The sequence below is a fragment of the Dendrobates tinctorius genome, unplaced genomic scaffold (genome assembly GCF_039654945.1).
Source record: "Dendrobates tinctorius isolate UK_male_01 unplaced genomic scaffold, ASM3965494v1 ptg000081l, whole genome shotgun sequence".
Lineage (NCBI taxonomy): Eukaryota > Metazoa > Chordata > Amphibia > Anura > Dendrobatidae > Dendrobates > Dendrobates tinctorius.
In genome coordinates this window covers 10,346,042-10,634,399 of record NW_027361749.1, presented here as the reverse complement: position 1 = coordinate 10,634,399, position 288,358 = coordinate 10,346,042, and the positions used below count along the sequence as shown (strand labels likewise).

The 288,358-nt window shown below is 43.8% G+C and overlaps 1 protein-coding gene across 2 annotated transcripts; it reads right to left on the bottom strand.

The window, feature by feature from the left end:
• Nucleotides 1-66,330: 66,330 nt before the first annotated feature.
• ASXL3 (ASXL transcriptional regulator 3) lies at nucleotides 66,331-213,991 on the bottom strand. 2 transcript variants are annotated; one of them, XM_073583737.1, is made up of 13 exons: nucleotides 213,616-213,991; nucleotides 178,113-178,195; nucleotides 175,912-175,914; nucleotides 154,325-154,433; nucleotides 153,666-153,774; nucleotides 147,533-147,630; nucleotides 123,886-124,003; nucleotides 117,153-117,272; nucleotides 96,094-96,257; nucleotides 90,537-90,633; nucleotides 84,289-84,394; nucleotides 80,479-82,372; nucleotides 66,331-73,585 (listed from the first exon to the last, which is right to left on the bottom strand). In XM_073583737.1, the coding sequence occupies exons 1-13, from the start codon at nucleotides 213,667-213,669 to the stop codon at nucleotides 70,064-70,066; spliced, it is 6,477 nt and encodes a 2,158-aa protein (XP_073439838.1). In that variant the 5' UTR covers nucleotides 213,670-213,991; the 3' UTR covers nucleotides 66,331-70,063. The 2 variants fall into 2 exon arrangements, with proteins under 2 accessions (XP_073439838.1, XP_073439837.1); XM_073583736.1 differs by lacking the exons at nucleotides 175,912-175,914; nucleotides 178,113-178,195; nucleotides 213,616-213,991 and having other exon boundaries at nucleotides 154,325-157,010.
• Nucleotides 213,992-288,358: the final 74,367 nt, after the last annotated feature.

Sequence of the window (288,358 nt, the reverse complement as noted above, 5' to 3'; positions counted from 1 at the left end):
GGACCGTGTACTTTTCTTTGAATGCCTCTTTTTTCTCCTGTAAACTCTATGTTGATGCTTTTGCCCTAAAAGTTCTACTTTTGTCTCATCTGACCAGAGAACATTCTTCCAAAATGTTTTAGGCTTTTTCAGGTAAGTTTTGGCAAACTCCAGCCTGGCTTTTTTATGTCTCGGGGTAAGAAGTGGAGTCTTCCTGGGTCTCCTACCATACAGTCCCTTTTCATTCAGACGCCGACGGATAGTACGGGTTGACACTGTTGTACCCTCGGACTGCAGGGCAGCTTGAACTTGTTTGGATGTTAGTGGAGGTTCTTTATCCAACATCCGCACAATCTTGCGTTGAAATCTCTTGTCAATTTTTCTTTTCCGGCCACATCTAGGGAGGTTAGCCACAGTGCCATGGGCTTTAAACTTCTTGATGACACTGCGCATGGTAGACACAGGAACATTCAGATCTTTGGAGATGGACTTGTAGCCTTGAGATTGCTCATGCTTCCTCACAATTTGGTTTCTCAAGTCCTCAGACAGTTCTTTGGTCTTCTTTCTTTTCTCCATGCTCAATGTGGTACACACAAGGGCACAGGACAGAGGTTGAGTCAACTTTAATCCATGTTAACTGGCTGCAAGTGTGATTTAGTTATTGCCAACACCTGTTAGGTGCCACAGGTAAGTTATAGGTGCTGTTAATTACACAAATTAGAGAAGCATCGCATGATTTTTCAAACAGTGCCAATACTTTTGTCCACCCTCTTTGTTATGTTTGGTGTGGAATTATATCCAATTTGGCTTTAGAACAATTCTTTTTGTGTTTTTTCATTTAAGACAAATTAAATGAAGATAATAATACCAAAGAATTTGTGTTTGCAATCATTTTCAGGAAGAAACTGAGTATTATCTGACAGAATTGCAGGGGTGTCAATACTTTTGGCCATGACTGTATATGTATTATGTATGTAGTATGTAGCATGTATGTAGTATGTAGCATGTAGTATATATGTAGTATGTATGTTACATGTAGTATATATAGTATATATGTAGTATGCATGTTGCATGCATGTAGTATATATGTTGTATGTTGCATGCATGTAGTATATATGTATTATGTATGTAGTATATATGTAGCATGTATGTAGTATGTAGTATGCATGTAGTATATATGTAGTATGTATGTTACATGTAGTATATATGTAGTATGCATGTTGTATGTATGTAGCATGTATGTGGTATATATGTAGTATGCATGTAGTATATATGCAGTATATATGTAGTATGCATGTTGCATGCATGTGGTATATATGTAGTATGTATGTTGCATGCATGTAGTGTATGTATGTAGTATGTATGTAGCATGTAGCATGTATGTAGTATGTATGTTGCATGTATGTAGCATGTAGTATATATGTAGTATGTATGTTACATGTAGTATATATAGTATATATGTAGTATGCATGTTGCATGCATGTAGTATATATGTTGTATGTATGTTGCATGCATGTAGTATATATGTATTATGTATGTAGTATGTAGCATGTATGTAGTATGTTGCATGTATGTAGCATGTAGTATATATGTAGTATGTATGTTACATGTAGTATATATAGTATATATGTAGTATGCATGTTGGTCCAACCCCCTGCTCAAAGCAGGATTCAACCTCTGTTTAAAGACTTCCATGGAAGGAGAACTCACTTCTCGTGGCAGCCTGTTCCACTCATTGATCACCCTGTCAAAAAGTTTTTTCTAATATCTAATCTGTGTCTCCTACCATTCAGTTTCATCCCATTGCTTCTAGTCTTTCCTTGTGCAAATGAGAATAAAGATGATCCTACTACAATGTGAGAGCCCTTGAGATATTTGTAGACAGCTATTAAGTCTCCTCTTAAGGACCCGTTGCACTAAGCGATATCGCTAGCAATATCGCTGTAACGTCACTGGTTTTTGTGACGTAGCAGTGATATTGCTAGCGATATCGCTATGTCTGATACTTACCTCCGACCGGCTCCCCGCTGGTTATCGCTGATCGCGCGAGAAAGTCCTGGGCCGTTTCTCGTCGTTAGCTTCCTGTGGCGCCGACGAGCGACGCGTTGACACGGGCGATAGGACGTCAGGATCGACTCGTCTGACAGGTAAGTAGCGACCTCCGACCCCTGCTATGTCACTGGTGAGATCTGCCTGTGTGGCAGCTCACTAGCGACCACTTAGCAATGCACCAGCGATCTTGACCGTGTCATATCGCTGGTCGGGATCGCTGGTGCATCGCTAAGTGTGACATTACCTTTAGTCTTCTTTTTTGCAAGCTAAACATTCCCAAATCCTGTAACTGTTCCTCATAGGACATGGTTTAAAACACAAAGAAAAAACACAGTATGAGAAACGTGCAAAAATACTATGCTATAAAAAATATAACAGTAGACAGCCAGTGCTAGTAAAAAATGCTAACAAAAACAGTTTAGTTGATACGTTTTTTGCAAAAAATTTATACGAAGCCACTCCACCAACGTCACGGTATACCCATCTCGGAGCAGTCCTATCTACAGTAATGTATTTAAAACCTGATCATGTGAACAATACCTAAATGAGCAGGATTCAGAAAGGCGCTTCCTAATGTAGGCACACTGTGTAAGAGACGGCTCTTTATGTGCATGTTACACAAGAGAGGGGCGGGAATCTCCCAAACCTTGCTGAGCAAGGAACTTGTGTGACATGTGTGACATGCACATAATGTAGTACTTTGCATTTTTACCTGTTAAAAACCATTCTGTTAGTTGCTGCCCACTGCTCCAGTTTATTTATATCTTTTTGAATCCTCTCCCTTCTCTAGCATTAGCTATCCCTCCTAGCTTTGTGTCATCAGCAAATTTAATCAGTGTACCCTCAATTCCTTCATCTAAATCATTGATGAAGATGTAGAACAATACAGGGTTCAGGACAGAACCTTGTGATACCCTACTTAAGACATTCTTCCAACTGGATGTGCAGCCATTTACAACCACTTTTTGGGTTCAATCACTAAGCAAGTTATGAATCCACGTAACAGTTGCCTTGTCCATTCCATACTTAGTAATTTTTTCAATAAGGATTGTGTGAGATACTTTGTCAAATGCTTTGCTGAAGTCAAGATATACATATCTACATATCTACAGCATTTCCCTGATCCACCCAGTAAGTGGTTCTGTCATAGAAGGAAATTAAGTTAGTCTGACATGACTTATTAGTTACAAACCCATGCTGACTCTGGTTAATCACTTCATTCTTATCCAGGTACTTAAATACATGTTGTATATTCATTATTGATTTCACCTGACCCATTTCCTGTGGACTGAGAACAATGAAACTTGGCACAGATGTTGTTCCTTCTCTATATAGGTGCCACATGGGAGAAGTGTATGTGCCTATCTCTTTAAGCAACTGTAAACACCTCGCTTGTAGATGTCGACAGGTTGCTCCAAAAGCCACGTTGGAAAATGCATGCCCTTCAAAAATTAATTGTTGGAAAGAGGTGGAAGTCCGATGGTGCTAGGTCGGGTGAATAAGGGGGACGCAGTAGAATTTCAAAGCGACAGGAGCATGCTTCCATTTGGGCAACATGTGAGTTGTGAACTGGTGAATTGTCTTGCATAAGGCGGACAGTCTGTTGCTTTTGATGGCCTCCTGCAATTTCCGCAGCAGTGAAGCATAGCATTCTGCAGTGATCATGGTACTCTTTGCTAGCAAATCCATCAATACTACTCCGTGCTGGTCCCAAAATACTGTGAGCATGAGATTGCCTGTCAAGGGTTGGGCACGTGCCTTCTTTGGAGGTGGTGAGTCATCATGATATTTCCATTGCATCGACTGGACTTTAGTCTCAGGATCATAGTGATGGACCCAGCTTTCATCCTGTGTGATCAGTGTGTTGAAAAAGTCCTCCTGGTTTCCATGGCATATCGTCAATAGAGCTTGAGAGTATTCATCTCTTTCCTGCTTCTGGAAAGGTGTGAGCAGTCGGGGAACCCAGTGAGCGGATACCTCATGCATGTGAAGATGGTCTTGGATGATTTTTTTCAACAGACCCCACGCTAATCTTGACATTTTGGGCTAGGTGGCGAATAGTTATGAGGCAATATTCCAAAATGGCAACCTCCACTTGCTGGATGGTGTGTTCATCAATAGCAGAGTGGCGTCACCCTGGAATTGGAGGTGTTTGCACCAAAGTCTGACCACATTTGAATAGACGATGCCAGGTCTTAACAATATCATATGATGGGGAATCATCACCATAAACCTATTTCAGCTCATCAAACGTCTCCTTTGGTGTCCGGCCTTTCAAGTAAAGGAACTTGACTGCTCTGTATTCCACTGGGTCCATTACCAAATCTCACAACACTTCAGCACCTGCAAAATCAAAACCATTATCAGTTCTGAGTTGCAAATTGTCACATAACCTATAGAGGCTTATATCACTACACATGTGCAGTTTTAGCATCCCGTGATAAATAAAAGTGGACCAGAGGAAATCTTTAATGAATGTCCCACATAAGTCTCTTAAGAAGATTAGGATGTCATGCAGCTGGACTAAAAGTGCTGATACGTGACATTGCAGAAGATCTCATTCATAATGTGTTGGGACACAGCCTATACGTTACAGAAACTGAAAGACTTAACACCGTATTTTGTGAAGAGCACAGATATTGAATGTTGTCTTCCATTCATCGCTTTTTTAACCTCTTCACCCTGAAGACTGTTTTCAACTTCCTGACCAGGCCAATTTTTACAATTCTGATCACTGTCACTTTATGAGGTAATAACTCTGGAACGTTTCAATGGATCCCACTGATTCTGAGATTGTTATCTTGTGACATATTGTACTTCATGAAAGTGGTAAAATTTCTTTAATATGACTTGCGTTTATTTGTGAAAAAATCTGAAATTTAGCAAAAATTTTGCAATGTCCAAACTTGTAATTTTTATACTCTTAAATCAGAGAATCAAGTCGCACAAAATAGTTAATAAATAAGACTTCCCACATGTCTACTTTACATCAGCACAAATTTTTTTACAACAAAATTTTCAAAGCCATTTTTTTAGGGACCACCTCACATTTGAGGTGACTTTGGGGGGCTTATATGACAGAAAAAAACAAATGCCCCCCTCAAGCTACTCAAAATCACATTAAAGAAGTTTATTAACCCTTCAGGTGCTTCACAAGAATTATGGCGTTCACAATGTATCTATCTTCCTCATTATAAGGAATCTTCCACCGGGGGTTTTGTCTGAATCATATATTTCAGAGATTTTCATGGAAACCCCGGTGTAAGTGCTCAGCATAGAGCGCAGTGTAAATATGCACCGAGCCTTACTGCGATCTTTGGGAGGCAGAATGAAAAAATCAACAGCATGTGAAGAATTGGTTTTATTTATATTTTATGACGTTCTTCGTGCGGTATAAGAGATTAGGCAACTTTATTCTTCTGGTCGGAGTAATTACAACGATACCCGATTTATATTGGGTATTTATGTTTGGCTGCTGTCACACACTAAAAGACACTGTTAAAGGAAAAAACTAGTTTTTGCATCACAATATTTAGATAGCTATTATTTTTTCCATATTTTGGGTGTAGTAAAATTGGTAAGACAGCTTTATTTTTCGGGTCAATACGATTACAGCGATACACAACTTATTTTTTTTAATGTTTTGATACTTTTATACAATAAAAACTATTTTATAGCAAAAATATTTTTGCATTACTTTATTCTGAGGGCTATAACTTTTTTATTTTACTGCTGATGGAGCTGTATGGCAGCTTGTTTTTGAGGGACAAAATGATGTTTTCAGCTGTACTATTTTTATTAATATTCATCTTTTTGATCGTGTTTTATTGCACTTTTTGTTTGGCAGTATGTTGATAAAGCATTGTTTTTTGCCTCGTTTATTATTATTTTTTTACGGTATTCACTGAAGAGGTTAACTAGTGGGACAGTTTTATAAAGAGGGTCGTTATGGGCGCGGTGATACCAAATATGTGCACTATTATTGTTTATTTATTTTACCTAAATAAATGTATTTATTGGAAAAATATTTGTTTCCTTTTTTATTCTTTACAGATTTTAAAAAAATATATTTTTACACTTTTTAATATCTGATGATCTGCAATGCTTCTGCACTGCAGAGCATCGGAGAAGCGTCTGACAGGCAGGGAAGGAGGCATCTCAGGTCCTGCTCTGAGCGGGTGTTAGGGTCGGCCAGGACTATAGTCATGGCCAAAGACACTAAAGCATCAGTGTCCCGGCTTTCCCTCACAGAAAGTTGCAATCCACTGTTTGGTGTACCTGCATCTCCAGGTTCGGGTCCCCCTGGGCACTTCTCCAAGGCGACTCCCAGTAACTGAGACACAGTCTATGGTAACATGAATGGTTTCTTTACTGATAGCTTCACACAATATATCCACAGTTGGCACATCGTTGAATACACATTCATCTTTACTTGCTTCCTCAGTAATCCCTACTGTGAAGATGCTTCTATATGGCATGTGCCCGGACCGGACTGTCAGACTGCTCCCCAGCTTCTTTCTGGCCTAACCTCACCATGATGACAATTCCGTCTGCCTGTTTCGCCCCAGACTTGAAATCATCCGCCACCCGGTTAGGTTGCCTCTGGAAAAGCATCCGACCCGTCTGTACCGCTTCTCACGAAGCTTCAGCATTCTTCTGTTCCTCACTCCATCCAAATTCTGCCCTAAAAGTGTTCGCTCAGTCTGTGAATCACCACATCTTCTCTCTACTGTTCTGGCCCACTGTATTGATGTCCAATGGCCATGGATAACTTGGACTGTTGCTGCTTAATGTTGCGTGGTTGCCAAACCGTCTTGGGCCTATAGCCCATGTGGACACTTTGGGCACCCTGGCCCAGTCTAAACTAACTTCCCTTCTCATCTAACCTTAACTCCCGGCTGCCCCTCCTACACTTAACCCTATATTACTAAGAGTTCTATATACTAGAGTGCCCCCCTCTAGTGTCCAAAGGGAGCACTACTCTTTCCCTATTCTATAAATGGCAAACCTTGAAATGTAGTAACATTATCACACTTATGTGCAGATAAAAGCAACAATAAGACAGAGACAAACAGTGGTACTACCCAAAAAGGAGTAGCAGTACCATTTCATATGTGTGGTAACACATGTAAACATGTAGGAGTACTATTTAGCAAAGAATAATAAATACAACATTGAACATCTTAACCCCTTTACACTGGCACTGACATGCCACCTTCCCTGAAGGACCCCACTGCCATCTTGCGGCAGGGGGTCTCCATGGAAACCATCAGGACAATGCAAACGCATTGCATTGTACTGATGGAAGCATGCAGAGAGCCACCTCCCTGCACAATGCATTTTTTATTTGGTGAAGACGGTAGCATCTGTTTTCCTGTCAAACTTTCCTAACTCAGAGGTGAGGGGAAATGGAAAAGGATCCATCAGCATGATTTTATTCAGTTCCCGATAGTCTATTCACGGTCTCAGAGACCAATCTTTCCTTCTTGCAAAGAAGAAGACTGTATAAGCTGGTGATCAAGATTTTTGGAGGAATCCCCCTTCCAGGTTCTCTTTAATGTAGCTGTACATCACCTCAGTCTCAAGAAACGATCGTGAATAAACTCTCCCTCTGGTGGCTCCATACCAGAAAAAAGGGGAACAGCGCAGTTATATGGCCGATGATGAAGTAGCTTAGAGAAGACATCTGAGAAATTCTGATTAGGGTTTCAGAAAAGTTGGTTAAAATAGAGATTTGAGGCAGTTGCGAAAACAAGATGATCCTCACTGAGCAATCTGAATGACTGAACCATGTAGACATAGGCATGGAAGTCCCAAAGCATTGGTGCATCAGAAAGTCACAAAATTAAATAAATTAAACAAATGTCCTCAATGTGTAGTGCACCAATCTGAAAACTCACCTTTTCTATTCAGAATTAGATATAACCACCAGAAATTGAGAGCAATTCACAGAAATTAGCTTCAAAGGCGTCCACAAATAAACAAAAGTAATTTCCAGGTTTTTGGTCAAAGAGAAGCCAATAAAATTCCGTGCTGCTCTGGAATCAATGAAAGCCAGCCCCGTGGACACAGAGGAACCAAAGGAGACAGACATATGGGAGAGTAGTTTGTTTTTAGAGGAGGATAGAGTTAACCCCAAGATGATTCCTCCTTCTTTTTCCTAGTCTCTGAGGTTTCCCTGTTTGTACTTTTTGGACTTCAGTTTGGAACAATTCATGCAAAATGTATCCCATTCACCACAATATATATATCCCTTTCACAATTTTTCTGTTTTTGTGGTTTCATTTTTGCTCCCCTTCTTCCCAGAGCCATACCTTTTATTCCCCATCAATGTGGCCGTGTGCGGACTTGTTTTTTGCAGAACGAGATGTACTTTTGAACAACACCATGGATTTTACAATATAGTGTACTGAAAAATGGGGAAAAAATTCCAAGTGCCGTGCAATTGCCAAAAAAGTGCAATTCCACAATTTTTTGGGGGGTTGTTGCTTTTTGCCATGTTCACTAAATGCTAAAACTGACCTGCCATTTTGATTCTCCAGACCATTATGAGGGTGCAGATACCAAACATGTATAGGTTCTTTTCTATTTAAGTGGTGAAAAAAAGAGTTTGTAAAAAAAAAAAAAAAAAAGGCAGCATTTTCCAAGAACCATAACATATACATTTTTCAGGTGAGGGAGAATTAGGGGTGAAAGCAAATTTTTTTGTCTGACGAGCTGATGTTCTTATTGATACCATTTTTGAGTAGTTACAATGTTTTGATCACCTGTTATTACATTTTATTGCAATGTTGCTGCAACCAAAAAAATGTAATTATTGGTTTTGATTTTTTTCCTCTTTTCGCTGTTCATTCATCCTATTAATTAAGTTTATATTTTGATAGATCGGGAGTTTAAGAATGCAGCGATAACAAATATGTGTATTTTTTTTCTATTGTTTCATTATGAATGGGGCAAAAGGGAGTGAAATGAACTTTTATATTTAACCCTCCATCAGGAACAATGCCTTCATTAACGAGTTCAGGTACAATGCGCTTGTCAGTACACTCTAAAAGTACATACATTTCACAACTCCCGCCAAATAATCCCGTTTTCAATGCATATCTAAAATGAAAAAGTAAATATAGGAGAAAAGCTTAATTTTAAGGTACCTCAAATGGCACTAGACCGGGATCACACATGTGAGAAACTCGGACGAGTCTTGCATCTTAATACCCGGCACTGCCGCCGGCATTCGGATCGGAGAGTTCAGCTGCATGCATTTCTATGCAGCCACACGCTCTGGTCCAGAGTGTCGGCGGCAGTGCTTGGTATTAAGATGCGAGACTCGTCCGAGTTTCTCGCATGTGTGATCCCAGCCTTAGATACATATTCATTCAGAATTAGGTGTTAAAGGTTCATCAAAGAAAGCACATTTGCAGAGCAAAGAGCAAGAATTGCACATCATTTTTGCATGTGTCAGGCAGATTGCATTAAGACATTTGTGACATTCATAATTAGAAAGCTTTCTGTGTCTGATCTCCATGGTGCAGGTGGTGCATCTCCTTCTTTTGGGAGGTGGCAGAGGTGGTGGATTTTCATTATCATCTTCTGGGTGGAATTTTTTGAGCCGAACTTGAAGCCTAGAGGGGATACCGATAGTTTTCATACGTACCCTGCGTAGCTTTTCAAGCACTAGTTCATGGGCCAATTTTTTCACATAGTCTCTTCTACAGAGTGGTTTAAGCTGGTTTTCAAGGTAAATCACTTGTGAATTTATACCACCCAAATTCAACATAGTGAAAAATATGATCATTGGTCAGCGCCTGGAGTTTCAGCTGACCCTGAAAGTGGAGCACATCTGATCAGCTGTAACAACACCCCGTTTAGTTGCATTATAAAATGTAATTATTTCCATTTTTTTCTTGCTTCAGACCCAGGATCAATGACATCATCATCAAGGCGCATTGAGACAAAAATTACCTTTTTCTTTTTGCACGGTACATAGGAAACCAAAACCTTTCCATTATTGAATGCAAACATACTGCTGTACTGTTTTTTCCCTTTCAAATTTACAAACTGTGGCAGCAATTCTTTTTAATTTTTCTTACAGCTCCTACATATGAAAGATTCTGCATTTTCAGATAATCAATTGGATCACAATTTGATAAACCAATTGTCAGATGTTATATTGCGACCCAATCCAAATAAGGGCTCAGCCATTCTTTTCACAGCATCACTGGGTTTGTTACTGACACGGTATGAACCTTCTGGCTGTTTTCCTGCATAAATTTCAAGGTTTTATGTGTAGGTCTTCCTGGCATCAACAATTCCGTATTTGCTAGGCTTTGATGGAATGTATTAACGAAATGCACATCTACCACGAAAACCAGGCAGAATTTCATCAATAGTGACATTCTCCCCAGGGCAATAGCTTTTCTTACAGTTTTCAACAAATTTTTGGGATACATTGCGAATCGGAGCAAGCCGGTCAAATGTTTTTCGTTGGGTTCAGGTAGTTCTATTGTCAAACCGAAAGCAAATAATCAGAATCTTGAATCTTTTTAAACACATAAGTTGCCAAATAAGAAACTGGACAAATAAGAAACCAACTTCAGCCTCGTTATCACAGAAGAGGTGGAGACGGAGCAGGACTCATTGGTCCTGTTAGGGCCCCGTCACACATAGCGATCTCGCTAGCGAGATCACTGCTGAGTCACAAGTTTTATGACACAACAGCGATCTCACCAGCGAGATCGCTGTGTGTGACAGCGATCAGCAACCGGCCCCCCTGCCGGTATCGCTGATCGTTGTAGGAAAGGCCAGGACTTTTCTTTGGTCGCTGGTCTCCCGCTGGCCAGCACGCATCGCTGCGTGTGACAGGCGGGAGACCTGCGATCTGCTGGTAACTAACGTACACATGGGGTATCTAAGGGACGCACGTTCCTTGGATACCCGATGTGTATATTAGTTACCAGCTCCCTGCATCAGCGCGCTGGTAACTAACGAACACAGCGACACCGCGCACTCGGCGTCGCTGTGCTGATCGCTGGTGAAGCTGTCTGTTTTACAGCTCACCATCGATCACATGGCGACTTACCAGTGATCCTGATACATTGATGTCGTTGTCGGCATCGCAGGTGGGTCGTTATGTGTGACGGGGCCCTTAGTCTTAGCAATGGTAATCACAGGGTGATTAACCCCTTAACAACCCCTGATATGCATTAAAATGGCAGCCGTTAAAGGGTCTTATTCTCTCATTGACATTTTAATTCAGCAATCGTGAATAAGGGTATAGCGCCCCTCCAGTGTCAGAAATTCTAGGCTAGGGTTAGGGTTCTGGTTGCGCCAGGGCTAGGCTAAGGATAAAGTTATCGTTGGGTTAGGGTGTTTTCAAAAGTTAAAAAAAGATGACGATATGATGGCTAGTGTTGAGCGCAAAGGCTCGCTACTCGAGTTTGCATCGGGGTCACTCAAACACCTGCGATACTTGGTGCATACCATGGTACCCCGATGCAAACTCGAGTAGCGAGCCCTTGAGCTCAACACTAATGATGACATATTCAATATAACGACTTAGGCTATGTGCACACACTGCGGATTGGTCTGCGGATTTTTATCTGCAGAACCACAGGTAAAATACCTGCGGTTTTGCCCTGCGGTTTGCCACCTGGACAATGGAATAGGTGGCAAACCGCAGCAGAATCCGCAGACATAATTGACATGTCAATTGTTTCTGCGGATTCAAAACCGCAGCTTTTCCGCAGTTAAAAATCCGCAGCATGTGCACAGCAGAATGTCAAACCCATAGGATAACATGCTACTGTACACTGTCTGCAGAACTGCTGCAGTTCTGCTGCGGTCAAAACCGCAGCGGAACTGCAGCAAAAACCGCAGCGTGTGCACGTAGCCTTAATGTTATCAAATTCTGTGTAGTATCTTTTGGGTTAAAAATCCTCCCTATACCCCTGGATAAATTCCTTGAGGGGTGTTGTTTCCAAAATGGGGTCACTTGTGGGGAATTTCCAGTGTTTAGTCACATCAGATGCTCTCCAAATGCAACATAGCATCAGCTCTTGAATCCAGACATTTTTGCCTTCAAAAACTCAAATGGAGCTTCTTCCCTTCCGAGCCCTGCCATGCACCCAAATAGTATTTTACCCCCAAATACTGGGTATCAGCATACACTCCCGACAATGCATTTCATTGCAAAATGCGCACCGGGTGTCGTGGACGCCTGGACCTCTATCTAATTTATTGGTAATGGATATTTAAAGACATTTTCATTATGCAGGCATGCTTTGATATATTTGCTCTATCTTTTTATTATGCATACCTATTTTTGAATTACATAGCTATTAAACTATAGTGGGGCAGGTCACTGCTGACTCTTACTGTTCATACCTCCACTTACTACATTGTATATATGCTTTGATATGTTGTTTACATAAAATTAATGAAGGCATTGCGTACCATTTACTAGCTATATTTGTGTACCTATACAATTAGACAGTTCACTATTGAACTGTAAAGCCTATCTTCCCATTTATGCCCTGTTTTGGCAAATATACATTACTTTATATAAATAAATGGCTACTACATCACTCCTTTAGCTTTATTTGGGATGCTTCCCAATGATTGATGTGTTATCTGCCTGTTTTTTTTATATGTCATTGCCCATTTGTACATTTATTACTCTATTGTATGTGTCTGGGCTTTGCCACCTACTGTATCAACCTTATCTGTGTTTTCTCACTTTTTTTTCTCCCCTTATTGCCTTTATGGCTTGATTTTTTATATACTTCAATAAGTTTGTTTTTATACTCTCTGTTTGCCTATTTATGAAGTTTTTTCTAGGTGTTTCTCACCTTCAGTAAAAGTAAAAAACAGCACACAGCCAGACTTGTGACACATCATTAAGTTCAGTGTTTTAACCTCTTCCTCATGTTGTCCTCCGTTTGCACAGCAAAAACATGCTGACAGATCCCCTTTAAGCAGAAAATAAGCAGCAAATACTAAACATGTGCACATAGCCTAAGAGAGTGATAAATTGCCTGTCATAACAGGCTGGCTGACTGACAGATTCTCAGTTAACTCAATTTCCACCCAGCAATATACAGTGCAACACAGAAGCTAAAGAAGGCAAACAGTGAAATTAATTTTAATCAAACTGAGTTACAAATATGATTTGATTTTTAGCTCAAAATAAATGGATTTAAGTAAAAAAAAAAAAAAAAATGTCCAGAAGTGGTGACAACCTCTGTAACAAAACCCTCCGCTAAGTATCTTCAAGTTTTTCATTAGGGTTTTATTTGGTATTCTAATCGATGTGCACTCATTACACTATGACTTGTATGTTTTTTTTTTTTTGGAAAGGCGGTCTCTCTTAACCAAAGCTCATGTGTCTGATTTTTCAGAAGATGGCAGCTAGACAGAGAAGCTGCACAGCGTGAAAGGTTCACCATGGACACATCACAGCCTCTGCTGCTGTATCCTTACATTTACAGTATAAAATGTCACAGCATCTCCAGCAGCTGGAAGGGAAAAGTAAGAGGCGCTCACAACAGGCATCGACACTTTCTAATACACTGCCTCACAGCGCCACTCACTGGCAGTGCAAAACAATACAAAGTGTTATAGAAATATATATATGTATATATGTATGTATGATATCAGAAAAATATTAATATATTGTGAGTGAAACCCACAGTTTTGAACAACCAAGTAGGAAAAGTTAGTTTTCTATTCTTAAACTATGATACTGCAATAAATTATTTGTATGCTATCTAATATATATAGCTCAATGTGTATGTGTGTATGTCCGGGATTGGCATCCGCACCGTCGCAGCTACAGCCACAAAATTTGGCACAGTCACACGTCTGGACCCCGAGAGCATCATAGGCTATGTTGTGAGGTGAAATTTTAACCCCGCGCGCTCCAATTCACCAAACAATTTTGCCCCTATCTACATAATGGGGAAAAAGTGAAAGGAAAAGTGTTGGAGGCAAATTGACAGCTGCCAGATGTGAACAAGGGGGACTGAAAGAATGAGAGCGATGGCGCCAAAGAGTATATACCGTACAGCTGCTAAGGTGGGGCCCTGACATGGGATACTCACCACACACGGGGATATGAACACACACACAAAATGTGCCACACACTACCACGTGCTTCAACACATATACCACCCTCAGCACACATTTCACCACACATACACCAACCTCACCACATAAAAGTCGAAACAAAAGTCGCCACTCAAAACTCGCCACGCTGTCCCAGAGCTGTTTAAAAGATGAAAAATGAGCAGTGATTGGTTGCTATCAGCAACAGTTTTCTTTGTAGACAGTTGTGGTAACTGAGGCCTCTTATTCTTATCATTTCTATGGTGTTATCGTCTATTAGATACACGGCTCAGCAGACAGTATCACACAGAATGGTGGGCACTGATCTGATTAAGGAAAGAGCCACTGACTGGATTTGCCTTTCCTACCCTCCCCTTACCCTGTTTTGGTTAGGCAATTTGCTGCCCCACCCACAGGTTAGTGGGGTGGGGTTTATGTTATGGGGGGCCAATGGGATCAGGAAGGGGATAGCACAGCCCCTTCCTCCATATATAAAGTTTCTGGTTTTAGGCAGCCTTTCCTCTTTCCCCGTTTTCCTGCGGTCCTGGAGGTGCTTTTCCCACCCTCCCTCCCTTTTTGTTATAAATTACTGATGTTATGTTGTCTTGTTTTATTGTAGTTATTTCAAGTCACAGCGGTGGAGAAGTAATGGCACAAAGCTACGGCTTGCTGGCTGACTTGCCTGCGAATATGGAGCAGGGCATTTGGCGGCGAGCGCGTGTTTAAGAAAGCTACTGTAAATGCCTTTTTCAAATGGTTAAGAAAAAATTTAATAAAGCTGTGACCGACCTTCACCCATCATTTGGTCTCTGTTTCTGATTTTTAGTGGTTAAGAAGGGCTGAGGAAATGCGCCGAGGGGTTTCCCCCCCTCCCCCTTAGGTCAACACAGTCTAGGAATAGATACACGGCTCAGCAGTCAGTATCACACAGAATAGGATTAGATACACAGCTCAGCAGTCAGTATCACACAGAATAGGGTTAGATACACGGCTCAGCAGTCAGTATCACACAGAATAGGAATACACGGCTCAGCAGTCAGTATCACACAGAATAGGATTAGATACACTACTCAGCAGTCAGTATCACACAGGAGAGGATTAGATACACGGCTCAGCAGTTAGTATCACACAGGAGAGGATTAGATACACGGCTGAGCAGTCAGTATCACACAGGATAGGATTAGATACACAGCTCAGTAGTCAGTATCACACAGGATAGGGTTAGATACACAGCTCAGCAGTCAGGATCACACGATAGGGTTAGATACACAGCTCAGCAGTCAGTATCACACAGGATAGGATTAGATACACGGCTCAGCAGACAGTATCACACAGAATAGGATTAGACACACGGCTCAGCAGACAGTATCACACAGGATAGGGTTAGATACACGGCTCAGCAGTCAGTATCACACAGAATAGGAATACACGGCTCAGCAGTCAGTATCACACAGGATAGGATTAGATACACGGCTCAGCAGTTAGTATCACACAGGAGAGGATTAGATACACGGCTGAGAAGTCAGTATCACACAGGATAGGAGTAGATACACAGCTCAGTAGTCAGTATCACACAGGATAGGGTTAGATACCCTGCTCAGCAGTCAGGATCACACAGGATAGGGTTAGATACACAGCTCAGCAGTCAGTATCACACAGGATAGGATTAGATACACGGCTCAGCAGTCAGTATCACACAGGATAGGATTAGATACACAGCTCAGCAGTCAGTATCACGCAGGATAGGATTAGATACACGGCTGAGCAGTCAGTAACACACGATAGGATTAGATACACAGCTCAGCAGAAAGTATCACACAGGAGAGGATACTTGGGTAATCGTTTAGTTAATTTGTGTTGCAAATCTGTAGTGTTGAATTATGATGAGAAATGGTTTTATGTGCAATATAATCATTATAATTTGTTATAACTAACCACAGTTGGTTACTATTCCCGGGCAACGCCGGGCTCTTCAGATAGTATATTATATTCTTAATGTTGGGCAATAATTAGAGATGAGTGAATATTTCAATGTTTGGTTCAGCTCACGATAGTTGAATTTTCAATATTCATCTAATCATCAATTAAATGACCGAATAAAGCCGAACATACACAGCACAAAAGCAGGTGTTTCCCATGCTGTGTGACAGCATGGGAAACACTGGCGTAGTGCTTCTGATCAGTGGTGAAACCATCCCCGCCGGTCAGAGAGACGCGGTTCTCACGTTTACCTCCGGTCACTAGTGTCAGCTGATGGGACTACAGATCCTATCAGCCGACACCTGCTGACGCTAATAACAGTGAGAGCAGGAGTGGTGTATGGGAGTATTCATCAGCCGCTACTGCGCTGTAAATAAATAATTAAAGAAAAAAAATTATGTGTGGGTTCCCCTATATTTTTGATAACCAGCCAGGCAAAACTCACAGCTGGGGGCTGCAACCCTCATCTGTCAGCTTCAGGTTGGCTGATTAACAAGAATAGAGTGGTCCCCACGCCATATTTTTTTTAATCATTTAAATAAATAATTTTAAAAAATGGCATGAAGTTCCTCCTATTTTTGACAACCAGCCTTACTAAAGCTGAAAGCTGGGGGCTGGTATTCTCAGGCTTGTAAGGGGCCATGGATATTCCCCCCAGCCTAAAAATAGCAGCCCGTAGCCACCCAGAAAAGACGCATCTATTAGATGCGCCAATTCTGCCACTTTGCCTGGCTCTTCCCACAGTTATACTCACCTAACGCCTAATTCCGTCAAAGCTCTCATTCTCCTGTAATAAAACTAAAATGAAAAGACAACAGCAATATACCATACCTGTCTGCGGTTCTGTCCCACGCCGTAATCCATGTCTGGGGGATTAAAAGTTTTCAACCTTGAAGGTGCCAAGATGCGACCATCCAGGCTGAGACCGACTGGTGAATGAGCTGCTGCGAGCGCAGCCTCGGTGACTAGCGGTGACATCATCAAGGTTATATACATAACCTTCATATACATTCATTACCCAATCTGCTATATAGGGTGTTGTTAGCGGTTACCACATGTGAGCCTTGTATGAGCACTTTTGTCATTTGTCTGTATTTTGTACCAGTTTTTATGTATTTGCAACAATAAAACGTACTTTTATTATTTTTTTTGGAATATATCTCCGTGTTTTGTGTAGGATTTATAGTATAGTGGAGTTTCCTGAGTCATTCTAATGTCCAAAATGAAGGTTTGTTACCTATATGAATAATGGATGTGTATCGGTGGTTTATATTATTATCTATGTAATAGAGCACAACCCCCATCTGTGGATGTCAGGCACTCAGACCATTATCATGGAGTCGATTTCTAACTGTTTGTGCAGACACATGCACATTTGTGGCCTGCTGGAGGTAATTTTGCAGGGCTCTGGCAGTGCTCCTCCTGTTCCTCCTTGTACAAAGGCTGAGGTAGCAGTCCTGCTGCTGGGTTGTTGCCCTCCTACGGCCCCCTCCACGTCTCCTGGTAGCGCCTCCAGCCTTTGGACACTATGCTGACAGACACAGCAAACCTTCTTGCCACAGCTCGCATTGATGTGCCATCCTGGATGAGCTGCACTACCTGAGCCACTTGCGTGGGTTGTAGAGTCCGTGTCATGCTACCACGAGTGTGAAAGCAAAACCAACATTCAAAAGTGACCAAAACATCAGCCAGAAAGCATTGGTACTGAGATGTGGTCTGTGGTCCCCACCTGCAGAACCACTCCTTTATTGAGGATGTCTTGATAACATGTGAAATTGATTGTCAGACAGTGTTGCTTCCTAAGTTTGATTTCACAGACGTTTGATTTACTTGGAGTTATATTCTGCTGTTTAAGTGTTTCCTTTAATTTTTTGAGCAGTGTGTATATATATATATATATATATATATATATATATATATATATAAATGTGTATTCTATGTGTATATATCTATTAATTCTATTCTATTCTAACCTGTCACGCTGTGATTTTACTGAATGCAGCACATGAATTGCCGGCTTTTATTCTATCTTTTACCAAATGTTACCGACTTTTTCTGATTTTAAGAAAAATGCTCGTGTTAATGATCATGAATCCGAATGTACCATATTCATGCTGAATTTATGTTTGGTGATCATTTCTGAACATGTTCGCTCATCTCTAGTAATAATACCCAAATGTATAAAAGACATGGTCTTAATGGCTCCTTACCGTGTCTGGGAAGAATTTAAGAAAATACACTTACTGTGATTGATGAGACCAATGAACGTAATTACTTTATATAGAAGTTGTCTGATCACGAAATCCAGATTTTTTTAAGATAATCTATGCTGTATTGTAATATACAATGTGAGGGGAACCAGGGCCATAGTCATGGCTGACATAGATTTCTCAAACATGCCCTGGTCTCCCGCCACATACATACAATGTCCCCTTTGCAGCGTACCTTTTGTAATGCCTTCTGTACCATCAGGATCCCATCTGGTCTGCTGTGGGTTCACTCCTATTGATTTCACAAAAAGATAGAGTCCAGTTTCAACTTGTAACAGACAACTTTACTTGTATTCTTTCGCAGTGCGTCCAGTTCAGTTACAGCAACTTCACAGGGAACATCAAAGTACACATCCTTGTCTATTCCTGTGCTTTTCCCTATTTCTTCTAGAATGCTCCCGGGTTGTATAGTTTCATCCGGTACCACAGCGTTCCTTTGACTATCCATCTTTACTACCTTCAGGAGTTCCCCTGTCTGTTTTGTCCCAGACATAAGGGCATCTGCCAACATAGTAAGCTGCCACATCTTGGTGTTGCCCTTTATTCCACTGTTGCTGAATTCTCCAGTTCCTAAGCGCTGGACGACTGGGCTTCTATCTTGCAAACGTTGCAGGGTCACTGTGTTGTCCCGGGCTTTAAGCCCTACAGGACTGTCTGGGCTCCCTGGCCCTACTAACTACAATCAGGAAATACTCCTGGCTTACCCACAGTAGGCCCCTCCTACGTCATTTATTATACTAGATTTTTATTCCTACTATGCCCCCTCTAGTGGCTAATTCTATAACTACACTGACCCTATCTACACAACACCTATATATATATATATATATATATATATATATATATATATATATAAACACACATAGCAGCATACGGTAATTATATACAATTATATGAATATTCAACATGAGGAAAGGGAGTGGAGCATCACGCAATCCCGGTACACCCCTTACATACAACACTCGTATAAATTTAGTTTCTTGATTCTGCCTTTCGTTCCTCCTGAATTTCAATTCATTCCCTGCACCCACTTTGTTTACTTGTGCCTCTACCAAACTTGACAGCTCCCTGTGCTTTATTATCTAACTTCACAGTTAAAGCTGGTACCACCCAGCCTTAGTGTCCAGCTCCACCCTCTGCCTGCCCACTGCACGCTCATTGGCTGTCAGTATCTGCCCCCAGCCCACAGCAAACTCACTCCAGTATTGGAAATAAGAGTAGTGTGCTCATCTGTGGAGATATCCAAGAAGTATCATTTCTCCTTGCGGAGAATAACATGCTAAGCATGTCGAGGTGAGGAGACTTAAAGCAGCAATGCTCCTCTGGGAAATATGCTAATTATGCAAATTGTCTCTTCAGAGAGGAAGAGGACAAGAACTCTAGTGCCACCTATTGGAGGTAGCAATCCTAAAAGTCAATGTTGACCCTTTAACGAGCCTAGTTACATGACTTAGGATAAAAGTCAAGCCAGAATCTCCATTTGCCTCCAATAGGTGGCACTAGAGTTCTAGTCCTCTTCCTCTCTGAAGAGACAATTTGCATAATTAGCATCTGTGGGGAGCAGCACAATCACTACACTCCACATATATACAGTTGAAACAAGAAGTTTACATACACTATATAAACAGACACATATGCATGTTTTTCTCTATTTCTGACATGAATTGAGATTAAACCTTTCCAGTTTTAGGTCAATTAGGATTACCATAATTATTAATATTTGCCAAATGTCAGAATAGTGTGAGAAAATGTTTTAGGTATTTTTATTAATTACTGCAAATTCAAATGTTTACATGCACTAAGATTACAATGCCTTTAACCCCTTCCTTACATCCGACGTACTATCCCGTCCATGGGACCCGGGCCCCTATGCCCATGGACGGGATAGTACGTCTACCGCGATCAGCGGCACCCACGTGGTGAGCGCCACTGATCACGGCCGGGTGTCAGCTGATTATCACAGCTGACACCCGGCACTGTGTGTCAGGGGTGGTCACGGACCGCCCCCGACACGTTAACCCCTTGCACACCGCGATCAAACATGATCGCGGTGTACCAGGGGTTAAAGGGAAGCATCGGCAGGGAGGGGGCTCCCTCCATGCTTCCCTGAGCCCCCCACGGCAGCGCAATGTGCAGCGCTGCTGCGGGGGGCTCCTTTCCTGCAGGCCCCGAATCCAAGATGGTGACGGGGGCCTTCGGGGGCCTGCAGGAAGCTGGCTTCCTCAGTGCCTGCAAAGCGCAGGCATGAGGAAGCCTTCTGCACTGCCTGTGACAGATCGCTGATCTGTCACAGTGATCTGTGATGTGACAGATCAGCGATCTGTCACAGGACAGTGATGTCCCACCTGGGACTATTTAATAAAGTTAAAAAAAAATAAAAAAAAGTGTTAAAATAATTTTTAAAAAAATCGCCAAATAAATTAGAAAAAAAAAAAATATTCCCCCAAATAAATCCATTTTTTGGAAATAAAAAAAAAAAAAAACCAATAAAAGTACACATATTAGGTATTGCCGCGTCCGTAACGACCCGCCCTATAAAACTGTCCCATTAACCCCTTTAGCAAACCCCTTAAAAAATAAAAATAAAAAACGAAGCAAAAAATAATGATTTATTATCATACCGCCAAACAAAAAGTGTAATAACGCGCAATCAAAAAGACGCATATAAATATCCATGGTACCGCTGAAAACGTCATCTTGTCCCGCAAAAAACGAGCCACCACACAGCATCATTAAAAAAATAAAAAAGTTATAGCTCGCAGAATAAAGCGATGCAAAAATAATTATTTTGTATATAAAATAGTTTTCATTGCATAAAACCGACAAAACATAAAAAAAGACCTAAATGAGGTATCGCTGTAACCGTACTGACCCGAAGAATAAAACCGCTTTATCAATTTTACTGCACACGGAACGGTGTAAACGCACTCCCCCAAAAGAAATTCATGAAACACTGGTTTTTGTTCATTCTGCGTCCCAAAAATCGGAATAAAAAGTGATCAAAAAATGTCACGTGCCCAAAAATGGTACCAATAAAAACGTCAACTCGTCCCGCAAAAAATAAGACCTCACATGACTCGGTGGATCAAAATACGGAAAAATTATAGCTCTCAATATGTGGTGATGCAAAAACTATTTTTACAATAAAAAGCGTCTTTTAGCGTGCGACAGCTGCCAAACATAAAAACCCGCCATAAATAGTAAATCAAACCCCCCCGTTATCACCCCCTTAGTTAGGGAAAAATAATAAAATAAAAAAAATGTATTTATTTCCATTTTTCCATTAGGGTTAGGGCTAGGGTTAAGGTTAGGGCTAGGGGTGTGTTGGGGTTCGGGTTGGAGTTAGAATTGGGGGTTTCCACTGTTTGGGCACATCAGGGGCTCTCCAAATGCAACATGGCGTCTGATCTCAATTCCAGCCAATTCTGAGTTGAAAAAGTCAAATGGTGCTCCTTCCCTTCCAAGCTCTGCCATGCGCCCAAACAGTGTTTTACCCCCACATGTAGGGTATCAGCCTACTCAGGACAAATTGCAAAACAATTTTTGGGGTCCAATTTCTCCTGTTACCCTTAGGAAAATAAAAAATTGGGGGCAAAAATATCATTTTTGTGGAAAAAAATGATTTTTTTTATTTTCACGTCCGAGCGTTATAAACTTCTGTGAAGCACTTGGGGGTTCAAAGTGCTCACCACACATCTAGATAAGTTCCGTGGGGGGTCTAGTGTCCAAAATGGGGTCACTTGTGGGGAGTTTCAATAGTTTAGGTACATCAGGGGCTCTCCAAACGCACATGACACCCGCAGACCATTCCATCAAAGTCTGCATTCCAAAACGTCACTGCTTCCTTTCCGAGCCCCGGCGTGTGTCCATACAGTAGTTTTCTCCCACATATGGGGTGTCAGCGTACTCAGGAAAAATTGGACAACAACTTTTGGGGTCCAATTTCTCCTGTTACCCTTGGGAAAATGAAAAAATTGGGGACTAATTGATCATGTTTGTGGAAAAAATACGATTTTTTTATTTTCATGCCCGGGCATTATAAACTTCTGTGAAGCCCTTGGGGGTTCAAAGTGCTCACCACACATCTAGATAAGTTCCTTAGGGGGTCTAGTTTCCAAAATGTCATTTGTGGGGGGTTTCCACTGTTTTGGTACATCAGGGGTTTTCCAATCGCGACATGATGTCCGATCTCAATTCCAGCCAAAAACGTCAAATGGCGCTGCTTCCCTTCCGAGCTCTGCCATGCGCCCAAATAGTGGTTTACCCCCACATGTGGGGTATCAGCGAACTCAGGACAAATTGCACAATAACTTTTAGGGTCCTGTTACCCTTGGGAAAATAAAAATTGGGGTGAAAAGATCATTTTTGTGGAAAAAAATATGATTCTTTAATTGTACCGCTGTACGTTATAAACTTCTGTAAAGCCCTTGTGGGTTCAAAGTTCTCACCACATATCTAGATAAGTTCCTTGGGGGGTCTAGTTTCCAAAATGGGGTCACTTGTAGGGGGTTTCCACTGTTTACGTACATCAGGGACTATCCAAACGTGACATGGCGACCGATCTGAATTCCAGCCAATTTTGCAATGAAAAAGTCAAACGGCGCTCCTTCCATTCTGAGCTCTGCCATGCACCGAAACAGTCGTAACCCCCCACATATCAGGTATCAGCGTACTCAGGACAAATTGCACAATAACTTTTGCAGTCCAATTTCTCCTGTTACCCTTGGTAAAATAAAAAAAATTGAACCTGAAGTATTTTTTTTGTGAAAAAGTTAGATGTTCATTTTTTTTTTTTAAATATTCAAAAAAATTCCTGTGATGCACCTAAAGGGTTAATAAACTTCTTGAATGTGGTTTTGAGCACCTTAAGGGGTGCAGTTTTTAGAATGGTGTTACTTTTGGGTATTTTCTATCATATACACCCCTCAAAGTGGCTTCAAATGTGATGTGGTCCTAAAAATAAAATGGTGTTGTAAAAATGAGAAATCGCTGGTCAACTTTTAACCCTTATAACTACCTAACAAAAAAAAATTTTGGTTCCAAAATTGTGCTGATGTAAAGTAAACATGTGGGAAATGTTAGTTATCAAGTTTTTTGTGTGCCGTATCTCTGTGATTTAAGGGCATAAAAATTCAAAGTTGGAAAATTGCGAAATTTTCAAAATTTTCGCCAAATTTCCGTTTTTCTCACAAATAAATGCAAGTTATTTGAATGAAATTTTACCACTAACATGAAGTACAATATGCCACGAGAAAACAATGTCAGAATCACCGGGATCCATGGAAGCGTTCCAGAGTTATGACCTCATAAAGGTACAGTGGTCAGAATTGTAAAAATTGGCCCGGTCATGAACGTGCAAACCACCCTTGGGGGTGAAGGGGTTAAACAATTCTGGACTGCCCATATGATGATGTCATGTGTTTGGAAGCTGTTGATATACCGTATATACTCGTGTATAAGGCGAGATTTTCAGCCCATTTTTTGGGGCTGAAAGTCCCCCACTCGTCTTATACAAGACTCATATACCTGGGGGTCGGCGGGGGAGGGGGAGCGGGGGTGTCAGATCATACTGACCCCCCAGCACAGTCTCTGCAGCCCCCCGCGCTTCTATACTGTCTCCCTTCCTGCTTTTAGCGGTCACGTGGTACCGCTCATTAAACTCATGAATATGTGCATATTCATGAGTGTAATGAGTGGTATCACGTGACCGCTGAAGGCAGAAAGGGAGACAGTGGAGAAGCGAGGCTGCAAAGACCGCGTCAGGATGGGTGACTATAGCGATATTCACCTGTCCCCCGGTCCATTGCTGCTCACGCTGTCTGCTGTTTCCTGTGTCTGTGACGTTTAGCCAGCAGGGGGCGCGGTGACGTGGTTAGTGCACGCCGTGCCCTCTGCTGGCTGAACAGTCACTGACAGAGGACGTGCAGACAGTGGTGAGCAGAGATGGACCCCGGATAGGTGAACATCTCAGGTGCCGGGTGCTGAGCAGGAGAGGCGAGTATGGTATTTTTTTTGCAGCAGCAGCATATGGGGGCATATTCTATGGGGCAGCATATGGGGGCATAATCTATGGGTGCATAGTCTATGGAGCAGCATATGGGGGCACATTCTATGGAGCTGCAATATGGGGGCATATTCTATGTGGCAGCATATGGGGCATATTCTATGGTGTAGCACATGGGGGCATATTCTATGGGGCAGCATATGGGGGCATATTGTATGGAGCAGCATATGGGGGCATAGTCTATGGAGCAGCATATGGGGGCATAGTCTATGGAGCAGCATATGGGGGCATATTCGATGGGACAGAATATGGAGGCATATTCTATGGAGCAGCAAATGGGGGCATATTCTATGGAGCAGCATATGGGGGCATATTCTATGGGGCAGCATATGGGGGCATATTTTATGGGGCAACATATGAGGGCATAATCTATGGAGCATCTTATGGGGCAGCATATGGGGGCATAATCTATGGAGCATCTTATGGGGGGAATAATCTATGGAGCATTTTATGAGGCCATAACCTTTATGGAGTATTATATGGGGCATATTATTCTATGGAGCATCTTATGGGGACATTATTAACCTTTGTGCAGCATTATATGGGGTGTATTTTGTATGGAGCATCTTATGGGGCACATCTTGGACTGTATTGAGCATTATATGGGGTTCCGGATTCAATATGGCTATTCAAAAACATTTAACCTACTGATGTCTCAATTAATTTTACTTTCATTGGTATCTTTTTATTTTTGAAATTTACCAGTAGCTGCTGCATTTTTCACCCTAGGCTTATACGCGAGTCAATAAGTTTTCCCAGTTTTTTGTGGCAAAATTAGGGGGGTCAGCTTATATACGGGTCGGCTTATACACGAGTATATACGGTAGTGTTTTGTTTTGTTTTTTTGCAACATCTGAGTTAATTAGAGAAACATCTGTGGATGCATTTTAATGCACACCTGAAACACTGCTTCTTTGTGTAGCATCATGGAAAAGTCTAAAGAAATCAGCCAAGATATCAGGAAATGCATTGTGGACTTGCACAAGTCTGGCTCATCCATGGGTACAATTTCAAGATACCTGAAGGTGCCTTGTTTACCTGTACAAACAATTATACGCAAGTACAAACGAGATGGGAATGTCCAGCCATCATACCGCTCAGGAAGGAGACTGGTTCTGTGTCCCAGTGATGAACATGCTTTGGTCCGACATGTGCATATCAACCAGAGGACAAAAGCAAAAGACCTTGTGAAGATGATGGCGGAAACTGGTAAGATTTTGTCAATATCCACAGTGAAACGAGTACTGTATCAACATGAGCTTAAAGACAACTCTGCCAGGAAGCCATTACCCCAAAAGAAACATAAAAAAAATCCCGATTTTTGGGCTCAATGACCATCGTTACGTTTGAAGGAAAAAGTAGAAGGAGAATCTTGGAAGCCTAAGAACGCCATTCCAACTGTGAAACACAGGGGCAGCTACTTCATGTTCTTGGGTTGTTTGGCAGCAGGAGGGACTGGTTCACTTCACAAAATAGATGGCATCATGAGAAAAGATTATGTGGCAATAGTGAAGCAACATCTCAAGACATCAGCCAGGTAAAGCTTGGGTGGAAATGAGTCTTCCAAATGGACAATGACCCAACTGCCAAAATGGTAAACAAGTGGTTTCAGGATAACAGTCAATGTTTTGGAGTGGCCATCACAAAGCTCTGATCTCAATCCTATTGAAAATTTATGGGCAATGCTGAAAAGGCCGATGCGAGCAAGGCGACCTACAAACCAGGATCAGTTACACCAGCTTTGTCAGGAGGAATGGGCCTAAATTCCAACCAACTATTGTGAGAAGCTTGCGGAAGGATGTCACAAATGTTTCACCCAAGTCATTCAGTTTAAGGGCAATGGTACTAAATACTAATGAAATGTATGTAAACTTTTGACTTTGCAGTAATAAAAATGCCTTAAAACAATCTCTCGCTTATTATTCTGGCATTTGGCAAATAATAATTATGGTAATCCTAATTGACCTAATACGGGAAAGGTTTATTCTGATTTCTTGTCAGATATTGTGAAAAATATGCATGTGTGTCTTTTTATATAGTGTATGTAAACTTCTGGCTTCAACGGTACATATATACCACATAATACATTTCAGCTGCTGCAGAACCTCAGTCTGTGGTTATGTATATACATAAATACCACATATAATACCTATAAATGACAAAACAATATTTATGGTGGGAGCTTCCAAAATTAATAATAACCAAAAAGAAGGAAGAAATGGGAAACCCAAGTAATAAAAATTATAAATTTTCTCAATACTTATTGAGAAAATTCAGTAAACATACTAAAAATTGGTGTACAGAGTGAAATCCAACTGAGACCAAACAACACTAGAAAGTGGACAAATATTAAAATATGGGATGCCACCCAGAACATCCGAGAGGCATCTGATTTTTACGGATACATTACCATTATAATCCTAGAAAACTGTATTTGATCATTTACATTTTTTAGTGTAAATGCATGAAAATGAATTGCACGGATGTACAGAACAGACACCGATGCAAATTTGATAAAAATTAGAAAAAAATCTTTTGAGTTTTCTAGATGAAACGTGTATGATTTCTCATACGCTCGTCGAGGGGCTCTAAAGGTAAATGAACAGCTTTGCTTTAGTAAATACTTGTGACAGGAAAATTTCAGCTTTTTACCAAGGGAAATACGAAGACATCTGAATCTGAAGTATAAGTTTCTTTATTGTTTGCTAGCAAGCAGACAACAGAGTCATTGAAGCTCAGTAATTTGTATGACGCTAATACATTTTGATCAAGCTTATATAGGTAATATATGGTGTGGCTAACATACTTAATATTCATATATCAAAGGCAGTTGAAACCAGTTCTTGCAGTAGGCTATAGATAATTTTCTTAAGAATACTGCGATCCACAGGTGCAGTTTACTGTTTCTGCACACTTCTCGGGAATTCAGTCTTGAGTGTGACCACAGAGATAACATCTGTTATGCTAGTATCTTTCCAGTCATGCTTTATGCTTTTTCTTAAAACTATAGTTCTATAACTAAGGTATACATTTTTCATCTCTACATTGATATAAAGATATACTTATTATAATTTTTTTTTTTATATAACAACTTGTATTCCCAATTATGGAACATCTTTTCTTTGAACAGTTTTCTTTTCCAGCTGTTTTTCTGTTATTTCCCCTGGAAATCTGTGAATAAATTCACAATTTGGCATTAGCATTATTTTTGTGTAGAGTGTGTCCCTACACTACACAGAACTTAAGCACATGCTACAAAGGAAAAAAAAATGTTTATAAAATGGAAAGAGGGAGGCATATCGAAAGAAGAATATAATGCTGTTTGCAGAACCGGCAGGGCACAAATCAGATTAGCTAAAGCTGAAAATGAATTGAGGCTTGCAAGAGATGTCAAAAGCAATAATAAAGGATTTTGGGGATATGTCAAAAGTAAAAGAAAAGTCAAAGATGCTATAGGATTTTTACAGCATGAAAATAATGAAATGGTAAGACAGGATGTTGAGAAGGCCGAACTTTTAAATTCCTATTTTGCATCTGTTTTCTCTCAGAAAGGAAATGTAACATCAACTGTTCTTCACTGTCCTATTAAGGGAATAGAAGAATCCAGGATATCTATAAACAGAAAGATAGTGAGGAAACACTTAGCTAACCTAAATGAATTCAAGTCTCCAGGTCCAGATGAATTACACCCCAGAGTACTGAAGGAGATAGCAGAAGAAATTTTTGAACCCCTCTCCATAATCTTTGAAAATTCTTGGAGAACAGGAGAAGTCCCAGAAGACTGGAGAAGAGCAAATGTTGTTCCTAGAAGAAGAAGGTGGACCCAGGCAACTATAGGCCGGTGAGTCTGACTTCTATACCAGGAAAGATCTTTGAACAAATAATTAAACAACATGTATGTCAGTACCTGGATAAGAATGAAGTGATTAAACAGAGTCAGCATGGGTTTGTAACTAATAAGTCATGTCAGACTAACTTAATTTCCTTCTATGATGGAATCACTGATTGGGTGGATCAAGGAAATGCTGTAGATATCGTATATCTTGACTTCAGCAAAGCATTTGACAAAGTATCTCATACAATCCTTATTGAAAAAATGACTAAGTATGGAATGGACAAGGCAACTGTTAGGTGGATTCATAACTGGCTTAGTGATCAGACCCAAAGAGTGGTCGTAAATGGCTGCACATCCAGTTGGAAGAATGTCTCAAGTGGGGTACCACAGGGCTCTGTCCTGGGCCCTGTATTGTTCAACATCTTTATCAACGATTTAGATGAAGGAATTGAGGGTAAACTGATTAAATTTGCTGATGACACAAAGCTAGGAGGGATAGCTAATACTAGAGAAGAGAGAGGATTCAAAAAGATTTAAATAAACTGGAGAAGTGGGCAGCAACTAACAATGGTTTTTAACAGGGAAAAATGCAAAGTACTACATCTGGGCAATAAAAATGAAAAAAGCATATACAGAATGGGAGGAATAGGGCTAAGCAACAGCACATGTGAAAAAGACTTGGGTATACTAATAGATCACAGACTGAATATGAGTCAACAGTGTGATGCAGCAGCAAAAAAGGCAAATGCAATTCTAGGATGTATTAACAGAAGCATACAGTCTAGATCACGTGAAGTCATTATTTCCCTCTACTCCTCTTTGGTCAGACCTCAACTGGAATATTGTGTCCAGTTTTGGGCACCACATTTTAAAAAAAGACATCAACAAACTGGAGCAAGTTCAGAAAAGAGCGACCAGAATGGTGACCGGTCTGCAAACCATGTCTTATGAGGAAAGGTTGCAGGATTTGGGAATGTTTAATTTGCAAAAGAGAAGACTGAGAGGACAAAGTCCCATCTTGACTACTGCAACACTTTCCTCTGTGGCCTGGCCTCCCTGCTAACTCTCTTGCACCACTCCAGTCTGTCCTCAACTCTGCTGCCTGACTAATCCACCTCTCTCCTCGCTACTCCCCTGTCTCTCCCCTCTGCAAATCCCTCCACTGGCTCCCAATTCACCAACAAATCCAATTCAGACTACTAACACTGACCTACAAACCAATCCACAACCTTTCCCCTCCCTATATCTCTGAACTAATCTCCCAATATCTTCCCTCACGTAATCTTCGATCCTCCCAAGACCTCCTACTCTCCTCCACACTTATTTGTTCCTCACACAACCGCCTCCAAGATTTCTCCCGAATATCCCCTATCCTCTGGAATTCCATGCTTCAACACATCTGATTATCCACCACCCTCGGATCCTTCAAACGGAACCTGAAAACCCATCTTTTCAGGAAAGATTACATCCTGCAATAACCATTCTGACGCCTCACCACCGCCCGAGCTGAGATGCTGCACTACCGACCTTCTGTCTCTTCCCCACTATCCCGTAGAATGTAAGTCCGCAAGGACAGGGTCCTCTCCCCTCTGTACCAGTCTGTCATTGTAAATTTGTTTAGGCTATGTGCCTACGTATGCAGAAAAAAAAACGCACTTCTTCCCAGGAAAAATGTGCAGGTTTTTTTTGGTCTTTTTCCGAGTTTTTGAGCAATTTTTGCACGTTTTCCCCGCGATTTTCGTGTGCGAAATTCAAGCACTTTCCAAGCGATTTGAAGCATTGCTTGGAATGTGATTGACAGGTTGGTCAAACTCGTCAAACATAGTGTTTGACTAGTGTGACCAACTTTTTACTATTGAGGCTGCCTATGCGGCATCAATAGTAAAGGATAGAATGTTAAAAAAAAAATAAAAAAATCGGGTTATATTCACCTTCCGGCATCCCGCACAGCCTTGTCGGGCCTCAGCGATGCTCACGTTCCCAGTAATGCCCTGCGAGACCTTTGATGACGTTGCGATGCTGTAGCGATCTCGCGAGGAATAGGGACTGCTACATTATCGCGAGACCGCGACGTCATCAAAGGTCTCGCAAGGCATTAATGGGAACGGAAGCATCGCTGAGGCCCGGGAAGGCTGTGCGGGACGCAGGAAAGTGAATATAACCCGATTTTTTACAGGGATATGGTACCCAGGGCCTGGAGGACAGTCTCTTCTCCTCCACACTTTCTGCATGGTGGGCATAGCCACATGCGGGAGGTAAGCGAATCTCATGCATTCCTATGGGTGCGGAATCGCAGCAATTCTTTTCGGCGATTCCGCCGCGGAAAAAAATCGCAGCATTAGCACAGCATGTGCAGAATGCCATAGGAATGCATGGAGTGCATTCTGTGTTTTTTAAGCGTGTTTGTTCGCGGCGAAAATTGCTACAAAAACGCTTAAAAATCGCAACGTGTGCACACAGCCTTACTGTTAACGATATTTATAACTTTGCATGTAACCCCCTTCTCATGTACAGCACCATGGAATTAATGGCGCTATATAAATAAATAATAATAATACACTATTGTTAGTGATATACATGATATATGGTTTTGACCAATTTATTATCATCTTCTAAATCATGGATAATCTAACCGCTTTTTAAATTTTTTTGTATATATTATATTGTAATTCTATGAATAAACACGTTTGATCATTTTTAATTTGCAGTCATTATTATAGTTTTATATATGTTCATAAGTAACTTGACCAATGCAGAGCAGATTATGGGCAGCCCCTCCAACACATAACAAATATACTCCTATCAACCGCTGGGAAAAACCCCAGGCGTACTGACCCCAAGTATAAATGCCATCCGTGGTGTGTATTTCATAAGGATGCCAGTAATCTATTGTAATATTAAGATATAATATTCTGAAAAAGGAAATAAGATTTCCACCCCAATGACGTCTCTGGGTTTTTGGGGTTTTTTTTTACTTCTTTGCTCCAAGTAGCCGTTGGCGTCTTTTGTGCACTTTCCTGTAGGTTAAATGGAGGATATCTAATCCTAAAAGCTAAATCAGAGTTTGCTAATACAGACTGCACAGCCGGAACCTCAGTGTACGACATGCAGTAAGTATCAGTAGCACATGAGCTCTCACCTGAAGCAGGGACAACGGCCGTTCTCAGCTTACATTATGGTAAATGACTAGAGATACACCACAGTATAACACAGACAGAACTGCGGGATTAATATGGCCGGGTAGTTTATCTTGTGGTGATCCAAGCGTAAGGAGAATATTCTGGGTAGTATCAGTGGCAGACATTCAGTGTCGACAAATATTGACAAAATGGATTTAAATCTAAATTGACGATGGGATGACCAATGCCACAATGTATATATTTATCTATTTGTCGATTGGATGTTCTTTTTTATTTTTGAAAGTAAGTAGCCCTGAATGGTCTAAAAAAAAAATGAATAATGTATATTTACCTACCTATTCCAAACGCTCCCCCAGTCCCGCACCGGTGTCCTAGATTTCTCTTGTGGCAGAGAGATCATAAATGTGATTGCTACAGCCAATCAATGGCTGCAATAATGGAAGCACGGCACCATTGTGACAAGTTATTGACTCACATATCATCACATCCAGAACAGTATGCACAGAGACTGACACTGTACATCCTATTTCAGGCATTTGTATATATGGCCACTGCAATGATCAAATGCTTGCCCCAGGCGAGAGAAGAGGCTAGGAGTCTGGTGGGGCACCTGGGCACTGCTACAAGAGGGGCAGGGAATTGGTAAGTATACAGTCTTTTCTTCTTTTTTTGTTAGGTTATTTCTTAAAATAATAAAAAAAAAAAAAGGGTTGGGGCGCCACTTTATCACAAAGCCATTCTAACACAAGAGGTATTTGTATGGCTCAATCCAGTCAAGGATGAAAATAAGGCAGTAATGCATTTATGAACAGAAGAAACGTTACTGTGTAAGGAGGTGGTGGGGACCCTTAGTTGCTTCCTCTCTCCTTTATGTCGGATACGTGTCCCCCCATGCAGTGTCCTGATAGCTTGCTATGTGTACTATGTGATGTTTACCCTAGTTCATGTCTTTGTATTATACTGTACTGTACATGATTAGTTCAGGGACAGTAAGGGTTAAACAGGGGGCTTGATTTGAAGGGAGCCACTGATACTGACCGGCCTCAAGTAGCTGCAGGGACAGAGCAGGAAGCATTATTTCAGGTACAGCAATGTTTTCCCTGTTGGATTAGAACTGTGCCTGTGGCATTTTCCTGGATCCTCATCCCCAGTAGCTGCAGTGAGCGTGGAAAGAAGGTAACTGACTGTGCTGTAGGATTGGGACCGTACCTGTCTCTTTCATGTGCAAGGGGCCAGGGTGCTTATGGACTGTTGCTTTAATAGACTCGGTCATGACTACCACCCCGTGCCACCTTGTTACAACTGCATGTATATGACTTTACATAACAGGGCAACCACCTGCTAAGAACACATGGCCCCTCTTGACACGAGATAGTTCTATCTTACAATGTAAAAAAACAAAACTAGTGGTTATTACTTCCTATAAGATCAAATGAATACAGCATACAAATATAAACGCAAACACTTTGCTACAGCGCACTGCAAACATCATGTATAAGAATTACACTATTGCTAAACATATATGAATGTGAATTTCTTGGCAAACATTGTTATCAAAGTGTGTGAGCCCATCTGCCAGTGAGAAGTCGACCTTTATACTAAACTGACTGCGTCTCTGCCACATATGAACGTAGTGGAAATGGAATGGAGAAACTGTTCTAATTAAAACAGCCTTGGAAAGATGGATGGATAGTGTGTACAAGAGCCTGAAGGCAGTCACACCTCAAATACGCAACACAGCAAAACTAGAATGGCCATTGCTACCTATTCAGTACATGAAGGTGCAACATTTTTTATTCTATAATATATGCAAAAACTTTAGGCAAGTGTAGAAGAAAGCGGAAAATGCAAGGATGAAAGAATTAGAAAATAGAAGTGTTAGTGTTTCGCTGATTGATAAAAAAAAGTTAAAAAAATCTAAATCAAACCAATTTCCAGTGTGACCACCCTTTGACCTTAAAACAGCATTGAACCATCCATTTTTGAAGGTACACTTGCACAGTTTTCAAAAGAACTCAGCAATGAGGTTGTTCCAAACATCTTGGAGAACTAACCACAGATTTTCTGTGGATGTAGGTTTGCATAAATTAATTTGTCTCTTCTTTTCATTCCAGACAGATTCGATGGTCTTAAGATCAGGGATCTGTGGGGGCCATATCATCATTTCCAGGACTCCTAGTTCTTTTTTTTCTGCTGAAGGTAGTTCTTATGACTTTGGCTTTGTTTGGGGTTGTTGCCCTGCTGGAGAATAAATTTAGAGCCAGTCGAACGCCTCCCAGACGGTATTGCATGATGGAAAATCATCTGCTTGCAGTAGCGTAGCTACGGGGGGGGGGGGGGGGGGCAGAGGGGGCGGTGGCACCGGGGCTATGCTACTGTAACTGTATCTGGGTGCGCAGAGCATCGATACAGTTACATTCTGTGGCAGAGCAGGGAGAATCAATCTCCTTGCTCTGCCATCTGACCGCTATGGGCCCCTAAGCAGGCGGGGGGGCCCCCCCACCTGTCATCGATCGCAGGTTTAGCTGCCGATACAGCTGACCTTCCATCATCCTCCTCTCGCTGACAGCGTGCGCGATGACATCATTGCCTGGCGCCCGCTGTCAGGAGATGAGCAGGAGAAGAGAGGGGAGTTCGGAATTTATTTTTTTATGGGGGTGCATTATACTACATTCTGCCTATAGGTGGGGGGGCTGTCTTACACTACAGTCTGCCTATAGGGGATGGGGGGTGCTGCCTTATACTACAGTCTTCCTATAGGGGATAGGGATGCTGCCTTACACTACAGTCTGCCTATAGGGGGTGCTAACTTACACTACAGTGTGCCTATAGGGGTCAGAGAGGCTGCCTTATACTAGTCTGCCTATAGGGGATGGGGGGCTGCCTTATACTACAGTCTTCCTATAGGGGATAGGGATGCTGCCTTATACTACAGTCTGCCTATAGGGGGTGCTAACTTACACTAGTGTGCCTATAGGGGAAGGGGGTGCTGCCTTGCACTACAGTCTGCCTAAAGGGGATGGGGGTGCTGCCTTATACTACAGTCTGCCTATAGGGGATGGGTTGGCTGCCTTATGCTAGTCTGCCTATAGGGGATGGGGAGGCTGCCTTATACTACCGTCCGCCTATAGATGATGGGGAGGCTGCGTTATACAAAAGTCTGCCTATAGGGGATGGGGGCTGCCTTATACTACAGTCTGCCTATGGGGGGGGTGCTGCTTTAGATTACAGTCTGCCTATAGGGGGTGCTCCCTTACATTACTCTGCTTATGGGGGGCTGCAATATACTGTAGAGTCTGCCTATGGGGGCTGCATTATACTATATTGAGGACTATCTGTTGTATTATATTATATAGAGGTTATCTAGGGGGCCATCATACAGTGTTGGAGCCATCATTGGGGCATACTAAGGGGTCACTATGTATACAGTGAGGGGACATTATACTGTGTATAGTGGAGCTGTACAGGGGGGGTGACTCAGGACATTATTAAATGAAAAGTGGGCACTTATTGTTACAGGGGATCTCAGGTTACTGTGACTGTCAAACGGGGCACACAGAGGGCAATATTACATTCTAGGGGACAAAATGTGGGCACTGTTTTCTAGATGCTTTAGAATTTAGAGGGCACACAAAACCACACAATACGTGAAGTAATAGTGACACATACAGCAGCAGCGGCTCAGTGTTGGGGAATCAGGTGCAGTAATAGGGACACATACGGCAGCAGCGGCTCAGCATTGGGGTATCAGGTGCAGTGATATGGACACATACGGCAGCAGCGGCTCAGCATTGGGGTATCAGGTGCAGTAATAGGGACACATACGGCAGCAGCGGCTCAGCATTGGGGTATCAGCAGGATGAGGGGTTTGTGCAGGTTGGGGATACATGGTGATGGGGCTGGAATATGAGAAGTGAAACGTGTCTTTGTTGTATTCTCTGTAGCCGAGTCCTGGGTGGAGATGTTGTCATTGTCAGTCTGGGCCAGATGGAAAAGACTTGAAAAGTGAACGATTCCATCAGAAAGAACGTCAACGGTAAGTCACCATCTATAACTGTGCATGAATCACTTATATGTTTTGTAGGACTAGTATTTACCACTGACCATATGGCGGTAATATCCATGTTGGTCTTTATAGAGATTATTTTCAGTAACAGCGCAGTCATCTCCTACATCCACTGTAAGGCTGTGTCCACATGTTGCTTTTTTTCGCGTTTCCGCGGCGGTTTTGCCACGAAAAATAAGTAACCCGTGCATTCCTATGGGATTCCGCAATGCTGTGCTAATGCTGCTTTTTTTTCCGCGGCGGAATCGCTTTGTGGTAAAAAACGCAGCATGCTCATTAATAGAGTTGAGCGAAACGGGTCGAAAAATTTCAAAAGTCACCGACTTTTGGCAAAGTTGGGTTTCATGAAACGAAACCCGACCCTAGGATGAGGTCGGCCACGAGGTCGGCGACTTAGGCGCCAAAGTCGCGTTTCAAAAGTTTGTTTTGCGCTCTTTTTCAGCCAATCAGGATCCACGGACACTGTGGGCAACGTGATGACATAGGCAGGGGTCACCACCATCTTTCAGAAGGGCATGCAAGTGATTGGCTTGCTTTGGTGGGCGTCACAGGGGTTATAAAAGGGCGTGCACGCCGACCGCCATCTTACTTCTGCCGATCTTAGCATAGGGAGAGGTTGCTGATTCTGTAGGGAGAGCGTTAGGCAGGGAAGAAGAAAAAAAAACTGCTTCTGCTGCTAGCGATTTTGCCTGTACAACACACGAGTCACTGTGTGTGCAGTGCAAGGGGAGGCTATATTGTGGATCAGCGGTGTTGGTTGTTAGGCTGCCTCTAAGGCTTCCTAACAGCTGCATTGCTGTTTACCCACTGCTCTGCAAACTGCTTTTTTAAAAGCAATCCCAATTTTTTTTTTGTCCTGCTGAGGTACTGAGCGTGCATTTTTTCACACCATACAGCGGTGTACGCTCCTCACACAGTACCGTGTAACGGCTGTTATCACAGCCACAGTGAAGCTATCTGTGTGTAACTGTGGAAGGATAAGTGGAGGACTTGTTCCATTCTTACAGACCTACACTCTAGGGAGATTCCTATTCTGCCCAATTCTACATACACCTTGTAGTTTGTGATACACTAGCCAATTTCTGCCTGTGACATAGCGCTCTGATATTCAGTGGGCCTCACACAATCCAAAAGTGTCCAGTGTCCACTAGTTTGTGCAGAAATTCAAAATCTCCCTTATCCTGTAGTCACTTTTTTCACACCTGTGCCATCGAGCCTGTGACATAGCGCTCTGATATTCAGTGGGCCTCACACAATCCAAAAGTGTCCAGTGTCCACTAGTGTGTGCAGAAATTCAAAATCTCTGTTATCCTCTAGTGACATTTTTCACACCTGTGCCATCGAGCCTGTGACATAGCGCTCTGATATTCAGTGGGCCTCACACTATCCGAAAGTGTCCAGTGTCCACTAGTGTGTGCAGAAATTCAAAATCTCCCTTATCCTGTAGTCACTTTTTTCACACCTGTGCCATCGAGCCTGTGACATAGCGCTCTGATATTCAGTGGGCCTCACACAATCCAAAAGTGTCCAGTGTCCACTAGTGTGTGCAGAAATTCAAAATCTCCGTTATCCTCTAGTGACATTTTTCACACCTGTGCCATCGAGCCTGTGACATAGCGCTCTGATATTCAGTGGGCCTCACACAATCCAAAAGTGTCCACTAGTGTGCGCAGAAATTCAAAATCTCCCTTATCCTGTAGTCACTTTTTTCACACCTGTGCCATCGAGCCTGTGACATAGCGCTCTGATATTCAGTGGGCCTCACACAATCCAAAAGTGTCCAGTGTCCACAAGTGTCTGCAGAAATTCAAAATCTCCCCTGTCCTATAGACACCTTGTACCTTGTTTTACATTACTATATAGTTTGTTGGATTTTGTCTACATTTCTACCAAAAAAGAGGAAGGCTGGTGGAAGAGGCTGTGGAATTGGGCGGGGGGGTTGGCAGCTGGTAATGATGGTGTTGGTGGTGGATCTGATGGTAGTGGCAAAAGCAAAATAGGACCGAATGCAGGAGGTGTTGAGCCTGCGTCATCGTCTGGCTCCACAAGGCCTCGAAGGCTTAGTTTTCTAGGAGTTGGCAAACCGCTTTTAAAGCCAGAGCTTCAGGAAAAAGTTTTGTCTTACATTGCTGACTCAGCCTCCAGCTCTATCGCCTCCTCTTCTGAAGTTGTAAAAAGTAAAAGCACTGAGTCGTCATTGGAGGCTCATGTTCATGAACCACACCTTTCCTTGTGTCCTTCACCCCAACCAAGATTGAAGGATGACGCAGGCCATACTACTGATTACTCCATGGAGCTGTTTTCACATACCATGCCTGGATTATCAAGTGAAATGGTGAATTACCCAGGCCAAGATGAATCTGACATGGAGTGCACTGATGCACTGCCGCTGATGGATGATTCTGCTGGTACATTCACTCAGAGCACTACATTGTCCTCGCAGTGTACAGAGCCAGATTCTGACCCTGATGAGACTCAGGTGCCCCTTCCCGCACACTATACCACCATACACGGTGACACAGAGGAAGGTGCACATGACATTGAAGAGGAGGTGATGGATGACCCAGTTGTTGACCCAGATTGGCATCCATTGGGGGAAGAGGGTGCTGCTTCCAATAGCTCAGATGAGGAGCATCCACAGCAGACATCGACATCGCAACAGCTGTTATCTGGCAGGCCCGGAGCACTCCAAAGACAGGTTCCAAAAATCAAAAGAGTTGCTGGACAGCTTGTCCAGAGGGTCAAAACATCACAGCGTGCTAGGCCGCAAAATGTCTGCCAAAGTAGGAAGAGTGCAGTGTGGCACTTTTTTGAACAAAATCCTCATGATCAGGCCAAGGTTATCTGTAAGAAGTGCGCGAAGACCTTTAGCCGAGGGAAAAATCTGAAAAATTTGAATACCAGTTGCATGCTTAGACATTTAACCACCATGCACTTGCAAACATGGACACAACACCAAACCTCAAGTGCCACATGTGCAACTGATCACAAAGAAGGTAGTCAGCAACGCTACATTGTTTCCCCCACTGTAAGCCCACCGGTTAGCACAGCAGCAAATGTTGAGGTGTCGTTGCAAGGCCACAGCAGTCAGGGAATCCCACTGTTATATCAACGAAATACTGAATCTAGGCCATCAGAAAGAACACCAACTCCATCACCATCATCAACCCTCTCTCAGTCCGCCCTGTCCACTGCTACTTCCACCATATGCAGCTCTCAAGTCCAGCTCACCCTCCCAGACACTATGAGTAGGTCAAGAAAGTACTCAGTCTCTCATCCGCGTACACTGGGTTTGAACGCCCACATTGCCAAACTAATCTCGTTTGAGATGATGCCCTATCGGTTGGTGGAAAGCGCAGCTTTCCGCAAACTCATGGCCTATGCAGTACCACGCTATGACCTACCCAGTCGCCACTTCTTCTCTCGCAAAGCCATCCCAGCCCTCCACCATCATGTAAAAGACCGCATTGTCCATGCACTCAAGCAGTCAGTGAGTGGAAAGGTGCACCTCACAACTGATGCATGGTCCAGTCGGCATGGCCAGGGCCGTTACGTGTCCATCACTGTGCACTGGGTTAATGTGGTGGATGCAGGGTCCACAGGGGACAGCGGTGGTGGGACAGTGCTGCCTAGCCCACGGTATAGGAAACAGTTGGCTGTAGGCGTTCGACCCTCCTCCTCCTCCTCCAGAAGCGAAAGCTCGTCCACAGAGCGCAGTCGTACGAGCACTCCATCTGCAGCTGCCACTGTTGCACACGAGGTGTCCCCCTATCGAGCAGCTAGTGAAAAGCGTCAGCAGGCTGTGTTGCAGATGATGTGTTTGGGAGACAGACACACCGCCGAGGTGCTGGCCGAGTACTTGAAGCGACAAACTGAGTCATGGCTGGGCAGTGTACATCTTGAGGCAGGCAAGGTAGTTAGTGATAATGGCCGTAATTTTGTGGCAGCCATAGCCCTTTCAAAACTCAGCCACATACCTTGCTTGGCTCACACCTTGAACCTGGTGGTGCAGTGCTTCCTCAAAAATTATCCGGAGTTAACAGCCCTGCTCCAGAAGGTGCAAAGACTGTGCGCGCACATCCGCCGGTCGCCTGTACACTCCGTTTATATGCAGAAGCTGCAGCGATTGCTCCACCTTCCCAACCGCCGCCTCATTATCGACATTGCAACAAGGTGGAACTCCACCCTGCACATGGTGGAGCGGCTGTGCGAGCAGAGGCAGGCCATAATGCATTTGTGGGAGGATACACGGCCAGGCACTTTGAGAGCAGACATGGAGTTGACAGGTGTGCAGTGGTCGAAGCTGAAAGACCTCTGTAAAGTCCTTCAGTGTTTTGAGGAATGCACACGGCTGGTAAGCACAGATGACGCCATCCTAAGCATGAGCATCCCACTTATGCGTCTGCTCATGCAAACTTTGTCGCACCTTAAGGAGCAGGCGTCTGCAGCCAATGTTGATGAGGAGGAGGGAATACTTGATGACATTCAGCCATTGTCTGCTCAGGGACCTCTCCTGGACGAGGAGGAGGAAGAAGAGGAGGAGGATGATGATGGGGAGGAGGATGCATCTCATGGGGCAAGTAAAAATGTTGGCGTGGCAAGGTCTGGTACAGGGTTTGTGCGTGACTGGAGGGATGTGGATTTGCCAGAAAGTGCTCCTCCAACCAGCACTCGCAGTGCATCATTGACACCGGGAACATTGGCCCACATGTCAGATTATGCCTTGCAGATCCTAAAAAGGGACCCCCGCATTGCCAAAATGATGAACGATGATGACTACTGGTTGGCCAGCATCCTGGATCCACGCTATAAAGGCAAATTACAAAACATCATGCCACAGGAGAACCTTGACCTAATATTGGCTAATAAACAAGCAACTCTGGTAAATCGGTTGCTTGAGGCATTCCCAGCACACAGCAGCGGTGATGGTTCTCACACGAGCCGTATGGGCCGGGGGCAGCTTGGCAGAGGTGTTCATGGTGCACACAGCAGAAGTGGCGTTGGAGACAGGGGTTTCATGACAATGTTGTGGACTGATTTTTCAAGTACCGCTCACACAACTGGTAATACTGCATCGATGGAAAGTGACAGGAGACAGCAGTTGTCAACTATGGTTACAAACTACTTTTCCTCCCATATCGATGTTCTCCCACACAGGTCATTCCCCTTTGACTATTGGGCCGCTAAACTGGACACCTGGCCTGAATTGGCACAATATGCCTTACAGGAGCTCTCTTGCCCAGCTGCAAGTGTGATATCGGAAAGAGTCTTCAGTGCAGCTGGATCAATCCTGACAGAAAAAAGGACCCGTCTGTCAACCCAAAATGTGGATGATCTAACCTTCATTAAAATGAACCATGCATGGGTTTCCAAGGATTTTGTCCCACCTTCCCCTGATGACATATAGGGTGACAGAAAAATGGCTTGCTTTGGTCCACCTCTTCCTGGGACTTGACCTATTTCGCCTTTTGCATCAGCTGAATGTCCAACATCAACATATGCCACTTTCTAAAACTCCCTAACTGTGCTGCCTCCCCCCCCATGGCCAGGGTCACCACCTAGCGCACGACACCGTGCGAGTGCCGTTGCCCTGGACAGGTGGGTAGGCCGACTCTTGGGCGCGGGCACTGGCACAGGGTCCCTCATAGTGCAATCAAGTGTCTCTGATGGTGGTGGTGCACACCCGCCGTCAGACACACCGCCGTACTATGAGGGGCCCAGTGCCAGTACCGACGCCCACGAGTGGGCCCCCCTTGCTTGGGCAGGGCCCCAGCATTTGCAATCTTTACCTCTCCCTGCTCCTCTGCTGTGTAGTCTGGGCCGTCAAATCCATACTGTGCCTGACACCGTCTGAGCCTGCCTCCTGATGTATAGACATATATTTTGAATGTGTACGCTATCCATACGTTATCCGGGGATACGGTACCCTTTCTCACCTTTGTGCAATCACGTGCAAGCCATACTGGGCCTAACACCGTCTGAGCCTGCCTCCTGATGTATAGACATATATTTTGAATGTGTACGCTATCCATACATGTTATCCGGGGATACGGTACCCTTTCTCACCTTTGTGCAATCACGTGAAAGCCATACTGGGCCTAACACCGTCTGAGCCTGCCTCCTGATGTATAGACATATATTTTGAATGTGTACGCTATCCATACATGTTATCCGGGGATACGGTACCCTTGCTAACCTTTGTGCAATCACGTGCAAGCCATACTGGGCCTAACACCGACCGAGCCTGCCTCCTGATGTATAGACATATATTTTGAATGTGTACGCTATCCATACATGTTATCCGGGGATACGGTACCCTTTCTCACCTTTGTGCAATCACGTGCAAGCCATACTGGGCCTAACACCATCTGAGCCTGCCTCCTGATGTATAGACATACAGTCATATGTTAAAGTTTGGGCACCCCTATTAATGTTAACCTTTTTTCTTTATACCAATTTTGTTTTTTGCAACAGCTATTTCAGTTTCATATATCTAATAACTGATGGACTCAGTTATATTTCTGGATTCAAATGAGGTTTATTGTACTAACATAAAATGTGCAATCTGCATTTAAACAAAATTTGACCGGTGCAAAAGTATGGGCACCCTTATCATTTTCTTGATTTGAACACTCCTAACTACTTTTTACTGACTTCCTGAAGCACTAAATTGGTTTTGTAACCTCATTGAGCTTTGAACTTCATAGCCAGGTGTATCAAATCATGAGAAAAGGTATTTAAGGTGGCCACTTGCAAGTAGTTCTCCTATTTGATTCTCCTATGAAGAGTGGCATCATGGGCTCCTCAAAACAACTCTCAAATGATCTGAAAACAAAGATTATTCAACATAGCTTTTCAGGGGAAGGATACAAAAAGTTGTCTCAGAGATTTAACCTGTCAGTTTCCACTGTGAGGAACATAGTAAGGAAATGGAAGAACACAGGTACAGTTCTTGTTAAGCCCAGAAGTGGCAGGCCAAGAAAAATATCAGAAAGGCAGAGAAGAAGAATGGTGAGAACAGTCAAGGACAATCCACAGACCGCCTCCAAAGACCTGCAGCATCATCTTGCTGCAGATGGTGTCACTGTGCATCGGTCAACAATACAGTGCACTTTGCACAAGGAGAAGCTGTATGGGAGAGTGATGCGAAAGAAGCCGTTTCTGCAAGCACGCCACAAACAGAGTCACCTGAGGTATGCAAAAGCACATTTGGACAAGCCAGTTACATTTTGGAAGAAGGTCCTGTGGACTGATGAAACAAAGATTGAGTTGTTTGGTCATTCAAAAAGGCGTTATGCATGGAGGCTAAAAAACACAGCATTCCAAGAAAAACACTTGCTACCCACAGTAAAATTTGGTGGAGGTTCCATCATGCTTTGGGGCTGTGTGGCCAATGCCGGCACCGGGAATCTTGTTAAAGTTGAGGGTCGCATGGATTCAACTCAGTATCAGCAGATTCTTGACAATAATGTGCAAGAATCAGTGACGAAGTTGAAGTTACGCAGGGGATGGATATTTCAGCAAGACAATGATCCAAAACACCGCTCCAAATGTACTCAGGCATTCATTCAGAGGAACAATTACAATGTTCTGGAATGGCCATCCCAGTCCCCAGACCGGAATATCATTGAACATCTGTGGGATGATTTGAAGTGGGCTGTCCATGCTCGGCGACCATCAAACTTAACTGAACTGGAATTGTTTTGTAAACAGGAATGGTCACAAATACCTTCATCCAGGATCCAGGAACTCATTAATAGCTACAGGAAGCGACTAGAGGCTGTTATTTTTGCAAAAGGAGGATCTACGAAATATTAAGGTCACTTTCATGTAGAGGTGCCCATACTTTTGCACCGGTCAAATTTTGTTTAAATGCAGATTGCACATTTTCTGTTAGTACAATAAACCTCATTTGAATCCAGAAATATAACTGAGTCCATCAGTTATTAGATATATGAAACTGAAATAGCTGTTGCAAAAACCAAAATTGTTAAAAAGAAAAAAGGTTAACATTAATAGGGGTGCCCAAACTTTAACATATGACTGTATATTTTGAATGTGTACGCTATCCATACATGTTATCCGGGGATACGGTACCCTTTCTCACCTTTGTGCAATCACGCGTAATCCATACTGGGCGTGAGAACGGCTGGCGAGCTGTTAAGCAAGCTACAGCACCTGTGGTTTGCACACGTAAGTTTTTCATTTTTTCAGGAATGACGGTTAGGCCTAATTCCGGAACTGCGGTTGACCTGCACTTACTGGAAAATCGTCGTTCGCGGGTAATAATTGTAATCAGTGATCCCCATCACTAACGTTGTTCAGCGGGTTATCTGCACCTGTAAGCGACAAACGCTGGCCTTTTCAGTGTAGCGCACATGCAGCTACGGACATGTAAGGGCATGACACCAGTTATTGGCCAATCTCATGTGCCAGAGCCTCACGTGTCCCTCTAGTAAGCCGGACTCGGACCGCGGGGCATGACGGAGTCTCGTTCGTTAACGGAATTAAGCTTGCAATGTGTGCATCTGTTCTGTAGCTGGCATGGTTGAGGATTCCCAGGTGGAGTCGAATTTAACTGTAGGCTCCACTCCTGGTGGTGCCCTTCTGGACATTCCTTTAAGGTTCAGCTTTGCAACCATACTGCCCACGTAAAACAAACACTTTGCCTTCATGAACGCTGTTTGGAGGGTCATGACTCGTGGGAATAACACCGCCCAATCAGTTAACCTGCTAGAGTGATCCTTCATTGCTCCCAAGCATGACATCACACTTCCTAGGAGGAAGGTAATGCCACTGTGGCGACCGTACTCCTGGGGGCGACACAAGTGCACTGATGCCCAGCCACTGCTCGATGAATCTGCTGGTACATTGACCCAGACCACTACATTCCCCTCGCATGCTACACGGCCTGAATCTGACCCTGATGAAACTCAGGTTACCCTTCCCATATACAGTTCCATCTTACACGGTGACAAAGAGGAAGCTGCAGATGAAAGTGCAGGTTCGGCCCACCCGCCATCAGACACACCACCGTACTATCAGGGGCCCTGTGCCAGGGCCGTCGCCAACGAGTGGGGCCCCCCCCTGCTTGCTCAGGATCACAGCACTTGCAAGGTTGAAATACTGTGCAGTGAGATGGAAGATGGGGACGACGAGGAGTCCAGACTAGTACAGGGATTCCCTAGCGAGGAGACTTATTTGATTGTTTTCAATGTTGGGACAGCAATTTTTGGGGAGCACTATACTCTGGAGAATGATAGATGGGGCCCACCATACACTGGAACATTCCAAAGGTGGACATCAGACACTGGAGCAGCATTTACAGGGCCCATTATACACTAGAGCATTAGAAATGGGCCCATTATGTTTGGAGCATTATTTGGGCCCATAAGACAGTGGAGCTTCATCCATGGGGACCAACATATACTGTAGCATTATGTGGAGCGCATCATATACTGTTTCAAACATTATATGGGACCAATGATTCTGTATGGAGAAATAGATGGGCCTCGTCATGAGATGTAAAAAGTGAGTTATTTTTCATTGTACTATACCGCTATTTCTCTGCCGTATCGGAGCATGATGAGTTGTGGTATGTGTTAAAGGGGCGCTCTTTCGCCCAGGGCACATGAAAACCTGGAGCCAGCCCTACCCCCCCACAACTTTAGCCAAATAACCCCCATTTTTCAGTGCGTAACTTGTATTATGAAGTTAATTAAGGTTGACAAGCTTAAGTAAGAAGAATTGATGCTTTTGGCATTCAAATGAGCACTGTAGGTGTGTTTCCTGTCCTCCTCTCACTGCCGACTTTTATTCCCCATTGACTTACATTGGTTTTCGTGTTTCGGGACGACCCCGACTTTTCCCTATAATCGGCCGATCTTGCTCGACCCGACTTTTGGAAAAGTCGGGTTTCACGAAACGAAACTCGACCCTAAAAACCAAAAGTCGCTCAACTCTACTCATTAATTTAGCGGACTCGCGGCTATCTGGCACCCATAGGAATGCATTGTTCTGCTTACTTTCCGCATGTGGCTGTGCCCACCATGCGAAAAGTAAGCAGAACATTTGTGGATGGTACCCACGGTCCGAAGGAGAGGAGACTGTCCTCTGGGCTCTGGATACCATATCCCTGTAAAAAATAGAACTTTAGAATAAAAAATATTGTTATTCTTACCTTCCGGCGTCCCGCGCAGCCTTCCCGCCTCTCTCCATGCTCCCGGTCCCAGTAATCCTTTGCGAGAATGACCGCGATGACGTTGCGATCTCGCGGGAACGCGACGTCTCACGGTCATTCACGCAAAGGATTACTGGGAACGGGAGCATGGAGAGAGGCGGGAAGGCTGAGCGGGATGAAGGAAGGTAAGAATAACAATATTTTTAATTTTTTTAATTATTTTTTACATCCTATCTTTTACTCCTGAGGCTGCATAGGCAGCCTCAGTAGTAAAAAGTTGGTCACACTCGTCAAACACTATGCTTGACGAGTGTGACCAACCTGTCAGTCAGTTCTCCAAGCGATGCTGCAGATCGCTTGGAAAACACTAGCATTCTGCAAGCTAATTACGCTTGCAAATCGCGGGAATTTAAATGCGGTTTTCCCGCGAAATGGAATCCGGAATTCTTGCGGTAATTTCCGCAAGAGTTCCGTTACGTGTGCACATAGCCTTAGGGTGCGTCACCGAGTTGTGATGAAAGTTACCTGGTTAGGGGCCCACTCAGAAGTTTTGCCCCCACTGAACCAAAACCCTAGCTACGCCTCTCTGCTTGCATTTCTCAGCATTGAGGGCACCATTAGTTTATGTTGCATTTTAGTTGATAAAAATAAACTATTAAAACGTCTATATTTCAAAGCATTCTTACTTTACAGCCTTATTTACACACCTGCATAAAGTTAGTGCACAGTTCTGTATGTCTTAACATTTAGGGGGCTGAGATCACATTAAAAAATGCCATCTTTGATAGTTAAAAAAAAAATGAAATTCTACATTTCTGTGTATCCGGGGAGACCTGTTCCTTCAACAATTCACTGTCGAATTTGTTACAAACCTGGACAGGTATAGTCCATCTTACTCTGCTCTGTGGGGTATCAATTTTTAGTCACAAAAGTTTTTCTCAATTACGGCATTTTTTTATATGGTATCTTTCAAATGATGGTGTCACACAGTTATTAATTGACACATTAGGTTTTCTACCACTTTTCTCCTTATTCCTAGCGTCAAAGACAGCAGCAGAAAGGAGACAGGGTTGTGCACAAATCTACAGTAAAGAGGGCAGAGTACCTAAAGTTTTATGGAAGGCAGAGTGTACAAACTATAGATAGCAAGGAAAACACATGAGGAAAAAGTGCAGGTTCTGGAGATGTGCTTTTACATGAAAGCAGTGAATACAGCAGCATCCAGTGTGCGCACACAGCTCACTTCCAGCCTACATTACTGGCAGAGACACTCCCACAGGAGAAAAATGGAAAACTTGGATCAGGCTGAAAACTATATATCAGGTGTCTGAAAATGAATGAACGAATGATGATTGCAGATAGAAACTTAGTACAATTGTATTACCGTAACTGAAGATAAATAGAAACAAAAGTTTATTTTGTTTTTGATGGCTAAAAGTGTCTACAGCTATTTAGAATCTCAGCTTTGTACCATTATGCACATTTCAATGGCAGTGAAATGTGGACTACATTAATGTTATAGGACCATAACTTTTGCTTTTTTTGCGGCAACTTTACTAAACTGTGACTTTCAGTTATGAAATTATTTAAATTATGTCCATTCTGACATTAATTTGTATGTATTCTACTGGAAAACATTCTGAAGTTGTGAATTTATTATCTTTTTACTCTCTTGTTATCAGAAACTATGTTCTAAAGAATAATACAATAATTACAATGCCACTCTCGCATCAGCTATTGACACGGTTGCCCCTCTCGTTCATGGCAGAATGCGACGTATCAACAGACAACCCTGGCACAATAACACCAATAAAAAGCTCCGGCAAGTGTCCAGGATGGCAGAGCGGCGCTGGAAGAAAACAAATTCGCAAGGTGACTTCACCACATTCAAACAGGCAACACTCGATTCCAAATCTGCCCTCACCTCTGCTAAACAGGCCTACTTCACAACCCTCTTATCTTCCCTATCTTATAACCCAAAACAGTTATTCAAAACTTTTAACTCCCTCCTCCGCCCACCACTGCCTCCTCCAACCTCCCTCATCTCTGCCGAGGACTTTGCCACACACTTCAAAAACAAGATTGACCAAACAAGGCAAGTCTTCATCACTCAACCACCACAACCACTTTGTATACCAGACCAATGCCCAAACCCCATAACCTCACTCTCCAACATCACTGAAGGAGAGCTTAATTGCCTCTTTCCAAATCGCACCTCACAACCTGTGCACTTGACCCCATCCCACCTCTTCCCCAACCTCACCACCACACTTATCCCATCCCTAACCCACCTCTTCAACTTATCACTAACGTCTGGTACCTTCCCTTCTGCTTTCAAGCATGCCACAATCACGCCTATCCTTAAAAAGCCAACCCTCGACCCAACCGCTATGTCCAGCTATCGCCCAATATCATTGCTTCCATTCGCTTCCAAACTCCTGGAACAGCATGTCCACGCTGAACTTTCCTTCCACCTATCATCTAACTTGTTCTTTGACAATCTACAATCTGGTTTCCGCCCCATCACTCCACTGAGACAGCCCTGACCAAAATTACTAACGACCTGCTTACAGCCAAATCAAATGGACAATACTCTATACTCCTGCTTCTAGACCTGTCCTCTGCATTTGACACAGTTGACCACTGTCTCCTACTACAGATCCTGTCCTCCTTCGGCATCAAAGGCCTTGCCCTATCCTGGATCTCCTCATACCTTTCCAACCGCACATTCAGCGTCTCCCACTCCCACACCACCTCCTCATCCCACCTTCTATCTGTTGGAGTCCCCCAAGGCTCTGTTTTAGGACCCCTACTCTTCTCAATCTATACACTTGGTCTGGGGCAACTCAAAGTCCCACGGATTCCACTACCACCTTTATGCTGATGACACTCAGATCTACCTCTCTGGCCCAGATGTCACCTCTCTGCTGTCCAGAATCCCAGAGTGTCTATCAGCCATATCCTCCTTCTCCTCTCGCTTCCTCAAACTCAATGTAGACAAATCTGAACTCATCATCTTTCCTCCATCTCACACATCTTCTTTACCCGACCTAGCTATAACAATTAATGACATCACACTTTCCCCAGTACCAGAAGTCCACTGCCTCGGAGTAACCTTTGACTCTGCCCTGTCCTTCAAACCGCACATCCAAGCTCTTTCTACCTCCTGTCGCCTCCAGCTCAAAAGTATTTCCAGAATCCGTCCTTTCCTCAACCCTCAATCTACTAAAATGCTTGTGCATGCCCTCATCATCTCCCGCCTCGACTTCTGCAACATCCTTTTCTGTGGTCTCCCTGCTAACACCCTCGCACCTCTCCAGTCCATTCTTAACTCTGCCGCCCGACTAATTCATCTCTCTCCTCACTACTCCTCCGCTTCTCCCCTCTGCAAATCTCTTCACTGGCTCCCATTCCCTCAGCGTATCCAGTTCAAATTACTAATACTGACCTACAAGGCCATCTATAACCTGTCTCCCCCATATTTCTCTGAACTAATCTCCTGATACCTTCCCTCACGTAATCTCCGGTCCTCCTTCTCTCCTCCACACTTATTCGCTCCTCACCCAACCGCCTCCAAGACTTCTCCCGAATAGCCCATATTCTCTGGAATTCTTTGCTCCAATAAGTCCGACTATCAACCACATTTGGATCCTTCAGACGGAACCTGAAAACCCACCTCTTCAAGAAAGCCTACAATGACCCCGCTACCTCCTTCTCTCTCACCACTACCAGTGATATCACCTCAACCAACACCGGAACTGCTGCAACCCACCAACCGTCTCCTTCCCCACCATCCTGTAGCATGTAAGCCCAAAAGGGCAGGGTCCTCTCTCCACTCTGTATCAGTCTGTCATTGTTAGTTTGTTTACGGTAAGTGATATCTGTATTTTGTATGTAACCCCTTCTCATGTACAGCACCATGGAATCAATGGTGCTATATAAATAAATAATACCGTAATTTATTTAAAGCAACATTGGAGGTCATTGCCCTTGAGGAATGGGCTTTACCCAAGATCCCCACCAGGAGTTTCACGTTTAAAGAAGGTCACAACAGCCAAATGTACTGTACTAAGCAGTAAGGAGGCTTGTCATGAAGAGGTTGGATAATTCTTAGACTGCAACATACATGAAAAGGGGTTATTTTGTGTTGATTTTGAAGAAACCACTTATTATATAAGTTAAAATAGGGGGAGAAATGTGGCAAGGAGACCCCACCAATCCAGGGAACAGAGAGATGTAAAAATAGACATGCACATTATTAGTGACATTTGTAGGACTCCAAATACACAAAAATTATCAAGCCATAAGTTAACATATTAATATCAAAGCAATCAGTGCAAAATCCCACAAGGGAAGAGTAATCCGTGCTACTAAGACTATAACAGAGTCCACAAAAATGACTAAATTGGATACTAACTAGTATAAAGTGATAGCTGCAATCATTTGTAAAGTATCAGTCTAGCAGAGCAAGTGCCAATAGACAGCTATAAAAGATAATAGTAAATATCCAAAAATAAACGCAATCCAAATAAAATACAACCATATATGAAAGGGGCTCATCTTAACTAGCAGCTATTGCTCACACTCTAATAGGTAGCCATTGACAAATTATAAATCCCCCGAAGAAGCTGACACGAAACACTTTCCTGTCCTCACCTAACAAAAAGTTATCCAGATAAGTACGCCTCAGATATGCTGACATTTAACACACAATTGCATCTACTTCAATGGACGTTTATCATCTGTCCTTGGCTAAATATTAGCCTGGGAGCAATAGCTGTTAGTTCAGATTAGCCCCTTTCTTATGTGGTTGTATATTATTTTGATTGTTATTTTTGGACATTTACTTTATCTTTTTTAGCTGCCTACTAGCACTTGTTATGCATTATTTTTTAGCTGTAAAAAAACAAAGCTAGAAACATAATGATTAATTACCCTGCAGTAACTAACTAAATAAATAAATAGCATAGTGCATGAAAATAATGTACGGTATTTAGTTAACATGTTATTTGATCAATAAAATTTGAAAGCCATCCCACCACTTCACAGTGACCGTAGTTAGAACAGCACCAACAAATATTAAAAACTTTACCGTTTGTCAAGTGACGTGCATGTAGATAAGGGCTGAGTGGGACTGTGACCAGCTAGTGGATGCACACCCAAGGTAGACCATATAATTACTTCCGCAGAGATACTGCATGCCGTGGGTAAAAGTAGCTGCAGGAGTGAAAGCCGACAACATGGAGGAGTTAATGAAGCAAGTGGTGCAGGCAGAGGCGTAGCTAGGGTTTTGGTTCGGGGGGGGGGGGGCGAAACTTCTGAGTGGGCCCCTAACTAGGTAACTTTCATTACAACTCGGTGACGCCCCCTAATAGTGGATGTAGGAGACGACTTGCGCTGTTACTGAAAATAATCCCTATATAAAGACCAACATGGATATTACCACCATATGGTTAGTGGTAAATACCAGTCCTACCAAACATATACAGTAAGTGATTACTGCACCGTTATAGTTGGTGTCTTACCGCTGACGTTCTTTCTGATGGAATCGTTCATTTTTCCCGTCTTTTCCATCTGGGCCAGACCGACAATGACAATTCTCCAGCCAGGACTCGGCTACAGAGAATACAAGACATGATTCACTTTTCATATTCCAGCCCCATCACCATCGATCCCCAACCTGCACAAACCCCTCATCCTGCTTATACCCCAATACTGAGCCGCTGCTGCCGTATGTGTCCCTATTACTGCACCTGATACCCCAATACTGAGCCGCTGCTGCCGTATGTGTCCCTATTACTGCACCAGATACCGCAATACTGAGCCTCTGCTGCCATGTGTTCCTATTATTGCACCTGATACCCCAATGCTGAGCCGCTGCTGCCGTATGTGTCCCTATTACAGCATCTGATACCCCAATGCTGAGACGCTGCTGCCGCATGTGTCCCTATTACTGCACCTGATACCCCAATGCTGAGACGCTGCCGCATGTGTCCCTATTACTGCACCTGATACCCCTTATACACATGGCTCCGCTCCGCACCCCCTATACACATGCGCCTCCGCTCCGCGCACCTTGTACACACGCGCCTCCGCTCCGCGCACCTTGTACACACGCAGCACCGCTCTACGTAAATTGTACACACCTGGCTCCGCTCCGTACACCTTGTACACACACGGCTCCGCTCCGTACACCTTGCACACACCCGGCTCCGCACACCTCGTCACACCTGGCTACGCTCCTCCGTACACCTCATACATGCATCTCTCTGCTCAGTACACCTTCTACACACAGGGCTCCGCTCTGTACACCTCTCACACACAGCTCTGCTACATCCACCCTGTAAACCCCTCCTGAACCCAAACAGAAACTTCACCTCATGCAGCACCATGACAACCAGCACAGCAGAGTCCTGCAGCCACTGAAGCCCCTGATCATGTGACCCCTGACTCTAGCCCTCCTGTGACCTCATCACAGGTCCTGTGTACAGCGCAGCCTGAGCCCGGCAGTGATGTCATTGCTGGCTGTGAGGTGGGGGGCTCACTGGCATCGGGGCCCCCCTGCCTGCTCAGAGGCCCATAGGTGCTGGGGAGCAGAGTAAGGAGATCGATTCTCCCTGCTCTGCCACAGAATGTAAACTGTATGGGCGCGCTGTGCACGCCGATACAGTTACAGAAGTGTAGCTCCGGTGGGTCCCCTCAGAGCGCGGGGCCCGGGGCCACCGCCCCCTCTGCCCCCCCAGTAGCTACGCTACTGGGTGCAGGGTAATCACCAGCAGCAGCAACAGATGCAGCAGATGGAACTGCTAGCTGAGGCGATCTGTGGCAAGGCAACCGTCCGACCCTAAAGTCAAGGTGATAACTCATAAGTGAAGAAGACGGTAACGAGAGCCTTGCAAAATTTGATCACAGGTGATGAAGTCGAGACATTCCCGACAGTTTTTGAAAGGTAGATGAAAAATGGGGAAAGATTTTGACACAACCACCCAGGGGTAAAATGGATTCTTTGTCAGGAACACTGCACTGTACTTGCTCACTGAGCCAGTGCGCATGTCCTCAGTGTCAGGATCCTGTCAGCGCCGGCATGCAGCCTCCGCTGAGCAGGGACTCACCCACACTGTAGGGGTACCGGGGTCAGGTACAGCCAGAAAGTACCGATGCACAGGACCTGGGGATGCTGAAGTTTAGCAAGCAGACACGGGACCTAGTCATGTGACTGCAAGGGGGTGGGGCTTAGCGTCCTGCTTAGTGAGATGGAAAGACACTATACAGAATTACTCAGAGTCAGGCAAAACGGGGTTCATACACAGAGATAGCCGTAACGTACCAAGGATGAGACAGAGCGAATAGTCAGGGCCAAGCAGCAGTCAAAACCAAACAGACATAGAAGGTACCAAGCAGAATCCAAAGCAATATCCAGAGAACAGACCGAGTCATACACAGATTATCAAGCAACCAGAACACAGCACAAACACACTCAGGGGTCACCACACAATGCCAAGGGCAAGAGTATAACTGACAGGGATTGGAGCGTTCTGAGGCTATAAGAAGCCTCTCCCAGAACCAGGGAGAGGCCACAATCATAGCCCCAGGTGTGCAGGTAAGCCTTCACTGGGATCACAACCTTTAACCCCAGAAATGCCAGTCATCAGCACTGGTTCTAGACATTAACCCCACGTGTGCGAGTCAAACCCGCACCGAGATCATGACATTCTTTATTTAAACGTAGTTAAAACATTAAAAGGCAAAACCTCGTATCTGTTATGTTTCAGATGTATACACACCCTTAGTCATAGGCCCTAAGGGTTTTATGGAGCCATTATGTAATCTGAATCAGACCACTTTGAATGAATTAGAGAGTGAAATAGAAGAATTACAAAATACCCTTAAGAGGGAACTTTCTGTTGATGCGTTGAAGAAATTCAATGATGACATGGAACATGACTTTCAGGTGTGAGAAAAAGAAATACAATCCACTAAATCTAAGAAATTTCTAAGAGACCTTAATGATAAATTGACCAATAGGGTATACAAATGGAGAATGAGGATTGACTATTCACTCTTCTTTTTTCACACTGGTTCAAGATCTTGTTCTTGATCTGGGTCTATGACATCTTATACATCTGGTGATGAAGTTCAAACCAACAAAACTATGGAAAGGATTAAAGATGATATCTTCTCCTTTAGACACTATAAAAGACGGCTGGGCACTAAACGGAATAATATGACTAGTAACCGATTGGATAAAAAGACCAAAAATAATTTACATGTAGCTAACCTGTCATCCTACATCCTGACCCAGGCAGAATGCGAGGTTTTGAGCAAAGGGCTTACGCTTTCAACCACTAACTTTTTTTTTACAGCTATGAAAGATTTATATATTTTTCCAATACACTAATTTTAAGAAAATTACACAGCCGAGACATGCCTTACCTTGGTCTGGAGGGTGCAGCTGAGCAAGAAACTCTTTTGGTATTGGAGGAATTATTGAAAGAGAAGATTGATGAACAGCAAGGTATGTTCCTTAAAGTATTCTACCCAGATTGATGAGGTTTCCCCCCTTGTCCTTATGCCCAACTGGTGAGATCTTTACTAAGTTAGTTCTTGAGTATTTCAAACAAGTCTCTTCACAACAGAAATTTAGTAATCTCAGCTATGAAGAAAGACATGTTTTAAAACAACTACAAACATTTGATGATGTGGCTTATAAGGCAGCGGACAAGGTGGGAAACATCGTGATCTGGCCAGTTGCTAAATATGAGAATGAGGCCTACAGAGAATTGAAGGATAACTGCACATATGAGAAACTACATTTCTCTCCTCACTTCTTTAACATCTTAGCTGCATTCCATACTAGCTGAGACATGTAACATAGTAACATACATAGTAACATAGTAAGGCCGAAAAAAAGACATTAGTCCATCCAGTTCAGCCTATAAAATTCCGTCAGAATAAATCCCCAGATCTACGTCCTTCTAAAGAACCTAACAATAACTGTAAGATACAATATTGTTACGCTCCAGGAAGACATCCAGGCCTCTCTTGAACCCTTCGACTGAGTTTGCCATCACCACCTCCTCTGGCAGGGAATTCCAGATTCTCACTGCCCTAACAATAAAGAATCGTCTCCTCCAGATGCAGAGAATGCCCCCTTGTGACCGTCACCTTCCTTGGTATAAACAGATCCTCTGAGAGATATTTGTATTGTCCCCTTATCTACTTATACATGGTTATTAGATCGCCCCTCAGTTGTCTTTTTTCTAGACTAAATAATCCCAATTTTGCTAATCTCTCTGGGTATTGTAGTTCCCCCATCCCCTTTATTGTGTTGCCCTCCTTTGTACCCGCTCTAGTTCCATTATATCCTTCCTGAGCACCGGTGCCCAAAACTGTGCACAGCACTCCATGTGCGGTCTAACCAGAGATTTGTACAGAGGCAGTATAATGCTCTCATCATGTGTATCCAGACCTCTTAATGCACCCCATGATCCTGTTTGCCTTGGCAGCCGCTGCCTGGCACTGGCTGCTCCAGGTAAGTTTATCATTAACTAGGATCCCCAAGTCCTTCTCCATGTCAGATTTACCCAGTGGTTTCCCGTTCAGTGTGTAATGGTGATATTGATTCCTTCTTCCCATGTGTATAACCTTACATTTATCATTGTTAAACTGCATCTGCCACCTTTCGGCCCAAGTTCCCAACTTATCCAGATCCATCTGTAGCAGAATACTATCTTCTCTTGTATTGACTGCTTTACATAGTTTTGTATCATCTGCAAATATCGATTTTACTGTGCAAACCTTCTACCAGATCGTTAATAAATATGTTGAAGAGAATAGGTCCCAACACCGACCCCTTTGGTACCCCACTGGTCACAGCGACCCAGTTAGAGAATATACCATTTATAACCACCCTCTGCTTTCTATCACTAAGCCAGTTACTTACCCAGTTACACACATTTTCTCCCAGACCCAGCATTCTCATTTTGTGTACCAACCTATTGAAGTGGCACGGTATCAAATGCTTTGGAAAAATCAAGATATACCACATCCTATGACTCACCTTGGTCCAGTCTATAGCTTACCTCTTCATAAAAACTAATTAGATTGGTTTGACATGTGAATCGGGCATAAATAGAAAGCAGTTTTTGAGGGCCTAATGATTAAATACCCTAAGATTTCAACTTTTTACTTTCTCCCCAAGATCCACAACGATCCCGTTGAATCTCCGGGCTGTCCCATTGGGTTGGGCATTGATGGCCTATATGAGCCTATTTGTAAATTCATAGACCATTAATTGAAACCTTTGGTAAAAACATTGTCATCCTTTGTCAAAGACACTACCAACGTACTTAAGATGGTCAACAGGATCTTTGTGGAGTCTGACATATTGTTGGTTACTGCTGACATAGAATCATTGCATACCTGTATAAACCATGAAGATGCACTTAACGCTATCTGCTTCTTCCTGGGGACTTCCAACTGAGAAAGCCTTATAAGTCACTTGGTCCTTGAATTGCTCCGTTTCGTCTTAACACAATTTTTTGTTTTTAAAGATATAAAAAATATCTACAGAAATGCTACCTTGCCATGGGTGCGATCTGTGCTCCCTCAAACGCAAACCTCTCTTGGGGATCTGGGAGCGAGGTTTGTTCAGTGATGCGAGGGTACGAGCTGATGGCCATGTGCAGTGCTGGTTAAGGTATATCGATGACCTCTTGATAATATAGCAGGGTACTGAGACTGAATTGGAGCAATTCATAGGCCGATTCAATGATGACCCTTTCAAAATCAAATTGACATTTCAATACAGTGCTAATAAAATTGATTTCCTTGATATTACTATTGAGGTACATGAACATCGTCATATACAGACATTTATAGGAAATCCACGTCTGTAAATTGATTATTGCATGCTGATTCAGCTCACAATCATTCTACGGTCAGGGCTGTCCCAGTTGGTCAATGCCTCAGGATAAAGCGAATATTCTCATCCGATATTAAATTTGAAAATTAGGCTAAAGATCTTCATGGAGAAGGGGTATAGTAAAAGATGTATAATAAAAGATGTATAAAAACGTGCATATAGGAGAGCAAGGGCCACTCCTTGCAGTAAATTACTGCAGTCAACAACAAAACGGAGAGATGGCCCTTGTAAACATAGATTTATCTCCACTTATAACCAAGATTGGAGAATCATGAGAGCCATTCTTCAGAGTCACTGGTCCGTGCTATTAACCAAACCGTTTCTTACTTCCCATTTACCAATGTCTCCTCATATGACGCCAAAGCGTTGTAAAAGCCTTAAAGATACCTTGGATAACAGTCACTATGTCCCATCAAAATCGAACCCATTTGGATCTCAGGGACCCTATTTAGGAGAGCAGTAAAATTTGATTGAGCCACCATAGGAATGCACTAAAGCGCTAAATATTATGGAGCAGAGTGCAATTTAGGTGTACTCATGGACAAAGTGCAATATATTTCTAGTAAAACTGCAGGCAGGATGACTTTTGTCGAATGAATAAGACAATATGATGCAAGTATAAATTAAGAAGAAACGTGATAGTGTGCACAGTCAATTATTAAGAGGAATATTAGTGCTACATTACCACCCTTGACTTCATGAAAGGGTATTGACAAAGTCCCATGCTAAAAGATGCCAAGGAGAGAACATCCTTCTCAATGTCAGACTGTTGTTTTCAGTACGCAAGGAGCTCTGGCCACCTTCCAGAGAGCCATGGACCGGATCCTAGCTCCCCACAAGAAGTACAAAGTGGCCTATCTGGATGACATCGTGATCATCAGCCAGGCTTGTGGAAGCCATTTGAGCAAAGTCCAGGAGATACTTGATGCTCTACATAAGTTTTCCATGACCCCCAAAGAAATGTGCCATGGGCATAGAGGAAGCTAAATACTTGGGCTCTTTCACAGGCAAGGGCGAAATAAATCCAAATAAAGTTGGTGAGTTCCAGAGTTAGCCACAACCTCTCTAACCTCTCTCAAAGAAGCAGGTCAGGGCGTTCATGAGCATCGGGGACTACAAACGCTGGTTCATCCCTATCTTTGGCATGAAAGCTGCCCCTCTGATAGATCTCCTAAAAAGGGACAGGAGCTAGCTAACAGCCAGTGTTGGTGGAACCAGATTTCTCTAAGGAGTTTGTGGTCCAGATGGATGCATCAGATGTCAGGCTTGATGCAGTCTTATCACAAAAGGTGAATGGAGAAGAGCACCCTTAATGTTAAGTCTGAAGCTGTCACCCTGCTAGAATTACTCAATAGTGGAGAAGGAATGTTTGGCCATCAAGTGGGCGTTGGACACTCTAAGGTACCAACCCTTAGACAGTAAGTTCAGGCTACTATCAGACCATGTCCCGCTGGGGTGGATGAAGGAGAAGGGGAACAATGCCCGAGTGACCAGGAGGTTCCTAGCCCTTCAGAATTTTACCTTACATTTAGAGCAAAGGCCCGGGAAACTGCATGGCAATAATGACGAACTGTTGAGGGTCCACTGTTGATGGCGGAAAGTGCCAAGCTTTGGGCAGAGGGGTGTATGTAAGATGGCTGCCGGACAGGTCATTGAGGGGAGATATGCTTCAGAGGTTGGTATATTTGGTGATGTAAGCCCGGGAAGGCAAGCTCCATCCAATATAGTACTGAGAGAGTTAATAGGGCATATCAGGGTCAGGTTTATGAGCAGTCAAAGAGATGGGTGGGACTCACTGCTCACATATCCCCCCACCCCAGAAACCTTGAAACGGAGATACCACCGATGCAACTGATGGGGGAGAGCAATGATGGGGTGGTGGGGGAGAGCAATGATGGAGGTAGTGGGGGAGAGCAATGATGGGGATGATGGGGAGAGCAATGATGGAGGTGGTCGGAAAGAGCAATGATGGAGGTGGTAGAGAGCAATGATGGAGGTGGTAGAGTAAAGCAATGATGGAGGTGGTAGAGTAAAGCAATGATGGAGGTGGTAGAGTAAAGCAATGATGGAGGTGGTAGAGTAAAGCAATGATGGAGGTGGTAGAGTAAAGCAATGATGGAGGTGGTAGAGTAAAGCAATGATGGAGGTGGTAGAGTAAAGCAATGATGGAGGTGGTAGAGTAAAGCAATGATGGAGGTGGTAGAGTAAAGCAATGATGGATGTGGTGAGGGAGAGCAATGATAGATGTGGTGGGGGAGAGCAATGACGGAGGTGGTGGGGGAGAGCAATGATGGGGATGATGGGGAGAGCAATGATGGTGGTGGTCGGAAAGAGCAATGATGGAGGTGGTCGGAGAGAGCAATGATTGAGGTGGTGGAGAGCACTGATGGAGGTGGTGGGGGAGAGCAATGATGGAGGTGGTAGAGTAGAGCAATGATGGAGGTGATAGAGTAGAGCAATGATGGAGGTGGTAGGGAGAGCAATGATGGAAGTGGTGGAGAGGGCAATGATGAGGGTGATGGGGGAAAGCAATGATGGGGTAGTGGGGGAGTAATGATGGGATGGTGGGGGAGAGCAATGATGGATGTGGTGGGGGAGAAAGCAATGATGGAGGTGGTGAGGAAGAGCAATGATGGAAATGGAGAAGGCAATGATAGTGGTGGTGGTGAGGGAAAACAATGATGGAGGTAGTGGAGAGAGCAATGATGGGGGTGGTGGGGGAGAGCAACGATGGGGATGGCTGGGGAGAGCAACGATGGGGGTGGCGGGGGAGAGCAACAATGGGGGTGGCGGGGGAGAGCAACAATGGGGGTGGAGGGGGAAATGATGGGTGTGGTGGAAAGCAATGATGGATGTAGTGGAGAGGGCAATGATGGGATGTAGGGGGAGGTCAATGAGGCCATGTGGGGGATTGGGATGGGAGTAAGGAAACTTTTAATGGACATATGAATGGGGAAGAGGACATTAGATATGGATGTAAAATGAATTGGGTGGTAGAGGAGGGTGCAAAGCCCCTTATAACATCACAATCAATTGTGAAATGGGGAGGATGCTATCGGGGACTTCAAATTTATTGGGGGAGAGGACAGGGTAAGGTGCATAGGACACTTTATAATGAATTGAAAGGATGGAGAAGACTGTCAGGGCCTTGTAATGAATTGGGAGGTGGTGGAGGATGCTCAGTACCTGATAGCGTCTTCTCCCACCTCCAAATTTATTATGATGCTATCAAGGACTTATAAGGAATGATGGAACACAGGACACGTTCAGGATTTGCAGAAGATTCTGCTGCATATCCTAATGTGTTGTCAGGAAGAAAGCGGAGTAAAATTATTTTTTTCCCACGTTTTTGTTGTGTATGTTCCCTCACTCAGTAGTATGGGTGAACCATGTTTCAAGAATTGACATTATGCAGATTTTAATCTGCTGCTAATCTGCAAGGAACAAATTTGCAACGTGTGCATGAGACTTCAGGGATCTCATTCACTTTGCTTGTACTGTAAAACCTTGCATATTTTCCGTGTGCACATAGCCAGATAATTGTGGAGAGTTAAGGGCCCGTCACACTAGGCGATATCGCTAGCAATATCGCTATAACGTCACTGGTTTTTGTGACGTTATAGCGATATTGCTAGCGATATTGCTATGTCTGATACTTACCTCCGACCGCTCCCCCGCTAGTTATCGCTGATCGCGCTAGAACGGCCTGGGCTGTTTTTCGTCGTCAGCTTCCTGCTGTGGCGACGAGTGGACGCAGGCGGGAGGACGTCATCGCCTCGTCTGACAGGTAACGACCCCCAACCGCTGCTACGTCGCTTGTGAGATCTGCCTGTTTGGCAGCTCACTAGCGACCACTTAGCGATGCACCAGCGATCCTGACCGGGTCATATCGTTGTCGGGATCGCTGGTGCATTGCTAAGTGTGACAGTACCTTTACAAACTGAATAGTTTATATTATTGGGAGTTAGAGATCATAGTTAATGGAGCGAACAGTGCTGCTTATCACTTTATATTTTTAATGGTGGGGTACACATCTGTATTCAGGGGAGACATGTAGAAAACTTCTCTTATTAGATGAGACATCAGCAGTAAGTGCCGGGATGTAAATATTTTTCTGTATCTGTTCTGTGTAATAATGTTATCTGTAAAATCCATTAGGGCACATTCTTGCATTTGTGTGATATGCCTGTGTGCTTTCAGATTTTTTTTTATCAGACGACATACGGACAGTTTTATAGGTCCATTCACATATCTGTGAAAATCACGGATCTGAAAATGAGATCCATGAGGTTCAGAGAATGTCCTGTTTTGATTTTGATCTTGAGGATCAGAATAGGACTTGCTCAATGAGTCTGTAAAGGCGGGCAGTACACAGACACTGCACACGAATACAGGAATGTAGCCTTATCATATATAGCACAGTCCCTTAGTATATAGTGTGCTCATTATGTAATTTGCAAACATTTCTACATTTGGTTTTTTTTTCAGTCAAGATGGGGTGCAGAGTGTACATTAAAGATAAAAAATGCACTTTTTTGAATTTACCAAATGGCTGCAATGAAACAGTGAAAATTTTAAAGGGGTCTGAATACTTTGTGGCTATATTATATATATTAATAGAGAGAGATTTGTAGCCATAAAAGGAGGGGGGCCCCAGGCCAAGTACTGCTCATATAAGAGGGTGGTGGCACACTCCTTCACAGGGATCCACCGGAGGATTCTCCTGTGGGCCAGTCCAAGCCTGCATGTCTATACCCAGATAATGCTTTGTTAGTGACTACTATTGGATATCATTGTGTATCTTTTTTCATTTTTATCCTTTGTGGTACAGCACATCTGTTAGATGCTAGTAATAGATAACATTGGAATCAACATGGGTTGCTAGGACCAGACTATGACGAGTAGCCTATTAGGGTGCACACCTCGGCGGTCCGGTAGGGCCCATCTTATGGCCGCTTATGGATCTTTTAGTGGAGTTATAACTTTTTTCCCTTTGCTTTCCTTGTTTATTTATACAACTTTTCTTGTAGTACCTATTATGTGTTATTTTTTCTGTTTGGTGTTTTTAATGCATACACATTAAGGTATTTAATGATATTATTCTTACAAAGGGGATTTTTTTGTGCATGTTAGCTTGCCCAGCTGCCACGGAGTAAAGTTGTGGCCACTGGACCAGGGTCCTGTGAACTGCTTTGCTCAACTCTACTTACCCATCTATCCCATAAACACCATTACACAAAATGCATGGAAGGGAAAAGCAACAAAGAAAATAATCATATTTTAATTTCTTTTATTTTCGTTTGAATATTTGACGTAGCAGACCTTTCTTTTACCTTGATTAAAGAGTTGGAAACCATTATTGTAATACATAAATTAAAGAAATGTGGGCAGTCATTTCTGTCGGCAACATTTAAAAGACAAAAAGAAAACACAAAAAGCACCTTTCAAAATGCATGATCCCTGAATTCTAAATAAAATACTGTTAAAAGTTTTAATTTTTTTTTCCTTTTTAGAAAAATGGTGTTCCTCTGTCACAGTAGCTGTAAATACCTATGGTCTGTCAACCTCTAATCACACGAGTCTACTAGTGAGTTTGCAGTACATTTTCTTTGGTAAGAAAACAAAGGGGTGCTTCTATGCGACTGACATGTACGTTTTGGATTCTTAACCCTTTCGCCTTTGACTCTTGCTATGGAAATAAGGCTTAACAGGATTTAGGAATCCAGCTGACGATCACATCCTTGTTCTTGTGAAACTTTTCCAAGAATAAATAGGTCATGGTGAAGGGGCTTGCAATGCGTTGCCCAGCAAGGCATTACAGATCGTTCCAGTAAAGGGCTGCAGATCGGAAACTAGCAAGAATTTACTGCATTGATGTACAATAAGTCTTGTAAGGAGGCAACATAAAAAGATGTAAACATTTAGAAATACTGAGAAAAAAAAAAAAACAAAAACGAAAACAACCCTGGGTTGGGAAAAAAAAAGGCGCGTTTTTTCCCCCCATGTTCAGAAACATGTTACATTGGTTAAAAAAAAAAAAAAAAAAAAAAAAAAATTGTGGCAACGGCGTGAAACACTTTTAGAACACGTAACAGTACAATGATACAGTAATCTAAAATAAAAACAAAAAGACATTATTATCGGATATAGGACGCAGCCCAAAGAGGTCGAATTAAGCAGCTTTTTTCTGTATATGAACATGCAAATGTCATGATATGTTCATAAAACATAAAAATGAAAAAAAAAATTGATTGGATTGTTTTAACAAAAACATCACGTGAATGAAAATAACTTAGAATGGCTGTAAACCAATAACAGCGTGCTTCCAAATGACTATATACATGCATGTCGCACTCTTATTTTTCTGAGGTGAGACGTTTTACGTAAATGTAGCCCATTTTAAAGTAATCAATACATTTCGAAAAGCACCACAAAGCGCATCAACAATAAGTTGGACCTCAAGTCCACGACCTGAATAGTTCCCTTTAGTTTTCAATGTTTACCGATAACCGAGTTCCTTACAAGCCATACCATTCCATTGGTCAATAAATATAAAGACAAAGCTCATAGCAAACCAAAATTACTACACACGAACAACATCAGGGTAAAAATGCAGGAAAGAAAGGAAAAAAAAAAAAGAGAAGATCCTCCATGGAAATTAATGTAACACCCATGTACATGAAAAATGAAAAGACAAACCACAGAGGTGAAAGGAACAGTTATTAATATAGTTAATTAAATATAAAATATTATAAAGCAATTGGGAATTTTCTGCCGCCAATATATTTAATTAGGCATAAAATAAATATTTAAAATAAAAAGTTCACGTAGTGTCCAAGTTTCATGTTCAGGAGAATGGTGTTTTTTTAAGCTATGTTTCCGATGCACGCGACACCAGAGAAGCAACAAATACTAACAAGGAATAGAAGAATCAATCGACAAATGTGAGAAATGTTCTGTACTCAATGCAAGAGCTGCGCGAGGGGTAGAGAACTGGTAATGCAAGGCGGGAAAGCCATTCCTTTATGAAAAGTGACATCCATGGGACAGTCAGTACATCAGACATCAACCGGACGGCATGATGTCAGCATTGCAGTATAGTCAATAAAGTACTGGTCACTCTACTGGATTTCTTTTGCAAATAATATGTCTGTTATGACTTCAAAAGAGACAAAAAATAAAATCCACATTGGCTTTTAAAAAAAAAAAAAAAAAAAATATTGTCTGGCAATATATTTTTAGGTTATGCCAAGTGGCCTAAAACAGCAGCAATAAATATATATTGCTATTAAAATGTCAAAATACTTGGAACTTATTAAAAACGTCAGACTTTAATATTCACACTGACCGAAACACTGCAGCTGATACAAAACCAACAAAACTTTTTTTTCTTGGGGGGGGGGGGGAGTAGAGCAATTCCTTAATTATTTGATTTCAAAGTAATGACCCCACTAGTGACAGAAGACAGCTGCTCCCACTCTTAGGCTGGGGTCACACTTGCGCGAAACTCGCACGAGTCTCGCATCTTAATACCTGGCACTGCCGCCAGCACTCGGGAGCGGAGCGTTCAGCTGCATAGAAATACATGCAGCCGCACACTCTGGTCCTGAGTGCCGGCGGCAGTGCCGGGTATTAAGATGCGAGACTCGTGCGAGTTTCGCGCAAGTGTGACCCCGGCCTTAATGAGATAATCCCCTTTGAAGATGGCATGATTTTAATGGCGGTGTATGGAGAAAGTTAGCGTACATGGGAAACCACTTTTTTAACTTTCTGTACCATTCTTTTTTTTTTTTTTTGCTGCATATAGTCAAATAGTGATGAATAATAAAATGCTGTTGAAAAAGTTCTTTATCTATACAAATTATGCCTTAGGTACCCCAGTTGTAAACTAGCAGGGCAAAAAGCTAATTAAGAAGTGATCAGTGCTTGTATGAAAGCAAAAATATACTTAATATTTCTGAGGATTGGAGTCCAGACAACACTTGATCGCTGAGGTTCCGATTTGAGCAGAACGGCTGTAGTGTCTGTGAAGAATCATGTTGGATGATCATTCTCTCTTTTTACGGTTTATTATTGTGGTTTACGTTTTTTCTTTTTTGTGCTGCTGGACAATATAAACGCCCAGTTCTGGTTCAAACACTAAAACTCAATGCACAATACACACAAAGGCCTCATGTGCACAACACGGGCATAACATATCCCTGTGGACTCATAGGCACACTGCGTACCCGAGCATGAAACCAGAGATGTAAGGAGTCACAATATGGCCCCCCAGAGGTCTATGGCAGACGGCGCCATAATCTGTGTACGTGCAGGAGCAGAAATAAGGTAGTTACGGGTTTGAGCAAAGTAGACAAAAAAAGCAATACTGGATTTATAAACAAGTTTTTCCATTACTACACAGAAACATAATATGTATTAAAAGGAATCTGTCAGTCAGTTATTGCTACACAATATGACAGCATGATATAGGGACAGAGACCCTGATTCCAGCGATGTATCACTTAGTACACTGGGTGCAGCAGTAGTGATAAGCAAAGCTTTCTCTGCTGAAATTCTGGCAGAGTTCAGTTGCTGAGCGGTGTATAACCCCGACCACACCACAGCTTTCTGTGTACACTGTACAGTGAGAGAGATGATAATCAGTGCTGGGGTACGGTGGGACTAGGATGCACGAGACAGCTGGTCCTGTACTGACAGCAACACTGATTGTATTGAAACAACAAAACACAGCCTAGTAAATGATACATCGCTGGAATCAGGGTCTCTGCTCCTATATCATGGTGCTCTCAGATTGCATAGCAAAAACCTGCAGATAGATTCCCTTTAACTAAATTCTCAAGGCCTCCTAACGATACTAGTTTCTTAACTAGATGGGAAAGGTACAAAACATTCCCTTGTGTAGGATTTGTGATTCTATTTAGAGCCTTTAGCTGACCCGTTTCTTTTCCATAGTCCAATTTTACTCTAATTTGCTCTCCTTAAAATTGTTTTCCAGTCTTATGTAAATATAGCTTAGGTTTTAGATCTTTAGTTGCAGCCGCATCTGGCAAAAAATGACAAATAGTCTGTAATGGACCTCCGAAACTAAAGCAGGTGGGATTTGGGTCCACTGCTAGCCTGTTTACCAAGCAGCCACGATGTGACGGAAGCAGCAAAAAAATGGTATGAATCTAGTACGTGACAACTTAATGCAAAAAATGAGCATATGGAATTGACTAATTTTGGGGTCTTTTGGGGGTTATTTTTCAAAAGTTGAAAATTCCTTGCAAACTTTATTTACATATAACTGGACAACATCCGACTATAGATGAAATAAAGCGACCCCTCAGCTACAGCTGTCTATAAATTTAATTTTAAATTAATTAGAATCCTGAAAATTTGAATAACTTCTAATTAATATTTGTGCCATCACCTATGAAAAATATTAGGAGACAGCCTTGGTAAAAAAATATCAAGCTCAGATGCAGGTGTAAGTCTCTCCATTGTTAAAGGCCACAAATAAACCAATACCTTCCATGGTTACACCGCGACTTCAGCCTATTTTCTTGCCAATCTACACATAGGGTTTGCTTGTGGTCTGCAGCCATGAACACACACAGGGCTGAATTGTAGATTATTCCCAATCATTTGAGCAACACACACAGTGTAGAAAGGCATAAATACACAGGAATAAGGGCATAGATGGTCATTACAGTGCACACACTAGGACAGGGCCATTTTTGTATTCACGGTTTCATTCTCGGTTTCCATTTTTCTCCATTATCCGGCTTTTAATTAAAACTGACCGTTGGCCATTCATGAGTAATATAATTTGCTACTGCTGCTCATATCCAGAAAAAGCCCTGACGCTTTTGTGTCTTGCACAGTAGACAGAGAAGTGTTGAAGATGCCTGGCTTCTGAAACAATCATGAGTGAAAATGTATCCAGATATCTGATGGGAATTCTGTTGTGTGTAAGTATATGACTGCAAGCTCTTGCGTTTAATGAGATATTGGAGTTTTTTGGAGTGCGACAAAGGGGTTTATTGGAGGTTTTAAGTGGACATAAATATAGTTTACTAATGTACGGTATTTTACTTAGCAAATGTGCACAGCGGTTTAGCTTTTCGGGCTGAAACCATAGCCCTTCAGGATTAGTTCTGACACAGGCAGAGACCCTCTTCCCCGTTTCTCTGTCAGTGATGTTTTCTGGCTTCGTTCAGCCCTTTCCTCTGTCTTTCCTTTAGTTGTAGCAGAAAATGGGGCTGGTTTCGCTAATGAACCGAAGCAGACTGCAATTCCCCTTCAAGCACCGCCAAGTTTCTTGGAACATGTGAAGGACACCGAAATAAGGACATCGGTGCACATTTCATAGTTAAAATAGATTAGAAGTTTCTGTAAAACATACAAACAACTTTTTCTGTTCCTGAACAACCCATTAAATGCTAAAAAATAATGGTGCCTCTGACAAAAAATTATTATTTTACAAAACGCCACAAATTTCCACCATGCAAGGTGGTGCAATCACTTCACTCATATTAACCTTGGTACCATTGCATTGCATGGAAATGTAACCGCTCTCATGGGGTTAAAGGGACTGTCTGAAACGAACATGGATTTAATCCTAAAGCTCCATCTATTTAATGTTATAATCTAATCTCTTTTCGAATATACTTGAATTAGAAACTCCCTTCCGTTTCCTCTCTATTTCAACGTCTTTATTTTTTTTTCACCAACTTCCTGCCACGAGAGGTGGTGAGTTCTCCTTCAATAGTAGTCTTCAAACAGAGGCTGGACAGATGTCTGGGATGATTTAGCAAATCCTGCTTTGAGCAGGGGGTTGGACCAGATGGCCCAGGAGGTCCCTTCCAGCTCTACAATTCTATGATGACACTTCGGTTGAGTATTCCCAGTGCATGCGGGGATACTCAAATGAAGCGTCTAGGTGCAGCATTTGCAATCACTGTCAAAGCCACTGTCCCTACAGTTAAACGATGAAATGAAGTGTCATCAGTGACACCAGATTGAGGGGCAAGGCTAGTCCTTGCTACTGAGCATGAGTCAGCTGTCAATTCTGTCATATGCTCAGTAGGATCATGTTACTGTGCAATAGTCTTTGTAATGCACAGTGGCAGTACGCTTCTCGCCAGCTCTGATAGGAAGTGACAAACTTGTCAATGTGCACAAGAAGATAACCCAACGAACAGTAAATGCGGAGACCAAACCAGCCACCGGAACCAATATTACTTTCGGGCGATGGTTTCAGTTCTACCTGCTCATCAGAAAGTTGGGAAAAAAAATAAAATAAAGCAATGAGGAGAGGGAACTGTGGAGAATATTTAATTAACCCCTTTACGATCTTCACCGTACTAGTACTGCAGAGGTCGCTTCCTTCCCTTTAATGTGGGCTCCGGCACGGTGCCCACATCTTTCTCGGGACATGTCTGCGGTTTTGAACACCTGACATGTGCCCATGATAGCCACGATTGGAATCGCAATCCACCCACAGCTATTAACTAGTTAAATGCCACTGTCAAACTGACAGTGGCATTTAACGTGTGCTTCCGGCCATTGGTCTGGAAATCCTCCCACCGGTGACCCCCGTCACGTGATTGCGGGTCACAGGTTTGTTGGCATGATAACCAGAGGTATCCTCTATGATTGTCAGAGCCGGATTGCAATGAGCGCCGCCCAGTGGTCGGCGTTCATAGCAAGTAATTCTACTACATAGAGGCGATGTGATCATCGCCTGGATGTAGCAGAGCCGTTCGGGTTATGGCAGCTTCTAGTCTACCATGAAAACTATTGAAGCATGCCAAAAGTTAAAATAAAATGTTTTAAAAGTAAAACATAAAATGTTATAAAAGTTTAAATCACGACTAGAGTTGAGCGGATGACATTCATCCACTCAATGCCGACTTTTATTCCCCATTGACTTGCATTGGGGTCAGGTTTCGGACGAAACTCCGACTTTTTTTTGTTTCATGAAATCCGATCCGACCAAAGTCGCTCAACTCTAATCACGACCCTTTTGCCCCATTTAAAATAAAACAAAAATCAAACAAACATATTTGGTATCGCTGCGTTCAGAATTGCCAGATCAATAAAAAAAAGGATTAACCTGATTGCTAAACGGTGTAGCGAGAAAAAACAATCAAAACGCCAGAATTAAGTTTTTTTGGTCGCCGGTAACATTGCATTAAAATGCAGTAACAGTCGATCAAAAGTTCGTATCTGCACCAAAATGGAATCAATAAAATAATCAGCTCAGCACGCAAAAAATAAGCCCTCAACCAACCGAAGATCGCGAAAAATGGAGACGCTACGGGTATCGGAAAACGGCACAATTTTTTTTTTTTAACAAACTTTTTTCCACCACTTAAGTAAAAAAGAACCTAGACATGTTTGGAGTTTATGAACTTGTAATGACCAGAAGAATCATAATGGCAGGTCAGTTTTAGCGTTTGGTAAACAGGGTATAAAAAAAAAAAAAAAAAAAACCGTTGTGGAGCTGCACTTGGAATTTTTTTCCCCGTTTTCTAGTACATGACATGGTAAAACCAATGGTGTCATTCAAAAGTACAACTTGTCCCGCAAAAAACGAGCCCTCACATGGCCATATTGATGGAAAAAAAAAAAAAAAAAAAGTTATGGCTCTGGGAAGAAGGGGGGCAAAAACAAATGCAAAGTTGAAGAAGGACAGGGTCTTAAAGGGGTTTAAAGTGTCTTAGAAAAGAGATTAGATTATTACATTATAGATTTAGGATTAAGTCAGTGTTAGTTTTGGACCACCCCTTTAATTTATAACCAATAACTAATTTGCTGATTTTGTATCTTGCCAGTTCCATAAAAGCTGATACATTATTGTCCTTATTACTTCTAAGGTAGCTCTGCTAAGTGACTGAAATTACATTTGGATTTGAAGCAATTCAGCCAAATATTAGGCAGTGCTTATTTGCTCGACGGCTATCGATAGTGTCAAGATTCGAGCTGCTAATCCTCCATTCGCACTAAATAAAACTCTCCCAGTGAAGTAGACAGGACAGCTGGCTTAATTAAAATCTTAGCCTAAATGTCTTGAGTTGGGTGGGGGTGAGCAACTAGCTTGCTACATAAGTACGACACGGTCCTTTTCCATCAGCTCGATAACTATCATATCATAGAAGATCTACTGCAAACCAGAACGGCCTCCAAATACCAGAAAAGAAAAACTGCAGATGCTTTGTATTGAGAAACAGGACGAAAGCTTCACCTCAGTAAAACAATTCTAAATAAATTAAAAAGGGTGACAAGAAACAGAGATCCATCTCTGGAGCAGAAATAGGTCTCAACAGAGCTCGCAGAACTGAAATGTAACACTGACGTTGTAATGTTTTCAATAAGAAAGAAAAATATAGAAAATGAGAAAAGCACGTGAAATGACAAAATGTTTCTTCTCCTGATGAAGACATGTAGGCAATAAAGGGACACTCCACCTTTGATTAAGTCTCTATCGAACGACTAAACACGCGACACACAATTTTGAAGGACCTATGCAGTCATCGTGACAGAAGGCTCCGCAGCCTTTGCACACAATCATGGCTTTCAGCCGGCAAGAACACTTGAGTTCCAGTTCGTCTGCGCTGCTGCTGTCAGCGTATTTCTGCGCAGGGATCGCCGCGGTCTGACTGCCCAGTCCGGATGCAGGCTTCACATTACTCCCTAAAATCCCAATAGATTTTTCAATAGCAGACGCAGCTCGCTTGAAGCTTGTGCTACCAAAATGAATGGCTGGATAACTCCCACTTTGTGGCTGTTGCGCGGTTTGGGGTTTCTGGGCGGCTAAAGGAGGAAAAGGCTTTTGTGGCTCAGAAAGTAAATAGGAAGAAAAATCTGCATTTTTCAAGGCGAACGCTTTCAACTGTTCTTTGACTTCACTCTGCTCGTAGGAAGATTGTTTCATGGTCAGTTCACAGCTGTTGTTTAAACCGTCCTCAAAAGAGATGGGCTCCGACTTTATATTGCTACAGATGCTCGTAGGCTGAGGCCAACCAAGTCTTTTAGTGGTTTCCATAGTAACTGCTGGCTGCTTTTGATCAGAAGGGACTTCTGAATTAGATAAGGAAGAATGCACTAAAAATTTATGCTGCAGAGTCTGTTGGGCATTGCTTAGGTCATCGCCTTCTTTAATATGAACATTTGGGGAGTAAGCGTTGCCCATTCGATGAGGAAGAGGTGGAACATTTGTCTCGCCCAAAACCTTCTGCTCTGGGTGCCTACTGAAAGCAAAAGCATTGTTAACAGTCTGGGCTTTTGCTGCACCGGGTGGCATGTAGACTGCAGGACCTTGGCCTCTCTGAGCCATGGGCATTTGGTAGTAATGCTGCCTCTGTGAGGTGCTCGCTTCCGGGTGATAGCTGCCATTTTTATCAACAAATACATTTTGTTGGAAGCTACAAGAAGGCAGCGGCCTCTTTTGCTGCTTAATTTCCGGGCTGTGTGCAATCCTGGCTTGAGCGACATGCTTGTTCATCCACTCCTGCTTAAATGTCTGCCCTTGACCCACTGGGTTCATATTAGAACCCATCATGCAAGATGACATTGTATCTGCGTCCATTGAAAGCTTTCCAGACTCGCACTTTATCTGGGCATGTTCACCCACAATCCTAGCCATCCTTTTCTTGGGATGATTTTCCCGCTTTCTTACCTGCAAGGGATTTACAGCTCCCAGTGGATAGACCTTGCCATCAGGGGTGGGGGAACAGGAGGTGTTTTCAGACACCATTCTTTCCGTTACAGTTTTATACACAGAGTTATTCTGCAAAGGGAGTCGACTAATTTCTAACTTTGCACCTAGTCTGGGTTGAGGCAGAACTTTTTCTAAAGGCAAGTTTCCTTGAAGCAGCTGTGTAACTAAGGGGTTGTTTGCTTCGACAGATGAGAGCCGACAGCTTGCATTCCCTACGTTTGATACTCTTTTGAAAGTGTCTGTAGTCAAAGACAAGGGTTCTTCTCTGGCAACACCGTGTGGAATTTTGGATGATGGCAAGCTCATCTCCAAGTCACATTCTTGCTGCATAGCGTTCTGGCTGGTAAAACCTTCGGAATTCATCCCAAAACACTTGCTGGAATCATTCAGCTCTGATTTGATCGGAATGGAGTTTGCCACAGGGCTACGAGCAATCGTTTTTGACACGTGTGGGTAACTCCCAGGTTCACGTTTCATATTATCTACAGTATCTTCATCAGAATATTCCATGTGTTTGGGTACACTCAAATGATTTACAGAGGTTTTGTCAGTGTTCATTTGTTCTTTGTCGCTCCAACATATTCTGTTATTGGAAATATACTCAGAATTGTGAATATTATCCTCTCCACACTTGAATGAAGGTGTGCTATGCACACGCTCATTAAAATTTTGTTGGCAAGAAATGGAGTCGCTTAGTTTTCCTTGCTGCATATAAGTCGCTTCCAAAAGATCAGCGCTAGGAGCACTCATGTTTCGGTCATCCCTGTGCAACCGATTAACAACAATGTTCGAGTTGGAGACATGCTCCGTGCTGTCATTGAAGAGGTTTTCCTGTCTACTAATTACAGATACTTGAGGACATGTTTTACTTTGAATAGCTGCTTCTGATTTTCCAAGCCTAGTTTGAGAATCAGCATTTTCAGTGTTGAAAGGGAAAGTGGAGTTTGGCGTTGTGCAGTGATCAACAATCACTTTACATGGAATAGATCTATTAGTCTGTAAAGCAGTAGGCTGGGTTTTGTTGTGTAGTCCTGTGACATTACTAGTATAGTTTTTATCTACATTATCGTGGTGCATCTTAGCAAGGGAAGGATCAGTGTTCATTGATGGTCTTCTGCTGCTGGAGTACAATGAAACAGAGGGCCGTCCGCGAGAATCTCCGACACTTTCCTCATGGTTTGACATTCTTTGGATAGAAGGACACACATCCGCAGAATTATCTCCATCACATGTAAGGGCAGCCAATTTATCAGGGTTCCTGGTATTTACACTATATGAGGCATTTAGTGAATTAACCAATGAACTAGCAAGATGGGGATTTGGCAGACTACTCCCAATGGATGAAATTGGCACAGTGGTGTAAGAATTTATGGTACTAGTTGTTACTGGCATTCGTTTTTCTTCGAACGTTTCAGATGTAGAGGAGTTTGCAACAGAGGCATGACCGCTAGTGTCATCAGTGCATTTTGGTGAGACAGCTATAAAGGGAATGTCAGACGTCTTATTGGGGTTTAAAATATTATAATGACAGACAGATGATGTAGTGTTTTCACTCTCGACAGACATTAGGACAGAGGATTTTTCAAGTGTATTTCTAAACGTGGTATCAGCAGAGGAGCAGACTGACACTGAACTTATATTTTTGTTATATTGCATTGGCACACTGCAGTCTTCAGCGGAGGTAGATGTAACAGTTTTGTCGCAGGAATGTGGCACGTGAATATTCTCGTTAGAGCTGTGCACTGATGTATCAGAGTCAGTTTCTGATGATGCTGAAGAACTGCGGGATTTTTGTAACGTAGACGTCAAATCCTGATGGAGTGTCGACTTGCTGCTAGGAGATTTGCAGTTTGGATTCATAATAATAACACCAGTCGAGCCTTCCACTTTTGCATCAGAAGCAGCTGGCACTTCAATTTCTGGAAGACCCTCTTTCGTTTTTCCATCTCTACTAATTTGCTGTGTGCTGACTCTCACCTGGTGCTTAGCAAACAACTTTGCTTTTGTCTGCTCCTTGATATGAGACAATGTTTTAGTCTTGCTGCTTTCTGAAGGACTTCCAACACCCCCAGTGACGATGCTTGCTGCCGCTGCCACGGCGGCAGCAGCTGCCGCTTCTCTTTGTGCCCGGGCTTGTTGAGCTCTCGCCTTAATATCCGCAAGAGTTCTAGCTCCAGTGTTCCTTCCCCCACCAACAGATGTACTAGAAGAAATCTTAGATTCAAGCTTGGGCGCAGGTTGACTTTTGATGATAAATGGTGGTCCAATCTTTGATAGTTGGATCTACAATGACACAAAACACAATTACAATGTATTAGTAAAACACGATTAAGCCAATTACTGCACACACATGTAAGGCTCATTATACATCCGAAGGTCCAATTGTAAAAATTTCCCAGCAGAAAATTCCTGCGTACATCACATGATATACAGCCTTTTACTGAACGCACACGAAGGGAATAGAGTATCCAGACGGAACAAATATAATCATATTATACAATAATGCTATGTGCACAAAAACTGGAGACCCAGGTGGAAACCCAAGCAAACACGGGAAGAACATGCAAACTCCTTGCAGATGTTGTCCTTGGTGGGATTTGAACCCCTGCGCTACAATGCAGCAATGCTAACCACTGAGCCATCGTGGCGCCCTATGCTGAAGTGTTATATGTATTTACTTATTTGTTAACCGTACGAACGAAAGCCAAGATGTACGCTTAATTTTTTGCTGCCACAAGATGTCAGTATCGGTGTCATATTATGAAGGACATTTTACTTGTTGCACCAATTTTATAAGCATCTGATTAAAATTAAAACAAGGTACATGCACATAGGACATTTCCGTCGCACACTCTCCGAAGTGAGATCTCAATACAAAAATTGTGTAAATAAAAGGGAATGTCAGAAAATGACCTGCTGTTTTAAATAAATCAGGTTTTCTTGTTGAAGGTATTTATAAACATTTTTTGGCAAGGTTTTTCATATCATAATCTGCAATTTTAACATCAGCCACTGTGGCTATTTTAGACTCATTTTCTTTTCCTTCAGGAAACCCAGGTGTACGTTATCAGAAGTAGAGCGACTAGACCCGATATTTTATAGTGAAGCATCTAATGAGCGTGTGCAAAGGTCATTGTGAACAGAGCAGGGGTCAGCTGTAACATGCTGGATGTTGCGTTTTCAGCTGTGTATAGAGACGTTAGCTGTCATTGTAATCCTGCCCCCAAAAATAACAAAACATTGGAAAACTGTTCCTGAAGGAACAGGACATAAAAGTTTAAAATAGCCTGAGTGGCAAGTGTCGATTTTGTAAGATTTCTAGTTTTGTTAAAACAGATCATGATACGAAAAAAAAAAAACCAAACATTTCCAAACATGGTTAAAAACACATTTAACACACTAATTGAATAATAAAGAGAATCTGTTAGCAGATTTTTGCTTTATAATATGACAACACAAGGTAGGATTTTAAACACGGAATTCAGTGGGGTCACTTGGTTGGCTGTGTGCGGTTGACTTATAATGAAGGTTTTATAGCTAGGACATTACCATTGCTCTGTCTAGTTGCCTCATGCCAAGTCATCCGACCACGCCCCCTTCCGTGATAAGCAGCTCACTGTCTATAGACAATGTACACAGAGAGCTCTGTTGTGTTTAAGGTCAGCTTTCTGACATCTAAAAACTTTGATTGTGCACCCAATAAAATAAGTGATACCTTGTTGGAATCTGGGTCTCTTTTCCTAAGTCTTGCAGCTCTCAAATGAGGTAGCAAAAACCTGGTAAGATTCCCTTTAAACCACACATTTGTATTTTGTTCAATTTATATTTCAGATATCCTCAGCAGTGAGTGCAAAAGGTTTAACGACACCAATGAAAATTTCTTTTAAAGGGGTCTTCTCACTGTCAATCTTCAGAAGCCCAGCATGCTTGCTGGCAAAAACTTTGCTATTTGCAATCCAGCCAACAGAGGCAACCTATCCTCCGCTGCATCGGAGAAGGATAGTGGCACTGAAGATGGCTGGATTGCTGGAGCAGTGCTTGTAAGCTCTATAGCAAAGAATATAGGAGACTGGCCGCTGCTGATATACTGAAGTAGAGGCTGGTAACCTTGGTAATGGAAAGGACATGATTAAAATAGAAGGGATTTTTAATTTTACGAGAATCTGTCAGTAGGATCAATTCTCCTAGGTGTCTAAATGGACATGTAGGTCATAAAAAGTTGAACAAAAGGATACTTCAATATCAGAGTTGCAATATCTTATTCCAGAGTAATCCACATTGTAAATAAGCTGTTAAGATCTATGGGTCTGCATCTGCATGATCAGCAAGAGAATCTGCCGCCATAGTTTATTGTAAATGAAAGGGGGAGTTACCAGTGTGAGACATGTAATGACTGACAGTCTACTCTCCTGATCTACAGGTCTCACACTGGTAACTCCCCTTTCATTTAAAATAAGTTCTGAAGACAGATTCTTATGCAGATCAGTGTCTGGCCTATAGATCTTAACAGCTCATTTACATATGAAGAAAAGCATGGACTTCTCTGTAATAAGACATTGGATCGCAAATATCAAGGTATCACTTTATTCTCTTTTCTATAACCTAAATGCTCATATAAAGGGTTGATCCGTCTGACGAATTCCTTTTAACAATGGACAGATTTTTAGTAATAGGCAAATTGCCAAGTTGCTTGTTTTTACAAGCACGCTACAATTTTATGCATGTAAAGCTATATTCACACAGCATTTTTTATGCAAATTTAAGCTGTGTTTTACAGCACCAGCAAAGTCTACGAAACTTCAGAAATCTCATGCACACACATTGTTTTTTTTCCCCTGACTGATCTGGAAAAACGCAGCATATTACTTCTTTCAGCAATAAAAACGAAGCAAAAAAATGTTTTTTTTTGCAAGCAACTTCTTTACTGTCAAGAGAGCAGGTTTTGCCTGTGGGAAAAAAAGCAGCAAAAATGAACATGTGAACATAGCCTAAGAAGGCAAAAAAGCCCAAACTTCTAAGTATCCAACTTCACAAGCTGTTCAAAAATACATTCAAGGGCAATATATGTGTACTTATGTCAGTGTATTTACTATTACTGAACTTCTTTTCCGTTCTCTCTGATCTCAGAAGCTTTGTTTGACCTTGTAATTTCTATGTAATACACAATAAAAACATTCAGAAATGTTGAGAGAAATTGTGAGAAACAAATGGCTCTCTTCATAATGCTCTGCACAATAAGCCAGAGCGATTCAGTTAATTGCTATTCAACAATTAAAGGACAGATGCCATTCAGAGCTGGAATCATTTATACATGCGCTATGATGGGGAGCCTTTCAGAAGAATCACGTAAATGGAAGTATTCAAGCTTTTAACGTTAACAAATGATGACTTGATAAAAGATAATTCAGCTGAAAAGGAAAACTACTGATCTTATTTAACCAGTTCATGACTGGGCCATTTCCCCACTTCCTGATCAGGGACATCTTAAGGTTTTTAGCATACACATGCTTTCAATGGCTCTATAGTTTTGTCTTGTTCAAATATTCAAATAATTTTTTCCTCTTTTTTCATGACACATGGGGCTTAATTTTATGTCATTTTGTATATATTTCTGGACATATCTTTTCCATAGGGATGGGGGTAGAAACAGACTGGCAGTGTCTTTTTTTTTTTTTTATGCCCCTCCAGAAGGCCTGCAAAGACTTTGAGAAGGTAGGTGGGGTGGGAAGGCAATTTAACATATCCATGCATTCTTGTTTTTGTTGATTTTCCCCTGCGACTGGGGTTGGTATATTAGCCCCAACTTCGGGCAGCATGGTGGCTCAACAGTTAGCAGCGCTGGGGTCCTGGGTTCAAATGAGACATCTGCAAAGATTTTGAATGTTCTCCTCGTATTTGTGGGGTTTCTCTGATTTCCTCCCATACAACAAAGACATACAGATTGGGACTCACAATCTAAATTCCCTATGTGGACAGAGATGAGGATGTCTGTAAAGTGCTGTGGAATATGATGGTGCTATATAAGCAATGCAAAACAAATACAGTGCCTTGCGAAAGTATTCAGCCCCCTGGAACTTTTCAACCTTTTCCCACATATCATGCTTCAAACAAAGATACCAAACGTAAATTTTTGGTGAAGATTCAACAACAAGTGGGACACAATTGTGAAGTTGAATGAAATTTATTGGTTATTTTAAATTTTTGTGGAAATTCAAAAACTGAGAAGTGGGGCGTGCAATATTATTCGGCCCCTTTAACTTAATACTTTGTTGTGCCACCTTGTGTTGTGATTACAGCAGCAAGTCGCCTGGGGTTTGTCTCTATCAGTTTTGTACATCGAGAGACTGAAATTTTTGGCCATTCTTCCTTGGCAAACAGCTTGAGCTCAGTGAGGTTGGATGGAGATCGTTTGTGAACAGCAGTTTTCAGCTTTTTCCAAAGATTCTCGATTGGATTCAGGTCTGGACTTTGACTTGGCCATTCTAACACCTGGATACGCTTATTTGTGAATCATTCCATTATAGATTTTGCTTTATGTTTGGGATCATTGTCTTGTTGGAAGACAAATCTCCGTCCCAGTCTCAGGTCTATTGCAGACGCCAACAGGTTTTCTTAAAGAATGGTCCAGTATTTGGCTCCATCCATCTTCCCATCAATTTTAACCATCTTCCCTGTCCCTGCTGAAGAAAAGCAGGCCCAAACCATGATGCTGCCACCACCATGTTTGACAGTGGGGATGGTATGTTCAGGGTGATGAGCTGTGTTGCCTTTACGCCAAACATATAGTTTGTCATTGTTGCCAAAACGTTCGATTTTGGTTTCATCTGACCAGAGCACCTTATTCCACATGTTTGGTATGTCTCTCAGGTGGCTTGTTGCAAACTTTAAACAACACTTTTTACGGATATCTTGGAGAAATGGCTTTCTTCTTTCCACTCTTCCATAAAGGCCAGATTTGTGCAGTGTATGACTGATTGTTGTCCTATGGACAGACTGTCCCACCTCAGCTGTAGATCTCTGCAGTTCATCCAGAGTGATCATGGGCCTCTTGGCTGCATCTCTCATCAGTCTTCACCTTGTTTGAGATGAAAGTTTAGAGGGACGGCCGGGTCTTGGTAGATTTGCTGTGGTATGATACGCCTTCCATTTCAATATGATCGCTTGCACAGTGCTCCTTGGGATGTTTAAAGTTTTAAAAATCATTTTGTATCCAAATCCGGCTTTAAATTTCTCCATAACAGTATCACGGACCTGCCTGTTGTGTTCCTTGGTCTTCATGATGCTCTCTGTGCATCAAACAGAACCCTGAAACTATCACAGAGCAGGTGCATTTATACGGAGACTTGATTGCACACAGGTGGATTATATTTATCATCACTAGTCATTTAGGACAACATTGGATCATTCAGAGATCCACAACGAACTTCTGGAGTGAGTTTGCTGCACTGAAAGTAAAGGGGCCGAATAATATTGCACGTCCCACTTTTCAGTTTTTGAATTTCCACAAAAATTTAAAATTACCAATAAATTTCGTTCAACTTCACAATTGTGTTCCACTTGTTGTTGATTCTTCACCAAAAATTTACATTTGGTGTCTTTATGTTTGAAGCATGATATGTGGGAAAAGGTTGAAAAGTTCCAGGGGCCGAATACTTTCACAAGGCACTGTAAGCTACTAGGGAATTTCTGCCTCCTGGCTGAATAGTAGAGCTGCCTAAATCCAGCAGTTCCTGTTCCCCCCCTACACCCAACCAGGTGTTCACTGAGTCCTGAGGAGGAAGCACGGACATGCCTCCTAATCTGTATATACAGCGCTGGGTCATCACTGTGAACAGTTATTGAGAAGGTAGACATGGTAAGAAGTCTAGCTGAGTGTGCCAGCAGCTTCCTTCCTTCATAGTTTCACAGTCTTGTGAAAGCAGATTAGACTGCATTGATAATTTTAGAACGTCAGTGCAAGGATAAGAGTGGACCTTCTTGGATGTTTAAAGTCTACCGGCAGTTCAGAAGGAGTTAAGTTTCATATAGAATGCAGCTATATAAATACATGTATATAAACCTTTAAAAAGTTTCCTAAGTTTACTATATTGATCACCTGTCCTAAGAGTAAGTCACCTCATCAGATGTCGGGCCCCTCCCTAGCATTCCCACTGATCAGCTGATTTCAGTGGCCAGATGTAAACAGTAAATGGCGCTGAAAAGCAAAAGCTCCATTCACTGTATTGGCTACTACTCAGCTCTTATTGAAGTAAATAGAATCTAAGATGATGTACATTCGGTTTCTCCATTTCATTTGTTAGTCCCAGCATGTAATGCTCCTTTTGACAAAAGAGGAGAGCAAGAGAAAATAGACTGTTGAGAAAAAGACCTGCTCCCAACGTTATGTAATCTGGCCTCAGTGTTTCCACTGCTAGAGACAGATTACACTTGTCGGGTAGCAATGGACAAAAAAAGCACCTGGTGGCCGGAATACTGGAGTGTTTTCCGAACTGAAAACGGCATTTTTGGCAAACTACCGTAAGTAGTTTTAATTTTTTTTGTATTTTTTTTTTTTTACATACGAGCATAAAGCATAGTAGCAATAACATTAATTATTAGAACATTTTTATGTGAAATAAAATGCACAAACCTCTTAAGACATAACTATGGTATGCCCCCAACAATCACAAATACTGGACAGTCCTTGGCGGCCTTACAGACCACAGACTGCCATGTTAAAAAAAGGTGATAGTAATGCAGGGACTGAATCAGAGTGAGTGCCCTTAATTTGGTTATTTGACTCAGATGCCAACATCACTATCGATTGCAGCAAGTAAGATGTTAACCGGCCAGACCAGGTGGTTCCTGAGACCCTGGCGGTTACAGTGGGAGTCCAGTTGTCAATCACAGCTGTGGTGCAGCTTCTGTTCTCACATTATTATTAGGACACACACATCCCACTACGGCCAGAAGTGTATTAGGATGCAGGGATAAAACCATTTACATAAAGGGTGAACTATGAACATTTGGAGTAAAACCCAAGAGTAGAACTAGATTGTATTTATAAAAACAGAAGAATTTTATATTTTGCCATCAACGTATTATTCAAGACCAATAAAGACTATGTAAAAAGAATTCTGTTTAGTCAGTTATAGGGCTGACTGACAGATACAAAAAAAATATGATCACCATATTACCTTGAGAGGAGGAACGCGGGGCTCTTCCCTAGGTGGATGTTCTCTTTCAGACTGACTTGATATTGAAGATGTTTTACTATGGTGATCATCATCTATTCTTGGTCTTTTTTCCTTATAGTTACCAAAACTGTGTTGCTCTGCAGTTTTTCGCTTAGAAATCTCAGGTTCTCGACAAACTGCCTCAGATTGTTTATTATGGTCATATGACTTAAAATGGGAACTTTCAGGCCGACTTTGAGAACTTCCTTGCTGCTTGTGAGATTTACTTCTTGTAGATTCATAATATCCAGACACTTCTAATGAGGCGGAATATAGTTTCTCGTGACACTTTGAGTGAACAGACTCATTGTTCCTACAGTACGTTCCCTCAAATCCTTCTCTTGAAGGAGATAAATACTTTTTCTCAACAATACGATAATGGCTCGAATGGTTTTTAATAGTTATGGTGTCTGGAGGTGATAAGCGGGGTGGTGATGCTACATTTGGTTTCTCATGGTCTCTTTCTGAATTACAGTGCTTCTGGTTGTCTTCAGACAGTGAAATATCAGAGTTTGGGGTTGCTGAATTATACTTAATAGTTTCTGAGCTTTCATGTTCAGTGCCAACAGTGTCTGCTTGGGATGCCTCTGAATAACCATCAGTCTCATCCTTTGAAGGAGACTGTGATTCTTCAGAAGTGGTGGGGGAGCTTTCTTGTTTGAGCAGATGATGATCATTAGGTGCAGGACTATACCCAGATGATGAGTCAGAAATTGCGGGTGCATTTGGTGCATGTCCGGTTTCAGAGGTCAGTGCTAAGGAAGACACTGAAGAGGTTTCTGATATTAAAGGTACATCTGACATTGGAGATGCTTCTGAAGTTAATGGCAAATTTGATGCTGGCGAAGCTTCAGGTGTCAGTGGATGGTTAGAACAAGGAGATGGTTCTGATAAGACTGGGGAATTGGAGAGAGGTGAAGCATCTGAAGCAACAGAGGTTGGTGGGCTTTCAGTTAAAGGTTTTGGTTGACTTTCTGCTTCAGCATTATCAAAGCTTGAAACTTCAGACAGAAAAGAAGCTTCTACAGATGCAGGTGTATAAGGTTCCTCTGACGCAGACTGCATGTCGCCTCCTGGTGAAGTCAGACTAGCACATGCTTCTTCTGGACTTTGAGAAGAAGATGAAGTCTCAGAAATACATGCAGATTCAGAGAACTGTCCATCTGGTTCACTGATTAGTTCCATTTCAACAGGAGCGACCTCTTCTGCACCTAATGAATCAGGGGTAGCTTTGGGAGCTTCACTCTCTGATTCAATTGGATCTTCAAATGGTGTCGTCTCCTGTCCAGATTCCTCAATGGGTGAATTCTGAGCTGCCACAGGAGATGGAGACCTGCATTCATGTAAATCATTTGCAACCTCCAACACTATATCTTGATGGCCTTCACATTTTACTTCTTCAGTTTTTTCATCCACAACAGGTAACATCTCATCTTCCATGACAACACAAGACTCCAAATTTTCTGAAGGCAACTCTTTTTCCTCTACCTCTGGATCTGTTACTTCTTCACATATTTCAATCTCAGATTTTTCATCTTCTTGGCAATCACAAATGGTTGTTTCGACTTCTTCAGCAACTTCCTCATGTATGACTGATTCTTCGGATATCAATATCTCTTCCAGTGCAGTTTCTCCAGTGATGTCTTTGGATGGAATTTGCTCCATGCTACACACAGTTTCTTCGATAACTTCAGTTTCTAACATCACTGGTGTTTCATTACTAGCTGGTGCACTGTTCTCGAATTGGGTAGATGGCCCTGGCAAGTTGAGAGAGGTTTCTAGAGAGCTGCTTTCGTCTTCACTGCTGTTTTGCCCAGAAGTCAGTTGTAAAGATTCTTCTTTTGACATTCCAGACCTGAGAAAGAAAAAAACATCTGACATCTAATACAGACTGCCTTAACAAATCTGTTGATTAAAAAAGTACAGAAGAATTCCGCTAAAAACGAAACGTAGCCTTTTCTAGAAAGGAACTGGCCGATACCAGAGATAATTTTGTTTTTATGTAATGACAGTCTGTTGTCCTCACTGATCTCACTGCAGGACTGTGTGTGATTGCAAAATGCTGGGATCAGAAAATTGATTACAAATGCAGCTGCAGCTCTACTCTCACAGCACTTTTGTCAACCCTGCTGTATCCCTGACTGCTGTGAGATGAAATCTGAAGAAATATTCGTAATCACACTCATCTCTGATTGCAAATAGAGGTAGTAGAGCAATCTGCAGTGAGATAAGTGAGGAGAGAGGACTATCTGTCAATACATGTCTCACACAGGGAAAAAAATTTTTTTAAGCGATTATAGGGGAGTGTTTTTTTTTTACCCCTTGTATATTGTCTGCTTATGGTTGTCAACACCATACAGAGGAAGAATAGAAAAAAAACTAGCAACGCCCAGGCGGAGTCATCATAAATTATAACAAACTTTAGAAGCTGATATGTTCGCAATGGAAAGGATAAATTAAAGACTAAAACTCATGCTTTATTCAGCTCTGTAACCACTAGTCCACAAAGTGGCCTTTCTAATATGCTCAAACTCTTGGAAGATTTTGTAATATAGAATAAAGACATTACTGTAATGGTGCTGTAATGCAGATTAAATTAAATACCTTTGGTTTAGAAGTCTGTTTTGTTAATTTTTAGTCACCATTTGAAGTTTTCTACTACTTAGATTTTGGTGCACAGGGGCCGGACTGCACACTGAGTCTTTGCCTCCCCGTCTGTGATTCCTCAGCCTCTACGCCTGCCTTCAATCTTTGACTGACTGGCCTTCTCTGATTGAAATCTCACCAGTGCAGTGACCTAGCATTCACAGACCAGAGACAGCAGAGGGGCTGGGGAATAACAGACAGGGAGGCCAAGGCCCAGTGTACAGTCCGGCCCATGTGTAACAAAAAACAATTTGAAAATCTCAAAATGGTGATTAACCTCTTCACAACATGCACCGTATATACAAGGCGCAATTTGGAAGTGGATGTATTGAGTGGTCTCCAGCAGTGGGCCCACCCCTTACCCGGCAGGAGATGGCTGTGTATTTCCACAAAAACGCTGTAACAAGCGATCAAAAAGTCAAATGTGTCCCAAACGGTACTAATAAAAGCACCGACTCGCAGTGCATAAAATAAGCTATCATATAGCTCCATCGGTTGAAAAATAAAAATGTTGTTGGTCTCGGAAAAAGTTGACACATCTCCAAAAATTGTTTTTGCAAACTTCAGATTTTTTTTCACTGCTATAATAAAAAAAAGGACTTGTTTGGTATTGCCGTAATTGTATTGATGAGGAGAATTATATTGAATGGTCATTTTTACCACAAAATATACACCGTAAGACGTTTCCCCCAAAAATGTCAGAATTGTGTATTTTTTCACAATTTCACCTCACTTGGAATTTTTTTATTTTCCGTTTTCGAGTACACCATATGGTAAAATGAATGGCGTCATTCAAAAGTACAACTCGTCCTGCAAAAAACAAGCCCTCACATGTCTGTGGACAGAAGAATGAAAGCGTTATGGCTCTGGGAAGAAGGGGAGGAAAAACAAAAATGGGCCCCGTCGTAAAGGGGTTAAAGAACAACAAAGCGGATTTCGTCACTAAATGTATCAATGTAATCAGTATTACAGCCACGTCTTTACATTACAAAATCATGGTGACAGGTTCTCTAAATGAGTCTAACTATATTCAGCCTTATAAACGGATTCTATCGACTAAGAAACAAAGTTACTAGGCACAAACTTAGGCTACTAGAATCATTTTTTTTTTACATTAATTCTTACTTTTCTCCATAAAACCTTTCAAAGAATCGTTCTTTCCAAACTTCTGTTTTCTTCTCTTTTTCAATTTCTTGTCTAATGCGCATCTGCATTTCTGGAGTGAACTCTCCTACAAGAAAAACATGGAAAGAAATAAAAGTTACAGCTCAACAATTTCTAGATTTAAAAGCCAATGGTTGTTTTCTTCTTTATTCTTGATGCACGAAAACAAAACCAGTTTCAGTAAGGCTTTCTTGGGCAGTTCACGTTTATTTTCACCTTTGATAAAATATTAAAGAATATTGAAAAAAATCATTCTCTTCCTCTTTTCATCTTTGCAAAATATGTTTATTAACTGATGACACCACCTTAGGGCCACTTGAAAAGTCAAACCTGGCTCCCTTAAATGGGCTACTAGATTGCACAATACAAAATGAAAACATTATCAAATAGATCTCTAAAGCCTGATGAGGCTGGTGTTCTTACTATAAAAAAAAAAAAATCTATGTCGAAATGGCTGTATAATCCTTTTTTAAAATGTAAATTCAATCTACCCCCACTTCCTCCAACCTAAAGCCTAACAGGACACTTACAATTGACCATTCTCCTTCCTGCAGCGGAGATCTCACTCCAAGTACAAGCTGTCAATCAGGCTGGGTGGCCAGAAACTGAATACACTTGGACTTATGAGCTATCTCACTCTATAGCTGGACATAAAAATGCTCATTTCAATATCAAAAGCATGCAGCCATTCTAACATGTATTTTTTTCCAAGTTAAATACATCTATGTCTTACTAGGTCTGATAGGTTTATGTAATAACGTACGCAGATTGTACTGTTAAATCTGGTGACAGACTGACGACAGATTTGCTTTAAAAATACTCTTACATGAAGAGATCTGCCATAACAAAGAACTGGGGCTAAAGAAAGCTAAATAGAAGACTAAGATAATGACATTGCATTTTACACTGGTATGACACAAGACTCAAACTACAGCGTTACATCACAAGTTAGATTTAAAGTTCTGAAAAATTACGCATACCTATTGCATAAATCATCTTGACCTACTGTTTTAAATGATCAGAATTATTCCCGGCTTATATGAATAAGTAATCTTTGCACATATCTAGTCTAGCACAAAAAAGTACTATGTATGGGCTGGGCAGCAAAGTAGAAGATGTCTACTAAATGAAGATTTTTGGTACTCACCATAAAATCACTCTCTCATAGCCTTCATTGGGGACACAGGAACCATAGGGTTATACAGTGCCACCTGGAGAGCAAATGCAGTAAGAAGAGCAGAACCAAGAACCCCCTCACCAAACAAGGGTGCTGTGACCCCAAATAAAGGATACGAGAGAGAAACTTTACAGTAAGAACTAAAAGACTTGATTTCTTGGATGTTTCATTGGAGGACACAGGAACCATGGAAGGCCCAAAAGCAGCCCCTGGGGTGGGAACAGTAACAGGAGTGATGCAGAAGGAAGAATTGCAACCTTTCAGGTTACTACTCGAGCAAGTGCCGCTTGTAATACTATTCTGCTAAGGGCACAGTCAAAGAAAAATATATCAGAACTATTACACGTTGTCGGTTATAATAAGCAATCCACATGTTAGAGGTGGTGCTCTGTGTAGATAAGATACAGCAAAGTCCTTCATAGAAACAAATCGCCCTAAAGACGCGAACCGATTGTTACTGATGCTGTTGCACGTTTTGTCTCCTGATATTTATATCCTATATTCACTTTAAGTAAATAAAGAAGATTTTGAACGGCACTTAAACATTGCGAGTGCTGTGAATACCTCTTTATATGAAAGACCCTTCTGCTAAGACTTGCATCTATAGACGCAAAAGGTAGAAGCACTGCAAAGATGTGGACTAAAGACAAAGTAGCAGCCCTATGGAATAGAAGGCCAAACGCCTGGAAGCATATGACCAAGGAGGCTCCTACCACATGAGGGAGAGTGCCATGCCCTGGCAAGGGCGTTTTAGCTTAGCCCAATCTTGCACATTGGCAGATCGAAACCAATGAACGATGGTAGCCCTAAAAGTGGTCAAACCTCTGCAAGAGCATACTGTGATGCCCAACAAGACATCCCAATGGAGATGCGAGAGACAGGCAGAGCTGCACAGTTCTGAGTGCACCTGACTGAGTATGAAATTCTCAGGAAGATCAGAGGTGAAGTGTCTAAAGGATGGAGAACATTCTCATTAAGGTGGACACAAGTGAGAGCTTCCACTCGGCGCCTCGTTTGATAGGAGAGATCGTCAAGAGGAAAAATCTCCCCCCCTCCAGAAAGTCAAAACGGACAGATATCTTTGTTTGGCACGAAAGGAGAGGATTGAATGGCATCCAAGACCAGATTGAGGTACCCCAAATCAAGGGGTGCTAATACTGGGGCCCTGAGTTTCACTGGAAAAGGATAGCCAAAGCAGGAACCTGGCCCATTGGATTCAATCCTAGCTCAAGACAGGCATGAAATAATTAAAAACAAGGATCTTTCCACAGGAGCACTGTCGAAAGATTTTCACTTATGAAAATGAGGTGTTCTAAAGGAGATGGTAGAAACATGACATCTAAGGACATTGTTCCCGAAACCTAGCCAGACCAACTTAATCAGAAGGGTCTGAAGCCTTCCGAACAGGGTACTCAGTGCTCTTGATACCTTAAATTACCAAAAAATAAATGTTAGTTCCTAATTTAACATGGCAAAAAGACAGGTCTGAAACTAAGGCCTCTTTCACACTTCAGTTTTTTGCATCAGTTCAAATCCGCCAAAAAGTCAGACAAGCGGATCCGTTCTCAACTGATGTGAACGGATGGATCCTGAAAATGAGGAAATTTAAAGAGAGAAAAAGAGAGAGAAAAAGAGAGAGAAAAAGAGAGAGAAAAAGAGAGAGAAAAAGAGAGAGAAAAAGAGAGAGAAAGAGAGAAAAAGAGAGAGAGAAAAAGAGAGAGAGAAAAAGAGAGAGAGAAAAAGAGAGAGAGAAAAAGAGAGAGAAAAAAAGAGAGAGAAAAAAAGAGAGAGAAAAAGAGAGAGAGAAAAAGAGAGAGAGAAAAAGAGAGAGAGAAAAAGAGAGAGAGAAAAAGAGAGAGAGAAAAAGAGAGAGAGAAAAAGAGAGAGAGAAAAAGAGAGAGAGAGAAAGAGAAATTGATTTTTTTTTTTGTCCGGCACCCAGAAAGAATTTCGGGTTAAATCAGTGTCTGGAGGATCCGCCAGAGAAAAAACCCTTGCAAGCTCCGTTTTGAAATCTTTGAGGATGGTGACGGACAGCAACTTTTGGCGGATCCTCAAAAAAAACGGATGCAACGGACAGCAACCCGTCACAATCCGCCATTAATGGAAGTCAATGGGGAAAAAAAAACGGATCCTCACTATAAAATTGAGGATCCGTTTTTTTCAAAACCTGGCGGATTGTGACCGATTGTAAAAAACTGAAGTGTGAAAGAGGCCTAAGACACAAGTCCATCTCCAACATGACACCAAGTTAAACGGAATAGCTACGTGTCAGCTAGCCAGGTGTAGGCTGCTTGGGAGGAGATGGCTTTTATTTCCAAGATGTAATCTTAATGTCAGCCAACAAGTGGAAGCATATAACCCCATGGTTCCTGTGTCCTCCAACGAGGCATCCATGAAATAATTATAACCTCTTCCTGACATCTTCCATACAGTCCCATGCAACAAGAAGTGAGGTGCTAATAGGTTACTATGGAATCTGAGGGTCTACTGAAAGCACTGCCGTCACTGCCCTCTTGGTACTCCTTTGAAGCCCAGCCAATGACTGGGCTTCATAGGAGAATATATGGTAATTTTCACTACTTACTACAATTCTGTAGAATTGCAAAATACAGAACAAGTGATTAAAACACATGTTAAAGTCTCCTATAGGGACAAAAGTAAAAAAAAAAATAAAATCTGAAAAAAAAAAAGCAAAAAACAAAAATTGCATTCCTTTTCTCCAGATAAAATATAGAAAAATATAACTAACAAAACGTATTTGGTATTGCCATGTCCACAAAAGTCAAATCTATCAAAGTATAACATTATTATAGGGGTGGTCCACTATTAGGACAACCTTTTCTCAGTCTGAAAACACACTAACCTCCAGTGCAGGAGGAACTTGCGTGCCTGGGCTCACGTGAGGTTATAAGTAATCAAGAAGAAGTGAGCAGTCAGGCACAGCCTTCACCCCCTGTTGATTACTAATACGTCTGAAGGCGGACACAGAGACTCCAGCGTTGATTGAGTGCAGGGTTCGTTTGACTTAATCTCACATGCACCCTGGAAATGCAGGTGCCGACACCACAGGTACGGTGCCGACACAGGAGGTGAGCATTAGGCCGGAGTCACACTGGCGAGGAATACGGGTGCGTGAGAGGCGCAAAAAGCACGCATTAGACACGGACCAATGATTCTCTATGGGGTCACTCGCACCAGGCGTATATTTCTCCTCAGTATCCTACGCTCCGTGCCACTCGCAGCATGCTGCGATTGTCAGCGTACTACGCCCGTAATACGCCAATGCAAGTCTATGGGTGCGCAAAAAATACGGATTACACACGGAGCACACATGTGACCTGCGAGAAATACGCACCAGGTGTCTTTTAGCAAAGCCGACAATTCAGTGCACGATACAGTAAACTCACACTGACTGTTTTAATAAAGAAATGAAAGAATAGATATAGACACATAGAATACATATATATATGCATTCTATGTGTCTATATCTATTCTTTCATTTCTTTATTAAAACTGTCATAGGGCTCCATTATATGTCCATTTTGCAAGCCTGCGAGAAAATCTCACCATACGGATGCCATACGGATTACATACGGATGCTGACATGCGCAAAATACGCGACCACACCTTGATTACGGATGACATACGGAGCACTGTTTAGGGGTCTGTCATCCGTATTACGCATGTAAAATACTGACCGTATTTTACGCAGGTTAGTGTGACTCCAGCCTAAGTGTTTTTATTTTAACAGGGGCAAACATTCAGATTGAAAAGGGGGTTGATCTAGTAGTTAAACTCATATGTAAAAAGCTGTAAAGAAAAATTAAACATACGGTAAATGCCAGATTTGCAGTTTTACAGTCACCTCCTCTTAAAAATACAATAAAAAAACGATCAAAACATTGTATGTCCTTCAAAATGGTATCAATAAAAACTGCTCCAGCAAGGAAAATTGGTCCAGCGATGAAACAAAAAATAAAAATAAAAGATAGAGATGTAAAAAATGTTGACAGGAACCCAAATCTATGTTACCCCCCAATTTTGTTTTCCACCACTTCAATTAATAAGCCAAAAAATATTAAGTTGGGTATTACAGTAATTGTACTAACGTGGATAATCAGGTTATTTTTAATGTACAATGAACACCACATAAAAAAGAAAACCCCCCAAAAAACTATGGAACTGTGGGGTGCTTTTTATTTTCATCCGTTCATTATACTTGGATTTTTTTTAATCCTGTTTCCAATAGATTGTATGGAAAAATGTTTGGTATAATTAAAAACTACAACTTGCACCACAAAAAACAAGCTGGTATTTGACAGAAAAATCAAAAAGCTACGGCTCTTGGAAGAATGTGATGAAAAAAAGCGCAACAGCAAGAACGAAAACTGGCTGGGGTGTGAAGGGTTAATACTTTTAATAAAGGGATTTTCTTAAGAAATCTTGGTTGGCCAGATCAGAGAACAACTGCAATATCTCTTGTTCTTTATGGTCCTACCTGTTGGTGCCGGTGACAGATGGGCAGCCCACTAATGGCATCATTACTAGAACACCCTGCGGATTACTACTGATGACTGGTACAAGAGCCACACCTCGTCATCAGCTCATTTCTAAAAGACTCTTCGAAAAGAAATACATTGTCCAAGGGGACAACCCCTTTACCATTACCTAATAACACATCCATAAAACAGAAGCATGGTTTTAACAGATTTGGTTTCTCAACTAGGACAAAAAGGAAACGATTGCTGGGTTCATTTTACCTACAGTACCTTTGGATCAACATCAGAAGAAGTAAACCTTGTTTTGTCAGTATTTCATATAGTTTATACAGTCATTACTACAGATCAAGTCTTCCAGGCTTCATAAGCACAAGTAAACCACACTAGTGCTTGCAAGACGGTGGTAAACCTGGCGCCGGTGCTAGTAGCTGAAGCCCCTTCTAGACATCAAGTACATTAATAATGGCCATAATTTGCTAATGTATGCATATAATAGATAAATAATAAATAGAATAAAACAATATCTTTACCTTCTGACAATCGCTGCTTCCAGCCTTGAGCTGCATACGCAAAGAACTCATTATTCAGAGCGGAGTTACTAAGGCGTAAAGCCCCATCACTTCCCATCTGGAAGGAGAATAGGAGAGGACGTAAACGTTACAAGTCATTTTTCTCTATATTCTAAGGCTCCGTTCAGACAGTCAGTTTGTCTGTTTTAGGGAGAGACAAATGGAATAAATGTTGCAATGGTTATGCAAACAGAAACACAGGAACCTCCCCATGGATTATGGGGTCCATTTTTTTTGGAATGGAAGACAGACATTCACACAGGAGCTAATTTTATATTCTAAAAACGGACACCAAACGGACATGTGCCCTCTGCTTCCATTTGAATAATTTGATCCAGCAGATCACCGGACACATTAAATGCCCCAATGGAGACGAGGACAGAGCCTGATCTAGTGACTGTTGTCTTAACTGTATTAAAAGGTTAAAACACTTCACATATACGGAGCCTACAGACAAAAAACTACAACAGTACACAGTGTCAAATATGATTAGTCAGAGGAAGATTTTCACTAGATCATAACTTTTTTTTTATCAGCGTTGAATTTGCTTAAAAAGATTAGACCGGATTCAGATTTTTCAATTTGGTATTGAAAAACGGTGGAGTATGCTCATCATCTTTGCGGTCTACTGTCGAACCTGCCTTTCCGGCAGCGCTCACACTAGCGCAAAATAGGTCTGTGTATGTGACGGCCCCATTATAGCCACTGTTCACAGCTGTTTATCCACAAGGACCAATGCTCTGCCTAGGAAAAAAAATTAAATAAAAATACAGCAGGCACTATTTAGGTCCATTTACAAAGTGGAAAAAAAGCAACATAAAGGCAGCTCCTGCACTCATCCACAATGCGGACAAACACACTATTTGCAGATGCGACTGGCCCCGTTCTCAATACTGCCGGCTGAATCTGGCCTACATTGCACTCATTGTTCTTGTGTGTTAAACAGACCAGAACAGTGCATGCAGGGATTTTTTTTCCCTGCCAACCATTTGTTTGGGTGGAAAATCCGTCATGAATAATGGTACACTGGCTATAATGAGTCTGTGTGTTCTCCTTGTGTGGTCCGTGGCACAGAACTAGAGGCTTGCGCGGTCCGTGGCACAGGACTAGAGGCTTGCGCGGTCCGTGGCACAGGACTAGAGGCTTGCGCGGTCCGTGGCACAGGACTAGAGGCTAGCGCGGTCCGTGGCACAGGACTAGAGGCTAGCGCGGTCCGTGGCACAGGACTAGAGGCTAGCGCGGTCCGTGGAAAAGGACTAGAGGCTAGCGTGGTCCGTGGCACAGGACTAGAGGCTAACGCGGTCCGTGGCACAGGACTACAGGCTAACGCGGTCCGTGGCACAGGACTACAGGCTAACGCGGTCCGTGGCACAGGACTACAGGCTAACGCGGTCCGTGGCACAGGACTAGAGGCTAGCGCGGTCCGTGGCACAGGACTAGAGGCTAGCGCGGTCCGTGGCACAGGACTAGAGGCTAGCGCGGTCCGTGGCACAGGACTAGAGGCTAGCGCGGTCCGTGGAAAAGGACTAGAGGCTAGCGTGGTCCGTGGCACAGGACTAGAGGCTAACGCGGTCCGTGGCACAGGACTACAGGCTAACGCGGTCCGTGGCACAGGACTACAGGCTAACGCGGTCCGTGGCACAGGACTACAGGCTAACGCGGTCCGTGGCACAGGACTAGAGGCTAGCGCGGTCCGTGGCACAGGACTAGAGGCTAGCGCGGTCCGTGGCACAGGACTAGAGGCTAGCGCGGTCCGTGGCACAGGACTAGAGGCTAGCGCGGTCCGTGGCACAGGACTAGAGGCTAGCGCGGTCCGTGGCACAGGACTAGAGGCTAGCGCGGTCTGTGACACAGGACTAGAGGCTAGCACGGTCCGTGACACAGGACTAGAGGCTAGCGCGGTCCGTGACACAGGACTAGAGGCTTGTGCGGTCCATGACACAGGACTAGAGGCTTGTGCGGACAAGTCCTTATGCTCCATCGGCACGAGTGAGGTTGGTTCCTCGGATAAGTACAGATCTAAGTAACAAGCTGCATTAAAGGTATACAGGCGGGATTCAGAGTGATCGCATGACACCTTGTGGTCACACTGTTGTGGTGCTTTGTCTGTTCTTTAGCAGGTGACAATGCCTGTAACTTGGCAACAAATTTACTTCACACAAGTATAAGGTAAATGTAAAGCAATAATGATAAAGAAAATACGAATAGGAGACCTGTAATGTTGACTTTTAACCATGGAAACAGGTTATTCAATCACTTGTTCCTCCAAGACAAAAGCAGAGGTTTACTGTGGAGTGAAAAGGGCCCAAAACCCAACCGAGCCATTAGATGGCCTGCAGACGCAATACACTAATGGTTAATTGGAAACACGTTCCCTTTTTTACATTGCTGTCTTACCGGTGTATTGCACACTGCAATAAAGGATTGGAGTCAGGATTTAGACTTTTACATAGAAAGAAACAATTATTAAGGAAAAACGATCAAACTCCCTCAAAAATGATAGGACAATAGAACATTATAGGGAGTTTATCACCCAGAATAGGAGGCTGTGCTATTTGCTCACTAGCAATGACAAATTCAGCTACAAAACCTAATGAGATTAGGGTAAATAGAAACATTCAGTGAATGTGATGGAAAGGTTTGCCTTCTAGTAATTTTTGCTTATAATGTTACAAAATTTGCACTATAAATAATCATAAATATTGCTGATTGTAACTAAAAGAGAATCTGTCACCAGGGTTTTCATATGTAATCTGAGAGCAGCATGATGTAGGGACAGAGTCCCTGATTCCAGTGATGTGCCACTTACTGAGCTGTTTGCTGTCATTTTGCTAAAATAATTGTTTTCGCTCTGTAGATCTACCAGTTCTATGAAGGTTGAGCTCTGTATAGCCCCATCCACATCACGGACTGGCAGCTTTCTATGTACACAGGCAGAAAACTACTAATCAATCTCTAGTGATAGAAAGCTGTAAAGATATTCTCCTACTAATAGTAAATGTATTGCAACTGCAATAAGCAGCACAGTAAGCTACACATCGCTGGAATCAAGTTATCTTCCCCTACCTCATGCTGCTCTCAGATTACATAACAAAACCTGCTGACATATTCCCTTTGAAGGAGTCGGCTCATGAACATTCTACAGGAATGAACTGATAACGATTGACAGTTCAGGCAGGAACATAGCTGCGCTGCTGGCCCATACTCTGCGCTCTTCTAATACTGCAAGCAGTGGCACCTTTGCCTCTGCAGCATTGGAGTGCCCCGGGGCCGGAGCTGGCAGGCGCTAAAACACAGACCTTGCAACTGTGCAAAATTTGCTTAGGAAACCGCCCTCCGTTTCACAAGAACTTTGCCATTTTACCCATGGTATAAGATGAGAATAATCCTTGATTCCCAAGTATGCCTCTGTATAAAATCCGAGGTGTAAAAGTCCCATATACTCGAATGTGAATCCTATCATTGACTCTAAATCAAACAAAGCACTATGACCACGTGCATGAGGCCTAAAAAAACTATGCTTTATTGTTGTGTCAGTCTGAAACACAGAGAAACACAGTACAGCAACTGTGAAAAAATACTCTGCTGTAAAAAATATCCAACAATAAACAGCAAGTGCTACTAACAAGATGATAACAAAACAGGGTATTTAGTTGATACGTTTTTTGCAAAAAATGTATGCTACACTGTGTGTGCATGGCCCATGCGTTTGTATTCTACTGGTTTCTTGCTTTTGCAAGTTTTTGGGAGGTCTCCACCCCTCCCTTGTGGGCCATGCACATGTAAAGCCGTCTTACACAGCGTGTCCACATCAGACATTACCTCTCTGAATCCTGCTCATATAGGTTCTGTTCACATGGTCAGGTTTTAAATACATTGATTAGGACTGCTCTGATGGGTATACCTTGGCGTTTGGCAGAGCGGCTTAGAATACATTTTTTGCAAAAAACGTATCAACTAAATACCCTGTTTTGTGATCATCTTTTTACTAAGCACTTGCTGTTTATTGTTAGTTATTTTTTTTACAGCAGAGTATTTTTTCACGTTTGTGTACCGTGTTTCTCTGTGTTTCAGTCTCTTGGTGGTGTGAATACTGTCTTACTGACCTGTTCACTGTGTATGCATGGCCCATGCGTTTGTATTCTATTGTTGTATCAGTGTCTGTTAACTCAGAAGATGAACAGGAAGAAATGGAGGAAGGAAAAAGGATTTGATTTGCAGGACAATTTGTAAAATTACTGGGCTCAATGCATAGTTCCGGTTATTGGCTTTGGGTTAAACGCGACATAAACAGGCAGGACATCCACTTTGATAATCATTAGGTATAGTAAGATCTAGCAGAGTACGTAAAGGGATCCTTTGTTTTTGTAAATACATTTTAAATCCACAATACACATTAGGTTGGGGTCACAATGCGTTATGGCAGTCTGTTAGACGGACTGCGTTACACCGCGGCATAACGCGGTGTAACTCTGTCCGTTAATGCTGCCATTAACCCCCATTAGTGGGCGCATCGCCAACGCATGCCATAATCAGCATGTGCTAGCGATGTGCCGTCATTCTGTGACGGAGCCTCGGACATGGGCTGCAGCGTCTGAAGTGCCGCCACCGCTAGCGCAGATGAAGCATCTGCGCTAGTGGCATAGCGTAACGCGATCGCGTTAATGCTATAGCGTTAACGCAGCCCGTCAACACTATGCATTGAACGGGCTGCCTTAACGCAGTATGAACTTGGCCTTAGACTAAAGTTGGCCAAATTCGCTGATATCGGTGGATTTGGTCAACAGTCTAACTTGTATGGAGGCCTCCCGACTCTCCACGGCAGAGGATGTCAGGGAAGATAAGAATCTGTCATGTCTCATTTTGGACTAAGGAATCCTTTATTCTCAGCAGGATCAGCCACCATCAGAGAAGTCTGGCAGTAGCTCTCTCATAGAGAGCACAGAGAATGAGCGATCCTGGGATGAAGGATTCAGGAGAGATACCAGCCATTCAGACAATCAGATGTCGGATGTTCAGCAGACAGCCATCTACTGTGTATGGGGCTCATTAGAACGCAGTGACACATAAAAAGAAACTTATTTCAATAAGAAGCAGTAGAATAGGTACCATGCTAGGCAGCTGGGCAGAGAGGAAGGAGTGTCATCTACGCAGCCACCTTTGGTATAATAAAGTACCGGTTAATAAGCACACAACACAGCTCCTGCTCAGCAATATTTGTAGTGTTATTTTATATTGTCACTAAAGATGTACCGAGATGAGGTTCACTTCTTTAATTGATCTTGGGTCAAGTTAACACTCAATATACATTTTTTTTTAAACCCTTTTGGAGCCAATGGGGTATGCCTTTGTGTGACGGAGACTTGTGTCGGAGGTATACTTTGGGAATAATTCTGACAGAAGGCTCAGTCAGAATGTGAATTGAGTCTAATAGCATAGAAAAAATATGTAATCAGCACAAGCACAACGTATCTGAAATGTACAGAGCGACCCTCCCCAGCGGGCTGCGAGCCCTCACCTGTCTGTCTACTTCTGGGAGTAAGAGCAGCAGGTACTGCTGAAAGTGCTGAGGCAAAGAAGCAAACGTGTGCTTGTTTATTAGAGCCCTCAGGTTAGTGTTCACCAAGATCGATCCTGGAGTTTCTATGTCAATATCTTCTGCTTTGGTCCATTTCAAATGCCCTGAAAAAGAAGAGGAAAAAAAAAAGTTGAAAGGAATCAATACAAAGAATTACTTACACTTTATATTTACAGTCCATATGCACCTTAAATAAACTGTGCAAGGGTAAAGTGAGAATTAAGGCCCCGTCACACATAGCAATTTTTGTGACACAACAGCGATCTCACCAGCGAAATCGCTGTGTGTGACAGCGATCAGCGACCGGCCCCCCCTGCCGGTATCACTGATCGCTGCAGGAAAGACCAGGACTTTTTTTTGGTCGCTGGTCTCCCGCTGGCCACCACGCATTGCTGCGTGACAGGCGGGAGACCAGCAATCTGCTGGTAACTAATGTACACATCGGGTATCCAAGGGACGTGCATCTCTTGGATACCCGATGTGTACATTAGTTACCAGCTTCCTGCATCAGCGCGCTAGTTACTAACGTGCACAGCGACGCCAGGCGATCTGCGTCGCTGTGCTGATCGCTGGTGAAGCTGAATGTGTGACAGCTCACCAGCGATCACATAGCGATTCACCAGCGATCCTGACACATTGATATTGATGTCAGGATCGCTGGTGAGTCGCTATGTGTGACTCCAGCCTTAAGGGCCCGTTACACATAGCGATATCGCTAGCAATATCGCCGTAACGTCACTGGTTTTGTGACGCAGCAGCGATATTGCTAGCGATATCGCTACATGTGATACTTACCTCCGACCGTCTCCCCCCGCTGGCTATCGCTGATCACGCGAGAACGTCCTGGACCTTTTCTCGTCGGGCGCTTCCTGTGGCGCCGACGAGCGATGTGTGGATGCGGGCGGGAGGACATCAGGATCACCGCGTCTGACAGGTAAGTAGCAACCCCCGACCCCTGCTATGTCGCTGGTGAGATCTGCCTGTGTGGCAGCGCACTAGCGACCACTTAGTGATGCACCAGCGATCCATATCATTGTCGGGATCGCTGGTACAACACTAAGTGTAACAGTATCCTTAGGCTACTCATCAATTCTCTGAAACAAGATAATATCGGATAAGGACATTACAAAGAGTTTAGCTCAGGTCCTTCTCTGACTGAGAGGACCAGACCAAAGTCAATAGTTCTTAAGCCTCCATACACAAAAGATCCCATCCACAGAGTCCTCTGTACAGAAGAATGCCTTCCATGTTCTTTATGAGCGACTACTTTAGGACCGGCTTATCTGTCAATGAACAAAAGGATGGTCTGCCAGAAATCAGACATGTCGGGTCCTTCTCTCTCCAGCAGCATCTGTCAAAGGAGAGGCAGGAGGTGCCAGTGCACATTAGACTGTGGGCTAAGTCCGGTGATATCCGCGGGGTCAGCCGATGATAGTCTGATAAGCACGAGTACCATTACACTATATCGACAAAAGTATTGGGACACCTACACATTACACAGACAGAATTTCTTTCGTCGTTCCATTCTAAATCTATGGAAAACAAAACGGGGGGTGATTTATCTTCTTTGCGCATTTTTTCCTAACCTTCTTCTAATAGCCATAACTTTATTTTTCTGCCGAAATAGCCGTGAGGGTTTTTTTGAAGGCCGGATTGAACTTTGAAAGACAGCATTTACTTTATCACGCAATGTACTGAAAATAAAAAAATTTAAAAAGCGGCAAAAATTTGCGATTTTTTTTTTTTTTTTTTTTTTTTTTTTTACATTCAGTGTGCAGTCAAAGTGAGCAGGCAACATGATTCTTCAAGTCAGTATGATACCAAACTTGAAAGTTTTCTTTTTTTTTTTTTAAAGAACTAAAATTAAAAAGAACTTTGTAATAAAAACTAATTTGATTAAAATTAAATTTGATTTTGGTCGTCATATTCTGAGGCTCGCAACCAGGGCTGTGGAGTCGGAGTCGTGGAGTCGGAGTTAGTTTTGGTTGGAGTCGGAGTCGGTAGAAATGTACCGACTCCAGCTTTAAAAAAAATGTATTAATATTTCATAATTGAACTTTCATATGAATTTTATAAATGTTACTCAAATATATATGTTCTATCAAACTATGAACAACAGTGATAAGCAGTTCTGCTGGAGATAGAGACATTTCTTACTTCTTGTGTGTCAGTGTTCTCCACTGCCCTTATCTAATCTTATACTTGGTTAACCTCATGCTGCCCCAACCCCCCTACTTACAATGTATGAAACTGAAAGTGAAAATGTGTTGCAAATTCTTAGTAGTAAAGCTCCTCCTCTAGACTAGATCATACTAGGTGTGCGTCTTCCAAGCATCTCACAGCTGCCTGCTACTCAGAAGAGGAAGACTGTAAGAAGTATTATCCTTTCAACAAACTTTGCATCAGTTAACTGTGAATACATGAGGAATAATAACAGTATTACTGACCACTATATCAGTTGTACGACCTGGCAATAATTTTGTACAATTGTTTTTAGGAAAAACAATTGTCATTTGGATTGTGAATGCAGAATTAAAAACCTGAGAATGTCAAAGAAGCATCACATTAAATCAGCTGTATTTGAACATTTCACCATCACTCAAGATAGAAAACATTATGTCTGTCAGTGTATGACAAATGATCCAGACAAAAACAAATGCTGTGAAGCCAAGATGAGTGCATATTCAGACAAAGATAAAAATGCTCCTACCAGAGCTTCTAATCTAAAGAGACATTTACAGCGCTTTCATCCAGAAGTACTAAAAGCAGTGGATGAGAAAGACTGCATCCAAACCAATGAACCAGTGCCCAGCTCTTCCAGCCAAACAAAGGAGCAGTGAACTTTGCAGCCATCAGTTGCAAGATATTTTGTCAGTGACAAAGTTACTGTGACAATGACAGTAGATACATTTAAAAAACAGATCATAGAGCTTGTTGTAAAGGATAGTGTGCCTATTTCATTATTTTCACGACCAGCTTTTGTGTGTCTGAATGGGGAAATGGCCCGCAAGCTTGGTGTTTCTCTGGAAAGAGAGAGTATTAGAAAATTAGTAATCGAAGAAGCTTTTAAACAAAAGGAAGAACTTAAAAAAACTCTCAAGGGACGCTTTCTGTTTCTTAAAATGGATGCCCGCACACGTCACAGAGTGAACTATTTTGCCATCAATGTCCGATTTGTTTGTGACAAAAATGAAATAGTTACCAAGACACTGGCAGTAAAAGACACCAAAGCTCATCACACCAGTGAGTTTCTCCAGGTCTTGGTGGAACAGGTTCTGCAAGACTATGAACTTAAAAAAGAGCAAGTTCTTTCTGTCGTAACTGACAATGCTTCAAATATGATAAGTGCTATTAAGCTAATGAATGAGAGTAATGATGGTGACCAGCAGCTAGAAGAACATTCTGGGTCCACAGACACAGAAATGTTTGAAATAGAGGAACACAGTATTGTAACTGAGGAGCAAACTGAAGTTGCTTCAGATGAACAGCAACATGATAGTTTAGATGATCTTGTTGAAACTGTGTCAATATGTTCTTTCATTCATCACATGCGCTGTGTTGTGCATACGCTACAGCTGGCTATAAGAGACAGTCTGCAAGAAGGACATGCTGCTGCACTGATTGGCAAGGTGAGAAAATTGGCTACTGTTGCCAGAACCCCTAAAGTTGACTCAATTTTGAAGAGACGTGCTGGAAAAGGGGCAATTATTGATCAAGCCACACGATGGGGCAGAACTTACTTAATGATTCAGCGCTTGGTTGAACTGAAAACCTTTCTTGTAGACATGGCTAACCCTCAACTGACGCTAAATGAAAGTCAGTGGAATCAGGTGACTGAGCTGGAAAAATTGCTAGAGCACCCATTTACAGTGACTAAAAAATTACAAGCAGAGGACTTAACTCCAGGTATTTTCATAAAGGAGTGGAAGAACCTGATGTTTCGCCTGTCCCAAAGAGGAGGGTTAATTGCAAGTGGCATTGCTACATCAATGAAATGGAGAGAGGAGCTACTATTACAAAATAACATTCTTTTGGCAGCTGTTTATGTAGACCCAATGCATCGGATTCTTCTAGATGATCAACAGCTAAGTAAAGGAAAAGAAGCTCTGTTTGAAATAGCAGTAAGGATGAAAGGGTTGCAGAACAGTCAGGAGGAACAAGAAGAATTTGGTTGTCCTGCCACATCTTCACCCTCATCATCAACTGATGAAGAATTTAATTTAGAAAAATATTTGGATCACAAGGACCATGCAAAGCGTTCCCGCATAGAAGAGTCATCCCCATCAAGGAACACAGCCAGTACATTTCAGCAGAATTTTTCATGTGCACTAAAAGAAATTGAGAAATTTGACCGTTCATCAAAAATAACAGTGCAACAAGCGATTCCTCTGTATCCTGACATTGTCAGAGATGTTGCCCGAGTGGTAACTGCTTTGCCACCAACACAAGTTAGTGTAGAGAGGTTGTTCTCTGCTCTCAAAATAATTAGATCAGATTTGAGGGCATCCATGAAGGAGGATCTGACAGAGGCAATACTTTTTCTGAGGACAAATTTATAGATTTCTTCTTATTAACTGCATAAAAGTGTTTATTGCATATTTACTTACAGTTTAGAAAAGTTTATAAAAGTTATTTGCTATATTCTAATTGTATTCTAATAAATGTAGTTTTTGCTCTAAGTGGTCTGATTACTTATATGATGGTGAGAAACTGAATAAGCACGATGTTTAATATTTTACAACAGTAAATTTGTTGTTATGAATTGGCCATTTATGAAGGAGAAGGAGTCGGAGTCGGAGCCTGATAAAATCCAGGAGTCGGAGTCGCAACTGTGGCTTACCGACTCCACAGCCCTGCTCGCAACGTTTAAATTTTTCCACCGATGGCTTTTTTTTTTTTTTGTGCGTGTCCTGATTTAACTTTCATTCATACCAATTTGGGGATACATGCTACATTTTTAACCACCTTTTATGCATTTTTTAGGGGTGAGTGCGGCAAAAAATACCAATTCTGGTGTTTTGATTTTTGTGCAAACAAACAAACAAAAAAAAAAAATCATCAACATAATTGGTATTGCCATCTCTAAATTAAAAAAATTAGATATAATTTTTTTTTCTTCCATTTTGCCACTTACATTTGGGGAAAAAGAGGTGGTTTAGACACATGTACATATAAATAAATGTATTTTTAAAGCGAGTGAGGTTTTAAACACGTCATCAATTTTCAAAGTACTGTAATGTATTTCTAAGGCTGAGTTCACACGTGGCGTTTTTTTCGCGTTTCCGCGGCGGTTTTAACCGCGCGATTTTGCCGCGAAAAATAAGCATCTCATGCATTCTTATGGGATTCCGCAATGCTGTGCTAATGCTGCGGTTTTTACCGCGGCGGAATCGCTTCGCGGTAAAAACCGCAGCATGCTCATTAATTTGCGGAATCGTGGCGATCCCGCACCCATAGGAATGCATTGTTCCACTTACTTCCCGCATGTGGCTGTGCACACCATGCGGAAAGTAAGCAGAACATTTGCAGATGGTACCCACGGTCCGGAGGAGAGGAGATTGTCCTCCGGGCTCTGGGTACCATATCCCTGTGAAAAATAGAATTTAAAATAAAAAATATTGTTATTCTCACCTTCCGACGTCCCGCGCAGCCTTCCCGCCTCTCTCCACGCTCCCGGTAATCCTTTGCGAAAGTGCCCGCGATGGCGTCCGTTCTCGCTGGATCGCGAAGTCTCGCGGTCATTCGCGCGACGTCATCGGGTATTTTCGCAAAGGATTACTGGGAACGCCTGCGCGGGACGCCGGAAGGCAAGAATAACACTTTATTTTTTTTTTACATTTTATCTTTTACTACTGATGCTGCATAGGCGGCCTCAGAAGTAAAAAGTTGGTCACACTCGTCAAACACTATGTTTGACGAGTGTGACCAACCTGTCAATCAGTTCTCCAAGCGATGCTACAGATCGCTTGGAGAACGCTAGCATTTTGCAAGCTAATTACGCTTGCAAAATGCTAGTTTTTCCGCGGGAAAATCGCGGGAATTTAAAATGCGATTTTCCCGCGGAATGGAATTCCAGAATTCTCGCGGTAATTTCCGCGAGAGTTCCGGTACGTGTTCACTTAGCCTAAAGGTGCTATTGAGGGCATGGCTGAGCGGTATAAGCGGTCAGACATGCCTTCCCTGAGCTCCTGAGCGGTATAAGCGGCGAGACATGCCTTCCCTGAACTCCCAAGCGGTATAAGTGGTGAGACATGCCTTCTCTGAGCTCCTGAGCGGTATAAGCGGTGAAACATGCCTTACCTGAGCTCCTGAGCAGTGTAAGCGGTGAGACATGCCTTCCCTGAGCTCCGGAGCGGTATAAGCGGTGAAACATGCCTTACCTGAGCTCCTGAGCAGTATAAGCGGTGAGACATGCCTTCCCTGAGCTCCGGAGCGGTATAAGCGGCGAGACATGCCTTCCCTGAGCTCCCGAGCGGTATAAGCGGTGAAACATGCCTTCCCTGAGCGGTATAAGCGGTCAGACATTCCTTCCCTGAGCGGTATAAGTGGTGAGACATGCCTTCTCTGAGCTGCTGAGCGGTATAAGCGGCGAGACATGCCTTCCCTGAGTTCCCAAGCGGTATAAGCGGTGAAACATGCCTTCCCTGAGCTCCAGAGCAGTATAAGCGGTAAGACAAGCCTTCCCTGAGCTCCGGAGCGGTATAAGCGGCGAGACATGCCTTCCCTGAGCTCCCGAGCGGTATAAGCAGTGAGACATGCCTTCCTGAGCTCCCGAGTGACATAAGCGGTGAGACATGCCTACATGCCTTCCTTGAGCTCCGGAGCGGTATAAACGGTGACATGCCTTCCCTGAGCTCCCTCAGCACGCATCCTCATTATAGTTTTAATACCAATTTGTTTTAGTGTGGCGCAAAGTACTCGGGAGAAGAACAAGCAGATTACCTAACTAGGATTAAACTTCTAACTTTGGGAGAAGGTCACAGATCTTTTAGAATGGTCGATTTCCCTGCAGGAGATTAAACGTGCAGTAAGGAAAATGCCCAATGCCAAAGCCCCTGGGTCTGATGGCCTCCGAGTAGATATTTTTAATATATTTGAGGAAGAGCCTTTACCCCACTAATGGTTAATGATGGATTTGCTGAGGGGACATGGCCAAGATCATTATATGAGGCTATAATAGCTGTCTTACCCAAGGAAGGGAAAGATAAGGAATTACCAGAATCATACAGACCCATTTCTTGTAAATAGGTTGAGTTCTGAGAACGTTGGTAATACATCTGGATCAAGCGGACTATGCCATCTAAGTCGACTGCCATCAACCTACAAAAGTCATTTTTTGAATTTGCAAGCGGTACAGCCTGATCTAAAGAATAAAGCTGCTCTCTCCTTATATGCCACAAAGGTGTTTGATAGAGTGGAGTGGAGATATATGTGGGCAGTGCTAAGGAGAATGGGATTTAGCCCTAATTTTATCAAATGGGTAATGCTACTGTATAAGACCATACCAGCTAGAATTAGAGCTAACAGGGATTTGTAGGAGAGTTTTAATCTTTTTTATAAGAGCAATTCAAGGCTGTCCTCCATCGCTTCTGCAATAGAACCTTTAGACAACACCCGAGTATTCGGGGCTTTAAATTTCATTTTTTCTCCCCTTCTTCCAAAAGCCATAAACTTTTTATTTTTTTCCAGCTATATAGCCGTATGGCTTGTTTTTTGTGGGATGAGTTGTGCTTTTGTACTGGAAAATGGGAAAAAAAAGTGCACTTTCACAATGATTTTTTGTTTTATTTAAATGAGTCAAGAGCGAGGAAAGATGCGGGCTCAGCATGTGAGCCTGCATCAAAGGCAGTGACACAGCCAGCGACACAAATATAGGTCACTGGTCATGAAGGGGTTCAATATGATGGCAAGAGGAACAGTATGCGGATGATTTGATGATAACTTGAATCTCTCTCTCCCAGTAAGAATGGATAACATTTCTAAATGTGGGGCATTTCTGGCCTAAATATTAATTGGTCGAAGTCGGCTTTGCTCCACCTGGTTAATAATGTATATCTTCAACCCAATGAATCTTTAGCAATCCTTGTGGTGCAAGATTTCAAATACCTAGGCATTTATGTGATCCCAGCAAAGAGCAAACAGATGAACGGCATACTAGGGCACACAAATCACCACATTACCAGACGGAGCTCTTTATCTGAAGTATTGCGGCATATGATTCAGTCAAAAAATGGAGATACTTGCATGAAAAAACATGAATATTTCAATGTGAAGCAAAAAAAGAAAAAATATGCAGCACTCACCAATGTAGCTGAAAAACTGTGAGTCTTTATTTCACATAATTTCCATCAAATGTGTGGACATGCAGGACATTGAGGAATGCTAGGGGAGGAAGGCGCCGGACAACGGCCGTTTCGCGATTACTCGCTTCTACGGGTCCAGGTGGACGTCCTGCATGTCTAGGCATTTATGTCACCAGCGAGGTTAATAACTATATACCTTCAAACCTGAACCCTCTGCTAGTTAAGTCAATAAATAAAGTCGGAGCATAGGGGAAACTACCCCTCTCTGCCCTTGGCAAAACAAACCTCATTAAAATGTTCCTCATGCCCTCTGTACTCTATGTCCTACATAATTCTCCCATTTGCATGCCAAAGCACTGGTTTAAAAAAAATAATATCTTCCAGGACCCGGTATGGAAAAAGAACATCCCAAAAATAAAGCTGGGAAAATTAGAGTTACCTAAGGATCTGGGTGGTTTACTGCTTCCCTAATATATGGGGGTATTTTCTGGCATCTCAGCTCCAACATTTCAGGGCATGGGCATTAGAGTAGACTGCAGATGCGGGGGCTGAGGTACTTATATAACTGGGGGATAATATTTTGGAACTCCTAGAGTCAAATATACTTAAAGACAAATCCAGTTATGCCCCGATCCTTGCTCTGATACATAAAGTGTGGTAGATTTGTAAAAAGTTATGGGCATGGGAGCCTCTTTGGAATAAAACAGGTCAGGTAATACAAGGAAAAAGAAAAAGGGTCCAGCTTTGCAAATTCAAGTCCAATTTATTGTTAAAAACAAGTCCAAGACAGAGCAAACAATGGTGTGTTCACATGAGTAACAAGTAGTAGATTACGCGTTTCGAACAATAGCTTGTTCTTTCTCAAAAAAAAAAAACTAATCATGCTATTGTTTGAAACGCGTAATCTAATACTTGTTACTCATGTGAACACACTATTTTTTGCTCTGTTTTGGACTTGTTTTTAACAATAAATTGGACTTGAATTTGCAAAGCTGGACCCTTTTTCTTTTTCCTTGGTTACTGCGTGAAGACTGCACGTGGTCCGGGCTATCCACTACACATGCCTTCAGGTGAGCTGGCTTCTTTTTCTCTTTTTGAAGGTTTACAGGTAATACAAGCTTGAGGGAGCTATGTCATCTGGAAGTGTTTGGAGAATGGAAAAAACAAGGGCTGACATATTTATATCAGTTCTATTTGGATGGATACTTCCCTTTTAGATGATCAAACATACAGAGGTTCCAGTTCCGAAACTCTGACTTCTTCAAATATTTACAGTAAAGGAATGCTATAAAAGGGTCCAGGAAAGTGTATTTAATGTCAGTATTTCCTCCAATGGGCTTCTGGACTATGCTGTACAATTATAGTAAACTTTTATTAGAAATATAAAACCTGCAAAATACAAAATAAGCTAAAACCCTGCTGTAACTAAATAAGTAAAAGCAAAAGTGCATCTAAATAATACAGTTTTTAGTAATACTGTTTTTGATCAAAAGTAGCATGAAAGCTATCCCACCACGACACAGCAACTCTGTTCGGGATTTTTTGCTTATTTTGTATTTTGCAGGTTTTATGGCCAATGTCAACATGCATTTATATGCTGCATGTGTATCAACTCAAACCAAGCTCAATTATTGTGTTTTTTTTATTAGAAATACCAGGACAATTTTTACATTTGTGACCACTGTCACTTTATGTGGTTATAACTCTGGAACGCTCCAAAGTGTCCCGCTGATTCTGAGATTTTTTTTTTTTGTTACCTATTGTACTTCATGAGATAGTAGTAACAATTCTTCTATATGGCTTGCAATTATTTGTGAAAAAAAAAATGGAAATTCAAGGAAAATGTTAAACATTTCGCAACTTTGAATTTTCATGCCCTTAAATCATAGAGATAGGTCACAAAAAATTGTTAAATAAATAACATTTCTCACATGTCTACTTCACATCAGAACAATTTTGGAACAAATTTTTTTTAGTTAGGAAGTTATTAGGGTTAAAAGTTGATAAGCGATTTTTCCGACAAAATTTACCAAAAAAAAATTTATTTTTTTTTTTTAGGGACCACAACACATTTGAAGACACTTTGATGTGACAACATTCTAAAAACTGCACCCCTCAAGGTGCTCAAAACCACATTCAAGAAGTTTATTAACCCTTCAGGTGCTTCACAGGAATTTTTAGAATGTGGGGAAAAAAATTTAACTTTTACCTTTTTTTTTTTTTCCACAAAAATTGTACTTCAGATACAATTTTTTTATTTTATTTTGAGAAGGGTAACAGGAAAAAATGTACCCCGAAATTTGTTATGTAATTTCTCCAGGGCCTGCCGATACCCCATATGAGGGAGAAAACTACTGATTGGGCGCACAGCAGGGCTCGGAAGGGAAAGAGCGCCATTTGACTTTTTGAATGTAAAAATTACTGAAATCATTAGCGAAGTCATGTTCTGTTTGGAGAGCCTCTGATGTGCCTAAACAGTGAAAAAAAAACAAAAACACAGAAGTGACACCATTTTGGAAGCTAGACCCCTCAAGGAATGTATGCAAATATGTGCTGAACACCTTGAACCCCCCCAGGTGAAAATAATAAAATCACATTTTCCCCACAAAAATGTTATTTTAGCGGCAAATTTTGCATTTTCATAAGGGTAACAGAAGAAACTGCAGCATACTAATTGTTGTGCAATTTCTCTTGAGTATGCAGATACCCCATATGTGGAGGAATACTCCTTTTAAGGCACAGTGCAAAGCTCAGAAGGGAAGAGGCGCCACATTGGAGTTCAGCTTTTGCTGGAATGGTTTGAGGGTGCTATGTCACATTGCAGAGCCCCTGAGGTGCCAGAAGAACAGAAACCCCCTATATGTGAACTCAATTTACAAACTACACTCCCAAATGAACTCATCTAGGGGTTCAGTGATCATATTGACAACACATGCGCCTCACAGAATTTTATACCACTGTGAAACATAATATATTACATTTTTACCACTAAAATGTTGTTTTAGCCCCAAGTTTTTAATTTTTCTAAGGGCTATTGGGAATTGTTTTTTTACAACAAGCTGAGGTCCATTTTTTCCTGAGTGTGCCAATACCCTACATGTAAATCGGGAAATATTTTTCAGGCACAGTGCAAAGCTCAGAAGACAAGGAGTGCTAGATTTTACTGTTATGGTTTGCAGATGCCATGACCCACTGGGAGAGCCCATGAGGTGCCAGAACAGCAGAACCCCTCATAAGTGACCCCATTTTACAAACTACACCTCTCAATGAATTCATCTAAGGGTGCAGTGATCATATTGATACCACAGGTGTGTCACAGAATTTTAAACCATTGTGCAGTGAAGAAAAACAAAATTTAGTTTTAGCCCCAGATTTTACATTTTCACACAAGAAGTGGGTAAAAATGGCACCATAATTTGTCCCACAATTTCTACTGAACGTGGCACTACACCATATGTGGCTGTACAGTACAAATTTGTCATACGGAGAGACTCAGGCGGAACGGAGAGTTATTTGCCTCCAGGAGCGAAGATTTTCCTTGAACAGTTTGCAGACTCCATATACAGAGGACTCCGTAATGCACTCAAATTACACGGCCTGTAGGCACATTCCCCAAGCAAGACTCCACTGCTGAATAAAAAGCGTGATTAAGTGCATTTTACGTTTGCTCAAGAGCATGTACACAAGGCTGTGAAATTCTGGGAATAGTCTGGTCAGATGAGACCAAAATTGAACTCTTTGGATGCCATAATACGCACCATGTTTGGAGGTCAAAAGGCACTGCATATCACCCCAAAAACACCACACCAACAGTAAAGTTTGGAGGGGGGGCATCACGGTGTGTGGTTGTTTTTTTTATCATACGAGACTGGCCATCTTCATATAATTGAAAGAATGATGACTGGACAAATGTACTGAGGTATCTGCCAGGCTGATGAAGATGAAATAAGGGTGGACATTTCAGCAAGACAATGATCCCAAACACACAGTCAAGGAAACTCTATTGGCTTCAGAGCAGAATGAGCAGCTTTTTATGGGCAATGGAAACTCTTCCGTCAGACTACGTTTAGGTAGATATTCCCCATTGTGTGCACAGACTATATTCTGAAAACTCCATTTTATCACATCAGGCCATGAGGGTTAATGACTCCATTGGTCAAAACACAACAAAACAAAAACTAATGTCTACGACTGATTATTGTCCGAAATCCTCCACCATAATAATGAAAGAGCCCCCAACAGTGGCTACACGAAGCAGTGCCCAAACCAGGGGAAATGTTTCAGCAGCCGCACACCAGACATCTGGCAGAAATGGTTGCAAATCTTGGTGCATTCCCCATTTATGCAAAAACGTGCACGTTTATTCGGAATACGTTGCTCTCCCCAGATTTCTAAAAAGTTGGAGGGGTTCAGGAGGACCAGCTCAACTATAGGAAATTCACTAAAGTATCTATCAGAAATTGCCATAAATTATAATGAAAATGTATGCAAAATGTGTGAACATCCCCAGATACACCAAATTAATAAAGGGCTTCTAAGTCCAATCTTTTCTGTCAAGTGAAAGTAGTCTAAGCAACCACAAACAGTAATTCTACAGAAGAAACACTGATTGTAGCTCCAGAACACATCATCAAGGGATCACCGTTTATTATCCAAAAATGTCAGCCTGTGGGTAAGAAAGATCAGCGTTCCAGGCTGGGAATTACAATGTCTTTTCATGATAAATTCCTTCACACACAAATTAAACGCCAAGATTCATTTACACTTCAGCCCACAGATCTCACCACATAATAACAGCAGGAGAAACATCCGCTCTTTGTTCACATACAAGAGGCTGTACCGCTAAACAAACTGTAAAATGGTGTTTGTATGTATAGACAGAATCTAAGCGTCTGAGTAACTACATCACAACGCACCACTTTGTATGGATCAGCCTATACTGTATTATTGCCTTAAAGCGACTGTCAGCACAGGATGACTGTTCAAACCAAGTACAGGCGCTCGGTGCGTCATGCCGGGGCCAATCACTTATATACACCCCCCCTGCTTGTTTCCCCTCTTTCTCCGTCCACTGGCTCTATGAAGCCAGAGCTGTCAATAAATCAAATAAAAGAGGGTGGAGATAGAGGGACAACAAGAAGGTGGGAAGGCGGATGTAAATGTTTGGCCCCGCCATGGCACACTGAGCGGCGGGACTTAGTTTGAATAGTCATTCTTTGCTGACAAAAGTCCCTTTAAACTGCTGGTTGTTAACAGAAACAAGCACAAGCTTATCAGAAAACTCACCCCTAACAGAAACATATTTCTTTACGGAGTAGTGATTGGTGAACATACTGAACTTCGCGGAATGCAAATCGTCATAGAAAGCATGGAGATCTGGGAGATTTCAGCTCTGAAGCCTGCAGAATTGTTGTAAGTGAGCTCTGCTTATACACTAAAACAGACTGAAAGAATGCATATAAAAAAAAAAAAAACCTCTTCTAGGGTGCCAGTTATTATTCAACGACACTTGGCAAACGATGCACAATGTTTCTGGGAACTTTCAATCCTAAAGAACATTTATGGACTGGTAGCCAAAAATTTTCACTGCTGTTTATTTCCCAGATGATGACCAACGATAATTTAAATTGAAATGATCCATTCTGATCAAACTTTAGACTAATATGTATAGCCACATAAACTGACGTGTAGATCTGGACGACATATACAGAGCTGTGGGAAATTTTGGTGTCTGACCCAATGTGCCAAATGCTCCTCACTCTTCCTCTCCCTATACCTTAATAGGCTCTGAGTGGATGAACCGTTTAGGAGGCAGGTGGGAGAAGAAAAAGGGATTCATAAAAGGAGAAAGAAGAATAAACCTGTATCATGAAAAGACCATGACCAGTGAAAAATGGGTGTACTAAATCTGAACGCCCTTTTAGGCTTTAAAGGCTGAAAAAGGTGACAAAGAACTAGAAGAAAAGTCCATTATTTCTACTTTATTTGTCAAGGGTTCAAAATAGTTTCAGCAAATGACAGTAGGAAATACTGAACGGTGGTATCCCGTGAATAATTCGGGTATGCACAAACAAATTTGGATCAAAGAATTCACATTAGATAGTGGAGTACCAAAGTATTCTATAGCCCCATAACATTCATTTAAAAATAGATAATTTTCATACATTCTCTGCTAACTGTAACCATCAAAAGCAAATCCTTTTTAGTATAGCAAGCAAACAACATTAGATGACATTTTACAGTCTGATTTATTATGTTTCTTTGAAGTACAGATATTTTAGATGTTCATTAAACTTCCAGTAAAGCGTGTGCATTTTTTGGTCTTTTGTTTCTATGCCAAGGTACATAAAAGTGTAGTTTATCATTTTCTAAAATTGGCACTAAAATATCATTACATGAAAAGAACATAGATCTGCCTCTAAGAATAACCGGTTCTTAAGCATTTTACTTTTTATAGTTATATACTAATTGATTTATTTTATATGTAACCATTTTAGGTCTATTTAGAAAATCTGACTTTTTGATCACAGGATGTTTTTAAAGGGGTTGGCAAACTGAAAAGGGTTGGATAACATCTAAAAAAACGAACAAACAAAAAAATGATTCCATGGAGTTCTGGATTTGGAATGATACGCAAAATCAAAGTGGAAAATCAAAATGCAGGCTGAGCCAACTTCCGTGGAAAAGCCTCAAGACAAGAGAAATGCTCATACAGGCCTCCACGTGCCTGTGTGACCTCTCTACAACGCGTGGGCATGCTCCTGATGAGGCGATGGATTTTATCCTGAGTGATCTACTCCGGCACCTGGATTAAAGCATTAGTCAACTCCTGGACAGTCTGTGGTGCAATGTGGGGTTGGTGGATAGAATGAGACATGATTTCCAAGATGTGCTTGATTGGATTCAGGTCTGGGAAACGGGCCGGCCAGTCCATAGCTTCAATGCCTTCATCATGCAGGAATTCCTAGCATTGTCATACATCAGAAGGAATCTAGGGCCCAGTGCTCACAATGGGTCTGAGGATCTCATCCCGGTACCCAACAGCAGTCACGCTACCTCTGGCTAGCTGTGTAGCCCTCCAAATAAATGCCTCCACACACCATTACTGACCCACTCCCAAACTGGTCATGCTGGAGAATGTTGCAGGCAGCAGAACGTTCTCCACAACATCTCCAGTCTTGTTTGTCACATGTGCTCAGGTTGAACCTGTTCTTATCTGGGGAGAGCAAAGGGCACCAAAGTCAAATCTGCCAATCTTGGTGTTCTCTGGCAAATGCCAATCGCCCTGCACGGTGTTAGGCTGTAAGCGCAACAAACCCTTATGGACATCGAGCCCTCATACCACTCTCATGCAGTCAGTTTCACAGTTTGAGCAGACACATGGATATTAGTGGCCTGCTGGAGGTAATTTTGAAGAGCTTCGGAACTGCTCCTGCTTGCACAAAGGAGGAGATAGCGGTCCTGCTGCTGGGTTGTTGCCCTCCCATGGTCCTCTCCACATCTCCCGGTGTACTGGCCTGTCTCCTGGTATCTGCTCCATGTTCTGGACACTGTGGTGACAGACACTACAGAGCATCATTTCCTTGTCTTGAGGCATTTCCACTCAAGTTGGATCAGCCTGCAATTTGATTTTCCACTTTGATTTTGAGTATCAGTCCAAACCCAGACATCCATGTAATATTAATTTTGATTTACGGGGGAAAATTAAGGTACCAAGTTGGAATGTTAGGGGTTTATCTGACAAAGCAAAGAGGGCAGCTATATTCAAATGTATACAAGAACAGGGCCCATCGGTGATATGCCTCCTGGAGACTCATCTTTTACCGGACACAACGAGACTCTTGAATAGGCGATGGATACAGAGGGCCTATCACTCTACTTTTTCTAGCTACGCAAGGGGGGTATCTGTGCTAATTCATACTTCAATACAATATGAGGAAATAGAGGTGCATATGGACCCGGATGGGCAGTGTGTAGTCATCAAATGTAAATTATTTGGCCACCTTATGTGCATTGCCGCTATTTATATTCCATCCCCCTACTCGAGTACTAAGCTGAGGGAGACTTGGGAATTCTCAGGAAGAGGGGGAGTATTGCCTCTTTTGATAGTGGGTGACTATAAAAATGTAATAGACTCTTATTGGGACAGGAATAGGAGGCCGTTGGGAGTATTGAGTGACACTATAACCCCATTTGGCAATTTAGTTCGGGAAATGGGTTTGATGGACATTTGGAAGGTAAGCAATGACGGGAAACAGTGCTTCTCCTGCTATTCAGCTTCTTATAACACCCTATCTCGCATCGACATGGCATTAGCTAATGAGATGATGAATGCAGTGGTGGGGGATGTGCAATACTTACCGAGAGTGATCTCGGACCACAGTCCCATCCTTGTGTCCATTAAACGGGAGCGTTTGAGAGGGGGGATAAGGGGAGAGTGGAAGTTACATCCGGCCTGGATTCAACATATAAATATGCAGGGCATCATGCGGGAGATTGGGGAATTCTTTGTCCATAATGATGATAGTGCTCACCCTCTGGTGGTATGGGACGCCATGAAGGCATATCTCCGGGGAATTCTATACAGGGATATATGTAGGAGAAAGACACAAACAAAGCGAGATGAGGTGGATAGTCTGGAAGCCCTAACTAGGGCGGAAATAGAAATGGCACAGCACGCTACACCCGACACTCAACTGACACTTAGGCAGGCATATGAAAGGGTCAACAGGTTACTACTAGATAAAGCAACTAAGAAGCAGGCTTTTCAGAAGATTAGATTCTATGAAGAAGGGGAAAAAGTTGGTCATCTATTGTCGATTATAGCTGCAGCCCAGAGAGGCAGCTCATTTATACATAGTATGGATACTGCAAAGGGGACAAGGGTTACTGAGACGCCCAAAATTCTGGAGGTCTTCGCAGGTTTTTACCAGAACCTCTATTCATCGAGTAGAATGGGAGGGGAAGGGGGGGGGGCGGAGGTATTTCTAGGAGCGGGACTGCTTCCGACACTATCTATGGAAGATAGGGATAAGTTGGAGTCTCCTATCACAGTAGAGGAGTTGGAGATGGCTCTTCATGGCATGACTAATGAGAGGGCCCCGGGAGCAGACGGTCTTCCTGCGGAAATATAGAAACACCTAGAAGAAATTCTGCTACCCATGCTATTAATAGTGTTTGAGGAGGCTATGAAAGAAGGGATTTTGCATGCGTCTATGCGGGAGGCGTTGAGGGGTTCGGTGAGATCTCAGGACTGACCATAAATTGGTCTAAATCAAGCCTATTTAAAGTGGACAAGGAGGTGGTATGGACTCAGGAAGACATAGGGGCCAATAAACTACAATGTGTGGAAATGTTTAAATATTTGGGGATACAGGTTTCCCTACCGGTGACTGAGTACCTTAATCGTAATCTAGTACCCCTAATGGCAATTTTAAGAACTAAGGTGGATACTTGGAACAAATTACACTTGTCGGTGGTGGGCAGGATTAATCTACTTAAAATGGTTTTAATGCCCAAGCTTTCATATATATTACACAACTCCCCAATCTGTATACCGCAGAAAAGGCTCGAAGTGGTGAATTCACTGATTAGGGCCTTGGTATGGGGTAAGAAACAACCTAGAATAAGGCTTGAAACCTTGCAAAGACCAAAGGATGAGGGGGGACTGGCACTACCAAATCCGGAACTGTATTTTTAAGCTGCCCAAAGTCAACATCTCAGAGGGTGGTCTAATCAAGAGAAGGCAGGCGTCAGAGGAGTGCTGGAATATGTCCTAAATAGAAACCCGTTGATACTTGGCCTAGAGGATGGGAAGATGGGTGTAATGGGAGATGGGTGTCCCACTCTGCGACTCTTACAAGACCTGTGGAACAGACTAAAGAGGGTGAGAGGGGTGACCGGGTTGACTAGATTCACAGTTATATGGGATAATAGTAACCTCCCAGAGATTCGGAAACTTGGGAGACTGGAAGGCTGGAAACGTAGGGGGCTGACATTAATGTCTCAAATTATGGATAAAGGGGAGCTGAGACCGTTTGTGCAATTACAGAGTGAGTTTCAGTTGCCGGATTCTGAATGGTACCACTACTGTCAGGTACGGCATGCAATTACGGCTCAAAAACTTTCCAGAAACCTGCAGATACAATCTGACATAGTGTTGGACTATATATGTGGTGGTGATGGACTTACAAAAGGGGTAATTTCTAACACCTACAAAGATATATTGCATACACATTTAATGGGGTTCCCACTTAATGCAAGATCCAAATGGGAGGGAGAGATTGGGGTGATGACTGACGAGGTACGGGACAGCGTCCTAGAATATGTCCCCAAACTCACTATGAGTGAACCAGCTAGGTTGTCCCATCTTTATGTGATCCATCGTGTGTACCGTACCCCCCTTCAGATGTTTAAAATGGGGCTGAGGGACAACTCTGACTGTCCAAGATGTGGGGGTCTGATGCCGGAATCCTTCATATGATGTGGACTTGTCCCAGGCTATCTGCGTTCTGGTTTAATGTCATTAACAGAATAGAAGGGGCTTATGGAAGTGTTATACCCAAAAACCCACTGGTCTGCATACTGGGATATGTGGAGGAAAATGAAATAGTTAATAGTGCAAAGCTTGCTATAGCCAGACTACTATATGTAGCAAGGAAGCTGATTGTGAGGAACAGGATCAGGAAAGAACCACCTTCTGGGAGAGAGTTTGTGAAACAGGTGTCTTGTATCATCCAGCTGGAGGAAAGGATATATGCTAAAAGAGGCAATTCTAAAACCTATGAGAGGTTGTGGAATCCCTGGTTACAATACGGTACAGTCAACTGATGGGAATGTGCTATATTTTACAATGCTGGTGTTGTGGATAGACCATTAATACCCGGACATAGGAACATTTCTGTTTTGTATGGTTTGATTGACAATATGGGTAAAAAGGATGACTAATGGTAAATTACGGTGTAAGAGAAATCTTATGGAGAAGAGAGTTATATATGCTGTCTACGTGGGGGGTGGGAGGGGGGGAACAGAGATGTTCAAATTGTAAATCTATTGTTTGTGGAAGATTTACTGTATATTCTGTATTTTGAATTCTGATTAATAAAAATCTATTTAATAAAAAAAAAAGAAAAAAAAAAAAGATTTTGCTTTACATTGATCACTTTTAGGTCTTATTGTTCTCAACACATTCCACTATGTAATGAATAAGATTTGCAACTGGAATATTTCAAGGACATCTGTGGTATTTTGGTGTTCCCTTTATTTTTCTGAAATTGGACATAGCTATTTAAAGCTCCCCATACACAATAGAATGTCATCTCAACCTATCTATATTAATATTGGCCACACCATTCAATATCAAGTGTAAGGAGCTTTAGATTTGAACATATTTTATGGCTCCATTTCATAATTTCTGTTTTTTTTTTTTAAAGTGGGCTCTTCTACTATGACTGTTAATAATAACTCATGGATTTGAACACCACTTTTACTTTGATGGCCCTCAATCGCTACACTTCTCATATTATATACCTCTTTTCAGTTGTTAACACCTACTTCTCTTTCTACTCCTATTTAATAATACAAAATTTTGACAAAATCAAATAAATCATCTTTCCAACAATTGATCAATATTCCACCATTCAACATCACTGGCATTTTCTCAAATTTTTACAACCGCCCTCCACTAAACAGCTTCTTTTCCTTGCCTTATGTTGCATCCTGAGATTGTAGGCCCTCATGGGCAGGGCTTCACCCCTTGTGCAACAATCCTTAACTGTGCAATCTTAATGCCTTTTATTGAATGCAATGGTGAAAACCAGCAAAAAATAGCTAAAGTAATATAAACTAATAATAAACTTTGCAAAGAAAAGTCAAAGCACAAGCAAAAATCAGTACAAACAAAACGAGAATGAATAATTAGCAGATAAACGATAACCGCCAAGCATAAAAAAAGTGCACAATTTAAGAAAACTAACATTGCCTCGCTTTCACCTTTCAAGCCCAAAATTGAAACTGAAATATAACCAATAGTGATGAACTTTCAAGGGATGTCGCTGTATAGGTGACGTGTATTATTATTCATTTTTATAGCGCCATTTATTCCATGGCGCTTTACATGTGAAAAAGGGGCATACATAGACAAGTTTAATAAACATGAGCAATACAAGGCACACACAAGTACAGTGGGAAAGACGACCCTGCCCACAGGATAGGTATACAGTGCCAACTGTGGCCCATAGACGGACGTGTAAAAAAATAAAAATAAAAGTAGTATAAGATTTTACACTTCATGCCTCTGTATGTAATAATTGTGTAGTGGACTATGCTATTCTATACAGCTGAAAAGAACTATACCTATGTAGTCAAACCGAAAAACGCTAAAAGGACAAATCTTTTTGAATCCACTAAATCGATAGGACCCTGGATACATTAGGTGTAGCCTATGGAAGCTTACCCAAAACGGGCACTGCAAATACAATGCAAAGCTGTTTTTTGCTGCTTATATATACACAGACATACATTGTATACACACACTCAATACGGTTTCCCATTTTGATTGTAAAAAACAGACACCACAGCTTCTACATAACTCTCAAAAACACAAATATAAAAATGCATAAATATCTATTACTTACCTAAACCTGACATAAGTCTCAAAAACATAAATATAAAAATGCATAAATATCTCTTACTTACCTAAACCTGACTTTTTAAGCCTCTTTAAGTGCTGGCTTATTTGTTTGCCAGGGGGTGATTTTTGCCCTTGCTTGGTTTCCTTATCAGAACTGTCTGCTTCACCGTTTTTTGACTCAGACCCTGAAAACAGAAGAGAAACAAAAATAAAGGGGCATATTTTACTATTTTACAGCTTTCTCCTTTCACCACACAAAGCATCATCCTGGTCTGCTTTAATGTGGTCAGGAACATCCTTATTTAGCTGAAATCCTTTTACTTTCAGCACACTAGAGACGAGAGAAACAAAAGGATGCAGAATGAGATGGGAACGCAATCAATAACCTGCTGAGCGCTTCAACAGATAAGAGAAATACCATCCCGCTAATGCGGAGCTCTGAAGAGTAGCCCACGAGACGTGGCACTGGCTTCCAGAATGGTTACTAAGTAGTGACAAGGTCTCTACTAGCTCAGTCACGGGGTCTCCAAGTATCACTTCTGGTTTTCTGCTTTATTACTTATTGACCAAAGCTTGTTGTAGAGAACGCGTCAGTTGCGCCATACATCGACAGCTCAAGTATGTTGGCGTAGGACCCAATCTTACCGAGAAGCTCTGTGTTCTGGCTCAAGGAAGGATGCAAAGCAGAGGACCTCCATCCACGACATCCAAAAAACCCCATAGGTCACAGCTCGTCATCAGACAACTCCTACCGATAGCTATCTGATCTCTCTCCAGGTAGACGTAATACATAGAAGCCACCTATCTTCTGATGCAACAAAGCATTCGTCACATTAAAATTCAATACGCTGATGGCACATTCTGCCACGATCTTCTGTTGGGAAGCCCTCATATGCATGAACCCTGCTCAATCAGGGAGTTTTGTCATTAAGTAGATCTAGACCTGATGAGCCTGATGTACTTATTTAAAAAAAAAAAAAAATCCATTTAAAAATTCAGCCAAAAAAAAAAAACTTGCTAAAAGTTTTCAGATTTCACATCAAAATAAGTATTTTATTTATTACACCAGATTCTCCAGAAATATTAAAATGCTCATTTTATTATCAGGCAAAGAAAGTTTATATAACATTTCTTACATTACCTTTCATCGTAAGTACATCAGCCTCATCCGCTCAGAGAAATCCATTTATTAAAGAGAACCTGTCACCGAATTCATGCTGCCCAAACAAAATCAGGGCCTGGTTGCACAAATGCAGTCAGGTATATACTTTTTCTAACAAGCCAGAGCGTTTCAGAGAAGGCATACTTTAAAGATCCGGCTGGGCACAATAGCTGGAGACAATACTATTCCAGTTTATTAACAGCGCCACTTTAGGGGACTGGCAGATTTCTCGCTATGGGAAAGACTTGCCAAGCACTACAGCCGCAATGGGAGGAGCTGGCTGGAGGAGATGCAGGACTAGTCTCATCTATGGCTATGGACCCGGGATAGATCTTTAAGGTATATTTTGTCAGAAACACCTGAGCATTTTGTAGTAAAATAAACATGGTTGCAATCGAACAGCCTGACTCAGATTCATGCTTCTGTGGTTTGGGCAGCATGAATGGGCGACAGGATACCTTTATGGTATACAGTTTGTATTGTGGAATCAGCTCTCGGAGCCTTTTTATCCCTTTCAAGCTTTATGATGTATACATCTGTCATAGAGTGGGTTGTGGTGTGTGCAGCAGGTTCAAGAGCTGAGCTGACTCCATAGAGGAGTTACACAGCCAGCAACTGCCCCCAACAGCAGTGACCAGAGCTAGCTCCGATTGCCAGGGTTTATCCATTTAAATACCGCTGTCAATCTCTGATGACAGGCACTAACGCCTGAAGCACAAGTGGGACAAAATACATTGTGAAGTTAGATACAATGGAGTTATACAATAATAAAAACAAGATTAAAGTGAAGATTTTCAAAAGATTAAATATAAAAGAAATAAGAAAATAAGCAATCAATACCGCTGTGTCCATAAAATTTCGATCTATGAAAATATACAAGTATTCAACCCTTACTGGAGCACTTAATGTGCCATTTACTGGCATGCAGCTGTAGAAAAAAAACTAGAGTTTAAACCTACAAAAAGCTATGGGTCTCGGAAAATGATCCAGAATTTTTTAGGCCACAAAAGAAAATAAAATAAAAACCCCAAAACTATAAATTCCTTTAACGCAAACCTGTCAGCAGTTTTGGTCGCTATAAGATGCGACCACTGCCTTTCAGGGCTTATGTACAGTATTCTACAATGCTGTAGATAAGCCCCCGGTCCAACCTGAAAGATAAGACAAATAAGTTTTATTATACTCACCCGAGGGGGCGGTCCGATGGGTGTCGCAGGTCCGGGGCCTCCCATCTTCCTGCGATGCCGCCCTCCTGCTTGCTGCGTCTCTCTCCGGTATCGCGCTTCTGCAGGCGAACTTCTCTGCCCTGTTGAGGACAGAGTAAAGTACTGCAGTGCGCAGGCGCTGGTCCTCTCTGACCTTTCCCGATGCCTGCACAGAAGCACGATGCCAGAGAGCAAGGAAGCAAGCAGGAGGGCGGCATCGCAAGAAGATGGGAGGCACCGGACCCGGACTCGCAACACTCATCGGACCGGACCAGAATGCCCGCCCGGGTAAGTATAATAAAATTTATTTTTCTTCTCTTACAGGTCGGTCCGGGGGCTTATCTATAACATTATAGAATGCTGTAGATAAGCCCTGAAAGGCAGTGGCGGCATCTTATATCGGCCAAAACTGCTGACAGGTGCACTTTAAATGTGATATATAAATCATCATCAACGACAACGACGATGTGGTGAATCCTGTTACTAGGTCATTTTTTCCATACAATTATCACTAAAAATTAAACCCCAGAAAATAATGGCAGAACACTTTCTTTTCAGTACATTATATGGTGAAGTGAAACTTGACCCTCAAAACACCAGTCCTGGTCTGACTATGTCACTGGAAAAAAAAAAAAAAAAAAAAAAAAAAAAAAAAAGGTTAAGACTTCAAGATAAGGAGGAAAAAAAAATTAACTCACAAAAATAATAATTGGTTATGTCCTTAAAAATTTACCATGGCTTTAAGTTTTATTTTAATATATCAATAGTCCACATGAAAACAAGCAACTTTGTAAAATATCTTATCTGAGAGATCTGCTTCTTTCTCCCCCTGGATTGATCTTTCAATCTCAATTGAGAAGTAAAAATCTGTATTTAGTGCAAGCAGAGTTTCCCATTACGGAGATGGGAGATGGCAGCTGCTCCTCAAAGTTCTATGGAGATAACGGAAGACTGGGAGGCAGAAAGACATTCTGCTACAATTTTTCCCGAAATGACAGTCACGCTTTACATCTATGGTAAAAAAAAAAAAAGTGAAGATGTAACTGTGGTTTCAGGAGAACTTGCAGCAGAATGTCTGTGTCCACCTCTGGCTGCTCTCTCCTCCCCTCTCATAGCACTTTATGAGGAGCAACAGTCATCTCCAGTCACAGTAATCAGATGGAGCTGTCTGATGAATAACCCCCCTACCCTTATCAGCTACTTTGAGGGACAGTAAGCAGCGTGTCAGATCTCTGATGCATTGTAATTTACTTCTAGCTCTGGTCACTTCATTAGCTGGCATCTTGTCTGCATTGTCTGTAATGTGTGACATCGTTTGTGTACTCTGGTAATGTACCTGCTAAAGTGTAAAGCGCTGCGGAATATGACAAGATTTTTACTATATAACGAAAATTACAAGTACAGCAGCATACCATCTAAGGCTCTGTTCACACCACCTATGTGCAGATTCCATTACATATACTCCCTCTTTTCATGTAAAATGATAGCTACCGTAACAAAAACTTTACAGACCCTTTATAATTTAAAGAGGTCTGTGGGGGCCCAGCACCTTTTTGCCGTGACACATAGGTCTCTGGATTGAACCCCCACCATCCCCCCAAAAATACACCCAAAAACAAGAAACACGCAGTCATGCTCAGGGCAGGAGAGCAGACAGCTAGCAGGAAGATTGCGATGCGATCCTCGGGATAGTAACACGACAGTTTGACTGCACCCAATCAGTGATGCTGCTGCAGAGGAGTGGGTGGGATTATGGACAGTCAAAGGGGTGAATATTCATTTGGAATTAACATACGCTTGACTTGCTAGCACATGACTATACATTTTCCGGGGCTTACAGCAGCACAACAGGGTAACGTACAGCAATAAAAGTTACGTGCCCTAAAAGGGTACCCCAAGCCCTATATCAAGCTGCTATTACTAGGGTGGGCAAAAGTGACCTGACAGATTCCCTATAAGGCCTCTTTCACACTTCAGTTTTTTGCATCAGTTATAATCCGCCAAAAAGGCGGACAAGCGGATCCGTTCTCAACTGATGTGAACGGATGGCACAGGGTCCCTTTTTAGACGGATCCTGAAAATGAGGAAATGTAAAGGAGAGAGAGAGAGAGAGAGAGAGAGAGAGAGAGAGAGAGAGAGAGAGAGAGAGAGAGAGAGAGAGAGAGAGAGAGAGAGAGAAAGAAAGAGAGAGAATTTTTTTTGTGTCCGGCACCCAGACAGATTTTGGGGTTAATTCAGTGTCTGGAGGATACGCCCGGAGAAAAAAACGTTACAAGCTCCGTTTGTAACTTTGTGGCGGATCCACAAAAAAACCGGATGCAACGGACGGCAATCAGTCAGGGTCCGTCAATAATGAAAGTCAATGGGGAAAAAAACGGATCCGCAAAGAAAAATGGCGGATCCGTTTTTTTTCAAAATTGCCGGATCTTGACTGATTGTCAAAAACGGAAGTGTGAAAGAGGCCTAAAGGAGTTATCCCACCAACAGGTGATATGCAGTCATGAGGAAAAAAAAAAAAACAAAAGTACAGCATCTTTGAATTCTATGAACTTGTGGATTAGGACATATAAAAAAGGCTCTTTCCTTAGAAGGTCTTAAAATTAGTTAAATACAACACCATATGAACAATCCAGGACATTATTTAACAAAGACTAAATGAAAATGCAGGAGCAGCGAGTGAAAAAACTTAGTACACCCGTACTGCTTTCATAGGAATTAGGAGGATAAGTAGCGGCCAGGTGCTGATAATGAAATGTCCTTGATTATATGTTCACCCACAATGGAGACTACCTCTATAAGGCAGCTTGCTGGTTGGGAATATTCAGGCATGTGTTAACACAATGCAAAGGAGGAAAAACATCAGCAACGATCTCAGAGAAGCAATTGTCACTGCCCAGCAATATGGGACAGGCTACAGGGTTCATTTACAAACAATTTGGAGTCCATCATTTTACAAAAGAGTTATTACTCACAAGTGGAAAACATTCAAGACAGGTGACACTCATCCCAGGAGTGGACGTCTCGGAAGCACTCTATAAAGTCAGACCATGCAATGCTCACAGAACCTGCAAAAACCCCACAAAATCGTATCACTTGACATGCAAAAAGCATAAATGTACGATTGGTGGGAGGCCCCCCACCATGGGACACCTGTTTATCATGTGAACAGGGAATTGTGCCCCCCCATGAGGATTGAGCATTAGTGCTCCACCTATGGCAGAGGCGGTCACACACGTGCAATACCGCATTCCGGTGGGAGTGAATGGAGATGTGGTCACACACACTTACCACTCTATTCGCATGGGGACCCCTGCTCCCTGTATAAATGGGATTCCCAGCTGATGAATCCCCACCGACCACACTTTGATTACGTATTTTGTGGACAGGCGATAAATGTTGGTTGTTGGATAACACCTTTAAAAGGATCTTATACCAGATTTCCGATATGTAGAGAGTGTAAAGGTTCTGGAACATCAAGTTTGTGATACACATACACCCATGGATATATAGCAGATAAATACACAATTTTCTTATTTCCTTTGAATCTCTTCTTAGATATAAAAAAAAATAATATTTTTTACTCCTAAAACATATTTATCCAAAAATATTAGAAGGGGTAATAATAAGGATAAAACTGTAATGCAAGAGAACTATCCACAGTAAACAGTCACTAAATTAAAACAATAACAACCGGACACAGGGAAATCTCCAATTATCCGCTCTCCACAATATGGCACTTCACTTTACTTACTAGGATATCAGTAATCTAAAACACCATCTAATACTCAAGGGAAACAGAGGTAAAATGACGTAGAAAACAAACATGTAAACAGCAAAATGAAACACAAGTAGGAAACATAATAAAAGCGAAAAAAAAATAAAATACATACATTTAAAAATGCTGAAGCTTCACACTGAAATATTAAAGATATACACATGGAGATACCGGACAGGCATGTTTTGATTTCTATCCGTCCGTCTTTACACAATTGTCAGTGATCGAAAACAAGCAATGTTAGTAATCCACAGATAATGAATCTACAGTGATACTTTTTATGATTGTTCTAAAAGGCAAAAACCACAAGATAACAGAGTGTGACGGCGCTCCATTTGCAGGCATTTGGCGCCAGCATGTGGTCCCGTCCATAATTTCTTTAACCAGGCTGCAATGATCGCTTTCCCATATCTTCCTTGCAGCAGGCAGACTGTTTTGCTATGCGTTGTGAATCCTAACACCCGCTTCTGTATATAAAGGGGTGTGCATGCATCGGTACAAATATCTGTCTCCAAACACACGGCATACCGGCAAACTGGAGCGAGAGCAAAGAAGCCTTCTTCATGCAGCTCTGCTGTCATCGCACACTGCCCTCCTCACACAAAGGCTTAGCGAGTGGATTTTCTCATAAAACGTGCAGCTGGCTTCATCTTTACCTGAAGGTGAATCCGACTGCTCATCAGACACCTTAAGAGGCGTCAGGACGACACGAGGGACGGTCTTGTTTACCATCATAGAGACCCCATTTCTCCTCTTCTGCTGCTGCCTCAAAGCCTAAACAAAGGAAAAAGAACAGAGTGTCAGGTTTACCGGGAACATCAGCCGGCTCAACACTGGAGCGAGCATGGAGAAGATGTAGTCACAGCCTGTCTGCCTTCCAGGTGCCAACCCTTAGAAACGATGAGACCCCCGATCATACGGAATTAAAACTTGGGAGTTCAAAGACAAATACCCTGCACCGAACTGCATTTATGTCACCGCTCGTAACAACAAAGACATCTGGAGCCGATTGTACTACCTCCAATTCACCACTTCAGGCACCGTCATCTTCAAGTCAAAGGAAAACAGCGTTAAGTGTTTAGCAGGCTGAAAATGTCTGTACATCTCTCGCAGGTGCATCGGCTTCCCTATCCGGCTCAGTCAATCAAGTTAAACAGAGTGTCATCAGTATGTGCGGCATGCAAGGACTACAGTATTGATGCCCTCGCTCAGCCGTGTGGAGTGCTGCACAGAAATCACTGAACACGGCAGGAATCGTTTATTTCTGAGAAGAGAAGGAATCGCTCCGAGCCCAGGAACACGCGCCGCGCTCCTGTCTGCCTGACTTTGGGGATTAACCTTCAAGCTGCCAACAGGAGGTGGTTGAAAAATGTAGTATAAAGCAAAAAAAAATAATGACAGATGAAGGAGCACAAAAGTGCTACGGGTGAGCTAATGTTTAGCCGAGATCTTGTCATTATCCCAAACTGTCAGCCTTCCAAAGCTTTCCTCTGTGTGTTTCCACATTCACTGGAGTTATTTATAAAAAAAAAAAAAAAATATAAGATAGAAATGTATATATTGTTTTGAAACCATAAGAATTATATATATATATATATATATATATATATATATATATATATATATATATATATATATATATATATCAGAATAACAAACACTCACAGGACATGACAGGACAATCCCAGATTTATAAGAAGTGTTTGAATTGCACGAGAGTCCACTCAAGTGGATAATGTCAGAAAACTGTCTGCAGATAACGGCAGATTTTCCGCATAGTTACGCACATTAACTCCGCTACTCATGGTTTTCAGAACAAACCAACTGTTGCCAATATTATCCATGGTCAAAAGCCAAATTATTCACGCACTACAATGGCAGCATTTTGGGAAATGCACATTGACTGTGCAGTCCTCCCTAATTCAATTTGGGCAAGGTGTATGGGCCAATAACGGAGCCCTGGGGGATTCGCTGAGAAAACAAAAAATCAGCTCAATGAAAGCAAAAGAATGAAAGGAAGACACAAACAAATGTGAAGCATGATGGCAGAACATCTCTGATCTATTTATACCCCTCGCCATACGTCACGCAGCTCATCCATTGTGTTCCATGGCTACAGAGGACGTGAAAGCCTGAGGCGGTGTTTTATCACACTCGTACGTATAGATAATGGAAGACAAGATTCATCGGCGACTTATTCCATGATAATTATAGGGGAAGTACTTCTATATAATGCTACTGCTGCTCTTCATTTCGTGTCCAACCATCGCACGGCTGGGTAAGAAATATTCCAGTATGAACAGGATGAGATGCTAATCCATTCATCATGGGATTTAGTATGGGATTCTTCAGCCTGTTCACACTTGACCAATGACATAGCAATAGGTAGATGACAGCAAAACAGAAGCCAGAGATGATATTTGATGGGAAGCTGTTAAAGAAAAAAATAAAATCACACAAACTTGCAAAAGTATTCATCCCCTTGTCACAACCTGGAATTTCACTGTGAGTCAGCAGTGTTCAAACTGTGATTAGCAAATAGAAAATCAGGGGCTCTGTAAAAACAAAACCACGGTCAGGTAGACTAACAAAAATTTTGTTCACAACCGCCAGGAAAATTGGGATGTAAAGAAAACCCCACAAACATCAGCTGAAATCCTGGACTCTCTGATAACTAGCGGTGTGGCTGTATCAAGATGCACAATAAGGGGGCACTTGAAAAAAAAATGGGCTGCATGGTCGAGTCGCCAGAAGAAAGCCATTACTGTGCAAATGCCACAAAGTGCCCACGGAGTGGGCAGCTTTACCATCTGACAAAAAAAAAAAAAAAAAAAAGAACTTCATCCACAACTACCACAAAAGACTTCAAGCTGTCATTAATGTTAGAGGGGGCAATACACGGAATTATGAAATGGGGTATGTGAATGTCTGATCAGGGTCATTTGGATGTTTTGGCTGTCTTTATGATTTAAAAAGAGAAAACACAATAGTTTGACAATAAATGGTTTCACCCAACCACTAACCATGAGTGGAGTAAAAGTTTTGGTGTTATCATTCATATTCCCAGAAAAAAGAATAAGAAAGCATAAATTCTGCCAGGGTATGTAAACTTTTGAGCATAACGGTGCACATTGTGCAGCCAGGGTCTGATTCATGCTGCCTGCAGTTTGGGCAGCATGAATCAAGTGACAAGGCTCTTCGTTACAAGTTCATCCGGCATCATTTTACAGGTTCCCTGCAGCAACAGTATTTTAGAGTAATTTTTAAAATTTTATTTCACAGTATGTAATCACAGCAATTTCTAAAAGAATACCAGGCTAAGTGAATTATAATGACTTCACGGCAGACATAGAATCATAGAATCATAGAATCGTAGAGTTGGAAGGGACCTCCTGGGCCATCTGGTCCAACCCCCTGCTCAAAGCAGGATTCGCTAAATCATCCCAGTCAGATGTCTGTCCAGCCTCTGTTTGAAGACTTCCATTGAAGGAGAACTCACCACTTCTCGTGGCAGCCTGTTCCACTCATTGATCACTCTAACTGTCAAAAAGTTTTTTCTAATATCTAATCTGTGTCTCCTCCCATTCAGTTTCATCCCATTGCTTCTAGTCTTTCCTTGTGCAAATGAGAATAAAGTTGATCCTTCTACAATGTGACAGCCCTTTAGATATTTGTAGACAGCTATTAAGTCTCCTCTCAGTCTTCTCTTTTGCAAACTAAACATTCCCAAATCCTGCAACCTTTCCTCATAAGACAGGGTTTGCAGACCGGTCACCATTCTGGTCGCTCTTTTCTGAACTTGCTCCAGTTTGTTGATGTCTTTTTTAAAATGTGGTGCCCAAAACTGGACACAATATTCCAGATGAGGTCTGACCAAAGAGGAGTAGAGGGAAATAATGACTTCACGTGATCTAGAATGTATGCTTCTGTTAATACATCCTAGAATTGCATTTGCCTTTTTTGCTGCTGCATCACACTGTTGACTCATATTCAGTCTGTGATCTATTAGTATACCCAAGTCTTTTTCACATGTGCTGTCACTTAGCCCTATTCCTCCCATTCTATATATGCTTTTTCCATTTTTATTGCCCAGATGTAGTACTTTGCATTTCTCCCTGTTAAAAACCATTCTGTTAGTTGCTGCCCACTTCTCCAGTTTATTTAAATCTTTTTGAATCCTCTCTCTCTCTTCTCTAGTATTAGCTATCCCTCCTAGCTTTGTGTCATTAGCAAATTTAATCAGTTTACCCTCAATTCCTTCATCTAAATCGTTGATAAAGATGTTGAACAATACAGGGCCCAGGACAGAGCCCTGTGGTACCCCACTTGAGACATTCTTCCAACTGGATGTGCAGCCATTTACGACCACTCTTTGGGTCCGATCACTAAGCCAGTTATGAATCCACCTAACAGTTGCCTTGTCCATTCCATACTTAATCATTTTTTCAATAAGGATTGTATGAGAGACTTTGTCAAATGCTTTGCTGAAGTCAAGATATACTATATCTACAGCATTTCCTTGATCCACCCAATCAGTGATACCGTCATAGAAGGAAATTAAGTTAGTCTGACATGACTTATTAGTTACAAACCCATGCTGACTCTGTTTAATCACTTAATTCTTATCCAGGTATTGACATACATGTTGTTTAATAATTTGTTCAAAGATCTTTCCTGGTATAGAAGTCAGACTCACCGGCCTATAGTTGCCTGGGTCCACCTTCTTCCCCTTTTTGAAGATAGGAACAACATTTGCTCTTCTCCAGTCTTCTGGCACTTCTCCTGTTCTCCAAGAATTTTCAAAATTCATTATACATCAGTTGTACTTTTGTATAATGAATACTGTATATTCCTAACAGCTTGTATTCTAAAGGTACTGTCACACTTAGCGATGTACCAGCGATATGACGCGGTCAGGATCGCTGGTGCATCGCTATGTGGTCACTAGTGAGCTGCCACACAGGCAGATCTCACTAGCGACATCGCTGGGGACGGGGGTCGCTACTTAGCTGTCAGACGAGGCGATCCTGCGTCCTCCCGCCCGGCTCCACGCTCGTCTCTCCACAGGAAGAGCCGCAGTAAGCTCACGACGAGAAACAGTACTGGACGTTCTCGCGCGATCAGCGATAACCAGCGGGGGAGCCGGTCGTAGGTAAGTATCAGACATAGCGATATCGCTAGCAATATCGCTATAACGTCACTAGTTATAGCGATATTGCTAGCGATATCTCTTAGTGTGACAGGCCCTTTAGTAGAGAAATATCTTGGAGTCATACAGAGCAAGGCATGCAAATATAGTCAGTGGAGATAAAGGGGTGACTGGCTATGATAAGATTCACATTCCGGATGGCAAAAAAAAAAAAAAATATAGAAAAACCTATCACATGTGTAGACAACACAGATCAAATATCTCAATTTTAGTTCAATTAAACATAATACACCTTCTGAACCAGTAACAGTACAGCCAGGATAGACAAAACATTGGTTTAAATGGGTCTCCATATAAAATAATGTACCACAATACAGTCACCAATCTATAAGCAGTATAACTAGAATAAGGTATCAAAAGTACATAGCTGAACAAGAGCAGGTACAGAGAAGAGCGACCAAGGTTATTAACCCCTTAGTGACACAGCCAATTTGGTACTTCATGACCAAGCCAATTTTTACAATTCTGACCAGTATCACTATATGAAGTTATAGCTCTGGAACGCTTCAACATATCCCACTAATTCTGAGAGACTGCTTTTTTGTGTCATATTGTACTTCATGTTAGTGGTAAAATTTCTTCGATATAATTTGTGTTTATTTAAAAAAACGGAAATTTGGCAAAAATGTTGCAATTTTCAAACTTTTAATTTTTGTACCCTTAAATCAGACAGTGGTGTCACACAAAATACTTAACAACATTTCCCACATGTCAACTTTACATCAACACAATTTTAGAAACATAATTTTTTTTTGTTAGGACGTTATAAGGGTTAAAAGTTGACCAGCGATTTCTCATTTTTCCAACAAAATTTACAAAACCATTTTTTTTTTAGGGACCACCTCACATTTGTTGTGAGTTTGGGGGTCAATATAACAGAAAATACCCAAAAGTGACACCATTCTAAAAACTGCACAAAACCACATTCAAGAAGTTTATTAACCCTTCAGGTGCTTTACAAGAACTAAAGCAATGTGGAAGGAAAAAAATGAACATTTTACTTTTTTCACATAAAATTTACTTTGGAACCAATTTTTTTTTTATTTTCACAAGGGTATCAGGAGAAAATGAACTACAAAATTTGTTGTGCAATTTCTCCTGAGCACGTCAATACCCCATATGTGGGGGAAAGTCACTGTTTGGGTGCATGGCAGGGCTCAGAAAGGAGGGAGCACAGTTAGACTTTTTGAACGCAAAATTGTCTGGAATCAATGGTGGCGCCATGTCTCGTTTGAAGACCTCTTGATGTACCTAAGAAGTGGAGCCCCCCGCCCCCAATCCTAGCTCCAACCGTAACCCCAACACACCCCTAACCATAACCCTAACCCCAACACACCCCTAACCCTAATTTCAACCCTTACCATAACCCTAACCCCAACACACCCTTAACCCTAATCCCAATCATAACCACAACCCTAACTTTAGTCCAAGCCTAAATTTTAGCCCAAGCCTAACCCTAGCCCCAACCCTAACCGGAAAAATGGAAATACATTTTTTCAATTTTACTATTTTTATCTAACTAAGGGGGTGATAAAGGGGATTTGATTTACTATCACAGTGTTCAAAATTAACAAATATGAAAAATTTCCTATTGTTGCCAGCTGGAAGATCTCAGCGGGCGGACTGCGCATGTGCTGCCATTTTCTTCCCGGAAGAAACTGCTGGCTGGAGGACATCATAGGAGAATGCAGGAGGGTCCAAGGACGCCAGAGAGAGAAATTAAATGGAAAATCTGACTTTTTTTTTCACCATTATTCCATTAATAACGGTGATCTCAACACTGGGGTCGTTAAAAACTGGCCTGAATCGTGTTCTCCCAGAGATTTTCCGACGTTGAAGGGCGATATACCCTTATTTCTCAGTGCCGTTAAAAAGTGGCGCTGAGGAATAAGTACCCTTAACTGCCGTTAAAAGGCATATAGGCGGTCGTTAAGGGTTTAAGGGAAAGAATGGACTGCAACACCAAGTTGGAAAAACAAAGGCAGAATAGAGTTCTTCCTCTTGATCCTTTTACACCAAGGCCAGCGTCAGGACCAAGGGGGCATCCTCTACGTTTAGAGGAAAGAAGGCTTAATCATTATTACAATGGAGATTCTTTACTCTAATAACAATGAGATTACACTGATGGGCAAAAGGGTAACATTAATTTTTTTTCTCAAGAAAGGCATCCAAGCCCTCCTTGAATATTTTTAATGAATCAACCATTACAACATAATGTGATACAGCATTACATACACTGAAAAACATGCAAAAGGGTAACAATGTTTTGAACTTTTGACTTTCAGTCTCCATCCACTACCATAATTTTATAGCCAAGATCATGGTCTATCTCATACATACATTTGACTTGCAACTATTTTGCATATGATTAGTTATGCAAATTCTGGTCATTTCACTGCATTGTTACGGTTTTGCTTCTGGTGGTGGAAAAATCTTTTTCTTCCTGAATACTACAAATGACAACCTGTTTTCATATTCCCTGATAGTTCAGTGTGTTATTAGGTTGATTTCCAAGTGAAAAGGCATTAGTTCGAATCGAGAAGCAGCCATGAGATTTCTCAAGAAAAGAGAAACAGCATCACCCAGCTCATCGAATGCAGTCTCTCGGCCAAGAAAATTGCCAAACTGCATCATGTAAATGATATAACAGCTGGAAGAAAATGAAATGAAGTCCAACCATCCATTCAAAAGCCAAGAAGTGGACGTCCAGGCAAAATATCAGAGTCAACAAGCAGGGCTGTGGAGTCGGAGTCGGAGTCGGTGCTCATTTTGGTGGAGTCGGAGTCGGAGTCGGTATAAAATGGACCAACTCCGACTCCTAAAATATATAATAAATTGGGTACAGTAATTCAATGCAGGATGTGCTGAATATTTTTTTTATAGGAGTTTGAGAAAGTTATGAAATGTCCTATAAATGACTGTTCTATTCCTGATCTAAGGCTACATTCACGCACAGCGTTTTTCCTGTGTTTTTTGAGGATACGTTTTTCAGCTGCAAAAGCTGATCATCTTTTTAAAAAACTGCATCACCTGAAAGGTTTTTGAGCTCATAGATGTTTTCAATAGCAAAAGCAGATTAGAAATCTGCTCTATCTATATATCCATTTATCCATATCTGTCTATCCATATCGTATCTGTACCAAAAAGAATGAAAACTGGGTAGTACACCAATATATATTCAGTTCTATCTAAATATCTTGATTATTGGATCATAAAAATGATTAAATGTCTGAGGTTCACATTGTACTACAATAAATTTTTCACTTAAATATAAGCAAAATGTGTGGGAGTCGGAGTCGGAGTCGTGGAGTCGGAGTTGGAGTCGGTGTAAGGGAAATTGAGGAGTCGGAGTCGCAGGTTTGGCTTACCGACTCCACAGCCCTGTCAACAAGTCAGCTCATCCGAAAGTCTATCAGCTCTGGCACAACAAACATGGCAGTGGAGGTGGCTCACATGCTTCGTAATAGTGAGATCACATCACAGACAAACATGCAAGCACTGTGCCATCACAGAACTCTGGAATGATGGCCAGAAAATAAGGTGAAGCCTCATCTTCAATATCGTAATAAGAAGCGTCAGCTTGAATTTGCAAACAAAGTATGAAAAGTAGAAAGTAGAAGATTGGAAACGGGTGATTTGGAGCAGTGAGACAAAAGAAAAGTCAATAGACTAGGCTCTGATGGGTGCAAATGGGTCTAGAACTTCTTATGTACTTGTGTGTCCCTTGTCTTACACATGTTTATTGTACTTGTCTATATTTCCCCTTTTCATATGTAAAGCGCCATGGAATAAATGGCGCTATATAAATGTATAATAATAATAATAATAACAGAAGAAAAAGGGGCTAACTGATCGAGAAATCAAAGTAACTGTCAAGCTTTTGATGATATGGGGTTGTTTCACAGCCTAAGATGTTGGATACTTGACCAAAATCAATGGTGAGTATCCTACAAGACGAGTTACTTTTTACAATCGAGTACTATGGGTATGAAAAGGATGATATACACGTAGTGTTCCAGCAGGACAGCAACCCAAAGCATATGTCAATACTAGCAAAGAAATGGTTCAATGACAATGATGTACAGGTGGTGGATTGGCCCTCATAGTCCCCAAACCACAACCCAGTTGAATACTTGTGGGTAGAGTTGAAAAAAAAGCTGGATACATACCAAAGTGAATCGACCATTATGCACCAACTTTGGGAGCATGCACAAGAGGTCTGGGATAAAATTTCAGTTGAGACATGCTTGAGTCTGATAGAGACCATGCCCAGAAAGACCTGGGCATTGTTGAACGTCAAGGGTGGATTTACAAAATACTAACAAAATAATAAATAAAATTCAGCATTTTGGATCAAAACAGTAACAATGCAGTGACATGACAAGAATCTGCATACCTAATTGTATGCAAAATAGTTGCAAGTCAAATCTATTTATGAGATAGCCAAGATGATTGTCTATAAATTGATGGTAGTCTCACGTTCTAAGCAGTAGTGGATGGTGAGAAATGGAGCCTGAAAGTCAAAAGTTCAAAACACTGTTACCCTTTTGCTCATCAGGATATATAATGTAGTAATTACAGAAAGAAGAAACTGTGAAATAAAAAGTGCAATAGGGTCTTATCCGATGAGAAAGGGTTGTCAGGTAAAGGAGAGAATACACTCACCTTGCTAGGTTGCTGAATGGCAACATATAAAGGGCATCTAACAGCTGCTACACAGATACCGGTCAAGGAAATGACCATGGATATAGAGAGAAGACGGAGGTATTAGTCATGTGCTGCCGATATCAAAATATCGGTGAAGTAAAAAAATTTATTTAAATCAGGATTACCGTAATTGTCAATGCGCTTCAGGGTCACGCAGGACCTCTTCATCAGGACAAACCTGGTGAGACTGTATGATTTAGCTGTCTTTGAAGTTGTGTCTCTTGAAAAAAAATCCCAAACCGGGCACTTGGTGCATCAAAGTTCAAATATGTCACAAGGATGAGCACGGATACCAGTCCATTTTAAAATCTCAATAACAACAATGTATTAACACCAGAATATTCATATCCATTACAAGTATAGTTGCAGAATCCAAAGACAGAATAATGAAAAAGGTATGAATTATAAATAAATAAAAAACATAAAAAAAAAGTGTAAAAAAAAAATAAAATTATACAGTATATAAGATTCGAACTTGGTGAATTAGCCATGCTTGCAGTCACTGACACAAAGAAACAATGCTGTGTGCGAGTGCAGCATATCCAAACAAAATAAGTGAACGGAGGATTTGTGAATCCAGTTTAGCTTCTCTGAATCAACACGTTGAGTTATTTTCTGAAACCGATGGACATAAGTCCACTTTCTTGGGAATGTTACAAGTGATAAAAACGGTTTCATTTACCCCGAGACTACATAAAAGAGGAGCTAGGCTGCACACTTATAAATATAAAATAGATGGAAAAGAAATAATGGAAAACGCACACTATAATGATAACTGTTTCCCCGGCATACGTCACATTCATCAGGTGCAGGATGCGAATTGATTTAATAGGAATCAGAAAGGGGAAAAAATTGACTAGATTCATAGCAAGTGTAAACATTGAATAATTCACTGGTACGACGTGTACTGTACTCATTAGTGTAAGATAGACAGGGTTAATGAGGCAGAAGAAAAAAAGCTTTTTGAGCCAAGTGCCATCCATGCACGGTGGGGCAGCCATTTATGAAATAAGATTTTATTTCCTAGATGTATGAATTGCTGCAATGCTCAAAAACATAATTTCACTTTTTTTTTGCAGTGTTAACCTCTCATTTTGTTACTACATTTTCCGAAATGTCAATTTAATGTCCTAAAAAAAAAAAAAAAACCAGCATGTAAGATAACCTTTGAAATTTCACACAATACTGATCAAAGTCAAAAAAGCCACAGCAAAGCAACAGGAACTCAATCACTCTGCTACACGAATAAAGGCTCGAACTAGCTTGGGAAATTCGTCTATGCTAAATAAATAATAGTTACACAGTGCTACATCCTTTGATATTAAATCAATGCAAGAAAAAAAAAAAAAAATGTACCACTGATAGTTTGCATTCATTTCATAGCTTCATGTAATAAAGCTACTGATTCAATCATAATTCAGTTATTATTTAGATCACCACAGCTTTTTTATTGCACATTTATATAAACCAATTATACTCGGAGCCGCGTGGAAAAGTACAGTGGAGCCTTTATGAGGGAATTTATCACTTGCCATCAAAGCAAGAGTCTGTTAGAGGCAAAAGTCCATTTGGAAGCCAAATTATTAAATGTTATTCTAAAGAGCAAAAACATAGCACAGAACGATACAACTTAGGTAAGTCTACATAATGACTAGTGATCAATGACTGACAGCTCGTAGCAGATGCATGGAAAGAAGCAAACAGGACTAAAAAATATCTATTTACCAAGAGCCACATGAAATGAAAGGAGATTTGCTATAAATATTCCTTGAACCCTCTTTACAAACTTAAAGATGAACCATAATTTTATTTTATAAGTCCTTAGTACACATGAAAATAGGCAACTTTATAATAAATCTCAGAGATATCTGTTTACATCTCCTCCTGGACTGATCTTTCATTCTTAATTCCCAGGTAAAATCTGCCTTCAGTCAACAGATTTGTACAGTACTGACATAAGAGGAAAGTTGTTGCTCATAAAGTTCAATGGAGGTGAGCTGAGGGAGAGGAGGAGGTGTTAGCGGAAGAGGAGGAGGAGCTAGCAGGAGAGGAGGAGGAGGAGCTAGCAGGAGAGGAGGAAGAGCTAACAGGAGAGGAGAAAGAGCTAACAGGAGAGGAGAAAGAGCTAACAGGAGAGGAGGAGCTGCTAGCAGGAGAGGAGGAGCTGCTAACAGGAGAGGAGGAGCTAACAGGAGAGGAGGAGCTAACAGGAGAGGAGGAGCTAACAGGAGAGGAGGAGCTAACAGGAGAGGAGGAGCTAACAGGAGAGGAGGAGCTAACAGGAGAGGAGGAGCTAACAGGAGAGGAGGAGCTAACAGGAGAGGAGGAGGCATTAGTGGGTGAGGAGAAGCAGTCAGAGGTAGAGACAGACCTACTGTTGCAAGTTCTCCTAAGGCCATGTTCACATGTTGAGTATTTGGTCAGCATTTTACCTCAGTATCTGTAAGCCAAAACCAGGAGTGGGTGATAAATACTAAAGTGGTGACGTGTTTCTATTAGACTTTTCCTCTGATTGTTCCACTCTTAGCTTTGACTTAAACATATTAATGTAACATACTGACCAAATACTGAATGTGTGAGCGTGGCCTAAAAGACAGTTCCACTTTAATCTGATTACATAGTCAAAAGATATTGGGAAGCATAGATGAAGAGAAAAACAAACAAAAAAAACCATGAAACTCGTGATCACTAAATGTGACCCAGGATGTAAAGATCCTGGAAATTTGGGTTGTCCTGTATCACATGCGCAGCCCTTCAGTAGAAAGCTCCCCTGAAATATTGCAGTACCCCTGTAGTGCTCACTGCAAGGAAAATAAGCAGTTGACACCAACCTACCCTAGTAAACCAAGTTCTTTGTTGGTGGATTTTTTACTAAATGACAAAGAGAAAGACTGAAAAAAATAGGGAAAAAAAGGCTGTGGTTATGTATTCATAAAAGAGAAATTTACAAGAACAGGCAAAAAAAACAACAACATATGGCTGGATGGGGGAGGGGAGGGAGAGTGCCAAAAAGGGCTTGTCTGGGTTAAAAAAAAAAAAAAAAAAAAAAAAAAAAAGGCAAACTTCTCCCTGGATGGAGGTCATTGTTGATAGAGAAAAAAAATAAACTGTCAACAAGCAGGTCACATACCCTGTTCTATTTTGTTTTTTTTTTTATTAATAAATGAATGAATACCTGATGTATCATATTTGCATAGAGACATGGTATATGAATGTTTATTGCCTTATATGACCAGTGCATTCAGAGAAATAGTAAGGCAAAAGGTAGCAGAGTTCTTATTTACAACAAACGTTCGATGTAGTATACAGCGCACAGGTGAAATTAGGCAGGTGTCACACGGCGAGCGTGTTATACAATGGGTAGAACTGCTGCGGTACAGAAATATGATGTCTGCCTGAAGAGCTGGATGGAAGCCAGCGCCACTACAGATGAACTTTACAGAAACATCTAACAAGTGCAGCACTTTACAGCTCCTTAGATATACTTGATCAACTCCAGGATCTCGATTCTAATGTGTTTTTCTGACCCATCAGGTTGGTTACCTGGATTGTTACGGGATTTAATATTACTGAGTGGACATGAGGGGAAGGTAACACACTGGGGAGGTATATGAAAGGAATTACTGAGTCTAAGGCCATGTTCACACGATCAGTATTTGGCCTCAGTATTTGTAAGCCAAAACCAGGAGTGGAACAATCAGAGGAAAAGTCTAATAGAAACACGTCACCACTTCTGGATTTATCACTCTCGCCTGGTTTTAGCTTACAGATACTGAGGTAAAATACTGACCAAATACTGAACGTGTGAACGTGGCCTGATGGTGGCACACACATATAAAGATAATTTTTTAAAGACAATGCGTCACCACCATCTTGATCTATTACTATGGGTATACAGGTAATAGAATGGTTAAACCAGTCTTACCTGTATGCCTCATAGCTGCGGTGTAGATCTTGAGAAATTCATTTATAATGTTTTAGGTTAATGATTTCTTCCAGGTGGCTCTGGGGTGTGAGGTGCCTGGAAGAAATCCCTGCCTCCTGACTTCATTATAAAATGGTACCCCTCTCCCATCAGTGTCACACTGACCTGTAATCCCATGCATGCACTATTACACAAACCCTATCCGCCCTCCTATGTGCAGTGTCTGCATTGACCTCTTGCGCAGTAGCCCCTTCTGTGCAGTGACTCATCACGCCTGCGCAGAAGATCAATCTCTGACAGTGGCATTTAACATGCAGCAACATGGAGGCGAGTCTTTCCATGCGCCAATCGGAGCGCCGTGATGTGATTGTGGGCTGCCGATGGGTTGCTATGACCTCCATGTTTGTCAATACGGAGCTTCCTTGAAATCCAGCCTGTGGCCAGGCTTCAAAGGAGACCATGATTTCTGCTATATACAGCAATGCCTATCAAAATCATAAAAGTAAAATTGAAAGGGTAAGTCCTCTACTTTGATACCAATGACCCTATTCTGAGGATATTTAGGGTATGTGCACATGGGGTCTTTTAGACGCAGACATACCCAATTAAGTCACTTCAGAAGAGCACTGGTGGTGGTTTTCATCACTTTTGCAGCGCCTCCACAGCCAGCGTAATTTTTTTTTTGGACTTTACTTTGACTAGTAATTAGCTTCTGAGCCGCTCAAGGAAGGAGCAGACCACTTCTTTATACAGCTTCCTGACATTCCAAGCCTGGAAGCAGTCAAAAGAAAAACAGAAGCCAGAATGTTGGCACAGCAATGTTGTTTTATACATTGCTGTGCATTATGTTTTTTTTTAGTGGGTTTTTAGAGCTTTCACAGTGGGTTTCCTGGCGGAATATCTATAAAAAAAAAAAAAAAAAGACACCAGATACACATACCCTTAGTGTCAAATAAGATAGAGAGGGTACCTGTATAGACTCTGTTGTTCAAAGATATATCCAAAAGATTGCTTTTATAATGATGTCTGTCTACACTCATATGATACATCTTCACCATAGCGATTATCATAAATTAAAAAATTATATAATTTAATTAGGTACTTAATAGCAATATACTCATTTTCGTTGCTTTCTTCAATGGTTAGTATGAATGCCTCCATAATAGATATGGTGTGTAAGCTAGAATCATAGAAGCCTTGTACATGCTGTACAGGTGGTGCAGTAACATTATTTAGCGCATGACTTATTAGATGTGTGATTGCTGCTGCGGCATCGGCTTATTCATTAAACACTTCAGCGTAGGAATAGTAGGTGAATTAGATATGGGAACAGAATATCAAATCCAGCAGCGGACATTCATAAGTGGGTTGGATATGAATAGGGGGGTATTCACATTAGAATTATTCTGATCCATTCTAATTTTAAGGTGTAGAACAGCGTTAATGTATAACATTTTCAGTCATTTAAAGGGGTTGTCCAGCAATAGGCTACAAGTCTGCAGCCACTTTATGTGACAGCAGACATGTGAATCCTCACATCGCGCGCACTTTGAGGATTATCCTGGGTCAGTGCGGGAAGCAGAGGGCGTGTGGCCACTAGTAAGTGATTTGCATACGTGCCGACTAGATGGGCACAGCCCCTTTCAATACAAGTGTTTTGAGCGAAGCCGGTCGGTCAAGTTGGAAATTAGCCGGAAGCATGAAAATTGAATAATTGCGATCCTACGCCTGCCGCTCCCAGCGCTGGAGAATCCTTACAGCCGGCGAGAGGAGGATTGGATTCACAAGTCTGAAGTTACATAGAGTGACCTAAGGCCGGACAATCCCTTTAACTATTTGTATTAAACAAAATATGTAGACATGGTGGTGTTAAAGAACAAATGGAAATTTATTTTTAGGCTTTACTGTATTTAGAGCATTTATATTTATTTTTAGAGTAACAGTTGCTGTTATAAATAATTATCCAATAGTCCAGGTCATGTTTAATGCGGACGTGAGCAAAGCGAGAAGATCATTTTAGGGTATGCGCCCACGATCAGTCCAACCAGCAAAGTCCAGATGTTACAGCATAGTGGATGGGATTTCAAGAAATCCCATGCCCACTATGTGTGAACGGACACCTGCGGATCACCCACAGAGGCTGACATGGGGCATGACTTTCCAGATCGCAGCATGTCAATTTCTCTTGTGGAGATGCTAGCCTTCGCAATATGTCACCCGCACAATGTATAGGACGCGGTGAATCCGCATAGTTTAGTGATCACATGCGGATTCAGCTGCACTCAATAGACGGCAGTGCGTTGGATATAGCGAACAATTGGCTGCGTCCAAGCGCTGCCAATTCCGGATCGTCTGCACATACCCTTATTGATTATTCACATTAATGCAGTTTATCATCAAACCATGGTGGATCTTCAGATTGGACACCACCACCAATACCTACGGCTCCTTTTCTGTGGAGGTTCCTAACAAGGCTATCAGGTATTTCTTACATTTGTTATGGGACTATTGGACTGAATTACAGATTTGGTGCTATTCTCTTTCAACCGGACAGGTTTATTGTATTTCATTGTGGCTTCAATTTCATTCTGAGAAAATCTGACGTATTATCGTTCAGATGTGATCAGCGAGGGATCTCATTTACTTGTCCCAGATTGGTTTTATATAGGTGGTTTTCCACTTTGTCTATATGTGACTAAATGTCACAAACTCGAAGTGTGAGGAAGTGATTATTGGATGCCTATGCAACATACTTTAATAAAACAATATAGATTATTTCTATTTTCAATTCCAGTGCTGAATTGGAAACCTATTGTTACCCTCGATGAAAACAAGCACTCTCTTTAAAAGGTTACATTTACGAGGGCACCATTTATCAAAATATTACAAGGGGCCAAAGTCACAAACGGCTTTATACAACCAAATGAACGGCCAGGAGTTTAATACACATAAAGACGGACCTGTCATATTGTGGGGACTCCACTACATGTCCGCACTGTTTTGCACAGAATCCATTTTTAAAGTGATAAATGGGGGTCCTAGCAGTCAGCATCAGACATGTATCAACTATTCACAAGATAGCTAAAAAAAGCCAATATCAACCCCTTCACCTTCTTGACACACCATGACTTGTATAAAATGGAACTGCACGTTAAGGCTACGTTCCCACAGTGAGTATTTGTTGAGGTTTTGATTTTGCAGATTTTCGGCACTTATTCGGCTTTTTTTTTACATTTCATTTTTGAGTGTGTATTTAACAAGCATCTTTTGTCTCTTGTTGGTGTGTCAAGTTTTAAATAAAGTTGCTTTGGGGTTGACACTTCCTGGTATTTGACTTTGACAAAACTTTATTGACACAGTCATGTGCGGATTGCATGCATTGTTAGCGTGTTTCCGCTGTGGAAATGCACTACACACACACACATGCGGTTTTTACCTGCAGATTTTCCAAATCTGATGCAATTCTTTGGGGAAACTTTGCACATAAAACTCATTGTACCCACAAGACACATGCTGCAGATTTAAAAGAGGCACCGCAAGTCAGTTTACGCACAGAGGGCAGGAGATTGTTATTAATCCCAGCCACTCTGAAGAACCTGTAAGACACTGCATTTCAGCCTTACATACAGTGCCTACAAGTAGTATTCAACCCCCTGCAGATTTAGCAGGTTTGATAAGATGCAAATAAGTTAGAGCCTTCAAACTTCACACAAGAGCAGGATTTATTAACAGATGCATAAATCTTACAAACCAAAAAGTTATGTTGCTCAGTTAAATTTTAATAAATTTTAAACATACAAGTGTGGGTCAATTATTATTCAACCCCTAGGTTTAATATTTTGTGGAATAACCCTTGTTTGCAATTACAGCTAATAATCGTCTTTTATAAGACCTGATCAGGCCGGCACAGGTCTCTGGAGTTATCTTGGCCCACTCCTCCTTGCAGATCTTCTCCAAGTTATCTAGGTTCTTTGGGTGTCTCATGTGGGCTTTAATCTTGAGCTCCTTCCACAAGTTTTCAATTGGGTTAAGGTCAGGAGACTGACTAGGCCACTCCAACACCTTGATTTTTTGCCTCTTGAACCAGGCCTTGGTTTCCTTGGCTGTGTGCTTTGGGTCGTTGTCTTGTTGGAAGATGAAATGACGACCCATCTTAAGATCCTTGATGGAGGAGCGGAGGTTCTTGGCCAAAATCTCCAGGTAGGCCGTGCTATCCATCTTCCCATGGATGCGGACCAGATGGCCAGGCCCCTTGGCTGAGAAACAGCCCCACAGCATGATGCTGCCACCACCATGCTTGACTGTAGGGATGGTATTCTTGGGGTCGTATGCAGTGCCATCCAGTCTCCAAACGTCACGTGTGTGGTTGGCACCAAAGATCTCGATCTTGGTCTCATCAGACCAGAGAACCTTGAACCAGTCTGTCTCAGAGTCCTCCAAGTGATCATGAGCAAACTGTAGACAAGCCTTGACATGACGCTTTGAAAGTAAAGGTACCTTACGGGCTCGTCTGGAACAGAGACCATTGCGGTGGAGTACGTTACTTATGGTATTGACTGAAACCAATGTCCCCGCTGCCATGAGATCTTCCCGGAGCTCCTTCCTTGTTGTCCTTGGGTTAGCCTTGACTCTTCGGACAAGCCTGGCCTCGGCTCGGGAGGAAACTTTCAAAGGCTGTCCAGGCCGTGGAAGGCTAACAGTAGTTCCATAAGCCTTCCACTTCCGGATGATGCTCCCAACAGTGGAGACAGGTAGGCCCAACTCCTTGGAAAGGGTTTTGTACCCCTTGCCAGCCTTGTGACCCTCCACGATCTTGTCTCTGATGGCCTTGGAATGCTCCTTTTCTTTCCCATGTTGACCATGTATGAGTGCTGTTCACAAGTTTGGGGAGGGTCTTAAATAGTCAGAAAAGGCATGAAAAAGATAATTAATCCAAACATGTGAAGCTCATTGTTCTTTGTGCCTGAAATACTTCTTAATTCTTTAGGGGAACCAAACAGAATTCTGGTGGTTTGAGGGGTTGAATAATAAATGACCCTCTGAATAACCTTTTCACAATTTAAAAAAAAATTAAACAAAGAAATAACATTCTTTTTTGCTGCAGTGCATTTCACACTTCCAGGCTGATCTACAGTCCAAATGTCACAATGCCAAGTTAATTCCGAATGTGTAAACCTGCTAAATCTACAGGGGGTTGAATACTACTTGTAGGCACTGTATTTACCGCGCTCCTCTTTTACATGACAATTATTCACTTTTCTTCAATTTCACTCAACCTATCTCTGTCCGCAGTGGTGACCCACCTTAGCCATTTGCTTGGTCAAGCAGCACTTCTTGTGTGCCCAGAGGGTCCAGAAACAGAGACCAGAGGTGGACCCAGGGAGCAATGGAATAGAAGCAGAAGGGGAACACTGGAAATATTGCTTTTTTGAGAGTGGTGATGGGAGAGGGCGGGTATAGCTACACAAAGCCTTTTAAAAGCCAGACAGCCCCTTAAAGGCACATGATAGCTCGATTCTTGAGGGGTTCCTTCACACACATACAATATATTAACGTTTTAGATGCTAAGGTACATTTTCTCTTGTTTTTCTGAAGGCCCTGATACGTAAACAGAAAATATATTTTCAATAAATTGATGCTATGATTAATAAACACATTTTGTCTATTTTGCAATCCTTTATTGGCTAAAGCCAAATTAGTAATTTCCTTTAAAACAAAAAAAAGTGTAAGGCTGTGTGCCCACGTAGAGATTTTTAAGCGTTTTTGCCGTGATTTTCGGTGCGAAAACGTTTAAAAATCGTGTACAGAACACCCCCCATGCATTCCTATGGCATTCCGCACATGCTGTGCTAATGCTGCGCTTTTTTCGGCGGCGGAATCGCATTGCGGAAAAAAATCGCAGCATGATCATTCTTTTGTGCGGAATCGCAAAGACTTGCAGCGATTCCGCACCCATAGGAATGCATGAGAACCGCTTACTTCCCGCATGTGGCTATGCCCACCATGCGGGAAGTTAAGAGTCTCATGTGCGGTTGGTACCCACGGTGTGGAGGAGAGGAGACTGTCCTCCAGGCCCTGGGTACCATACCCCTGTAAAAAAAAGAATAAAAAATAAAAAAATCGGGGTATATTTACCTTACGGCGTCCCGCGCTGCATTCCCGGCCTAAGCGTTCCCAGTAATACCTGGCGGCACGGTCCAGTGATGATGTGGTCTCGCGAGATCGCTATAGCAACGCGAGACTACGTCATCACAGGTCTCGCAAGACATTACTGGGAACGCTGTGGCAGACATTTTTAATTATACCATTTTGGTGCAGATATGATCTTTTGATCGCCCGTTATTGAATTTTAATGCAATGTCGTGGCGACAAAAAAAAACAAAACAAAAAACATAATTCTGTAGTTTTTACTTTTTTTTCTTGCTACGCTATTTAGCGATCAGGTTAATCCTTTTTTTATTGATAGATTGGGCGATTCTGAACACAGCGATACCAAATATGTGTGTGATTTTTTTTTTTTTTTTTTTAATTGTTTTATTTTGAATGGGGCAAAAGGGGGGTGATTTAAACTTATATTTTTTTATTTTTATATTTAAAAAACATTTTTTTTTTTTTTTTTTAACTTTTGAAATGCTTTAATAGTATCCATGAGAGACTAGAAGCTGCCATAACCTGATCGGCTCTGCTACACACAAGCGATTATCAGATCACCTGTATGTGGTAGAATTGCTGACTTGCTGTGAGTGTCGACCACTTGGTGGCTCGCATTGTAATATGGCAATGACAACCATAGAGGTCTCCAGGAAACCTCTGGTTGTCATGCCAACCTACCGGTGACCCGCCATCACGTGACGGGGGTCACCGGTGGGAGGATTTCCGGCCCAATGGCTGGAAGCGCACATTAAATGCTGCTGTCAGAGTTTGACGGCAGCGTTTAATGAGTTAATAGCTACGGGTGGATCGTGATTCCACCCACCGCTATTCCGGGCACATGTCAGCTGTTCAAAACAGGAGGGAAGGGACCTCCGCCGTAGTAATACGGCGGAGGTCGTAAAATGGTTAAAACACAGATTTCAGCAATGCCTCTTTCATCAAGGTCTGTGGTTTTGTTTGCTTGAAAGGATTGTTTTAGCACCTGGAGTTTAGCATTGCTGGGTCACAGAAGTGCATGACTGGTAGTCTGACTCCGCCTTTTCTGTGATAAGCAGCTCACTGTGTACACAGAGAGCTGGTATGAACAGGGACAGGTTTCTTAGCTCTGCTTCATGTTAAATCTAAAAACTGAGTCAGTGCCCAAATAACCTTGTGATACATCATTGGATTCAAGATCTTTGTCTACATCAGGCTTCTCTCAGATGAGATAGTAAAAACCTGCTGACAGATTCCCTTTAAGGAGAACCTGTCATGTCCTTTTTAGCACTTAAACTGACCCCAGTGCGTTGTTAATGATGCAGTGTGCATCACTAACATGATTTTTTCATTAAAAACTGTTGTCTAATCATGTGCAAAAAGCACTTTATATAGTGTGAGGCACTGGCCAGTGTCATATGCGAGGGCCCCTATGTGTGTCCCCCCCCCCCCAGGATGTGCACAGAAGCGTATTCAGGCAACTGGAGTGCATTGCAGTCACAGGCATAGCTGTGATTGCAATGCAAAATAAAGGTAAGTGGTCCCAGGCAAGCCATCTCTCCAAGGCAGATTTAAGAAAACCTGCTCTGGGCTTGTATTTTTGAAACGGACTACAGGATGGTAGTGGGGTGGTGTTTCCTTCCCGACTGGGTTTTCAATGAGGCCTACGGCCATAGGCTCCTTGTAAAAACCCCTGAAGCAGAGGGTTGGGTGTGTCAGTTTGGCTTTGCAAGGGTTCAGAGCAGGAGGCTCTGCAGAGAGGTCCACCTGTGTAAGGCAACACAGGCAAGTGGAGCCAAAAGGCCTGGCACCACTCAGCGTGCACGGCGATGCAGTCTCCCACGGCAATAGGTCTCAGATGTGGACTGTTTTGCTTCCCAACTGTGATCCGGAGGATATCCTGTGATATTGAGCTGCTCATTACGAAGCAAGCTCGGCTCCTTGATCGACACTGCACAAGCATGGCTACACAATGCACTGTGCAAGCGCTGGATTTTTCAAAGCGGATTTGAGTGACATCGGTGCAACCCTGGGAACATCATTCAAACTGTGTGGGCAGCAACACAGTGCGTCACTAACACACTGTGGACATTCTACATGCTAAAAAGGACATGACGGGTTCCTTTTAAGAATTCACCATACATAAAAGTGAATTGCCGCGCAACATCATTACTGACGGCAGAACATGAAGGAAGAATCACTGCTAAACTTACAAAATAATGGCGAACCAAGTAATATATATTACATACAGTGAACAGATCACATTGAGATATTAGTTCCACTAACCCATCACTGCTGTATTTGCATCTTAAATACAAATATGTAGCAAACAGGTTAAAATAAAAATAAAAATGAATAAATAATGCATTTTATTGCCAGAGTCAAAAAAAGGCCTCAATGACCCATAAATAAAAGACACCTATAAAACATAACACATTCCTGAAAGGGAGAATGAAACTTCCATCCGAGAAGACAGCCATATAATGCTGTCACACTACATAACGCTAGGACTTCGTCTCTGAAAATATGGTCTAATATTTCAAGACTTGAAAGCGGCTTTGGCTTGTCATGTTTTGTGCAGTTCAGTATTACAGATGACATATTAAGTCAAAGAACCAGGAACTTGCTCCCAGTCAGTATTTCTGAGCACTTACATTAAAGGTGCTGGATGGCTAAATAAAACACACAGTGCTCGGAGGATTGTGCCGCGTCTGAGCAGTCGCACGGTAGGGGCACCTATATCTACACTTCAATTACAATGTAAGGCACACCAGAAGAAAAATAGGTCAAGCGAATAAACAAAACAACGATAGAAAAGAAATCCAGAAAGCCGCTCTTTTTTCATGCACATAGAGAAAATCACAGAACAAACTTAAAGAAAACGCTTATGTTCCAAGTACAAAAAAAACACAAACAAAAGCCATAAATTTGATGTAAAACAAATGGTTATTCTTCTAACTGCAGAGTGGTAACAAAACAAGAAAATGGGATAAATGTACTAATGTGGCAAAATCTGGAGCATAATACCACATTGAGTTTTAGGCCTTTTTGTATTGTGGACACTTTTAAGCCTCATTCAATAAGGGCTTTACAAAGGCAGTTTTTGCTCTATGTTCCCACAAATATTTACTTTTATAAAGTCTCCGATGTCAAACTCAGGATGCCATTTAAAACATCATTGAGACACAGAGGTCCTCCTGTATTTGAAGAGTGAAGATGTAAATAGAGAGTTGTGAAGAACCAACAAACCAATGACTATATACTATTGTGTCCTCGGGTTTCACCAGAGTTCTCGCTTCATCAGGGACTAGGAGTCACAGCCCTATAGCCCATGATGATTTTATTTTTTTTTACCCATTCCCAAAGCTCTGTGTAAAAATATCAACATCGTTACTTACCCCTGCAGCGTTGACTCTCCATCACTGCCCCCCCCCAAAGTTATTGCTGTGATGATTTAAATACTGCAGCCATACCGACTACAACAAGTGACCACTACACCCAATCACTGGGCTCACTGGTTTGTGCCTTCTAAAATCAGCATGACAAAAAAAAGGTTGGTTTTTCCATTTTCACACAGACAAAGCTTGTGGAATAAGTAAAAAAAACAATGAATGCTGGAAAACCCCTTTAACTACATAGACAAAGGCCTATATGGGGTTTTAATGGACACGAAAAAATTCAATTATATATGATCATTTGTGCATTGAGGGAGAAACCCTTTAAGTGCCCTTTTATGGTCTGGGGGATTTGATAGTGTGCCTAAATCTCTTCACATACCCAAATATCTAGTCTAAAGCAGTAAACACTACACATGGTGGAGGGGGCGCAGCAGTAGAACCTCTCTGTCAGTGTGCACGGGGGACATATATCATGAGTGTGGACTAAGGGGAACCAAGCTGGAGCCCTGCCATCTCACCAGAGAAAGAGACTAATCCAAACGTGGGAGAAAATGAGGATCGAACAGAAAAGGAAAATATCTAATTATTCAGGTTATGATAAATATTACTGATTACACAACATTTATTATATACATCTGCACAAAGAAGAACGACCATTATGGTAGATATCATCAGGTGCGCTTGAAGCATTTTTCTAACATCTAGCTCACAAAAAGTTGGTGATGTCCAATACAACTTAACCTTTAATGTGCATTTCAGAGACAAGATCACCAAGCTTGGTAAAGAAATTAAGACATATGGACGGTGAGAGCTCGTCCACCTACTTACTCTCAGGAGGTCATGGATTTAGACTGAAATTAAAAAACAAAAAACAAACCAACAAGACACCTTTTGACACTGTGTGAGCAAAATGTAAGAAATGAAACCAATCGCACCTGCTTTAGTGCCTTTTTGGTGTGCTGCTGGAAGGAAGACACAAGCTTGCTCTGCACTCGGTTGGAAGACGCTTCCTCGGTAACTTGCTTCGGGCACACTGTGCAAAAAGAGATCAAAGCTAAGGGTCACTTTTAACTAGAATCTAACACAAAAACAAAGGTAATAAAAGACAAAGAATTGTATAGAAGCTTAATAAAAATGATCAGAAAGAGAATAAAAATATTCAACTCTTTATGTCATTACCATTAACCTCCTAAGGCACTAAGCCCAATTTGGCCTTAACCCCTTCCCGACAGGGCCAATTTCTATTTTTGAGTTCAAATTTTTTCTTCCCCTCTTTTGGCTTCCAAAATATGATTTTTTTTTTCTGCCCACCGACATTGGAAAGCTTATTTTTTTGTGAGAGGTGTTGTACTTTTGAATGACACCATTCTTTTTTCCACATAGTGTAATGGAAAACAGGAAAAACATTCCAAGTGTGGTGAAATTGTGAAAAAACATTGTGTTTTGAGAATTGTTTTTTTCACACCGTATGGTAAAAATTACCTGGTAACAGAATTCTCCTTGCCCAGTTTCTTTTTTTCCATTATTTTAGTGGTGGGGGAAAAAACATGAAATGTGCAAAATATTTTTTTTTTATTATTGTGTGGCCATTTTTTGAGACCCGCAATGGTTTTATTTTTATGTCGGTGGAGCTGTGACGGCTTATTTTTTGTTGGGTGAGACAGTTTTTATTGATTCCATTTTGGGATCGATATGACAATTTGATAACTTCTTAAAGTTTTTTTTTTGCGGTGTTGTGGAAAAAAGAAAGACAATTTTTGGAGTTTTTATTTTTTTCCTGCACCCAGTGTTTACAATTCGGGTTAATTCTTTTTATATTTTGATAGATCGGAGTTTTGTGGACGCATTGATACCACATGTGCATTTATAAAAAAAAAAAAATTGTCTAGTTTTATTGGGGTGAAAGGTAGATAATCTGAACTTATGATTCCTTTTTTCATATTATTATTTTTTTTTTTCGTTAGTCTTAAACCTGTGATCATCTGTTCACTTGTACTATACATGGTGAGCTCCGTACACCAACTACAGACTTGCACCATACATATATGGTGGATGTCAGTAAGGTGGTTAATGTCCAAACATCTTTTTGCTTACTTTTATACTCAATGTTCCAAATGTTCTCTTTTTTAGGTCTTGTTTGTTTGCAGGATGAATTGTATTTTGCAGTACCATCATTTTTGGGGACATATAGCTTGAAAGGGTCACAATGTGAGTGGAGACTTCTGAACCCTCACATCGTGCACTGTCAGGATTCTCCGGTGCCAGGCGGTCATATGACCGCAAGTATGCAATCTGAGTACTTCCAGCTACATTCTGATTAGACGTGTATAATCTGTAGTGCATGTTCCGTAAATAGCCAAGTTGTTCCCTGGCAGACCCCGGTTCTCTCTGAAACATGGCAGCTCCTCAATGGCTCTACAGCAGCTACCGAATTGTCAACGCTCACAACAGTAATGCTACAAGCTGCACCGACTGAACAAGCAGCGCTAGGAGCCGGAAGGAATAGCAATCATTGGCTGCTAACATACATAGCCTTTTGACAGAGGAGGACAGTAAGAGGGGAGTTAGAAGTAACGGAGACCACTCTGCACTGCCGATTTGCTAAGGGTCCTCTTTGCAATGTCTCTTATTGAGGCACCATAACGTGAAGCTCCCTTTCCCAAACTTAGTCAATACTAAATTAGCGCGATGGAAAAGATTAAATCTAAGTTGCCACAAAATGTGTATTTAAACAAGAATTTGGGGCAAAAACACGCTACTAGCTTTTTCAACCTTTGCAAAATGATCAGTTATGAGGATGACACTGCGGCTAGAGAACTTGTCCATACACAATGCTATCCATTCATCCCTTACTACTTACCAGGTGAAAATAACATAACTAGTGATACTGTCATATCATTTCTTTCTAAATTAACAGTACGTGTGAAGGTAACAAGCATCTTATTACAAAAAAATGCCTCTTTTTCAACTTCTCAGACTTCTCTAAATTCACTGCTCAAGTCTGTCTTTAATAAAGACAGGCTTTGTACGCCCTGAGGGATCAGATTGCAGTTGCTGCTTATACAAGTCTATGGAGAGGGAAGGCAGAGGAGCAAAAAGACACAGAGAAAACTGCTCACAAATGCAGATACAAATCACATAAAGTAGGCCGACATTATTCCTCATGTACATGTAAGGAGGTGGCAGAGAACCCCGTTGCTCCTCGCCTGTCTCCTATGTGCACTTGGTGCGGTACCAGGATGGTGTACCAGTTTAGTAGTAAAGTCTGCATTCCTATTGCCTTGTGTATCTGTGTTAACTTGTAATGCATTGTAATGGATAATGTCTACTGCTGTTGATGTGCCTATATGTTAATATGATGTCTGTATTAGAGTGCAATGTTTTATTGTGTAAGTGCCCTTTAAGTTGTCTGGGTTCCAAATGTACATGCAATGCTAGAGTTAGGAAAAGCAGAGAGTTAATAGTTAAAAAGTGGGATGGGCCAGCAGCTGCTGTTTCTAACCCGGGCACGTTGACCATAGGCAGGTGTATAGGAACAGTCAGGGCATTGCCAGATCCCAGGAGGGAACAGAATCTGCTGCTCTGGACTAAGGACCGCACATGGCCCCAGGATTTCGGAAGGGCCCCCCGCTGAAGAGACTAAAGCGTCCAGATCCCAACGAGTGGACTGCTGCTTGATTTCGGCTACCGTGGCTGTAGTGGGTGCGACCGTGGAAAGTATCAGGGAGAGAGCAGGAAGCCAGTGTGGTACCCCTTGTGCTCATTACTGTTTTATTAAAGTTCATTTCCTGTTGGACCACAGCTGAATCCTGGACTTTAATTGCGTGGACTACCGTGGCTAAGGGAAGAAAAGGTAATTCGTGTGGGGAGCTTTGTCCGTCCGGTGATATATGTACAAGGGGCCGGAGTGTCTGTGGACTGTGATTTGTGGGTGAACTCGGTCAGGACTACCATCCCGGTTGCCCTTGTTACAAACACACAACAGCTAATCAGAACCTAAAATCACAGGTATACCTTAACATTTTATTATGTATACTATAAAGTGCAATGGTCATTGTCACAACCCTTAAAGGGACAGACTTTACTCAAAAAAATCTTGGAATACTAAATTCCACAATTGGATGAATTAAAAAATGTTTCTGCGCTGAGATAATCTTATAAATGTGCCCCTACGGTGTCTGACTGTACAGAGCCGCGCCACTTCATGGATGGCACATACCATAGCTCCTGATCAGGGGAGGAAGCATAAGTCACTTATAATAACCGAATATACGGACACAACAGCAGGGGCTCAAAGCTGCCACATTCTGATGTATTAACACAGGAGCGAGTGTTTCTGTCATGTCGCCAGCCCTCTGACATCATCATAAATTAAGTCAGTGAGGTAGGAGCTCTGGCCGCCAATGAACTTCTATGTCACCGACTTGATTTATGTTGAGTTCACTGGACTAGTAACACAGTAGAAATGCTCACTATTGTGATGAAATAGACAGGGAAATGTATCACCTCAAAAAGTTGCGGTTCTGAGCTCCTGCTGTTTCTTAACTGTATACTCACTTATCATAAGTGACTTATGCTCACCCCTCCCAGACCAGAAGCTGTGGTATGTGCCGACCATGAACTGGAGCAGCTCTGCATGGTTGTACACAGCCATTACACAGTAGGGACATATTTATAACATTATCTCAGCACAGAAACATTTTAATTTTAACACATCAAAATTATGGAAGTTATTATTATTATTCCAAGACTGATGGATTAAAATGTTTTTTTTTTTTGTTAGTGGAAAAAAAACAAACTGTAAATGGATGTACACAAATTGTCATAATTCACCAGTTGGGTACGCAGGTCTTAAGGTGAGTGCACACGGTGCGGATTGTGCTGCGGATTTTTCAGCGCAGATAAATCCGCAGGTAAAATGGCCTGCGATTTTCCCCTGCGTTTCGACACCTGTACAATGGAATAGGGGTCAAACCGCTGCGGAATCCGCAGAAAGAATTGACATGCTGCGGATTTAAAACCGTGGAAAAATCCACAGCATGTGTACTGCGGTTTTTAAAATCTATTGATTATTATTGTACTGTACATTGCTTGCGGATCTGCAGCAGATTCGCAGAGGCAGATCTGCAGCAGAATCTGCACTGTGTGCACATACCCTTACTCTATTTATAGGGTGCGTACCGAGTACTATAGTCATGAAAATGAAAAACTGTATACATCTGAATGTTAGTCAAACTAATTTGGGTCAATGTACAGTGGGGAAAAAAAAGTATTTAGTCAGTCAGCAATAGTGCAAGTTCCACCACTTAAAAAGATGAGAGGCGTCTGTAATTTACATCATAGGTACACCTCAACTATGGGAGACAAACTGAGAAAAAAAAAAATCCAGAAAATCACATTGTCTGTTTTTTTTTTCATTTTATTTGCATATTATGGTGGAAAATAAGTATTTGGTCAGAAACAAAATTTCATCTCAATACTTTGTGATATATCCTTTGTTGGCAATGACAGAGGTCAAATGTTTTCTGTAAGTCTTCACAAGGTTGCCACACACTGTTGTTGGTATGTTGGCCCTTTCCTCCATGCAGATCTCCTCTAGAGCAGTGATGTTTTTGGCTTTTCGCTTGGCAACACGGACTTTCAACTCCCTCCAAAGGTTTTCTATAGGGTTGAGATCTGGAGACTGGCTAGGCCACTCCAGGACCTTGAAATGCTTCTTACGAAGCCACTCCTTCGTTGCCCTGGCGATGTGCTTTGGATCATTGTCATGTTGAAAGACCCAGCCACGTTTCATCTTCAATGCCCTTGCTGATGGAAGGAGGTTTGCACTCAAAATCTCACGATACATGACCCCATTCATTCTTTCATGTACCCGGATCAGTCGTCCTGGCCCCTTTGCAGAGAAACAGCCCCAAAGCATGATGTTTCCACCACCATGCTTTACAGTAGGTATGGTGTTTGATGGATGCAACTCAGTATTCTTTTTCCTCCAAACACGACAAGTTGTGTTTCTACCAAACAGTTCCAGTATGGTTTCATCAGACCATAGGACATTCTCCCAAAACTCCTCTGGATCATCCAAATGCTCTCTATCAAACTTCAGACGGGCCCGGACATGTACAGGCTTAAGCAGTGGGACACGTCTGGCACTGCAGGATCTGAGTCCATGGTGGCGTAGTGTGTTACTTATGGTAGGCCTTGTTACATTGGTCCCAGCTCTCTGCAGTTCATTCACTAGGTCCCCCCGCGTGGTTCTGGGATTTTTGCTCACCGTTCTTGTGATCATTCTGACCCCACGGGGTGGGATTTTGCGTGGAGCACCAGATCGAGGGAGATTATCAGTGGTCTTGTATGTCTTCCATTTTCTAATTATTGCTCCCACAGTTGATTTCTTCACTCCAAGCTGGTTGGCTATTGCAGATTCAGTCTTCCCAGGCTGGTGCAGGGCTACAATTTTGTTTCTGGTGTCCTTTGACAGCTCTTTGGTCTTCACCATAGTGGAGTTTGGAGTCAGACTGTTTGAGGGTGTGCACAGGTGTCTTTTTATACTGATAACAAGTTTAAACAGGTGCCATTACTACAGGTAATGAGTGGAGGAAAGAGGAGACTCTTAAAGAAGAAGTTACAGGTCTGTGAGAGCCAGAAATCTTGATTGCTTGTTTCTGACCAAATACTTATTTTCCACCATAATATGCAAATAAAATGAAAAAAAAAACAGACAATGTGATTTTCTGGATTTTTTTTTCTCAGTTTGTCTCCCATAGTTGAGGTCTACCTATGATGTAAATTACAGACGCCTCTCTTCTTTTTATGTGGTGGAACTTGCACTATTGCTGACTGACTAAATACTTTTTTTCCCCACTGTAGGTTGCAATTCAAAGGAAGAAGTCCAGTAAACACTGGTTGAGGTGAAGAGCGTAATTTGTAAAGAACAAACTTTTACATAGAAACAAACTAAAAAAATAAATAAATGTGAATTGAACGGATAGCAAGCCAAACCTGCAAAAGAACATGAAACAGGAGGCAAGAGACAAAAACGGGAAGGTCAATAACTCGTTTAGGCCTTACCTTCATTTTCTTCTCCATTGCTGCTTGCCTCTGCCATTTCAGTCCCGTCCAACTCCGACTCACAACCTATTTCCAGTGTTTCATCAACCGGGCAAGTAGACTCTTCTTTCTGATGGGACAAAGCAATGGCAGAAATGTACATTTTATTTTTAGCATCAGCTTCTGATTCACCAGGTTGTACTGACCTGGTCGTACAAATTGCAAGTTATTTTTGCTTTATGTTGCAAATTAAAATTATGGTTATATTATGAGTGTATGTTTTTATAAAAGCGGCTATCTCAGCTCTAAATTTGGAAATAATCCATGTGAAACCATGACATTTGCACTTTCAAGTAGTAATACATTGGACATTACAAAAGACACTGAGAAGAAGGACTAAGAGCAGGATAATGCTGCATTGTAAAGTGAATAATGCAGTGATACATAAGCAGCACTGACATTTTTCATTCACTTAATCCACCCTGGCAGTAAAATATCGCTCACTGTGGACGGCCTTTAGTAAAAAGCCTAGCGGAACGTATGAAGACTGGCAATGGATTGCATGTTAACAAGGAGAGTCTTTCATGCTCTGAAGCTTCACGTACAGTCACTATACATATCAGGCACAATTTGATTGAATGTAAGAAAAAAAAAAAAATATATAATAAAACACTACTTACTTTAAGAGCATAAAGTCCTGATTTCCCTGGGATTTTGAAGAAGGTCCCATCGCCCACACGGGTGTTAGTATGAAGCATGGCATTTAGACAAGCCAATGGAGAAGTACCGCTACAATGTGAGATAACAATAAGACACGCATGAAAATGAGTGTAAAAACCACGTGAGCCTGACTACATCTAACAATGCCTCCTCTCCCTTTGGCTTTTTTCTCTTCCTTTTTCTGTTCATGCTTCCCTTTAGAGAAATTCTTCAGAGCCTGAGAGCATCTACATTACAATAAAGGGTCCAGCAATCTTAATCAAATGCATCTGCTCCATTAGCTTCGGGGGAAATCTGTGCAAAGTAATTATGTTTTTTCCATAGAAAAAAAAAAGGGAAAAGGGGAAAAAAAAACAAAACAAAAAAAAAAACAGCAAAACTGAATGGGTAACGAAAAAAAAAAAAAATCCAAAAATGTCACTAAAATCGTTTGCTAAGTAACAGAGGAGAGGCGTAGTTTTGTAAATGTTGCAGAGAATGTTTCCGATGCACATGAATGATCAGATGGAAGAGAAAAAAAAGAAACTGCAAGTTCAATAGCAGCTGTGACCCGTAGGATGAAAGACAACAAAGGCATAGTCAGAAAAGGCCCCGCAAGGATCAAGTGGGTCGGTTTCTGGACTCTGGATGGAGGTGGGAGTCAAAATTAAGTTGCTGTCTAGATTTTGCAAGCTCAAGACGCTCTCTCGTGTGATGGATGTGCAGGAATGTCAATTACGGTATATCAAGTGGAAGGACTTAGGAGAGATAATAAACCACTTTATATGTGAGTGGGAGCTGCAAAGCCCAATAATGGAAACACGGACAAATAAGGGTGCAATCACGATAAATCAAATACCTGGGAAGTGAAAAAGAAAACCCCTGGAGCATAATATTCCAGCAGGTAGCATGGATTACAGCGTGGTACATAACCAGGTCATCAGTTTAATTATACATACAATTTACATCCCATTAATACATATAAATATAAAAAGGTGAAAAATTGAAATAATCCAAGATTAAAATTACAAAAACGACAATTTAGAACTACAACAAACATGACCTTCATATGTCCTTGACATAAAACTTGGTAAAAAGGGATTGAACATTACTTAGACAACCCTTTCTTAAATACTATATAATCCCTTGTAAAATAAAACACCTTATACTCACCTGCTGTACGGGGTATCCTGAAGGCAGCATGACCGTTTTTGCCACGGGAACCCTGCAGACAATCAGCAGTCGCTAATGCATTGCAGTGCTCACCTCTTCTCTGGACGTCAGAAGTGTGTGCAGATGGAGAGCGCAGCAGTTTAGTAGCAGCCGCTGCTTGGTTGCAACGCTCACATGCACAATAATGTCACCAAAATAAGAAATCGTGTCATCAGCTCACCACTTGTGTACTAGAGAGAAGTATCCCAGGAGACTTCCAGGGTGGGCTGGGTGTGGTGCAGAGGAAGCACTGGTCACAAAGCTCTCAATGGGCCAAAAGAGGATGTTCTCCAGCCCCAAAGGAAAGTGTTTAAAAGTTAGCCATAAATCATATGGGATAAAAAAACAACATTTTCACTACTCCCCTTAGGTGCTGAAGAACATCCCCTTTTGGACCACGGAGTACAATAATACGACACAAATCTCGGGACGCCCTGTGCCGACATCGGTGAGATGGCAGCACCATGGGAGAGGAGTATAGGATACTTTTATTTTATTAGTGGCTATATAGAGTGGGGCTTTAAACAATGGTTGCTCAAGCAGTGTACAACCCCTTTAACAATGAGCTGGAGACCACGGTAAACTGAGAAATCACAGCTGTTTGGGTTGTGATGATTGTCAAAAAAATAAGAAAAAGTCTGAATATCCCTAGCAATCACACTGATGAACAGATCCAAACAGATCGGCAGTGTGCAGAGAAGGGGAATAGCAGCTGGGCACCTTTCCTGCCAGGTTATTCCTTAGGCCTCTTTCACACATCAGGTTTTCGCCGTCAGGCGCGATCCGGCGCTTTTGACAGAAACCGGATCCGGCGAAATGCAATGCCGGATCCGGTTTCCCCCCCATTGACTTGCATTTGCGCCGGATCGTGCCGGATGGCCATGCGTTTCATCCGGTTTTCGCCGGATCCGGCGTCTGGAAAAAACGTCTACTGTAACGTTTTTTGTCTCCGGCGAAAAAGCCGGACACGCCGGATCCGGCGCGTCCGGCTTTTTCACACAATGAAAGCCTATGAGCGCCGCAATGCGCCGGATCCGGTTTTTTGGTCTGAGCATGCTCAGTAGCTCTGCCCACAGGAGATATATAAAAGCAAGACAATGGGACCCTCAGCCACACCCAACATGCCACCCAAGAAAGCAACCAAGCGCAGCAGGAGAAGGCAGGAGACCACTGCAGCACCATTAGCACCACCACCACCCCAAATGGAGCAGCAAATGGAACATGCTGAGGAGGGGAGTCCAGCAGCAGATGAGAGACGGTAATTATCAAATCCCCCATTCCTCCAAACTAGGGCCATGGAATATCAAGATATTCATTGGCCCTTTGTTTCTCTTTATTCAACAGCCGCCCAAGAGATGCAGCAGCAGCAGCAGCAGCAGAAATGGCATCACTGGCAGCAGCAACAGCAGCAATACCCACAGCCATGGAGTCTGGCCATCAACAGGACAGCACATCTTCTTCTGGGAGCCCTCCCTCGCATCGTCAGCGTTTGACGGTAAGTTTTTATTTCCAAAATCCATCATCTCTGTAATATATGTCTATTCATTGACTTTTATTTCAAAACAGGAATCACAAGATGAAGAGGAGCTCCCAGAAGAAGAAGGAAGGGGTGGACAGACACCTGGAGTGGGCTCACAATTGGTAAGTTTTTTGCATCAAACGCAGAAACACAACATCACACTACACACAACACATAGAAAACAATGTTCTGCAGACCACACACAGCAAACAAATGCCTACAACCAAAGACATAACATTTTTTGTTTTCTTCTCTAGTCTTCCCAATCTGGTGCTCGGCCAAGAGGTCCTCGCAGTGCCTCCCAGGGTCGTCGGCGACAGCAACGCGGCGGTCACCAGCGTGTAAGTATAAATATTTTTGCTTTGTTTTTTTGCACTTTTTATTTCATTTCTTTTGTGGAGGCTAATTATGTTATTTTTGTCTTTTTCTTTAACAGCCTTCACAGCGTGCTCCCGACTCTGACGGTGAGGATGGAGGGATTGATGTGGACCGCCTCATCGATCTCGTCAGAGAAAGGGAGCCGCTCTGGAATATGGCTGACCGCCGCCACGCTGACCTGATCGTTACCCGACGACTCTGGGAGGAAATCTGTTCTCTCCTTGTGGGCCGCTGGGAGTACCTCGAAGCTCGGGCCCAGATTAAAGAGCGTAAGTATATACAGTACCGGTTGCTTGATGTAAACCAGTGTTTCCCGAACTCCAGTCCTCGTGGTCCCCACGGATCATGTGTTCAGGATTTCTATTTACTATGGAAATCCTGAAAACATGACCCCTGGGGACCATGAGGACTGGAGTTTGTGAAACACTGATGTTGTATACTAACCACTCCTTTCTCGTTTCAGGGAACAGAATTGTGAATCGGTGGCGGTCTGTGAGGGATCGTTTCAAGAAGGAGTTCAATAAAGAGATGCGGGCCCCGAGTGGATCTGGAGGACGCAGGAGCAAGTACAAGTACGCACAAGCCCTGTCGTTCCTCCGGGAAACAATGCTCACCAGAAGGTAAATATTACACACCACATGTGAAAAAAATGTTAGATGTAACTTTTTTTTTTCAGCCAGGGCCATACCATGTCAGTATTTTAATTGTTTTTTTTTCTCTTTATTACACAGCACGGTGAGCAGCACTCGGGAGCCTGCACGATTGGACCCTTCTGAGGCGATCCCTGAGGAGACCGGCACCGAGGGACACTTCGACCGCCCCGGTACATCTGCACCTTCCCAGCCTTCCCACACATTCGACCCATCTGTCCCATCCACCAGCACAGGAGCATCGTGGCCGCCTACATTACATGAAGCTGCTGGTGAGGAGATCGCTTTCCCTTTACCCCACCCTTCTGCCCCTGCCACCTCTAGTACACCTGCGGGTACTGGGCGGCAGCGGCAGAGGGGTCAGGAAAAGAGTTATGCGCAAGAGTTCTTGCATCTGAATGCATCTTTCCAGAACTGTCTAAAAGTCTTGTCAGAGCAAATCTCCGCAGGCTTTCAGCAGATCAACGCCAGCATTCTGGAGGTGAAGACACTTCTGCAAACCATGCATTCAGAAGCAAGATCTTCGCCAAACCACACCTTTTTCAGGTCTGTTGTGGAGCGCATGGCAACACTATCTCCTACCCAGCAGATGCATGTAATGCATTCGTGCCACGGTGCTCTACAGCAGGTTACCTCCCAACCTCCACCTCCCACCACTGTAGTTCCTCCACCTGCACCCCCTCCAGCCACTTTCCATCCTCCCCCTCCTATTACATCTGCACCCCCTCCAGCCACTTTCCATCCTCCCCCTCCTATTAGATCTGCACCCCCTCCAGCCACTTTCCATCTTCCCCCTCCTATTACATACCAGCAACCTCACCAGTACCAGCAACCTCCCCAGTACCAGACATCTCCCCACTTCCAGCAACCTGCCCCGTACCAAACTCCTTCCCCGTACCAAACTCCTTCCCCATACAACTTTCCATCATCATCTGCTCCTACAGTCCCTGCCCAACCCTCCACTCCACCGCCCACCACCTCTTCTGCCTCCCACATGTCCACCCATTCTGTAGCTTTTTCCACACCTTCACCTCTAACTGTTCCTTCCCCACCACGATCCCAGTCCTCTCTCCACACACCCAGTGTCGAAGTGTCCCGCAGCCCCTCCAGCAGTATTTCCACCCCACAGTACACAGATTTGTAATGTGTGTTTTTTGTAATAAAAAATGCCCATTGGGTTTAAAACCTTTATTAAAAAAGTTTTTTGCACTTTAAAAACATTTTACAAAAAAAAAAAAAATTTAAATAAAAGTTAAATTATCGTTTCACAATGGTTGTCTGTCATTTCTTTCTGCGGCGAACTATGTTTTAAAAAAAGGTTAAATACAGGGTATTTCAAAGGTAAAAAGGTATTCAAAACCAGGTATATAACTGTGGGTAAATTTTAGCTTTTTGCCACAGTTGTGTTCCTGGTTGTGTTTGAAGCAAAGTATTTCACCTAAAAAGTTGTGTTTATTGTTGGTGATTTCCTACCAATGTACACAACTTTTGTTAAAAGGTGAAATACTTTGCATAAAACACAACCAGGTACACACCTGTGGCCTAAAGCTAAAAATAGTAAGACCATGACAAGATAGCCAACTTTGGTTGGCAAAGGTATATACTGTTGGTCCAGAAGGTACACAAGTTTAGGGCACAAATCTTTCACACTCTGTCATCCCAGTGTACTCTGCCTTGAGGTGACATAAAGTATAGTGGAAAATTGTCCCTGAAACCGTCACAGAACTTCTAGTGGTAATATTTCCAATGACAACATCCATCTTCGCCAGTAACTTGCTCTTCTCTCCAACCTGCACTTTCTTCTCTACAACCTGTCAAAGAAGGGCTGTAGGAACATGCTATATCTAGTTTTCCAGTAGCCAATCCCGTTCGGAAGGCCACAAGGGTCAATTTTAAAAACCGGATCCGGCGTAATCCGTCGAAAAACGGATAGAAAAACGGATGAACCGGATGAGACGGATCCGGTTTTGTCTGTCAAGAACAAGACGGATCCGGCAGAAAACCGGATCCGGCACATCAGGTTTTACAAAACATTTGCCGGATCCGGCATTCCGGCACGACGCCGGATCGCGCCTGACGCCGAAAACCTGATGTGTGAAAGTAGCCTTATTCTGAAAAAACTGGCAAAAATCTCTGTACATGTATCGTAACAAATTGAATATACTGTAGAAAGAAGCTGTGAGGAAAAACCCAATAGTGTGACTCTAATTAAGGAGGAGAGAAGAAAAGTAAAAAGGTTTTGCTCATCTGGGGGAGTGCACGGTGGTCCTGCTTGAAGTTTCACCTGCTGCGTGTTATGGCTGGGGGATAAAATTCTCTATACAGGAAATAAAAGCACTTTGAACACAAGCCACGAGGATGGAAAGAGAGTCTCTTGCTGCAAGGTAGTTCAATGAGGGCTCTTTTAAGACTAAGCGTTTCATCGTCGTACCGGCGTCTCTTTCATGTCATAGAAAAAAAATCATAGTATTTCATGATTCGAATAATGATGAAACGCATAGTCTGAATAGGAGAGCCCTCATTGACCTGCCTTGCAGCTTTTATTCCCTATATGGAGAAATTAAATATGATTGTTGTCCTTTCTACCAACTAGAGGCCACACAGTGTGAAACTTTAAGTGTACATTTTTAGATGAGGTGGGAAAAAAATATTTCGATACAGGTCTCATTAGAGCAATCCTGTTACAGCCATGATAAGGGGAAGTAAGAAAACAAGAATAAAAATATATATAGTAAATAACATACCCTGAGTAAGCGACATTAACGCGAAACGCGCGTTGGGGAACACGGCCGAGGTACAGGCAGGAATAATACAATGGGTAAATACCTTATATGAATTTACTTTTATCAAATATACTATGTCTGAGTATAGGCCTTCTAAAGCAATGACTATCGACAATATTCATTCTAAAAAACTTATTACGCTAGTGCTATTTATATGTTGTCCAATCGGGCAGCATTGTGCATAGATAATGGACTACTATACATAGTAAAGAACAATGAAAGTACAAACCACAAAACATGACATCTTAAAGCAGTCAATGCAGATTACACGCACTTCCACTAAGCAGAGGTGGATCTTTAATGAATATTCACAATGAGTTATTAGACGGAAATATCCATCACATAGGGCAGCGTATATTCATTATAGCATTCTGAAAAGATTTGTGTAAAAACACGTAACAGCAGCATTTGTCCGAATGGAAGTACAATTTTTTTATGTCTGCCACGCTTACAGGTGTATGTCGTACTGTAGGGTTTATTACAGGCAAGGCATGCTCTGATGTTGAGCAGAAAGACACGGTCACTGGACAACTAGAGATTTTATACATAATAGGATCAAACAAAGCATTAAAGGGAATCTGTCACCAAGTTTTTTGCTACACCCCATCTGAAAGCAGTAGGGGCAGACACTCAGATTCAAGCAATGTATCACTTACTGGGCTGCTTGCTGAAGTTTTGATTAAAAACGGTTTTATCTGTTGCAGATCTAGCAGTTCTCTTGAATGCTGAGTTGTATAACCCTGTCCACATCACCAATTGGTAGCCTTCTGTGTACTCTTTGCATAGGCAGAAAGCTGCCAGTCAGTGGTGGGTGTGGGTTATACTCATAGATATGGAGAACATAGCAGCAGTGTCATGCATCTGGGTTCGAGCCCTTGAGCCTATGCTTTGCGGTTGGCTTCTCTGTCTGCCGAGCCACAGCAGGTATATCTTTTACTCGGGTGTTTAGTTTCTGTTAGGCTAGTTTCACACATGCGTCCTTTTGACGGTGTGGCGATCACACCAATATGCAACACGTTGCGTTTGGCGCAGGTCGCCGCACCGTCAAAAGGACACATGCGGGGCAAAAGCATATCTGCTCACGGCCTGCGTACCCAATGCTAAAGATAGGGTACGCAGGTCGCATGCAGCAGCATGCGCCCATAGGTGGAGCTGACCGGAGGATGCATGGCAGTGGGCGGAGCTTCACAGCGAGCGTCTGCTGTGCCACCAAATGCAAGTGTGAAACTAGCCTTACCCTTGCTTCAATCTTTTCAGGGTAACAGGTGTTTTCATTTACTCATTTGACTGCCCTATCACTTTTCAGGTGCGGCTTTATATACTTTCCCCCTGCTGGTATTTCCTGCTGATGATAGTCTCATTTGGATGAGTCCAGCCATACTGCTGTTTAAGCCAGTCAGTGATAGACCAGCTAGGTAGGGTTTATCGCTCTGCTGTTTTAGGTTCTTTTCCTGCACCTATCTTAAGCATAGGTATATGTCTGCGCTGAGATATACTTAATATATCACACTAAATGAACACTGGATTAAAATATATGAACTGAATGGGGGGACTGTAAGGTTCTATAGTGGTAAATGAATTTAGCATATGTGCTGCCGAAGCAATATAAAAATATAAATATATAAAAATATATGCAGAAGCGTTTATATAAATTAAGATAAAGGTAGAATTTAGAAGCACTAAAATACACAAAAGAGCCTGATGAAGATTAACCTCAGATATGTCCAGCACAATATGAAGGTTTGCATTGAAGAAAGAGGATGATACCTCTGATGTAGTATGTTGCGCTTGCTTGAGGACAAAACAGGGTTAAAACTCCAACACACAGGTGGTTGCTGGAGCACTGCCCCTCTTATGTGATGTACTGCGCTTGCTTGAGGACAAAGCAGGGTTAAATCTCCAACACAGTTAGTTTATAGAGCACTGCCCCAGCCGGTAACAGGCTCTCATATTACTCACAGATCCTTCTATGCGCTAGCGTGGTTCACAGAGTCGAGCTGCTGGCTGCAGAGTGTCTGCAGGACCTTTGTGACGTCAGTAATCACGTGGTGGGATACGAAGAGCAATGTGGACCAATTCCTTTGCTTCCTACCGGTTTCGTAAATGCTTGGTTTCCTTCCTCAGGGAAGGTTTATCGCTCTGCTGTTTTATTTTATTTTCCTGCACCTATCTTGTTTCTTTTTAGGAATTAGGCGGCATATTCTCTTACAGTATGTACTTAAGCCCTTATTTTGTATTTCCTAGTTTGTTTTACACATTCTGGGATCTCTTTCTATTTCAGCACACTTTCCCTTCTGTAGGTAATTTGCACTCTGCTCTTCCCTTTGGTTCTTTAGGACAGGGTTCCCCAACTCCAGTCCTCAAGGCCCACCAACAGGTCATGTTTTCAGGATTTCCCTTGTGTTGTACAGGTGATGCAATTATCACCTGGGAAATACTAATGAAATCCTGAAAACATGACCTGTTGGTGGACCTTGAGGACTGGAGTTGGGGAACCCTGCTTTAGGAGGTACGTGAAGTGCTTATTAGCCTTTCAGGTAACAAAGGTCCGAGTAGGGCTCACGCAGGAATCACTAGGGACTGCAGGGTCAGCATCCCTAGTGTATGCAGGAACTGGTAGGGTCAGTTGCAGCCAGGGCTGTGGAGTCGGAGTCGTGAAGTCGGTGTAAGGGAAATTGAGGAGCTTTTAGTGTGTTACCTATTGTCCCGAGTGAGTTGCTACACTATCATAACAAGCAGGAGTTCTAATCCTCTAGTGATAAAATTACTATTTTATCAGCATGAAAATATCCAGACTACAGCAAGCAGCCCAGAAAGAAAAACAAAGCTGGATCTCTTTTTCTATATTATGCTGGTCTCAGATTAGGTTTCAAACACTTTAAAAGAATTATCCTTTACTAAATTCTGACGACCTATCCTCACATCCAGCTGTGCCAAAATCTACAGGTGGGGTTGTCTAATACAACTGAAGAAAGCTGTATACTCACCTTAAATATATTGTGTAGTTCCTGTGTGCACATTTAAATGGCCTCAGCTATGACGTGTTCTGTAGATACATGATATATGTATGACCAATCACATGTTGCAGTTACTTGTTAGTGATGGAGCCAGCAAAGAGAAACTGGTCAGGCGATTGTGGGACTGCCCAAATCCACACAAATTATCCGCTCTACATTTGCTGTGTATTATTTCTTGCATTTACTGAAACTCTAAACTATGAACTTATGCCAATTGTATCTGAAACATAGCACAACTGATGCCTTTGTATTGTTTTTCTTTCTTTGAAGTCTGCTGTCTGTCCATGTTTAATTCCGGATGCCAGTGAACACAAGAAGGTAATCTGCACAGATGGTTTCCATCTTGGTCTTGATTTTCCCAGTCTTCTAGTGTGATGGACTAGCATTGGTTTTGTCACAGCTTGACCGTACCACGTGGCTCTACCTCTCTGTTTAAGGGCTGCACCAGAGTCACAATAGAGTGCAACGGGGTCACCCTCACGTCTTGACCCAAAATTAGATTCACCGAATAATAGTCGACCACAGAAAAATGCTATTTGTAATAAAGACCACATGTAGGATTAAAAGGGGTATTCCCAGGTCCAAAATCCTGTCCCGACATGTAATAGGTGCAATAAGTTATTAAGCAATATCTCCAATTAGAAATGTAGTATAGTCCTTCTGATATGCTATGTCGCTTACCCCATGTGCAGGGCATTGCAGGAGCTTAGGTATCCATGGTTACGGCCACCAACAACTATCACTTTAGCAGTAGATGTAACCACGGATTCCTAAGTTGCTGTAATGCCCTGCACATGAGGTAAGCAGCACTGAATCAGAAGAACTATACTACGTTTCCAATTTGAGGTATTTGCCAACATGTTTGTTAGAACTACTACATATTGTGATATGATCTTGGAGAGGAGAATACATCCTTAACCTAACAGGGCAGGGGCTTGCCAGAAAACCTTTGGATCTCATGTGGCCTTACTGATTATATATATATAAATATATATATATATATATATACACACACACACACACACACACACACACACACATACATACATACACACAGTACAGACCAAAAGTTTGGACACACCTCATTCAAGGAGTTTTCTTTATTTTCGTGACTATGAAAATTGTAGATTCACTCTGAAGGCATCAAAACTATGAATTAACACATGTGGAATTATATAATTAACAAAAAAGTGTGAAACAACTGAAAATATGTCATATTCTAGGTTCTAGTAGCCACCTTTTGCTTTGATTACTGCTTTGCACACTCTTGGCATTCTCTTGATGAGCTTCAAGAGGTAGTCACCGGAAATGGTCTTCCAACAGTCTTGAAGGAGTTCCCAGAGATGCTTAGCACTTGCTGGCCCTTTTGCCTTATCTCTGCGGTCCAGCTGACCCCAAACCATCTCAATTGGGTTCAGGTCTGGTGACTGTGGATGCCAGGTCATCTGGCGTAGCACCCCATCACTCTCCTTCTTGGTCAAATAGCCCTTTCACAGCCTGGAGGTGCGTTTGAAGTCATTGTCCTGTTGAAAAATAAGTGATGGTCCAACTAAACACAAACCGGATGGAATAGCATGCCACTGCAAGATGCTGTGGTAGCCATGCTGGTTCAGTATGCCTGCAATTTTGAATAAATCCCCAACAGTGTCACCAGCAAACACCCCCACACCATCACACCTCCTCCTCCATGCTTCACGATGGGAACCAGGCATGTAGAGTCCATCCGTTCACCTTTTCTGTGTATATATATGTATATATATATATATATATATATATATATATATATATATATATATAACTAAATAACATTTGTGCAGTCTATGAATTTGTCCTAAGAAATAGAATTGCCTCCATCAGATCCTCCTTCATAGACGACCTCAAATCTGACCTAATAATTTTAAGGCCAGAGAACAACCTCTCTATACTAACTTGGGTTGGAGGCAAAGCCGTAACCACATGGGCAGCATCTCTAACAATTTCCGGGTATAAAGGAATTGCTTCATGCACAGTCAGTTTTGATGAACGGTTGAATTTTTCTATTTCTTTGAAAGCAAGCGAAACATTTTGCTGAAATATCGTTAATCTGCTTGCTATAGGAGACGGAGTGAAGTCTTTTTCCTTGCGGCAACGCTTTGCCTGCTCCATGTCATCCAAATACTTGTCAAAGTCAAACTCCTCATCTGATGAGGATGAAGATATGGCAGCAGTAGCACTGTCAGGACCCAAGTCCTCTTGCGCCTGGCAGTCCTCCTGTAGGCCACTCATCCTAACTGCTACCTCAGTCAGAGCTTCTTTTCCTTTAGTAAGCTGTTGATCATCAAGCAGTATACGATAACTTGGGTCCACATAAACAGCTGCCAGAAAATTTTTATTTTCCAATAGCTGTGTCTCTCTCCGTTTCATTGAAGCAGAAACGCCATCTGCGATTAAACCACATCTTTGGGACAGGCAAAATAGCAAGTTCTTCCACTCCCTTATGAAAATGCCAGGAGCTAAATCCTCAGCTTGCAATTTTTTAGTCACGGTAAATGGGTGGTTAAGCAATTCCTTCAATTCAGCCACCTGTGTCCATTGACCTTCATTTAGGGTTACTTGAGGGTTCGCCATATCTGTAAGAAACGGTTTTAGTTCAAGCAATCGCTCAATCATTAAATAAGTGCTGCCCCACCGAGTGGCTTGATCAACAATAGCCCCTTTCACAGCACGTCTCTTCAAGATGGAATCAATTTTAGGGGTTCTGGCGACAATAGCCAATTTCCTCACTTTTCCAATCAAATTTCCAGCGTCCCTCTTGCAGACTATCTCTTATTGCCAGCTGCAGCGTGTGCACAACACAACGCATGTGACGAATAGGAAAGTGTTTTGAAGCAGCTTCAACAAGATCATCTATTTCTAAAGTATAATTTTGCTGTTCTTCTGTTGCAATATCTGTTTGTTCCTCAGTTACATGAACAGCACTGTGGCCTTCCATCTCAAACATACTGAATCCTAAATTTTCTTCTAGCTGTTGTTCATTACTCTCATTCATCAGTTTAATTGTACTTATCATGTTTGAAGCATTGTCTGTTACAATAGCAAGAACCTGTTCTTTTTTGAGTTCGTAATCTTGCAGGACTTTTTCCACTAAGGCCTGGAGAAACTAGCTGCTGTGATGAGCTTTAGTATCTTTTACTGCCAATGTCTTAGTAACAATTTCTTTGTTGCCACAATCATATTGAACATTGATGGAAAAATAGTTCCCTCTGTGACGTGTGCAGGCATCCATTTTAAGAAACATGAAGCGTCTTTTGAGAGTCTTTTTAAGATCTTCCTTTTGTTTAAGGGCTTCTTCAAATCACTAATTTTCTAATACTTCCTCTTTCCAGAGAAACACCAAGTTTGCAGGCCATTTCTCCATTAAGAGCTGTAAAAGCTGGTCGTGCAAATAATGATAATGGTACACCGCCCTTCACAACAATCTGTATGAGCAGTCTTTTAAACATATCTGCTGTCATTGTTACAGTAACTTTGTCACTTACAAAATATCTTGTTAATGAGGTTTGAGATGCTCTTTCCTCCTCATTTGCCTGGCAGGAAGTGCTGGGCGCAGGTTTCTTGGTGCTGCTGTTATCTTTCTAAGTCACAGCTTTGAAAACTTCTGGATGGAAGCGTTGTGAATGTCTTTTTAGATTGGAAGCTCTTGTAGGAGCATTTTTATCACTGCCTGAGTATGCGCTGATTTTGGCATCACAGCATTTGTTTTCCTCTGGGCCACTTGTCATACATTGACACACAAAATATTTTTCATCTTGAGTCACTGTGAAATGCTCAAACACAGCTGACTTCATGGGGAGCTTCTTAGACATTTTGTAATCATATAAATTCACTCAAAATAATTTAGTCCTATAAAATAAAATAATGTATATTATAATTCCAGCAAGAACAGGGAACCATGTACAGTGGGGAAAATAAGAATTTGATACACTGACAATTTTGCATGTTTTCCCACCTACAAAGAATGGAGCGGTCTACAATTGTACTCTTCACCTGTGAGAGACAGACTAAAAAAAATCCAGAAAATCACATTGTAGGATTTAAATAATATGCATTTTATTGCATGAAATACGTATTTGATACAATAGAAAAACAGAACTTAATATTTGGTACAGAAACCTTTGTTTGCAATTACAGAGGTCAGACATTTCCTGTAGATTCTGTTTCTCTCAGTTGAAGTGTACCTATGATTAAAAATGTCAGACCTCTCCATTCTTTGTAGGTGGGAATCGACAGTGTATCAAATACATACTTTCCCCACTGTATAATTTTAGATAGAAATAAAACAAACTTTGCATAAATCAATAGTACAGATGACAAATATAAAGTTTGTAAAATATGTTATTAGATAGCTTTACTTTGAATTTCCAAGGCTTTTCTTATTGGGGTACAGCTCACTAAATGCTTCACAATCTATGAAGAGGGGAGGAGGGAGGGAGCAAGTTTGTGGTGTATCATACTTCAGGAACAAAGAAACTGATAACAGAGCTAATAACTTGATGTTTTGGCTTCTATACCTATACAAGTCCTCAAATAAGTCCTCATCAATCGTGTTGCTGTATTTTCCCTGTATATTGTATAAAAGCTAGCTTCCCAAAAGCATATGAGCTCAAAGAAAAAAACAAACAAGCATCAAACATAAAGAGAGAACATACAGTATACTGGACTATTGATTTATGCATAGTTTATTGAAAGTTTAAATATGCTTTAAGAAGTAATTACCTTTATCTTGTTATCCTGTTCACTCTAACAATTCTTCTGAGATAAGTGCCTTTCTTCTTTCTGAATGTTTACTTGTCTGTGTTGCACCCTTGTCTGTAGAGGAGGAGCTTCACTGGTGCTAGAGTTCACCACTGACACCTCAGCTGCTGCGAACCTCATACTGCACACCCCTACACTTGAAAATAAAGCCTGCACCTTAAGAAGATGTGGTGAATGCAGTCTATTTATTCCAACTATCAATTGATGTTGATGTGTTACTGAAGGCGAGCAATGCCTGTCCTGGGCGTCCTTTTGGGCAGCTATGAGGTGTACCTGACTGGTGCTAAAAATTAAAAAAAAAAAAAAAAAAATAAGTGTTAGGGTTACGTTACAAATAGCGATGCACCAGCGATCCCGACAACGATATGGATCGCTGGTGCATCGCTAAGTTGTCGCTAGTGAGCTGCCACACAAGCAGATCTCACCAGCGACATCGCAGGGGTCGGGGGTCGCTACTTACCTGTCAGACGCGGCGATCCTGACGTCCTCCCGCCCGGCTCCACTCGTCGCTCGTCGTCACAGCAGGAAGCGCCGCAGGAAGCTGACGACGAGAAATGCTCCAGGACCTTATCGCGCGACCAGCGATAACCAGCGGGGGAGCCGGTTGGAGGTAAGTATCACATATAGCGATATCGCTAGCAATATCGCTGCTACGTCACAAAACCAGTGACTTTAACAGCGACATTGCTAGCGATATCGCAGTGTGTAACGGTGGCTTTAGTCTCTGTGCTATCCGGCTTTCATTGTTTTTGGTACAGATAAGATATGGACAGACAGATATGGATAAATGGATGGAGCAGATTTCTAATCTGCTTTTGCTATTGAAAATATTATCTATGAGCTCAAAAACCTTTCAGGTGATACGGTTTTTTAAAAAATCTGATCTGCTTTTGCAGCTGAAAAACGTATCCTCAAAAAACGCAGCAAAAACGCTGTGTGTGAATGTAGCCTTAGATCAGGAATATAACAGCCATTTATAGGACATTTCATAACTTTCCCAAATTCCTATGAAAAAATATTCAGCACATTCTGCATTGAACTACTGTACCCAATTTATTATATATTTTAGGAGTCGGAGTCGGTCCATTTTATACCGACTCAGACTTCACAGCCCTGCTTGCAGTGATATGCTATTCCATCCGGTTTGCGTTTAGTTGGACCATCATTTATTTTTCAACAGGACAATGACCCTAAACACACCTCCAGGTTGTGTAAGGGCTATTTGACCAAGAAGGAGAGTAATGGGGTGCTACACCAGATGACCTGGCATCCACAGTCACCAGACCTGAACCCAATCGAGATGGTTTGGGGTGAGCTGGACCGCAGAGTGAAGGCAAAAGGGCCAACAAATGCTAAGCATCTCTGGGAACTCCTTCAAGACTGTTGGAAGACCATTTTCAGTGACTACCTCTTGAAGCTCATCAAGAGAATGTCAAGAGTGTGCAAAGCAGTAATCAAAGCAAAAGGTGGCTACTTTGATGAACCTAGAATATAAGACATATTTTCAGCTGTTTCACTCTTTTTTGCTAATTATATAATTCCACATGTGTTAATTCATAGTTTTGATGCCTTCAGAGTAGATCTACAATTTTCATAGTCATATAAATAAAATAAACTCTTTGAATGAGAAGGTGTGTCCAAAATTTTGGTCTGTACTGTATATAGATATATTTATTGGTTTCAAATATTAAACGATACCTGCCATTTTGCACAAAACCTATTGAAAAGCTTGGCCTTACTACCAGCATCCCCCAGAACAAATTACTACACTGTTATGTGCAGCAAACGCAGTTATACAGTATGTCCAGGAACTGTCCAAATTCTCATACTCTGTAACTCAGTATTCACTTCTTTTAAGTATGCTGTTCCACTTCATCAGTATTCTACCTGCACTGTAGGACCTGGAACGTCCCTTCCTTCAAATCCCAGCATGCACTGTACTTGACATTTTCCAAAAGTTTTTTTCCTCCCCTCTAAACTAAAAGTTTGTATTGCTGCTGTTTGTATGCTTTTCAACAAACGGATGAGAAGTAGAGGAAAAAGGGCTATGTGATAAATCTTTTCTCGCTTCCCAGCATGCACTGCAGCTGCCATTTTCAAATGGCTTCCTTTCCCTATATGGAAATTCTGCCTATCTTTTAAGCCAGTATCCATTTTAACAGTACTGTATATAGTCTTTACTATGCGAGGCCTATATCCAGGTTAATCATTAACATAACGTTACCCTCCTTCCAATGTTCCCCATTAGTATGATTTTTGGCCTTACAGAATGGTTAATATTTACATATAATGTCACAGTAGACTGAAAGGTGAACATATGACACGGTTTGTGATATTGCTGCATGTATGCAAGATGAACCCCTTGTCCCCAAACTTCCAAGAATTCTGATCTCTTCCAACGTCAAGCAGCGTCTCATGATGGCATCAACTTAACACACACGAGTCTCTTGTACTACTTGTGTTAGGTGCAGGCTTGTCCTATAGTGACATTTCAGCTTTTTCAAGCTCCCTGCACATAGTGCAGAAGAGGATGGGAAACAGTCATCCTGATTTGGGCATCAGGGCACGTAATGCCATTATCGGGACACAGGACATCACTATGTTATTGGCCATGTTACATGGGACTGCAGAGCCCACTGCACCATCAACTGTGCTCAGTTATTACTATGTGCTATTGTTTTGGTGTCTCGTGATTGCAAGTGACAAACATCAAACTTGGAGCGGAATCTACATGCAATACATAAGAAAAAACATTCCCCCTGCTCAATGTCGTATTCTTTTCTCGATGAAGGTAGAGGCAATATGTCAGATCTTTGAAGATTACATACTTGATCATTTCTCTTATTGATGCAGATAGTGTTTTAACTGATCATGACTTTCCCCAAGTTGCAAAAACTACGAACAGCAATTGTAATAAACTCACTTTTCAAATTAAGCAGACTTCAGAAAATTAAGAAAAAAAAATTAAGTGATTATCTCAGTACATATAGTAACTTTCAGAACTCCAACAATGACCAGATTTCACCTCTTGAGCTCCTGGATGTATCGTTTCAGCCGATATTACTCCCGGACTGGAAACCACATGGTATGCAACATATCAGCGAGTTACGCGCCTTCATCAATTTTGATGTGGCGTCCCCGAGCTAATTGATGAGGACTACAAGAAGCATCATGTCAGGCTGAAGGGTACAAGTGAAGTCTGCGGGCCCCATTCATTGCTGAATTTGCAAATGTGCCTGCTGAGCACACATACGCTCAGTCTGTGTGCTATAGACCAGGGTTCCCCAACTCCAGTCCTCAAGGCCCACCAACAGGTCACGTTTTCAGGATTTCCTTAGTATTGCACAGATGAAGCAATCACCTGAGCAATACTAAGGAAATCCTGAAAACACGATCTGCTGGTGGGCCTTGAGGACTGGAGTTGGGGAACCCTGTGCTAGACAATGGTATCGCTCACCCGACGGTCTACATTATAAAAAACACGCTGCGTGCACGAGTCGTATCCACTGCTCGCATCAGACTCATCCGTTTAGCTTAATAGGTGCAATAAAGAAAAATGTCAGCCATATAGACACCAACTGCATGCCATCTGTTTTTTATTACCAATCAATTGCAATTGATATGAATATCATATTGTAAACTGTTGATGAATAAAACCGATTCCAGATGGATGTAAAAAACTGACATATAGAGGATATACAGATTGCCAAATTGTTGTTCTTTCTGGATGAAAAACAAATCATTTTTCATATACTTTCCAAAACAGGCCGTTAATGTGCGAGACTTGAATGCCACTTTACAGTATGTGCACACGTTGAGGATTCCATTGCGGATTTTTCAGCTCAGATTTTGCTAAATCCGCAGGTAAAATGACCTGCGTTTTACCTGCGGATTTAGTGCAGATTTCCTGCAGTTTTTGTGTGGATTTCACCCACATTTTCACACCTGCGGATTCTTATAATGGAAGAGGTGTAAAAACGCTGCGGATTCCGCACAAAGAATTGACAAACTGCATCAAATCTGCACGGAAGAATCTGCAGCATGTGCACAGCGTTTTTTATTTTACATTGAATATAATGGTACTGTACACCGCAGCAGAATCCGCAATGTGTGCATATACCCTTAGGCTATGTGCCCACGCTAGCGTTTTTTTAACGCTCAGGAAAAGGATCCCCTTTCCCAGAAAACGTGCGTCTTTTTCCGCGCGTTTCATGCGCGGTTTTTGACGCGTTTTTTGACACGCGATTTCTGGGAACATTGGGGATGGCTAAGAACGCTGAGCAATGCGGGAATTCATGAGCATGCTGCGCTTTTAGCCGCTAAGCGATTCCTGAGCGGTTAAAGACGCATGCATTGGCACAAAAAGCCAAAAACAAATGCTAATTAATTTGATGCATCTTTTAAGCATTTCTGCAGCGTCTGATCTGGCACAAACACTGCGGAAACGCTTAACAAAACGCATCATGGGCAAACAGCCTTAAGGCTATGTGTACACGTCGTGAAAGGTGTTGCGGATTTTTCTGCGCGGATTTGGAAAAATCCGCAGGTAAATTCACAGGTCAAAATACCTGCGGTCTACCTGCGGATTAGCCTGCGGTTTCACACCTCTACAATGGAGGAGGTCTGAAACCGCTGCGGATTCCGCACAAAGAATGGACATGCTGCGGATTAGAACCCGTGGAAAAATCCGCAGCATGTGCACAGCGCTTTTTCATTTTACCACTGAAAACAATCGTACTGTACAACGCAGCTAAATCTGCTGCGGTTCCGCAGAGCCAAAAACGCTGCAGATCTGCAGCAGAATCCGCAACGTGTGCACATAGCCTAAAGCTAATAGTTGTGTAAAACAAGCTGCCAGCTCAGTCACCAAGTCACGTTACCTGCTGTTAGGGCAGCGTGATCTTACTGACAATATCCTTTAAAATAAACAGCACACTTGTAAAAGCAATAATACCATAAAAAAGGATAAAATGGAGTATTAAAAAAACAAAAATATGCATTATTAATAATAAAGTACATACGAACCATAAAGCTTTCTTAAAAATTGCAAGCACAGTCAGTCAGCAAATTAACATACTAGAAAAGACAGATTACAACTCGCACTCATTGATGCCTGAGCCCAAATGACAGCGTAGAAGTATATTTACAAAGTAGTAAATTCTGTCAGAATATAACAACTGTAAATGAATAACAGCATTGAGTAACGATACCGTAAAAGATGAAGGTTATCAAAACGAATGCCATAATTAACAAATACGACGACGCAAACGTGAGGTGCAACACGTTCCACCGGCCAAGACGGGCTTCCTCAGGGGAATTCAGGGTTTACTGCCGAAACGCATGTCGTTAAAGTCTGGAGTAATATTTAACCTCTGAAGCGAATGGTTATTAAAATGAAATAAGTAAATTGTTTTGTTTTTTTTTTGTTACTAGCTAGTAATGCCAACAGTCCTATAGCAAGTTCTTCACACTGTAGCAAGAACCATATCTCCACAATGAGAAGTGCAGCAGAAAACAATGTAACATGCCACATATGGCTAAAACACTCTACCTTACTACAAAGGAATGAAATCTAATAAAAAGACACAGCAAACACTACGAGTAATGATAACCAATATTGTTTTATTAGCAAGATATATTCAAGGCTGGACACAGAATGGCCGGAAGCCACAGTCACTGCCTAACACCCCGCTTCCCCCTAAACATCAGGGTCCTTCCACTTTTTTTCTGTGTGTCTGTATTATAGCATGCCTATACTTATCTGGATTAAAGATGAAAAAGTATATAACACTTACTTTCTGGAAAGGCCCAATGTATATGATGCCACAGGGGAAATAAAAAAAAAAAAAGAAGAGAGAAAAAGAAGTTAGTTTCAATTTTTTATTAACTCAATTCGATATTTACTAGTTCTGAACAATTTCAGCAGTCAATGAGTGTAGACACGTGTCACAATTTGTACACATCATACATGTAATAAGACTATTGTTAATTGATGATCTTCAAAGACCAATCTTATCTTATTCTCATATTTGCCATATCTTACAGTATACATGCCCGGCGTACAACTTATGCGACAGGTACTGCTAGGCAATGGTGGATCTCCTCGATCAATGCTCAGATGGTAATGTCCGAGATATTTGGAATAATTCGTCAAACCATGTGAATGGCTTTTACACTGACTGATAACTGATTATCACAGAGATAACATTGGCAATTACTTCTACCATGCTAAAGAAAATATGTCATCATGTATTTGCTATGTAATCTGACAGCAGCATGATGTAGGAGCAGAGACACCGATTACAGCCATGTGTCACTTACTGGGCCATGTTATGCTGTTTCAATACAAGCATTGTTTTATCAGCAGGAGATTATCACTAGAGAACAATAGCCCTCATGCCTGCTGGTCCAACCACTATCCTAGAACTTATTAGCAGCTCTGTCACTATACAGTGTACACAGAAAGCTGTGGTGTGGACGAGGTTATACACAGCTCAACAACTGAGCTCTGCTAGGTCTGCAGCAGAGAAAACCGTGACTATTGTAACTGCTGCCCCTAGTAAATTGTGGATAGGGCACCAAATTTAAATGTAGTTTCACCAACAAAACAACGTATACCACACAATATATGGTTTTCTAACAGAACAGCTCAGTAAGTTACATTTTGGATATATTCACACGTCGCAGTTTTGCCTAAAAAACAAAACAAACAGCGTTTTATTCTAACAGCAAAGTGAATGAGATTTCTGAAATCTCATGTGGTTTATTTTTTGCTTTGTCGATTTGAATCCGTTTCAAATAAGCAGAATGTCAATTCTTTCAGTATTTGTGCAGAACTTTTCACCCATTTAAATGAATGTGGGTTGAAAAAAAAAAAAGTATAAAAAAAAAAAAATCCATAAAAATTTCACAAAAAAATGCATGCGCTTTATTTTTGTGCCAATACGCCAGTTTGTTTTATTGGAAATACTGAACATATACACATACCTGTAAAACGGTGTAAAATAAAAAAAAAAAAAATAGTGACAAGTACGTGCCAACAGACTTTTTTATTTTTTATTTTTTTTTTTTTTAAGCATTGCAGACCCGTAGAGTTCTGCAAATGTACAAGGTGCGAACATAGGTTTTGATGGCCGGCCGATAGCAGCGCGGCGGAGCATCGTTCGCTGTTTCAGACGAGATGTGCTTGTTACCCCTAGGCCATTACTAACAGACTTTCTGACTATTCTCATTCATGCAGATTTAACAACTAGAAAGATTTCTAAGATTGTGAATAAACTACACAAGTGGCTAAAGTCACGCAACGCCTACTGATCGGCGGCCGTATAAAGGACAGCGCACGTGGCCCGACCAGAATTCTACGCGGACAGAACCATCTGTTCTACGCACTCAGAATATCACCAATATCGGTAGCACGTCTCCTATTTACATAGATCGGTGTGCTGCCGAGAACGATGACAAAGGATCCAATCACCTGGTGAACAAGTGCGTTTACACAAGGCGATAATCACTGAATGAGCGTTCTAACAAATCTCGTTAACGATTATTGTCCCGTGTAAACGAGCCTTTACCTGCAGATTTCATTGCTCAGCATTACGAACAATGGGATGTGGAATATTGCATGTCATGGCTAGCTTTAGCTATGCTGCCGTTCCGGGCACAGTCTCCCATCCGCGGCTGACACCAGATGAGGAGGAGTTGTGTTCAATACTAAAGATACACAAGACAAATCGCTGCACAGCCGGAGCTTCCAGCACATTAGCCGTCATTACCAGTATGCTACTAATTTTACGTTATCCCCCCAGGGACCTCCACTGCGGATCCTAGCGCTTGTAAACGCTCTAAAACACGTCTTTGGAGAATTGTGGGGGCAGGACTGTGGGAAGAACGAACATTATTTCATTCCTAGAAGACAAAGCGGAAGATTTTGTAGATGATTAAAACTTATTAACCAGCATTTAAGCTGTACCCCATTTAACCCCTTCCTGCCGTGTTGCAAGTTATTAAACAGGAGTAAATTACATCATGGTGACCTGTGCGGGCAAAGCAGAGGAAGAAACCGCACTTCTGGCATCTGCATGGGCTAAATAATGTGTATTGTGAAAGATCAGGCTTCTGCGGCTGCAGTGATAAATACAGCACTATTTATTTCATTTTTGAAATAGGAAAATGACGGCAATTTCAACATTTAGATTTTTTTTTTTTAAATAAACAATTTTTAGCATTGCAGAAGATTGTTAATTAAAACGGTGCAGAAATGCTGTTCGGCCAGATGTCATGTCAGCAGTGCAATCTAGTGGTTATCTGCCCATGAGCCACAAAAGGACCACTATCACCAGCACTCACTTAACCAGCTAAGTGCCGATGTCAGTGATTGACAACAGCACTGAAGATGTTAAGTAGCAAGGCTGGACTAGGCGCACCATGCTTAGGTCCCTTCCCACTGCTGTTGGCTTGTCGATACAAGGGAGGACCATCTCAGACTTCTAAGGCACATTGTACATACAAGTCGTCTGAGAAGCTGGAAAGAATGGTGACTTGGAATTGGAGGAATCAGGCTGAAATGGTTTTAAAAAAAATAAAAAAGCGCACCAGGTATTTTATCTACATAGTGACATTTTTTATTTTGAGCTATAGGATTGGTTTAGAAAGATAGAGAGCACCAATGAATCAGATTTGGGGTATACTACATGTATTCTCTTTCACAAGCACACCCAAAGGAGCTGTCAATGGGCACAACAGTGAATCAATTTATTTTTTTACATTTTTCAGTCCTTTTTCCAACCTAAGGTGAGATTTTTTGAGGTTGCAGAATTTCTACAAAATTTATTTAAATTAGGTTACTTGTGTTTTTTTTTAGCATGTGTTTTTCTCTCTTTTTGGCATGTCATGCTTTAAATTAAAGCGGCTTTGAAATTGATACTTTTCTGGTAATTGGATTCCACAAAACTTTATGGATATACTTGGATAAACAAAATAAAAACAAGTACAGAGGGCATGAGATTTCTATAAATCCCATCAACTTTGCTAGAACTGTAAATCCTGCGTTTTTGGCGCAGCTAAAAAAAGATTCTTACAAGTGTATCCGGTAAGTTTAAGCGTCCCGATTTCTCTTCTCCCACACAGGCGCAGTTGCTTTCCATGTGTTATATTTTAGTCCTGCTCGCTGTCCAGCTACCATTAATAACACAATATGCTAATTTCCTGCGAGCGTGTAACATGAGCCGGCAAGAACAAGCAACATGTGCGGTTGTACAGAGTCTCCTGAGGAGCTGCACATCGCCCAGATCGGCGTGGCGTCCTGACATCCATGGCAGACGCCCACATTTTCGGTTCTGACAATATTCTGCTCGCTACGTCGCACAAGATTCCCTTAACTCACCTAATTGGAAACACAATAAAGATGGGGTACGCACCTGGTTTCTTTTAACCCTTCTTTCTGGATGACTTCCAAGATTTGTTTTGCAGTCATCGGAGAATTTGGATGCTTTTCTAAAGCCTGAAAAGATATAAAAACAATTTATTTTGTTATACAAGCTATAACGTGCCATCGCATAACAAGAAGCTTTTAAACCGCTAAGAGAACAGACAAAAAAATAAAAAAATTCTGCAAACACTTAGATTTAAGCTATTTAGTATCTTGTTTTAAAATCCCCATGAGGTTCATGGCTAACCGATATGTCCAGTACTTGGGCCATCCCACCTTAACTGCTTGAGTCCGAGTAAAATAACAGAAGACGTTCTAGCGATTTCGGCGCTCACGTTACATTTTAGGTCACATGATTGCTGCGGGAATCAGCAAGCTCCACTATTTACTGTTTTCTTGGAGGAGACATTCGCGCTGACAGGTCATTGATATGTACAGCCAGCGGAATATTGAGGTGGGGCAAAGCCGGTCACAGACCACACCAGATTATTGCCAACATCGCTGAAACAGCGCCGATGTCCAGGGTGAGTATTAGATTTTCTTACTTTACTTGGACTTGGGTATTTAATATGGGGCTGACCAAGCGGTGGACAACTTCCTTAAAGTGACACTATCTGTTGTGACATGAATTACAAAGAATTACAATTGTCAAATGTTCTTGTCATAACTGGCAGGCTTCAACCAATATGCAGCACAGTGCAAAAGATTTAGGCAGGTGTGGAAAAAAAAATGCTACAAAGTAAGAATGCTTTTTAAAAAAAAAAAAAAAAAAAAAAAAAAAAAAAGCAGTATAATAGTTTAATTTTTATATCGAAACTCCTGAAGGGTTGTTCATTTAGCAGCTGCTAATCAGTCCTGGTTGGGAACATTCTCTACAGAATCAGTGTCCTTCCCCTTCTGGCAGCTTATAGTACAGCAATTTATTATTTTTCCAGCATATTATTTTCCAGTGGCGCCACACTGTGTAACTAAATATAAATCATCACTGAATCATTTTTACCATATAAATGTCAAATATTGTTGATATCTATACTTTGAACATAAGATTTAAAGGGAACCAGTCATTAGATTCACGTTAACGGGCAGCATGAGTCTGAATGTGTGATTGCAGAAAGGTGTATTATACTCTGAAACTCAGCAGCATTTCAGGGTAAACAGAGTTTGAAAAACCATATGGGAACATAATGAGAGACTTGACTAATGTGGTGTGGTCTGTGACCGGCTTCGCCCCACCCCATTTCAGTTGATTGACAGGTGTTTTTGTCCCATGCTGAGTAATCCCACAACCAGTTCTCTGCATATTGATCCTCTGTTCACTGATGGCCTTCAGTAGTGTGGTACATAAGATGTAACTTAGTTTGCTAAAATAATAAAAGATGACTGTTATTATCAGCCAGAAAGGGAAGGAGGCAAATTCTGTAGAGAATGCCCCATTATCCAGCATCAGAGATTAGCAGCAGCATCAATGGTACAGACAGACCTGTCAATCAACTGGGGAGACGACTATACTTCTCAACTGACCAGTCTTGTGCAACCGTAACCCGACTGGTCAAACTAGGTTTACTCTGAAAAGCTGCAGACTATAAATCAGCCAGGGAATGTAGGTCTTGGCTGACTAGTCCGGTTTGGTCCCCGGCTGGCTTCACCCTTCAATATTCCAGTAGATTGACAACTTTCTCCCTATGCTGACATCAACTGGAGTGAGGGGGGAGAAACTGGTCAGAGACCACACTGGACTAGTCAGCCACCACTTATGGTCCCTGGCAGGTTTTTCAAACTAGGTCTTCTCTGAAACACTGCAGCGTTTTGGAGTAATACATACCGAATTTCCATCCCTTTAACCCCTTGCTGTCATTGGATGTACTGGTATGTCCAATGTCAGGTCCCCCACCTTTGATGCAGGCTCAAGAGCTCAGTCTGCATCATTCCCAGATAATGGCTGCATTACACAGCCACTGTGTGCCTCAACGCAGAAAGCAGAGCTGAGAGCTGTCTGCCATGGTCAATTTCTAACTGTGGCATTTAATGCATGCAACCCAGGGGCGTGCACCGTGCTACAGGCACATTCCTGCCCAATCACCCTTGACTCCATCGCTTGGAGCCAAAGGCATGCCATGGCAGCCAGGGGCCTTCTGAAGGGTCCTGAACCCTCATGACAGTAGGCCAATTAATATCAGCCTGTGGCCGGCGTTCATAGGAGGCCGAAATTTTTACTATACCATTATATATTCTGTGATATCGCAGTATATAGTATAAGAGAACAGTCAATCGTAGATTAATGTCCTCTAAGGGGAATAAAAAAAAAAGTAAAGATCTGGTGGTTAATTCTCAAAGAGGTTTGGAAAACCTCCTTGCGTTTTTTGTTAAAAACGGTGTCTAAGTATAACCAAGAAGAAGTGATGTTGGTTTGAAGGCAAAAGGTGGTAAATTAGCGATGAGCGAGCGTGCTATCCGAGCATGCTCGTGTGCTGGAATACTATGGTCGAGTCTCCGTGGTTGCATGTCTCGTGGCTCTTCGACAAGTAAGGATTGCCCGTTCGTTAGGCTCTCCCTGCATGTGTTGCGGCTGTTGAACAGCTGTAAGTCATGCAGCGACTCAAACATAGAATATCTTCGGCATGCTCAAATACCGTACTATTGGCACGCTCGCTCATCACTAGTGGTAATACCAAACATTGATCTGATTTAGATTCCTCTTATATTTCCACAGTATTTAGTTAATTGATACAAATAATGTCCAATGACACAAATTTGCTGTACAACTGTGGAGCAGATGTATCCCAGTCACACCAGCCACAGGGCCGGCGGCTGGTCAACCACCAGTTCAGCCGACAGCTATATGCTCTGACTCCACCAGAAACATAGAGCATGCACGGCTACACAGGGAAGAGCCGCAGCCAGACACTTTACCTCTCTCCAATGGGAACCAATAAAAATGGATTTCAACACACCAAATACTTATTCCCCCAACTGATATTAGACTGTTCCATGCACAAGAGATGGCAGCAGAAGCCCCCAACTGCAAGATTTAGGGTTACCGTATTTATATTAGTCCTCAAGATGAAAGCAGCACACCAAAAGACATCCAGTCAAAGTGCTATTTATTAGCACTTTCTCAAGGCTTGAGAAAGGTCCACAACTCCCAGGACCAAAACGTCGCTGTATGGGCAACTAGCCAGATGGGCTAATAGAACTTTGACTGGACTTCTTTTGGTGTGCTGCTTTCATCTTGAGGACTATTTTTGAGGTTTGGTATATGCCTGGAAGGCTTGCACCCGCATTGTCTGTTCATTTTTTGTGCTGCTTTTTCCCTTTTTTCACGTATTTATATTAGCTACAGAGAAGACATTTAAGGCATTTTCTCCAATTGAACAAAAAAATGGCCTGTTTTACCCCATAGACAGAACTACACCTGTCTAAGGGCTATGTTCGGTATTACAGCTCATATTATGATGCTAGGTTTATATAGCACCATCATATTCTACAGCACTTTCCAGATATCATCACTGTCACCATTGGAGAGAATTCAAAATGCTGAAAGCACGTCCACCTGCCAAAACACCCAAGTATCAGAGGAGCTCCCGTCATTTCTGTGTGACACTGCGTCCTGAGATATTGTTGCATCTCTTGGCAGGAAAGATGCCACGGTATAAACGCAAGTTTTTGCAATGTTTTTTACTTGCATTTTTGGTGCAGATTTTCCGACTCATTACTATGGATAAAATCTATCAAAATGGCTGAAAGAATTGACAGGACGCAGATTAAAGCAGCACCAAATCTGTAAAGCACAAATAAGCAATGTATGCATGAAACTTCAGGGTTCTCATTTGCTGGCATCAGGAAACCTTCCAGGTTTTGTGACAAGTCTACACTTAAAAAACGCAGCAAAGATGCAACGTGTGCACACAGCCTTACTGCTGCTCTTAATACCAGTTTATACACAGATAAAACATGATAAGTTACCGATACTTGTCAATAAAGTCAGCTCTACGCTCCAGCACATAAGATTTGGTATTAATTGCCTATTTTATAAGAACGCAACTAAACATCGATTACATGGGCTTAAAGAGTTTGTTTCTTTATTGCACAACTGGAGTGGTGCTTTAAATGCAATTCCCCTGCCCCCTGATACTCAGCTGCCGCCACCTTTATCCTCTTCTGCCTTCTTCTCCTGTTAAAGGTGGTCTCTGGCGAAACATGTCCCGTCAGCAGTTCCAGTGTTTCATGGAGCGGCGCAGAGGTCACTTCTCAATACATCTCTATGAGAGCCGCGTTCTGGCCTCATTCTGGCTCTCATAGACTTGCATTGAGCTCTTGTGACATAACTGACTTCCAACCAGTCAGACGTTACGGGCACAAGATTGCACGGTGGGACAGGACCGACGACGGTAAAAGCTGAATAAGAACAGGAGCAGGGAGCTTACATTTAAAGCTCCACTCCATCGCTGGAAAAAAACCCGAAGACACTGGAGTGGCGCTTTAAATAACAAGAAAAATTAAGTTCATAAAAAAGGCCTCTGACCTAAAGAACCCAAACAAACCATGGCTCTTTAAAGGGAATCTGTCACCTCATTTTTGCCCTATGAGATGCGGCCACTGCCATCAGGGGCTTATCTACAACATTCTGTAATACTGTAGATAAGCCTCCGATGTAACCTGAAAGATAAGAAAAACGAGTTATATTATTCTCACCAGGGGGTCCGGTCCGATGGGTGTCGCAGTCCGGCGCCTCCCATCTTCTAGCGATGATGTCCTCCTCCTTACTTCTGCCGCAGCTCCTGTGCAGGCGTACTATATCTGCCCTATTGAGGACAAAGCAGAGTACTGCAGAGCGCAGGCCCCGAGAAAGGTCAGAGAGGTCTGGCGCCTGCGCACTGCAGTACTTTACTGTGCCCTCAACAGGACAGATGAAGTACGCCTGCGCAGGAGCAGCGGCAGAAGTAAGAAAGAGGACGTCATCGCTAGAAGTTGGGAGGCGCCGGACCGGACGGCGACACCCACTGCACCGGACCACGCCCCCCGGTGAGTATAATCTAACTCGTTTTTCTTATCTTTCAGGTTACATCGGGGGCTTATCTACAGCATTACAGAATGCTGTAGATAAGCCCCTGATGGCAGAGGCCGCAGCTCATAGCCCAAAAACGAGGTGACAGATTCCCTATAAATGCACTTGTATGTCTGAAAATGAGATGTTCACAAAGATTCTGCTCCAAAATCTATGACTAAACAGCTTTAAATTGTCCTTCAGTATTTCTATTAGAAACGCTCCTAGTGGTCTTCCGGTGTGGATACCATTGACGTCAATAGTATAACAGCATGCTCTCAGTGGGGGAAACAAGATGATCGTGTAGTTATGATATCATTTCAATGGCTAACAAAAATAAAATAAAATGATGTTACAAGGCACACACAGTGTATATACACACACACACACACACACACACACACATATATACATACACACACCTGAGGAAGCCATTGAAAAGGTATCAGATCTTGTTTTTCTCAGAGCATTCTTTTTTCCGCTGGCTAACACGGTACCAAGCCGCCTTTTTTTTCTTTTTACTAGACTAGCAATATATCAGTTCTTGATCTTGTCTCTGTCTGAAACAAAAGCTCCAAATTTGGACATGAATCAGCAGGCGTTAAAAAATAAAAAATACCACAGCACTCAAACATTCTGTGACTAAATCCTAACATATGCTTCATCTATAGCTGCAAAAATTACCTTAATGGTGCAGTAAATGGAACACACCCTGAAAAGGAGCTTCTCCTCACTTCACTGATCCTCTAAAGCCGGGTGTACATGTCCCGGTCTCAGAGAGGCGCACCGCACATGATCGGAAGTGCAGAAGAGGAGGTTTGTATAGTGCTGGCGGTGGCGGAAGCAAGTCAAGTTACTAAGCCCATAGAGGTGTGAAAACATGCTATGCTGGCCGATTAGATTGGGGACACTGACGCCCCCTTGACTATTCAAAGCCCTCATTTCCATATAAATGGACTTCAGAAATAACTTTTTCTAAACATCTGTTTATGTGTGTAATGTAATTCAGGGTATGATTAGGCAGGGGATTTATATATGCAGACACAACTGATGGTTGTTCTGGGGGCCACGGGGGACATGAGAAGTCTACTTTAAACTGGAGTGATGATGCCATCATTGGGACAGGTCTCAATTCTGCATGTTTGACAGGTCTTTACATATTTGTTTGCAGGAAGAGTAGTTTTTATTGGTTCCATTTTTGGGTACAAGTAATTATTTTTTTTTATTACGCAAATAGAGAAAATAACCAGGTCACCCATCCACTGAGTGCACAGATCCAGGCTCCACAACAGTGGCGATCCAAAGATGGCAGGCAATCCAGCACTTCAGTAAAAACAGGCTTTTATTTACAGTCTTTTATGGGATGCAGTGATAAGCGAACATAGCATGTCAGAGGTTAAAATGCTGGGACGTGATACTATGGCCGAATTCTGCAATTGCCAACATAAACCAGACCGTGTACCGTATTTTAGCCGAAGTCCTGCTGCTGATTGGCGACAGGTAATGGAGGACTCCTGCACAGTGGAGTAGGAAAGAACTTACAGTTAGAGAACAACAGATGTACAGTCACAAGTCATCAAATTGTCGCAAGCTATTGTTGTAAACGCTGTACTGATAATCTTTGATCATCTATCATAGAATACATAAGGACAGGGTTTTGAAAGAGTGGGATTTAAAAAAAAAAAAAAAAAAAAGTCCCATCAGCCGACACCAGTGACTGGAGGTAAACTCTATACCTCCGATCACAGCTGAGCGCTCACGCCGTCTTATGACAGCGTGGGAACCGTGGCTGTCTGACCGGCGGGGATGATTTCACCGCCGATCAGAAGTGGTCTTTGCTGAGCTGTCATGAACATGACAGCGCGACAAACACCCGGTGGTTGGGGGGCCGAACCCGAACAGTAACACAGATTTCCTGGTGAAGTCCATGTTCGGTGTCCGTGCCTGAACAGTAGGTGCTCGGTACAGACGCCAAACTTTACTGTTTGGGTTCATCCATCTCTAGTACTGAAGATTTTAAACCATAGTGTAGACACTGTACCTTTCCATAAGCCCAGGCATAAATAATTCCTACAACCAACAAAAAACGAGCATGTAGGTAAAAATATGAATATTAGAGAAACAATAAATAAAATCCTACCCTGATCTAGAAATCTGCAATATAGAAGCTAGCAAAGATACTGCAGAACCAGGATGGCAACTGCTGCGTGTTTTATGCAAAATTCTTATTTATTTTAACCCAGGTCTTTATTTTTCTGTAATTTAGACAAGTCTACAAAAAGGCCATACCCACAGTCTAAAAGTCCTTTTAATACCTCTACACATGTCCGTATACCGGTCATAAGTCCCTTTTGATCGGTGTGCCATCCGTTTTTTTTCTGGTACGGCTTAAGAAAAATCAATTCCAAAGCTTCTCCTATATTTTGCAATCTTAAATACGTACATCAGAGAGACGGCGCATGGACAGCACACAGATTGCACACCGTGTCATCCCGCGTGCTGCATGTTTTACACGGACCCATAGACTTGTGTTGGCCCTGGTTATCCATGCTGCTGATAAAAAAAGGACACATCTCCATGCGGCTGGCACAGACACACACGTGTGCAGCACCATAGATTATAATAGCTACATTTGGTAACCAAGAAAAAAAATATGATGCCACGCGGACCGGTGAAGAGGGTCTGACATGGGCCGATACTCGGCCACTAACGAGTGTGAATGGATTCCGCATGACGCTCTGCGCTTGTTACACTTCCATTTATCTACAACAGTCATCTGTGGGTACAAACAATCATAGTAACAATCGAACGATCTGCATACAGTCTGCATGTCCTCAGCAATACATCCCCCAAGGGTGGACTGACAACTAGCAATCATCTGTGGACCCACGTAAATACCGCTGAAGACCATAATGTAACAAGCAGCTGTCATACAGTATACATTTTCTAATTCTTAAAAACAGCATTTTTTGTTCTCATGCTCCATACTGAAGGCAATAACCGGGCGCTTTAATGATATTCATAGAATCCATTCCTGGATGATTATAAATCATTGATGCGGATTCCTCCTAAGGATCTGTATATGCATTTAAAGCTCAGAATTCATGTATTCTTCTATAGGGCAGATGTTGGCAGTAGGTACGCAGAAGCGGGGAAGGATTGCCAACATTATACTGTGGAATTAACAATCTGAGACATACATGCCTATACGGCTGCGATCGCTTCACTGGAAATATTTATCCCCAGTGACAGTGTCCTAAAGACATACAACTGAGCCTTCCAAACAAATACCCTAAACGCACAGCTCCAGCCATGTCTCAGTAACGTCGTCAATGGCAGATCCAGGTCACATTCATCACTGCTCTGCGAAAAGCTCCCATTATCTTCCAGTATAACGGGCATCATCCCGGAGTCTACTGCTTGCAATCTGTTATTACTGTATCTTTGTAATACATGCTGGAGCATCCGTAACCCTCACCAAAACTTGGGTCGAGATACACAATGAGGATCTGGGTCCAGCCCTGTTTCTAGTAACCAGAAGTCTCTCGCATGGAGCCCTACCTGGCAAATAAAGGAAGTATGGCGTCATCGGATTCTACTGAAGATCACATATCAGAGAGACTGGAAAAGGGAACACAAAACTGCTACAACCTCAGGACTTGTTCACATGTTGCATATTTGCTAACATTTTTTATATCAGTTTTTTTCCCAATGAGGGGGAAAAACAAACAAAAAAAAAACAAACAAAACAACATTATATGGTAGCAGTCAAATGAATGAGATCTAAATCTATGGAAAAAATGTGGACATTATGAATATCAGAACACTAGAATATGGGGACAAAAAAGATTTTTTTAAAGCAGCAAATTATAAAAAAATAACCTATATAAATTTGGTAAGGTCCACAGAATCTAAGATATCATGACAACCATACTTAATGGTGAACAGGGTATAAAACAGAATATGGAATTACTGTTTTTTTTGGATTATTTCGATTCCAAGTGTAATAAAAAGTACTGAAAACGTTGTGCCTACCATAAAATGGTACCTATGAAAATTACAGCAAAATATTAAAAAAAAAAAAAAAAAAAGTGCACATATAGCTCAGCTCACAGGAAATTGGGAATCTTTTTTTGCTTTCAGAATAGGTAGAACTGAAAATAAAATGGGATTTATTTCCCCTAGAGTGTGTAATAATCGTGCCAAAACAAAGAAAACCACAGAAATGTTGGTACTGCCATAATTGTGGTGAACCACAGAATAAAGCTAGCACTATTTCTGCATTATGGTAAAACACACAAAAAGTGGCAGACCTGCTGTTTCTACTGCTCCCCATAAAGAGTTAATACATTTATTGATGGAGTTGTCCACGGCAGAGAATCCTTACAGTGAGCAGTGTGCGCCATATGAGGATTAACATAGAGTGACAACCTCTTTATGTGACATGTACCCCAAAAATGAGGCCACTGACATATCTCACCTCCTGCAACGCCACAAAGTGAAAAGCTGACTGTCCTAAAGGGTGATACCGGCTGTAACGTCAATGTAATGACTGCAATGTTAGCTCAGGTTGGGAGACAAGGTGGTCAGCCCAGGTCTTCCAAATGAGGAACTGTATGTATTTCATGGATGTGTGAAAACTTACCCCGTTGGGGGAAAAAAAAAAAAAAAAAACTTTTACGTGAACAAACAAACTTAAAAAGGAACCTGTGACTAGTTATTTCCAATGTGAGGTGAGGTCAGCACCTTTCAGCCCTTGTATACGGGAGTATAACATGCGGCATATCTGCCCCCAATGCAAGACAAGAAAAAGACCTGCAATAATACTCAGTTACCAGGCAGTCTGGCACGATGGGCGCCATTGGTCCTGGTCCAGCGCCTCCTCTCTTCTTGCGATGCCGTCCTTCAGTGCTTCGTGTGGATGAAGCATCCTACGTCACCCAGTGTCCCTGGCATTGCGCTCCTGTGCAGGCGTACTGCTCTCTGTCCTGTAGAGGGTAGAGAAAAGTACTGCAGTGCGCATGTGGCGGGAAAGGTCAGAAGGTACGTCTGTGCAGGAGAGCAACGCTAGTCACTGAGTGGATGATGTAGGACGCGTCATCCACACAAAGCAAGAAGGAGGACAGCATCGCAAGAAAAAGGGAGGTGCCGGAATCAAGACCAGTGACGACCATCAGCTCGGATCGCCCCATAGAGGAGTATTATGAAAGGTGTTTTTCTTGTCCGGATTGGGGGTATATATTATGTTAGAATTCTGCATATGAGGACTTACACTTACTGGCCTTACCGCATATGGGAAATACCTGGTGAGAGGTAACCCGTTAAGGCCATGTTTGCACATAGCGTAAAGTTATAGGCCCGATTCATCAATACCGGCATTGTTCACGCCGATCTTGCCGAGGGGACATGCAGGAGTAAGACGCTCCTGCTTCATGAAGAGCCTCCACGTGCCAGCCAAGAAATCTTACTCCAGTCACGAACTGGGAGTGAGATCTCTGGTGTAGGGAAGGCCACAGCTCTTCATGACCTAGAAAGGCTGTGGCGTTACGTCAATTCTTTCAAGCATTTTTGCACTCTAAGAAAGCAACGAGAAAGTGAAAAACGCAACAGCATTTATCATGGAATTTTGAAGTGCTGTTAACTTTATTAAACATGTACGGTACTGTAGACAAAGCACACAGAATTCGAACACAAACGCTGCAAAAAAAAAGTGTGAAAAATGTTTTGGCTGCAGAAAAAAAAACAAAAAAAAAAAAAAAAACAGAAGCTAAGCCTTTTTTACATGGATTTGGTAGCAGATTCTACACAACAAAAATGCTTAAAATACTCGGAATAATCTCCCTACTGGCTAGGAGGACGCTACATCTTTCAAACTCAGGAAACCAATGAGCTTTTCAAGCAGAAGATGCTAAATCAAACTTGGAGTTTTTTTCTCCTGAAATGCCTTTGTTTTTGTTTTTCCTGTCATTTTTTTTTTTTCCCAAGAGGGTTTTCCCCATGATTTTAGTGAAGTCTTCTTTACTCTGGTTTCCTGGTCATATTTTTCTTTTTAAATGCTATTGGGAAAATGCCTCTAAAACAAATATGTGCACATAACCAAACCGTCCCCCCCCCCCCAAAAAAAAAAAAACAACAAAAAAAAAAAAACCACACGCATGGATTTCTCTAACAAAAAAAAAAAAACACCATTTTCATCGTAATAATCAATGGTTTCTAGAAGTATATTAGGATTTCTCATGAATTTACAAGAGGACATGCAGCAGAAACCAGAACTTGAAATGCCACAACGGATATGCGGGCAGATCCCCAAGAGGAGCACACCCAAACTGTGGTACTAGACTATGGCTTTGGGGTAAATTTAAACGGAGCCAATTTGGTACTTAATGACCAGGCCAATCTTTACAACGCTGACCACTGTCACTTTATGAGGATACAGCTCTGGAACGGTTCAGCGGATCCCACCGATTCTGAGGCTGTTTTTTCGTGACATATTGTACTTCACGTTAATGGTAAAATTTCTTCGATATGACTTATGTTTATTTATGAATAAAACGGAAATTTAGCAAAAGTTTGGAAAATTTTGCAATTTTCAAACCTTTAATTTTTGTACCCTGAAATCAGAGTGGTGCCACACATTTCCCACATGTCAATTTTACATCAGCATAATGCTGGAAACATTTTTTTTTGTTAGGACATTATAAAGGGTTAAACGTTGACCAGTGATTTCTCATTTTTCCAACAAAATTTACAAAAAAAAAAAAAAAATGGTTAAGGGACCACCTCAAATTTGGAGTTGGGGGGGGGGTCAATAGAACAGAGAATACCCAAAAGTGACACCATTCTAAAAACTGCACACCTTAAGGTGCTCAAAACCACATTCAAGATGTTCATTAACCCTTAAGGTACTTAACGAGAACTAAAGCAATGGGGAAGGATGAAATGAACTTTTTTTCACCAAAAATGTACTTTGTAACCAAACTTTTTTACATTTTCACAAAGGTATCATTAGGCTATGTGCACACGGTGCGGATTCTGCTGCGGTTGCGCAGCGTTTCTGCACCTGCGGGTCCGCAGCAGATTCTGCTGCGTTGTACAGTACCTTTATTTCCTATGGAAATAAAAAAAAGCAGTGCACATGCTGCGTTGTTTTCCGCGCGGTTTACAAACCGCAGCATGTCAATTGTTTGGTGCAGAAACACTGCAGTTTTACACCTCATCCATTAGGAGGTGGAAAACCGCAGGAATTTACCTGCAGTTTTCTCTACAAAATCCGCACACCAAGAAAACTACGTGTGCACATAGCCTTAGAAAATGGACCATGAAACTTATTGTGCAATTTCTCCTGAGTACGCCAATGCCCCGTATGTGGGGGAAAGCCACTGTCTGGGTGCATGGCAGGGCTCAGAAGGGAGGGAACACCGTTTGACTTTTTGAACGTAAAATTGTCTGGAATCAATGGTGGCACCATGTCGTATTTGGAGACCCCCTGATTTACCTAAATAGTGGACTACCCAATTCTAACCCTAGCCAAACCCTAACGGAAAAATGGAAATAAATACATTTTCTTATTTTTACCTACCTAAAAGGGTGATAAAGGGGGGTTTGATTTACTATTTTGATCACTGTGATACGGTCTATCACAGTGATCAAAATGAACCAATAGGAAAAATTTCCTATTGTTGCCAGGTGCTGGCTGTTTATCCCCAGACAAGGATTATGGCGTGGAACACAATGACGGACAGGTGAGGGATATGGCTGTTTTTATTTTTGTTTTATTACAGGAAAGGAGGGATTCAATGGAATGGGCGTTAGGCGAGTATAACTTGTTATTTCTAAATAAAGTAAAAGTGTGTTTTGTTTTTAGTTCAAATATAGGACTTTATTCTGGCTGTGTTTATTTACCATACAACTATAGGATTATCGGTCAGACGCCTCTCTCACAGCCAAACCAGATCTCTCACTTTGCACTGACGAGGGGCAGTACCCCGAAACACAGTGTCTGCAAATTGAGATTCTGGCTTGGCTTTTATCCTAAGTCATGTAACAAGGTTCGTTAAAGGGTCGACATTGACTTTTAGGATTGCTACTTCCAATAGGTGGCACTAGAGTTCTAGTCCTCTTCCTCTCTGAAGAGACAATTTGCATAATTACTATAGGATTAGGAAAGGAGAGACGTCTTACAAAGTCATAGGCTTGATGTCACCAGACAATACAAAGGCGACATCAACCCTATAAATATGAACCCCACTGGCCCCGTAAAGAGCCGAGAGGGAAACACGTTGAGGCTGCTTATGCACACTAGGAGACTACAGATAAGTAATTGTTTACTGCTGACGCCACTTTATATGTAATGGGTTTTTCCTTATGAGGAGTTTGCAACGTGCATATATCGTTAGACTGTGTAGTATTGTCTGTTACATCCAATAAAGCCAGGATTATTTATGTTTGAGCCAGTCACTTTTCAGACATTGTGAAGTCTTACCTGCTGATAAGTGTGTTGTTAACGGCTTGCTACTGGGTTGACTCTCACAAACAATAAGGGGGGGGGGGATTTATATCCTATTGCATCAGATAGTCTCCATAACCAGAAAAGGCAGTCAAATGAATGTTTAACATCCATAGCTGCCTGAAATTTGTTTAGTATGATTCTATTTTTGATGGACCTTTTAGAAATCCGGTTACGACATTTGTTTTTGCTATGGGTGTCCCTTTGTAATATCATTACCCTGATACTGCATCTCCTATAGTTGTCCTATGTTATTAGGGTCAGCCTGCGGTCGGGGAGCTGGGGCGCCACTTTGCCTTCAAATTAGGATGCCAACCTCCGCAGCAAGGTAGGGTCACCCATTAAGGATTTTTTGAGTGAGCAGTTCAATAAAGCCCACTTTTACCACTCTCCTTACTTAAGAAGGTTACTCGTTAATTTTTGTCTTTATTTTTCTGGCCAATTTGGTTTAGCATTAAGGATCTGTGTTTAGGCCTTATTTTGAAATATGGTCACATTCGCTTTATGGATTGATGAGAATTAATCACTGGGTGATATACTTGAGGTTCTCACTCTAAATCCTGCCTCCAAAATTTTCCCCTAGAGACTACTTCTTTACATTAGCCTACACTATTGGCAAATAGTCTTATTTAATCTGGTCACCCGGATTGTAAATGATACCCCACTGGTAATCTGATATCAATGGATATTAGGGATTTCCAGGTGACACACAGGGTGAGCTGCCGCTGAGCGGGGGGGCACAATTTTGCATTGAAGCCAGTTGCCATCTTCTGCAGCTATGCAGGTTGAATGAGTTGTTGTATATGGTTATATTGTGTCATCACTTTTTATAATTATTTGGTCATTATATCTTATCAATTTTCGGTCAGATTTGATCTATGCCTGGTTGAGCATTGTAATTAGTTTTAAATTTATTCGGTTTTAAATTGTGTATTCAAAGTAAGGTAAATTTTATGGTATTCATGTATTCTGATGAGCCTAATAACTGGAATTCTTCAACAATCCACTGATTTTGAAATTTTGTGACATTGTACTTCATGATCATGGCAAAGTTTCTTCGATATAACTTGAGTTTATTTGTGAAAAAAAAAACGGAAGTTTGGTGAAAATTTTGAACATTTTGCAATTTTCAAAGCAGCGATTTCTAAATTTTAACAACAAAATTCACTTTTTATTTTTTTTACATTTTAAGTGACTGAGGGGTCTAAATTACAGAAAATACCCAAAAGTAACACCATTATAAAAACTGCACCATTCAAGGTGTTCAATCAACACCACATCCAAGAACTATATTAACCCTTCAGGGGTGCTTCACAGGAATTAATGAAATGTGGAAGGAAGAAGTGAACATCTAACTTTTTTCACAAAAATTTTACTTGACTTTTCTCATTTTCACAAGGGTAACAGGAGAAAATGGACCCCAAAATTTAAGAAGGAAAATTACTGTTTGAGTGCATGGTAGGGCTCGGAAGGGAAAGAGCGCCATTTGACTTTTGGAGGTCAAACTTGGCTCTGGAATCATTAGCAGACGCCATGCTGCATTTGGAGAGACCCTGATGAGCCTAAACAGTGCCATGTTTCAAGGAGAGCCTGCAGGGCGGTTGTACGGCAGTTGACGACATCATGATCTAAGGAGAGACGAGGGAAGCGAGACCAGGTGCTACACCAGGGCTGACATTGGGTGGATGGCAGTTGACCCCCAAGGGACAGGAGACAGGAATGGCCAAGAATGGTACATTTGGCAAGTACTGGCTGGCATGGCTGGTGTACAGGTAGGCAAGCACAGCTGATAGGAAGGCAGATGCTGGTGGGCACAGCTGGTATACAGGCAAGCAGGTGCTGGTGGGAATGGCTAGTATACAGGCAGGTGCTCTGGAAGAAATGACTGTTACACTGGTAGACACGATAGATATGATATACAGAATTGGTATACTGGGATACGAGCACTGGGAACTCGAGTACTAGAAAGCATTTAAGACAAAACCAACACATTTCTCAGGCAACTCCCATAAGGTGGAAGTGCCTTATATAATAAGTGTCTTCCAGCTATTGGATGGGGACACTTTAGGACAGTGCACGCTGGGTCTATAAGAGGGTGGGAGTTCGTATGCGCCCTAAGCACCGTGCACGGGGATCTGAGAGTAGTGCACAAACCCCAGGCAGTAGCAGCAGGAGATGGAGCAGGGAGTCCAGCGGTGATTGAGTCGATGTCTCTGCCATGAGATGGAAGAAGAGTGAAGGATCCCGGCGTTACAAAGGAGAAGTCAAACAATATATGAAATGCATGAGGTCCAATAAAAGTATAAAACAATTTATTATATAATACACAGGCGATACTACAGAAAAACGTCAACATGGAAGAAGAAAGGTGATCTGGCCCAACAATATGGCAACCAAGCTGTGGAGTCGGTAAGCCAAACCTCCGTCATTTTCCCAACATCCCAACCAGTAAGTATGTACATAAAATGGAGCACAGAATCATCTCAACTAAAAGCCGAGATTCTTAGATCAGTAACAGAACAGACATTTATAGGACATTTCAAAACTTTCCCAAATTCTTAGTAAAACATTGACAGCTTATCTTGCACCGATCCAAATTTATTTTATATTTTAAGAGTTGGAGTCGGTCCATTTTATACTGACTCCAACTCCACCAAAATGGACACTGACTGAGGACAATACATATTAAGAGGGTGACTGAATGCACTGGCATACATACACGTAATGTAATTTGTGCCACAAGGTTGAACCTGCGCAGAAAAACTGCAATTGTTCTGACCACCACTTACCATCATTTTATGATTTTGTTTTTTGGCCACATGGGTTATATAACAGAAAACCTCAGTAATTTGTTACCATCACTATGGCGGTTACTAGGAAAATTTCATAACACGGAAAATTACTTTAATTCCTATTGCAGGACAACATCTACGGCATTTGTTAGATGGGCTCAAAACTTTTGGAACATTGCAATGAGGAGGACAGAATAACAGTGTCACGTCTGCAAAGCAAATAGCATCCCAGAAATTATATCACTGTTATTTTTTTGCTTTAGCCACAGGGTAGCAGATGCTACCTCCTGAATTATGTATGCAAGTAAAAAAGTGAGAAGACAAAATATTAAATTAACATTTACAGGCAGGGAGCAAATTAAGGCCTCTTTCACACATCAGGTTTTCGCCGTCAGGCGTGATCCGGCGCTTTTAACAGAAACCGGATCCGGCGAAATGCAATGCCGGATCCGGTTTCCCCCCCATTGACTTGCATTTGCGCCGGATCGCGCCGGATGGCCATGCGTTTCATCCGGTTTTCGCCGGATCCGGCAATGTGTCGCGATCCGGCGTCTGGAAAAAACGGCTACTGTAACGTTTTTTGTCTCCGGCGAAAAAGCCGGACCCGCCGGATCCGGCGCGTCCGGCTTTTTCACACAAAGTAAGCCTATGAGCGCCGCAATGCGCCTGATCCGGCGAAAGCCGGATCCGGTGGCCGGATCCGTTTTTTTTGGTCTGAGCATGCTCAGTAGCTCTGCCCACAAGACATATATAAAAGCAAGACAGTGGGACCCACAGCCACACCCAACATGCCACCCAAGAAAGCAACCAAGCGCAGCAGGAGAAGGCAGGAGACCACTGCAGCACCATCAGCACCACCACCACCCCAAATGGAGCAGCAAATGGAACATGCTGAGGAGGGGAGTCCAGCAGCAGATGAGAGACGGTAATTATCAAATCCCCCATTCCTCCAAACTAGGGCCATGGAATATCAAGATATTCATTGGCCCTTTGTTTCTCTTTATTCAACAGCCGCCCAAGAGATGCAGCAGCAGCAGAAATGGCATCACTGGCAGCAGCAACAGCAGCAGCAATACCCACAGCCATGGAGTCTGGCCATCAACAGGACAGCACATCTTCTTCTGGGAGCCCTCCCTCGCATCGTCAGCGTTTGACGGTAAGTTTTTATTTCCAAAATCCATCATCTCTGTAATATATGTCTATTCATTGCCTTTTATTTCAAAACAGGAATCACAAGATGAAGAGGAGCTCCCAGAAGAAGAAGGAAGGGGTGGACACCTGGAGTGGGCTCACAATTGGTAAGTTTTTTGCATCAAACGCAGAAACACAACATCACACTACACACAACACATACAAAACAATGTTCTGCAGACCACACACAGCAAACAAATGCCTACATCCAAAGACATAACATTTTTTGTTTTCTTCTCTAGTCTTCCCAATCTGGTGCTCGGCCAAGAGGTCCTCGCAGTGCCTCCCAGGGTCGTCGGCGACAGCAACGCGGCGTCACCAGCGTGTAAGTATAAATATTTTTGCTTTGTTTTTTTGCACTTTTTATTTCATTTCTTTTGTGGAGGCTAATTATGTTATTTTTGTCTTTTTCTTTAACAGCCTTCACAGCGTGCTCCCGACTCTGACGGTGAGGATGGAGGACTCGATGTGGACCACATCATCGATCTCGTCAGAGAAAGGGAGCCGCTCTGGAATATGGCTGACCGCCGCCACGCTGACCTTATCGTTACCCGACGACTCTGGGAGGAAATCTGTTCGCTCCTTGTGGGCCGCTGGGAGGACCTCGATGTTCGGGCCCAGATTAAAGAGCGTAAGTATATACAGTACCGGTTGCTTGATGTAAACCAGTGTTTCCCGAACTCCAGTCCTCGTGGTCCCCACGGATCATGTGTTCAGGATTTCTATTTACTATGGAAATCCTGAAAACATGACCCCTGGGGACCATGAGGACTGGAATTTGTGAAACACTGATGTTGTATACTAACCACTCCTTTCTCGTTTCAGGGAACAGAATTGTGAATCGGTGGCGGTCTGTGAGGGATCGTTTCAAGAAGGAGTTCAATAAAGAGATGCGGGCCCCGAGTGGATCTGGAGTACGCAGGAGCAAGTACAAGTACGCACAAGCCCTGTCGTTCCTCCGGGAAACAATGGTCACTAGAAGGTAAATATTACACACCACATGTGAAAAAAAATGTTAGATGTAACTTTTTTTTTTCAGCCAGGGCCATACCATGTCAGTATTTTAATTGTTTTTTTTTCCCTCTTTATTCCACAGCACGGTGAGCAGCACTCGGGAGCCTGCACGATTGGACCCTTCTGAGGCGATCCCTGAGGAGACCGGCACCGAGGGACACTTCGACCGCCCCGGTACATCTGCACCTTCCCAGCCTTCCCACACATTCGACCCATCTGTCCCATCCACCAGCACAGGAGCATCGTGGCCGCCTACATTACATGAAGCTGCTGGTGAGGAGATCGCTTTCCCTTTACCCCACCCTTCTGCCCCTGCCACCTCTAGTACACCTGCGGGTACTGGGCGACAGTGGCAGAGGGGTCAGGAAAAGAGTTATGCGCAAGAGTTCTTGCATCTGAATGCATCTTTCCAGAACTGTCTAAAAGTCTTGTCAGAGCAAATCTCTGCAGGCTTTCAGCAGATCAACTCCAGCATTCTGGAGGTGAAGACACTTCTGCAAACCATGCATTCAGAAGCAAGATCTTCGCCAAACCACACCTTTTTCAGGTCTGTTGTGGAGCGCATGGCAACACTATCTCCTACCCAGCAGATGCATGTAATGCATTCGTGCCACGGTGCTCTACAGCAGGTTACCTCCCAACCTCCACCTCCCACCACTGTAGTTCCTCCACCTGCACCCCCTCCAGCCACTTTCCATCCTCCCCCTCCTATTACATCTGCACCCCCTCCAGCCACTTTCCATCCTCCCCCTCCTATTACATACCAGCAACCTCACCAGTACCAGCAACCTCCCCAGTACCAGACATCTCCCCACTTCCAGCAACCTGCCCCGTACCAAACTCCTTCCCCGTACCAAACTCCTTCCCCATACAACTTTCCATCAACATCATCTGCTCCTACAGTCCCTGCCAACCCTCCACTCCACCGCCCACCACCTCTTCTGCCTCCCACATGTCCACCCATTCTGTAGCTTTTTCCACACCTTCACCTCTAACTGTTCCTTCCCCACCACGATCCCAGTCCTCTCTCCACACACCCAGTGTCGAAGTGTCCCGCAGCCCCTCCAGCAGTATTTCCACCCCACACTACACAGATTTGTAATGTGTGTTTTTTAATAAAAATGCCCATTGGGTTTAAAACCTTTATTAAAAAAGTTTTTTGCACTTTAAAAACATTTTACAAAAAAAAAAAAAATTTTAAATAAAAGTTAAATTATCGTTTCACAATGGTTGTCTGTCATTTCTTTCTGCGGCGAACTATGTTTAAAAAAAAGGTTAAATACAGGGTATTTCAAAGGTAAAAAGGTATTCAAAACCAAGTATATAACTGTGGGTAAATTTTAGCTTTTTGCCACAGTTGTGTTCCTGGTTGTGTTTGAAGCAAAGTATTTCACCTAAAAAGTTGTGTTTATTGTTGGTGATTTCCTAACAATGTGCACAACTTTTGTTAAAAGGTGAAATACTTTGCATAAAACACAACCAGGTACACACCTGTGGCCTAAAGCTAAAAATAGTAAGACCATGACAAGATAGCCAACTTTGGTTGGCAAAGGTATATACTGTTGGTCCAGAAGGTACACAAGTTTGGTTAGGGCACAAATCTTTCACACTCTGTCATCCTGCCAGTGTACTCTGCCTTGAGGTGACAAAGTATAGTGCAAAATTGTCCCTCATTACTGAAACCGTCACAGAACTTCTAGTGGTAATATTTCCAATGACAACATCCATCTTCGCCAGTAACTTGCTCTTCTCTCCAACCTGCACTTTCTTCTCTACAACCTGTCAAAGAAGGGCTGTAGGAACATGCTATATATAGTTTTCCAGTAGCCAATCCCGTTCGGAAGGCCACAAGGGTCAATTTTAAAAACCGTATCCGGCGTAATCCGTCGAAAAACGGATAGAAAAACGGATGAACCGGATGAGACGGATCCGGTTTTGTCTGTCAAGAACAAGACGGATCCGGCAGATCAGGTTTTACAAAACATTTGCCGGATCCGGCATTCCGGCACGACGCCGGATCGCGCCTGACGCCGAAAACCTGATGTGTGAAAGTAGCCTAACTCAACATTTATGCAGCTCTTGGAGAAATGGAGGCTCCAGGCAAAGCCATAAGCTCAGGAAGCTACAATGGATTAATAAAGAGATACAGACCAGGTAAAGAGTCTATTGTGTAGCAGACTCACGTTAACTCCTTACCGACTACACTACTGGATTTTCTAAATAAAGTCGTGAGGGGCAATTCTTCTCAAGGGATGATTGGACCCCGACTGAAAAAGTGCTAAAAGAAAAAAAGTACCAAAAAGAATGGGCATATGCAGTGCAATGTCAATGTTTGCTTAGCTAATATCCAAACCATGTGGTCTAACTGCTTTGTTCAGACAGGTAGAATTTCATAAGGACAACATGGACTTATATCGTACATCCCAGCCACACATCGGCTAAATTTTTGAGATCTCTGGAACTGGCCGAACGCCTTCCAGGGTCTCGATACGTTCTGGCATCCCAGGGTAGGGAGATACAGAGAATGGCTAGTAAGAGCCAGGTAGCAAAGCTGTGTTTAGTCTCAACACGTAGCAGGAGCCCGGCCAGATCAGATGGCATCAAAATTGCCTCCCAAGAACCATCCCATTAAGGAGTTATGACTAGAGTTGAGAGAATTTGTTAAGGTCCCCACTTATTCGGCAAGCTATAGCGCTTACTGAATAGGCTACAGCGGGAATCCTGATACATGGAGCGTGCCGGCTGTTCAGTGCCGCAGCTGCATGTGTGACGGATGTGTCACAGTGCATACATGGAGAGCCTGAGTGTTGGGCTCTCCATGCATGTGCTGTGACACAGCCACGACACATGCAGCTATGGCGCCGATCAGCCAGCATGCTCCATGTATCCAGGTTCCCGCTGTAGCTTATTCGGTAAGCGCTATAGCTTGCCGAATAAGCGAGGACCCGAACAAATTCGCTCAACTCTAGTTATGACCCATCTTAGGTTTAGGAGTTTTTAGCTGCCAGATACAAGATTTAGGATCAACCCAGGGGGCAGGAGGGGAGTGACCAAAACAAGTTAAATGCTTATGTAAAGCATGGCCTAGTGATTTTTTACAGGGAGGTCAGGAAGACAGATTGTGTGGAGAGAAGCCACAGAACGGAGGGGACCACAAGCCTCTCATGTCGCTACCCCTCCCCCACAAGCTAGGCATTTCATCTGACTGGTAACTGGCTCTTATATTCTGCATACTTTGTCCTACCACTCTTGTATTTGCATATCTGATCATTGCATATGTATAACCATTGTGTTTATAGTGTTTTGGTCTAGCGTGCCCTTAAAGTGATTAAATATATAACAACCTTGGGCTGCTCTTTTATCTCAATCCACCAAAGTTCATGTTCTCAACTTAACTTTCCATGCTACTTTCGAGGCTGGTTTCTGGCCCAAAATAATCTATTTAACAGACCGTGCCTATATCTAACGAGGAACCGGTGGCAGTACTACCGGGCCGACCAGGCGCTGTTTCACTGATGCTAACCAAAGGGGCCTGTCGGGGTTGTGAGCGAGCATCAGTGACTGCGTGTCCCACATCCTCTCACTCCACGTGCCTCCCTGGGCTCGTGTGGACAGGAGGTGTGTGTAAAACTGAGCAAAGCTAACCTTATGTGTACCCAGGGGGTGCAGAATGCTACATTGGTGTGAGGAGAATGTACCCTCGGACGGAATAGTGAAGTCAGGTGGGGTGTGGGTTCCTAACGTGGTGGCATTCTGCGTGATCTCTCGGGTGCCATCCTTCACATTTGATGGCAATGGGGGGATTCTGCATGATCTCCCTGGTGCCATTCTTCACACTGGGCATCAGGCAATGATCAGAATGCAGTCAAATTGGTCTCCAATTGTTTAAATTATTTAGATGTCAACGTCCATAGAGAAAGCATTACAGAAAATACATATTGCATAACGAGTAGCTGAATAAAGTCTGCTGAGGCTTTCCAAACTACAGGCTAGATGGAAGCCAAAAATACATTATTTTGGCTTCTGTCTTGTGAACTGGTGCCTATAACAAGGTTAAAGGGGATGTCCGAAGCTTTATATTGTGTATAGACAAACTCTTAAAGGGGTTGTCCAGGCTTTTCACATAATCTCAGTACACATCTGGGCTGCAGAATGGTGACAATAAGTAATTTACCTTCTGTCACCAGTTTGCAGTGTTTTCTAGATATCACTCTCTTGCTTCTGAGCAGAACGTCCAAGGGGGGGGGGGGGGGGGGTGTTCTGGCATTGAAATGAGAACTGGTCGTTTCCTCCTACTCTACTAAAAACCTGCCCTCTATAGCAACAACCCCACCCTCCATAGCAATAAGCCCTCCTCACACAGTAACAAATCCTCCCCCTCTAGCAGCTTCAGTGCAGAACCACCCAGCTGCTCCTCCCCCAGACACACACTGAACAGTTTTCTATGGAAAGTGAAACTCTAGTGAGGAGGGAAAATAGTCCTGTATTCTGGGCCACTCCATGTTTACAATACATAACTCACTCATTGTCAGTGATTCCTTCCCTCAGTGTCCCTGGCTGCTGACAGTGATGTGGCTTGGGCTGACAATGATGGGGCTTGGCTGCTGGCAGCAGTGAGAACAGACTGTGTGATGGCCAGTGATGGGGGTCTGCAGCTTCTAATCTGCACAGGGGATGGCAGTCACTGATGTAATCTGTTCTGTGACAATGCCTCTGCTGTGTGAATGAAACAACTCTGTCACTGATGTCTTCACATACTGAGTGACGGCGGCAGTGCTGGGTATTAACATGCGAGACGCGACTGTATTCCTCACATTTGTGATCCTGGCCTTAGACAGAGGCTTTTCAGTCAGTGTCAGAGGGCAGGGAACAGCTGCCTGGGACCCGCCTGTACAACTAGTCAATAGTGCGACTCGGTTCCCCGGTGGTTATTAAAAGCACGTTTTTCTCTGAAACGCAGGAGTGTTTCAGAGACAAACATATATTGATGTGATCACACAGTCGGTGATGGAGATATGCTGCCACAGTTTAAGCAGCATGTATCACCTAACAAGTTCCCTTTTAAAAGGTGTTTTCTGAGACAATAAAAAAATTGTACAAAGGCAGAGATATGTAATAATGGTAGCTGTATCTGTTGCTGCTCCTTGCCGGACACTTTTCTTAGCTGCAGAAATGACGCTCTGTCTACGCCTCTGTAACTAATCATTTGCTTCCGCCAGTGGGGAGCACTAGAGTATCAGGGAATAAGACTGTCAAGTATGTGCGCGATTATTATTTTATACATTTGCCCACTATGCAATGGATTTCCTTGTTCTTATTGGAGTGTGTTCATAGTAGGTTCAGACTGAAGGCAGCAAAACTGAAAAAGAACACACATGGAAACAAGGAGCCATCAAACACATGAAAAACAAACCACAATGTGTGTTAAACCTTGGATTTCTCAACGGCCACCCTACCCCCCATTATTCTCATTGCAGCTTTACAAATCCTTGGCATTCTCTCAAGAACTACTTTCAGTCTTGATGGAGCTCCAAGAGGTTCTGAGCACTTATTAGCCCTTTTGCCTTTGCTTTGCAGTCCAACTCATCTCAATTGGGTTGAGGTATTGTGGAGGGTATGTCATCTGATGCCGAACTCCATACTTTTTCTTGGTCACATAGCCCTTACCTAGCCAGTAGGGGAGTTTTGAGTCATTGTCTTGTTGCAACACAGATGGTGATCCTACTAAGTGCAAACCAGATGTGTGAGATGGTATGTGGTAGCCAAGATGGGCACTGGTTTCTTGAATTTGGAATAAATCACCAACTGTTTCACCAACAAAGCACCCCTACACATTCACACAATCTCCTCCAAACTTCACAGTGGACACCACACAAACAGAAATCATCCGCTCACCTCACCTTTTCTGCTTCTCAAAACATGGAAGTTAATACCAGAAATCTCAAGTTTTGACTCATCAGACCAAAGTACATATTTATAAAATCCAGTCCTCGTCTTGCTTGGCTCAAACAAGTCTCCTCTTCTTGTTTGCGGTTCTTTGTAGTGGCTTTTTTTTTTTTTTACAGCAATTCAAACAAAGTCTCGCTTCTAGTAGTCGTTCTCTAATTGATGTCTTTACATCATTTATGAGAGCTGTTATCTGAGGTTGTTAAATTTTTTTTTTTTTTTAAGGCTGGTAATCACGGAACTTATCCTCTGCAGCAGAGGCAATGCTTAGCCTTCCTTTCTTGTGGCAGTCCTCATGAGAGCTAGTTTCATCATATCGCCTGATGGTTTTCATGACCGCTTGAGGATACCTTTATGGTTATAGAAGTTTTTCGGATTGACTTACCTTCATGTTTAAAAGTAACGATGGATGGTCGTTTCTCTACTTAGTTGAGTGACTCTTGCCATATTTTGCTAGAATACTTGTGGAATAAAGCTCAGCACTACATGGAACCATTTAGAAACACTGCCTATGCAAAACAAATCCGATGGTCGTAAATCATACCTGGTCAATGGAAACTGCTAGACTAAATGTCAAAGATGTATAAAGCTGTCAGAGTAAAAAGGGGGTACGATAATTGAAGAATTTAAAGTTTGCCACATACTCTGGTTTGTTTTTCAAGTGTATATTATTATTGTTATTATTCCTTATTCCTTGTTTTTATAAGTGTTCCTTTGTAGTTCTAAGGTCTTTTATCTGACTCTGTAATGTGTACATTCCAAAAAGAACAAGGAAAACCATTGCATGAACAGGTGTGCTCACACTGTTGACTGCTACTTTATATATCTAGGAAAAACTTTAAAACCAAGTAAAACAAACCTAACTAATAAAGGGTCAATGGACAAGAAGATTATCTGGAAAAGCTTTTCACTCTGACATTTATATTCCGCCATGACCCTCGGTACCCACACAGTGAGCCTGCACATTTCTAAGGCGTTCACAAGTGCCTCGAGTGAAGACATTCCATATTCAATGTCTTGCAATGTCAGTCTTACATCAGGCTTGGACTAAGCTCTCCCAGTTGTTGGAGCCAGCAGTGACATGGGCTAAGGGCAACATAGTGGGAGATTTTCCAGTGTAATCCACTCAGTGGACAAAAGGTAGGAGTAGCCCCTCATGGGTATATAAAAGCGTGCTTGGTAGCTTCCACAATTCCCATACAAGTGAATGGATCTGGAAAAAAAGGTCTGCTTTTTTCCAGAAATAGTGCCACTCTTTAGATCATGCTTTATCTGGCATTAAAGCCCAACCACAGTCACACGAATTTAGAGGATCTGTAATACCAGACAAAGCCACAGACAAAAGAGGGGTGATTTTTTAACCCCTTAATGACCAATACGTCTTTTAACTGACCTGAGATATAAAAGAATAGCATCCCCATACAGGTGACAATCAAGCAGCTGTTGACTGTACACTATAGCTGACAACTTGCTGTATCAGCCACGGTCATTGTTGGCATCGTCCATATCTATTTAACCCCTTAGATGCTGCTGTCAATAATGACTATATAATATAAATAGTTAAAAGAGTGTGGCTTCTCCCTCTTTATTCCCATCGACACCCTGAGATCATGATTGTGTAGTTCTGATGTTTGCCATGGCAATTCATGACCAAATAACGACCTTAGAGTCTCACGGCTCTAGTGGCCTGTTCAGAAGTTACTAACATTTAGGTGGTAAAAATACACTTTTTCATTTCTATCATGCCACTTTGTATTAATTCCTGAAAAGCACCTGAAGGGTTAATAAACTACCTGACAGCAGTTTTCAGAATGTCAGGTGGTGGTTTTTTTTTTTTTTAAATGGTATCACTTTTGGGGGTTTTCCAATATGTAGGACCCTCAGTCACTGCAAACCTGGATAGGTCCGTAAAAAAAAATAATTTTGTAAATTTCCATGCAAAAATAAAAAATTACTGCTACAATTTTAAACCTCCTAAAATGCTAACAAAATAAAATAACACTTTACAAATGGCGCTGATGTAAAGCAGACATGTGATAAATGTTATTTATTAATGTTTTGCTATGGTATGACTATCTGAAATAAAGGGATAATCATTTAAAGTTTGAAAATTGCTAATTTTTTTACATTTTTGTCAAGTTTCTGATATTTTTTTATAAACAAACAAAAAACATATCAATCTAAATTTACTATTATCATAAAGTATAATGTGTCACAAAAGACAATATCAAAATCACTGGAATTTGTTGAAGCGTTCCAGAGTTATTACCACATAAAGTGACACTGGTCAGATTTTTAAAATTTGGCTCTGTCACTAAGGGGTTAAAAGGGGGAAAAAAAAAAAAAGCAGACTTCTATTCTGATCCTGGACATGACCTGTAATATTTGCCATGTTAAAGGGAATCTGTCACCCCTTTTTTTTGAGTATGAGCTGCCGGCACCACCAGCAGGGGCTTATCTACAGCATTCTGTAATGCTGTACATAAGCCCCCGATGTAACCTGAAAGATAAGAAGAAAAAAAAAAAAAAAAAAAAGAGAATTAGATTATACTCATCCCAGGGTCCGGTCCGGGTCCGATGGGTGTCGCGGTCCGGTGCCTCCCATCTTCATACGATTCAGTCCTCTTCTTTCCTTCCGGTCGTGGCTCCTGCACAGGCGCACTGCTCTGCCCTGTTGAGAGCAGAGCATAGTCCTGCAGTGCCAGGAGAGGTCCGGCACCTGCGCACTGCAGTATTCTGCTCTGCCCTCAACAGGGCAGAGCAGTGCGCCTGCGCCGGAGCCACAACAGGAAGGAAAGAAGAGGACGGCATCGTATGAAGATGGGAGGCGCCGGACAGCAACACCCATTGGACCAAGACTGGACCCAGACCGCCCCCCGATGAGTATAATCAAACTTGTTTTCTTCTCTTTCAGGTTACATCGAGGGCTTATCTACAGCATTACAGAATGATGTAGATAAGCCCCTGATGTCAATGCCGGCAGCTCATATTCAAAAAAGGGGTGACAGATTCCCTTTAATACCTGCTGCCATAACATTGTGCACATTAATTGTATATCTGCCCCCTGCCTTGTTGGTATATTCCATACCACTACATCTATACTGTGCTGGTGCCAATTTCATAACTCTAACCACACATTAGCTTCGTCGATGCTCATGTTGTAGATTACCAACCCCCCAGAGTTCGGAAACTTGTGTTTGAGATTTCAGCTCTACATGCATCATTGCTAACAGTAGCGGAGGAGCGCAGCCGAGGAGGAAGGAAGGCTGCCGTAGTCATTTCATAGCGGGATTTGGCCCTTCTATAAGGATATGGGTAAGGACCAAGTCATGAGTTCTTCACTCGTGTGTCACTAAACATTTTGTGCAGCGTTTCTTGCTTTTAATACTGGATTACACTAAAATAATGTAGGGTATTAGTCAGGATGGTGCTGGTCATCATTTACATAAGAGAGATGATCTCACATTTACTGATAATGGAGAGGATGGAGTTGTTACCGTATAGGTGATCATTGACAGCCAGGATCCATGCACACAGAAATGAGTGTAATCACAGGGATGGGGGATGGATAGTGTCACCAAGACAGATTTTATTTTTTAAACCTCCACAGCGATCAGATTTTGTCTGACCCTATTGAAATCACTATACAAGAAAGGATTTGTAATAATATGGATAGGACGGGGAGCCATGCATACAGGGACAGGGGAGCCATGCATACAGGGACAGGGACAGGGGAGCCATGCATACAGGGACAGGGACGCCATGCATACAGTGACAGGGGAGCCATGCATACAGTGACAGGGGAGCCATGCATACAGTGACAGGGGAGCCATGCATACAGTGACAGGGGAGCCATGCATACAGTGACAGGGGAGCCATGCATACAGTGACAGGGGAGCCATGCATACAGTGACAGGGGAGCCATGCATACAGTGACAGGGGAGCCATGCATACAGTGACAGGGGAGCCATGCATACAGTGACAGGGGAGCCATGCATACAGTGACAGGGATGAGGGGACAATGCATACCCAGCTTATACTCGAGTCAGTAAGCTTACCCAGTTTTCTGTGACAAAAGTAGGTGCCTCGGCTTATACTCGAGTATATACGGCAATAGTCCCCAAACTCCTCTTTTTTCCTGTCCTGATCTGGCTGTACACCACTACGATGACACTCTCAGAAGCACCCTTGACCAAGTAGCGCCCTTCACCCTCAGAACCTCCAAACATAGAGTAAAACAGCCGGGTTCACATCGCAAACTAGATTTCTCCAGCAATGCTCTAGGAGTGCCGAACCCCTATGGAGGAAAACCCGCACACCAGAAAACTTCATCCACTACAAATTTATGTTGAGGACCTACAACTCGGCCCTTCACCTCACCAAACAGACCTACTTCACCACCCTGATCTCCTCACTATCTAACAACCCAAAAATTTTTGACACCTTTCACTCCCTTTTCAGTCCGAAAACAAAGGCCCCTATTACAGACATCTGTGCTGATGACCTGTAATTCTCCTCAGATGGCCGTCACACGAGCTTTTTGGTCAGAATTTTCATCCACTTTTATAAACCAAAACCAAGAATTGAATCTGGACAACAAAAAAGTATAATGGAAGAATTATCACCTCTGGTTGTGACTACAAATCCTGACTTGTGAAAGCGGCCTTAAAGGGGAGTACATCACTTATTCACTATACCGGTGAGAAGTGTAGAATCACTTGGAGTCGTATCCGTGACTCCCCAGCAACCTGGAGTATAATGGTCCCAACGTCCCCCATGTGAACAGAGAGGTAATATGCTCAACCATAGCTCCATTCCCTTTCCCACAGATGTGATCGGAGCAGGGGGGGGTCACACAGGCTCACTCTCGTTTCATTCCTACCTGATCATGTGATGGACGCCGGTCCTGGTGATCTTACATTTACCATCTATCCTATGGACCAGTAGCATTACTCATTGGGAGACCACTTTACCATGTATTGAATGTTGTGACACTGCGGTCAGGAGGAAGGGGGACACAGTCGTATATAATGGTGACACTGCGGTCAGAAGGAGAGGGGGACACGGTCATATATAATGGTGACACTGCGCTCAGGAGGAGGGGGGACACGGCACGGTCATATATAATGGTGACACTGCGGTCAGAAGGAGAGGGGGACACGGTCGTATATAATGGTGACACTGCGGTCAGAAGGAGAGGGGGACACGGTCGTATATAATGGTGACACTGCGGTCAGAAGGAGAGGGGGACACGGTCGTATATAATGGTGACACTGCGGTCAGAAGGAGAGGGGGACACGGTCGTATATAATGGTGACACTGCGGTCAGAAGGAGAGGGGGACACGGTCGTATATAATGGTGACACTGCAGGTCAGAAGGAGAGGGGGACACGGTCGTATATAATGGTGACACTGCAGGTCAGAAGGAGAGGGGGACACTATCGTATATAATGGTGACACTCCGCTCTGGATGAGGGGGGACATGGTCATATATAATGGTGACACTGCGGTCAGGAGGAGGGGGGGGGGGCACAGTCACATATAATGGTGACACTGCGGTCAGGAGGAGGGGGGACACTGTCACATAATGGTGACACTGCGCTCAGGAGGAGGGGGGAACACGGTTGTATATAATGGTGACACTGCGCTCAGGAGGAGGGGGGAACACTGTCACATATAATGGTGACACTGCGCTCAGGAGGAGGGGTGGAGATGGTTGTATATAATGGTGACACTGCACTCAGGAGGAGGGGGGACGCTGTCATATATAATTGTGACACTGCACTCAGGAGGAGGGGGGACACGGTCGTATATAATGGTGCCCCTGCTCTCAGGAGGAGGGGCGACACGGTCATATATAATAGTGACACAGCGCTCAGGAGGAGGGGTGGAGATGGTTGTATATAATGGTGACACTGCGGTCAGAAGGAGGGGGGGGGGGGACACGTTCACATATAATGGTGACACTGCGCTCAGGAGGAGGGGAGACACGGTCACATATAATGGTGACACTGCGCTCAGGAGGAGGGGAGACACGGTCACATATAATGGTGACACTGCGCTCAGGAGGAGGGGAGACACGGTCACATATAATGGTGACACTGCGCTCAGGAGGAGGGGAGACACGGTCACTTATAGTGGCGACACTGCGCTCAGGAGGGGTGGAAACAGTCGTATATAATGGTGACACTGCGCTCAGGAGGAGGGAGGACACGGTCATATATAATGGTGACACTGCGCTCAGGAGGAGGGAGGACACGGTCATATATAATGGTAGCACTGCGCTCAGGAGGAGGGGGAAACGGTTGTATATAATGGTAGCACTGCGCTCAGGAGGGAGGACTCGGTCGTATATATTGCTGACACTGCGCTCAGGAGGAGGGACACGGTCGTATATAATGGTAGCACTGTGCTCAGGAGGAGGGAGGACATGGTCGTATATAATTGACACTGCGCTCAGGAGGGGTGGAAAGGAAACAGTCATATATAATGGTGACACTGCGCTCAGGAGGAGGGGGGACACGGTCACATAATGGTGACACTGCGGTCAGCAGGAGCGGGGACATGGTCGTATATAACGGTGACACTGCGCTCAGGAAGAGGGGAGACACGGTCACATAATGGTGACACTGCACTCAGGAGGAGGGGAGACACGGTCACATATAGTGGTGACACTGCCCTCAGGAGGGGTGGAAACAGTCGCATATAATGGTGACACTGCGCTCAGGAGAAGGGGGGACACGGTCATATATAATGGTGACACTGCGCTCAGGAGGAGGGAGGACACGGTCATATATAATGGTAGCACTGCGCTCAGGAGGAGGGGGAAACGGTTGTATATAATGGTAGCACTGCGCTCGGGAGGGAGGACACGGTCGTATATATTGGTGACACTGCGCTCAGGAGGAGGGACACGGTCGTATATAATGGTAGCACTGTGCTCAGGAGGAGGGAGGACATGGTCGTATATAATTGTGACACTGCGCTCAGGAGGGGTGGAAAGGAAACAGTCATATATAATGGTGACACTGCGCTCAGGAGGAGGGGGGACACGGTCACATAATGGTGACACTGCGGTCAGCAGGAGCGGGGACATGGTCGTATATAACGGTGACACTGCGCTCAGGAGGAGGGGAGACACGGTCACATAATGGTGACACTGCGCTCAGGAGGAGGGGAGACACGGTCACATATAGTGGTGACACTGCGCTCAGGAGGGGTGGAAACAGTCGCATATAATGGTGACACTGCGCTCAGGAGGAGGGGGACACGGTCATATATAATGGTGACACTGCGCTCAGGAGGAGGGAGGACACGGTCATATATAATGGTAGCACTGCGCTCAGGAGGGAGGACACGGTCGTATATATTGGTGACACTGCGCTCAGGAGGAGGGACACGGTCGTATATAATGGTAGCACTGCGCTCAGGAGGGAGGACACGGTCGTATATATTGGTGACACTGCGCTCAGGAGGAGGGACACGGTCATATATAATGGTAGCACTGCGCTCAGGAGGGAGGACACGGTCGTATATATTGGTGACACTGCGCTCAGGAGGAGGGACACGGTCGTATATAATGGTAGCACTGTGCTCAGGAGGAGGGAGGACATGGTCGTATATAATTGTGACACTGCGCTCAGGAGGGGTGGAAAGGAAACAGTCATATATAATGGTGACACTGCGCTCAGGAGGAGGGGGGACACGGTCACATAATGGTGACACTACGGTCAGCAGGAGCGGGGACATGGTCATATACAACGGTGACACTGCGCTCAGGAGGAGGGGGAAACGGTTGTATATAATGGTGGCACTGCGCTCAGGAGGGAGGACACGGTTGTATATAATGGTAGCACTGCGCTCAGGAGGGAGGACACGGTTGTATATAATGGTAGCACTGCGCTCAGGAGGAAGGACACGGTCGTATATAATGGTGACACTGCGCTCAGGAGGAGGGACACGGTCACATATAATGGTAACACTGCGGTCAGCAGGAGCGGGGACATGGTCGTATATAACGGTGACACTGCGCTCAGGAGGAGGGGGAAACGTTTGTATATAATGGTAGCACTGCGCTCAGGAGGGAGGACACGGTTGTACAGTATATAATGGTGACACTGCGCTCAGGAGGAGGGAGGACACGGTCGTATATAATGGTGACACTGCGCTCAGGAGGAGGGAGGACACGGTCGTATATAATGGTGACACTGTGCTCAGGAGGAGGGAGGACACAGTCGTATATAATGGTGACACTGTGCTCAGGAGGAGGGAGGACACGGTCGTATATAATGGTGACACTGCGCTCAGGAGGAGGGAGGACACGGTCGTATATAATGGTGACACTGTGCTCAGGAGGAGGGGGGACACGGTCGTATATAATGATTTCATACAATGGCAGCCAGAAATTGATCGACATAAACCCAGTGTTATGTGATCACCTTTATAAACCACTTACAAATAGTCAGGGTATGACCCATGTATTACCTACCGTGTGCTCGCCGGCAATGTACATACACCAGCACATATCTATCTATAAATCATATTACTCATATTTGCAGGGAACTTTATGCACAAACCGCACAGATTTCCAGTAAAAAGCCCCATACTATGAAGCATGACATATACAAGCTCCCCCTAACATCTGACGGATCATGACAATATTCACTTCCTGACGTGAGCGCTACATACAGAAGGCAATGGGTATGGGGCAATCACACCTATATTCCCAGTGTGGCACCATATTGGGTTTAGGTGACATGAGAACCAGGTGTAGTTTTATTGACCAGATCAATATTGCAAACATGCACAGTACGACAGAGATGACACATATGCCCAATAGAGCAGTGACACGCATGTACGATAGCGGTGACAGGTAGGCACTATATAGCTGTGACAGGCATGTATGATAGCGGCGACACGTATGCACCATATAGCAGTGACAGGCATGTATGATAGCGGTGACAGGTAGGCACCATATAGCAGTGACAGGCATGTATGATAGCGGCGACACGTATGCACCATATAGCTGTGACAGGCATGTATGATAGCGGCGACACGTATGCACCATATAGCAGTGACAGGCATGTATGATAGCGGCGACACGTATGCACCATATAGCAGTGACAGGCATGTATGATAGCGGCGACACGTATGCACCATATAGCAGTGACAGGCATGTATGATAGCGGTGACAGGTAGGCACCATATAGCAGTGACAGGCATGTATGATAGCGGCGACACGTATGCACCATATAGCAGTGACAGGCATGCGCCGTATAGCGGCAACACACATGTACGATTGAGGTGACAGGTGTGCACCACATAGCAGAAATAGGCAAGCACTTGGTAGCGGTAACAGGTATGCGCCATATAACGGTGACAGGCATGAATGATAGCGGAGACACATATGTACAATAGTGGTGATAGGTATGCGTCATATAGCGGTGACACACACATAAGATAGCGATGACAGGTATGCACCATAATGTGGTAACACGCATGTACGAAAGTGATGACAGATATGTGCCCTATAGCAGCGACAGGTATGTATGACGGCTATTGTACCGGTCACTGCTATATGGTGCATACAATAGCAGTCACAGCTATGCGCCATATAGCAGTGACATGCAAGTATGATAGTGGTGACAGGTATGTGACATGCACTATAGCGATGACAGGCATGCACAATATAGCAGTGACATGCATGTACGATAGCGGTGACAGGTATGTGTCATACAGCGGTGAAATGCATGCACCAAATAGCAATAACACATATGTACGATAGCGGTGACATGTTTCGTATAGCGGTGACATGTATGTACCATATAGCGGTGACATGTGGAATAGCGGTGACAGGTGTACGCCATATAGCGGTGACATGCTTGTACGATAGTGGTGACAGGTATGCAACATATAGCAGTAACATGTACAATAGCAGTGACAGGTATGGGCCATATAGCAGTGACAGGTATGGGCCATATAGCGGTGACAGGTATGGGCCATATAGCGGTGACAGGTATGGGCCATATAGCGGTGACAGGTATGGGCCATATAGCGGTGACAGGTATGGGCCATATAGCGGTGACAGGTATGGGCCATATAGCGGTGACAGGTATGGGCCATATAGCGGTGACAGGTATGGGCCATATAGCGGTGACAGGTATGGGCCATATAGCGGTGACAGGTATGGGCCATATAGCAGTGACAGGTATGGGCCATATAGCAGTGACAGGTATGGGCCATATAGCAGTGACAGGTATGGGCCATATAGCAGTGACAGGTATGGGCCATATAGCAGTGACAGGTATGGGCCATATAGCAGTGACAGGTATGGGCCATATAGCAGTGACAGGTATGGGCCATATAGCAGTGACAGGTATGGGCCATATAGCAGTGACAGGTATGGGCCATATAGCAGTGACAGGTATGGGCCATATAGCGGTGACAGGTATGGGCCATATAGCAGTGACAGGTATGGGCCATATAGCAGTGACAGGTATGGGCCATATAGCGGTGACAGGTATGGGCCATATAGCAGTGACATGAACAATAGTGGTGACAAGTATACACCATATAGCAGTGAAAGGTATGTACAATAGCAGTAACATGTATGCACCATATAGGGGTGACAGGTATGCACCATTCAGCAATGACATGTAAGCGCCATAGCAGTGACACCACTTGCCCCTGCACAGACAGTATAGTGCGGCACAGTCAAGGTCGGTTACTTTGTGACGTGGCCCCGGTATACTACGCTGACATACGACCATGCAGCGCACAGACGCTGGACACAATGTCATGTGACTGGCGGCGGCGCCTCCTCAGTGCGCGGTACCGAATATGGCCCAATCACATGGCTCGATCTTCGGCCACACTGGAGCCTCAGAGGCGGTGTCACCGGGGGCCATGCTGGGGCAGCAGTATGAATGGGGCCAGGGCATGTGCCGCACACTAACAGCACAAAGCCCGCACCCCGCGGGGCAGCCGGCACGGGACCTACCAGGCGGGCAGCCTCGGCCCAGGTGCGGTCCTTCTTCTTCCTCTTGTCTTTCATGTTGGCATCTCATTGATGGTTCTTATGACGTGGGGGATCCACGGGCACTGAGCGGAGGAGACAATGGCGTGGCGGCGTCGCGGCTCAGCTGACAGCTCTGGGACGCTCCCGTTCCCCCTCACAACAATACACAGTGACGTCACGACGAATGGCGACCCGGTGCTCTCGCGAGGGAAGCAGCTGCGGCGGCGGCGGCGGCCAAAGCTCGCGAGTTCTCCGTCCGCAGCGCTGCCTGGAATTCCAGAGAGCGGGGCCGGGGTTTCCCTGTGCAGGTCTCCTCCCCATCCTCCTGCGTGCAGCCGGCCGGGACTCTGACGAGCGCCCCCTCCTGGCCACACACGCAGGTGCCGCAAGTCGCATCTCGCTAAATAAAGGGAGTGTCCTGGCATCATTATAGTGTCACCAGCCTTAAAGGGAGTGTCCTGGCATCATTATAGTGTCACCAGCCTTAAAGGGAGTGTCCTGGCATCATTATAGTGTCACCAGCCTTTAAGGGAGTGTCCTGGCATCATTATAGTGTCACCAGCCTTTAAGGGAGTGTCCTGGCATCATTATAGTGTCACCAGCCTTAAAGGGAGGGTCCTAGCATCATTATAGCGTCACCAGCCTTAAAGGGAGTGTCCTGGCATCATTATAGTGTCACCAGCCTTTAAGGGAGTGTCCTAGCATCATTATAGCGTCACCAGCCTTAAAGGGTGTGTCCTGGCATCATTATAGCGTCACCAGCCTTAAAGGGAGTGTCCTGGCATCATTATAGCGTCACCAGCCTTAAAGGGAGTGTCCTGGCATCATTATAGTGTCACCAGCCTTAAAGGGAGTGTCCTGGCATCATTATAGCGTCACCAGCCTTAAAGGGTGTGTCCTGGCATCATTATAGCGTCACCAGCCTTAAAGGGAGTGTCCTGGCATCATTATAGCGTCACCAGCCTTAAAGGGAGTGTCCTGGCATCATTATAGTGTCACCAGCCTTAAAGGGAGTGTCCTGGCATCATTATAGTGTCACCAGCCTTAAAGGGAGGGTCCTGGCATCATTATAGTGTCACCAGCCTTAAAGGGAGGGTCCTGGCATTATTATAGTGTCACCAGCCTTAAAGGGAGTGTCCTGGCATCATTATAGTGTCACCAGCCTTAAAGGGTGTGTCCTGGCATCATTATAGTGTCACCAGCCTTAAAGGGTGTGTCCTGGCATCATTATAGCGTCACCAGCCTTAAAGGGAGGGTCCTGGCATCATTATAGTGTCACCAGCCTTAAAGGGTGTGTCCTGGCATCATTATAGTGTCACCAGCCTTAAAGGGTGTGTCCTGGCATCATTATAGTGTCACCAGCCTTAAAGGGAGTGTCCTGGCATCATTATAGTGTCACCAGCCTTAAAGGGAGTGTCCTGGCATCATTATAGTGTCACCAGCCTTAAAGGGAGTGTCCTGGCATTATTATAGTGTCACCTGCCTTAAAGGGAGGGTCCTGGCATCATTATAGTGTCACCAGCCTTAAAGGGAGTGTCCTGGCATTATTATAGTGTCACCAGCCTTAAAGGGAGTGTCCTAGCATCATTATAGTGTCACCAGCCTTAAAGGGAGTGTCCTGGCATCATTATAGTGTCACCAGCCTTAAAGGGTGTGTCCTGGCATCATTATAGCGTCACCAGCCTTAAAGGGAGGGTCCTGGCATCTTTATAGTGTCACCAGCCTTAAAGGGTGTGTCCTGGCATCATTATAGTGTCACCAGCCTTAAAGGGAGTGTCCTGGCATCATTATAGTGTCACCAGCCTTAAAGGGAGTGTCCTAGCATCATTATAGTGTCACCAGCCTTAAAGGGAGGGTCCTGGCATCATTATATTGTCACCAGCCTTAAAGGGAGTGTCCTGGCATTATTATAGTGTCACCAGCCTTAAAGGGAGTGTCCTAGCATCATTATAGTGTCACCAGCCTTAAAGGGAGTGTCCTGGCATCATTATAGTGTCACCAGCCTTAAAGGGAGTGTCCTGGCATCATTATAGCGTCACCAGCCTTAAAGGGAGGGTCCTGGCATCATTATAGTGTCACCAGCCTTAAAGGGAGTGTCCTGGCATCATTATATTGTCACCAGCCTTAAAGGGAGGGTCCTGGCATTATTATAGTGTCACCAGCCTTAAAGGGAGGGTCCTGGCATTATTATAGTGTCACCCGCCTTAAAGGGAGGGTCCTGGCATCATTATAGTGTCACCAGCCTTAAAGGGAGTGTCCTGGCATCATTATATTGTCACCAGCCTTAAAGGGAGGGTCCTGGCATTATTATAGTGTCACCAGCCTTAAAGGGAGTGTCCTGGCATCATTATAGCGTCACCAGCCTTAAAGGGAGTGTCCTGGCATCATTATAGTGTCACCAGCCTTAAAGGGAGGGTCCTGGCATCATTATAGTGTCACCCGCCTTAAAGGGAGTGTCCTGGCATCATTATAGTGTCACCAGCCTTAAAGGGAGTGTCCTGGCATTATTATAGTGTCACCCGCCTTAAAGGGAGTGTCCTGGCATCATTATAGTGTCACCAGCCTTAAAGGGAGTGTCCTGGCATCATTATAGCGTCACCAGCCTTAAAGGGAGTGTCCTAGCATCATTATAGCGTCACCAGCCTTAAAGGGAGGGTCCTGGCATCATTATAGTGTCACCAGCCTTAAAGGGTGTGTCCTGGCATCATTATAGTGTCACCAGCCTTAAAGGGAGTGTCCTGGCATCATTATAGTGTCACCAGCCTTAAAGGGAGTGTCCTGGCATCATTATAGTGTCACCAGCCTTAAAGGGTGTGTCCTGGCATCATTATAGTGTCACCAGCCTTAAAGGGTGTGTCCTGGCATCATTATAGTGTCACCAGCCTTAAAGGGTGTGTCCTGGCATCATTATAGTGTCACCAGCCTTAAAGGGAGTGTCCTGGCATCATTATAGTGTCACCAGCCTTAAAGGGAGTGTCCTGGCATCATTATAGCGTCACCAGCCTTAAAGGGTGTGTCCTGGCATCATTATAGTGTCACCAGCCTTAAAGGGTGTGTCCTGGCATCATTATAGTGTCACCAGCCTTAAAGGGAGTGTCCTGGCATCATTATAGTGTCACCAGCCTTAAAGGGAGTGTCCTGGCATCATTATAGTGTCACCAGCCTTAAAGGGTGTGTCCTGGCATCATTATAGTGTCACCAGCCTTAAAGGGAGTGTCCTGGCATCATTATAGCGTCACCAGCCTTAAAGGGAGGGTCCTAGCATCATTATAGCGTCACCAGCCTTAAAGGGAGGGTCCTGGCATCATTATAGTGTCACCAGCCTTAAAGGGAGTGTCCTGGCATCATTATAGTGTCACCAGCCTTAAAGGGAGTGTCCTGGCATCATTATAGTGTCACCAGCCTTAAAGGGAGTGTCCTGGCATCATTATAGCGTCACCAGCCTTAAAGGGAGGGTCCTGGCATCATTATAGTGTCACCAGCCTTAAAGGGAGTGTCCTGGCATCATTATATTGTCACCAGCCTTAAAGGGAGTGTCCTGGCATCATTATAGTGTCACCAGCCTTAAAGGGAGGGTCCTGGCATCATTATAGTGTCACCAGCCTTAAAGGGAGGGTCCTGGCATTATTATAGTGTCACCAGCCTTAAAGGGAGTGTCCTGGCATCATTATAGTGTCACCAGCCTTAAAGGGAGTGTCCTGGCATTATTATAGTGTCACCCGCCTTAAAGGGAGTGTCCTGGCATCATTATAGTGTCACCAGCCTTAAAGGGAGTGTCCTGGCATCATTATAGTGTCACCAGCCTTAAAGGGAGTGTCCTGGCATTATTATAGTGTCACCCGCCTTAAAGGGAGTGTCCTGGCATCATTATAGTGTCACCAGCCTTAAAGGGAGGGTCCTGGCATCATTATAGTGTCACCAGCCTTAAAGGGAGTGTCCTGGCATCATTATAGTGTCACCAGCCTTAAAGGGAGTGTCCTGGCATTATTATAGTGTCACCCGCCTTAAAGGGAGTGTCCTGGCATCATTATAGTGTCACCAGCCTAAAAGGGAGGGTCCTGGCATTATTATAGTGTCACCCGCCTTAAAGGGAGTGTCCTGGCATCATTATAGTGTCACCAGCCTTAAAGGGAGTGTCCTGGCATCATTATATTGTCACCAGCCTTAAAGGGAGTGTCCTGGCATCATTATAGTGTCACCAGCCTTAAAGGGAGTGTCCTGGCATCATTATATTGTCACCAGCCTTAAAGGGAGGGTCCTGGCATCATTATAGTGTCACCAGCCTTAAAGGGAGTGTCCTGGCATCATTATAGTGTCACCAGCCTTAAAGGGAGTGTCCTGGCATCATTATAGTGTCACCAGCCTTAAAGGGAGGGTCCTGGCATCATTATAGTGTCACCAGCCTTAAAGGGAGGGTCCTGGCATCATTATATTGTCACCAGCCTTAAAGGGTGTGTCCTGGCATCATTATAGTGTCACCAGCCTTAAAGGGAGGGTCCTGGCATCATTATAGTGTCACCAGCCTTAAAGGGAGTGTCCTGGCATCATTATATTGTCACCAGCCTTAAAGGGAGTGTCCTGGCATCATTATAGTGTCACCAGCCTTAAAGGGAGTGTCCTGGCATCATTATATTGTCACCAGCCTTAAAGGGAGGGTCCTGGCATCATTATAGTGTCACCAGCCTTAAAGGGAGTGTCCTGGCATCATTATAGTGTCACCAGCCTTAAAGGGAGTGTCCTGGCATCATTATAGTGTCACCAGCCTTAAAGGGAGGGTCCTGGCATCATTATAGTGTCACCAGCCTTAAAGGGAGGGTCCTGGCATCATTATATTGTCACCAGCCTTAAAGGGAGTGTCCTGGCATCATTATAGTGTCACCAGCCTTAAAGGGAGTGTCCTGGCATCATTATACTGTCACCAGCCTTAAAGGGAGTGTCCTGGCATCATTATAGTGTCACCCGCCTTAAAGGGAGTGTCCTGGCATTATTATATTGTCACCAGCCTTAAAGGGAGTGTCCTGGCATCATTATAGTGTCACCAGCCTTAAAGGGAGTGTCCTGGCATCAGTGTCACCAGACTTAAAGGGAGTGTCCTGGCATTATTATAGTGTCACCTGCCTTAAAGGGAGTGTCCTGGCATCAGTGTCACCAGTCTTAAAGTGAGTGTCCTGACATTATTATATTGTCACCAGCCTTAAAGGGAGTGGCCTGGCATTATTATATTGTCACCAGCCATAAAGGGAGTGTCCTGGTATCATTATAGTGTCACCCGCCTTAAAGGGAGTGTCCTGGCATCATTATAGTGTCACCAGCCTTAAAGGGAGTGTCCTGGCATTATTATAGTGTCACCAGCCTTAAAGGGAGTGTCCTGGCATTATTATAGTGTCACCCGCCTTAAAGGGAGTGTCCTGGCATCAGTGTCACCAGACTTAAAGGGAGTGTCCTGGCATTATTATAGTGTCACCTGCCTTAAAGGGAGTGTCCTGACATTATTATAGTGTCACCAGCCTTAAAGGGAGTGGCCTGGCATTATTATATTGTCACCAGCCATAAAGGGAGTGTCCTGGCATCATTATAGTGTCACCCGCCTTAAAGGGAGTGTCCAGGCATCATTATAGTGTCACCAGCCTTAAAGGGAGTGTCCTGGCATTATTATAGTGTCACCAGCCTTAAAGGGAGTGTCCTGGCATTATTATAGTGTCACCCGCCATAAAGGGAGTGTCCTGGCATCAGCGTCACCAGCCTTAAAGGGAGTGTCCTGACATTATTATAGTGTCACCAGCCTTAAAGGGAGTGTCCTGGCATTATTATAGTGTCACCCGCCTTAAAGGGAGTGTCCTGGCATCAGTGTCACCAGTCTTAAAGGGAGTGTCCTGGCATTATTATAGTGTCACCCGCCTTAAAGGGAGTGTCCTGGCATCAGTGTCACCAGCCTTAAAGGGAGAGTCCTGGCATTATTATAGTGTCACCCGCCTTAAAGGGAGTGTCCTGGCATCAGTGTCACCAGCCTTAAAGGGAGAGTCCTGGCATTATTATAGTGTCACCCGCCTTAAAGGGAGTGTCCTGGCATCAGTGTCACCGGCCTTAAAGGGAGTGTCCTGGCATCATTATAGTGTCACCAGCCTTAAAGGGAGTGTCCTGGCATTAATATAGTGTCACCAGCCTTAAATGGAGGGTCCTGGCATCATTATAGTGTCACCAGCCTTAAAGGGAGTGTCCTAGCATCATTATAGTGTCACCAGCCTTAAAGGGAGGGTCCCGGCATTATTATAGTGTCACCCGCCTTAAAGGGAGTGTCCAGGCATCATTACAGTGTCACCAGCCTTAAAGGGAGGGTCCTGGCATTATTATAGTGTCACCAGCCTTAAAGGGAGGGTCCTGGCATCATTACAGTGTCACCAGCCTTAAAGGGAGTGTCCTGGCATCATTATAGTGTCACCAGCCTTAAAGGGAGTGTCCTGGCATTATTATAGTGTCACCAGCCTTAAAGGGAGTGTCCTGGCATCATTATAGTGTCACCAGCCTTAAAGGGAGTGTCCTGGCATCATTATAGTGTCACCAGCCTTAAAGGGAGTGTCCTGGCATCATTATAGTGTCACCAGCCTTAAAGGGAGTGTCCTAGCATCATTATAGCGTCACCAGCCTTAAAGGGAGGGTCCTGGCATCATTATAGTGTCACCAGCCTTAAAGGGAGTGTCCTGGCATCATTATAGTGTCACCAGCCTTAAAGGGAGTGTCCTGGCATCATTATAGTGTCACCAGCCTTAAAGGGAGTGTCCTGGCATCATTATAGCGTCACCAGCCTTAAAGGGAGGGTCCTGGCATCATTATAGTGTCACCAGCCTTAAAGGGAGTGTCCTGGCATCATTATAGTGTCACCAGCCTTAAAGGGAGTGTCCTGGCATCATTATATTGTCACCAGCCTTAAAGGGAGTGTCCTGGCATCATTATAGTGTCACCAGCCTTAAAGGGAGGGTCCTGGCATCATTATAGTGTCACCAGCCTTAAAGGGAGGGTCCTGGCATTATTATAGTGTCACCAGCCTTAAAGGGAGTGTCCTGGCATCATTATAGTGTCACCAGCCTTAAAGGGAGTGTCCTGGCATTATTATAGTGTCACCCGCCTTAAAGGGAGGGTCCTGGCATCATTATAGTGTCACCAGCCTTAAAGGGAGTGTCCTGGCATCGTTATAGTGTCACCAGCCTTAAAGGGAGTGTCCTGGCATTATTATAGTGTCACCCGCCTTAAAGGGAGTGTCCTGGCATCATTATAGTGTCACCAGCCTTAAAGGGAGTGTCCTGGCATTATTATAGTGTCACCCGCCTTAAAGGGAGTGTCCTGGCATCATTATTGTGTCACCAGCCTTAAAGGGAGGGTCCTGGCATCATTATAGTGTCACCAGCCTTAAAGGGAGTGTCCTGGCATCATTATAGTGTCACCAGCCTTAAAGGGAGTGTCCTGGCATTATTATAGTGTCACCCGCCTTAAAGGGAGTGTCCTGGCATCATTATAGTGTCACCAGCCTAAAAGGGAGGGTCCTGGCATTATTATAGTGTCACCAGCCTTAAAGGGAGGGTCCTGGCATCATTATATTGTCACCAGCCTTAAAGGGAGTGTCCTGGCATCATTATAGTGTCACCAGCCTTAAAGGGAGTGTCCTGGCAACATTATATTGTCACCAGCCTTAAAGGGAGGGTCCTGGCATCATTATAGTGTCACCAGCCTTAAAGGGAGTGTCCTGGCATCATTATAGTGTCACCAGCCTTAAAGGGAGTGTCCTGGCATCATTATAGTGTCACCAGCCTTAAAGGGAGGGTCCTGGCATCATTATAGTGTCACCAGCCTTAAAGGGAGTGTCCTGGCATCATTATAGTGTCACCAGCCTTAAAGGGAGTGTCCTGGCATCATTATAGCGTCACCAGCCTTAAAGGGAGTGTCCTGGCATCATTATAGTGTCACCAGCCTTAAAGGGAGTGTCCTGGCATCATTATAGCGTCACCAGCCTTAAAGGGAGTGTCCTGGCATCATTATAGTGTCACCAGCCTTAAAGGGAGGGTCCTGGCATCATTATAGCGTCACCAGCCTTAAAGGGAGTGTCCTGGCATCATTATAGTGTCACCAGCCTTAAAGGGAGGGTCCTAGCATCATTATAGCGTCACCAGCCTTAAAGGGAGTGTCCTGGCATCATTATAGTGTCACCAGCCTTAAAGGGAGTGTCCTGGCATCATTATAGCGTCACCAGCCTTAAAGGGAGGGTCCTGGCATCATTATAGTGTCACCAGCCTTAAAGGGAGTGTCCTGGCATCATTATAGTGTCACCAGCCTTAAAGGGAGGGTCCTGGCATCATTATAGCGTCACCAGCCTTAAAGGGAGTGTCCTGGCATCATTATAGTGTCACCAGCCTTAAAGGGAGGGTCCAGGCATCATTATAGTGTCACCAGCCTTAAAGGGAGTGTCCTGGCATCATTATAGTGTCACCAGCCTTAAAGGGAGGGTCCTGGCATCATTATAGCGTCACCAGCCTTAAAGGGAGTGTCCTGGCATCATTATAGTGTCACCAGCCTTAAAGGGTGTGTCCTGGCATCATTATAGTGTCACCAGCCTTAAAGGGAGTGTCCTGGCATCATTATAGTGTCACCAGCCTTAAAGCGAGTGTCCTGGCATCATTATAGTGTCACCAGCCTTAAAGGGTGTGTCCTGGCATCATTATAGTGTCACCAGCCTTAAAGGGAGTGTCCTGGCATCATTATAGTGTCACCAGCCTTAAAGGGAGTGTCCTGGCATTATTATAGTGTCACCCGCCTTAAAGGGAGTGTCCTGGCATCATTATAGTGTCACCAGCCTTAAAGGGAGTGTCCTGGCATCATTATAGTGTCACCAGCCTTAAAGGGAGTGTCCTGGCATTATTATAGTGTCACCCGCCTTAAACGGAGTGTCCTGGCATCATTATAGTGTCACCAGCCTTAAAGGGAGGGTCCTGGCATCATTATAGTGTCACCAGCCTTAAAGGGAGTGTCCTGGCATCATTATAGTGTCACCAGCCTTAAAGGGAGTGTCCTGGCATTATTATAGTGTCACCCGCCTTAAAGGGAGTGTCCTGGCATCATTATAGTGTCACCAGCCTAAAAGGGAGGGTCCTGGCATTATTATAGTGTCACCCGCCTTAAAGGGAGTGTCCTGGCATCATTATAGTGTCACCAGCCTTAAAGGGAGTGTCCTGGCATCATTATATTGTCACCAGTCTTAAAGGGAGTGTCCTGGCATCATTATAGTGTCACCAGCCTTAAAGGGAGTGTCCTGGCATCAATATATTGTCACCAGCCTTAAAGGGAGGGTCCTGGCATCATTATAGTGTCACCAGCCTTAAAGGGAGTGTCCTGGCATCATTATAGTGTCACCAGCCTTAAAGGGAGTGTCCTGGCATCATTATAGTGTCACCAGCCTTAAAGGGAGGGTCCTGGCATCATTATAGTGTCACCAGCCTTAAAGGGAGGGTCCTGGCATCATTATATTGTCACCAGCCTTAAAGGGTGTGTCCTGGCATCATTATAGTGTCACCAGCCTTAAAGGGAGGGTCCTGGCATCATTATAGTGTCACCAGCCTTAAAGGGAGTGTCCTGGCATCATTATATTGTCACCAGCCTTAAAGGGAGTGTCCTGGCATCATTATAGTGTCACCAGCCTTAAAGGGAGTGTCCTGGCATCATTATATTGTCACCAGCCTTAAAGGGAGGGTCCTGGCATCATTATAGTGTCACCAGCCTTAAAGGGAGTGTCCTGGCATCATTATAGTGTCACCAGCCTTAAAGGGAGTGTCCTGGCATCATTATAGTGTCACCAGCCTTAAAGGGAGGGTCCTGGCATCATTATAGTGTCACCAGCCTTAAAGGGAGGGTCCTGGCATCATTATATTGTCACCAGCCTTAAAGGGAGTGTCCTGGCATCATTATAGTGTCACCAGCCTTAAAGGGAGTGTCCTGGCATCATTATACTGTCACCAGCCTTAAAGGGAGTGTCCTGGCATCATTATAGTGTCACCCGCCTTAAAGGGAGTGTCCTGGCATTATTATATTGTCACCAGCCTTAAAGGGAGTGTCCTGGCATCATTATAGTGTCACCAGCCTTAAAGGGAGTGTCCTGGCATCAGTGTCACCAGACTTAAAGGGAGTGTCCTGGCATTATTATAGTGTCACCTGCCTTAAAGGGAGTGTCCTGGCATCAGTGTCACCAGTCTTAAAGGGAGTGTCCTGACATTATTATATTGTCACCAGCCTTAAAGGGAGTGGCCTGGCATTATTATATTGTCACCAGCCATAAAGGGAGTGTCCTGGTATCATTATAGTGTCACCCGCCTTAAAGGGAGTGTCCTGGCATCATTATAGTGTCACCAGCCTTAAAGGGAGTGTCCTGGCATTATTATAGTGTCACCAGCCTTAAAGGGAGTGTCCTGGCATTATTATAGTGTCACCCGCCTTAAAGGGAGTGTCCTGGCATCAGTGTCACCAGACTTAAAGGGAGTGTCCTGGCATTATTATAGTGTCACCTGCCTTAAAGGGAGTGTCCTGACATTATTATAGTGTCACCAGCCTTAAAGGGAGTGGCCTGGCATTATTATATTGTCACCAGCCATAAAGGGAGTGTCCTGGCATCATTATAGTGTCACCCGCCTTAAAGGGAGTGTCCTGGCATCATTATAGTGTCACCAGCCTTAAAGGGAGTGTCCTGGCATTATTATAGTGTCACCAGCCTTAAAGGGAGTGTCCTGGCATTATTATAGTGTCACCCGCCATAAAGGGAGTGTCCTGGCATCAGCGTCACCAGCCTTAAAGGGAGTGTCCTGACATTATTATAGTGTCACCAGCCTTAAAGGGAGTGTCCTGGCATTATTATAGTGTCACCCGCCTTAAAGGGAGTGTCCTGGCATCAGTGTCACCAGTCTTAAAGGGAGTGTCCTGGCATTATTATAGTGTCACCCGCCTTAAAGGGAGTGTCCTGGCATCAGTGTCACCAGCCTTAAAGGGAGAGTCCTGGCATTATTATAGTGTCACCCGCCTTAAAGGGAGTGTCCTGGCATCAGTGTCACCAGCCTTAAAGGGAGAGTCCTGGCATTATTATAGTGTCACCCGCCTTAAAGGGAGTGTCCTGGCATCAGTGTCACCGGCCTTAAAGGGAGTGTCCTGGCATCATTATAGTGTCACCAGCCTTAAAGGGAGTGTCCTGGCATTAATATAGTGTCACCAGCCTTAAATGGAGGGTCCTGGCATCATTATAGTGTCACCAGCCTTAAAGGGAGTGTCCTAGCATCATTATAGTGTCACCAGCCTTAAAGGGAGGGTCCCGGCATTATTATAGTGTCACCCGCCTTAAAAGGAGTGTCCAGGCATCATTACAGTGTCACCAGCCTTAAAGGGAGGGTCCTGGCATTATTATAGTGTCACCAGCCTTAAAGGGAGGGTCCTGGCATCATTACAGTGTCACCAGCCTTAATGGGAGTGTCCTGGCATCATTATAGTGTCACCAGCCTTAAAGGGAGTGTCCTGGCATTATTATAGTGTCACCAGCCTTAAAGGGAGTGTCCTGGCATCATTATAGTGTCACCAGCCTTAAAGGGAGTGTCCTGGCATCATTATAGTGTCACCAGCCTTAAAGGGAGTGTCCTGGCATCATTATAGTGTCACCAGCCTTAAAGGGAGTGTCCTAGCATCATTATAGCGTCACCAGCCTTAAAGGGAGGGTCCTGGCATCATTATAGTGTCACCAGCCTTAAAGGGAGTGTCCTGGCATCATTATAGTGTCACCAGCCTTAAAGGGAGTGTCCTGGCATCATTATAGTGTCACCAGCCTTAAAGGGAGTGTCCTGGCATCATTATAGCGTCACCAGCCTTAAAGGGAGGGTCCTGGCATCATTATAGTGTCACCAGCCTTAAAGGGAGTGTCCTGGCATCATTATAGTGTCACCAGCCTTAAAGGGAGTGTCCTGGCATCATTATATTGTCACCAGCCTTAAAGGGAGTGTCCTGGCATCATTATAGTGTCACCAGCCTTAAAGGGAGGGTCCTGGCATCATTATAGTGTCACCAGCCTTAAAGGGAGGGTCCTGGCATTATTATAGTGTCACCAGCCTTAAAGGGAGTGTCCTGGCATCATTATAGTGTCACCAGCCTTAAAGGGAGTGTCCTGGCATTATTATAGTGTCACCCGCCTTAAAGGGAGGGTCCTGGCATCATTATAGTGTCACCAGCCTTAAAGGGAGTGTCCTGGCATCGTTATAGTGTCACCAGCCTTAAAGGGAGTGTCCTGGCATTATTATAGTGTCACCCGCCTTAAAGGGAGTGTCCTGGCATCATTATAGTGTCACCAGCCTTAAAGGGAGTGTCCTGGCATTATTATAGTGTCACCCGCCTTAAAGGGAGTGTCCTGGCATCATTATTGTGTCACCAGCCTTAAAGGGAGGGTCCTGGCATCATTATAGTGTCACCAGCCTTAAAGGGAGTGTCCTGGCATCATTATAGTGTCACCAGCCTTAAAGGGAGTGTCCTGGCATTATTATAGTGTCACCCGCCTTAAAGGGAGTGTCCTGGCATCATTATAGTGTCACCAGCCTAAAAGGGAGGGTCCTGGCATTATTATAGTGTCACCAGCCTTAAAGGGAGGGTCCTGGCATCATTATATTGTCACCAGCCTTAAAGGGAGTGTCCTGGCATCATTATAGTGTCACCAGCCTTAAAGGGAGTGTCCTGGCAACATTATATTGTCACCAGCCTTAAAGGGAGGGTCCTGGCATCATTATAGTGTCACCAGCCTTAAAGGGAGTGTCCTGGCATCATTATAGTGTCACCAGCCTTAAAGGGAGTGTCCTGGCATCATTATAGTGTCACCAGCCTTAAAGGGAGGGTCCTGGCATCATTATAGTGTCACCAGCCTTAAAGGGAGGGTCCTGGCATCATTATATTGTCACCAGCCTTAAAGGGAGTGTCCTGGCATCATTATAGTGTCACCAGCCTTAAAGGGAGTGTCCTGGCATCATTATACTGTCACCAGCCTTAAAGGGAGTGTCCTGGCATCATTATAGTGTCACCCGCCTTAAAGGGAGTGTCCTGACATTATTATATTGTCACCAGCCTTAAAGGGAGTGTCCTGGCATCATTATAGTATCACCAGCCTTAAAGGGAGTGTCCTGGCATCAGTGTCACCAGACTTAAAGGGAGTGTCCTGGCATTATTATAGTGTCACCTGCCTTAAAGGGAGTGTCCTGGCATCAGTGTCACCAGCCTTAAAGGGAGTGTCCTGACATTATTATATTGTCACCAGCCTTAAAGGGAGTGACCTGGCATTATTATATTGTCACCAGCCATAAAGGGAGTGTCCTGGTATCATTATAGTGTCACCCGCCTTAAAGGGAGTGTCCTGGCATCATTATAGTGTCACCAGCCTTAAAGGGAGGGTCCTGGCATCATTATAGTGTCACCAGCCTTAAAGGGAGTGTCCTGGCATTATTATAGTGTCACCAGCCTTAAAGGGAGTGTCCTGGCATTATTATAGTGTCACTAGCCTTATAAGGGAGTGTCCTGGAATCATTATAGTGTCACCAGCCTTAAAGGGAGGGTCGTTGCATTATTATAGTGTCACCAGCCTTAAAGGGAGTGTCCTGACATTATTATAGTGTCACCCGCCTTAAAGGGAGGGTCGTTGCATTATTATAGTGTCACCAACCTTAAAGGGAGTGTCCTGGCATTATTATAGTGTCTCCCGCCTTAAAGGGAGTGTCCTGGCATTATTATAGTGTCTCCCGCCTTAAAGGGAGTGTCCTGACATTATTATCGTGTCACCAACCTTAAAGGAAGAGTCCTGGCGTTATTATAGTGTCACCCGCCTTAAAGGGAGTTTCCTGGCATCAATGTCACCAGCCTTAAAGGGAGTTTCCTGGCATCAATGTCACCAGCCTTAAAGGGAGTTTCCTGGCATTATTATAGTGTCACCAGCCTTAAAGGGAGTTTCCTGGCATCAATGTCACCAGCCTTAAAGGGAGTGTCCTGGCATCATTATAGTGTCACCAGCCTTAAAGGGAGGGTCCTGGCTTCATTATAGTGTCGCCAGCCTTAAAGGGAGTGTCCTGGCATTATTATAGTGTCACCAGCCTGAAAGGGTGTGTCCTGACATCATTATAGTGTCACCAGCCTTAAAGGGAGGGTCCTGGCATCATTACAGTGTCACCAGCCTTAAAGGGAGTGTCCTGGCATCATTATAGTGTCACCCGCCTTAAAGGGAGGGTCCTGGCATTATTATAGTGTCACCAGCCTTAAAGGGAGTGTCCTGGCATTATTATAGTGTCACCCGCCTTAAAGGGAGAGTCCTGGCAACATTATAGTGTCACCAGCCTTAAAGGGAGTGTCCTGGCTTTATTATAGTGTCTGCCGCCTTAAAGGGAGTGTCCTGGCATCATTATAGTGTCACCCGCCTTAAAGGGAGGGTCCTGGCATTATTATAGTGTCACCAGCCTTAAAGGGAGTGTCCTGGCATTATTATAGTGTCACCCGCCTTAAAGGGAGTGTCCTGGCATTATTATAGTGTCACCCGCCTTAAAGGGAGGGTCCTGGCATTATTGTAGTGTCACCAGCCTTAAAGGGAGGGTCCTGGCATCAGTGTCACCAGCCTTAAAGGGAGTGTCCTGGCAACATTATAGTGTCACCAGCCTTAAAGGGAGGGTCCTGGCATTATTGTAGTGTCACCAGCCTTAAAGGGAGGGTCCTGGCATCGGTGTCACCAGCCTTAAAGGGAGTGTCCTGGCAACATTATAGTGTCACCAGCCTTAAAGGGAGTGTCCTGGCATTATTATAGTGTCTGCCGCCTTAAAGGGTGTGTCCTGGCATTATTATAGTGTCACCCACCTTAAAGGGAGTGTCCTGGCATTATTATAGTGTCACCAGCCTTAAAGGGAGTGTCCTGTCATAATTATAGTGTCACCAGCCTTAAAGGGAGGGTCCTGGCATCAGTGTCACCAGCCTTAAAGGGAGTGTCCTGGCAACATTATAGTGTCACCCGCCTTAAAGGGAGGGTCCTGGCATTATTGTAGTGTCACCAGCCTTAAAGGGAGGGTCCTGGCATCGGTGTCACCAGCCTTAAAGGGAGTGTCCTGGCAACATTATAGTGTCACCAGCCTTAAAGGGAGTGTCCTGGCATTATTATAGTGTCTGCCGCCTTAAAGGGTGTGTCCTGGCATTATTATAGTGTCACCCACCTTAAAGGGAGTGTCCTGGCATTATTATAGTGTCACCAGCCTTAAAGGGAGTGTCCTGTCATAATTATAGTGTCACCAGCCTTAAAGGGAGGGTCCTGGCATTATTATAGTGTCACCAGCCTTAAAGGGAGTGTCCTGTCATAATTATAGTGTCACCAGCCTTAAAGGGAGGGTCCTGGCATTATTATAGTGTCACCAGACTTAAAGGGAGTGTCCTGGCAACATTATAGTGTCACCAGCCTTAAAGGGAGTGTCCTGGCAATATAGTGTCACCCGCCTTAAAGGGAGGGTCCTGGCATTATAATAGTTTCACCAGCCTTAAAGGGAGTGTCCTGGCATTATTATAGCGTCACCCGCCTTAAAGGGTGTGTCCTGGCATTATTATAGTGTCAACCGCCCTAAAGGGAGTGTCCTGGCATTATTATAGTGTCATCCGTCTTAAAGGGAGTGTCCTGGCATTATTATTGTGTCACCCGCCTTAAAGGGAGTGTCCTGGCATTATTATAGTGTCACCCACCTTAAAATGAGTGTCCTGGCATCATTATAGTGTCACAGCCTTAAAGGGTGTGTCCTGGCATTATTATAGTGTCACCCACCTTAAAGGGAGGGTCCTGGCAATATTATAATGTCACCCACCTCAAAGGGAGTGACCTGGTATTATTATAGTGTCACCCACCTTAAAATGAGTGTCCTGGCATCATTATAGTGTCACAACCTTAAAGGGTGTGTCCTGGCTTTATTATAGTGTCACCCACCTTAAAGGGAGGGTCCTGGCAATATTATAGTGTCACCAGCCTTAAAGGGAGTGTCCTGGCATTATTATAGTGTCACCAGCCTTAAAGGATGTGTCCTGGTATCAATATAGTGTCACCAGCCTTAAAGGGAGGGTCCTGGCAGTATTATAGTGTCACCAGCTTTAAAGGGAGTGTCCTGGCATTATTATAGTCTCACCAGCCTTAAAGGGTGTGTCCTGGCATTATTATAGTGTGGCGCCCCCAGCAGTATGGTCGCCACACTGGCTTTGCGTTCCTCCAGGGAAGGGTAATGCCAGGCTTGGAAGCAGTGATGGGTCTCTCCAGCAGTTAACCTAATGCATGCAACACAGTTCCACTCCGGGCCAGCAGGGGGAGCTCTGAACCAGGATTGAGGAGCAGAGTGCCTCTGAGGGTCAGGAGGAAGGAGTAGTCAGATAGTGTGAGGAGGTCCACGTGTGCAGACGTGTGGAGTGGGGTGGAGGTTGAGCTCCGGGAGGAGAGCTCCCTCACCGCTAGAGCGCAAAGACTGGTGCCTGGTCTCCATGGTGGTACGGATACTAACGGTCCTGCCACAGATACCAGGGGAGTAGGAGGCTGTAGATGCCCTGCTCTCACCAAAGACTTGGGACACAACAGCAATTGAATAGAGAGCCAGGACTCAGGAGAGGAGTCCCCAAGAGAGGCTACAACTGTCTGTCATACAAGTAAAGTTCTAGGAACATCTGAAGAGAGGCATTTCAGAGTAACTAAGTACTGGGGTGCTTCACACTACAAAGCGCTAGGAAGGAGACTGCACAGCCCTTCTACTGAGAGAATCCTGATCTGCTTCCAGGCTAACCTGCTTCAATACCATCTGTAATCAGGACTCTGGACTGCATATAGTCAGTAAAGGTACAGAAACTACAACCGCTGTGTCTTGTCTGTTCCCTACGCTTTCGGCACTACTACATCCCCGTGCCAGCTACATCTACACTGCCCTGGGACTACAGCTCCGCCTGTGGGGAGCTTTACCATCTAAGCTGCACATACCATCAGTCCCAGCGGATCTGTATGCACCTTTGGCCTAACACCATATTTGCCAAACATCACGGGTGGCGTCACAAACTATTCTACCATTAACTACATCTCCCCATTGCTTGGGCGCCCAGGGCCACGGACCGGGTCACCGCTGCTGTGACACATCCCCTGACACTGGCCCGGTACCGAGTACCCCACAGCCCTGGGAGGGCGACCCAATTTGGCGTCACGAACAGGATTACGGAGCCCGGTATCCCCGGGTCCTGTGTGCCATAGACTGTGATTGTGAACTGTGTGAATTTGGCTCCAGAAACCGCCATTGCCGCGCTGCTTGGCACGCGCGAGAAGAAAGAGGGGCGGCCTTCCTGGGCGGAGCCTGCCGCAGAGTGCGAAGAAGAGAAGTGCCGCGCGGGAAGAGAGGACAGCGCGCGAGAGGAGGAGGAGCTGAGGCCTACAGCCCGGAGCGTCGGGCCTGCGAAGCGACCGCCGGTGAGCTCCCGCAACCCCCGGCCCTGGCTAACGTTAACTAGGGGGGAGAGAATGTCTGTGCCACAAGCCAATGCAGCGGCGGACGCCGCTGCCAACCCCGCGGTATCGCCAGGAGGAGAACCCGCCGCAGCGGTCCCCATAATGCCGCTATCCATGCCCTACATACTGGGAGCGGCCTGGCTACCGCAGTACTCGGGTGAGTCCCACACCCTGAGTGAATTTAAAGAAAGACTGTGCAGCTTGTTTAAAGTTTACCCTCTGAAGACCAGAAAGTGAATATCCTGATTGGACAGCTAACGGGTGCAGCACAGAGAGAAGTGAAAGCCTGGCAGGACACTGATAAGGACACTGTTGCAAAGATCCTGGCCAAGCGGAGAAGCACTTTTGACACCCGCACTGCAGCTGAAATTAAGATGCGGTTCTTCGGCTGTAAACAGAGGGCGCAGTGTTATGAATGAGTCACCGAAGGAGGAAAAAAAATACAAGCTAAGTCCAGAAAACCGTAGAGGTTGGTATCTATCGGATTGCAGACCCCTGATCCTATCCACAACAACTAACAGTAGCCGTGGGGGTTCCTACGATGCCCTAGACCCCTCGATCACAGCCGGAGAACTAAATAGGCCTAAAGAAAGAAAGGGGAAATCTAAACTGCCCCAGAGCAGACCCCAAAGCAATAGGCAGCCCCCAACATATAATGACGGTGAAGCAAGATGAAAACACTAACACAGATAGAAAGATAGGTTGAGCAAACGATGGGGCCCAAGCTAACTAAAAAGGACAGGATAGAAAAGCTGCTGTCTGCAATCCGCAAAAAACCCTACCAAAAAATGTCCCAACCGTCTGATAGGAAAAACAGGCCCTGAAGTCGCTAGGACTTCAAAATGACTATATCAGCACTCAGGTAAATTCTGAAGACAGAGCAAAGAGACAAACTGATCAGAGACAAAAAATGGAACTCAGCACACCCTCGACCGGGGATGGCTGAACTCCAAAAAACAAGGTAAACAAAACAAAACTAATAAGTTCAATAGCAGAGCAAAAACTTATATTTGGGAAGCAGGAATCAGACTGGTCTCCAAGAATCCAGCAGAGAAATCACCAGCGACTCAGAAGGGCGTCGGCTGCCTTATATCCAGTCAGCAGTTCCTGTTACCCAGTCATCATCTACCAGATCATCTGTTTGGTAATCAGCCTCACTACCTTCCTTCACCAGAAGAGGGAGTTCATCAGACATCGACGGTGAAGGGGAAAATGAACTCACAACAGCGCAGGACAGTATCAGGGACTATGCCCTCAACCTGCAGGAGGTGCTGCGAGCAGTTAAGCAAGTTGACTTTGATAGTGTGAAAGAAGAAGACAAATTGTTAAAGGAGCAGTTCATCGAAGGACTCCTGTCCAGTACCCACAGAGGACAGTTACGCATCATTACTCTGCAAAACCCTGATTTGAACTTTGCTGAGTTTAAGGACAGGGCTATCCGGGTACTGCAGGAATCCTCTGACAGCCGTCCAGCGCCCCCTAGGCGCCCAGCGATCACCTACCATCAGGAAGCTACATCCTTTCCTTCCATCCCTGTGGAGGCTGATGCCCAGACCCTGGATAAAGATCCAACAGAGGAGCTGCGTCTTCAGGTCCAGGAGCTGACCAAAGGAATGGCTGCACTCACCAGAACCGTGCAGTCCCTGCAGGATTCCTCCAAAGAAAAGGTCCAGCTTGCTTCCAGTCCAGAGGATGTCCCGTGGCTCCGGAGGGGGAGAACCCTGCCACTTCGAGGAAGGAACAACGACCGCTACAACCAGGACGGATGTCCCATCTGTCGCCGCTGTTACAAGGCAGGTCATCTTGCAAGGTACTGTCCTTTAAACGAGCAACCCCTGGTACAGAGGGCCAACCACCAGGAGTAGGATCACCAAGCCCAAGGAACTGGAGAGCCAAGTATGTGGGAGGGAGACCGATCCTTCCTGTGGTGATTGACGGCATCCCCATGAACGCTTTGCTGGACACTGGCTCCCAGGTGACCACTATGCCGTACATTTTGTACAAGAGGTACTGGGCTGATTCTAAACTCACCCGTGGCCCCACTGATGAACTAACTGTAGTTGCTAGTATTGGTCATACCTTGCCGCAGATTGGATGCAAGGAAATTTCTGTTAAAGTGGGGCGGGTGGAGCTAAAATCACCAGGTCTGATAGTTGTTGATATTGACCGACGTGAATGTAATCCCATGATGACTCTTGGTACAAATGTAATTGAAAACTGTGTGTCCGAGGTTATTGTCTTGTTACAACAGGTGGCTGAGACTGCTGGTTCCGGTGAACAACGAGTCCTGCAGAAGGAGATCCGAGCCCTGATGCAAAGGCCACAGGTAGAACTCTCTGGCAGAGAGATTGGCAGCGTCAGAGTGAGTGATGCTTTTCCCATTGTAATACCCCCCAGATGTGAAATGTTGGTTTGGTGTCGGGCAGCCATAGGGCTCAGAGGGCAGGATTGCCAGGCATTGATAGAGCCAGTATATTCAGATAGCAAGCCCACTGTCCTGACAGCCAGAGGGGTGGTTGATGTACGGAAGGGGAGAGTACCTGTACGCCTTCTGAATTGTGGGGAGGAGGAAGCCACAATACCTCGGTACGCCACAGTTGCTAAACTGCTCACTGTTAGTAACAACTCATTGCAGGCAGCAGAGCCTTTGATCTCATCTGATCCGGTGGAGGACAATGGCCCTGTGAAGCAGCTAGAAGAATCGTGCCAGCAACTGCAGGTGGGAACTGACTCTACACCTTCATACCAGAGAAATGGGGTTTACAGAGTGACACAAGAGTATGAGCGGGTATTCAGCAAACACCCACTAGATTTTGGGCAGGCAAAAGGGGTGCAACATCATATCCCCACTGGAGACCATCCACCCATAAAGGAGAGGTACACACCTATACCCCCAACACAGTATCAATGTGCTAAGAGTATGTTGAAAGAGATGAAGGAAGCTGGGGTCATTAGGGACAGTTGTAGCCCATGGGCAGCTCCAATAGTGTTTGTAAAGAAAAAGGATGGTACTGTGAGAGTGTGTGTTGATTACAGGAAAATTAACAGTATCACACATAAAGATGCCTACCCATTGCCTAGAATTGAAGAGTCATTAGCTGCACTTAAAACTGCTAACTACTTTTCCACCTTGGATCTCACCAGTGGGTATTGGCAGGTTCCCGTGGCAGAGGCAGACAAGGAGAAAACCGCATTTACCACTCCAATGGGTCTCTGTGAGTTCAATTATATGCCATTTGGACTCTGCACTGCTCCAGGAACATTTCAGCAGCTGATGGAGTGTTGCCTGGGACACATGAACTTTGAAACAGTCCTGTTGTACTTGGATGATGTCATCGTTTTCTCCAAGACCTATGAAGAGCATCTGGAACACCTGGCCGAAGTGTTTGAAGCTTTGTCCAATTTTGGCCTGAAAGTGAAGCCTTCAAAATGCCACCTCCTGAAGCCTAAGGTACAGTACCTCGGTCATGTGGTCAGTGCAGAAGATGTGGCACCAGATCCTGACAAGGTCATGGTCATCCGGGACTGGACGAAGCCCAGCAACCTCCATGAGGTACGCCAATACCTTGGACTGGTAGGCTACTACCGGAGATTCATCAAAGGCTTTACTGAAATAGCCACCTCGATGCAAAACCTTCTGGTGGGGCAGTCCAAGAAAGGCAAGCCGAAGAATTCCACATTTGAATGGACTGAAGAGTTGGAGAGGTCTTTCACCAGATTATGACAGACCCTTTGTGCTGTACACAGATGCCAGCAACGTGGGATTGGGAGCAGTACTGTCGCAGGTACAGAATGGAAAAGAGAGAGTGATCTCCTACGCCAGCAGGAAGCTGCGTCCCACTGAGAGGAACCCTAATAATTACAGTTCTTTCAAGCTGGAGTTCCTTGCCATAGTCTGGGCTGTCACCGAAAGGTTCAAGCATTACCTAGCTTCGGCCAAATTTACAATCTTTACGGACAACAATCCGTTGACCCACTTGGACACTGCCAAGCTAGGAGCACTGGAGCAGCAATGGATGGCTCAGTTATCCAATTATGATTTTACCATCAAGTACCGGGCAGGGCACAAGAATGCCAATGCTGATGCGCTGTCCCGAATGCCTAATCTGCCAGATGCAGGAGAAGACCCTGAGGCTCTCGAAGAAATAGAGTTGCCTCCCTTTCACCGGCCACTGGCGGCCCAACGTGCTCAAGGAGTGAGAAACAGGCGGCATGGCTTGAAGGAAGTCACTCTGAATCCGTTGCCCCATCATGATTGGGCAGAAGCGCAAGATAAAGACCCTGCAGTTCGCCTGGTGAAAGAGCTGCTGACACAAGGTGACTCACGCCCAGAGTTGAATGCTCCTGAAGAAACTCATCAGTTGTGGAAGGAAAGAGGTCGGCTGTTCATTTATGAAGGGAAGCTGTGTCGGAGGAGTATCAATGCCCGCACACATGAGCTGGTCTGGCAGGTGGTGGTCCCAAAGAGAGATGCATCAATGGTCCTAGGAGCATACCACAATGGAGCTGGACACTTTGGATGGAAGAAGTTGGAAACATTGCTCCAAGAGAGGTTCTACTGGACTGGCATGTGGAAGGCCATTGAGAGGTGGTGCTGGGAGTGTGAACAGTGTAACCTGCGCAGAACGGATCGAGGCAGCCAGAGAGCTCCCTTACAGCCAATCATCACCAAACAGCCCCTGGAGTTGGTAGCCCTGGACCATGTGAAGCTGGTTCCAAGCCAGTCAGGTTACCTCTATGCCCTTACCATTGTGGACCACTATTCAAGATTCCTGATGGTTGTGCACGTCAAAGATCTAACGGCCAGGACAGAGGCCAGAGCATTCCAACAGCACTTCTGTAGACCACATGGTTATCCTGAGAGGGTGCTGACAGACCAAGGTCCAGCTTTCGAGGCAGAAGTGTTCCATGAATTTTGCAACTTATATGGGTGTAAGAAGATCCGGACAACACCTTATCACCCACAGACCAACGGCATGTGCGAGAAGATGAACCAGGTAGTGATTGATTTACTGAAGACATTGCCCTTGGAGGAGAGAAATCTGTGGCCAGAAAAGTTGCCCGATCTGGTGGACCTCTACAACCATATTCCAGTGAATTCTACCAACTGTACTCCAGCGTACCTGATGAGAGCAAGGCCTGGTAAGCTGCCTATTGACTTGGACATGGGAGTCCTGACGCCTGAAGTGACGTCACCAGATGCTGACTGGGACAAGGAGAGGCAGCAGCAGTACAGAAGGGTACAGGAGTGTGTGGAGAAGAGTCTGTCTCAGGCAAGGCAGAAGCAGGAGAGACTTTATAACCAAAATGCACCTGCTGTTCCTTTTTTGCCGGGAGAACAAGTTCTCAAGAGAAAAAGAAGACTGCATAAGATGGATGATCAATGGGAAGAGGAACCTTACACCATTCTGCCCTCCAACTTCGATAATACCAAAGTATGCCTTGTTAGCAAAGATGGAGGAGAGACCTCAGCAGCGGTATCCAGGGATCACTTGAAGTTATGCCCTGACCAGTTGATAGAAAAAGCAGGAGAATCAGATAACATCCCACCTACAGAGGAAGAAAAGACAGTCAGTACCATGCTGGGAGAGTTCCCTGCGAATTGGACTAGAGTTAATGATGCAATCGTGGTGCCGGTGTTGTTATTTCCCCAAGTAGAAGCACAGGAGGATAGGACTCAAGAAAACCCTGAAGATCGAGAAAATCAGGCAACAGAGGCCAAACCAGCAGTGGAGTCAGAGAACCCTCGCACTGCAAGTCGTGAACCTGTCGTGCCCGTGGTGAGTCCAAGAGTTCACAGACCAGTTAGTGTCCCTGTGCTATGTAGAACTAGAGCATTACACACTACACCGGTAGTTAGGACCAGACGGTTGGTAGGGACCACTACAATACCAGTGTTACGCAGATCCACTCGTACCACACAGGGTGTACTACCAGTTAGGTTCCGTATCTAAAGTAAATGTGAATATTGAAATTTTGTAAATATGTAACTGTTTTCTAAGTTTTGTACCTACAGGTAACCTGTAAGAGTTTCCTTGGAAATTGCTAAGTTTTGTTCATGGACACTGAACCACAGGACTTGTGTGTGGTCAAAAACTTTCTTTATAAATACTTCACCATTTGCCAGGAATGGACCATAGACATTGATGTTGGACTTGTCATCATAGGATCATTTTTGAGGACTTGGTTTTTTGTACATTTTTCTCTTTTTCAAATCTTGTACAATTATTACTGTTAAAATATTTATATGTTGTTTTTCATGTTTTTGTTCAGCCCAGAAGTGCTGACTTGCTCTAGGGGGGAATGTGGCGCCCTCAGGGGTATGGTCGCCACACTGGCTTTGCCTTCCTCCAGGGGAGGGTAATGCCAGGCTTGGAAGCAGTGATGGGTGTCTCCAGCAGTTAACCTAATGCATGCAACACAGTTCCACTCCGGGCCAGCAGGGGGAGCTCTGAACCAGGATTGAGGAGCAGAGTGCTCTCTGAGGGTCAGGAGGAAGGAGTAGTCAGATAGTGTGAGGAGGTCCACGTGTGCAGACATGTGGAGCGGGGTGGAGGTTGAGCTCCGGGAGGAGAGCTCCCTCACCGCTAGAGCGCAAAGACTGGAGCCTGGTCTCCACGGTGGTACGGATACTAACGGTCCTGCCACAGATACCAGAGGAGTAGGAGGCTGTAAATGCCCTGCTCTCACCAAAGACTTATATTGTGAAGAAAGAGGGAGACACAAGCGCAATATAGGGTCTTATCCCACAAATAAAGTAAGCGGTTTGACAAAAAACTGCTCACCTGGTAGTAGGTATTCAAAGCATGTATAGATAAGGGCTGCAGCAGATCCACAAGTCGGTCACCAACTATCTGAAACAGAGCTCTGTAAAGGAATACGTGGATTTCGTCCACGCTGCCCAAATGACGAAATTCCAGAAGGTTAATAAGGTTTGACAGTGGTTTATTCTACGCGTTTCAAGGTTTTTTGCAACCTCTTCTTCAGGAAATACCACCTGAATTTCATCATTTGGGCAGCGCGGACGAAATCCACGTATTCCTTTGCAGAGCTCACCAAAGACTTTGGACACAACAGCAATTGAATAGAGAGCCAGGACTCCGGAGAGGAGTCCCCGAGAGAGGCTACAGCTGTCTGTCATACAAGTAAAGGGAGTGTCCTGGCATTATTATAGTGTCACCCGTCTTAAAGGGAGTGTCCTGGCATTATTGTAGTGTCACCAGCCTTAAAGGGAGTGTCCTGGCATCAGTGTCACCAGACTTAAAGGGAGTGTCCTGGCATTATTATAGTGTCACCCACTTTTAAAGGAGTGTCTTGGCATTATTATAGTGTCACCCGCCTTAAAGGGTGTATCCTGGCATTATTATAGTGTCAACCGCCTTAAAGGGTGTGTCCTGGCATTATTATAGTGTCATCCGCCTTAAAGGGAGTGTCCTGGCACTATAGTGTCACATCGCCTTAAAGAGTGTGTCCCGGCATTATTATAGTGTCATCCACCTTAAAGGGAGTGTCCTGGCATTATTATTGTGTCACCCGCCTTAAAGGGAGTGTCCTGGCATTATTATAGTGTCACCAGCCTTAAAGGGAGTGTCCTGGCTAGAGCGCAAAGACTGGAGCCTGGTCTCCACGGTGGTACGGATACTAACGGTCCTGCCACAGATACCAGAGGAGTAGGAGGCTGTAAATGCCCTGCTCTCACCAAAGACTTGGGACACAACAGCAATTGAATAGAGAGCCAGGACTCAGGATAGGAGTCCCCGAGAGAGGCTACAGCTGTCTGTCATACAAGTAAAGGGAGTGTCCTGGCATTATTATAGTGTCACCCGCCTTAAAGGGAGTGTCCTGGCATTATTGTAGTGTCACCAGCCTTAAAGGGAGTGTCCTGGCATCAGTGTCACCAGCCTTAAAGGGAGTGTCCTGGCATTATTATAGTGTCACCCACCTTTAAAGGAGTGTCCTGGCATTATTATAGTGTCACCCGCCTTAAAGGGTGTGTCCTGGCATTATTATAGTGTCAACCGCCTTAAAGGGTGTTTCCTGGCATTATTATAGTGTCATCCGCCTTAAAGGGAGTGTCCTGGCATTATTATAGAGTCACATCGCCTTAAAGAGTGTGTCCTGGCATTATTATAGTGTCATCCACCTTAAAGGGAGTGTCCTGGCATTATTATTGTGTCACCCGCCTTAAAGGGAGTGTCCTGGCTAGAGCGCAAAGACTGGAGCCTGGTCTAACGGTCCTGCCACAGATACCAGAGGAGTAGGAGGCTGTAAATGCCCTGCTCTCACCAAAGACTTGGGACACAACAGCAATTGAATAGAGAGCCAGGACTCAGGAGAGGAGTCCCCGAGAGAGGCTACAGCTGTCTGTCATACAAGTAAAGTTCTAGGAACATCTGAAGAGAGGCATTTCAGAGTAACTAAGTACTGGGGTGCTTCACACTACAAAGCGCTAGGAAGGAGACTGCACAGCCCTTCTGCTGAGAGAGAATCCTGATCTGCTTCCAGGCTATCCTGCTCCAATACCATCTGTAATCAGGACCCTGGACTGCATATACTCAGTAAAGGTACAGAAACTACAACCGCTGTGTCTTGTCTGTTCCCTACGCTTTCGGCACTACTACATCCTCGTGCCAGCTACATCTACACTGCCCTGGGACTACAGCTCCGCCTGTGGGGAGCTTTACCATCTAAGCTGCACATACCATCAGTCCCAGCAGATCTGTATGCAGCGTTGGCCTAACACCATATTTGCCAAACACCACGGGTGGCGTCACGAACTATTCTACCATTAAATACATCACCCCATTGCTTGGGCGCCCAGGGCCACGGACCGGGTCACCGCTGCTGTGACACATCCCCCTTACACCGGCCCGGTACCGAGTACCCCACAGCCCTGGGAGGGTGACCCAGTAGTGTCACCTGCCTTAAAGGGAGGGTCCTGGCATAATTATAGTGTCACCAGCCTTAAAGGGTGTGTCCTGGCATCATTATAGTGTCACCAGCCTTAAAGGGAGGGTCCTGGCATTATTATAGTGTCACCAGCCTTAAAGGGTGTGTCCTGGCATTATTATAGTGTCACCCGCCTTAAAGGGAGGGTCCTGGCATTATTATAGTGTCACCAGCCTTAAAGGGTGTGTCCTGGCATTATTATAGTGTCACCAGCCTTAAAGGGAGTGTCCTGGCATTATTATAGTGTCACCCGCCTTAAAGGGCGGGTCCTGGCATTATTATAGTGTCACCAGCCTTAAAGGGAGTGTCCTGGCATCATTATAGTGTCACCAGCCTTAAAGGGAGTGTCCTGGCATTATTATAGTGTCACCCGCCTTAAAGGTTGTGTCCTGTCATTATTATAGTGTCACCAGCCTTAAAGGGTGTGTCCTGGCATTATTATAGTGTCACCAGCCTTAAAGGGAGTGTCCTGGCATTATTATAATGTCACCCGCCTTAAAGGGAGGGTCCTGGCATTATTATAGTGTCACCAGCCTTAAAAGGGAGTGTCCTGGCATCATTATAGTGTCACCAGCCTTAAAGGGAGGGTCCTGGCATTATTATAGTGTCACCAACCTTAAAAGGGAGTGTCCTGGCAATATTATAGTGTCACCCGCCTTAAAGGGAGGGTCCTGGCATTATAATAGTTTCACCAGCCTTAAATGGAGTGTCCTGGCATTATTATAGTGTCACCCGCCTTAAAGGGAGTGTCCTGGCATTATTATAGTGTCACCAGCCTTAAAGGGAGTGTCCTGGCATCATTATAGTGTCACCCGCCTTAAAGGGAGTGTCCTGGCATTATTATAGTGTCACCAGCCTTAAAGGGAGGGTCCTGACATTATTATAGTGTCACCAGCCTTAAAGGGAGTGTCCTGACATTATTATAGTGTCACCCGCCTTAAAGGGAGTGTCCTTACATTATTATAGTGTCACACGCCTTAAAGGGAGTGTCCTAACATTATTATAGTGTCACCAGCCTTAAAGGGAGTGTCCTGGCATTATTATAGTGTCACCCGCCTTAAAGGGAGTGTCCTGGTATTATTGTAGGGTCACCAGCCTTAAAGGGAGTGTCCTGGAGTTATTAGGGTAGGGTCACAGGAGTATATAAGAAATCGTTTGGCGTTTCGGTGATTGTTGTCTCCCTTGTCCCCGTGTGCTGTCTGTGGCTCTATACGGCATCCAATCTTTCTCTGCATCCATAGACTGGAATGGCCGAGCCTCAGCAGGTTTCCAGAAGTATCCAGCGCACGCTGCCATATGTTTCATGCACAGATTCAGTGAGTGAAATCCCTGCACTGCCCTATTGAATAACATTGGTCCGAGTGCCGTCCCTGACAATAATGTTGTATGAACAAGCCCATATACTGTATCACCACCTTAAAGGGGAATCCTGTCATTGTTACAGTGCAATGGTGGCGAACTATGGCATATATGCCAGAGGGGGTACTTGGAGCCCTCTCTGTGGGCACATGCACTGTTGCCCCAGCACTATACACTTTTCTCCAGCATAGCAAAAATTAAGCATTCACTGCTGAGCACTGCAACACGTGTAATGAAGGATTACAGCCTAACGATGGCCAGTGCCTGTGTCTGGACATACTATGTGGGCAGAGTTATGATGCACTCCTGTCCCACACATGAAGACAGCCTCGGAAGCCCCTATGTCTTCTGTGATGTATCAGCTCTTGCCCTTAAGTGCTTCTTGTGATGTATATGCTTCAGTTCTTCCTATGTGATATATATGCTCCAACTCCAGTACGTCCTGTGTGATGTATATGTTTCAGCTCCAGTGCCTCCTATGATGTATATGTTCCAGCTCCAGTGCCTCCTATCTAATGTATATGCTCCAGCTCCAATGCCTCCTGTATGATGTATATGTTCCCGCTCCTGTTCCTCCTATGTGATGTATATGCTCCAGCTCCAGTGCCTCCTATGTAATGTATTTGCTCCAGCTCCAATGCCTCCTGTATGATGTATATGTTCCAGTTCCTCCTATGTGATGTATATGCTCCAGCTCCAATGGCTCCTGTATGATGTATATGTTCCACCTCCAGTTCCTCCTATGTGATGTATAGGCTCCAGTGCCTCCTATGTAATGTATATGCTCCAGCTCCAGTTCCTCCTATGTGATGCATATGCTCCAGCTCCAGTTCCTCCTATGTGATGTATATGCTCCAGCTCCAATTGCTCCTGTATGATGTATATGTTCCAGCTCCAGTTCCTCCTATGTGATGTACAGTATATGCTCCAGCTCCAGTGCCTCCTATGCAATGTATATGCTAAAGCTCCAGTTGCTCCTATGTGAGGTATATACTTCAGTGTCTTCTGTGTGATGTATATATTTCAGCTCCAGTGCCTTCTATGTAATGTATATGCTCCAGCTTCAGGGACTCCTATGTGATGTATATGCTCGAGCCCCAATGTATCCTGTGATGTATATGGGTCGCCCTCTCAGGGCTGTGGGGTACTCAGTACTGGGCCGGTCTCTCAGATGGGATTGTCACAGCAGCAGTGACCCGGTCCGTGGCTCTGGGCGCCCATGTAAAAGGGGTTGAGTTGGGAATAAAGTTTATAAGTGATTTGTGACGCCACCTGTGGTGTTCGGCAAGGGAGGTGTTAAACCGATGCTGCAAACAGATCTTCCGGGACAGATGGTGTAGTGCAGCAATGATGTTGTAGCCCTCCACAGGCAGGGCTGTAGTCCCAGGGCAGTGTAGATAAAGGGTTAGGAGGAAGGTGCAGTGTTTGGCACAGAGATGTAGCAGTGCGGAGGATGTTGCAGGAAGGAGGCAAGGACACAACAGGGTGCAGTTTCTTTACCTTTACTTGGCAAACGCAGTCCAGGGTCCAGATTACAGATGGCACAGGAGCAGGCTAGCCTGGAAGCAACTCAGGTATCTCTCTATCAGATGAGTTGTGTAGTCTCCTTCCTAGCGCTGGCTTGAGGTACATCCAGTACTATGTAACACTGAAGTTCCTCCTTATCTTCTGTAAGAACTACCTCGTATGGCAGACAGCTGTAGCCCTCTATCTCTCTTGGCTCACCAGTCGCTGTTGTGCCTCCGAGTCTTAGGTGGGAATAGAGCATTTACAGCTTCCTATTCCTCTGGTTTCTGTTGCAGGACCTTCAAGTATCCATACAACCGTGGAGACCAGGCTCCAGATCATGCGCTATCTCAAGGAGGGAGCTCTCCGTCCTCAGCTCAACCTCCAGCTTCTCTCCACATATCTACACACGTTGCCCTCCTCACACTAACTAACTGTTCCCTTCCTGGCCCTCAGAGAGCACTCCTCCCCCAATCCTGGTTCAGAGCTCCCTCTGTTGGCCTGGAGTGGGAACTGTGTTGCATGTATAGATAAACTGCTGGAGAGACCCTTCCTTGCTTCCAAGCCTGACATCACCCTCCCAGGAGGAAGGTAATGCCATTGTGGCGACCATACCCCTGGGAGCGCCACATATACACCAGTCCAAGTGTCTCCTATGCTATATATATACAGCCCCAGTGCCTCCTATGTAATGTATATGCTCCAGGTCCAGTGACTCCTATGTGATGTATGTAACGAATGGAAGCGGAGGCACAGATGGTGAAGTGCACATCTTTTATTGCTATTTTTGTGGAACCACGATCCGGGGGGGCTCCGAAGGGGGCGTGACTATGCGAGCCCCAGACACCCGTAGTAAGACCCCTCAAACAGGATCAGAATGGAATGACCGAGGGACACAGGTGCTACGTCCAGCTACACCCCAGCTGGGCTGCCACTAGGAATTTCGGGGCCTCATACTGGCAAAATTTTCGGGGCCCCCTTGAGACTGACTCCGCCCAGGCTCCACCCAGCCCCGTCTCTACCCCTCGAACTGTCCACAGTCCCACTGCTTTCTCTTGGAAAAACTCCACTTCTCACCTATTACACATTAACAGTAACCATCACCAGATCACACATATAGCCGACAGCTTTTGCTTTGGCCAAGCGATTTTTTTAAGCCACCACCATAACCCTGTAGACACTTTTGGCTGGGCCCTACTCTACTGTAACCTATTAAATATTTGTTAAAATATGCAATACAATTTAGGTATATTTTTATTTATTTTTCAATTTTTAAAATGACCAATAATATCACATACAAGGAACAAATGCCACTGCACGATGTCCAGATCACATATTACCACCACATAGTGACCTATAATATCACATACAAGGAACAAACACCGCCACACCATGACCAGACCACATATTACTACCATAGTGACCGAATAATATCACATACAAGGAACAAATACCACCGCACCATGACCAGACCACATATTACCACCACAAAGTGACCAAGTAATAGCACATACAAGGGACAAATACCACCGCACCATGCCTAGACTGTTGTGAGCTCATTTTCGGGTTTGCCTCTGGCTTCTCCTGAGGGTTATGGAGCTGGCTGTGCTGACAGAGGAGTAGTGAGTAGAGTTGAGCGAAACTGGTCGAAAAAATTCAAAAGTCGCCGACTTTTGGCAAAGTCGGGTTTCATGAAACGAAACCCGACCCTAGGATGAGGTCGGCCACGAGGTCGGCGACTTACGCGCCAAAGTCGCGTTTCAAAAGTTTGTTTTGCGCTCTTTTTCAGCCAATCAGGATCCACGGACACTGTGGGCAACGTGATGACATAGGCAGGGGTCACCACCATCTTTCAGAAGGGCATGCAAGTGATTGGCTTGCTTTGGTGGGCGTCACAGGGGGTATAAAAGGGCGTGCACGCCGACCGCCATCTTCTGCCGATCTCAGTATAGGGAGAGGTTGCTGATTCTGTAGGGAGAGCGTTAGGCAGGGAAGAAGACAAAAAAACTGCTTCTGCTGCTAGCGATTTGGCCTGCACAACACACCAGTCACTGTGTGTGCAGTGCATGGGGAGGCTATATAGTGGTGTATCAGTGGTGTTGGTTGTTTGGCTGCCTTCTAAGGCTTCCTGACATTCCTGCATTGCTGTTTACCCACTGCTCCGCAAACTGCTTTTTTAAAAGCAATCCAATCTCCCTTATCCTCTAGTCACTTTTGTCACAGCTGTGCCATCGAGCCTGTGACATAGCGCTCAGATATCAGTGGGCCTCACACAATCCAAAAGTGTCCAGTGTCCAAAAGTGTGTGCAGAGATTCAAAATCTCCCTTATCCTCTAGTCACTTTGGTCACAGCTGTGCCATCGAGCCTGTCACATAGCGCTCAGCTATTCATTGGGCCTCACACAATCCAAAAGTGTCCAGTGTCCAAAAGTGTGTGCAGAGATTCAAAATCTCCCTTATCTTCTAGTCACTTTGGTCACAGCTGTGCCATCGAGCCTGTCACATAGCGCTCAGATATTCATTGGGCCTCACACAATCCAAAAGTGTCCAGTGTCTAAAAGTGTGTGCAGAGATTCAAAACCTCCCTTATCCTCTAGTCACTTTGGTCACAGCTGTGCCATCGAGCCTGTGACATAGCGCTCAGATATCAGTGGGCCTCACACAATCCAAAAGTGTCCAGTGTCCAAAATTGTATGCAGAGATTCAAAATCTCCCTTATCCTCTAGTCACTTTGGTCACAGCTGTGCCATCGAGCCTGTCACATAGCGCTCAGATATCAGTGGGCCTCACACAATCCAAAAGTGTCCAGTGTCCAAAAGTGTGTGCAAAGATTCAAAATCTCCCTTATCCTCTAGTCACTTTGGTCACAGCTGTGCCATCGAGCCTGTGACATAGCGCTCAGATATCAGTGGGCCTCACACAATCCAAAAGTGTCCAGTGTCCAAAAGTGTGTGCAGAGATTCAAAATCTCCCTTATCCTCTAGTCACTTTGGTCACAGCTGTGCCATCGAGCCTGTCACATAGCGCTCAGATATTCATTGGGCCTCACACAATCCAAAAGTGTCCAGTGTCCAAAAGTGTGTGCAGAGATTCAAAATCTCCCTTATCCTCTAGTCACTTTGGTCACAGCTGTGCCATCGAGCCTGTGACATAGCGCTCAGATATCAGTGGGCCTCACACAATCCAAAAGTGTCCAGTGTCCAAAAGTGTGTGCAGAGATTCAAAATCTCCCTTATCCTCTAGTCACTTTGGTCACAGCTGTGCCATTGAGCCTGTCACATAGCGCTCAGATATCAGTGGGTCTCACACAATCCAAAAGTGTCCAGTGTCCACAAGTGTCTGCAGAAATTCAAAATCTCCCTTATCCTCTAGTCACTTTGGTCACAGCTGTGCCATCGAGCCTGTGACATAGCGCTCAGATATTCATTGGGCCTCACACAATCCAAAAGTGTCCAGTGTCCAAAAGTGTGTGCAGAGATTCAAAATCTCCCTTATCCTCTAGTCACTTTGGTCACAGCTGTGCCATCGAGCCTGTCACATAGCGCTCAGATATTCATTGGGCCTCACACAATCCAAAAGTGTCCAGTGTCCAAAAGTGTGTGCAGAGATTCAAAATCTCCCTTATCCTCTAGTCACTTTGGTCACAGCTGTGCCATCGAGCCTGTCACATAGCGCTCAGATATTCATTGGGCCTCACACAATCCAAAAGTGTCCAGTGTCCAAAAGTGTGTGCAGAGATTCAAAATCTCCCTTATCCTCTAGTCACTTTGGTCACAGCTGTGCCATCGAGCCTGTGACATAGCGCTCAGATATTCATTGGGCCTCACACAATCCAAAATTGTCTAGTGTCCAAAAGTGTGTGCAGAGATTCAAAATCTCCCATATCCTCTAGTCACTTTGGTCACAGCTGTGCCATCGAGCCTGTGACATAGCGCTCAGATATTCATTGGGCCTCACACAATCCAAAAGTGTCCAGTGTCCAAAAGTGTGTGCAGAGATTCAAAATCTCCCTTATCCTCTAGTCACTTTGGTAACAGCTGTGCCATCGAGCCTGTCACATAGCGCTCAGATATTCATTGGGCCTCACACAATCCAAAAGTGTCCAGTGTCTAAAAGTGTGTGCAGAGATTCAAAATCTCCCTTATCCTCTAGTCACTTTGGTCACAGCTGTGCCATCGAGCCTGTGACATAGCGCTCAGATATCAGTGGGCCTCAAACAATCCAAAAGTGTCCAGTGTCCAAAAGTGTGTGTAGAGATTCAAAATCTCCCTTATCCTCTAGTCACTTTGGTCACAGCTGTGCCATCGAGCCTGTCAAATAGCGCTCAGATATCAGTGGGCCTCACACAATCCAAAAGTGTCCAGTGTCCACAAGTGTCTGCAGAAATTCAAAATCTCCCTTATCCTCTAGTCACTTTGGTCACAGCTGTGCTATCGAGCCTGTCACATAGCGCTCAGATATTCATTGGGCCTCACACAATCCAAAAGTGTCCAGTGTCCAAAAGTGTGTGCAGAGATTCAAAATCTCCCTTATCCTCTAGACACTTTGGTCACAGCTGTGCCATCGAGCCTGTCACATAGCGCTCAGATATTCATTGGGCCTCACACAATCCAAAAGTGTCCAGTGTCTAAAAGTGTGTGCAGAGATTCAAAATCTCCCTTATCCTCTAGTCACTTTGGTCACAGCTGTGCCATCGAGCCTGTGACATAGCGCTCAGATATCAGTGGGCCTCACACAATCCAAAAGTGTCCAGTGTCCAAAAGTGTGTGTAGAGATTCAAAATCTCCCTTATCCTCTAGTCACTTTGGTCACAGCTGTGCCATCGAGCCTGTCACATAGCGCTCAGATATCAGTGGGCCTCACACAATCCAAAAGTGTCCAGTGTCCACAAGTGTCTGCAGAAATTCAAAATCTCCCTTATCCTCTAGTCACTTTGGTCACAGCTGTGCTATCGAGCCTGTCACATAGCGCTCAGATATTCATTGGGCCTCACACAATCCAAAAGTGTCCAGTGTCCAAAAGTGTGTGCAGAGATTCAAAATCTCCCTTATCCTCTAGACACTTTGGTCACAGCTGTGCCATCGAGCCTGTCACATAGCACTCAGATATTCATCGGGCCTCACACAATCCAAAAGTGTCCAGTGTCCAAAAGTGTGTGCAGAGATTCAAAATCTCCCTTATCCTCTAGTCACTTTGGTCACAGCTGTGTCATCGAGCCTGTCACATAGCGCTCAGATATTCATTGGGCCTCACACAATCCAAAAGTGTCCAGTGTCCAAAAGTGTGTGCAGAGATTCAAAATCTCCCTTATCCTCTAGTCACTTTGGTCACAGCTGTGCCATCGAGCCTGTGACATAGCGCTCAGATATTCATTGGGCCTCACACAATCCAAAAGTGTCCAGTGTCCAAAAGTGTGTGCAGAGATTCAAAATCTCCCTTATCCTCTAGTCACTTTGGTCACAGCTGTGCCATCGAGCCTGTGACATAGCGCTCAGATATCAGTGGGCCTCACACAATCCAAAAGTGTCCAGTGTCCAAAAGTGTATGCAGAGATTCAAAATCTCCCTTATCCTCTAGTCACTTTGGTCACAGCTGTGCCATCGAGCCTGTGACATAGCGCTCAGATATTCATTGGGCCTCACACAATCCAAAAGTGTCCAGTGTCCAAAAGTGTGTGCAGAGATTCAAAATCTCCCTTATCCTCTAGTCACTTTGGTCACAGCTGTGCCATCGAGCCTGTGACATAGCGCTCAGATATCAGTGGGCCTCACACAATCCAAAAGTGTCCAGTGTCCAAAAGTGTGTGCAGAGATTCAAAATCTCCCTTATCCTCTAGTCACTTTGGTCACAGCTGTGCCATCGAGCCTGTGACATAGCGCTCAGATATCAGTGGGCCTCACACAATCCAAAAGTGTCCAGTGTCCAAAAGTGTGTGCAGAGATTCAAAATCTCCCTTATCCTCTTGTCACTTTGGTCACAGCTGTGCCATTGAGCCTGTCACATAGCGCTCAGATATCAGTGGGCCTCACACAATCCAAAAGTGTCCAGTGTCCACAAGTGTCTGCAGAAATTCAAAATCTCCCTTATCCTCTAGTCACTTTGGTCACAGCTGTGCCATCGAGCCTGTGACATAGCGCTCAGATATTCATTGGGCCTCACACAATCCAAAAGTGTCCAGTGTCCAAAAGTGTGTGCAGAGATTCAAAATCTCCCTTATCCTCTAGTCATTTTGGTCACAGCTGTGCCATCGAGCCTGTCACATAGCGCTCAGATATTCATTGGGCCTCACACAATCCAAAAGTGTCCAGTGTCCAAAAGTGTGTGCAGAGATTCAAAATCTCCCTTATCCTCTAGTCACTTTGGTCACAGCTGTGCCATCGAGCCTGTCACATAGCGCTCAGATATTCATTGGGCCTCACACAATCCAAAAGTGTCCAGTGTCCAAAAGTGTGTGCAGAGATTCAAAATCTCCCTTATCCTCTAGTCACTTTGGTCACAGCTGTGCCATCGAGCCTGTGACATAGCGCTCAGATATTCATTGGGCCTCACACAATCCAAAATTGTCCAGTGTCCAAAAGTGTGTGCAGAGATTCAAAATCTCCCATATCCTCTAGTCACTTTGGTCACAGCTGTGCCATCGAGCCTGTGACATAGCGCTCAGATATTCATTGGGCCTCACACAATCCAAAAGTGTCCAGTGTCCAAAAGTGTGTGCAGAGATTCAAAATCTCCCTTATCCTCTAGTCACTTTGGTCACAGCTGTGCCATCGAGCCTGTCACATAGCGCTCAGCTATTCATTGGGCCTCACACAATCCAAAAGTGTCCAGTGTCCAAAAGTGTGTGCAGAGATTCAAAATCTCCCTTATTCTCTAGTCACTTTGGTAACAGCTGTGCCATCGAGCCTGTCACATAGCGCTCAGATATTCATTGGGCCTCACACAATCCAGAAGTGTCCAGTGTCTAAAAGTGTGTGCAGAGATTCAAAATCTCCCTTATCCTCTAGTCACTTTGGTCACAGCTGTGCCATCGAGCCTGTGACATAGCGCTCAGATATCAGTGGGCCTCACACAATCCAAAAGTGTCCAGTGTCCAAAAGTGTGTGTAGAGATTCAAAATCTCCCTTATCCTCTAGTCACTTTGGTCACAGCTGTGCCATCGAGCCTGTCACATAGCGCTCAGATATTCATTGGGCCTCACACAATCCAAAAGTGTCCAGTGTCCACAAGTGTCTGCAGAAATTCAAAATCTCCCTTATCCTCTAGTCACTTTGGTCACAGCTGTGCTATCGAGCCTGTCACATAGCGCTCAGATATTCATTGGGCATCACACAATCCAAAAGTGTCCAGTGTCCAAAAGTGTGTGCAGAGATTCAAAATCTCCCTTATCCTCTAGACACTTTGGTCACAGCTGTGCCATCAAGCCTGTCACATAGCGCTCAGATATTCATTGGGCCTCACACAATCCAAAAGTGTCCAATGTCTAAAAGTGTGTGCAGAGATTCAAAATCTCCCTTATCCTCTAGTCACTTTGGTCACAGCTGTGCCATCGAGCCTGTGACATAGCGCTCAGATATCAGTGGGCCTCACACAATCCAAAAGTGTCCAGTGTCCAAAAGTGTGTGTAGAGATTCAAAATCTCCCTTATCCTCTAGTCACTTTGGTCACAGCTGTGCCATCGAGCCTGTCACATAGCGCTCAGATATCAGTGGGCCTCACACAATCCAAAAGTGTCCAGTGTCCACAAGTGTCTGCAGAAATTCAAAATCTCCCTTATCCTCTAGTCACTTTGGTCACAGCTGTGCTATCGAGCCTGTCACATAGCGCTCAGATATTCATTGGGCCTCACACAATCCAAAAGTGTCCAGTGTCCAAAAGTGTGTGCAGAGATTCAAAATCTCACTTATCCTCTAGACACTTTGGTCACAGCTGTGGTATCGAGCCTGTCACATAGCGCTCAGATATTCATCGGGCCTCACACAATCCAAAAGTGTCCAGTGTCCAAAAGTGTGTGCAGAGATTCAAAATCTCCCTTATCCTCTAGTCACTTTGGTCACAGCTGTGTCATCGAGCCTGTCACATAGCGCTCAGATATTCATTGGGCCTCACACAATCCAAAAGTGTCCAGTGTCCAAAAGTGTGTGCAGAGATTCAAAATCTCCCTTATCCTCTAGTCACTTTGGTCACAGCTGTGCCATCGAGCCTGTCACATAGCGCTCAGATATTCATTGGGCCTCACACAATCCAAAAGTGTCCAGTGTCTAAAATGTGTGCAGAGATTCAAAATCTCCCTTATCCTCTAGTCACTTTGGTCACAGCTGTGCCATCGAGCCTGTGGCATAGCGCTCAGATATCAGTGGGCCTCACACAATCCAAAAGTGTCCAGTGTCCAAAAGTGTGTGCAGAGATTCAAAATCTCCCTTATCCTCTAGTCACTTTGGTCACAGCTGTGCCATCGAGCCTGTGACATAGCGCTCAGATATCAGTGGGCCTCACACAATCCAAAAGTGTCCAGTATCCAAAAGTGTGTGCAGATTCAAAATCTCCCTTATCCTCTAGTCACTTTGGTCACAGCTGTGCCATCGAGCCTGTCACATAGCGCTCAGATATCAGTGGGCCTCACACAATCCAAAAGTGTCCAGTGTCCACAAGTGTCTGCAGAAATTCAAAATCTCCCTTATCCTCTAGTCACTTTGGTCACAGCTGTGCCATCGAGCCTGTCACATAGCGCTCAGATATTCATTGGGCCTCACACAATCCAAAAGTGTCCAGTGTCCAAAAGTGTGTGCAGAGATTCAAAATCTCCCTTATCCTCTAGTCACTTTGGTCACAGCTGTGCCATTGAGCCTGTCACATAGCGCTCAGATATTCATTGGGCCTCACACAATCCAAAAGTGTCCAGTGTCCAAAAGTGTGTGCAGAGATTCAAAATCTCCCTTATCCTCTAGTCACTTTGGTCACAGCTGTGCCATCGAGCCTGTCACATAGCGCTCAAATATTCATTGGGCCTCACACAATCCAAAAGTGTCCAGTGTCCAAAAGTGTGTGCAGAGATTCAAAATGTCCCTTATCCTCTAGTCACTTTGGTCACAGCTGTGCCATCGAGCCTGTCACATAGCGCTCAGATATTCATTGGGCCTCACATAATCCAAAAGTGTCCAGTGTCTAAAAGTGTGTGCAGAGATTCAAAATCTCTCTTATCCTCTAGTCACTTTGGTCACAGCTGTGCCATCGAGCCTGTGACATAGCGCTCAGATATCAGTGGGCCTCACACAATCCAAAAGTGTCCAGTGTCCAAAAGTGTGTGCAGAGATTCAAAATCTCCCTTATCCTCTAGTCACTTTGGTCACAGCTGTGCCATCGAGCCTGTGACATAGCGCTCAGATATTCATTGGGCCTCACACAATCCAAAAGTGTCCAGTGTCCAAAAGTGTGTGCAGAGATTCAAAATCTCCCTTATCCTCTAGTCACTTTGGTCACAGCTGTGCCATCGAGCCTGTCACATAGCGCTCAGATATTCATTGGGCCTCACACAATCCAAAAGTGTCCAGTGTCCAAAAGTGTGTGCAGAGATTCAAAATCTCCCTTATCCTATAGTCACTTTGGTCACAGCTGTGTCATCGAGCCTGTGACATAGCGCTCAGATATTCATTGGGCCTCACACAATCCAAAAGTGTCCAGTGTCCAAAAGTGTGTGCAGAGATTCAAAATCTCCCTTATCCTCTAGTCACTTTGGTCACAGCTGTGCCATCGAGCCTGTCACATAGCGCTCAGCTATTCATTGGGCCTCACACAATCCAAAAGTGTCCAGTGTCCAAAAGTGTGTGCAGAGATTCAAAATCTCCCTTATTCTCTAGTCACTTTGGTAACAGCTGTGCCATCGAGCCTGTCACATAGCGCTCAGATATTCATTGGGCCTCACACAATCCAGAAGTGTCCAGTGTCTAAAAGTGTGTGCAGAGATTCAAAATCTCCCTTATCCTCTAGTCACTTTGGTCACAGCTGTGCCATCGAGCCTGTGACATAGCGCTCAGATATCAGTGGGCCTCACACAATCCAAAAGTGTCCAGTGTCCAAAAGTGTGTGTAGAGATTCAAAATCTCCCTTATCCTCTAGTAACTTTGGTCACAGCTGTGCCATCGAGTCTGTGACATAGCGCTCAGATATCAGTGGGCCTCACACAATCCAAAAGTGTCCAGTGTCCAAAAGTGTGTGCAGAGATTCAAAATCTCCCTTATCCTCTAGTCACTTTGGTCACAGCTGTGCCATCGAGCCTGTGACATAGCGCTCAGATATTCATTGGGCCTCACACAATCCAAAAGTGTCCAGTGTCCAAAAGTGTGTGCAGAGATTCAAAATCTCCCTTATCCTCTAGTCACTTTGGTCACAGCTGTGCCATCGAGCCTGTCACATAGCGCTCAGATATTCATTGGGCCTCACACAATCCAAAAGTGTCCAGTGTCCAAAAGTGTGTGCAGAGATTCAAAATCTCCCTTATCCTATAGTCACTTTGGTCACAGCTGTGCCATCGAGCCTGTGACATAGCGCTCAGATATTCATTGGGCCTCACACAATCCAAAAGTGTCCAGTGTCCAAAAGTGTGTGCAGAGATTCAAAATCTCCCTTATCCTCTAGTCACTTTGGTCACAGCTGTGCCATCGAGCCTGTCACATAGCGCTCAGCTATTCATTGGGCCTCACACAATCCAAAAGTGTCCAGTGTCCAAAAGTGTGTGCAGAGATTCAAAATCTCCCTTATTCTCTAGTCACTTTGGTAACAGCTGTGCCATCGAGCCTGTCACATAGCGCTCAGATATTCATTGGGCCTCACACAATCCAGAAGTGTCCAGTGTCTAAAAGTGTGTGCAGAGATTCAAAATCTCCCTTATCCTCTAGTCACTTTGGTCACAGCTGTGCCATCGAGCCTGTGACATAGCGCTCAGATATCAGTGGGCCTCACACAATCCAAAAGTGTCCAGTGTGTAAAAGTGTGTGCAGAGATTCAAAATCTCCCTTATCCTCTAGTCACTTTGGTCACAGCTGTGCCATCGAGCCTGTGACATAGCGCTCAGATATCAGTGGGCCTCACAAAATCCAAAAGTGTCCAGTGTCCAAAAGTGTGTGTAGAGATTCAAAATCTCCCTTATCCTCTAGTCACTTTGGTCACAGCTGTGCCATCGAGCCTGTCACATAGCGCTCAGATATCAGTGGGCCTCACACAATCCAAAAGTGTCCAGTGTCCACAAGTGTCTGCAGAAATTCAAAATCTCCCTTATCCTCTAGTCACTTTGGTCACAGCTGTGCTATCGAGCCTGTCACATAGCGCTCAGATATTCATTGGGCCTCACACAATCCAAAAGTGTCCAGTGTCCAAAAGTGCGTGCAGAGATTCAAAATCTCACTTATCCTCTAGACACTTTGGTCACAGCTGTGCCATCGAGCCTGTCACATAGCGCTCAGATATTCATCGGGCCTCACACAATCCAAAAGTGTCCAGTGTCCAAAAGTGTGTGCAGAGATTCAAAATCTCCCTTATCCTCTAGTCACTTTGGTCACAGCTGTGTCATCGAGCCTGTCACATAGCGCTCAGATATTCATTGGGCCTCACACAATCCAAAAGTGTCCAGTGTCCAAAAGTGTGTGCAGAGATTCAAAATCTCCCTTATCCTCTAGTCACTTTGGTCACAGCTGTGCCATCGAGCCAGTCACATAGCGCTCAGATATTCATTGGGCCTCACACAATCCAAAAGTGTCCAGTGTCTAAAATGTGTGCAGAGATTCAAAATCTCCCTTATCCTCTAGTCACTTTGGTCACAGCTGTGCCATCGAGCCTGTGACATAGCGCTCAGATATCAGTGGGCCTCACACAATCCAAAAGTGTCCAGTGTCCAAAAGTGTGTGCAGAGATTCAAAATCTCCCTTATCCTCTAGTCACTTTGGTCACAGCTGTGCCATCGAGCCTGTGACATAGCGCTCAGATATCAGTGGGCCTCACACAATCCAAAAGTGTCCAGTATCCAAAAGTGTGTGCAGAGATTCAAAATCTCCCTTATCCTCTAGTCACTTTGGTCACAGCTGTGCCATCGAGCCTGTCACATAGCGCTCAGATATCAGTGGGCCTCACACAATCCAAAAGTGTCCAGTGTCCACAAGTGTCTGCAGAAATTCAAAATCTCCCTTATCCTCTAGTCACTTTGGTCACAGCTGTGCCATCGAGCCTGTCACATAGCGCTCAGATATTCATTGGGCCTCACACAATCCAAAAGTGTCCAGTGTCCAAAAGTGTGTGCAGAGATTCAAAATCTCCCTTATCCTCTAGTCACTTTGGTCACAGCTGTGCCATTGAGCCTGTCACATAGCGCTCAGATATTCATTGGGCCTCACACAATCCAAAAGTGTCCAGTGTCCAAAAGTGTGTGCAGAGATTCAAAATCTCCCTTATCCTCTAGTCACTTTGGTCACAGCTGTGCCATCGAGCCTGTCACATAGCGCTCAAATATTCATTGGGCCTCACACAATCCAAAAGTGTCCAGTGTCCAAAAGTGTGTGCAGAGATTCAAAATGTCCCTTATCCTCTAGTCACTTTGGTCACAGCTGTGCCATCGAGCCTGTCACATAGCGCTCACATATTCATTGGGCCTCACATAATCCAAAAGTGTCCAGTGTCTAAAAGTGTGTGCAGAGATTCAAAATCTCCCTTATCCTCTAGTCACTTTGGTCACAGCTGTGCCATCGAGCCTGTGACATAGCGCTCAGATATCAGTGGGCCTCACACAATCCAAAAGTGTCCAGTGTCCAAAAGTGTGTGCAGAGATTCAAAATCTCCCTTATCCTCTAGTCACTTTGGTCACAGCTGTGCCATCGAGCCTGTGACATAGCGCTCAGATATTCATTGGGCCTCACACAATCCAAAAGTGTCCAGTGTCCAAAAGTGTGTGCAGAGATTCAAAATCTCCCTTATCCTCTAGTCACTTTGGTCACAGCTGTGCCATCGAGCCTGTCACATAGCGCTCAGATATTCATTGGGCCTCACACAATCCAAAAGTGTCCAGTGTCCAAAAGTGTGTGCAGAGATTCAAAATCTCCCTTATCCTATAGTCACTTTGGTCACAGCTGTGTCATCGAGCCTGTGACATAGCGCTCAGATATTCATTGGGCCTCACACAATCCAAAAGTGTCCAGTGTCCAAAAGTGTGTGCAGAGATTCAAAATCTCCCTTATCCTCTAGTCACTTTGATCACAGCTGTGCCATCGAGCCTGTGACATAGCGCTCAGATATTCATTGGGGCTCACACAATCCAAAAGTGTCCAGTGTCCAAAAGTGTGTGCAGAGATTCAAAATCTCCCTTATCCTCTAGTCACTTTGGTCACAGCTGTGCTATCGAGCCTGTGACATAGCGCTCAGATATTCATTGGGCCTCACACAATCCAAAAGTGTCCAGTGTCCAAAAGTGTGTGCAGAGATTCAAAATCTATCCTCTAGTCACTTTGGTCACAGCTGTGCCATCGAGTCTGTGACATAGCGCTCAGATATTCATTGGGCCTCACACAATCCAAAAGTGTCCAGTGTCCAAAAGTGTGTGCAGAGATTCAAAATCTCCCTTATCCTCTAGTCACTTTGGTCACAGCTGTGCCATCGAGCCTGTGACATAGCGCTCAGATATTCATTGGGCCTCACACAATCCAAAAGTGTCCAGTGTCCAAAAGTGTGTGCAGAGATTCAAAATCTCCCTTATCCTCTAGTCACTTTGGTCACAGCTGTGCCATCGAGCCTGTGACATAGCGCTCAGATATTCATTGGGCCTCACACAATCCAAAAGTGTCCAGTGTCCAAAAGTGTGTGCAGAGATTCAAAATCTCCCTTATCCTCTAGTCACTTTGGTCACAGCTGTGCCATCGAGCCTGTCACATAGCGCTCAGATATTCATTGGGCCTCACACAATCCAAAAGTGTCCAGTGTCCAAAAGTGTGTGCAGAGATTCAAAATCTCCCTTATCCTCTAGTCACTTTGGTCACAGCTGTGCCATCGAGCCTGTCACATAGCGCTCAGATATTCATTGGGCCTCACACAATCCAAAAGTGTCCAGTGTCCAAAAGTGTGTGCAGAGATTCAAAATCTCCCTTATCCTATAGTCACTTTGGTCACAGCTGTGCCATCGAGCCTGTGACATAGCGCTCAGATATTCATTGGGCCTCACACAATCCAAAAGTGTCCAGTGTCCAAAAGTGTGTGCAGAGATTCAAAATCTCCCTTATCCTCTAGTCACTTTGGTCACAGCTGTGCCATCGAGCCTGTGACATAGCGCTCAGATATTCATTGGGCCTCACACAATCCAAAAGTGTCCAGTGTCCAAAAGTGTGTGCAGAGATTCAAAATCTCCCTTATCCTATAGTCACTTTGGTCACAGCTGTGTCATCAAGCCTGTGACATAGCGCTCAGATATTCATTGGGCCTCACACAATCCAAAAGTGTCCAGTGTCCAAAAGTGTGTGCAGAGATTCAAAATCTCCCTTATCCTCTAGTCACTTTGGTCACAGCTGTGCCATCGAGCCTGTCACATAGCGCTCAGCTATTCATTGGGCCTCACACAATCCAAAAGTGTCCAGTGTCCAAAAGTGTGTGCAGAGATTCAAAATCTCCCTTATTCTCTAGTCACTTTGGTAACAGCTGTGCCATCGAGCCTGTCACATAGCGCTCAGATATTCATTGGGCCTCACACAATCCAGTAGTGTCCAGTGTCTAAAAGTGTGTGCAGAGATTCAAAATCTCCCTTATCCTCTAGTCACTTTGGTCACAGCTGTGCCATCGAGCCTGTGACATAGCGCTCAGATATCAGTGGGCCTCACACAATCCAAAAGTGTCCAGTGTCCAAAAGTGTGTGTAGAGATTCAAAATCTCCCTTATCCTCTAGTCACTTTGGTCACAGCTGTGCCATCGAGCCTGTGACATAGCGCTCAGATATCAGTGGGCCTCACACAATCCAAAAGTGTCCAGTGTCCAAAAGTGTGTGCAGAGATTCAAAATCTCCCTTATCCTCTAGTCACTTTGGTCACAGCTGTGCCATCGAGCCTGTGACATAGCGCTCAGATATTCATTGGGCCTCACACAATCCAAAAGTGTCCAGTGTCCAAAAGTGTGTGCAGAGATTCAAAATCTCCCTTATCCTCTAGTCACTTTGGTCACAGCTGTGCCATCGAGCCTGTCACATAGCGCTCAGATATTCATTGGGCCTCACACAATCCAAAAGTGTCCAGTGTCCAAAAGTGTGTGCAGAGATTCAAAATCTCCCTTATCCTATAGTCACTTTGGTCACAGCTGTGCCATCGAGCCTGTGACATAGCGCTCAGATATTCATTGGGCCTCACACAATCCAAAAGTGTCCAGTGTCCAAAAGTGTGTGCAGAGATTCAAAATCTCCCTTATCCTCTAGTCACTTTGGTCACAGCTGTGCCATCGAGCCTGTCACATAGCGCTCAGCTATTCATTGGGCCTCACACAATCCAAAAGTGTCCAGTGTCCAAAAGTGTGTGCAGAGATTCAAAATCTCCCTTATTCTCTAGTCACTTTGGTAACAGCTGTGCCATCGAGCCTGTCACATAGCGCTCAGATATTCATTGGGCCTCACACAATCCAGAAGTGTCCAGTGTCTAAAAGTGTGTGCAGAGATTCAAAATCTCCCTTATCCTCTAGTCACTTTGGTCACAGCTGTGCCATCGAGCCTGTGACATAGCGCTCAGATATCAGTGGGCCTCACACAATCCAAAAGTGTCCAGTGTCCAAAAGTGTGTGTAGAGATTCAAAATCTCCCTTATCCTCTAGTCACTTTGGTCACAGCTGTGCCATCGAGCCTGTCACATAGCGCTCAGATATTCATTGGGCCTCACACAATCCAAAAGTGTCCAGTGTCCACAAGTGTCTGCAGAAATTCAAAATCTCCCTTATCCTCTAGTCACTTTGGTCACAGCTGTGCTATCGAGCCTGTCACATAGCGCTCAGATATTCATTGGGCCTCACACAATCCAAAAGTGTCCAGTGTCCAAAAGTGTGTGCAGAGATTCAAAATCTCCCTTATCCTCTAGACACTTTGGTCACAGCTGTGCCATCAAGCCTGTCACATAGCGCTCAGATATTCATTGGGCCTCACACAATCCAAAAGTGTCCAGTGTCTAAAAGTGTGTGCAGAGATTCAAAATCTCCCTTATCCTCTAGTCACTTTGGTCACAGCTGTGCCATCGAGCCTGTGACATAGCGCTCAGATATCAGTGGGCCTCACACAATCCAAAAGTGTCCAGTGTCCAAAAGTGTGTGTAGAGATTCAAAATCTCCCTTATCCTCTAGTCACTTTGGTCACAGCTGTGCCATCGAGCCTGTCACATAGCGCTCAGATATCAGTGGGCCTCACACAATCCAAAAGTGTCCAGTGTCCACAAGTGTCTGCAGAAATTCAAAATCTCCCTTATCCTCTAGTCACTTTGGTCACAGCTGTGCTATCGAGCCTGTCACATAGCGCTCAGATATTCATTGGGCCTCACACAATCCAAAAGTGTCCAGTGTCCAAAAGTGTGTGCAGAGATTCAAAATCTCACTTATCCTCTAGACACTTTGGTCACAGCTGTGCCATCGAGCCTGTCACATAGCGCTCAGATATTCATCAGGCCTCACACAATCCAAAAGTGTCCAGTGTCCAAAAGTGTGTGCAGAGATTCAAAATCTCCCTTATCCTCTAGTCACTTTGGTCACAGCTGTGTCATCGAGCCTGTCACATAGCGCTCAGATATTCATTGGGCCTCACACAATCCAAAAGTGTCCAGTGTCCAAAAGTGTGTGCAGAGATTCAAAATCTCCCTTATCCTCTAGTCACTTTGGTCACAGCTGTGCCATCGAGCCTGTCACATAGCGCTCAGATATTCATTGGGCCTCACACAATCCAAAAGTGTCCAGTGTCCAAAAGTGTGTGCAGAGATTCAAAATCTCCCTTATCCTCTAGACACTTTGGTCACAGCTGTGCCATCAAGCCTGTCACATAGCGCTCAGATATTCATTGGGCCTCACACAATCCAAAAGTGTCCAGTGTCTAAAAGTGTGTGCAGAGATTCAAAATCTCCCTTATCCTCTAATCACTTTGGTCACAGCTGTGCCATCGAGCCTGTGACATAGCGCTCAGATATCAGTGGGCCTCACACAATCCAAAAGTGTCCAGTGTCCAAAAGTGTGTGCAGAGATTCAAAATCTCCCTTATCCTCTAGTCACTTTGGTCACAGCTGTGCCATCGAGCCTGTGACATAGCGCTCAGATATCAGTGGGCCTCACACAATCCAAAAGTGTCCAGTATCCAAAAGTGTGTGCAGAGATTCAAAATCTCCCTTATCCTCTAGTCACTTTGGTCACAGCTGTGCCATCGAGCCTGTCACATAGCGCTCAGATATCAGTGGGCCTCACACAATCCAAAAGTGTCCAGTGTCCACAAGTGTCTGCAGAAATTCAAAATCTCCCTTATCCTCTAGTCACTTTGGTCACAGCTGTGCCATCGAGCCTGTCACATAGCGCTCAGATATTCATTGGGCCTCACACAATCCAAAAGTGTCCAGTGTCCAAAAGTGTGTGCAGAGATTCAAAATCTCCCTTATCCTCTAGTCACTTTGGTCACAGCTGTGCCATTGAGCCTGTCACATAGCGCTCAGATATTCATTGGGCCTCACACAATCCAAAAGTGTCCAGTGTCCAAAAGTGTGTGCAGAGATTCAAAATCTCCCTTATCCTCTAGTCACTTTGGTCACAGCTGTGCCATCGAGCCTGTCACATAGCGTTCAAATATTCATTGGGCCTCACACAATCCAAAAGTGTCCAGTGTCCAAAAGTGTGTGCAGAGATTCAAAATGTCCCTTATCCTCTAGTCACTTTGGTCACAGCTGTGCCATCGAGCCTGTCACATAGCGCTCAGATATTCATTGGGCCTCACATAATCCAAAAGTGTCCAGTGTCTAAAAGTGTGTGCAGAGATTCAAAATCTCCCTTATCCTCTAGTCACTTTGGTCACAGCTGTGCCATCGAGCCTGTGACATAGCGCTCAGATATCAGTGGGCCTCACACAATCCAAAAGTGTCCAGTGTCCAAAAGTGTGTGCAGAGATTCAAAATCTCCCTTATCCTCTAGTCACTTTGGTCACAGCTGTGCCATCGAGCCTGTGACATAGCGCTCAGATATTCATTGGGCCTCACACAATCCAAAAGTGTCCAGTGTCCAAAAGTGTGTGCAGAGATTCAAAATCTCCCTTATCCTCTAGTCACTTTGGTCACAGCTGTGCCATCGAGCCTGTCACATAGCGCTCAGATATTCATTGGGCCTCACACAATCCAAAAGTGTCCAGTGTCCAAAAGTGTGTGCAGAGATTCAAAATCTCCCTTATCCTATAGTCACTTTGGTCACAGCTGTGTCATCGAGCCTGTGACATAGCGCTCAGATATTCATTGGGCCTCACACAATCCAAAAGTGTCCAGTGTCCAAAAGTGTGTGCAGAGATTCAAAATCTCCCTTATCCTCTAGTCACTTTGGTCACAGCTGTGCCATCGAGCCTGTGACATAGCGCTCAGATATTCATTGGGGCTCACACAATCCAAAAGTGTCCAGTGTCCAAAAGTGTGTGCAGAGATTCAAAATCTCCCTTATCCTCTAGTCACTTTGGTCACAGCTGTGCTATCGAGCCTGTGACATAGCGCTCAGATATTCATTGGGCCTCACACAATCCAAAAGTGTCCAGTGTCCAAAAGTGTGTGCAGAGATTCAAAATCTATCCTCTAGTCACTTTGGTCACAGCTGTGCCATCGAGTCTGTGACATAGCACTCAGATATTCATTGGGCCTCACACAATCCAAAAGTGTCCAGTGTCCAAAAGTGTGTGCAGAGATTCAAAATCTCCCTTATCCTCTAGTCACTTTGGTCACAGCTGTGCCATCGAGCCTGTCACATAGCGCTCAGATATTCATTGGGCCTCACACAATCCAAAAGTGTCCAGTGTCCAAAAGTGTGTGCAGAGATTCAAAATCTCCCTTATCCTATAGTCACTTTGGTCACAGCTGTGTCATCGAGCCTGTGACATAGCGCTCAGATATTCATTGGGCCTCACACAATCCAAAAGTGTCCAGTGTCCAAAAGTGTGTGCAGAGATTCAAAATCTCCCTTATCCTCTAGTCACTTTGGTCACAGCTGTGCCATCGAGCCTGTGACATAGCGCTCAGATATTCATTGGGGCTCACACAATCCAAAAGTGTCCAGTGTCCAAAAGTGTGTGCAGAGATTCAAAATCTCACTTATCCTCTAGACACTTTGGTCACAGCTGTGCCATCGAGCCTGTCACATAGCGCTCAGATATTCATCAGGCCTCACACAATCCAAAAGTGTCCAGTGTCCAAAAGTGTGTGCAGAGATTCAAAATCTCCCTTATCCTCTAGTCACTTTGGTCACAGCTGTGTCATCGAGCCTGTCACATAGCGCTCAGATATTCATTGGGCCTCACACAATCCAAAAGTGTCCAGTGTCCAAAAGTGTGTGCAGAGATTCAAAATCTCCCTTATCCTCTAGTCACTTTGGTCACAGCTGTGCCATCGAGCCTGTCACATAGCGCTCAGATATTCATTGGGCCTCACACAATCCAAAAGTGTCCAGTGTCCAAAAGTGTGTGCAGAGATTCAAAATCTCCCTTATCCTCTAGACACTTTGGTCACAGCTGTGCCATCAAGCCTGTCACATAGCGCTCAGATATTCATTGGGCCTCACACAATCCAAAAGTGTCCAGTGTCTAAAAGTGTGTGCAGAGATTCAAAATCTCCCTTATCCTCTAATCACTTTGGTCACAGCTGTGCCATCGAGCCTGTGACATAGCGCTCAGATATCAGTGGGCCTCACACAATCCAAAAGTGTCCAGTGTCCAAAAGTGTGTGCAGAGATTCAAAATCTCCCTTATCCTCTAGTCACTTTGGTCACAGCTGTGCCATCGAGCCTGTGACATAGCGCTCAGATATCAGTGGGCCTCACACAATCCAAAAGTGTCCAGTATCCAAAAGTGTGTGCAGAGATTCAAAATCTCCCTTATCCTCTAGTCACTTTGGTCACAGCTGTGCCATCGAGCCTGTCACATAGCGCTCAGATATCAGTGGGCCTCACACAATCCAAAAGTGTCCAGTGTCCACAAGTGTCTGCAGAAATTCAAAATCTCCCTTATCCTCTAGTCACTTTGGTCACAGCTGTGCCATCGAGCCTGTCACATAGCGCTCAGATATTCATTGGGCCTCACACAATCCAAAAGTGTCCAGTGTCCAAAAGTGTGTGCAGAGATTCAAAATCTCCCTTATCCTCTAGTCACTTTGGTCACAGCTGTGCCATTGAGCCTGTCACATAGCGCTCAGATATTCATTGGGCCTCACACAATCCAAAAGTGTCCAGTGTCCAAAAGTGTGTGCAGAGATTCAAAATCTCCCTTATCCTCTAGTCACTTTGGTCACAGCTGTGCCATCGAGCCTGTCACATAGCGTTCAAATATTCATTGGGCCTCACACAATCCAAAAGTGTCCAGTGTCCAAAAGTGTGTGCAGAGATTCAAAATGTCCCTTATCCTCTAGTCACTTTGGTCACAGCTGTGCCATCGAGCCTGTCACATAGCGCTCAGATATTCATTGGGCCTCACATAATCCAAAAGTGTCCAGTGTCTAAAAGTGTGTGCAGAGATTCAAAATCTCCCTTATCCTCTAGTCACTTTGGTCACAGCTGTGCCATCGAGCCTGTGACATAGCGCTCAGATATCAGTGGGCCTCACACAATCCAAAAGTGTCCAGTGTCCAAAAGTGTGTGCAGAGATTCAAAATCTCCCTTATCCTCTAGTCACTTTGGTCACAGCTGTGCCATCGAGCCTGTGACATAGCGCTCAGATATTCATTGGGCCTCACACAATCCAAAAGTGTCCAGTGTCCAAAAGTGTGTGCAGAGATTCAAAATCTCCCTTATCCTCTAGTCACTTTGGTCACAGCTGTGCCATCGAGCCTGTCACATAGCGCTCAGATATTCATTGGGCCTCACACAATCCAAAAGTGTCCAGTGTCCAAAAGTGTGTGCAGAGATTCAAAATCTCCCTTATCCTATAGTCACTTTGGTCACAGCTGTGTCATCGAGCCTGTGACATAGCGCTCAGATATTCATTGGGCCTCACACAATCCAAAAGTGTCCAGTGTTCAAAAGTGTGTGCAGAGATTCAAAATCTCCCTTATCCTCTAGTCACTTTGGTCACAGCTGTGCCATCGAGCCTGTGACATAGCGCTCAGATATTCATTGGGGCTCACACAATCCAAAAGTGTCCAGTGTCCAAAAGTGTGTGCAGAGATTCAAAATCTCCCTTATCCTCTAGTCACTTTGGTCACAGCTGTGCTATCGAGCCTGTGACATAGCGCTCAGATATTCATTGGGCCTCACACAATCCAAAAGTGTCCAGTGTCCAAAAGTGTGTGCAGAGATTCAAAATCTATCCTCTAGTCACTTTGGTCACAGCTGTGCCATCGAGTCTGTGACATAGCGCTCAGATATTCATTGGGCCTCACACAATCCAAAAGTGTCCAGTGTCCAAAAGTGTGTGCAGAGATTCAAAATCTCCCTTATCCTCTAGTCACTTTGGTCACAGCTGTGCCATCGAGCCTGTCACATAGCGCTCAGATATTCATTGGGCCTCACACAATCCAAAAGTGTCCAGTGTCCAAAAGTGTGTGCAGAGATTCAAAATCTCCCTTATCCTATAGTCACTTTGGTCACAGCTGTGTCATCGAGCCTGTGACATAGCGCTCAGATATTCATTGGGCCTCACACAATCCAAAAGTGTCCAGTGTCCAAAAGTGTGTGCAGAGATTCAAAATCTCCCTTATCCTCTAGTCACTTTGGTCACAGCTGTGCCATCGAGCCTGTGACATAGCGCTCAGATATTCATTGGGGCTCACACAATCCAAAAGTGTCCAGTGTCCAAAAGTGTGTGCAGAGATTCAAAATCTCCCTTATCCTCTAGTCACTTTGGTCACAGCTGTGCTATCGAGCCTGTGACATAGCGCTCAGATATTCATTGGGCCTCACACAATCCAAAAGTGTCCAGTGTCCAAAAGTGTGTGCAGAGATTCAAAATCTATCCTCTAGTCACTTTGGTCACAGCTGTGCCATCGAGTCTGTGACATAGCGCTGATATTCATTGGGCCTCACACAATCCAAAAGTGTCCAGTGTCCAAAAGTGTGTGCAGAGATTCAAAATCTCCCTTATCCTCTAGTCACTTTGGTCACAGCTGTGCCATCGAGCCTGTGACATAGCGCTCAGATATTCATTGGGCCTCACACAATCCAAAAGTGTCCAGTGTCCAAAAGTGTGTGCAGAGATTCAAAATCTCCCTTATCCTCTAGTCACTTTGGTCACAGCTGTGCCATCGAGCCTGTGACATAGCGCTCAGATATTCATTGGGCCTCACACAATCCAAAAGTGTCCAGTGTCCAAAAGTGTGTGCAGAGATTCAAAATCTCCCTTATCCTCTAGTCACTTTGGTCACAGCTGTGCCATCGAGCCTGTCACATAGCGCTCAGATATTCATTGGGCCTCACACAATCCAAAAGTGTCCAGTGTCCAAAAGTGTGTGCAGAGATTCAAAATCTCCCTTATCCTCTAGTCACTTTGGTCACAGCTGTGCCATCGAGCCTGTCACATAGCGCTCAGATATTCATTGGGCCTCACACAATCCAAAAGTGTCCAGTGTTTAAGTGTGTGCAGAGATTCAAAATCTCCCTTATCCTATAGTCACTTTGGTCACAGCTGTGCCATCGAGCCTGTGACATAGCGCTCAGATATTCATTGGGCCTCACACAATCCAAAAGTGTCCAGTGTCCAAAAGTGTGTGCAGAGATTCAAAATCTCCCTTATCCTCTAGTCACTTTGGTCACAGCTGTGCTATCGAGCCTGTGACATAGCGCTCAGATATTCATTGGGCCTCACACAATCCAAAAGTGTCCAGTGTCCAAAAGTGTGTGCAGAGATTCAAAATCTCCCTTATCCTCTAGTCACTTTGGTCACAGCTGTGCCATCGAGCCTGTGACATAGCGCTCAGATATTCATTGGGCCTCACACAATCCAAAAGTGTCCAGTGTCCAAAAGTGTGTGCAGAGATTCAAAATCTCCCTTATCCTCTAGTCACTTTGGTCACAGCTGTGCCATCGAGTCTGTCACATAGCGCTCAGATATCAGTGGGCCTCACACAATCCAAAAGTGTCCAGTGTCCACATGTGTCTGCAGAAATTCAAAATCTCCCTTATCCTCTAGTCACTTTGGTCACAGCTGTGCCATCGAGCCTATCACATAGCGCTCAGATATTCATTGGGCCTCACACAATCCAAAAGTGTCCAGTGTCCAAAAGTGTGTGCAGAGATTCAAAATCTCCCTTATCCTCTAGTCACTTTGGTCACAGCTGTGCCATCGAGCCTGTCACATAGCGCTCAGATATTCATTGGGCCTCACACAATCCAAAAGTGTCCAGTGTCCAAAAGTGTGTGCAGAGATTCAAAATCTCCCTTATCCTCTAGTCACTTTGGTCACAGCTGTGCCATCGAGCCTGTCACATAGCGCTCAGATATTCATTGGGCCTCACACAATCCAAAAGTGTCCAGTGTCCAAAAGTGTGTGCAGAGATTCAAAATCTCCCTTATCCTCTAGTCACTTTGGTCACAGCTGTGCCATCGAGCCTGTCACATAGCGCTCAGATATTCATTGGGCCTCACACAATCCAAAAGTGTCCAGTGTCTAAAAGTGTGTGCAGAGATTCAAAATCTCCCTTATCCTCTAGTCACTTTGGTCACAGCTGTGCCATCGAGCCTGTGACATAGCGCTCAGATATCAGTGGGCCTCACACAATCCAAAAGTGTCCAGTGTCCAAAAGTGTGTGCAGAGATTCAAAATCTCCCTTATCCTCTAGTCACTTTGGTCACAGCTGTGCCATCGAGCCTGTGACATAGCGCTCAGATATTCATTGGCCCTCACACAATCCAAAAGTGTCCAGTGTCCAAAAGTGTGTGCAGAGATTCAAAATCTCCCTTATCCTCTAGTCACTTTGGTCACAGCTGTGCCATCGAGCCTGTGACATAGCGCTCAGATATTCATTGGGCCTCACACAATCCAAAAGTGTCCAGTGTCCAAAAGTGTGTGCAGAGATTCAAAATCTCCCTTATCCTCTAGTCACTTTGGTCACAGCTGTGCCATCGAGCCTGTCACATAGCGCTCAGATATTCATTGGGCCTCACACAATCCAAAAGTGTCCAGTGTCCACAAGTGTCTGCAGAAATTCAAAATCTCCCCTGTCCAATAGACACCTTGTACCTTGTTTTACATTACTATATAGTTTGTTGGATTTTGTCTACATTTCTACCAAAAATGAGGAAGGCTGGTGGAAGAGGCCGTGGAATTGGGCGGGGGTTGGCAGCTGGTAATGATGGTGTTGGTGGTGGATCTGATGGTAGTGGCAAGAGCAAAATAGGACCGAATGCAGGAGGTGTTGAGCCTGCGTCATCGTCTGGCTACATAAGGCCTCGAACGCTTAGTTTTCTAGGAGTTGGCAAACCGCTTTTAAAGCCAGAGCATCAGGAAAAAGTTTTGTCTTACATTGCTGACTCAGCCTCCAGCTCTATCGCCTCCTCTTCTTCAGTTGTAAAAAGTAAAAGCACTGAGTCGTCATTGGAGGCTCATGTTCATGAACCACACCTTTCCTTGTGTCCTTCACCCCAACCAAGATTGAAGGATGACGCAGGCCATACTACTGATTACTCCATGGAGCTGTTTTCACATACCATGCCTGGATTATCAAGTCAAATGGTGAATTACCCAGGCCAAGATGAATCTGACATGGAGTGCACTGATGCACAGCCGCTGATGGATGATTCTGCTGGTACATTCACTCAGAGCACTACATTGTCCTCGCAGTGTACAGAGCCAGATTCTGACCCTGATGAGACTCAGGTGCACCTTCCCGCACACTATACCACCATACACGGTGACACAGAGGAAGGTGCACATGACATAGAAGAGGAGGTGATGGATGACCCAGTTGTTGACCCAGATTGGCATCCATTGGGGGAAGAGGGTGCTGCTTCCAATAGCTCAGATGAGGAGCATCCACAGCAGACATCGACATCGCAACAGCTGTTATCTGGCAGGCCCGTAACACTCCAAAGACAGGTTCCAAACATCAAAAGAGTTGCTGGACAGCTTGTCCAGAGGGTCAAAAGATCAAAGCGTGCTAGGCCGCAAAATGTCTGCCAAAGTAGGAAGAGTGCAGTGTGGCACTTTTTTGACCAAAATCCTCATGATCAGGCCAAGGTTATCTGTAAGAAGTGCGCAAAGACCTTTAGCCGAGGGAAAAATCTGAAAAATTTGAATACCAGTTGCATGCTTAGACATTTAACCAGCATGCACTTGCAAGCGTGGACACAACACCAAACCTCAAGTGCCACATGTGCAACTGATCACAACGAAGGTAGTCAGCAACGCTACATTGTTTCCCCCACTGTAAGCCCACCAGTTAGCACAGCAGCAAATGTTGAGGTGTCGTTGCAAGGCCACAGCAGTCAGGGAATCCCACTGTTATATCAACGAAAGACTGATTCTAGGCCATCAGAAAGAACACCAACTCCATCACCATCATCAACCCTCTCTCAGTCCGCCCTGTCCACCGCTACTTCCACCATATGCAGCTCTCAAGTCCAGCTCACCCTCCCAGACACTATGAGTAGGTCAAGAAAGTACTCAGTCTCTCATCCGCGTACACTGGGTTTGAACGCCCACATTGCCAAACTAATCTCGTTTGAGATGATGCCCTTTCGGTTGGTGGAAAGCACAGCTTTCTGCGAACTCATGGCCTATGCAGTACCACGCTATGACCTACCCAGTCGCCACTTCTTCTCTCGCAAAGCCATCCCAGCCCTCCACCATCATGTGAAAGACCGCATTGTCCATGCACTCAAGCAGTCAGTGAGCAGAAAGGTGCACCTCACAACTGATGCATGGTCCAGTCGGCATGGCCAGGGCCGTTACGTGTCCATCACTGCGCACTGGGTTAATGTGGTGGATGCAGGGTCCACAGGGGACAGCGGTGGTGGGACAGTGCTGCCTAGCCCACGGTATAGGAAACAGTTGGCTGTAGGCGTTCGACCCTCCTCCTCCTCCTCCTCCTCCAGAAGCGAAAGCTCGTCCACAGAGCGCAGTCGTACGAGCACTCCATCTGCAGCTGCCACTGTTGCACACGATGTGTCCCCCTATCGAGCAGCTAGTGGAAAGCATCAGCAGGCTGTGTTGCAGATGATGTGTTTGGGCAGCAGACACACCGCCGAGGTGCTGGCCGAGTACTTGAAGTGACAAACTGAGTCATGGCTGGGCAGTGTACATCTTGAGGCAGGCAAGGTAGTTAGTGATAACGGCCGTAATTTTGTGGCAGCCATAGCCCTTTCAAAACTCAGCCACATACCTTGCTTGGCTCACACCTTGAACCTGGTGGTGCAGTGCTTCCTCAAAAATTATCCGGAGTTAACAGCCCTGCTCCAGAAGGTGCGAAGACTGTGCGCGCACATCCGCCGGTCGCCTGTACACTCCGTTCGTATGCAGAAGCTGCAGCGATTGCTCCACCTTCCCAACCACCGCCTCATTATCGACATTGCAACAAGGTGGAACTCCACCCTGCACATGGTGGAGCGGCTGTGCGAGCAGAGGCAGGCAATAATGCATTTGTGGGAGGATACACGGCCAGGCACTTTGAGAGCAGACATGGAGTTGACAGGTGTGCAGTGGTCGAAGCTGAAAGACCTCTGTAAAGTCCTTCAGTGTTTTGAGGAATGCACACGGCTGGTAAGCGCAGACGACGCCATCCTAAGCATGAGCATCCCACTTATGCGTCTGCTCATGCAAACTTTGACGCACCTTAAGGAGCAGGCGTCTGCAGCCAATGTTAATGAGGAGGAAGAGGAGGGAATCCTTGATGACATTCAGCCATTGTCTGCTCAGGGACCTCTCCTGGACAAGGTGGAGGAAGAAGAGGAGGAGGATGATGATGGGGATGATTACTTAGGGGAGGAGGATGCATCTCGAGGGGCAAGTGAAAATGTTGGCGTGGCAAGGTCTGGTACAGGGTTTGTGCGTGACTGGAGGGATGTGGATTTGCCAGAAAGTGCTCCTCCACCCAGCACTCGCAGTGCATCATTGACACCGGGAACATTGGCCCACATGTCAGATTATGCCTTGCAGATCCTAAAAAGGGACCCCCGCATTGCCAAAATGATGAACGATGACGACTACTGGTTGGCTAGCATCCTGGATCCACGCTATAAAGGCAAATTACAAAACATCATGCCACAGGAGAACCTTGACCTAATATTGGCTAATAAACAAGCAACTCTGGTAAATCGGTTGCTTGAGGCATTCCCAGCACACAGCAGCGGTGATGGTTCTCACACGAGCCGTACGGGCCGGGGGCAGCTTGGCAGAGGTGTTCGTGGTGCACACAGCAGAAGTGGCGTTGGAGACAGGGGTTTCATGACAATGTTGTGGACTGATTTTTCAAATACCGCTCACACAACTGGTAATACTGCATCGATGGAAAGTGACAGGAGACAGCAGTTGTCAACTATGGTTACAAACTACTTTTCCTCCCATATCGATGTTCTCCCACACAGGTCATTCCCCTTTGACTATTGAGCCGCTAAACTGGACACCTGGCCTGAATTGGCCCAATATGCCTTACAGGAGCTCGCTTGCCCAGCTGCAAGTGTGCTATCGGAAAGAGTCTTCAGTGCAGCTGGATCAATCCTGATAGAAAAAAGGACCCGTCTGTCAACCCAAAATGTGGATGATCTAACCTTCATTAAAATGAACCATGCATGGGTTTCCAAGGATTTTGTCCCACCTTCCCCTGATGACACATAGGGTGACAGAAAAATGGCTTGCTTTGGTCCACCTCTTCCTGGGACTTCACCTATTTCGCCTTTTGCATCAGCTGAATGTCCAACATCAACATATGCCACTTTCTAAAACTCCCTAACTGTGCTGCCTCCCCCCCCATGGCCGGGGTCACCACCTAGCGCACGACACCGTGCGAGTGCCGTTGCCCTGGACAGGTGGGTAGGCCGACTCTTGGGCGCGGGCACTGGCACAGGGTCCCTCATAGTGCAATCAAGTGTCTCTGACAGTGGTGGTGCACACCCGCCGTCAGACACACCGCTGTACTATGAGGGGCCCAGTGCCAGTACCGACGCCCACGAGTGGGCCCCCCTTGCTTGGGCAGGGTCCCAGCATTTGCAATCTTTACCTCTCCCTGCTCCTCCGCTGTGTAATCTGGGCCGTCAAATCCATACTGTGCCTAACACCGTCTGAGCCTGCCTCCTGATGTATAGACATATATTTTGAATGTGTACGCTATCCATACATGTTATCCGGGGATACGGTATCCTTTCTAACCTTTGTGAAATCATGTGCAATCCATACTGGGCCTAACACCGTCTGAGCCTGCCTCCTGAGACATATATTTTGAATGTGTACGCTATCCATACATGTTATCCAGGGATACGGTACCCTTTCTAACCTTTGTGCAATCACGTGCAATCCATACTGGGCCTAACACCGTCTGAGCCTGCCTCCTGAGACATATATTTTGAATGTGTACGCTATCCATACATGTTATCCGGGGAAACGGTACCCTTTCTAACCTTTGTGCAATCACGTGCAATCCATACTGGGCCTAACACCGTCTGAGCCTGCCTCCTGATGTATAGACATATATTTTGAATGTGTACGCTATCCATACATGTTATCTGGGGATACGGTACCCTTTCTAACCTTTGTGCAATCACGTGCAATCCATACTGGGCCTAACACCGTCTGAGCCTGCCTCCTGATGTATAGACATATATTTTGAATGTGTACACTATCCATACATGTTATCTGGGGATACGTTACCCTTTCTAACCTTTGTGCAATCACGTGCAATCCATACTGGGCCTAACACCGTCTGAGCCTGCCTCCTGATGTATAGACATATATTTTGAATGTGTACGCTATCCATACATGTTATCTGGGGATACGGTACCCTTTCTCACCTTTGTGCAATCACATGTAATCCATACTGGGCGTGAGAACGGCTGGCGAGCTGTTAAGCAAGCTACAGCACCTGTGGTTTGCACACGTAAGTTTTTCATTTTTTCAGGAATGACGGTTAGGCCTAATTCCGGAACTGCGGTTGACCTGCACTTACTGGGAAATCATTGTTCGCGGGTAATAATTGTAATCAGTGATCCCCATCACTAACGTTGTTCAGCGGGTTATCTGCACCTGTAAGCGACAAACGCTGGCCTTTTCAGTGTAGCGCACATGCAGCCACGGACATGTAAGGGCATGACACACCAATTATTGGCCAATCTCATGTGCCAGAGCCTCACGTGTCCCTCTAGTAAGCCGGACTCGGACCGCGGGACATGACGGAGTCTCGTTCGTTAACGGAATTAAGCTTGCAATGTGTGCATCTGTTCTGTAGCTGGCATGGGAAACCTCAACCAGGTGGAGTCGAATTTAACCGTAGGCTCCACTCCTGGTGGTGCCCTTCTGGACATTCCTTTAAGGTTCAGCTTTGCAATCATACTGCCCACGTAAAACAAACACTTTGCCTTCATGAACGCTGTTTGGAGGGTCATGACTCGTGGGAATAACGCCGCCCAATCAGTTAACCTGCTAGAGAGATCCTTCGTTGCTCCCAAGCATGACATCACACTCCCTAGGAAGAAGGTAATGCCACTGTGGCGACCGTACTCCTGGGGGCGACACAAGTGCACTGATGCCCAGCCACTGCTCGATGAATCTGCTGGTACATTGACCCAGACCACTACATTCCCCTCGCACGCTACCCGGCCTGAATCTGACCCTGATGAAACTCAGGTTACCCTTCCCATATACAGTTCCATCTTACACGGTGACAAAGAGGAAGCTGCAGATGAAAGTGCAGGTTCGGCCCACCCGCCATCAGACACACCACCGTACTATCAGGGGCCCTGTGCCAGTGCCGTCGCCAACGAGTGGGCCCCCCCTGCTTGCCCAGGATCACAGCACTTGCAAAGTTGAAATACTGTGCAGTGAGATGGAAGATGGGGACGACGAGGAGTCTAGACTAGTACAGGGATTCCCTAGCGAGGAGACTTATTTGATTGTTTTCAATGTTGGGACAGCAATTTTTGAAGAGCACTATACGCTGGAGAATGATAGATGGGGCCCACCATACACTGGAACATTCCAAAGGTGGACATCAGACACTGGAGCAGCATTTACAGGGCCCATTATACACTAGAGCATTAGAAATGGGGCCCATTATGTTTGGAGCATTATTTGGGCCCATAAGACAGTGGAGCTTCATCCATGGGGACCAACATACAGTCATGGCCAAAAGTATTGACACCCCTGCAATTCTGTCAGATAATACTCAGTTTCTTCCTGAAAATGATTGCAAACACAAATTCTTTGGTATTATTATCTTCATTTAATTTGTCTTAAATGAAAAAACACAAAAAGAATTGTCCTACAGCCAAATTGGATATAATTCCACACCAAACTTAACAAAGAGGGTGGACAAAAGTATTGGCACTGTTCGAAAAATCATGTGATGCTTCTCTAATTTGTGTATTTAACAGCACCTGTAACTTACCTGTGGCACCTAACAGGTGTTGGCAATAACTAAATCACACTTGCAGCCAGTTAACATGGATTAAAGTTGACTCAACCTCTGTCCTGTGTTCTTGTGTGTACCACATTGAGCATGGAGAAAAGAAAGAAGACCAAAGAACTGCCTGAGGACTTGAGAAACCAAATTGTGAGGAAGCATGAGCAATCTCAAGGCTACAAGTCCATCTCCAAAGACCTGAATGTTCCTGTGTCTACCGTGCGCAGTGTCATCAAGAAGTTTAAAGCCCATGGCACTGTGGCTAACCTCCCTAGATGTGGCCGGAAAAGAAAAATTGACAAGAGATTTCAACGCAAGATTGTGCGGATGTTGGAACAAGAACCTCGACTAACATCCAAACAAGTTCAAGCTGCCCTGCAGTCCGAGGGTACAACGGTGTCAACCCGTACTATCCGTCGGCATCTGAATGAAAAGGGACTGTATGGTAGGAGACCCAGAAAGACTCCACTTCTTACCCCGAGACATAAAAAAGCCAGGCTGGAGTTTGCCAAAACTTACCTGAAAAAGCCTAAAACATTTTGGAAGAATGTTCTCTGGTCAGATGAGACAAAAGTAGAGCTTTTAGGGCAAAAGCATCAACATAGAGTTTACAGGAGAAAAAAGAGGCATTCAAAGAAAAGTACACGGTCCCTACAGTCAAACATGGCGGAGGTTCCCTGATGTTTTGGGGTTGCTTTGCTGCCTCTGGCACTGGACTGCTTGATCGTGTGCATGGCATTATGAAGTCAGAAGACTACCAACAAATTTTGCAGCATAATTTAGAGCCCAGTGTGAGAAAGCTGGGTCTACCTCAGAGGTCATGGGTCTTCCAGCAGAACAATAACCCAAAACACACTTCAAAAAGCACTAGAAAATGGTTTGAGAGAAAGCACTGGAGACTTCTAAGGTGGCCAGCAATGAGTCCAGACCTGAATCCCATAGAACACCTGTGGAGAGATCTAAAAATGGCAGTTTGGAGAAGGCACCCTTCAAATATCAGGGACCTGGAGTAGTTTGCCAAAGAAGAATGGTCTAAAATTCCAGCAGAGCATTGTAAGAAACTCATTGATGGTTACCGGAAGCGGTTGGTCGCAGTTATTTTGGCTAAAGGTTGTGCAATCAAGTATTAGGCTGAGGGTGCCAATACTTTTGTCCGGCCCATTTTTGGAGTTTTGTGTGAAATGATCAATGTTTTGCTTTTTGCTTCATTCTATTTTGTGTTTTTTCATTTAAGACAAATTAAATGAAGATAATAATACCAAAGAATTTGTGTTTGCAATCATTTTCAGGAAGAAACTGAATATTATCTGACAGAATTGCAGGGGTGTCAATACTTTTGGCCATGACTGTATACTGTAGCATTATGTGGAGCTCATCATATACTGTTTCAAACATTATATGGGACCAATGATTCTGTATGGAGAAATAGATGGGCCTCGTCATGAGATGTAAAAAGTGAGGTATTTTTCATTGTACTATACCGCTATTTCTCTGCCGTATCGGAGCATGATGAGTTGTGGTATGTGTTAAAGGGGCGCTCTTTCGCCCAGGGCACATGAAAACCTGGAGCCAGCCCTCCCCCCCCACAACTTTAGCCAAATAACCCCCATTTTTCAGTGCGTAACTTGTATTATGAAGTTAATTAAGGTTGACAAGCTTAAGTAAGAAGAATTGATGCTTTGGGCATTCAAATGGGCACTGTAGGTGTGTTTCCTGTCCTCCTCTCACTGCCGACTTTTATTCCCCATTGACTTACATTGGGTTTCGTGTTTCGGGACGACCCCGACTTTTCCCTATAATCGGACGATCTTGCTCGACCCGACTTTTGGAAAAGTCGGGTTTCACGAAACGAAACTCGACCCTAAAAAAACAAAAGTCGCTCTACTCTAGTAGTGAGTTCTCTATCTGGACTCCATCTGTTGGTGAAGGGAGGTAATGAAGCTGATCTAAATGGCAGAGACCGGCCACCTGAGGAGGAGGACTGCGATTGGACATCAGGAGTTTCTGATTGGATTTAAGGCAGCCGACTCCCTAGTTTCTTGCTGGTGATTTTTCCTGACTCTGGCTCCTGGTTTCCAGTTTGGTTCCTGCCTTCCTAAAGCTAAGTTTTCTCTGCTATTGTTCATATGAGTTTTTGTCTGGTTTACTTAGTTTTTGTGTTCAGCCAGCCCTGGCTGGGACTGGGCTGAATCCCCATTTTGTCTCTGATCAGTTGATCTCTTTTGCTCTGTCTTCAGAATATACCTGAGTGATGACATAGTGATTTGAAGTCTAGCGACTTCAGGGCCTTTTTCTATCAGATGTGTTGGATATTCTTTTTGGCAGGGTTTTTTGCGTGATTGCAGACAGCAGCTTTTCTTTCCTGTCCTTCCTAGTTAGCGCGGGCCCCATCGTTTGCTCAGCCTATCTTTCTACCTGTGTCTGTGTTTTCATCATGTGTATTGCTTTGGAGTCTGCTCTGGGGCAGTTTAGATTTTCCCTTTCGTTCTTTAGGCTTATTTAGTTCTCCGGCCGTGACAAGGCGTCTAAAACCACCGTAGGCACGCTCCACGGCTACTGCTAGTTGTTGTGGATAGGATCAGGGGTCTGCAATCCGCTAGTTACCAACCTCTCCGGTTTTCTGGCTTAGCTTGCTCTTTGTTTTTTCCTCCTTGGTGACTCATTCATAACAGAATCACCAGCCATACCGCAGATTCTAGGGTACTCAAAAGCAGGAGAGAATTGTTAAAAAAAAAAAAAAAAAAAGTGTCAGAATTTTTTTTTCATATGTATAGTTTCTCCTCTTTTTCTCTGGGGCCGTAGGAGGATTCTTTTTTTTTTCTCCTTGATGGAGATTAAGCAATTGTCTGATCATGTGGAGCAGCTCGCTGCTAAAGTGTGGGGAATTTCCGCCTTTCTCACACATTCACATGCTGTTGAACCAAGGATCCCTGCTCCTGATGTGTTTTCTGAGGATCGGTCTAAATTTTAAGAATAATTGTAAATTATTTCTTGCCTTGAAGCCTAACTCATCGGGAAGCTCTGTGCAGCAGGTTAAAATTGTCATCTCCTTGCTGCGCGGCGATCCCCAGGATTGGGCGTTTTCTTTGACACCTGAAGATCCTGTTTTGACTAATGTGGATACATTTTTTCAAGCCTTGGGGTTGTTATATGATGAACCTAATGCTATTGATCAAGCTGAGCGAGCCCTATTGGCATTGAACCAGGGTCAGGATCCTGCAGAGTTATACTGTCAGAAATTCCAAAAGTGGGCGGTCCTTACTACATGGAATGATAGTGCATTGGCAGCTCTCTTTCGGAAGGGTTTGTCTGAGACTTTAAAAGATACTATGGTGGGATTTCCTGTTCCCTCTGGTCTTGACGATTCTATGTCATTAGCCATTCAAGTTGATCGGCGTTTACGTGAACGCAAGACTACAAGGGAGGCGCTGCCACATTTTGAACAAATGTCTGAACCTATGCAATGTGATGGAGTTTTGTCTAGGGCGCAACGTCAGGAGTTTAGAAGGCATAATAAGCTGTGTTTTTTTCTGTGGAGATGCCTCTCATGTTATTTCTGTCTGCCCTAAACGAGAGAAACGTTTTGCACACACATTTGCTGTGGGTGGTGTACAACCTAAGTTTCTTTAGGCAATTACTCTGATCTGCTCCTTATCCACATTTTCCGCGAAGGCTTTTGTGGATTCAGGAGCGGCCTTGAATCTAATGGACTTGGATTTTGCTAAACGTTGTGGTTTTCCTATGACACCTCTGCGGACGCCTATTCCTTTGAGGGGTATTGATGCTACTCCTTTGGCGAAGAATAAACCTCAGTTTTGGACCCAGGTGATAATGCGGGTCGCCCCAGACCACCAAGGAAATTGCAGATTTTTGGTGTTGCATGATTTACATGATACCAATGTTCTGGGTTTTTCCTGGTTGCAAATCCATAATCCGGTTTTGGATTGGAAATCTGTCTGTGGTGAGTTGGGGTTGTCGGTGTGCTCTTGGTGACACTCCTGTTTTCTCTACCTCTCCCCAGTCGCATGATGTTCCTGACTATTTGGCTGATTTTTATGATGTATTTAGTGAGAGCAAGTCTGCGTCTTTGCCTCCTCATAGGAGTTATGACTGTGCAATTGAGTTGAGACCTGGGTGAAAATTTCCCAAGGGTTGACTTTTCAATTTATCTGTACCCGAACACGAGGCTATGCGATCTTATATTAAGGAGTCGTTGCAGAAAGGTCAAATTAGACCATCCTCTTCGCCCTTAGGTGCTGTTTTTTTTGTGGCCAAGAAGGATGGTTCATTAAGGCCTTGTATTGACTATTGTTCCCTCAACAAAATTACGGTTAAATTTCATTATCCGTTACCCCTGATTTCTGATTTATTCTCCAGAGTTAAAGGTGCTTGCTGGTTTACTAAGCTTGACCTCAGGGGGGCGTATAATCTTATTCGCATCCAGCATGGGGATGAATGGAAGATGGCGTTTAATACTCAGGAGGGACACTTTGAGTACCTGGTGATGCCTTTTGTTCTCACTAATGCCCCTTCTGTCTTCCAATCCTTCATGAATGATATTTTCCGGGACTTTGTGGATAAGTTTTTGATCATCTATCTGGATGATATTTTGATCTTTTCCAGGGATTGGGATTCTCATGTGGAACATGTTCGGACTGTGTTCCGGATTTTGAGGGAAAATTCCTTGTATGTTAAGGGATCGAAGTGCCTTTTTGGTGTACAGAGGATTTCATTTTTGGGATTTATTTTGTCTCCGTCAACTATTAAAATGGACCCGGCCAAGGTACAGGCCATTTATGATTGGGTTCAGCCCACTTCTGTGAAGGCTCTCCAGAAGTTTTTGGGTTTTGCTAATTTTTATCGTAAATTTATAGCTAATTTTTCTGGTATTGCTAAACCACTTTCTGATTTAACTAAGAAGGGTCCTGATGTGCTGAATTGGTCTTCAGAGGCTGTTTCGGCCTTTCAGGAGTTGAAGCGGAGGTTCACTTCTGCTCCGGTTTTACGGCAACCTGATGTCTCACTTCCTTTTCAGGTGGAGGTAGACGCTTCAGAGATAGGTGCAGGAGCTGTTTTGTCCCAAAAAGATCTGGTGACGTCTAAAATGAATCCCTGTGCCTTCTTTTCCCGAAAGTTCTCCCCATCTGAACGCAACTATGATGTGGGGAATCGGGAATTATTAGCCATGAAATGGGCATTTGAGGAGTGGAGACATTGGTTGGAGGGAGCTAGACATCAAGTTGTGGTCCTCACTGACCACAAGAATTTGATTTACCTTGAGTCGGCCAAACACTTGAATCCTAGACAGGCTAGGTGGGCCTTGTTTTTTACGCGTTTTGATTTTGTGGTCTCCTTTCTTCCAAGCACTAAGAATGTTAAGGCAGATGCCCTTTCTAGGAGTTTCTTTGCTGAGTCTCCTATTGTGTCCAAGCCTACTACCATCCTAGGTGAGGGGGTAGTTATTTCTGCCATCTCGCCCGATTTGAGACGTGCTCTGGAAGAATTCCAGGAGGACAAACCTGAGCGTTGTCCTATGGGAAAATTGTATGTTCCTGACCAGTGGAGGAAGAGAGTGATGTCTGAAGTTCACTGCTCCACATTGGCTCGTCATCCAGGTATTTTTGGTACCAGAGATTTGGTGAGTCGGTCTTTTTGGTGGCCCGCCTTATCTCGTGATGTCAGGAATTTTGTGCAGTCCTGTGGGACTTGTTCCCGGTCTAAACCCTGTTCTCGCTCTAGTGGGTTGTTGATGCCCTTGCCGGTGCCTAAGAGGCCATGGACCCATATTTCAATGGATTTTATTTCTGATCTTCCTGTCTCTCAGAGAATGACTGTTATCTGGGTGATTTGTGATAGATTCTCTAAGATGGTCCATCTTGTACCACTCCCAAAGTTGCCATCTTCCGCTGAGTTGGTACCCTTGCTTTTACAACAGGTGGTTCGGTTGCATGGGATTCCTGAGAACATTGTATCGGACAGAGGAGTTCAGTTTGTTTACAGATTCTGGAAAGCCTTTTGCTCCAAGCTGGGAATTCAGTTGTCCTTCTCCTCTGCGTTTCACCCTCAGACCAATGGGCAGACGGAGAGAACAAACCAGACTTTGGAGTCCTATTTGAGATGTTTTATATCTGCTGATAAGGATGATTGGGTTTCATTTTTGCCCTTGTCCGAATTCGCTTTAAATAATAGAGCTAGTTCTGCCACCTTGATGTCGCCCTTTTTTCTGTAACTTTGGGTTTCATCCTCGATTTTCTTCAGGGCAAGTGGAATCTTCAGCCTACCCAGGTGTTGACATTGTGGTGGAGAGAATGCAGCAGATTTGGGACCAAGTAGTGGATAAGTTGTCTCTCTCCCATGAAAAGGCCCAACGGTTTTCTAACCGGCATAGGACCATTGGTCCCCGGTTTAAAGTGGGTGATATGGTTTGGTTGTCATCAAAGAATATCTCTATGAAGGTGGCTTCTCCAAAGATCAAGCCAAGATTTATTGGACCTTACAAGATTTTGGAGATTCTTAATCCGGTTTCTTTTCGATTGGCTCTTCCTGTTACGTTTAAGATCCATAACGTGTTTCATAAGTCGCTGTTGAAGAGATATGTTGAGCCAGTAGTTCCTATGGCTGCACCTCCTGACCCTGTATTGGTTGAAGGTAATGTGGAATATGAGGTAGAGAAAATACTGGATTCTCGCCTGGCTAGACGGAGACTCCAGTATTTGGTCAAGTGGAAGGGTTATGGCCAGGAGGACAATTCTTGGGTCTCTGCCTCTGATATTCATGCCGATAGATTGGTTCGTGCTTTTCATCAGGCCCATCCCTATCGGCCCGGTGACGTGGAAGAGGGTTCGGTGACCCCTCCTCAAGGGGGGTACTGTTGTGAGCTCATTTTCGGGTTTGCCTCTGGCTTCTCGTGAGGGTTATGGAGCTGGCTGTGCTGACAGAGGAGTAGTGAGTTCTCTATCTGGACTCCCTCTGTTGGTGAAGGGAGGTAATGAAGCTGATCTAAATGGCAGAGACCGGCCACCTGAGGAGGAGGACTGTGATTGGACATCAGGAGTTTCTGATTGGATTTAAGGCAGCCGACTCCCTAGTTTCTTGCTGGTGATATTTCCTGACGCTGGCTCCTGGTTTCCAGTTTGGTTCCTGCCTTCCTAAAGCTAAGTTTTCTCTGCTATTGTTCATATGAGTTTTTGTCTGGTTTACTTAGTTTTTGTGTTCAGCCAGCCCTGGCTGGGACTGGACTGAATCCCCATTTTGTCTCTGATCAGTTGATCTCTTTTGCTCTGTCTTCAGAATATACCTGAGTGCTGACAAAGTGATTTGAAGTCTAGCGACCTCAGGGCCTTTTTCTATCAGATGTGTTGGACATTCTTTTTGGCAGGGTTTTTTGCGTGATTGCAGACAGCAGCTTTTCTTTCCTGTCCTTTCTAGTTAGCGAGGGCCCCATCGTTTGCTCAGCCTATCTTTCTACCTGTGTCTGTGTTTTCATCTTGTTTCACCGACAATACATGTTGGGGACTGTCTATTGCTTTGGGGTCTGCTCTGGGGCAGTTTAGATTTTCCCTTTCTTTCTTTAGGCTTATTTAGTTCTCCGGCCGTGACGAGGCGTCTAGGACCACCGTATGCACGCTCCATGGCTACTGCTAGTTGTTGTGGATAGGATCAGGGGTCTGCAATCCGCTAGTTACCAACCTCTCTGGTTTTCTGGGCTTAGCTTGCTCTTTGTTTTTTCCTCCTCGGTGACTCATTCATAACACCAGACCACATATTACGACCACATGGTAACTGAATACTACAATACTGATCATTAATAAAAAACATAGTACTATCACCATAAGTGCCATTATACACAGGAGATCTGTACTTAGTATGCAGTGTCTGTGTACAGGTAATATAGTGATCAATGACATTATACACAGGAGCTCTGTATATAATGTACAGGTAACACAGTGATCACTGGTGACATTATACACAGGACATCTATATATAGTATACAGTGTATAGTGTCAGTGTATAGGTAACACACTAACTCACCAGTGATGTCTCTTGGTGAAGTCCTTCATCCTTGGTTTTCATCTTTCATCCAGCACAGATCACCATCATGTCTTCCAGCCAGGGCTCGTCTCTGCAGGAAACACAGTTATCTAGAGCACCACTTGCAGAACACATAAGTTATTTTTCCCCAACTTCTACATTACACCACATGAAGAAAAAAAAGCGTCATAGTGTCGCTCTGCACAGTAACAGGACCGCCCCCCCATTTAAAACAGTATACTCAAAAAATTAAATACATCACTGCAGTAATAATACCCCTTAATTAGCCCCTATGGTAATAACATCCCCCATCCTGACCCCTGTGTGTCTCATTCCTGGCTTCAGCCATATGTTCTCCCATTCCACCCTCATGAGTATCCATTCTGCCCCCTATGATCTCCCCATCCCGCCCCATCTGTCTCCATCGTACCATCCTGCCCCATGATCCTGTGCGATCTGTCTCCAACCCTGCCCAATCTGTCTCCAATCATGCCCCGTATCTCCTTTCTGCCCCTTGTATCCAATCATGCCCCGTGCCTCGCATTCTGCCCCCTACTGTCTTACTGTCACATTCTGCCCCAGTGTCCAGCATTCTGCCCCAGCATCCAGAATTCTGCCCCAGCATCCAGCATTCTGCCCCATGTCTGCATTCTTCCCCAGTGTCCAGCAATCTGCCCCCATGTCTGCATTCGGCACCAGCATCCAGCATTCTGCCCCAGCATCCAGCATTCTACCCCTGTGTCTGCATTCTGCTCCAGCATTCTGCCTCAGTGTCCAGCATTCTGCCCCCATGTCTGCATTCTGCCCCAATGTCCAACATTCTGCCCCAGCTTCCAGCATTCTGCCGCCAGTGTCCAGCATTCTGCCCCCAGCATCCAGCATTCTGCCCCATGTCCAGCAATCTGCCCCAGCGTCCAACATTCTGCCCCCAGTGTCCAACATTCTGCCCCCAGTGTCCAACATTCTGCCCCCAGCGTCCAACATTCTGCCCTTGTCTCACAGTTTGCCCCGGGCCCGCCGGATCAACGCTCTCAAAAAAATAAAAAGTTCTTCTTACCTGGCCGCAACCCAATGGCGAGGCTCCGTCCCTCAATGCTGCTGAAGCGCGCACTTGCCGGCGACTGACAGTGACGTCAGACGCCGGCGATGTGCACGCTGTGGCTGACGTCAGCTGCCAGCCTCTGATTGGCTTGCAGCTATTAACTATAGACGGTGGGCCCGCATGTCAATAGCGTTTAGCTGGCCGCAGCACTGCGCTAAGGGAACGGTTTACCTGCCAGTAGGGGCCCGGTGAGCAGAAGAGACCGGGCCCTATGCGGGCCCCCTCTGCCCACCAGGCCCCATACGCCAGTCAGGGCAGTAATGCCCTGATGGCGGCCCTGGACCCCGGTCACATGGAAGCTGGCCCAGCGGAACTGGTACTCAGTCAGGGATAACAATTAGCATAGAGCTTGACAGATGAGAAGTGGCAGGATGGGACGGTGCTGGCTCAGGCAGTGCTGATGTCATCGTGGGTAATGGAGTGACAGACGGCTGTGCGGTATGGTACTTGCACAGGCAGCACTGGTATCGTCCCGGGTGTGGAATAGCAAGCCGCTGAGAGTCTAGGAAGACAAACAGTATTAGCAGGATACTGGCAGGACACTGGAAAGACACAACTGGTCACAGGCACATAAGAACACTAATCCAGAACTATCAACAGGAAACATTTGTTTCGGCGCCGTCTCTATGGCAGAGGGACCAGAAATAGCACACACAAAATCATTGGTTAATAGTACATTTCAAAAAATGCATGCCGTCTCTTTAAGAGACCGGGAGCGCGTGCGCGGCCTCAGCATCATGCCCGGGGAAGTGCTGGCTGCGCCAGGAAGCAGGAGCAGAGGCAGAGCGGCAGGGAACAGACATTGAGGGGGACCTTGACGGGGGCCCCATGGAGGTACAGGCGCGGGGCTGCAGCATGGGAGCGGGGACCCCGTGGAGGTGTGGGCACAGGTGTTAGAATGTATATGTTCCAGCTCCAATGCTTCCTCTATAATGTATGTGCTCCACCTCCAGGGACTCCTATGTGATGTATATGCTCGAGCCCCAATGTATCATGTGATGTATACACCAGTCCCAGTGTCTCCTATGCTATCTATATTACAGCCCCAGTGCCTCTTATGTGATGAATATGCTCCAGTGTCTTATGTGATGTATATGCTCCAGCATCTCCTGTGATGTACACTGACAAGCAAAAAGGTAACAATGTTTTGAACTTTTGACTTTCAGGCTCCATATTTCACCATCCACTATTGCTTTGAATGTGAGACTGCCATGATTTTATAGACTGTCATCTTGGCTATCTCATACATAAATTTGTCTTGTAACTATTTAGCATATGATTAGTTTTGCAGATTCTTGTCATGTCACTGCATTGTCATGACACAGTGACATCCAGAGAAGCATGCCAAATACAAACTTTTACCTTTCAATAAAAGTTTGTTTGTATAATTGAAAGCTCTGTTATTGGCTTTTTTTTCAGACATAAGATGTTAATGAATTAGTTGTTTTTTTAAAACTGAAGCCTCAGTATTCAGATTAAATTGCCGTGTTGGCACTTTGTAATAAATAAGTGGGAGTTATAGTTGCAGTTTGAGCACTCAGTCTCTTAGTTCATCAATAATATTCTGTGTCACGATCTTTAACCTCTTTATCCCTGAGCGATTTTCCATTTTTTTCGTTTTAGTTTTTTCTTCCCTTTTTACAAGAGCCATAACTTTTTTATTTTTCCATCACCATAGCCATATGAAGGCTTGTTTTTTGCTGTTCGAGTTGTGCTTTTGAATAACACCATTGATTATACCATATGGTGTACTGGAAAACAGGAAACAAATTCCAAGTGTGGTGAAATTGCAAAAAAAAGTGCATTTCCACAATTCTTTTTTGTTTTTATTTACTATGTTCATTATATGGTAAAACAGACCCTGGCAATATGATTACCCAGGTCAGTACAAGTACTCAAATACCAAATATGTATAGTTTATTTTTAAACTGAAAAAAAAAAAAATTGGAAATTTCCATTAAAAAATGTCCACATTTTCCATGACTCGTAACATTTTAATTTTGGGGCATCTGGGGCTGGGTGAGTGCTGATTTTTTGCGCCCTGAGCTCTCATTTTTAATGACACTATTTTGGGGTAGATACAATGTTTTGATCTCCTCTTACTGTATTTTATTGCAGTGTTGCGGCTTACAAAAAAAAATGTAATTCTGGCGTTTCTATTTTTTTCTCATTGCGCTGTTTACTGATCAGATTAATTTACTATACTTCCAAGAATTTGAAAACTGATACATTATCATGCAGTGTTCTATCCCCACATGAGGCGAATGGAGGTGTAGTTGACTGGGGCTGGGAGAGATTCCTACCTTCCGTTTCCTCAATGCAGGGCAGACAAGACCATGTTGCTCGGTGTCCGGAGAAATAATTCACACCAGGGATTGTGAAGTCCAGACTTGTTTAATTGGAAATCTGGACATACAACGTATGATTGGTAATACAATGGGTTCTCCAGACGTGCAGAGTGTTATCAAAGTGATACAGCAAAGTGCTACAGCAATGTGTTACAGCAAGGTGGTCGAAAAACTGATACCTTTTACAGCTCGGCACAAGCATGTCTCTCCCAGGTGAAAGTGAAACTAACAAAGGCTGGAAGGAGGAAGAGAAGGCGTGACCTCTGAACCAGAAGTGAAAGTTAGTAATTAGCTGCAGGCTGCCATACAGAAAAAAGACCAGCAGGTGGCAGCAGAGCAAATGCAAGACAACCATATAAGCATATGAACATAAGGATGAGTGACCTCATGGAGATCAACATCCAACACTGCGGAGACACCATCACATGTTTCTCAACGCAGTGATCTAGAGCAATGCCCCCATCCCTTATGGGAAATATGCAAAAGCATGTAAATCAACAGCCGCGGAGACACCATCACATGTTTCTCAACGCAAGCAATGACTAGCCAGGTCTTTCCCCGGGAAGGAACAACCACGGGAAGGGCAGTCTCCAATGAAGGAAACCACCTATGCCAAAACATGGTATCCATCCACAGACAGCTGTTTCGGGGTATTGCCCCTCATCAGTGTGGAGTAGGAAACTGGCTAGTAGGAGCAATGCCTAGTGAAAGGCTATGAACATAAGGATGAGTGACCTCATGGAGATCAACATCCAACACTGCGGAGACACCATCACATGTTTCTCAACGCAGTGATCTAGAGCAATGCCCCCATCCCTTATGGGAAATATGCAAAAGCATGTAAATCAACAGCCGCGGAGACACCATCACATGTTTCTCAACGCAAGCAATGACTAGCCAGGTCTTTCCCCGGGAAGGAACAACCACAGGAAGGGCAGTCTCCAATGAAGGAAACCACCTATGCCAAAACATGGTATCCATCCACAGACAGCTGTTTCGGGGTATTGCCCCTCATCAGTGTGGAGTAGGAAACTGGCTAGTAGGAGCAATGCCTAGTGAAAGGCTATGAACATAAGGATGAGTGACCTCATGGAGATCAACATCCAACACTGCGGAGACACCATCACATGTTTCTCAACGCAGTGATCTAGAGCAATGCCCCCATCCCTTATGGGAAATATGCAAAAGCATGTAAATCAACAGCCGCGGAGACACCATCACATGTTTCTCAACGCAAGCAATGACTAGCCAGGTCTTTCCCCGGGAAGGAACAACCACGGGAAGGGCAGTCTCCAATGAAGGAAACCACCTATGCCAAAACATGGTATCCATCCACAGACAGCTGTTTCGGGGTATTGCCCCTCATCAGTGTGGAGTAGGAAACTGGCTAGTAGGAGCAATGCCTAGTGAAAGGCTATGAACATAAGGATGAGTGACCTCATGGAGATCAACATCCAACACTGCGGAGACACCATCACATGTTTCTCAACGCAGTGATCTAGAGCAATGCCCCCATCCCTTATGGGAAATATGCAAAAGCATGTAAATCAACAGCCGCGGAGACACCATCACATGTTTCTCAACGCAAGCAATGACTAGCCAGGTCTTTCCCCGGGAAGGAACAACCACGGGAAGGGCAGTCTCCAATGAAGGAAACCACCTATGCCAAAACATGGTATCCATCCACAGACAGCTGTTTCGGGGTATTGCCCCTCATCAGTGTGGAGTAGGAAACTGGCTAGTAGGAGCAATGCCTAGTGAAAGGCTATGAACATAAGGATGAGTGACCTCATGGAGATCAACATCCAACACTGCGGAGACACCATCACATGTTTCTCAACGCAGTGATCTAGAGCAATGCCCCCATCCCTTATGGGAAATATGCAAAAGCATGTAAATCAACAGCCGCGGAGACACCATCACATGTTTCTCAACGCAAGCAATGACTAGCCAGGTCTTTCCCCGGGAAGGAACAACCACGGGAAGGGCAGTCTCCAATGAAGGAAACCACCTATGCCAAAACATGGTATCCATCCACAGACAGCTGTTTCGGGGTATTGCCCCTCATCAGTGTGGAGTAGGAAACTGGCTAGTAGGAGCAATGCCTAGTGAAAGGCTATGAACATAAGGATGAGTGACCTCATGGAGATCAACATCCAACACTGCGGAGACACCATCACATGTTTCTCAACGCAGTGATCTAGAGCAATGCCCCCATCCCTTATGGGAAATATGCAAAAGCATGTAAATCAACAGCCGCGGAGACACCATCACATGTTTCTCAACGCAAGCATATAAGCATAGCTTAGACGGAACAGCACACTCCCCGTCTGAAATTCCGTAAGGGATTTCACTATATTAATGTTTTGTTTCTTTAAAAAAGTTCAATAACCTAGAAAACAAACACAAATATGCATGCAATGCAATAATAACTTCAAAATGAGGGAGATGACAGACAGTTCCTGAGACAATCCAAAAATACCCAACTTCGGATCGGAGGAGCCGCACTAGGCCAAACTATCTCCGACCCAACGGTAATCCAATGGACGAAGTACATGGGCTGTGTTCTGTTCATGGTTCATCCTACAGGAATGTCCTCAGCAGAGGGTGGTTTATGGCAGATGTGCCAATCTTGACAGTCTTTGTCTCCACGTGAGTTGCGATAAGATCTTGCAATGCGGACTAACCTTGCTATAGTCATGACAAGTTTCATCCAATTGGAGAAACGTTCAAAGCGCTGGCAACCGAGGCTGGAGGTTGTTTTAGTGTTTGTGGCCAAAGCACTGACCTCGGAGCGGATTTCTGGATCGCCATCCGGATCCTGGATGCTGAAGACTTCCTGGATCCTGGACACGTTCACTCCCTTTCTGTTCCAAGAGAATCTTAGGACCTGAAAGCCAAGAAGAGTTAGCAAAAGAACTTATAGACATGGGTCTAGTGGCATAGTCAGCTGGATTAAGTTCAGATGGGACATAGTGCCTGTTCTGTCTCCGACGTAAGTAATGACTCTTAATTACCTGTTTTGATAACATACCATATTGCTGTATGTACAGTATGTTCAGTTTTTCCTTAATGTTTATTGTTTCCAGCTCCATCTAGTGGCCAAAAGATATAACTGCATGATGTTATGCATTGTACTTCTTGATTC

Bases quoted from the DNA above. Each gene is read 5' to 3' on its own strand.
- ASXL3 (XM_073583737.1), bottom strand. From the start codon at position 213,669: ATGAAAGACAAGAGGAAGAAGAAGGACCGCACCTGGGCCGAGGCTGCC. The intron at 90,634-96,093 runs GTGAGGGCTCGC...TTCTCCTTCCAG, and splicing joins TCCCAGAAGTAGACAGACAG to ATGGGAAGTGATGGGGCTTT. The intron at 73,586-80,478 runs GTAATATGGTGA...GTGTCATTGTAG, and splicing joins CCCGCGTTCCTCCTCTCAAG to ATCCAACTATCAAAGATTGG.